The sequence below is a fragment of the Phragmites australis genome, chromosome 4 (genome assembly GCF_958298935.1).
Source record: "Phragmites australis chromosome 4, lpPhrAust1.1, whole genome shotgun sequence".
Classification (NCBI taxonomy): domain Eukaryota; kingdom Viridiplantae; phylum Streptophyta; class Magnoliopsida; order Poales; family Poaceae; genus Phragmites; species Phragmites australis.
In genome coordinates, this window is record NC_084924.1 from 46,950,748 (window position 1) to 47,234,446 (window position 283,699).

The 283,699-nt window shown below is 44.6% G+C and overlaps 24 protein-coding genes and 6 pseudogenes across 32 annotated transcripts in view; 16 read left to right on the plus strand and 14 right to left on the minus strand.

Annotated features, from left to right (window-relative positions):
- LOC133916897 (la-related protein 1B-like) overlaps window positions 1-1,002 on the minus strand; it is a 5,798-nt gene extending 4,796 nt beyond the window's left edge. Inside the window, exons 1-2 of one of the 3 annotated variants that reach the window (XM_062360780.1) lie at window positions 389-1,002; window positions 1-288 (exon numbers count right to left, since the gene is read on the minus strand). The exon at window positions 1-288 is cut by the window's left edge and continues 217 nt beyond it. In XM_062360780.1, the coding sequence (XP_062216764.1) occupies window positions 1-288; window positions 389-658 (558 nt within the window). In that variant the 5' untranslated portion in view covers window positions 659-1,002. The remainder of the gene's footprint in view (window positions 289-388) is intronic. The other 2 variants (XM_062360778.1, XM_062360779.1) reach the window with 2 other exon arrangements.
- A 3,342-nt stretch (window positions 1,003-4,344) lies between these two features.
- LOC133914504 (expansin-A12-like) lies at window positions 4,345-6,017 on the minus strand. The gene is made up of 3 exons (XM_062357603.1): window positions 5,774-6,017; window positions 5,356-5,677; window positions 4,345-5,238 (listed from the first exon to the last, which is right to left on the minus strand). Exons 1-3 carry the CDS (start codon window positions 5,907-5,909, stop codon window positions 4,929-4,931), a joined length of 768 nt encoding a protein of 255 aa, XP_062213587.1. The 5' UTR covers window positions 5,910-6,017; the 3' UTR covers window positions 4,345-4,928.
- A 4,174-nt stretch (window positions 6,018-10,191) lies between these two features.
- On the minus strand, window positions 10,192-11,934 carry LOC133914873 (monooxygenase 2-like; annotated as a pseudogene).
- A 3,076-nt stretch (window positions 11,935-15,010) lies between these two features.
- Window positions 15,011-17,942, minus strand: LOC133916898 (monooxygenase 2-like). 2 transcript variants are annotated; one of them, XM_062360781.1, is made up of 6 exons: window positions 17,600-17,942; window positions 17,285-17,476; window positions 17,066-17,134; window positions 16,788-16,953; window positions 16,461-16,689; window positions 15,011-15,776 (listed from the first exon to the last, which is right to left on the minus strand). In XM_062360781.1, exons 1-6 carry the CDS (start codon window positions 17,680-17,682, stop codon window positions 15,241-15,243), a joined length of 1,275 nt encoding a protein of 424 aa, XP_062216765.1. In that variant the 5' UTR covers window positions 17,683-17,942; the 3' UTR covers window positions 15,011-15,240. The 2 variants fall into 2 exon arrangements, with proteins under 2 accessions (XP_062216765.1, XP_062216766.1); XM_062360782.1 differs by having other exon boundaries at window positions 17,330-17,476; window positions 17,600-17,938.
- A 414-nt stretch (window positions 17,943-18,356) lies between these two features.
- On the minus strand, window positions 18,357-24,363 carry LOC133916899 (putative ribosomal large subunit pseudouridine synthase SVR1, chloroplastic). Of its 2 annotated transcripts, XM_062360783.1 has the most exons (10): window positions 23,677-24,361; window positions 23,073-23,152; window positions 22,711-22,811; window positions 22,510-22,579; window positions 22,273-22,366; window positions 22,134-22,182; window positions 21,650-21,800; window positions 20,619-20,675; window positions 19,410-19,465; window positions 18,357-18,911 (listed from the first exon to the last, which is right to left on the minus strand). In XM_062360783.1, the coding sequence occupies exons 1-10, from the start codon at window positions 24,200-24,202 to the stop codon at window positions 18,851-18,853; spliced, it is 1,245 nt and encodes a 414-aa protein (XP_062216767.1). In that variant the 5' UTR covers window positions 24,203-24,361; the 3' UTR covers window positions 18,357-18,850. The 2 variants fall into 2 exon arrangements, with proteins under 2 accessions (XP_062216767.1, XP_062216768.1); XM_062360784.1 differs by lacking the exon at window positions 18,357-18,911 and having other exon boundaries at window positions 19,406-19,465; window positions 23,677-24,363.
- Window positions 24,364-27,828: 3,465 nt separating this feature from the next.
- On the plus strand, window positions 27,829-30,870 carry LOC133916900 (uncharacterized). 4 transcript variants are annotated; one of them, XM_062360787.1, is made up of 5 exons: window positions 27,837-28,218; window positions 28,452-28,555; window positions 29,335-29,451; window positions 29,527-29,628; window positions 30,510-30,870. In XM_062360787.1, the coding sequence occupies exons 1-5, from the start codon at window positions 27,984-27,986 to the stop codon at window positions 30,678-30,680; spliced, it is 729 nt and encodes a 242-aa protein (XP_062216771.1). In that variant the 5' UTR covers window positions 27,837-27,983; the 3' UTR covers window positions 30,681-30,870. The 4 variants fall into 4 exon arrangements, with proteins under 4 accessions (XP_062216769.1, XP_062216770.1, XP_062216771.1 ...); XM_062360788.1 differs by having other exon boundaries at window positions 27,840-28,218; window positions 28,455-28,555; XM_062360785.1 differs by having other exon boundaries at window positions 27,829-28,218; window positions 29,335-29,628.
- Window positions 30,871-31,047: 177 nt separating this feature from the next.
- LOC133914505 (4-coumarate--CoA ligase-like 1) lies at window positions 31,048-33,891 on the plus strand. The gene is made up of 2 exons (XM_062357604.1): window positions 31,048-32,091; window positions 33,668-33,891. The coding sequence occupies exon 1, from the start codon at window positions 31,626-31,628 to the stop codon at window positions 32,049-32,051; it is 426 nt and encodes a 141-aa protein (XP_062213588.1). The 5' UTR covers window positions 31,048-31,625; the 3' UTR covers window positions 32,052-32,091; window positions 33,668-33,891.
- A 2,853-nt stretch (window positions 33,892-36,744) lies between these two features.
- Window positions 36,745-46,079, plus strand: LOC133916902 (4-coumarate--CoA ligase-like 1). The gene is made up of 6 exons (XM_062360789.1): window positions 36,745-37,894; window positions 39,005-39,197; window positions 39,572-39,714; window positions 40,289-40,356; window positions 40,475-40,577; window positions 45,792-46,079. The coding sequence occupies exons 1-6, from the start codon at window positions 36,752-36,754 to the stop codon at window positions 45,906-45,908; spliced, it is 1,767 nt and encodes a 588-aa protein (XP_062216773.1). The 5' UTR covers window positions 36,745-36,751; the 3' UTR covers window positions 45,909-46,079.
- A 5,072-nt stretch (window positions 46,080-51,151) lies between these two features.
- Window positions 51,152-52,415, minus strand: LOC133914874 (BTB/POZ domain-containing protein NPY2-like; annotated as a pseudogene).
- Window positions 52,416-56,588: 4,173 nt separating this feature from the next.
- Window positions 56,589-59,116, minus strand: LOC133914506 (uncharacterized). Its single transcript, XM_062357605.1, has 2 exons — window positions 58,913-59,116; window positions 56,589-58,779 (listed from the first exon to the last, which is right to left on the minus strand). The coding sequence occupies exons 1-2, from the start codon at window positions 59,114-59,116 to the stop codon at window positions 56,902-56,904; spliced, it is 2,082 nt and encodes a 693-aa protein (XP_062213589.1). The 3' UTR covers window positions 56,589-56,901.
- Window positions 59,117-59,818: 702 nt separating this feature from the next.
- LOC133916903 (transcription factor-like protein DPB) lies at window positions 59,819-64,582 on the minus strand. The gene is made up of 9 exons (XM_062360791.1): window positions 64,122-64,582; window positions 63,377-63,453; window positions 63,094-63,137; window positions 62,632-62,709; window positions 62,403-62,549; window positions 62,250-62,318; window positions 61,403-61,501; window positions 61,202-61,272; window positions 59,819-60,289 (listed from the first exon to the last, which is right to left on the minus strand). The coding sequence occupies exons 1-9, from the start codon at window positions 64,433-64,435 to the stop codon at window positions 60,052-60,054; spliced, it is 1,137 nt and encodes a 378-aa protein (XP_062216775.1). The 5' UTR covers window positions 64,436-64,582; the 3' UTR covers window positions 59,819-60,051.
- Window positions 64,583-67,214: 2,632 nt separating this feature from the next.
- Window positions 67,215-69,634, plus strand: LOC133916904 (heavy metal-associated isoprenylated plant protein 6-like). The gene is made up of 4 exons (XM_062360792.1): window positions 67,215-67,504; window positions 67,600-67,862; window positions 67,965-68,043; window positions 68,169-69,634. The coding sequence occupies exons 1-4, from the start codon at window positions 67,372-67,374 to the stop codon at window positions 68,774-68,776; spliced, it is 1,083 nt and encodes a 360-aa protein (XP_062216776.1). The 5' UTR covers window positions 67,215-67,371; the 3' UTR covers window positions 68,777-69,634.
- Window positions 69,635-77,117: 7,483 nt separating this feature from the next.
- Window positions 77,118-82,071, plus strand: LOC133916905 (ras-related protein RABF1-like). Its single transcript, XM_062360793.1, has 8 exons — window positions 77,118-77,342; window positions 77,848-77,924; window positions 79,964-80,047; window positions 80,175-80,269; window positions 80,472-80,577; window positions 80,946-81,035; window positions 81,121-81,207; window positions 81,751-82,071. Exons 1-8 carry the CDS (start codon window positions 77,318-77,320, stop codon window positions 81,787-81,789), a joined length of 603 nt encoding a protein of 200 aa, XP_062216777.1. The 5' UTR covers window positions 77,118-77,317; the 3' UTR covers window positions 81,790-82,071.
- An 850-nt stretch (window positions 82,072-82,921) lies between these two features.
- Window positions 82,922-87,616, plus strand: LOC133916906 (cell division control protein 48 homolog E). Its single transcript, XM_062360794.1, has 9 exons — window positions 82,922-83,077; window positions 83,200-83,362; window positions 84,455-84,683; window positions 85,020-85,786; window positions 85,888-86,109; window positions 86,196-86,267; window positions 86,348-86,629; window positions 86,701-87,060; window positions 87,148-87,616. The coding sequence occupies exons 1-9, from the start codon at window positions 83,043-83,045 to the stop codon at window positions 87,445-87,447; spliced, it is 2,430 nt and encodes an 809-aa protein (XP_062216778.1). The 5' UTR covers window positions 82,922-83,042; the 3' UTR covers window positions 87,448-87,616.
- Window positions 87,617-89,165: 1,549 nt separating this feature from the next.
- Window positions 89,166-92,052, minus strand: LOC133914875 (uncharacterized; annotated as a pseudogene).
- An 825-nt stretch (window positions 92,053-92,877) lies between these two features.
- LOC133916907 (probable lysine-specific demethylase SE14) lies at window positions 92,878-101,522 on the minus strand. Its single transcript, XM_062360795.1, has 7 exons — window positions 100,445-101,522; window positions 100,280-100,358; window positions 100,113-100,180; window positions 99,162-99,312; window positions 96,900-97,522; window positions 95,915-96,322; window positions 92,878-95,177 (listed from the first exon to the last, which is right to left on the minus strand). The coding sequence occupies exons 1-7, from the start codon at window positions 101,385-101,387 to the stop codon at window positions 93,610-93,612; spliced, it is 3,840 nt and encodes a 1,279-aa protein (XP_062216779.1). The 5' UTR covers window positions 101,388-101,522; the 3' UTR covers window positions 92,878-93,609.
- A 3,555-nt stretch (window positions 101,523-105,077) lies between these two features.
- LOC133914877 (uncharacterized) lies at window positions 105,078-105,760 on the plus strand. The gene is made up of 2 exons (XM_062357857.1): window positions 105,078-105,337; window positions 105,403-105,760. Exons 1-2 carry the CDS (start codon window positions 105,078-105,080, stop codon window positions 105,758-105,760), a joined length of 618 nt encoding a protein of 205 aa, XP_062213841.1.
- Window positions 105,761-107,715: 1,955 nt separating this feature from the next.
- On the minus strand, window positions 107,716-108,765 carry LOC133914878 (uncharacterized). The gene is made up of 2 exons (XM_062357858.1): window positions 108,382-108,765; window positions 107,716-108,300 (listed from the first exon to the last, which is right to left on the minus strand). Exons 1-2 carry the CDS (start codon window positions 108,562-108,564, stop codon window positions 107,716-107,718), a joined length of 768 nt encoding a protein of 255 aa, XP_062213842.1. The 5' UTR covers window positions 108,565-108,765.
- Window positions 108,766-111,344: 2,579 nt separating this feature from the next.
- LOC133916908 (uncharacterized) lies at window positions 111,345-118,709 on the plus strand (annotated as a pseudogene).
- A 2,053-nt stretch (window positions 118,710-120,762) lies between these two features.
- On the plus strand, window positions 120,763-123,357 carry LOC133916909 (inorganic phosphate transporter 1-2-like). 2 transcript variants are annotated; one of them, XM_062360796.1, is made up of 2 exons: window positions 120,763-120,826; window positions 121,512-123,357. In XM_062360796.1, exon 2 carries the CDS (start codon window positions 121,553-121,555, stop codon window positions 123,134-123,136), a length of 1,584 nt encoding a protein of 527 aa, XP_062216780.1. In that variant the 5' UTR covers window positions 120,763-120,826; window positions 121,512-121,552; the 3' UTR covers window positions 123,137-123,357. The 2 variants fall into 2 exon arrangements, with proteins under 2 accessions (XP_062216780.1, XP_062216781.1); XM_062360797.1 differs by having other exon boundaries at window positions 120,769-120,831.
- Window positions 123,358-126,911: 3,554 nt separating this feature from the next.
- LOC133914879 (inorganic phosphate transporter 1-1-like) lies at window positions 126,912-133,917 on the plus strand (annotated as a pseudogene).
- A 2,000-nt stretch (window positions 133,918-135,917) lies between these two features.
- Window positions 135,918-139,223, minus strand: LOC133914880 (probable inorganic phosphate transporter 1-12; annotated as a pseudogene).
- Window positions 139,224-148,633: 9,410 nt separating this feature from the next.
- Window positions 148,634-149,340, minus strand: LOC133914508 (ethylene-responsive transcription factor ERF098-like). Its single transcript, XM_062357606.1, has one exon. The coding sequence runs from the start codon at window positions 149,274-149,276 to the stop codon at window positions 148,905-148,907; it is 372 nt and encodes a 123-aa protein (XP_062213590.1). The 5' UTR covers window positions 149,277-149,340; the 3' UTR covers window positions 148,634-148,904.
- An 18,108-nt stretch (window positions 149,341-167,448) lies between these two features.
- Window positions 167,449-168,860, plus strand: LOC133916911 (RING-H2 finger protein ATL16-like). The gene has a single exon (XM_062360798.1). It carries the CDS (start codon window positions 167,684-167,686, stop codon window positions 168,566-168,568), a length of 885 nt encoding a protein of 294 aa, XP_062216782.1. The 5' UTR covers window positions 167,449-167,683; the 3' UTR covers window positions 168,569-168,860.
- Window positions 168,861-187,312: 18,452 nt separating this feature from the next.
- Window positions 187,313-188,710, plus strand: LOC133914509 (RING-H2 finger protein ATL1-like). The gene has a single exon (XM_062357607.1). It carries the CDS (start codon window positions 187,590-187,592, stop codon window positions 188,430-188,432), a length of 843 nt encoding a protein of 280 aa, XP_062213591.1. The 5' UTR covers window positions 187,313-187,589; the 3' UTR covers window positions 188,433-188,710.
- Window positions 188,711-209,965: 21,255 nt separating this feature from the next.
- On the plus strand, window positions 209,966-212,392 carry LOC133914510 (WAT1-related protein At1g43650-like). Its single transcript, XM_062357608.1, has 7 exons — window positions 209,966-210,586; window positions 210,688-210,750; window positions 210,884-211,000; window positions 211,102-211,333; window positions 211,507-211,665; window positions 211,761-211,912; window positions 211,999-212,392. The coding sequence occupies exons 1-7, from the start codon at window positions 210,378-210,380 to the stop codon at window positions 212,177-212,179; spliced, it is 1,113 nt and encodes a 370-aa protein (XP_062213592.1). The 5' UTR covers window positions 209,966-210,377; the 3' UTR covers window positions 212,180-212,392.
- Window positions 212,393-214,719: 2,327 nt separating this feature from the next.
- LOC133916912 (uncharacterized) lies at window positions 214,720-219,284 on the plus strand. The gene is made up of 5 exons (XM_062360799.1): window positions 214,720-214,912; window positions 216,932-217,046; window positions 217,140-217,229; window positions 218,684-218,782; window positions 218,875-219,284. The coding sequence occupies exons 1-5, from the start codon at window positions 214,845-214,847 to the stop codon at window positions 218,974-218,976; spliced, it is 474 nt and encodes a 157-aa protein (XP_062216783.1). The 5' UTR covers window positions 214,720-214,844; the 3' UTR covers window positions 218,977-219,284.
- A 26,135-nt stretch (window positions 219,285-245,419) lies between these two features.
- LOC133914511 (LOB domain-containing protein CRL1-like) lies at window positions 245,420-247,143 on the plus strand. Its single transcript, XM_062357610.1, has 2 exons — window positions 245,420-245,797; window positions 245,882-247,143. The coding sequence occupies exons 1-2, from the start codon at window positions 245,519-245,521 to the stop codon at window positions 246,272-246,274; spliced, it is 672 nt and encodes a 223-aa protein (XP_062213594.1). The 5' UTR covers window positions 245,420-245,518; the 3' UTR covers window positions 246,275-247,143.
- Window positions 247,144-252,979: 5,836 nt separating this feature from the next.
- On the minus strand, window positions 252,980-254,272 carry LOC133914512 (LOB domain-containing protein 16-like). The gene is made up of 2 exons (XM_062357611.1): window positions 253,720-254,272; window positions 252,980-253,590 (listed from the first exon to the last, which is right to left on the minus strand). Exons 1-2 carry the CDS (start codon window positions 254,014-254,016, stop codon window positions 253,357-253,359), a joined length of 531 nt encoding a protein of 176 aa, XP_062213595.1. The 5' UTR covers window positions 254,017-254,272; the 3' UTR covers window positions 252,980-253,356.
- A 23,840-nt stretch (window positions 254,273-278,112) lies between these two features.
- On the plus strand, window positions 278,113-280,647 carry LOC133916913 (uncharacterized). Its single transcript, XM_062360802.1, has 3 exons — window positions 278,113-278,469; window positions 278,594-278,705; window positions 278,817-280,647. Exons 1-3 carry the CDS (start codon window positions 278,317-278,319, stop codon window positions 280,403-280,405), a joined length of 1,854 nt encoding a protein of 617 aa, XP_062216786.1. The 5' UTR covers window positions 278,113-278,316; the 3' UTR covers window positions 280,406-280,647.
- Window positions 280,648-283,699: the final 3,052 nt, after the last annotated feature.

Consider the following 283,699-nt stretch of genomic DNA (forward strand, 5'->3'; position numbering starts at 1 on the left):
TCCCCCACCTCCGGCATTACCCCTCCTGTTCCCCCCACCATAGCCACCACCTCTGCCATGGGGATGGTTACCAAAACGCCCATTCTGATAATGATAACCACCATTGCTCTGGACATTTGGCACATACACAGGCGACAGCTCTGGGGCAGCGGCACTCTTCTCCAGTCCATCCCCAGCAGGCATCACCAGGGCACGGCGGGCCCCAGGATTGCGCACAGGAGCCTCATTTTCAGGGTTAGCATCCGATGCGCCGGAATTGCCCAAAGAGACCGGCGAGATCACCGCCCCCTGAAACCATTCCGACAACAGTAAAACACAATCCCATCAAATGGTACAAAATTTCAAGCTCCGTTATTACTAGCTAGATCAAACACTGATTAAAACTCACAGTGGATGGGGGAGGAGTGGCCTTCGGCGACGCCTTGGCCACCGCCGCCGCAGCCGGCGGCGGGGGAGACGCCAGCCCGGGTAGCGCAGGCCAGGAGTCCGCGTCCATGATGGGGTTTCCAACCGCAACCACGGCCGGCACCGTGGCGCTCCCCGGGCGCTTCCAGGCGGCAGCGGCGGCGGCCCCCGCCTTCTTTGCGGCCGGGGGGCTATCGGAAGGGGGCGTCCCCGCGCCCGCGACGGCAGCATGCAGGTCGGCGCTGGTAGCCATCGTCCTCACCCTAATCCGATCGGCCGGTAGCGCTCCCAGGGGCGATAGACGAAAGGCGGAGATTGCGACTGCGGGGGCGGGGGCGGGGGCGGGGACCGGATCGGTCAGTGGTACGGCATGAGGTGATCGGCGGCGAGGGTTCCAAATATTGCCGCGCGGTGAGGCGAGGCGGCAGAAAGCAATCGGCGATCGGATCGGCGGTGGACGAGGGCGGTGCGGCGGCGGGCCGAGCCGATGCCTGCGTCGCTCGCTGCTCTTCCCTTCCCTTCCCCCTTCCCTTCCCTCGGGCGGCGAATGGACGCGGACGGGATCCCTCCCCTGCCTTGCCGTGGTGGGGCACAAAAGGGGAAGCCCGCAGCGACCAGCAGGGGCCGCCCGTGCAGCTTCTGCCCGTTCGATTACAGATCAGCAGCTGGGATGCGTCCGGGGCCCGCGCCGCTCTAAGGCGGCTTGCGCTGGCGTCCGCTTGGCTACCCGGCTGGCGCGCGGGGCCCACCCGGGTGCGGCGTTGGAAGTTGGTGTGGAGGACAACTCTTGCGGAGGCGGAGAGGCGTCCGATGGGGGACGGACGGTTGGATCTCTGCGGAGGGGAAAGCGAGATTATTGCGACCTGTGTCTGGTTCCGAAATCCACCAGCGGAGGCGCCTCAACCGCCCCCGCACTTTTGCAGGATCGCCCTCCACTGTTTCTGGATTCCATCATCCACCGGCTTCTCTCTGCCTTCGCCAACGGCGACAGATAACTTAAGGATGAATACGAAAAATCTCGGCAGATACCTGCCTGGCTTGGCTCACTGTGAATGCAGATTTTACCACTGATTCAATTGAAAAAGAGACTTTTCGGAAGAAAATATATATATATCGATATAATTAGTGCGCTAAAAATCCACATCAATTTCTACCCTCCCCATTCACTTGTGCAGCGAATCAGGACCATGTGGATTTGTCAAAACTGATTGAGATAAAGTGAGGTCAAGAGATTCTTTGCGAGATCACGAATCATATTACCTGATTCGTTGTCTAACATAAAGCAACGAGACGGACTTGACGGACTTGTTATCACCATCTGACGCTGCTGGCCAGGTCGTCGCATTAGGAAACCTGGTGGGTCATTTTTTCTTCCCCTGTCATCCCGGTAAATTCGTTGATGGTTAATTCACGCCGTTTTGTTGCACCTGTAGATGCAGTCGAGTCGTACAGACGTGTTCTTCGCGTTGCCTCTGGTTTTGCGCGGCACGTTGTTTTGATGTCAAGGAATATGTGGTACGTACAGCCCGATTGTCAGTTGTCATCAGCACATGAAACACGAGTGCGTTCCAAAGAAGATGCAAGAAACTGTGGGCAGCGATTTCAAATCGATTAATCAATGACAAATCCTGACTGAATAATTACAACCATATATCAGTTTGGCGACCGAATAACCAAGTGATTAATTTCAAACCCTCGAAAATACCTCGATGAAGCTACACAAATGAAATGAAATGAACCGGGGAAAAAACGAAATGAAATGAAGCAGCATACAAATATAAGAAACAGCTTATTCTTAGCCACGAAACAATGATTACCACGCTTCCCGATGAGTTGCTGGATTTATCAAACGTGGTTTATGATAAATCTTAAGTAGTTTTATATAACACACCGTCAAAATTAGGGGACGAAGACGCAGCATGCAGTGGTGCCAGACGAATGAATGATCCACAGATAGATGTTACGCAACATTCATATGTAAGCAAGGTGAGGTCAAGACTGAGGAGTTTAGTGAACTTCTTTTGGGGAGGCAAGCGTATTTTATAAGTCAGAACATGGTGTGTACGTACTTAATACGTACTAGTAGGAGTAGCACTTTGGGAGTGGCTAATTAAAGTGGTCAGCTGCCTGCCATCATGGAAGGTAGTCAGCCACATCGTCTATGATCCGCGAGAGGAGAAATGCGAGGTACATACTGCATGCGCTGATGCCATCCTCTAACGTCAAGGAATATTAGGAATATTAACGTACTAGCTTAGCATCATATTCTTTACAACATCTTCAACCATATTTTCTTGGTTTAGTTCTTTTTTTGTTTCCTTACCCGCTCTTATTTCCTTTATTTTCTCTCATCTCTAACAACTTATTTTTGTGAAGAATCGCGAAGTGAGAGAAGAGATAATTTTATTCTAAAAGAAATGACCTTAAAAATCCCTTCCTGACAAGAACTGTGAAAAAAAAAATCGTTATAACGTTGAAAGAAACAAAAATCACTTCGCGACAGAATTTTTTTTCCAAAATAAAACCTTTGAAGATGGCCTTAGGATGATCGTTTCCAGAATTGTTCTCGCGAAGTAACTAGCAGAGAGCAGAGCCTAGCATGGTAGACATCCTACGATATTAAATAGATCTCTATTATTTAAAAATATATATAGTGATTTCTCGTATTGGTCATGACATCATATCTCTAGTTTTATAGACTATTTTTAAACTTTTATGAAAATTACTCATCTTATACCACTCAATCTCTACTATTCTGCTCGTGAAAATCCCGCTCCCATATTTCGTCTATAGCTTGAGTGCCTACCTGCCAACACGCTGCACGCTATGGACATCGACCGTCTCCCATAGCTCCTGACTGATACGCGTATGTAGATAGATCCAATTACTTAGTAGATAGATAGCGAGAGAGACCCATGCATGGTACGGTGGTGGCCAACGACTCGGCCTGTGGTTCCGGCTTGTGTCTCGCGGAGAGCGTCGTTGTGTTCCGGCCGACACCTCCTTCCTCCGACTGAACGAAGGCCTCAGGAAGCACAGTGAGCAACTGAGCACCCCCCATGCATTTGCACCGGCGCGTACACGTGCGTCGAGGGGGGCGTGAATAACGCGCGTGGAGAACGGGGAAAGCAACGCTGTGGCACCCAAACATGTGCCGGAACTGCCATCGGGATCGGCTGCGCGGAATCCGTGCCTGTGTCGGGAACCGGGACCGCGCCCGCGCCAGTTGTCAGCTCGGTGGGTGCGGTGTGGCGGCCAGAGAGGGCCGCGGGGCACGGAGTGGATGGAGCTCGAAGGTAAAACCATCTCAATCGTTTTTCGTCATGATCTAGAATCTCTTTATGAAATAGTTTTGTTTTTTCAACGCTCTTTTATGATTTTTATCACAGAAATATTTTCAAAGTTATTTTTTAAAAAACGGGATTCTGTTTCCTTTACCTTTACGAATTATTTTGAAAAGAAGCTGTTAGAGATGAGGAAAAATTAAAAAAATGAGAATGGAGAGGAATCGGGTAAAAACGAAATGAAAAGAATTTGGGATGGTGTAAAAGCCATAGCGGAACGTTCACTCTGGTTTGTGCGTGCCGTTCGATCAAATTTGTGCGGTTGAGGTAACTGATGGTTAGCCGTGAACAGAAAATGTAAGGGAATGCTGTCAGCCCACTCGAGTTTACTTTGTCGACAAGCGGTTTGGGCCAAATTACATTGGCCCATCCAAACTTGGGGGGCCGTTTAACATTTTGGTATGATCATTTCTCTGCATAATTTTCACCCGATCAATTATCTGTAACATTTGTTGTCAAAACACGTAGAATATCAGGCGAAATTCTGTTTTGAACAATGGGCAAACCCAATGGGACTTTAGATGTGAGTAGGACCCAGCTTGTAGCCAATAGACACTCTAAAAAATAACTTGTAGCTGATAGCCACAAAACACCAGCACCATACCATTTGGACTAGCCACCTTTTATCTCATGACAAACACTCGTCGATATTCCATTTTTTCACCGCGGTCAAAGTCCGAATGTCAGAAAGCGAAGCCCAATGATTGGTTAAAACCATTCATGGCCATTTCATTTTTTTTTTAAAGGCATCGATCTGTCAACAGTAAACTCACATGTGGTTTGCTTCTTCCAATAAGGGCCATTTCGGCACATCGATCGATAAGTCCACACTTACCTCGTGTCCAAGCAAAAGCAGTCACGACCGAATTAACATTTTGTTTTTGTTTCAGCAACAATTAATCATCGTAAAGCGATAGGCATGGCGGGCACTCGATCAGGCCGGCCGGACGGACCCATGAACTCACCTCTGCCATGCAAGCCACACTACGCATGCGCCAGCTCCCGGCCGGACCTCTGTCTCTACGACCTAGCCGCTATTCAAGTTGCTAACATTTCCATCAAAATGACGCTAAATAAGGTCTTTTCTTGACAAGTCTCCAAATGTAAAACTGAAAGGAAAGGCAAGCGACGAGCCGGCTGGCATTTCGTGCGGCGGCGGCTGTCGCGGGCGCGCCGGCGCTAGTTGAAGTTCACGCCGTTGGTGAACGTCTGGCCGAACCCCCAGTTGCTCGGCGCGACGCCCGAGAACTCGATGGTCTTGCCGTTGGTGGCGGTGAGCCGGAAGGAGATGCTCTGACCGGTGAGGTAGTTGTTGGACTGCCAGTTGGCGCCCCAGTTCCGGGACATGGTGACCCACCCCGTCCCGGACCCCTTGATCTGCACCGTCTTGATGGAACCCGGTCCGCCCACGTTGGAGATGAGCACCAGCTCGAAGTAGTTGTGGCCGTTGATCGTGAACCGCACGCCGCCGCTCCTCGAGCACGACACCCTGCAAGTGCAATGCAACGACGTCAGTCAATAGTCACGTCAGTGCGCGCGCGGCGGCGGCGCCCGCCGGCTGTCGGAACGACGACCAGTTCATGTATAAGTGTTATGGTATATGTACCTTTGGAACTTGACGGGGACGATGCCGCCGCGGTAGATGCCGATCTTCTCCCAGGCGGGCTGGGCCATGTCGAAGTGCTGGCGCGGTGGGTTGCACCAGCCGCCGTTGTCGTTGGGCTTGGAGTAGTCGGGCGGGCACAGGTTGGTCGCCGTGATGGTCACCGACGTCCCCTGCTTGCACCACTGCTTGTTGTTCTGGTGGTCGCACACGATCTGGTAGCACTCCCCGCACGCCGCCCCGTCGTTGAACAACGCCGAGCTCAGCGCCGCCGTGTTCGTCCCGTACCCCGTCGAGTACAGGTTACCGTACCCGCACGCGCCACCTGTTACACGTCACAACGTTTCGATCAGTACCAGCTCTTGCAAATTTGCATCCACCAAGCCACTGCAACGCGATGCAATCAACACAAAGTACCTACCCATTGTGCCGGAGGCGTCGCTCCCGCCGTAGAACGTCGCCGAGGCACTGTTCCACCCCGACCCAGCTCGGGCCGTCACGGCGAGGCACGCCGCGACGACCACCACCAGGAAGCTCTGGAAGACTATGCGCGCCATGTCGATGGCTTTCAGACACAGGGCACGGTGGGCTGGCACACCCGTGGCAATTTGGGAGACCAGACCGGCCGGGGCGGTGATCGGGCCGTGATGGGTGAGGTGAGGAGGAGGGCGGTGATCACGGCAGTGCTTAAATAGGAAGGGGGCGGCGAGCGAGGCGGGGCTCAGCTCACGCGCGCGGACCCCGACGCAGACTCACATGCCGATGCATGCCGCACTCAGACGCTGCACCGTGCGCCTTAAATGCCACGATTCCTCATTTTGCCTCCCCTCCAAAAAGTCTCTGTTCCATTGGCGTTTCGAAGAAAGATTCTTCTGCTCTGCAGCCGGCCAACTCCGCCATTTTTCTATGCTGGCCATAGCCTCTCTGCCATCCGACGCCGATCATTTTCGCTCGCTCAGAGCAACTCTTATTCCGCATCATGCCTGAGAAGAAAGAGGAGGATAGGAGACACTGGGTCCCACAAGTGGTGTCGGGAAGCGTGCGAGACTAGCGCTCGTAGGCGCGCTAGTACTCGTGTGTAAATGGCAAGGATAAGTTTGTTTGAGTTTGTAAATGGTAAAAATTAGATTATATAATCTATATAAACTATTAGCAGATGAATTACAATTTAGTTTTTATAATTTAGTTTTTTATAATTTAAATTTTTACGATCTATAATTATAAACTGTTTTTAACCATTCATAGTTAAAATAAACAGACCTTAACTTGACGCATTATAGCTAGCTGAAGCTGGCACTGTTAGAGATGCTCCAGGGTCGGCCGGTGGTACAATACCTGCAACTACACAAACAGGCCGGAGGGGAGGCTACTAAGCTAGGATTAGATGCCGGAGAGGCAAGAATCTAATCCTAGCTGCTGGAACGAATAGATTTTAACATGACTCTGGCACTGCCGGAGAACCATACGTGCCACTAAACAAATAGGGCGGGAGTTGTCAGATTAGGCGCCGGAGAGGCAGGCGGGAGCGTCACGTGAGCTCAAGAGACTCCAGTGCCTGGAGCACATGGGACTACGGCGAGGCGGGGGGGGGGGGGGGGTGCGTGATTACCGAGGATCCTTGGATCGAGAGGCCGCGCTAACCCTTCCCGTAATCATGATGCAGCCCTTGGATCGTGGCGGTTGACGCGCTCGATCTAACCTGACAAAACTAGAGAGTTGCTTAACAGTTACTGACAGTTAGCTGTGGCCCTGGGCTATGGAATTTAGTAGTTTAGTATGTCCCGTAGGAAACTTGGGTTCCAGGGTAGATTAGGTGGGTAACTTTAGCTTCAGAATAGATTTTTCTATAAGCTTGTTGCTTTGTTTGATTGATTGGAATCTACGAAAAGAAGCTTGCAAGTCAACTGTCACCTCAGGGCTAAGGCCACCATTGGATTATCAGGGCAACTGTTTCTAGATGTACTAATCTATCTTCGAATTTATCAACTGGGAAGACCTCATTTATCTATTGGTGACCCTGCTAGATTATATGGTCAAACCTCTGGATTTGAATGATGCAAAATATATATTGAAAACAGTAGCTGACAACTTTGCATTTTTTTTTTCTCTGTTTATTTTGGTTTTAAGGTGGTCGTGGAGCTGATTACACTTGCACTCTGCTGCTGATTGGGTCCTTCCTGAGTACTCCTAGGTCCTGTTTGCACTTGCACTGAAAAACTCAAATGCATGACTCCTTTTCTTACACTTTCTAGTAGCAGGACTCGTTATAATGTTGATTTTCCATAGGAAATTTTGGGAAACAAACAGATTCTCTGTAAAATGTACAGATATTTATTAGGGACTGTTTAAATCTTTTGAAATTTATAAGGACTCTTTTATGGCTCGTCCAAAATTTCTTTGGCAATCCTCCAAAACCCATTCTTAAGTGTCTCTACCGTGAAGGTTTAGGTTATCATGTATCCACCTCTTCTTTACCACGACACGACGCACCCTCGAAACATGTAACAAGTTTGACAGGTTTTCAAATCACGGCAATGCTTTGCGGTCAAGTGAAGCGGAACCGTCCTTATCAGCTGATTTTGTACAAATCGACAACTAAATTTGACGTGATCATCAATCAGCTGGCTAACCAAGTAGTACTATGAGTATTTTTCTCTGGGCCAGAGCCAATGGATCCACTTCTCGCGGTAGAGAGATGCTAGTGAGCCGTGCATGTTCTTTATCGGCTAATGATGGAGTAGGATGATTCCTCACACATGGCATGGCAGAGTGCTTCCAATCGTGGCCCGTGAGATCCCCGGATGCGGATGAAGCCACTTGGTCAAACCCGTATGTTAATTTGCCCATAGTATGTGTTAAAGCTGAATTATTCTTCTTTTCCATCAGCTTAGGCTATAGTGTGAGTTAGTAGGTGCATAATAGTTTAATATAATATCAGAGTTAGATGTCTCGAATTTGAGTATTTATCGGCATAATCTATTATCTCAATATTTGAGAGAAAAAATAAGTCGTTCGCTCTTAAAATTTTGAAATTACTATGTTAATAGAAAATAAAAAGATTTAGATCACTCATTGTTATGAACATCTAACATCTAAATTAAATCACATAATTCATATCAAATACGATTAATAAATAGATAAATTTGGAATTAAAAATTATAGAAAATTAGCAGTTCGATTTTCATACAGTTTTGGAAGCAAAATATCTAAATAGAGTCCAAATAAAATAAAATAAATAATAATTGAAATTTGGGTTAGAATAGAAAAAAACCATATCAAATATAGTTTTAGAAAAAAATCAATTTATTATAAAGATTAATACCTAAATAAAGAGTGCATGTAAAATACAATTAATCAATATCTAAAATTAATAATAAAAAATAATATATATATTTTCAAAATTCTTAATAATATAATAGATTAAAAAGTAGCGTGTAGCTCAAGTTCGTCGCATCAGACAGACAGTAGGCAAAATACAACACCTAGGCAAAACAAATATATTCTAATTTTAATTGGTACGCCTACACCTCACGCACAATTGTAACAGTTGATCAAAATATATACAAATCGAACCAAAATATGTATAGGATTCGGGTATAAGTTTAAAGCATAAGTAATTTTTCTCTTCTGCTAACATATTTTTTATCTCTTATTTTAATTTTATGTGTTCGGTAACCAAATGACACTAACCTCATAAAAAAAGCTAAATAGGATTTTTTTTAATCAAATGTTATCATGACAAAGTATTACAACGAGGATAACCACGCTATTAGCATAGATCACCTTGTTAGTTTAAGAAATTGTCATATACTTTTATTCCATGTCTGAGGACTGAGAGAGCTTCCATATAAGAGGAACTATTGAAGTATAAGTAATTAGGGAAAAAATACAACTCCCCAAAGTCACTTGGATTTTGACTCCCCCCAAAAGTTGTTTTTGTTGCAAAAAAAACCCCTAAAAATTTGACTTTGTTGAAAAAACCTCTCAAAAATAAAAAAAAATCATAAAAAATTCTAAAAAAAAACTAGAGAAAATTATAAGACCTTATGTTTATTTTTTTTTAAATAATATCCTTTGCATCATATTTCATGAGAGGAAGTTTGAAAAAAAAAGAAAAATGTGCACCTCATTTATTAACTCATGTTATTTTAACTTTGTCATATCTACCATTATTTTTCCTACACAAATAATTGTTTAATTAAACTAATAAAAGTGGTTTCACTAATTTTGGGGGTGTTATGGATTAGTTATGAATTAATCTATCTGCAACACATTTACTCAATTCTGCACGTTACAATAACTATTTCAAGATTTTATGTATTTTTAGAAGATAGAGGATCATGTAATAAGACTAAAAAAATTGGTTTCATGATTTTTGGATTAGTAAATTAACTATGCATTTAACTCGAATTAATAAATGAGCTGCACGTTTTTTGCAAACTTCCTCTCCATGAAATATGATGCAAAGGATATTATTTTTGAAAACAAATTTCACAAAAGGTCTTAGAATTGTCTCTAGTTTTTTTAGAATTTTTTGTGATTTTTTTTAAAAAATGAATTTTTAGGGTGTTTTTGTAACAAAACCAAATCTTTGTGGATTTTTTTGCAACAAAACAACTTTTGGAGGAAAGTTAAAATCCAAGGGACTTTTGGGGGGTTTTGCATTTTTCCCTAAAAAAATCGTCATATGCATCTGCCATTCATGGTGCGTGTACGTAGCAGTACATTGTACGGTGTACTCTACTTATTAATCTCCTCATGATTTGGTTAATAATAATATCACAGTTGACAGGATTGTTCCATGTGGTGAGATAGTGCTTCTTCCGTACTCTCAAGCCCATGTGATTTTGCCAATTATTTCTTGTCTAGCAAGGAGCGGAATCAGAGCGTTCCACAGTCGTAGTCGGCCATGGCGACCAGCACCTTGCCAGCAATCCTGACAAGAACCTGTCCCTGAGGAACTTGATCACGGCGTTGTTGCTCTGTGGATGAAGCCGACGACGTAGGCGGCCGTGATCAGCTGGATGCCGCGCCACCTCCTCGCCTCGGCGTACTTCTCCAGAGCTGCCTTGATCCCCTCGTGGCCGCCGTCGCCGCCGGCGAAGGCCTCGCCCAGGCATCGAGCCAGGACGACGCCGTCCTCGAGCACCGCACACCCGCCCTGCCCGAGCTCGGGCGTCATCGTGTGAAGCGCGTCGCCTGCGACGCAGACGCCGCCCCTGCTGATGCTCCCGCGGACGAGCGCCAGCGGGGACCGGAACCGCAACGGCGACGACACCACGTCGCTCATCTCGCTCCGCTCGATCACGTCCAGCGCCTCGGCTGGGATCTTGGCGAGCACGTAGCTCCGCATCTTGGCCACGCTCTCCTCTGCGTCCCCATCTGCACGTACGAGACCGGATCGATCAGCTGACGTCTGAAGAACGTGTCGTTGCAACTCGGGACATGTCAGGTAGCTAGGCGATGGAACAGGGGACTAGCTAGGGGAGTGGTGTGTGCGTACCGGCTGGGGAAGGGTACCAGGTGTAGTTCCAGGACACGGACGTGTCGGAGCAGGGCAGCACGCCGGGGCCGAAGCCGTGTCCGGCCGGGTACTCAGCGAGGCCCCTGGTGGCCGATCGCCCCGAGAAGACCGGCTTGGGAAGGCCAAGCCACTTCGCCACCACGGAGTTCACGCCGTCACAACCTATCAGAACCTTTTGCAGCCCACGAATGAAAGCGATAGTGTAAGCCATGTAACTTCTGAGAAGAAGAGAAGCTGATTTGGTGCAAGATTAACACGCGGTGCATGTCTCTCTCACCTTGGCTTTCACGATGGAACCGTCTGCCAAATGCAGGATCTTCACGTTGCTGTCTTCCTCAATGGCGACGATCTTGGACGAGTACCTGATGGTGCCGGTCGGAAGCTCGTTCTCCAACGTCTCCAGTACGAAGTTCCGCTTCACGCACCGGATTTCGTGTGGCCCGCTAATGGGACCAGAAAATTTTACAAAGCATGTTCAGATATTTGCTCGTAGGATCACGCAGAGACAGATTGGAGTCAAGCATAGTTTCGGACTTTCAGTACCTTTTTCCCTGCATCTTTAGGCTTACTTTTGCAGCAGCCTCACCAGTGGCTGCGGAGAAGGTAATCAGCCTGCGGACAAGCAAGGCAGGTAGCAAGTTTGATTCATTTCCAAAGCACAGTACATTACAGTACTACCTCCGTTTCTTTTACTTATCGTTTAGAATATCGATACGATCTCTAACAAATATGTTTGATTATTATTTTTGACTACTAATTTTTGTTAAAATTAATAAAAAATAGATGATGATAAAGTATTTTTCATGACAAATTTATTATTATCATTTTCATATGTCAAATCTTAATAGTTTTATATATATTAGTATTCAAAAATTCTAAAATTTAACTACACATTTTAGGACGATATCCGGAGGGGTACGTCGTTAAGGTGCTCTGTATACTGTACTTTGGGGATTTGGGCTGGTCAATGGGCCGGGGAGGAAACCTGCGTACTGTACTTTGGGGCTTTGGGCTAGCGATGGGCTAGGGGAGGAAGTGGGCTGCGTCACGATGTCCATAAGCAGCTTTGGATTTTGAAAACCATATCTTTTTATTTTTAAAAAACAGCGATCCCCGTAGAAAATAACATAAAGCTGTAAAATTAAGGAGTACCTTTTTTGCAAGGAAAAAAATGAGGACTACGTGGTACACATCTTTCCAGAATTTAAGTACTATATACCCTCAAACTTTAGGCCATCTCATGTTTTTGTGGTTGTGTTCCTTGCGGACGCAACAACAATCAACAAATGTGAAAGTAAACCGAACAAACAAATAATTGATACTCTTTCGGGTAAAAAATACATGATATTTTTTATTTTACACGATTTTAACGTGCAACTTTAACAACTATTTTTTATTAGAATATAGTTATAATATATAATAAAAATATAATATTATAAAAATATGTTTCAAAACAAATATACATATATGTTATTTATATTTTTAAATTAAATATTTTAAAAGTTACTGACAGTCAAAGTTTGATCAGATCAAAGCGTCAAGTATTTATGATCGGAAGTAGTAGATAACATAAGATTTGATGATAAATCTATAGGCCCATTAGGTACATTTTTGCCTGTTTTCCCTACCATGCAGATGCCACAATAAGTACTTTTGCATTATATTTTTATTTTCAAAGAACCTTGTTTTATCGGTCGTGCGAGCAGCAATAGGGGTTAGAATATATGAGGTTGGCCAAACCATATGGATGTCAATATATTTTTTTCCCACCTTACTAGTGGAGATAGAGGAATGTCAATTTAAAATATTTTCTCTCATCCACCTACTTAGCATATATGAATGAGAGAACTATGATAACACACATGCGCTTACTCGCCTCGCCAGGGGGCACCTACACGAATGGTTCACCGAAATCGGATCTAATTGCTTACGCATATGTGGTTTCTTTTTGCAGTTTTATTGCGCAGATAAGTATATGAAAATCATGTCGGTCAAGAGTATGATCATGACGCATCTCAACCGTGCAATCCTCCCTCTCTATATATATGACAGCCACCGCCATAAAGTAATATACACAATTAGGGTTTTATCAAAAAAAAATTGTGCCGTTGCATGTATTCTACTCCATTCTGTTGCGCCGGTATGCACTGATGAACAGGAGATCATGTCTCCGGACCCGTCGCTCTTGGAATCCTGCACCAAGAGAGGACAAATAAGGTTTTTGGGAAGCGCTCGTTGTAAGTGCTCATGATCTGCACAATCTACCTCATCATAATCTAATTTGACTACTTCATCATCTTCATCATCACGGCCCTCATGCCAGTCTAAACAAAAGGCTAGATCTTTCAAGAATTTCTCATATTATCTCGACTGAAATGTGGTAGTAATTTCCACCATCATTTCTCTATTTTAGTAATTTGTGTCTGATTCACCTGTATTCATCCAGTCGGAAAATATTATCGACCTTTTTGCAATTTTTTATTTTAGAAGTGTTGTTTATGTTTCTTCCTTATTGTACCTTGTTTATGTTCCTTAATATTTCTTCGGTTGTTAAATTAGGTTCCTCTTGTTGTTGCAATGTCTCCTAAATTGTTTGTGTGAATGAAAGCAAATAAAACAGAACTAGACAGCATGAAACTCAGCGAAAAGGAACCGAAAAGAAAGGAAAAGAAAAAAAGGTAGGAGGTGGCAGCGGTGAGGGACAAGGAGGTATCCACACCTTCTTTGGATTTAAACGTGACTCAGGATTATCTTGTGCTCTTCCAGCAGATGTTGGTATAGGGAATAATATGTGCTTTTCCAAAGTACTACAGAGAAATTCTACACGACAGACATCATACCTAACTTAAGAAAGATTTAGTTGAACATATCTGGCATCCTTTTCGGAGCAGGCAAAATAATTATGCCTTTTTTAGCGACGTTTTCATGCAACTTTTCCCATTTATTTTTGTGAGAAATTTTATTGTGCTTGCAAGGTAAAGGGTAGCACCACTAAAAAGATAACAATCGTTGATTAATAGAAGGGTACTTTAGGAATGGAGTTTTATTGGCACAAGTAAACCAACCCCACAACATGTTTTTTCCTCTACAGCCGCATCATTTGATTCAGAAGTGTTCTCCATGATCTGCTGCACGGACATCACGCGATATGTAAGAAGCCCTGCTTGACTCGATCATGAGAACATGCAACATTTGTGATGGATTCAAGGACCTGGTGAACTTGTGGATTACTTTGAGAAAAAATAGTTGTGCTCTTGTGCACCTATCCATCAACGTCGTTCATGTCCAGCCGTTGTTCAACATGTAATTTTTTTAGTGTTTGTGAATGTGCGGTCGTTTTCCAAATTTTACTACATGGTGGATGCTAAACAACACTGGTACATATTCAACTCCGACAACCACAGCCTGCTATGTTGCTTGGTCAGCAACCGCTTTGCCATTTGCAAGGTGTCATCGGCTCGTCGCACTACTCTACGCACGGTGTAGCTACAGTTTTTACTGCACTTCGTTTCATTCCACTGGCTGCCTCCGATCCCGCAATCTGCCGTGGTCCAACCCATTTGTCCACTCGTCATCTCAATCCTTGTCTCCTCGATTCCATGGTGCTGCGATAATACATACGTTGGTTCTATTCACAAGGTTGTAGACATTATGATCACAAAAATCAAGTAGATAAATAGGAAACGAGGCGTGATTTTGTTTCATCCCATAATAGTTGGGATTATATCTTTTTCATTTTACCCCATCTTAATTTTAATGATGTAGCAATTTACCAACCTAACCTTCCATCCTATGTTTTAGTTAGTACCTGGTCCACGATTTTGGTACCTTCACATAGGTTCCTTTGATTGTTAAGCATTGAATTGCCACCAATGGATGGTCCACACAATTTGCAAGCACCATAAAACACCTCTTATTTTTGTACAAAGTACTGTACAATGATTTTGACGTGAATATATTTACTTGTTTTTTTTATTTTGCATACAATTATTTGAATCATTGTATGCATGTATAGTAAATAGCATATTTTATTTCTAAAAGAATGCATAAACAACCAGTGACATAAACAAGCTAGAAGACAACTGAAAAGGCATTAAATCATCCCAGGATTATATACCAATATATGAAGCGGTCTATAAAATGATATCATTGTATTCGTCCTCCTTAGGGGAGTAGGGACCCTTACCACACCAAGTGACCCTTTTCTTTATTTAGGGATTACAGTGGTCACCGAACGGTTGAGTCTCGGCAGTTGTTTTTATATACTGGTTCAAGTAACACTTAGCTGTAGGACTTATTCTAGAACACACCATCTAGTAATCATATTTCTCGAAAGTGTACACGCAGAAGTAGAAAATAACTAGCTAGCTCCAGAGCGTGCCGCAGTTGTAGTCTGCCATTTTCAGAAGTCTTCTTGCGAGCAATCCTGATAGAAACTTGTCTCGCAAAAAGCTTACGATCACGTTGTTACTTTGTTGTATGAAGCCGACCATATAGGCAGTCGCGATGAGCTGAACACTTCTCCATCGCCGGATCTCGGCGTACTCGCGCAACCCTGCCTCAATCCTCTTGTTTTCTGCGCCGCCTCTCGCACCCTCATCGAGAACGGCCTTGCCGAGACACCTAGCTAAGATGATGGCATCCTCCAGCGCCGAGCAGCCGCCCTGGGCCAGGTCGGGCGTCATCGGGTGCAGCGCGTCGCCGGCCACGCAGACGTTGCCCTTGCTGATGCTCGCAGTTATCAGCGACAACGGTGGTCGGAAACGCAGCGGTACGGCGACGACGTCGCTCATCGGGGTCCTCTCGATCACCGCCAACGCCTCTGCAGGCACCTTTAAGCCCCTGAGGCTGGTCAGGACGAACTGCCTCATCTTGGTGGCATTCTCGTTGACGCACTTATCTGCAAGTAAACATGCCCATCTTACGAACTCGGGCATAGTTCAAAATGCAGGAAATTTCATAGCTCAATTCTGAAAATGTTCAGGGATATATATATTTTTCATTCCCAACAAGCTCCCATATCAATAAGTTATCATAATAAACTACAAATAATTCAGTGAACTAAAATGCACCTGCGATACTTAAACATGTTCTATAGTGTTACATACATCTCTAAACTCTTAAAATGATCTGAGGGTTTGTTTGGTTAGGCTAAGGCTTTTCTAAAATCTGCTTCTGATATGGAAGAAATGTATAATATATATAATGTCCATCAGAAGTTACAAAAGCTTATCCAAACCGACTTCTGATTTATAATAACAATGACAGTTTGTATCAGCTTTTGCTTATCAAAAATAATTTTCAGAAATATACTGTTTGGTTCAGCTCGAAAGCTTCTAAGTAGCAAAAGCTAAACCAAACATGATCTAAATCCCTCAGTTTGTTAAATGTACCACTAGAGGTTCAAATCTTCGAAATCAGCATGTACCTACTACCTATATGGCACACCATCGATTGGATCTAGATCGCACCTTCATGCTGATTAGGGTAATTTGGATTTTGAGTGGTACACTTTAAGGAATTATATTTGCATTCTAAGAGTTAAAGATCTAAATGACACCGTAGGATAAGTTTGGGGACTAACTGTTTTCGGAAGGAGTCCACGTGAAGAACCAGTAGATGTCAGTCTCGTTGCAGGGTCGCATGCCAGAGCGGAAGCCGTGGCCGATAAACTGTAGGGACTTGGGCTCCAAGCCGTGGCCATCCGGGTAATGCGCGAGGCCTCTCGCCGCCATGCGCCCTGAGTAAGATGGCGTCGCGAGCCCCAGCCATTTCGCCACCAGGGAGTTGATCCCATCGCATCCGATCAGTACCTGCAGACGCGCAGAGCGCCTCTTGATCAACATTTCGAGCTCTGAAGCTGCGCATAGCTAGGAACGTAGTGTACCGATGTGTAGAACAACATTTTTACCTTCGCTCTCAGAATTGATCCATCAACTAGATGCAGGATCTTGACGTCGCTGTCCTCCTCGATCAGCACAACTTTGGAGGAGTAGCGGATGGTGCCTGTTGGCAGCTCCTCCTCCAAGGCCCGGAGCAGAAAGTCCCTCCTGACGCAACGGATTTCGTTTGGTCCTCTGCGTCAGGCAACGATGTTAGAAAAGAAAAAAAAGATAGTTCGGCCAAAATAATATGCAACGTTGTTCAAATTGCGTGATTTAGATTTAGTAGAGAAAATTGTCATCTCACTGTTTCCCCTGCACCTTGAGGTCCAGTTCTTGTGCAACCTCTCCGGTAGATGAAGACATGACGCGCAACCTGCGCAATATCCAGGAGAAACTCTAAATACACTAAACTGTTTTCTCTCTCTCCTCTGATGTGAATTGGCAGAGCTCCTGCCGTCTTGTTTCCAAAAACAACAAACCTCTAAAAGCACAACGCTACAGACATCGGAAGAGCAATGGACACCTGAGACAAAGAAATCGGAGATAGGATGTGTATAGGGCAACATACGCCTGAACCTGCGGATGCTGCCTCCTGATCTTGTCTCCCACTCCAAGGGCGTCGAGCGCCCGGAAGGCGTTCTTCCACGCCGTGAACGCGAACCCCGACGCCCGCAGCGCCGGCGACGACTCCAGCACCAAGCTCCTCACCCCTTTCCTGCGGCGTACGTATTTCCGAACCGAATGATCAGTTTCTCAGTGGAGTGGGACTCGGGCCGTACCGCAAGAGACGGCCGCATGCCAGCTGACCACCGTTTGGCCGGCACATGAGCTTATATACCTGTGTAGCCCGAGAGCCGTCGCGAGGCCGGCGAGGCCGGCGCCCACGATGACGATGTCCTCGGCGGCCTCCCCCTGCTGCATGCTTGCGACGGCACAGTCGTCTCCAGTTTCCGAATAACGATGGTGGTGGCTAGATATATAGATGAGACGGAGAGTATTGAACGAATCTAGAACACTCTGAACACAGAAGTGAGAAGTCAAGATCGAGCTTTTGAGGATTGCACAGAGAGAGGGTAGCAAGCGTTGGAAGAGAGTAGAGGAGCTTAAGCTTGACCACTAACGTCGCTATTTCCTTTCGAGGAAGCGATGGCGGCGTGTAGTGTAGGGCTACTATTTCCTGGAGCTTTTGAGGATTGCACATAGAGTCCTCTTTCGTTTGCATCAGTAGTGAGAAATAGATGTTGGCAGCGTCAATGCCAGATGCTAGACTGTCGAGTAGCCTTGGGATTTCGTTTATCAAGGTGATCGAATGCTGGATAGCTTTACCCAAGCGCTCCCATGAGGCCATGACTATCTTTTGTAGTTCTTCTCCATTCTTGTTTGTAAGTCTCGAATATACATAGCACATAAGACTCGCTTATAAGTAGTGTAACAAACCGTATGCACACAAAGCGAACTTGCAAGTATACTTAGAATATACTTATACGTAAAGTTCAACGACTTGTAACGGCTTCGGATGTAAATTACACGACGTCCTACAAATAGATTTGTCCCCAAAAAAATTCCTAACTCGCTCGGTAAACCAGTTAAAAAAATTTGACTTAGCAGTGTTGCCATAGCAATATTACAAGGATGATTTCCTGCTCAGTAAACAAGTTACAACGCAGTTCGAGTAAATATTACTCATCGGCCGTCAATTACTGTGTAACTGCAAGACAAATGGTTCATGTCCTCGCATAACAGCATGTACATGTACACCGATATACAGAGTAGATGCTATCACGAGTTCTGCTATTTGACAATGTTCCATGCCCACCAAAGGATGATGCATTATAGGAATTGGAGGTTCTGGTGCTTTATAGGATCTGGAGGTTCTTCAGCAAAGCAGTTCACGTGTTCTTCAAGGCAGAAGTACGTTTGTCGAACTTGTCCATCACCCGCCATTAGACATCCAGGAGAGACAAGCCTTCTGAGTGGAGTAGCAGCTCCTGAATTGTGAATATCAGAAGGAACACTGCTTTATCCTTCGAAGAATATGTACTTATCCGCATTAGTTCAACAATCATCACTGTGAACTCAGGTGTCATCTCTAGTTGTTGCCTTCTAGTGCCTTGATATCAGCCTGTTTGAGTTCAACAAACTTCCCAATTCTGAAAAGGTAACATAGAGCAAAGGGTTACATTCGCTTTTCCATTCCCTACCTTCTCTTTGTGAACATGTTGATTAACCAAAAAATAACTTCAGTGCAATGAACATCTATTGACTATCTAACTTCGCTTCTGGACTACAATTCAAACTCATGCCCATAAATAATGACGCACATGCTGCCTCTGACAGTCAATCCACACCACAGGACTGATATTCGCATAACCACCTCTACAGACTACAGGTACAGATGTACAGTACACTTTGCTCTTGGCGAGCCAGACGTACACACATGATACCACGATAAATATATCAAATATTGATCTCTCTGACATTTTTTTTTTGTGGATTGCTCACTTTTGTACCATTGGATAATCCGAGGCAGAAAATGTTAGCCTAAAAGAACATTTTATAGAGCGGCCAAAACGAGACTACAACGGTATCTGTTCACGCAAAAGAAATGGTATCTGCCAAACATACAGTGATACAGTAAAGTCCATTACCCCAGATCTGCCGGAAGCCTGAACCTTCCTATCCGAACACGTTTCAAAGCATAAACCTATCAGAAAGGATTAAACATCAGTTGCTTCCCAAAGGGGAAAACAATATAACAAAATGTTATTTGGTTCACAGCATCTGCAATTCTACCATGTCGAAGCACACATTGCCAGCCAAACTACATGAAGAATACACAAAGAACAGCGACTTCTATGTATTTGTGAGTGTATAGCAGTGTGCCGACTGTGAGGCATGGTAGCAAGGCTTCGCCTGTTGAGTTGTCGGGATGTCCTGGTTGAGGTGCTAGCTGGGCGCAGTTTCTGGTTGTGTAGCGTCGTTTGGTTTGGGTGTCGCTTGGTTGTTCAGGAGTGCCGGGCTGTATGTTGCTTGTGTGGTTGCCGGGTTGTATGTATGTTGCTTTGTCGTGCCTTGTCGTCTGGTCGTTAGGGGGTCTGGGGTTCTTTTCTTTCTTTCCCTCTTTGTCTTGCACGTGAGCTAGACTCCGCGGTTGTATGGCGGTGCTTGTTAAGGTTTTCCGGGGCCGGTTTCCGTTATAAACTGATCCATTTTTCTTCTTAATATAATGACGCGCAGTTCTCCTGCGTGTTCGAGGAAAAAAAAGTGTATAGCAGTGTGTGCACCCATCAGTGGTTACCGATATGTGTGTTATGGAAGCATGTGGCTGAGCTCTATCAAATCTCTGTCCACAAATCAGCAAATGGACACACAGAGAACTATACACTAACTCGTGCATATGAACAACGATTAAAATCTGATACAATGGAATTCCTGACCTCAAGCAAATCAGAACCTAAAAGTGCTTAACAGTCAGTTAAGTTTTCAACATATTTTTGAGTAAGTAGAAGCTAAACGATGAGACAATCAAGCATACCAATTATGCCTCCAAGCTAACGGTTAAGACTATGAATGCCCAAAGTAGAATGTACACTGTCATTACGAACGGATTTGAGTTCAGAAAAACTCTGCAATGTGTTTGTCAAGAGTGTTTAACCTTCTAATGAGCATTAAACATCTTCATTTCAAACAGTACAATGAGAGAAGAAGGCAAAAACAAAAATATGTTGCCGTCTCAAACCAAGATCCAAATAAGTATAGCTACTAACTTATTATGCAACAATAAATATTAAGATAGGAATGAACCAATAAACTACAAAGAAAAACTTGACAAAATGACATTGATCATACAAACTAACCTGTAGCCCTGCATTCTGTACAAGTTCACGAACTTCATGATTTCGTCCTTCATGAACCTGTGAGAAGTCAACAATATCAACCAACAAGTAGAAAAATACACGCAATGCCTCAGTATCTGTAGAGCGTTGCTTCAGTCAAGCCTATTTGTAGCAACTAAAGAACAACTTGAGACGTTAGAATGTTAGTAAGTCAAAAAAATGGTAATATCTCCATTAAGTAGTATACCCCCATTAAATGAAATGCTACAGCATTACATTAGGGACTACTTGTAGAGAAGGAATATTGCAAGAACTACAAGCTTCATTCCTCAATGAACAAACATTGTGAAATGACACTTCTCAATATATGAGCAAATATTGCGACACTGAACTAATTGGCTTAGTGTGGAACTAAATTCCTGGCCCATTCACGTGGATTGGGCCAGGATTTGGCCTAGCCGAACAGGCCCTAAATGCTGTAATCTAACAAACAGTGTTTTTTCTTGCACCCTTTTAGATTGTGCGAGATGGCAATACTGTCATTCAACCAAGATTTGAGTTAGTAAGCAAGACAAGGTTCCAACGTCAGTTCATCACAGGCAATGATTCTTTTTCCAATCGTGAACAAGTTGAAACAAAAAGTTGCTTTAATACCTGCAGCATGATCTATTCCTTATCGTTAGGACAATTTCAAACATTGCAAAAGGTAACCTGATGAGATTGGAATTTGTTTTAGTCTTAAAAAAATATCCACGGAATTACTTCCTTCCCACACATTGTAGAAACTCCATATGTTTACCAAGCACTTTACCAAGCCTACCAAGTACTAAAAAAGCCCTAACCATACCCAGAAAGAACTTTCACGTGGATACACAACAATGCATAGAGAGATAAGAGGATACATTACTAGGATATATTTTTGGCTTGAGTGAACAAGCCAAATTGCCTACATTCTACATAGTCCTGTGGATATACAACAGCCACAGTGAACAAGCCAAGCCAAAAGCAATGAGGAATATAGCAGAATAAAGCGAGCTAGAAATGACAATTACCACTATCCTAAGGCGGGTCTTTCTTGTATCTGATTGTGCAGCCAATAGCTCTACTAAATCAGGTATGCACTTGACCCCATCAATTTTTGTGCCTTCACTGATAGTTATGAGGTGCTTCTTGTGCACTGCACCATCTATAGTTACTACATATCTGCAACATCAAACAAACACAAATTTGTGAAATTCAAATTTATCTTCATTTTTCCTATTGTTCATTGCCCAGCAGCCATTTTAAAATAATTTATTATTGGAAACTCTTGCCCCAAGAAGATTTAAAGTTTTACTTTGATGCTATTTTAGTGGTCTTCCTTCATAATTCTCATAGTACAATGGATACCTGAAGGTGGTACCAAGAAGACATTACTAAATATTCCTGCTATCAAAATTTAAATAGTGCTTATAGTATTGGGTCAAAAAATAGTATTTACAGTACTTCAAGTACATTGAAAATAACATATATACCCCCAAAAGAAGTTAAACTTACTCCTTTGTTACATTTGAAGAAGGATGCGCAAGTTTCTGAGCAAACTCACCTGAAAGGGGAAACAATAATCAAGTTTAGGTCTTGGACCACCAAGACCACCGTTTTCCAAGAATTATGCTATAAAGTATGATCAAATTACCATCATTTGTGACTATTATCAAACCAGTTGTGGCAACATCAAGACGACCCACAGTAAACAAACGTGGTTTTGGCAGCCCTGGTTGAGTCTTATTCTGTAAATATGCATAGGTATATTAGAAATTGGCAAAATATAGAATTCATAGATAGAAAAGGTGCAGCAATTCATCAATTATTGTGAAGTTCATTAATATCATTAGAATACAAATATTATGCAAAGCCCTGTTATGGAACATACCCAGCCCTTCAAATAGTCATTAAATAAGGAGACAACAGACTTTGATTCTTCACCAGATGAGCAGATATACCTGTACAAAATGGAAATAACATTCACAAGAGTGATGGATCCTTTTCTCTGATTCAAAAATATTCCGCTGGAATGCAAGATAATCATGACATCGCAATTGATGTGCAAACGGATGGAAAATAAAAGACCAACCCTTTTGGTTTGTTAACAGCAAAATACAGCTTTGGAGGCAGCTTCTTTGAAATGCGGTTCCCATTAACGTAGATAGAATCCTTTGAGATGTCAACTTTGGTCTGTATAAAACCAATTATTTTATTCATTGATGTAACCAAAGAGAAGAATTTTTTCATAGAGTACTGCACTGGAAAAAGATTGATAAAAAATTCAGAACTCGTATAAAACAGTTCCAACTTTTCTTGGACCAAACAATTGTTGTAAGACCAATAGCGAATAAAATTGGATAAGGCTAAAAATATTACTACAAATGTACAAAACTAAAGTACCAAAACTAGTATCTCCTCATTCATAGAAGATATATCTCCCGAAATCCATACCTGAGGAGAAGTGCAGACAGAACCATTGACAGTCACCTTCCCTTGGAAGATGAGCTCCTCACTGCTCCTTCTTGAAGCCACTGGGAAGAGTCGTCGAGTAAGCAGCGATAGAAAAAAAATCAACTTCAAAACGTTGAAGAGTGAAATATTATACTTCTAGAGCTACTCACAATCAACTAAAAAATCCAACTTCGTCAATATCACAAGTGATAAATGGAAATAACAGCCCAAACTGCTGAAACATCAGCAGCACACAAGCTAATTATGTAAAAGGAAGCAACCCGATTTTGGGAAAGCCTTCTGACTCCGAAGGAGAACCTTCTGGATTTTGTAGCGCAGTTCATTTGGCCTAAAAAGCTAGGTGCGATTACACAGGAGGTCATCATGGTAGCATACAAGCACAGTTCCTAATCTCCGTAGAATAACAAACCAAGTGGCTTTTGATATCACTAGAATCAACACCATATCAATACCAAAAGCGTCCGTCTCTAACTAATCTGTTTTAAACTGAGGCACGTTTTCTATAGTACTTCTTAAGATATTACTATTCGGTTCAATTCAATTGAGCTATCGAAGTCCAGAATAACAGAAGGGCAAGGACTACCTCCTGCGGCGGCAAGGACCTTGGCAAGCCGCTGCGGCTCTCTCTCCCTGATATTCTCATTGTAGAACCTTCTGGCCGCCTTGGAGAACTTGGGCGGCGCGGCGGGGGCGGCCTTCTTGTCCCTAACCTTGACGCTAGCATTGGCGGCGGCGGCGACAAACGCACCCTTCTGGCTCTTGAGGGATTCCTTCTTGGCCTTCTTCTTGGCCTCCTCCTCCGCGAGCTCGATGGCCTGGAACACCTCCGGCGGCGGCGAGGTGCTGAGGCGGGGCTTGCCGTCCTCCCCGCGGACGATCCACGGGACAAGCGGCTGCGCGGACGGGGCAGGGGATGAGGCCTTTTTTGACGGGGCGGGCTCCGCGAATGTAATGTTGAAGTCCGGGGCGCTGGCGGTGGAGCTGGAGGAGGTGGAGCTGGAGGAGGTGGCGCGGAGGAGGAGCGGAGGGAGGCGGCGGCCGCAGCGGAGGATACTGGCAGGACGAGAGAGGAGGGGGTGGAGGGAGACGGCCACGGTGGTCAGGGCCATGGGTAGCGCCGGTGGGCAAGGGGGGCGGGCGGGTGCGTGCGTCGCTGCTTGCAGTTGAGGACCGGGGGTTTATCGGATATCGCCTCGCTTGCGCCTGGGAGCTGGGCGGCGAGACAGGAAGCAGACCGGGACGGGAAGATGTGGAAAGAGAGGACCACGGGCACGGACCTGAGCAAATCCTGGGCCTTGAAACCTTTCTTCAGGCTCGGCCTGGTAAGAGCTATCGGGTTCAGAGCAGACATGCTTGTCGGCTCGTTGTGGGCTGCCCGGTCCGAAATTCTTGTCAGGCCTGTAGTAGTCGTGAGGGAGAATGAGAAAGCTGAGAGGAAGGGGATCTACGGCACGTTTGGATGACTGCTCACGCAGTCACGCTAACCTGGTCAAAGCGTGCTTCGGTCGTTGTTTGGATGGTTGTCAATAATTGGCTCGTCGAGATTATTAGATTGTTTGGTTGAAAAGCGAGATAAAATATAATGATTATATTTATATATAAATGTTTGTTTGATAAGTGGAATAGAAGAGTCTATTTTAGTATCTTAAGCTCACCATCAGTGTTACGTTTGAAGTGTAACGACTATGTTCCATCGTCTTTTTAGAATGGTTATGTCCCGAGTCTTCGAATAATATTCCCTTAATTTTGAATTATTTCATCGTGATGCTCTCCATCCAAATAGCATACGCCATCGTAGGGGCGGACGCCGACACTGTGGTGGACTTGGGTGTCGATATGGTGATTGTTGTGGCCAGAGTCACTGTCGATCTAGGAGCGTTGGTGGTGGAGGTAGGCAGAGCTACTGATGTCAGCGTGACAGTGGTGGACGCCAACGCCGAGAGGGACGTTGCAGCGAACATAGTAGCAGGGCACACAGATGCGAAAGCTGTAGTGGTCACCGACTCCAGAGTGGATGTCGACGCAACAGTGTACACTATTGTAGGGTGGACACCGATGCCATGGAAAATGCCGACATGTTGAAATGGTCGCTAACGGGATGCACGAATTGGACATCTAACGATCAGCAACTATCATAGATGTTGCGCTCTTAGGTGGCACACTGAGCTCACTCGGCATTGAGACCTGTCCGAAACCAGATGAGATCCTCCACCCGCCATGCGCGCGTTGATGTGAGCACCTGCACCACTGTCGCCCCGTAGATGTCATAGATTTGATGAAGCACATCGTCGGTCATCGGGTAAAGCACACGGTTAACAGAAACATGCAGCCCAGCTCCAACGAAGCCTCCCCGCTACCCTAGCATTTTGCCGAAAACTTGGCGTGCGCTTCCACCTCGAACGCTTCCTCTAGCAAAATTCATGGCCATTGCTCCATAACTCCGGAGACCGATAGTTCTAATACCAATTGTCACATACCTCGTTCGATTGGTCACTCAATCATGCACACAAGCTCACCAATCAACCAAATCAAGAGCTCACAATCACCCAAGGACAATACACAGTTCGGTACAACTAAGAGAGAAGAAGTGTATACATGGAGGAGCAATAGACTGGGAAGGTGTCGGAGGATGAACTCCACAAGCGGGAATCCAGAGGGACCCCTTTGAGATTCGGCAGGGGATGATTTCTGAATCTACCTCATACGTGAATTAAATGAGAGTAAATGAGATGCAGGCGGGATGGATGATCGGATGCTAGAGAAAATAAATGCTCAGGGGTTTTTAGATAGGTTCGGGCCGCATGGAGCGTAATACTCTACTCATGTGTGTATGCTATAAATGCTCTGGGAATGCCTATCTGTGGGTCTCTTGCGTTACAAGGATTTTTGTCTAAGTCTAGAGCTTCAGTCTTCGTGAGCTTCTGCTCTGTTGAACTTCTTGAGCTTGTCTCGGTCTTCTTCAGCTCGTAAGACCTGTAAGACTTGGTCGACCTGTCGTCGGGGTGCACTCCCTCCTTTTATACCGTCGGGGAGGCTTAGCGTGCCCAGAAAGGAGGGCGCGAGTCTCAAGACGCCATAAATGGAAAGCAACCATCATGGACTGCAGCTTGATGTTACGGGGGGGGGGGGGTGAAAATGCGCCCTCGTCCGGTCCTGTCGTCACCATGTCGCTTTTTAGCGGGTGCACCAGGGGGCCCACCGAGCAGCCACCGAGCAACCCTACGTGCCCGCCCGGTCAGAGCAAACCTGACACAGCAGGACGGCAGACGATATGCCTCGAGCCCAGCGACGATATCCCGAAGCGCGTCGGATGACGCACGATGGGACCCGCCGCATTAAATGTCCCCACGCCTCCCTGCTAGGCAGTGGCAGGGACTGACAGCAGGCGTGGAGGGAGTGGTTGGAAGTGACATACCATGCTCCCTCTTAAATGCAGCATCGGGTTTCTCACCAATTGATACCTCACCGCTGAGCCCTTGTGGGGTCCACCGGCAAAGGGCTTCTCAAGTCCTCGGGGAACTCTGGGTGCTCGGGGACTACTGTTCATAGCCCCGAGCGCCCTCTCCCGGATATGCCTTTTCTCGGTCCTCGGGGAATTCGGGTACTCGGGGACTACTGTTCATGGCCCCGAGCATCCTCTCCCGGAACTGTCTTCTCAGATCCTCGGGGAACTCGGGTACTCGGGGACCACTGTTCATGGCCCCGAGCACCCTCTCCCGAAATTGTGTCTGCTCGGGTCCTCGAGGAACTTGGGTACTCGAGGACTACTGTTCATAGCCCCAAGCGCCCTCTCCCGGAACTTGGTCTTCTCAGACATCGAGGAGATAGTCTCCGAGGGAAGGCGCCATGTGACCTTCTGCTGTCCTGGCCTCGGGACTCGGGGACCCCTGGTTCCCATGTCACCGATAGAAGGGAAGAGTAGGAGATTGGGAGGAAGAAGTAAAGCAACAGTAGCACGCGAATGAGATTAGAGAGATAGGCTGGGGAAGAAGATCAAAGGAGAAAGAGGGATTTTCCATTTGTTCATCCATGGCCCGAGCTGCTTGTCTGCTTCCCCTTTTGAAGACCCAGCATTAAGCACCTAGCCCCACTTTGACAGCAAGTAGCCCACTTGATAGCCGAACAACCAGTACGTGACACCGACCCACGCCATTGCCCGTGGCTGGCGCCGATGCACTTGCCATCTACGTCCGTGTCCAAGGTGCTGGAGCAGGAGCCTGAGGTGCTCCCATGCCGCATCCTCCTTACATCGTCGTTATCTCAGCGGCTGTGGAGGGCAGTTGAGGCTGCCACAATGGCAGATGTGAGGGAGAACTAAGAGAGAGGGGTGGTAGAGTGGTCATTTCCAGTGCATATCCACATCAGCAAGGACAAAAAAAAAACCAAGTGGTAGGAAAAAATACCTCAAAGTGATAAATGAGCAAGTTTTTGTGAGACTCAGATGGTATTTTAGCACAACAGTTCAAGTGAATGTCTTTTGGAAATATGACATCCGCTAGAATGGTAAAAAATTAATTAACCCCAGTTTAGAGGTTGAAAATAAATCTGTCGCTGTTCCATATCCTCTTCCGAGCATAGGAGAATATTCATCCCTGCTGATCCCGGCCCATCCTTAGATTTTCATAGCTGAATCTGACCCCTTCATCCCGTGAAGAAGAAACCAGCCAACGTCCGAGATCCCACGTCCCCTTTTGTGGCCACGAACTGCCGATGCCGAAAACACACCACCGCCAAGCCAAGCGAGCTCCGGCCAAAACGAAGACCACCTCTCGGAAATCCACGACCACCACAGGAAAAAACGAGCGCGCCGCCCATAAAATCCTCTCGTTTTATCCTTGATCCCCCGTGCTGCCGCTGCTGCATATTCTGACTCGTCGTCCTCGCGTTCCCATGGCCGATTCCGCCGCGCTCCCCACCGCTGCCTCCTCCTCTTCCCTCCCCCGCTCGCTGGTGTCCAGGCCGCCCCTCTCCTCCCCTCTCCACGGTCGGTCCCGGGCCCCGCGCCGCTGCCGCTTCGGATCGCGGTCGCTCCACCGGTTGCGAGCTCGGGCGGGGAAGGACGATCCCGAGGACCTCTACGGGCCCTACCCCTGGGACCAGCCCTTGGATCTCACCACCGACTTCGGTAAATCCTCCAGCGATCTCTCGATTGTTTCCAAATGCTGCGGTGGCGAGCAATGAGTTGTTTTTACCATGCGCTAGCAAGATTTGTGCTATGCATTGTTGAACAGTATGCTGTAGGTTAAGACTGTGAGTGAATGATTGATGCCCCGATTGCTAGCTTGTTCTGTGTGAAATGCTAATGAGATAGGATGATATGTTCACCATCATCTAAACTGCTCAAGTTGTGTGTCCTAGAAGATATTCAGTGGGTGCAAGAAGACAAAGTCACACTGTTCACTTCTGAGGGCCTGATTCAAATTGGGGGTTCATTGGTTCCTCGTCGAGTTAGTGCTTCCCAGGTACTGATTCTTTTAAGCCAGAGCATTCCCACTATGTGAAGTGTATAGTAAACGGCAGTAATTTGATCTTAATTTTAGCTATTTACTCCCCTACTTTATGTAACATCTGCATATACACGTCAATTGGCCTATGGACTATGGTGCACTCATTGTTAAGTTGGTCTACCCAGCCTTTTGCTTTTGTTTGCTGTAAGACTTGAACCCGTTGCTTACAAAGTTTCAATATAAGTGGGGATGTCCTATTGTCTAAAAAAAGATATATTAGAGGAAAATAAAAATTTGAAAAGCAGTATTGTATATATTCAGCATTGTATTAACATGATCATTGCAGTGTACCTTATTTGCAAAAGCTGTGAAGGATGCCCTATCATGAATCTCTAAGATCATGTTCTTGGTCCGCTTATGCTGTTTTACAGTTAACATAAAATCAGATTCACTTGAGAAAGCCAATGGTACAACAGATGTATGCACTGCAGAATCAATAACAAGTATGGCATCCATTTGAATGTGAACCCTTTCCAAGAAGTTTCTCTAGTCATATGCATCTGTAGCTCATATCTTATAAATACTTGTTATTGATTCTGCACTTTTTAGCACACAGCACTGCACCCATGCTGCTTGGTTAGAGTGTTTCTTGTATTCTTGGTAATATTAAGTAAAGCTCTTCTTCATGTATTATGGATTTTGTATTACTCGCCGAAGCTGCTAGGTTTACTTTCTCCTCATCAACATTTCCCATATTAGCTGCAGTAAGTTCTCATGTAAATTATTTTTGGCAGAAGAGGCAACGAAAAGTGAAGGGTACACAGATGCTTCGCCGGTTTCAGGAGAGCTCTTACATGGATCCAAATCAAAGTCTTTGCCTTGGAGCACTATTTAACATTGCAGCAACAAATGTAAATATTTATTGCTGTTTATTTTCTTATCATGTTTTCATTTCTTTAGTAATATATTACCATTTTATATCTCAGGGTCTAGACATGGGCAGAAGATTATGTATCTTTGGCTTTTGTCGTTCTGTTGAAATGCTAAGCGATGTAGTGGAAGATACAGTATTGGAGCATGGTGGTGAGGTATGTTAAGCTACTCGATGAACTATACATGTGCAAGGATCTATCTTTATTCTTTAATCTGATAACTGCTTTGGCGTGCCTTGATCTGTCCACAATAAAGAAAAGATGCCCAGTTTATTTCCTTATTTTTGAGAACAATGAGCTAAGAGTGCCACACATGGACAATGGTTACTGAACTAAGGTAGCTTCAGGAAAACAAAACAAAATAAAACAGTGCCCAAGGAATAAGGTATGCAACACCAGGCACGGCTAAATGGTTACAAAATAAACAAACACAGTTAATCAATCATAATAAAACATGTATAGAATATAGAAAGTTAACAGGGCAATAAATATTGTGCAAGTAACAGTGATCTAACCAAGCGACTCTAAATGCTTCTTTTGAAGTTTAATCGTTTGTAACTTTTATAGAAGAATTATCAGCAATTAAATAGTGAGCTAAACAAACTTTTTTGCTGAAGATTTGACAGTGAGCTTAACAGACTTTTCACGATATGCTACATTTTTAGGTTTCTGTTCATCTGAACCATGCCAAATGTCTTACTGACATGTGGTCTCAGAACTCATATGTCAAATGACACATGTAGTGGCAAATCCTGAAGTGCCAATCTTTGGGTTATGAGGACCTGATGAAAAAAATTAAGCATATATCATTGCAACAGAATACGCTGTGCATTCTCTTATCCATGGTTGAAGCTTTCAGTTTAATTCATTGTTTGATCAACTTACATATAAAGTTTTTTCTGTAAGGCTGTGCCAGCACTAGCGTTTGTGCATGGTCTTGGCTCACGGCAAGCGCATTGAACAATTAGTTAAGGAGAGCATAACATGGAGGCGAGCGCATATTCATCTTTAGTTTGTAAAGGGTATCACTTTTGCAGGTTGTTACTGCAGAGAAGGCGAGCAATGACGGCCTTCAGGAGAAGCTAACCATGTCTGTTGCGGTACCATTGCTGTGGGGTGTTCCGCCAGCAGCAGAGACCCTCCATGTCGCCGTGCGGAGTGGTGGAGGTATTGTAGATAAGATCTACTGGCAGTGGGACTTGTTCTAAATGTCCGGAGCCGAAACATTAACAAAATCGATTCCATCCTGTATATACCCCCAATCTAATTCGCTGCACGCATTGTGTCAGCAATTGTGCATTGTGCAAAAACTGTAAACTTAATCTCTGCTTGTACAGACACGGTCACCCTTGTGCATATATAAACAAAACTCTGGAATCACATCCCATTTTTAATTTAGCCCTGTTTTAATATCCCCCGAGTAATTTATCTAAGAGAACTGAACGCATGGCATGCATCAGTGCTCGGGTTTGATACTATAGCACGTGAAGCACGGGCATCAGTGAATCAGTATCGCCCCCCCCCCCCCATATATATACTCATAACAATCAAGTCAGGAGCCACGAGTCGGCTGCAGGTGAAAAGCGAACTTTTTTAGCATTCGCCTCGATTGTTCTAGGCACATACATCTGCCCTGCCACGAATTTTTATCTTCTGGCAGGACCTCATCATCCTCGCGGAAGCGCCGCAGTCGTCGCGTCCAGGTCCAGTCGAGGCTGCTGTTTAGCTTCCAGAAGGCGATGCCAAGCAAGAGCCACCGAGCCAAGCCATTCACCGGTGTCATCGTCTTCTCCGGCGTCAAACAGTATGGGGACCGACTTGCCGGCTTGCGAGAGTACACAGAGTGGCCGTGCGCTTGCCTGGACTCTGTAGCGCCATCCACTTGGCCATGCCAGCTGACGCGGGAGGCCACAAGCAGTGCACAGTGTCCAAAGCGCATGGTTCTTCACATGCTGTCATCCCTTACACTAACACGTCCGGGGGTACGGGGGTCGTTGGTGAGTATCTGCTCATGCATATATATCATCCGTCGATAACGAGAAGGAAGCTGCTCTCTTCTCCGGTCCAGCGATTTTCACGAGCGATCCGGACGCAACGAAGCGGCGCGAGGGGGTAGGAGGCAATGGTGAGCAAGGCGTTGCCAGCCGCGGGCTATGGCGAGGACGGCGTGTACCGGATGCTGCGCCCCGCCGTGCCCATCGCGTCCGACCCCAGCCTCCTCAACGACCTCATCTTTTGCCGCTGCGCTCGCGCTGGTCGACGCCGCCAGCGCCGCCGCATCCACCTCGGTGCTTTCAGACGCCAACGTTATACTCTACTCCGACCTCATCGCCGGGGTGCTGGAGACGGAGTACCGCCGCCCGCCGACCAAGCAGAGCGACACGGCCGCGCTGCTGTACTCGTCGGGCACTACGGGGGCGACCAAGGGCGTCATCCTGACGCACCGCAACTTCATCGCAGCGGCGACGATGGTGACGTCGGACCAGGACGCGCGCGGATACGGGACCAACGTGTTCCTCTGCTTCGTGCCCATGTTTCACATCCTCGGCCTGTGCATCATCACGCTCGCGCAGCTGTAGCGCGGGACGCCGTCATAGTGAGGACTAAACACAATGCAAGGTAAAAATTGAACACACTTCCTAACCTTTACGCGCTCGATTTCAGCCATTATGTTAATGCCAGCGAGTTTATGGGAGGGGTTAGGGTTGATTCACCGATGACTCTAAAAAGGGTTGGTAGTAAGTCGGGTCGGGTTTGGATAAAGTAAAAATATGTCCAATCCAAAACCCAATAGTTTTAACCTAACTTATATCTGAAGTACTAAGGGTATATTTGGTTGGAGCGAGAGGTTAGATGGGATAAGGGTATATTTGGTTGGAGCGAGAGGTTAGATGGGATGAGATCATCGCTATTTTTTGGATGAGATGATCTAATTTTTTATTTAGTTAGAATAGATGAAATGAGCAAGTGTTTTGTTTAGTTGGTGGGATTAAAGTTGATAAGATGAGTCAGATTATAAAAGCAGATTTCTTTAGAGAATTTTAATTAAATACCGGCTCAAGCTTTTTGGATTAAACTAATTAAAACGAGTTGCTAGTGAGCTCTAGTTTACTCTAATCCCACCAACTCTTTACTCTAAATAAAATCAAACGATCGAACAAGAAAATTGGATGAGAAGATCCGACCGTTTTCACCGGACAGAGCCATCCAGCATAACGAGAGAATATTCTCTAGCGTGGGATCGCTCTATCCACTCCCGTTCTGGTCGTCCGCCAACCAAACACCGCGTTTCCTGGATGGCCATCTCCGAGACGGCCCCATTTGGCCATCCAAATACATGCTAAACGGGCGAAAACATAAACCTAAATCCAAACTCGTCGGGTTTAGGCTACCGGGGGCGCAGGCGGCTGTTGGGCGGCGGCACTACGGGAGCCGGGGGGGTTCAGTGGGCCAATGGGGTAGCGGGAGCGGCGTAGTGGGGTGGCCGAGCGACACGACGGTGGGGTGATAGTAGCGGATGAGTGATGAGGCGGCGTGGTGTGCTAGCCGGGGGATGGGAGCAGCAGGGCGCAATGCTGGAGTGACAGGGTGACATGGTGCACTGACTAGGCGATAAGAGCGATGAGGCGCGGGCGACACCATGGCGTGAAGGCTAAACAACGGAACAAGGCTAAAGCTAAGTAGGCTTTTCAATTAAGCTGGGTTGCAATGCATTGGGTTAGGCTGAGATGCATGCATATGTATGTATCGGGTGACCCGTGGGTAGCTGCGGGTGAAATACAAAATCCAAGCCTGACATGACCCGATTAGGATACTCAACCTGTCAAACCCATGTGAAAAAATTGTGATCCAAACCCGGACCCATCGGGTCTATAACCCATAAGTATTCGAATCCATGAGTCCAATTGCCAGCCCTGGAGGGAGGCTAGGGTGAGAGCCGAACCGACGATAGACGGTGAGCAAGGTTAACGACAAGAGAGCTTAAAAATTGATTAGCTAGCAAGAGAGAGACAGTGATGACGGATCTGGCAAAGGCGGGCTTAGATAGGGGAGCAGAGCTGTTGCACAGTAGACGGTGAGAGGAGAAAATAAAAATAAAAAGATAACTGTCAGAACTTCATAGAATAGCTGAGATTGATCGTGTGTTGAAAAAAAAAACAGATATCTGATAAACAACATCATTCTTATTTTACAGGGGTCTTGGTCTGTTATATCTCGTAAAAATTAGGTAAGTTTGATATTGCAATACACCCTTGAGAATATGCTTTGCACGTTTGAAGCACGTACGTGTATTTGCCCCCCGACTCTTGCATATGGTACGGGGCCAAATCGGCTGCTATATATTGAAAGAGTAAAAAAAATCGCAACTCGCAAGCCAGATGACTCTGGATCCAATCAGCTCCTCGAAGGTCAGAATCAAGAGCGTTGAATCGGCGTTGCGTGCGCGTCCATCCGGCAGGGATTAATTTATGAGCCTTGTTCGTCGTTGCGAGCAAATGGTTTGCGTCGGGGTCGGGGATCTCCCAGATCGAGGCGGTAACAAAGCCAGCCACCAAGAGGACGTGCGTAACAGAATTCCCACGCTGATAAAATCAGCGCTCCGGCAGCAAACAAGCGGACGTGTCGCTTCGCCGGCTCCCGCAAAATCCTGCAGGATCAGCCTTCCGCGTCGGCCGCGACACGTGGGGACCGACGAGTGGCAATGTGGCAGGGGCGGATCTAGGGAGGGGAGCCCCACTTCTTCTCAGTCAATAGAGTCCCTTTTAATCCTCCAATATTTTTTCTACCATAAATTAGAGGAGAAAAAAGAGAAGAATAAGGTAGATAAATAATATTACATTAGTCTTAAATTAGATAATGTTTATATTTTTTTTAATTTTTAAAATACATGATATTCTATGATTTTGAAGTAACTGTAGTTTAATTTTTTCATCTTACATCTTTAATTAAGTAACTTATTTTCGATATAAATCTTATTTCCCACTCAATAAATTATATTAAAAAGTAAAATAATTATTTTATCAATTATCTTAATACATATATAAAATTTTAAAATATCATCTATTTTAAGATGGAGGGAGCTGTCTACTCTCCATCACTGCTTACGCGTGTGGACGCATGCGAGTCTACTGTTCTACGGCGATAGCTTATTCAGCCAGGTGACCAGGTCAGCTCGTGATCCGGTTGCTAAGCTTGTCCAGCCCCACACAACATTGATAGACATGGTTAATTGAAGGAAGCGATGTATAACCTTTGTCAGCAATGGAGACTAACGACAGAGGGTTTTTAAGTGCCCCTGCTGCAGGAAAAAAGGAAGTGCAAATGTTCGCCATACGTTCGGATCTGACTGACAAAATGTCGAAATCACAAAACCGTGGATAATCTCCATACTGTACGCCATCCATTTGGCTACGTTTGCTGATGTGAGGTCGCAGCAGGAGCTCAAAGTCAAACCGCACGCGTCTTCATCTGCTCTTATCTGGATCGTCTCAACCGTTTTTTTTTTGTGCACGTTCTCTCCACACGAATCCTAGACGAGCAACTCTACAGGCGGATTTTTTTTTACAGTGCACAGTAACACTCAAAAGGTACGATGCTTAGTTCGTATGAACCGTATAGCTAGACTGTATGCTGTTGTTATATATATATTTAATTAGTAAAGTCGAAAATAAAATTTAAAGCTCGTGAGTTATTTTAGACTCGATTGTGACCAACCGAGCCCGGTAGCCGGCCGAGCCCAGTGCGTATCCTCACCACTCCGTGCCGTGAGGCCGTGACCCTGAGTCCCTGACCCGTGATCGGTCGCCGCCCAGAGCCAGATCCGCAGACGCGGCGACTCCCCGTCGACCGTCGTCCCCTCCCCGTGGCATGCTGCGCGACGGTGTCCCACCCACTACGTCGGCTGTGTCCTGTGTAAAGCGTCGGCGACGGTGTTAGCACTGCTACATGATTGTACATGGCCTCCAGGAATATGGTGTCATTACAGCTCCTCCCAGCGAAAATCTATGACATCTTCCAGCTCCTCCCAGCGAAAATTCAGGGTCGAGTCTTCTCTGCTACCATGCCTCCTGACGCCCTTGATATTACTCGCAAGTTCATAAACAAACCTGTGAGGATCCTTGTGAAGAGGGATGAGTAATAGCATTCAGAAAGTCAGTGCTGTATTGATGTATGCTTGTCTTGAGATTTCTGACATGTGCGTTGATAAAAATGCATACTTATCTTGAGGTTTCTGACATGTGCGTTGATAAAAATGCATACTTATCTTGAGATTTCTGATATGTGCATTGATAAAAATGCATACTCTGCAACATTTATGCATTATGTTTTATATCTGTCGTCATTCAGAAATAGTTAATGATGTATTGTTGTATGTTTACATCATGTTTGATTGCTCTGAGAAATTAACAACTAAGAAATATAGAACCACAACCTTGGCTGAGTTGGCTCGCGAGCCAAGCTAAGCCTGGGCCGAGCTTATATTCTACTTCTGTCAACTAACCGAGTAGAGTTAGGCTTGGCTCGTTTCCACCCTTTTAGCTAGTTTTATCTGTCTGGATAGAGTGATATAAGTTTTTATATGGATGATTGAATCAGAAGCTACATAAATGAATATAAAAATTAAGATTGTGATTGATTGCTCATATGAAAGTGATTTTATGATACTAATAAGTAGATCCATCTACCTAAGCAGGTGTATAAATTAGTATCTATTAAGTCAGGCTGCAGAGTGAAGGTCGAATCAGGTTTTGCTCTCAAACCAGGTTGAAAACATATATTTGCATTTGTTAAACCATACTAGAACAATAGATACGAGTAACTAAGTTTGATTATTCTTAAAATTATACACATCCACTGTATTGTATCAGGATCACTCCATATAAGCCACCAATCAGGCCCCCCCTCACTGATACACAGTTTGCATATCTCGTGCGGACCTCGCAGTTTTTGATTTGTTTCGCTTTTATTTTTCTCAAAAAGAAAGATACCGATACAAGTACATATTTTGTACATCCGTTATTTTCCAAATGGGGATGATTATAGTCTTATTTGGTTTTTAATAAAAACATACGGATACAAATACATATATTGATGTACAGTAGAGTATAAAATATACTAATTTCAATTGTCTGAAAAATTCCTATCTCGCATTGACCTAGAACTTATAACTACATATCTTAAAATTGTAACATTATTTAAGTTGTTGGATGCTGACCTAATCTAGTGGGAAAAAAAAAGAGCGAAAATAATGAAACTTTCAAGCAAAAGACAGTTCTGGATGCTGGATGCTGGATCTACAGACGACACGACACGGCTCTCTTCTGCCAGCGATTTTTGCGAGCAACATCGGGCGCAGCAAGGCAACGCGAGTGAGCAAGAGACAATGGCGGGCACGGCGGCGCCGGCCGCGGGCTACGGCGCGGACGGCGTGTACCGCTCGCTGCGCCCGGCCGCGCCCATCGCGTCCGACCCCGGCCTCTCCCTCACCGACCTCCTCCTCCGCCGCGCCGACGCGTGCCCCTCCGCGCTCGCGCTGGTCGACGCCGCCACCGGCCAGGCCCTCACCTTCGCCGCCTTCCGCTCCGCCGTCCTCACTACAGCAGTCGCGCTCTCCTCGCGCGCGGGCGTCCGCCCCGGCGACGTCGTCCTCATCCTCGCGCCCAACTGCGTCCTCTACCCCATCTGCTTCTTCGCCGTCACCGCTCTCGGCGCCGTCGCCACTACGGCCAACCCCCTCTATACCTCCAGGGAGATCGCCAAGCAGGTCTCCGACGCCTGCGCCAAGCTCTCCATCACCATCTCTGGCCTCCTGCCCAAAATCGCGGAGCTCCGCCTCCCCACCATCCTCATCGACGGCGACGCGGCCAGCGCCAGCGCCATCGCCTCCATGCCTCCAGGTACCAGCGTCACGCTCTACTCCGATCTCATTGCCGGTGTGCAGGAGACGGAGTATCGCCGCCCGCCGACAAAGCAGAACGACACGGCCGCGCTGCTGTACTCGTCGGGCACTACGGGGGCGAGCAAGGGCGTCATCCTGACGCACCGCAACTTCATTGCGGCGGCGGTCATGACGACGTCTGACCAGGACACGCGCGGGGAGGGGCCCAACGTGTTCCTCTGCTTCCTCCCCATGTTCCACATCTTTGGCCTGTCCGTCATCACGTTCGCGCAGCTGCAGCGCGGCAACGCCATCATCGTGATGTCGGGGTTCGACATGGACTCTGTGATGGTCGCCGTGCAGCGGCACCGTGTCACGCACCTCTTCTGCGTGCCGCCGGTCATGATCGCGCTTGCCAAGCACGGAAGGGCCGGGAAATACGACCTCAGCTCGCTCAAGTTCATCGGCTCCGGCGCAGCGCCGCTCGGCAAGGATGTGATGGAGGTCGTGGCAAAGAACTTCCCGGACGCCGAGATTGTCCAGGTGATTGAGCGTTCGCGATTTTGCATTTCTTCAATTTAACCGTGGTCTGCTGATGAACTGTTGGACTGAGCTTAGTGAATTCGTAGTAGTACTGTTTCATAAAAACCATGATGGGGTCTTTTTGGGACTGAAAGGACCACAAACTTTTCTGCCTTTCTGGCAGTCTCCTTGAGGGGGCTAATCTCGATTTTTTTTTTTTGTCTTTAGCTTGAAAGTTGAATTAGGCGACAAAGTTTGAATCTTTGTTGATACTACTCCATTAAGGACATAATAGTGATGATGGAAAATACCAAATAAATGGCTCTTGGACTTGGTTTTTTAAACAGGGAAAATGACATTTTGATGTTGGATACTTGTATATTCAAACTTTTTGTCCTGCGCATATAACCTTATTAAGGCACACTATAGCCAGTTTCTGCTGCAGGCAATATGTGTACATCCTTTTCTTAATTTTGAGTTCAATGGTTATCATATTCCAATATTCTGAGCTGCTCCAAATTTCCAAATACATGGAAGCACTAAGTCAACTATGGGTTGTGTTGCTTATCATGTGAGTAGCCATGGTAATGTTGCAATCATATAGGTCTATCAGTGATCTGTTCTTTCTTTCCTCTTTTTTTTATCGTCCGGATCAATTTGATATGTTATACATGCTATTGTCGATCAGATGTTGGACGTGTGGTCCACATGCTAACAAGAAAATAGCATCTGAGAATTAATATTGTGCCCACCTGTAAAAGGTAAGATGCCAGGCCTGCAGCCAAAGGTTAGTTTATCTTAAAATTGTAATAAAACGTTTACAGCTAAGGTCATTTTCATAACATTAGCTATAATAATCCTATACCTAAGGAGCTGAGTGTGCACCGTAGTAACTATCTTAAATAGATTCATCTCCTTCTTGGAACATGTAACATTGTGGATTCATCCCATTTTCTCTTCAGAATCAGATTATACATATACTCCCTATATTGCTGAAAGCCTGAAACTGTTGAAAAATGTTCACTCTTTTTGGCGTTCCTTTCTCCGATGAGTCATGACATAGCTGTAAACTCAACAACTATTTCATGCTTAAGTTTTATGGTGTATGGATGTATGGTTCTCGTCTTGCAGGGTTATGGTATGACTGAGACTTGTGGGATCATATCGTTAGAGTACCCAGAAAGAGGACAAGTACGTCAATTTGGGTCAACTGGAACACTTGTGTCAGGAGTTGAAGCAAAGATTGTTGATGTAGAAACATTGAAATATCTTCCACCGAATCAACTAGGAGAAATTTGTGTTCGAGGACCAAACATAATGCAAGGTAAATTTTAATCGTGTTATGTATACATTGTGTTTTTATTCTTTCTCCCTGTCTTTGTCAACTATTACACATTACCAAGCTTAGTCAAATGATATTATAATGGGACTGTGGCAATTGGTCGTATTGTTGTTGGTTTGCAATTGTTTGTTGGCAATGTACAATGTAGCAATGCCTAGTATTATGAAGAAGCCAAGGTTTTCCATTAAAAAAAGCTGCCAGCGTTTTAGATGTTCCACCTAGCTCCTTGTCAATGAGCTATGTGCATCTACATTGTTTTTCACTGACAATAGGTCCCAAATTTCTCCACTGTATTCTGTCCACGAGGAATAATGGGGCCAAAAAAATTCCTACTTATTTGAGTGTATTATTTGTAGGGTATTTCAACAATGTGCAAGCTACTGAATTTACAATCAAGCAAGGGTGGTTGCATACTGGTGATATTGGACACTTCGATGAAGGAGGCCAGCTTTTTGTTGTTGATAGACTTAAAGAGCTGATTAAGTACAAAGGTTTCCAGGTAAAGAATTTCGTTTTTTTTGCAAAAATAACATTTATAGTTTTTGCAAGCTTTTGCTTATAATCACGTGAGGGAAAAATAGTTCTTGGACAGTGCTTACCGAAAGAAGTTTCTATCCAGCCTTAGTACATAAGTCAGCCTCATTTGGGGCCCTTCCTGTTACTAATGTCTGTGGTTCTACTGATGGTGTGTTTGTTGTAAGCATTTAGATTCATACACAGAAGTATTAAGATTTAGCACATGAAAATGGCATTCATATATTTGTCATCATGAGTACCTCATACGGTTAACTCTATAACCTTTTGTAAGATATAACTAGAAAAAAGGCAGTGTGTATTGGGCACCGTGCCAATGTCTTAAGCGGCATCTATTTGGAAGCAGATAGAATATTTATTTGAAGCATGGGAGTTCTTCTAGTTGCCTGAATGAGTGTATTCTTTCTTTACTATTCAATCTAGCTTACCATAAAAGGAACCACACTTGTGCAACTCGTATTGTTTTCTTTCTTTGAGCATATCATGTACGGTTGGTTCTTTTTAGGGAAATCTCATGTTTTTCTTTATTTTACTGGCAGATTGCACCGGCTGAGCTTGAAGGACTGCTTCTGTCTCATCCAGAAATTCTCGATGCTGTTGTTATCCCGTAAGTTGAGCCACCTATTTTTTGGGGTTTCTAGCTGCGTATGAGTTATGAATATGTTTTTTTCCCCACCAACTGTTGTTTTGTTATATCTTAATGGGGATCTCTACTTGTTTCCAAGGTTTCCTGATGCTGAAGCTGGGGAAATTCCTATTGCCTATGTTGTACGGGCCCCTATGAGTTCTTTGACTGAAGTTGATGTCCAGATGTTTATCGAAAAGCAGGTGAGGCTGTGTAGGAACTGTTATGGTTGTGGATGGTGGAGCTGGGCTCGACGGGAGGGCAAGGTCTGGCCTCGCCTCCCCGGAGAAGATAGTACAGAAAATAGAATTTAACTTTCTCTTTGCTTGCCTTTATTCAATCCTGTCGTATTCCTTTATAGGGTGAATCGGCTTACAATCTAAATCCAAATCCTAACAATCCAATGCTAACAACTCCTAACAAACTAACTCCTAATGACTTATCTTTAATGGCAAGCAACTAACTACTTGCGGCTGGCTTTGACGCGAATGGCTGTGGCTCCTGGCGTTCCAGATTGGGCCTCCGGCTGTAAGTCCTTCCCCACATGACATATCTCCCCCCCCCCCCTCGATGAGCAACTCGTCCTCGAGTTGATAGGTGGGGTAGCGCTGCTGGAATGAAGCCAGGTCTTCCCATGAAGCCGTGGAAGCCAGTTGACCCTGCCATTGGACGAGGAACTAACGAACCCCATGGCAGAGGCGTGCCTTCAGCGCTCGTTCCGGTATAGGTATAGTGGCACCATGGTGTATTGGCGGCAATGCTGGTGGTGCTGATGAGGGGGGGGGGGACCCAACGAACTTCTTGACGAGGCCGACGTGGAAGACGTCATGTAGTCGTGCCGTGGTTGGAAGCTCCAAGCGGACTGCCACCGGGTTGACGCACTTAATGATTTTGTAGGGACCGTAGAAATGCGGTCGCAACCTCCCATTGGTGTCCTCTCCCAAGGACGCCGGGGCGCGATGTCGGAGTCACAACCAAACCCACTCGCCCACCTGGAACGAAATGTCACGGTGACAACGATCATATGCGCGTTTGGCGAGTTGCTGTGATTGATGCAAGCGGTAGTGGACTTTTGCCAAGAACCCCTCTCGTTCAACCATTGTTTGCGCCAATGCTGCCACCCGGATGTCGTCAGGCTCGCAGGAATGAATGGTTGGTAGGTCCCGTCCGTAGACCACCCGGAACGACGTGTCGCGCAGTGCCGAGTGAAACGAGGTGTTGTAGACGTACTCCGCCCAAGGTAGCCATCGAATCCAACTGCGCGGCCAATCCCCTGCCATGCAACAGAGATACATGGTAATGACTTTGTTCACTGCTTCGGACTGTCCATTGGCTTGAGGATGGAATGCCGTTGTCATGTGGAGTTTGGAGCCTTTTGCCGCGAACAAAACCTTCCAGAATGCTGACGTCAACACTAGGTCGCGGTCTGAGACGATCAACACCGGAACACCGTGCAGGTGGACAATGTCGGCGAAGAAGGCATGAGCTACCGATTCCGCGGTGTATGGATGCGCCAGCGGAATAAAATGAGCGTACTTGGAGAAGCGGTCCACCACCGTCAAGATGACCGATTTGCCGCCGGCCTTTGGAAGACCCTCAACAAAGTCCATGGCAATGTTAGTCCACACATCCATTGGAATCGGCAGTGGCAACAACAGACCGCCTGGATGAAGATGGTCAGTCTTGTGGCGTTGGCACGTCGTGCAGCTTCTGATGTAGTCTTGCACCACCGTTGGCACATTTGGCGTGTGGAAGTCGCGGCACAGGCGGTGCAAGGTTTTTTGGACTCCCTCATGACCGCCGTCGTGGACTGCGGCGAGGATGTCCGACAGTATTGATGAGGACGACAGAACAGAGGCGATTCTGATACAGAACGAGACCATTCACCATGGACCATGGTGCTGCCAGAGGTCCAGCCGCTATGTCCTGCTGCAACACCATCAATGCAGGATCAGTGGAGTTAGCGTGGCGCAGATCAGAGAGCAGGTCGAATGAAGGTCCTTTGAGTGCCATGGTGGCACCTAGCTCCGCGTCGTGTCATGACAGGGCGTCGACAACAGCGTTCAGGCGTCCTAGTTTAATATTCCACCACGAAGTCGAAACCCAATAATTTGCTGACCCAATGATGTTGCAGAATCATTGCTAGTCATTGGTCGAGGAGGAATTTGAGGATGTAGTGATCCGTTTTGACGGTGAACGAGCGTCCCCAAAGATACGACCGCCAATGGCAACTGCGTTCACGAGGCCAATGAGTTCGCGCTCGTAAGCAGCGAGGGCGCGGTGTCGAGGAGCCACTGGTTGACTGAAGAAGGCGATCGGTCCCTGCCCTTGGTGAAGCACAACGCTAAAACCCGATCCAGAGGCATCGCATTCTACGATGAATCGGCGAGAAAAATCCGGTAGCTGGAGGACCGGCCTAGTTGTCAGCGTCGTCTCGAGAGCTTGAAGCGCCGCATCAGCCTCGGGCGTCCACAAGTACCCCTTCTTTAACAATTGTGTCAAAGGAGCCTCCATCGCTCCAAAACCATGGACGAGCTTCCTGTAGTACCCCGCGAGGCCAATGAACCCTCGGACGACGTGAGCCGATTTGAGGGTAGGCCACTCCGAGACGGCTTGTACCTTGGAGCTGTCCATGGCCACGCCTGAAGCCGACACCACATGGCCCAAGCATGTGACCGATTCCTGGCCGAAGGAGCACTTGGATTTCTTGAGATAGAGTTGGTGCTCGTAGATTACTTCAAGGGCTGCTCGGAGATGGCGGAGGTGTGTGGACCACGATGGGCTATAGATCAATATGTCGTCAAAGAAGACAAGAATGAATTTCTAGAGAAATGGTTGCATAACGTCGTTCATCAGAGATTGGAAGGTCGCCGACGCGTTCGTTAGTCCAAACGGCATGACCAAGAACTCATAGAGATCCTCACGTGTGCGAAAAAGCGGCTTTCTCAATTTCCCTCGGGTCCATACGGATTTGATGGTAGCCTGATCGCAGGTCCAATTTGGAGAAGAATTTGGCGCCATGGAGTTTGTCGAGGAGCTCATCGACGGTAGGGATCAAAAATTTGTCCTTAACTGTGTGTTCGTTGAGTGCGCAGTAATCCACGCAAAGGCGCCGAGAGCCGTCTGCCTTCTTGACGAGGATCACTGAGGATGAGAATGATAACGTGCTTTAGCGAATGATGCCTTGTTCCACCATGATGTGGCATTGTCGTTCGAGCTCATCGGGTAGCGATATGGTCGGACTGCAATCGGCGATGTCCCTGGTAGGAGATGGATGCGATGGTCCTGAGAGCGTGGCGGCGGCAAACCTTGAGGATCGGTGAAAATTCTGCCAGGAGTTCCTCCAAGAAGTTGCAGACGCTGCAGGTCTGGAGGCGTGGACTCGACGACCCGGCGATGTCGTGCCACGTGACCCAGTGGTCGTGACGCCAGAAGGACAGCGTCATGCGGCCGAAATCCCAAAGGATCGAACCCAGAGTCACGAGCCACTAGGTTCCGAGGACGATGTCATATCTGCCTAGCGGAAGCACGAATAGATCCATCCTGAAGTCTTCCTGGCCAATGGTGAGCGCAACTTGGTGATAGACACTCGTGCATGGCACGCGGTCCTCATTGGCGACCATGACGTGTAGGTGTTGTCGAGTCTGGATAGGTAAGCCTATGTGCGCTGCAGCGGATTCGGACACAAAATTGTGTGTGGAGTCGGAGTCTAGAAAGGCAGTCATCACTGTAGTACTGAGCTGGACTGAAACCTGCATTGTCTCCCGTGTCTTGATGCCGGCGATGGCGAGCAACGAGATCCGAGGTTCGTTCGCCGTGTCATCAATTACTTCGTCATGGTCGTCGTCCAGCTCGAGGAAGAAGAGGCGCTTGCACACCCGGTTGTGGCCGCGAAGGTACTTCTCATCGCAGTTGTAACAAAGGCCTAGCCTGCGGCGTTCTTCCATCTCTTCTGGAGCAAGTCATTGAACGGTGCGACCGGTAGCTGAGGTGGCTGCAGCGGTTGCTGCTCCCGTGATCATCGGTGTAGCTAGTGTGGTGGGCGCCTATGGAGTGCTGGGTGTTGCCGACGTCTGGATGACGTCGGCAGATGCGAAGCCCGGGACGAAGTGGCTTGAAACGAATGCGACCCCACCTGGATGGCTTGTTCCCGGCGCTCGAAGGCACGAGCGAGATTCATCGCCACCTCCAGGGTTTGTGGATTCTGCATCTGCACGTCGAGGCTCATAGGCTCTTGCAGGCCAACCGAAAAAAGCTGAATATGTTGGCTCTCTGTGAGGGGTCCGGCGTGGGCCAACAGAGCGAGGAAGAGTTTGGAGTAGTCCGCGACCGAACCCGTGCGGCGACAAGCCGCCAGTTTACCCAACGGATTGGCACAGAGAGGTGGGCCAAAGCACAAGTTGACGAGCTCGGCAAAGCGATTCCAGGACAACGTGCCCTGCTCGCGCTCCATGTGCATGAACCATTGATGTGATGTGTCCGTCAGATGATACGACACAAGCCAGACTTTCTCTTCTTCCAGTGTGCGTTGGCCGCGGAAAAATTGTTTGTAGCGGTTGATGAATAGAAGCGGGTCGTCGTTGTCGTCGTATGTGGGGAAATCGAGTTATTGGAAACAAGGTGGTCGATCCGCAATAGATCGATCGTCACGGTGTGGGAAGGAGCCCCCTGGTACAAGGGCGCCCGTGTTCCAGGCGATTGATCGCGAGGTGATGGACACGTTGCTGATGGTCGATGTCAGAGAGCTTACCCTCAATGGCCTCAAGATGATCTAGCTTAGCCAGGATGGTTTTCATCCGTGCCAGCGTGTTGTCGACTTCTCCGGTACCACTTTCGGCCATGGCAGCAGGCGCATGAGGTACCTGATCATGATACCAGATGTTATGGTTGTGGATGGTGGAGCTGGGCTCGACGGGAGTGCGAGGTCTGCCTCGACTCCCCGGAGAAGATAGTACAAAAGATAGAATTTAACTTTCTCTTTGCTTGCCTTTATTCAATCTTATCGTATTCCTTTATAGGGTGAATCGGCTTACAATCCAAATACAAATCCAATGATAACAACTCCTAACAAACTGACTCCTAATGACTTATCTCTAATGGCAAGCAACTAACTACTAGCGGCTGGCTTCGACGCGGCTGGTTGTGGCTCCTGGCATTTCGGATTGGGCCTCCGGCTATAAGTTCTTCCCCACATGACAGGAACCTTGACATATTTTTTTTTTAATTTTACCTCGACTTAATTGTGACAGTCGACTAGTTTACATTTCAGTATCTATCTCACTAGCATGGAACATTTGTAATTCTTGGGTGAATTAATGTTATTCTGTACTTTTTCCGAAGGAATATTTTGTACTTTCCATCAACTGAATATGACTCTGCTAATATATTAATGATTTTATTCATGACATACATTATAGGTCACATACTACAAAAGATTGAGGAGGGTTACCTTTGTGGACAGCGTACCAAAATCTGCTTCAGGAAAGATTTTGAGAAGAGAACTCATCGCTAAAGTCAGATCGTCCAAGTTATAGCAAATCTGCTTCTGTTTAAATTGGAAATTTGTCAATTGAACGAAATGGTTTACATATTATTGACTGGAGCTTATGAGTTACGAACCACAGAATTCAGTCCAGAAATGCCAGACATTACACATGGAACCGTACATGATATATCGTATATGTGACATGCCAATATTTGTTCAAGCTAGCCCAAGTAACCATTCTGTTGTAGTGTGCAATATTGGACGGACCTACCTGCAAAGGCCTAATGCCCACACTATTTGCAAACAAATACGAACAGGTAATGGCTCTGCTGCAGCTAAATCTAGAAATGGCATTGTGGACCAATATTACGAAGTAGTTATACCACAATGTATTGTCTGCTAGTTGAGTTCTCCTGCCACCTCAGGTTGTCAGCCATAAACGAGTTTACATGAAACAGCTCGAGGACTGAGCTGCTGAAGCTCACGCCGCCAATGTCCGGGAGCGTTATCGATTTGGAAGTGGCCTCATGTCATCGTATGCTATGTTTGTGTTGTCTGTGTTGTGAAGTCAGTTCCTGCAAGTTGTGCAAACTGTTATCTCGGATTTGACTGACGGGCAGGAGCAGAATTGTGCTGAGGTGAGCTGTATTTGCTAGTACAATATAACGATCAAAATCTACCTGTGTTTGATGAGTTCTTCAGCTGTTCAGCATACCTGTGTCACCTCTAATGCAGGGGTAACAAGAGCTAGGGGCGGATCAAGGGTGGCATACCTGTGTCACCTTAAGTCCCCTAACATTTTTTTTGTGCCATAGATGAGGGTGAGAAAGAAGAAAACATAGAGAAAGAGGAAGAAAATGAAGAGAGGTGGTTGAGCCCCTTATCTGTTTTCTCTGCATCCGCCACTGACAAGTGGCGGGTGGCGAGGCAAAGGTGCTGCAAATGTGATTTTCCTTTGTGAAAATTTGGTTGGTGTTGATGGTTTGGGCTTGGTCTCTTCAAGAAGAGATGACAGAGAGACCCAATAGAGTGGGATCAGTGCATAAGACCAACTCTAGCAGAAACTCTATCTGGAGAGGCATCTGCATCCACGTCGGATGCAAGTTGTGCTCACCCAGTATTTGCACTCCAGCAGAGTCGGTTTTGAGCTCTACATTGATGCGGTGAAGAATCGGGGAGGAGAGAGGAGCAACATATTTGCTGGAGGAAATACCCGGCCATAACATTGTGCGGGGGCCACTTGGCAATGGCTTGGTGCTCCCGCGAGTTCACATAATCGGTCGTGGCGGAGGCGGAGGTGGCAACATCGATTGATGGCAGCTCGCACAGATTCGAGGAGGGGTGCTCGGGTGGAGGGATCCAGTGGCGGAGGGAGGAAGGAGGCGCGATAGTGGAGGGAGGGAGGGAGGGAGGGGCGCGGCGGATGGAGGAGGGGGACCATGAATAGTGAAGTAGGGCCGTCGCGAATGGAGGAGGGAGGGGGTGCAGTGGTAGAGGGGGGCAGACCGCTAGTGGGGTGCATGCCACTCCTTGATGCTATAAATACCCCTCCATTCAGTCATTTGAGGGTGTGACATGCTGTTGGAGTCTAGAGGAAGCTCATATACACTTGAGAAGATATCCAAGTCATCAAAGTGTTTAAAGTGATCATCCAAGATAATGAAGCACAAGATTAGAGAGTATTTAGTATTTGTAGGCCTAGAGTGAGTTGTAGCTAGGTGCTGCAGCTTGAAGAAGTGATCAATGAGTGATTCTAACTTGTACTAAGAGGTAAGCTGGTACCTTAGAGTTTTGGTGACTTGACGACATCTTGTGCCTTGGTGGCACAAGCTTGTTGACCCTCCGACTTAGTGTATAGCGGTGGCAAGACACATGTATAGGGATGCCGAGACCCTTGTCTTGGTAGCTCAAGCTCCGAAGTGATTACGACGACAAGCGACTGGAAGAGAGACTAGTGGTGAGACCTTGCCTTGGTGGTTTGGTGACTCATCTGGTTTGAGACCTTGTCTTGGTAGCTTAGTGGCTCAAGAGTCATGACCGAGAGCTGACCAGGAGCATATCCTTTGTGTTGCTCCAACGTGGACTAGGGGTGGTATTCATGCTATCGATACCACGGGATAAAAATCATGTATGCCGAGTTTGTCTTTTTACCTTATTTACGTTTTCATATTTACATTCTTGCAATTTACCTTGCTAGAGTAGGTTGCGATCCTCTTGAGCGATATAGTAGACACATTTATATAGAAATTGAGATAGATTTATCTTGCGAAGTTTTTGAAGCCATTAGTTTCTTGTGTCCTAATTCACCCCCCCCCTCTTAGTACTTCATCGTTCCTCACAGTGTCACCTACCACTTTAGCAGCACACTATGACAATGTACGTTCCGTAATCTACCGTTGCAAATCTTGTGGGTTCATTGTGTCTAACACCAGGTGAGTTAGCAGGAGTATGTCATTGTCTGTGTCTTCCTCATCAAGCTCTGGGGCAACATTTGATTTACCGGTCTCCATCTAGTCCTAGAGGGGATTATTCTCTTCGTTCAATATGAGCTTCATAAGCCGTTGAAATGGATCATCATCAACAGCCGACCTGATGCTTGCATCTAAATTATTCTGTATTCTCATGTTGTAGTTTACATATACCAACTTATGGATTTCTTGTAGCTTAATCGGTTGCAAACTTTCGTGTGGATAAATGCAAATGTACTCTAGTTCCTCTCACACCCACTAGATGAAGCGCACTGAAACACTAGGCGCCTGACAAGCATCGTTAGTGTAGGTGTAGACGAACCGAGCATAGACCACCATTGCGATGCAAGTATGTAAAGTGATATAATGTTTAGAAAAGTAACGGTTAGATATGTCAACTCAATTCGTACCAGGTGGAGTCCTGCTGTCACAAGCCATCCGTGAAGTGAGCGGACTAGTGAATGACCGAGACTTTATCCGATATATTTCAACCTCATTAAGTGCTTCCAGGGCAGTAATAACATCGGCCATCCTCTCGAATGCCTCCCGAAGATCTTCGAACAAGTTTGGATCTATGCCATACGCGTAATGCGTGTGAGGATTCAATGCGGCCCCTCCAAGTTGACGATCAAAGCTTTAGTACCATAAGAATTTGTACAATAAAGTGCTAAGAGTGTATCATCGGCATTCACGTAGGTCCTATTCGTTAGATTATATATTCTACGATCGACAATTGCCAGGTACTTTTCAAAGTTATCCCTATCATTGCGATATAATGAATCGTACTCATGCTTGACAATGGTGTATCTCAGAGCACCTCATTCAATGTTGGCACTTTGTCTTGATCAGCAAATCGGAGGAAGACATACAACGGCTGAACGAAATTGACAACCATTTTAAGGTTGTCCCACCATGGTAAGTTGGATAGTCAACCATGTGTATATCTTCCGGTGTCAGAAACAATGTAGCGAGACTGATGTAGCTCACTAGATATCATCCATTGCATGAACCTATCCTTTCGGTGTTGAAAGCTTTCAATAAATCGATAGTTTGTGCCAAACCTTGTGGCATTCCACCTCACCAGTTCTCCATCAATCGTGGTCTTCATCATTTCATGGAGCTTGGAATGATTGTAAAGTAATCGCGATATGGACCTTGCACTTTGAATGACAATGTCGTGGTCTCTAAATTCACCAATTAATTTCAACATTAAATTTATCATATGCACCACACAAGACTGCCACACGATAGCAGGATACTCCCTTCTGAATTTGACATGCCAATTAATTTCAACATTAAATTTATCCTTTGCTAATTTTGTGACCCCAAATCATTGACCACCGATCTTATCTCCTGCATAAATGAACCAACCAAATAAATATGCAACAATTGCAATACCAACTCAGCAAAACAATGTACCTTATTCAAATACTTGGTATCTTGGCTGTAGCTAGTCGCATCTACGGACTTGTGAAAAACATACGACAATTGCAATATAAAAGGAAATTAATAATACTCAGATGTGTCGGTCCAGTCCACGAATCACACATGACGGTCACACCATACTCTGGCCATTCTAGCTTTCACTTGTCAAATATCTTCTTTAATGCACTCTCGTTCTCGTCTAGATACTTACCAGTTGGAGATGGGACACCCTCTCCTGTTATAGAACAGATGGCATAAGTCAAAAGGAAAGAAATATGACAACAATATAATTCATTACAAACTTTATCACTCATCTTATTTCTGTGTTTCTTTCATTGTAGCAACAAAGAATACGTCGTTCGCCCTTCTACCAGAAATACCTGAAGTGTGAAAAAAATTGGAACATGTCAAACCAATAGCTGCCTTTGCATTCTTTTCCTTCATACTCCATGACCTGGTGTCAGTCCTCTGTTGCACAGGGGCTTTTGCTGCAACAGCATTATGATCCCTAACACTTAGTGGTGACTCCCTGGTTGAAGATATCCTCCTAAACACCCTATTTAACATATTGTCTCTTCTGACACTTCTACCACCACCTCTATGCTCGTAGGACTCACGTGCCCTCCTCCCGAACTCTTCCTTCTCTTTAGACTGAGCCATGGTACGCTGCACCTGTTCCTCTTCCATCTCCTCATTATCGCTTATCAAATCTACCTAAACTCTTGCTGACTCTTGCCTCCAAAGTCTCTCCTCAGTCTTTCCCTTCCTCTTATCTCTTGCCATATCCAGCTCATACATGAAGTAATCACGCACATCTAGAGACACTCTATCACAATGTATAATATTCGATCCGTGTCCTGCTAAATATTCTTTCAAACTTATGGCACTACCGCTTTTTTTTATTGCAGTAATTATATCTAAACCCCAGAGCCAAATTATCCTATGAAACTTTGCTGAAACCGTCACCAATGACCAAGCCTACTCCAATTACCAGCATTTCCATGCTAAAAACTAATTGGCGATATGACAAGTGAAGCCAATAGCCCAATAATAGTATTCCACTTCTAAGATTGCTACTACTTTCAAGTAAAGGCAAACCAAGAGCAAGAACAAAACCATGGCTGTGGCTCTGTTAACCCCGGCAACTAGGACAACAAATGCCTTGTGATCCGTGACGGCGTGGACTTTACCTCCTCCCGGTTGACGGACCCAGGGCTCTCCGACTTGTCTGAGCTGCTGTTGTCATCGGCGCTCGTTTTGCCAGACCAGAGCTTGCTCAGTATCTTCTTTGGCATCAGCATTCCCTTTGCCTTTCCCGCGGCGCTCTTGTCATCACCGTTCTTGTTGATGTCACTGCTGCCACTGCTCCTCTCGCTGCTGCTGCTGCTGTTGGCCAGCCTCAACCACGCGCAAGGGGGGGGGGGGGGCGCTCAATCTGCACAGCGTGCATGCACGCATCCTGCGACAGCTGCTTGCAGTCCATCAATCCGCATAATTTCTTCTTTTCACTCTTTGATAGGCTAGGGTGCTCCTGTAAGCATGGAAAACAGTGTTAATTTTCAAACTCCCAACAATGCAAATACTCAGTGGAAACAGCAAGAGATACCTTCAGATACATGTCAATGGCACGATAGAGCCCGTCATGTGTTGGTCGGGGTAGAGAAGACACCATTTCAGCAAGCACAATCAACTTTGGAAGAGGAAGGTTGGGATCTTTGGCAATCTCAGCAAGATATCCATCGATCTTTGCAACTGCCAGTTTTGACGTGCTGGAAATAGAAGTCAGGTTCTCAATCTCCACGATTTCTTCATCTTCTTGAAAATTCGCCTTACATTCTGCAACATGAACTCCTCCACTATTGCCATGATCAAATCTATGTTATATACACTGTTTTCACCTGTATATGCTGGTATAAGAAGGTCCGAAACTGAAGCACCATCCAATTGTGTGCCTATTCTCTTGATCAAGTTATTGCGATGGGACTCCCCAGATTCCAGCAAGCATGCAGCTCTTAGCAGCTTAAGAAGAAAACCACACGGCACTGAACCTTCCTCAGCGGGCACAACGTTTTGTGCAATCCACTCCATTGCTCACAGCATCTTCTAGTACAAATCCACATCGAGCTCACAAAGGTCTTCAACCCACCAGTCATTAGGTACTATCTGTTGCTTCCTGACACCATTCCAATGAGAGTCGATACTATTCTCAGATGAGAGTTTTTTTTCCTGATGTAGGTGTATAACCATTCAACCTCCAACAGATCAATTGATGCCTTCGATGCAATAGAGTCAATGCAGTGGTTGATTACCTTCAAATTTTCCGACAAAGGTAGGAGTGACTTTGTGCTCTGTAAGACTATTATTGAATCCTTCCAGGTGCGGAATACGCTTGATGTCAAGAACACATCAATTTTGTAGATGAGGTTTCCTTTGCCAATGGTCTCAAACATTTCTAGATACTCAGCCGCACAGCGGGCAGCGACGACATTATATGCGTTGAGTGTTACAACCATGCCATAGCAGAACTTAGCACAAATTTCAAATGCTGAAGGTCCACCAGGGATGTCAGAGATACCCACTTCATCATTTTTCTCCTCATTGCTTGAAGCCACTAATCTTTGCAAGCGTGAACTCTTCGATAGAAGAGGGAACTGAAACAACATCCATTGTGAGGGATTTGAATTTGGTAAAGAATGGTGCTAACTGCTAACGGAATCAAAAGAGCAATTCTTCTGATCAAAGTAGAAATATATGTAACTACAAATACTTGAATATCATCATATAGTTCTTTCATGACATGGCTATTAATGACTAATTTGACGAACTTATAAATATTTGGATAATTGGCATATGTAGAAATATATCTAACGTTGAGTGCATAAGTGGAGGTGTGAGAAGACCGTATAGTTCTGCAAGTCACATGGTTGGTAGGTGTGAGAAGACTCAAAACATATAACATTCCCTGGCACGGAATGTAGGCTAATGTTTGGGCTCGATACTACTTTTACATGACCCAACAAGTACCGGCCCGTCTCCGGAAAGACCTATTGGTGTCGAGCCAATCCATGCGCAGGCGATATGTTGGATTTTAGTTCAAATTCTCGGTCCACCCATATGGATTGGGTTGTGATTCAAACTACCCAGATGTGCCCCAGTAGTAGTGTTACTTAATACTCGTGTCTAAATTTTTTTATCGAATTGGTCATCTCGGATCTGAGTCAAAATTTGACACCTCTGAATTGTATTTTGCATGTCCAATTTTTTTTTTCAAATCCGAGTTAAATTTTGATACTCGTGTCCGTATCCAGGAATCACTGCCTACAATATGGTTGGATTTTAGTTTTATTAATCTTAGTTTCATATATCAAGATCCCATTGAAAAACTACTATTTTAGGGAACCCCGTTTTTCAAATAGTATCCAACAGTTGTGTAGATGCATATAAATACGAAACAGTTGTGAGAAATTATTGTTGGTTTCATAGTATAGCAGTACGTGTTTTGCTCATTCCTTCCCATTTTTGTGTTTAGAAATTTGCTTATACGTGAAACGTTGACTGGATAGAGATAGTTAAAACATGAAGTGAAATGTTGGGAACTATGGTTCATGCCATATTCAGCTTACGTCTAAAGTAATCATGCACATCTAAAGATATCCTATCACAATATATAACATTTGATCTACGTCCTGTCAAATGTTCTTTAAACCTTGTGGCATCACCGTATTTTTTCCTTATTGCAATAATTGCACTAAACCTTAGGACCAAATTGTCCCCGTGCTGCTATACCATATCTCTATCCGCCATCGATTACTGCAAAACAACATATATCATCCTATTAGCACTCCATAAATTTTAACAGTGAGTATACATTGAGCCAAACAAACTACTAGATGCTAACTAACCCTAATAACCTAAAAACGAACTTTAACTAACACTAAATAGTTTATATATATGTTGCTAATCATGCATAAATATCTCAAAAAATAATTAACTTCATCAAAATTAACTACCCTTGCCACTACAATGTATTAAACGAACTAACAACCTTCTAAACACGCATATCGACCGAATTGAGCGAAAAATCACTTGAGTTTCAATGGTTACCAATCGAATCAAGCGAAAAATCACTCGGCCATCAATATTGCCTCTGCGGTCGGTAACCACTTCTTCTCGGTCAGTAACCAACCCTTATCGCTCGTAACCATTCCTTCACGCCCGAGATATGTGTTGTCTCCGCTGGATTTGCACAACAGCACGGTGGATCTGGACAGCCAGGTGAGGAGGGTGGAGGTTTTTGCTGTGAAAAGAAGTAGGGGAACTGAGCGTTGAGGAATACCTCCTGCACCCTTATCCCATTGAGATGGGCCAAAACAGGTCGTTTGTACTGTGCATTCAGCCCGTTTCGACCTTTTCTAAAAAAATTGGCCTTCTCAATGTTTGAGCACATATTTCATGATGTAAACAATTTTTTTTTGAACTTTTTTCACAGATAGTCTTATAATTGCCTCTAGTTTTTTATGAATTTTTTTCCTGATTTTTTTAAACCTGATTTGAATTTTTTTAATTCAAATTCGGTAACGGTTCGCATTATGAAACCAAGGTGGAGCGGTAAGGGTGGTTATCACAATTTTTGAGCGCTAACCGTCTGCATTTTTGAACCCTACTCCAGCTACGCTCGTCGGTATCCTCTACGATGTGCTTGGGCATCTCAGTTATGCTGGCATTTGAGCTGATGCCCGATGTCCTTGAGGTTGGCCATTCTCCTCACCTCAGCCAGCTCCTCTGTCTCACTAGTACTCCACACTTTTGGCACTTTGCCGAAAGCGAGACAAGTCAAGAAACCGTGTGTTTGTGTGTTTAGATGGAGGGGCGGTGGGAAATGTAACTCCACAAGCAAGGGCAGAATCAGCCCTGGACTAAGCCCTAGACTGACCTATTCAAATTTAGATCAAACCTAAAAAACTACTATTTATATAATAAATATAAGAGTGATTTGGGCCTATGTCTCAGGGTGAAGCCCAACTTGCCATGGACTTGGGTCCTCCCATGACCACAGGTCTTTGTGGCGCATGATGTCATCTGTACATTCTTTCCGTATGATATTTATCTATCGATTAATTTTTTCACCTAGTTTATAATTATTTTAGCTACCCCTACAACACAAATCTCAACACAAATAAACCATCTTGATAGGTCATATATACGCAAGAGCAAGTGAAAATTTCCTATTTAGGAGGTTAGGGAACCCGTATGGTGACGCGTAAGTGGAGTGGATGGAACCGGTCGAGCACGAGCAAATAGGGGAGGAGGTGACACGGGTACACGCGGCCACGAGAAAAAGGCAGGGAGTCCATGAAAGGCTGGATGGCACGTCCAGAGATATGAGGTTGTTTGGTTTTTGATCTATATTTATTTGTGACCAAGTCAAAATAAATGCAGTGCTAAAAGAAAGTGTTCGGATTATAGTCATACCAAAATTTGTCAAAATTATGCATATCACAAGTGGGTTCCACATGTTATTGATTTTTGCGTGTAAAAACATAACCAGTATGGGTTTTGATTCGTAGATTTAATTGTTACGAGTACAATAGTATAAACGGATCATCAATTGGACATCGGGTTTAGAAGATATAATCTTTAAAATTATTGCTAAACTCAAAAGATGCTTTTAATACCTCTAATGAGCTATTGACACCTCAGCCAGAGCTTGCATGCAGCAAGCCGAAACTGTGGCAATTTTTTATTGCAATCCAAGTGATAACTAAATCTTATTGGCATGACTAAATTTTTATCCGCCATGCAAGGACCGACAACCAAACAGTACGTATGTATCGGTGGGCCAGGTGCGGACCGCGGGGGCGTGGTTGCTTGGTTCGTTCTGTTGGCTATGAACCCCGGTTCATGGGACGGAAGCGCGTGTCGCTCGTCTTTTCGTGCAGGCAGCCTGAGGTCGAGCGGAGTGGTGCTTGTAGTAGGTAGATTATATAAAATTTTGTTTAAAAATATTCTCGTAAGATCTTATTTATGTTATTTATTTTCTAATCTAATAATTAGACTGAAGATAAGAGTTAGAAAATAGATACGTATTTATAAAAAATAATCTTTCGTAAAATATGATCTTATAAAATTTACTTATATGTTTATAACGTGGGAACCGGGAAAGCCGGCGCGTGGCATCTGCCGCCACCATTTGCTGTGTGTTGAACTCGAGCGGTTGGCTGCGGACTTTCGATCTGCGGGAAGTGCGGCGAGGCGTCCAGGCCACCGGATGGACTGGACTCGGGGCCTTCATTGGCTCTGGTTTGCCGAGCAGGCACAGCCGTGCGTCCTGGTAACCGCAGCATGGCTGGGCACTTGCCTCGCGCTAAACTCCTTCGACGAAACAATTGCGCCCTCCCTCCATTTCATGATTTCAATTTGACATTTTGTATTCCCTATGGTTTTTTAAGGTGCCACTTTGACTATTTTACACTTTGAACTTTATATCACTGCATTTATAAAAAAATGCAGTATTATAAAAAATATTTGTATAACGCTAGTGATGTAGTTTGAACATATTTATGCCCGAAGTTTGGAATATTTAACCGCACATATCTAAAGCGTCAAATAAAAATAACAAATGAACAATGTATTGTTGCTCAGCTACGCGTCCATGGCCGAGCATTCCATCCAACAGTTTAGGTTTCACGATCGATTGCATGATTTCAGACCAAACACATGGTTTGCCTGTGATACGTTGTCACATGATTTACATCTGGTTTTCAGCACTTTGTTCTACGAAGAAAGTTACACTGTATATCACTCTATATAGAGCGGAAATTGGTACATCTGCCAAAAGAACATACAACGTGTCTCGAGAACAAGAAAAGACAAAAAAAAAAGGATCAAGACTTCTTGTCGCTGTTAAAAATTCGACACAACGGTTGCGTAATTAGATCTAGTAATCAGCTGTAGACTGTAGTACGTACGTTCTTCGTCCCTTCTACCAGAGAGAGAGAGAGAGAGAGAGAGAGAGAGAGAGAGAGAGAGAGAGAGAGAGAGAGAGAGAGAATTAGGATGAAATGCTGATGGGAGCGTACATGCCTGCCTGGCCACTGCAGCGCGCGCACGGCACTGCCAAACTGGCAGGTGGTCGAGCGGCTGCTGCATCTACTGCTGTCCGCCACGGAGCGAGCTCCTCTTCTTGATCTCCTCGTCGGCTGCCGCTTTGGCAGGCTCCTCAACGCCGGGCGCCACGTTGGCCGCCTCCTGGCCGCCGCGGAGTTTCGCTGAGTTCCTCTTCCTGATCTCCTCATCGGCTGCCGCTTTGGCAGCCTCCTCGGCGCCGGGCGCCACGTTGGCCGCCTCCTGGCCGCCGCGGAGTTTTGCTGAGTTCCTCTTCCTGATCTCTTCGTCGCCTGCCGCGTTGGCAGCATCCTCGGAGCCGGGCGCCCCGTTGGCCGCCTCGTGTCGGCCGCGGAGTTTCGGGGAGTGCCTCTTCTCGATATTCTTCTCGCCTAACGCATTGACAGTCGCTACGCCGCCCGGCAACTTGCTGGCCGGTTCGTCGCCTAAGACACTATTGGCATTGGCCTCGATTCCACCGGTGGCCTTGTTGCTGATCGCCTCGGTGCCCACGGCCTTGTTGATCTCTGCGTTGCTTATCACCTGGCCGGGTGGTTGGCTGCCAACGGCCTTCTTGATTTCCTCGCTACCAGGCCCCTTGCTGGCCTCCTCACCTCCGATCACCTTCGTGCTCTCCTCGTTGCCGGCGACCTTGCTGATATCCACATTGCTCGTGACCTTGTTGGCCGCTTCGTTGCCTGCGACTTTCTTGACCTCCTCGCCGCTTGACACCTTGCTGGCTGCCTGGTTATCCACGACCTTACTGTTCTCCACGCCGCCGGCCACCTTGCTGCCGGCCTCACTACCCACCACGTTGGTCGCTTGGTTTTCTGTGACCTTGTTGACGTCCATTCCGCCCATAACATTGGTGGCCGCCTCATTGCCAGTGGCCTTACCGATCTCGGCGCCACCCGGCTCCTTGTTGACCGCTTCGTTGCTGGCGACCTGTTTTATCTCCTCGCGGCCGGCCACCTGGCTGGCCGCCTCGCCGCTCGCCTCCTTCCTGAGCCCCTCGCCGGCAGTCGCTTTGTTGCCCCCCTCGCCACCGTTTATCTTTCTGATATCCGCTCGCCCGCCCACCTTTCTGGCCTCCGCGACACCCTTCGCCCCTGGTTGCGACACCCCCTGCATCTGGTCGGGTTGTAGCGAGCTGATCCGTATCACAGACGGGCCGTCGTTGGTGGGCTGCGGGTTGTTGAACTCGCTGCACGATCGCCTGATCTCGCCGTCCTTCCCCGTGAGAACTTGGAGGACGCTGATCTTCTCCATGGACTTGGCGAACTTGGGGATGAAGTCCTCGGGCTTGGCCGCCATGGCCTTGATTATGGGCTCCGTCCTCGGGTCCAACCCCATCAGCCGGTCGATGGTGAGCGGCATCTTCTTGGCCAGCACGAGGCCGAAGTAATTGCCGTCGAAGACGTTGGGCGTGATTTGGTCCATGGGCACGGCGCCTTTGTCCCGGTTCGCGCCGTCGCAAGCCGCGCTGATGTTCTTCTTGTACTCCGGGTCGATGGGTGCGGCGTCGGCCTCGATGAAGAAGCACTTGCAGTTGCCGATGGTGTGGCCTCCGGCGAGGAGCGCGACCATCTCCTCGGTGCTGAAGCCCTTTTTGGAGAAGTCGTCTATGAGCTTGGGCACCGCGATGTCGGGGCCCGGCAGGTTGTCGGCGTCCTCGCGGTTGGACACGAGCGAGTCGCGCCGGCCCGTGGTGACCTCGTAGGCGGGTCCGCCGGTCAGCCGCACCGCGTCGCGGGCGCTGACCGCGAGGATGTCCGCACACGACACCACGTTCGGGCACTGCTTCTCCAGCTCCGTCTTGATATCATCGATGATGTCGTACCCTTTCACCGAGATGTTCGGGCCCGCTTCCTTCTCCGCGGCCTGGTTCGACAGCGGGTCGATCAAGATGGACGCGTCGCAGCCCTGGAGACCACCCATGCATCAAGAGCAGGAACAGAGAACGCAATCAGCGAGCAAGCATGCCACGTTGCCACCAACTGCGTGCATGCATGTATCGAACGACTAATGGAGTGACGGGCCGGGCCGGGCGTGTTACGTTTGCGAAGCAGTCGTGGAAGACGAGGCGGAGGAGGCTGGCGGCGGTGCCGGGGTCCTCCTTGAACCGCTTCTCGACGACGCCGAAGATGATCTTCTCGGCGTCTGGGCACGATGTCTTGTAGAACCCGGAGGCGAGCTGCGCGGAGGCCAGCGGCGCCGCGGCGGCGACGAGGAGGAGAGGGAAGACCAGGCGGGCGTCCATTTTGCAGGAGGAGGTCCTTGCGATGCCTCGTTCGGGCCACGCTTATACCGCGCGCATGCAGAGGTGGTCAACGGGGGAGACTCCGAGCGGAGCGGAGCGGTCGACGCGACGAGAGGCTGTCTCTTTCGAGGTGGTGTCCAATAATAGGAGGGTTTCTTTCAATATAAAACCATATACACTTACACACATATAGTTTATCTAAGCCGTTCAATCTTTTTATTTAATATTCAGTCTCTTATTTTTCTTATCTATTTTATGTTTTTCTCATCTATTTCTCTAATATGAAACTCAACACAAGCCTATTTTCACTATATGTTGTGAGCCCCTTTCGGCGTAGGCGTGGCTGCATGGCCATGACAGTGTTCCCGTTCCAGGTGTAGCGACAGGACTGACATGAATGTCTTCATCTATCGGAGCTCGCATGGTTTACTAGTACGAAGCGCAATAGCCTAGAAAAAAATGTTGTTCCAAATAAAAATAACAATATATTAAGCATTTGTTATGATGAATCTATTTGACATCCATCTTATATCATCAATCTACATAACTATTTATATTTTATGGTCAACTTAAAAAGTTTGACCAACATGGATCTCAAAATGACATTTTGGATCAACGGGGCGGCAGTAGTCTTCAAAAACTACAAACATGGTTCTTGTGCTCGAATGAAGCACGCAACATGCTGAAAATTCATCCAAAGCAAGCGTTAACTATTTTACATTGCTTTACACAATTACGTCTCGTCAATGTTTTCCTCAACCATAAGACGGTTAGAATTACTGAGGGTACCCATCGTTCTACCAATCTGGTGCAGAGCTAAATCAGATCAAACTACTACTCCCCTTGTACAATAATTTACAGGCCCTTTACACAAAGAAGAACTGTAACAAAAAAAACAACTCAGACAACATGGTCGATAAACAAACATCCTAGCCCTAATGCTCATGCTTCACACGCCCTTTCAGAATTCCTGGGATAGGGGGTGAGGTTGGTAATCTAATTGTACCGTTATTAGGCCCTCCAGGATGCTGTAACTGATGCCGATAAATATTTGGCATGCTTGAGCTCTCACCTCCATTTGAGCTTGGCTCTTGACTACCGTCATGCTGTTCTCTTCCACATAACCTCATTTCTTTTAGTACATACGAGTCATCATGCAACTCAAACGGAGTGCTGCAGTTTGGGAAACATACATGTCAGAAAAAAAATCATGAGAGACCTTATGTTGACAAAAGAATCATCTAAGCAGAATACATTAATCTAGACATATTTCTTTCAATAGAACTCAACACATTGAATGCCAAGCACGATTCTTGTTTTCCCTTTTCTAGATGGACCAGAATCACGCTTGGATAGTTGGATGTTTATCCGCCCAGTTTAGGATGCTGGTGCAGCCCATTATGCAGGAATTCATAAACTACAAGTCCAAAAAGACAAGTAGTGACAACAAAATTTATATTTTATATATTGAGACCAAAGGAGCTGTGTATTGACAGCAATTGCATCAGCTCCAAACTTGAAAATTATTATAGCAGAACCTCGTTAAAATTAGATCCTAGTTTCAGTGTCAACAAATTTGTTCTAAGATTAGAGAAATAGGCTACAGGCAGGCAAATAACATATGTCCACATTAGGATGCTGGTGCACTCCATTATGCGGGATTTTATACAGTATACAGGCACAAAAGGACAACTAGCGACAACAGAAATTATATTTTATATTTTGAAACCAAAGGTGCTTGTATTGATCACATTTGCATCAGCTCCAAACTTGAAAATTAGTTCAGTGGAACCTACTGGTTAAAACAAGAGCCTAATTTCAGTGTGAACAAATTTATTCTAAGATTAGAAAAATATCCAACAGGCAAAGCAAATAATTTTCAACAAAAATGGACATGATGTTTATATGTTGCACATATTTGCAAACAACCTTGACGGCAAGCATGTAAATGAGATACACAAACTTTTCAAGCTGTGGAGCAGTCACGAGTCATAACCACATTGGACAAAAGCAAGAACAGGCTCATCTTGCTAACTAACTTGGAAAACTGTGTCCGGGAGGGAGGAAAAATAATTTGTGCCTAACCTATTGAAGTCAAAATGCACCAATTGCATATCTTCAGATATCTCGACTTCTACAGTTGCATGAGGTCGTGTCTGCATGCAAGAGAAAAACAGACACCTCACATTTAGCTCTGAATTATGTGCAGAAGGCAGTAGAGTTAACTTCCTCTCGGCCCACTACATATAAAAAAGGAACTAAGCATAGTATCAAAATATTATTCACCTGGACCAGGATAAATGGCAAAATCACTCCACCTGGAGGTGTGTTTCCTGAACCATATAACTGCTCATTCCGTAGAATCAAGTTTTGCAGACCTACATACTTGATGTGCCAAAAAAACAATGATTATACAGATCACAAATGGAGCAGGTGATACAAAATGTAGATGTAAGAAAGAGCAAACATCAAATCCTAAAGACATAAAGTAACAATTGTTAACAACATTTTCTATGCACAAATATTGTGACAAACAGGGTTCAGAATGCTGGTGGTACACCAGGTTTTCAGTAAAACCATAGTGTGGAACTTCCAGTTTTAGAGCTGGTTCTGATCGATACCGACCATGTCGCAATTATTCTAGCAGACTGCAACAATCGCTGGTTTCAAACTAGTTGGTCCAGGATCCAACCCGCTTCCAATATATTGATCATGACAACTGTATAAGACAGATGTATTCTTCGAATAGAATGAAGCATGGAACATCACAAATGCCGAAGGCCCAAAAGTAAAATACATATGCAGAAGACAGAATAGCGTGGATAATCATATGAGGTTCTGGATAACATATGCCAGAAAAGACAGTGAGCTACCCTAAGCATGCAGCCTGAGAGACACAATTGTGCATCTGTATACCAGTAAAAGACAGTGCTTGTTCAATCTACAGATGAAATTATAAGCATGGCACAAAAGATTATGTATTCACTCTACACTGCAGTAGTCTTTCGTAGAAGTAGAGCCATGAAAGAAAGTCCACAAAACAATAACCTCTTTTGGTTTGGGGCTGTGACATATAAAATTGAAATTGTATGAAGCAGGAAGGGGAGGGGGTGGACTGAGGTGATATCCTTACTTGGTCTTGCAGCTCTTGCAAATAAGCACTTTTCTTCTCAATCCTACCTTTCAGTCCCACAAGCTCTGTCTGTAAAACGGGACAAAGTGATGAATAAAACTACCAAAAGTATATTGAATTTCAGTATGTGACAGCGCAAAAGAGAAAAAATACCTTCAATTCTTCAATATCATCTATACTAGCCCGAGGCAAGCCCTTCCACTGGATCTCCTTTTTATCTTTCGATATAATGTCCATAGCCATCAGAACATTCAAAGCGTCATAAACTCTTCTTCGTATATTTTTCTCATCATATTGTTGCTGCATTTTAACATCAATGAGGACTGAGCATGTATCCAATTAAAAAAATAATTGATGCCAAGAAGAAGTCATATTTCTTAACTGCGTTGGGATTGTCGGGATCTGGTGATTCAATATTATTATTGGGATCTGCAAACTCAGCAACAAGTTCATCTGCCACCTGACAAAGAGAGACGAAATGCATTAATTCCGAATTTAGTATCATTAATAGAGCTACATCAGTGGAATTCAATAAACCAAAAGAAATAAAAAAACAATTTAGACGCAAATTATACAGTAGTAACACGCTCATATTCAAAGTTCCCAGAGAAAGCCAGCTTAGTGATTAAGGGCCAGTTCTGTCTCGTACAGATAATGCTATTAGGTTTTAAAGTGTGCATCCCTATCCCCTTTCGAAAGAGAAGGCAAACTCATATATGAAAATGGATCGGGAGCTCATAGATGTAACTTTGTTGTTTTCGGTTCAGAGAAGTAAAAGATTTGAAATATATGACTTGCGTCACAACAAGAAAACTTGGGGTAATAGAAATAACAAGGCACTAACCTCGTTATATGTTGTTCTCCCTTTACTTTCAACTTTCTCACAAACTGCAAACAAACAAGCAGAACACGTCAAGACGCCTATGATAGTTTGCATTCAGTGTACTTCTGTACGATTCACTAAGCACAGACCCATGAATAAATAGTGCATAATTATGATGGAAACAGAGAAGACATACTAGTCACACTCCTTTAGTGTTTGTATTTAAACTATGCTGCCTACGTTTAATTTTGGAAGATAACTGTCAGTTAGAAGTATTAACAGGGAATTAAACAAATCAGCTCACCTTTCATACTAAACTGGCGCAATCCCCGGTTACCTTTATCAGGACCAACTGCCCGTGCTCCTCTCTTTTTCTTCTTACTACAGTTTCAGAGTGCACCAAACCAGTACATAAGCAACTAAATTAAAGGATACAAAAGATTATTAAGAAGTAGAAACTTCTGCTACGAATTTCAAAATTTTAATTATTGTGATTAAATATACACTCTAAAGAAAGTCTGATTAGCCAACCTACAAGCAGCAACATCGTAGAAAAAAACCACATGACTGATAGCGAGATTGTACTTTACTAACTGCTAATATCCATGCTCCGCGGTATAGGACTCTGGAGTAATAAAGCCATATGAGCGATGTTTTACACATTAACACAGGTATACTGTGCAACTCAAATAGACTATCTGCTTTATCGTCCACGAGGCATTAGATAAATCTTAACTCATAAGGTTGACACAATCAGGAGTGCAGATCAGCAAGGCGTAATCCAAAATCATGCTCACGAGTAATTCATGCTAGCAGATAGAAGCATGAGCAAACTACGCTTCACTAAGCATGCTCAGTCGGAGCAACCAAACCTCACCACAATTCGAATAACGAGCATACACAACTCCACAGACCAGCATTCAGGACTTCACATCACTACATGATCTATATCCAATCTCTACAGTTTCTAATAGAACACTGAGCCAATACACGCACGAGCATACAGATGGCAGCGAAACTGGCCACTCAAGCAAATCGGACTCACGAACCTCGTAGGAGCCTGCGACGAAGGCGCGTCGTCGCCGTTGATGTCGAGGTTATTCAGACGGAGGAACGTGCTCTCGCTGACCGGCGTGGACGCCGACGCCGACGCCCCCGCCGCCGCCAGGGCCGCCCCCTTGCCAGCACCGTCGGGGGCGTGCTGCTCGCTGCGGCTGGACGGGGAGCCCGCGCTCCCGCCGCTGGTGGACGCGGAGGGCGTCGGCGCGCCCGGGGACGCCCGGGCCCCCACCGGCGGCAGCGGGCGTTGGACGGCCGGAGCGCCGCCGTCCTTGTCCGGGCGGTGCGCGACGCCGGAGACCATGGCGACGGAGATCGCGCCAATTCGGCTGGGCGCGGAATTGGGGAGGGAGGAGCTGGAGAGCAGAGTTGAAGAAACCCTAACAAAAAGACAAGAAGGGGGCAAAATGGAGGGAGAGAAAGAAATCGTCGAGAGAGCGGGCAGAGACGGGAACCCGAGTTTTTCTATTAAAAAAATCGTCGACAGAGCGGTTGGCTTTTTGGCGGTTTCGGGTGATGAACCGCGGTGGCCGATCCGGACACGGCGGGCTGATGGATTTGACGCGGGGATCGGCCCAAGAATGCCGCACGCACGTAACAACCTACTCCCACGAGTTTTTTTATTTTTATATTTTCTAATTTAAAATATTAAATAAATAGACTCAGAAATATTTGTAAAATAGTCGTCTACCGCTCTTTTATAGAACGGCTAGTCCCTTACCACCTCTGAGGACGGCAAGCAGTCCAACTCTATCACTATGGTAGCGTGAGGCCTTATCGCCTATGAAAAAAGTAGATAAACCATAGTTATCAAAATTACTATTCATGACTCCTATTTTCTCTCTCATATGATCTATTCAAAACAGTAGTCTTGTATTTCTCTAAAAATCCTATATTTTTTACGTATTTTATAATCTATGTGCAACTCATTTTAATTGGATTCATCCAAAAAGCCTACATAGAACTTAAACCAAAATTCTTCAAATAATACTACTTTTATAACTTCTAACAATTGTTAGTGTCTCAAATAAATTTTCAAAAATCTAAAAAAATCACTAATATTTTTCTTATATGATGAACAATTGAGGAGATGAAGCTAGTGTGGCCGCACGGGCTCATGCTCGGCCGTGACAATAATGTGTGTTTTGGTGAAATAGAGGGAAGATAGATATTCAAGCAGGAAGAAAGATATGAGGTAAAATAGCACTTTCTTTCTTGATTTTAATTGTAGTAATTTTTTCATAGATATAAGGATGATTGAGGAATCAGAGTTGAGAAGTAGCACTTTGTTCTAATATACAAAGGTATAAGACATTGCATCAGCCACGATACAACTATGAGCCATGCATGGGTAGTTAACATGGTGCATTTTTCTACAAATAATTCAGAGTCCTATTGTTATCATTGTAATAAATGAAAAAACTGGATTGCATGTGACCAGCCATTTTCAATAAACCAATGCATTATTATATAAACATCTCTTTATGATATTGGTCATCTTCATATATTTGTGTATTTTGGTTGATTGCAATTTTATTACCATCTTGATGCATTCTTCGTAAAGCACTGTCTGGTTTAAATCACGTATGTTATACGTGCACGCTTAATAGTCTTTACAAAACTCTTTCTTGCATCTTTCCTATTCTTTCTGTAGCATTTTCTATTTGTTGCCATTCTTGATTGTTTGTGTCACTTATTATTTTCTGCCATCCATTTTGGATGCCTCAAATTGGAATGACATTAGCAATTTGGTGGAAGCTTGGAACTGCCTAAGTTGCAGTAGCTATTGCAACTGCAGCTGATCTGGATCCGGTCCAAAGTGATGGCAGAGCCCTGTCTAGAAACATGGCCCACAGTCATCGTCGTTGTTGGGCTTGGATTCTGACCAAGCAGGTTCCGGCCCGGTTCCATGAAGCTCGGAGAGACGTTCCAGTTCGATGCCCAAATTTGGCCCACTTCGTCGAGACGTCTCCGTCCAGTCTCCAGTCCCTGACCATGGCAGGTGTCGTCATCGTCCGCGTCACGTCGTCGACAAAAATCGCCGTACGCACGCGCAGGAGGATCAGGGAAAAGGAAAGCGAAAGGGTCAGAAGACGCAGTAAGAAACTACGGCTTTGCCCCTTCGCGTTAAGGAGAGATTACTCTTGTTTTTCTCAAACCGGGTGCTAGTAGGATTCATGCCATTTGTTGTACACCTGACCTGCAGTTTATTTAGGCCCCCTTTGATTGAAGAGAATCTATAGGAATTACATAAGATTCAAATCCTTACAATTTTTTTCTATATATTAAATTCCTATGGAATGCGTTCCTATTTCTTCGATTCCATAGGAATTTTAACATGAGCTCAAATCTCATATTTTGAGAAGTCCAGTACAATATCTCTCTTTCTCTCTCTACTCTTTCTTCTTTCCTCCAAAAATTCTGTATTGTTTTTCTAGGAACTATCTAAATATGTCACCTCTAATGCTCCTATATTTTGAAATCCTATAGGATTAGAAATTATAAGACATTATATTTCTGCATTTTTCTTATTTCTATATATTTCTAATCCTATATTTAAAAAAAAGCTCATTATCATTTACGAAAGGTAGTCACATCGCATAACATGGAGCTAGCGAGTAGAAAGATAAGACCGGAAGAAGAGTGAGTGGGAAGTCATGGTAAATTTCACACCGGTAACTGAATGGAAAAAATATTCACGCGGGTTTCTTTTCACATCACAGAAGATTTTGTGATTTCCTTAGGAATTTTTCACCTGAAAATAATACTCAAGCCCTGGTACGTATTTTTTATTCTCCTTTTGCATGCATGCTGCACTATCATCACTGTAGTACGTGCCACGCGTCACACACACGAAATTGGATATTAGTATATCACGCACAATCCAATTTTTTCTACAGAAAATAGTGCTGCAGCAGTACTATAACTCCGGACAGTACTAGAAGGGGTAGTCCAGACTGAACGAGGAAAATCCGCTCGCTGACGTCACAGATGACCGTAACCGGCACTCATCCACAGCAGCAAAACACCAGCAGTCCACCAGCCGCCAACAGCAGCCAACAGGCTGCCAGAAACTTGCCGTACCGTCTCTCTCTCTCTCTCTTCTCTCTCGTCCTATTTATCCCCGCGCACCCCTTTGGCATTTCCTCTCTTCGTCAAACCAACACAACAACAGCGCGAAACCCATCAAAAACACACGCCCATCCAAGGAACGATCCAGAGTCCACTCCAGTCCAGTCCATGGGAGCGGGGAAGGGCGGCGGTGAGGAGGCCGCGGCAGCTCCTGGGGCGGCGCAGCCCGTCGTGCTGAAGATGGAGCTGCATTGCGCCGGCTGCGCGCAGAAGGTCAAGAAGGCCATCAAGCACCGACCTGGTGCGTGGCCGCCGGGCGATTCTTTACGCGCTCTGGTTCGGTTTTTGGGATTTTGGGCTCGATTCTTTAGCTGATTCGCCGGTTCTTTGTCGCAGGTGTGGAGTCGGTCGTGGCGGACGTGGCGGCGAACAGGGTTGTCGTGGCGGGGACGGCCGACGCGGCCGCGCTGAAGGCATGGATCGAGGCGAAGACCAAGAAGTCCGTTGAGGTCGTCTCCGCCGGCAGTGTTCCCAAGAAGGCCGCTACCGCCACCGCGGAGTCCAAGGACGGCGGCGCCGGGGAGAAGAAGGCCGACAAGGGCGCGAGTCCCAAGGAGGAGGCGAAGAAGCAACCGCCGGAGGAGAAGAAACCCAAAGAGGTCGGTACACAAGAGGCAATCCAGCCCATGCAATCTGCTCCTGCTCCCAACTACTCCTCTGACCCGCAACTAAAAATTGCTTCTGCTTTTGGTTTCGGACAGGAGACGGTGCTGCTCAAGATCCGCCTCCATTGCGACGGCTGCGCTGACCGCATCAGGCGACGCATCTACAAGTTCAAAGGTGTGACTTTTTCTCTCTCTTTTCCGTCCCTCTCCCAAGCTGTTTCTTTTGCCTCGAATTCGCACTCTGTTCTGCAGTTAATTTTGTTCTGCAGCTTCAAAATTGACGCTTTTGACTAACTCCAGGGGTGAAGCACGTGGTGCTCGACGGCAATGGCAAGGACGAGGTGAAGGTCACCGGCACGATGGATGTCCCCGCCATGCTGGCCTACCTCAAGGAGAAGATCAACCGCACGGTGGAAGCCGTGGCGCCCGGCAAGAAAAAAGGCGGCGGCGACGGCAAGGACGACAAGAAGGACAAAGGCGGCGACGGCAAGGACGGCAAGAAGGACAAAGGCGGAGACGGCGACAAGAACAAGGCCGCGGGCGGCGACGACAAGAAGGACAAGGGCAAAGGCATCGACGTGGCGGGCCCATCCACGGCGGCCGCCGCGGCGTTCATGGCACCGGCGCCGGCCGAGGCGAGCACGTACCGCGTGACGCCGCTGTACGGCTACGTCGCGTCCCCGCAGGGCTCCGACCCCGCCAGCTACTACCCCTACCCCTACTACGGCAATGCCGATGGCATGGGTCACGCCAACCCCAGCGCCGCCACCTACTACCATCAGCAGCAGCACCCCTACGCCGACGCCACCCAGAACCAGGGGTACCCATCGTACCCATACCTCTTAGACATGCCGCCGCCGCCGCAGCTCTTCAGCGACGAGAACCCCAACGCCTGCTCCGTCATGTGACACCGCCATCAGAGCTCAGTGATCATCAGCTTTAACTTAGCCGGGAAATACCTTCGACATGTTACATGTCAGCGATGAGGATTTAGCCTTAGGACTAGAGGCATTTTCTGATCAAATTTTGCTTCGTTTGTTTAATCCTTCCATTCTTATCCTCGGAGCAACGCTTGCTCTCCTTTTTTTATCCTCTCCTACTCATCGGAACCCATGCGCAAACTCACACCACTCACAAAGCCACATGTTTCGCTAGCAACGGAGACGTTAAACTACCATTTGTGATGAGAGGCAGGCACCGGAGCTAGGAGAAAGCCCTTGCCATGCGTGTATCTCGCTTGCTCTCCTCCTTTGGCTAATTAAACAATTAGCAGATTAGATGAAGTGGTCGAAAAGTGTTTTTCGAGAGTGCGTGGTCAGCGATGTTGAATTGTGAACTGGCTTGCCTTCGTTGCCGTTACTTAATCAAAGACGTGGTTGGTGAAATCCAGTAATTAATCAGACAATTAATCCAGTTAAATCCTGATTGGTCTGTGCTGTTCTTGATGGACAAGAAACTGTCCAGAAAACGGCTGTTTTGATCGATTTTAATATCGACGCCGTTTTCCTAGCTACCATGGCCGCAAACTTGGAATTTTTTATCTCGTGTCCGAGGTGCAGTCGAGGAGGATAGACAGTTACATATTCAGATATTCTCCATGGTATCTGTCTCTTTATGATTCTTTCTGATGACGTAGCGCTCATTATGTTGAGATTTTCTGTGTGCTGCATTGCAGCTGCAAGAGAAGACACGGATGTTGATCTGCGAAAGATCACGGCCACAAAATAAACCTCGGTACTGATAAAGCTTTTATGAAATCTCGTCAAGATATGGCAAGCCTGGCCGTGCGTGTGCAGACCGTCGTCTCTCTCGGATCACGTTCTCTTTAGAAAAGAAGATCTCATCACGCGGTGAATCCAGGCCCCTCTTTTATCTCCTGGAATCCTCGTTTCGTTTCGAGACCGTCTCTGAACAATCTCGCACGGTTTGGTTGGTGGCACTGCGTCTTCCTTTTCGAGTCTACCTGCGACGAGAACGGGTCTCAGTTTTCGAATGAACCCACGAATCGTGTTGGTAGCCTGGGGAAGTCCTCGTCTTGTTTCTGTGCGTTCGAGGCGTTCATCCGGACGGGGAATCGCATGCATTTCATGTGCTTTTCGCATGTCTTGCCTCACCACCAAGTCACCAATCATCGCAGCAAGCACGACGGAGTCGACTCGTAGATATTCGCTCATGTATGAACAATGCGACGATTGATTTGGAACAAAGAAAAGCTATTTTTGTAGCATGCGCGAATGAACGTGGACTACGACCGAGGCATTAGGCGTTGTCGCATTGACGTTGAACAAGAACAACCCGTTCGAGGACTAGAGTGCACGTCACAGCAAGGGAAGGGGAGGTCTCTCTCCTTGGACAAACTCCATGTTCCTGCAGATTGCAAGTTTAAGTTTACATACTCCATCGGTTTCCTAATACTTGCCACTTTTAATCAAAATAGTCTTCTCAAAATACTAAACATTTCACGTATCCTAATACATTTTTTACCACTCTTTTTTATTTTGTCCATATCAATTCATACTTTATTTCGTTATTCGTATAACTCAATACTAATCATGAAAGAGGCATTTTGGTCATAATTTTTTTACCAATGATAGTTTAAATCTCCGTGATTGATCAAAAGTGACAAGTAGTAGTATTATAAAACAAAGAGAGTATTTATTTTCTTTAAAAAGAGAAGAGACGAGTTTATACAGTTTTTTTGTAAAAGCCTTCATGATTAGGTCATGCAAATTCAGATTTCCATGGTCTAATCTCACGTGCCAATCCTCGTTATCATCTGTTTTGAGGAACATAGCTCGATTCCCACTCATCTCAACCTTAAAAAACTATGGTTAGCGTAAGCCTGCAGAACTTCACACAACATGTTCAGACAAAAGTCTGTGCCGCAAGTTAAGCTGCTCCGGCATGTAAACCCGCGCCTTATCCACTTACAATATTAATCAATCAATGATCCGTGCCGCTTTTTAAAATAAGATGGATGCTAATGATTAGTTGTTTTTTTTAAGTCGACGTTCTAGACTGTCGGATTCGATTTTAACGGTGGATCTTTTTTCTTCAACTTTCGTCTTCGACGTTCAATTCCCTCGTGTCACCCACCCACATCTGTCTCCGGTGTCTTCAGTACCATCGCCATATTAACCCGACATACTTACCTCACTTGTCCCCACACTGGTCCACTAACCGTCCTCCACCGTCTCACCCTCGTGCATACCTTCTCCGTCAAGCTAGCTTACTTTCTTAGACATCTCTCTCAATGATTTTAAAAATCTACTTCCTAAACTCTAAACCTAGGCTGGTCCTGATGTACCCATCGCATGATTGCCACTCCTGAAATTTAGGAAGCGTGTTAAAATAATCACTAGCTACGCTGCTGCATCATTGAGACGGTGCCAAAATGTAGGAAAGAAACACGCATCAGATGTTCAGATCCCCTACGTCGCCTGCTATTTTTTGTCCTCAAGCATAAATCCGTTTGACCGGGAATATTCTCCCGACGGCTGAATAAATGTCAGCAAAATGGACACTTTGGACTTGAAACTAATATCCAATTACATTTTAAGTTGCAGGTTCGCTTCTCGAAGCTGCAGGTTCGCTGATTCGTGGGCAGCACAACAGCAGCAGTTTCAAAGCCCTCAAGAAAGACAACCAATACCATTTTTATTTATCTAAGTTAGAATATTTTAAAGGAGAGAAACGTGAGGACTTTCTAATATTCTAATCTGCAATCAAATTAAGTTTTAATCTTGGCAAACAAAGACATCATTGCAAAAATAGGAGTGTTTTGGGTGTTTGTTTAGCTCTCTTTTATGTCTATATTAGAGGTGTTCTGTGTTGTTATGTACTAACATATTTATTATTTGATTTTCTATAGTTTCTCATCTTTTAGTTTTAAACGAGGATAGTGTTTCGTTGTAAAACTCTGTTCTTTTTTAATGAATGGCTAAGCTACTACCTTCTTTTAGGAAAAAAAAAAAGATTAACCAGACCTGTTCGAGCAACGACGCCAGGCCACGGATCTCTTGTCGGCGTGCTTAGCTTTGTCAATTAATTGAGTCGATGCTCTGAGTTTGTTTGGTAAAATGAAATGCCAGCCTCGTGGTTTAGGAAACTTGCAAGAACCAGTCCAGAAATCATTTGACTGGATTGCAAGGCCGGCCGTTGGGTTTTGAACTGCTTTTAAAAATACAAAAATGATAGTCGTGGTGGCAATGTTACTGGTATTATGTTTATGTGTTTGCTGAGCCTCGTGACGGTGAGGATAGCATCGCCATCTCATTCGGATCTTGTGTTCTCCAGCCTCATGGATGAGGAGCAGAATATTCGAACGGGCATGGATGTTGGTAGGCCAGATCGTCCGAGTCAGATTCTTGATAAAATCAAAGAAACAACGGCCGGGCCGACTTATTTCATACTATCTGTAATAGTTCGTTGGAATTGTATTGTTCCAAAAAACAATGCTGATTAATCGCCTACTTTGCATAAACAGTCAGGCATACTGTTTAAGTGCAATTGGTTTTCATTGACAGATGTTAGACAGAGAATCCGTCTCCTTACCTTATGCGTCTGGCCGTCCGACTCTTTCACATGCATGGTCATCTAACTTTTGTCTGTTCGGCTCCTGTGATCGTCTGACTCCTTCGCATGCATGGCCATCCAACTCCTGCCCTTCCGGCTCTTGCACATATATATCCGTCCGACTTCTTTATCTCATATGTGCCTATATAATGTAATTATTGCAACTCTGAATTCATCAACACAATTATGTGTGATTAGCTTCGCTTTCAGTTGCGCGTGCCACTCCGAAGCCTGCCAAGAAGGGCCTTGCCAAGCCCATCCCTTGTCCTGAGCAGGCTATCAAGATCACCGCCGGCTCCGACGAGAACAGGAGGCTGTCACAGGGTGCTGCTCGCAGCAACTCTGATACACATAATTGTGTTGATTAGCTTCACTTTCCGTGTTCGCATCCTGCGACCACGCGCTTCCGCTTCATTCCTAGCCACAGTCTCACCTCCGTTGTGCCGTGGCCGACGATGACGCCACCCATGTCGCCACCGTCGCTCGCGAACGCGAGGCCACCGCAGCCCGCGACCGTGAGGAGGCCGCCGCACGCATCAGTGATGAGGCTGACGCCCGCGCCCGCGAGGAGGCTACCGCCCATGATGATGATGTCGCCCGGGCGCTGGTCCTCCACGAAGCCGTCTCCATAGCCAATCTTCACACCCAGGCAGTCGCCATCCAGAATATCTGTGCGTTGGTGCCCGTCGTCCTTGACCTCGGCTCGCTAAACTACAACAATTGGCGCGGTCGGTTCCTCATCACGTTGGGCAAGTACTCGATGACTTCCCATGTCCTCTCCGACGTCGTCCGCCGTGACTCCGCCGATTGGTGTCACATGGATTGCGTCGTCCTCGAGTGGCTATACGGCACGATCACCCTCGACCTTTGTGAGATCGTCATGGAGAACGGCGTCACCATGTGCACTGTCTGGCAAGCCTCGAGGGGCAATTCATCAGCAACCGGGAGACATGCGTGCTGCACCTCGACGCCGAGTTCCGCCCCTTCGTCCGGGGCGACCTCACCATCTCGGCTACTGCCGCCGCCTGAAGAGCATGGCAGACGCTCTAGGCGCCCTCGGCAAGACTGTCCTTGACCGCACTCTTGTCCTCGCCGTCTTGCGCGGGTTGAACGAGAAGTTCGCATACATGTCGGCTCTCCTCAAGCGGCAATGGTTGTTCCTGACATTCCTCGAGGTTCGTTCTGACTTCCTTCTGGACGACGACGAGATGGCGTTGCGCCCTTCTTAGCAATCAACGACTGTCCTCCTCGCCACCACCCCATCTGGCGCAAAGGGGCGCCCAACCCACTCGCGGCTAGGCTACCGCCTTGGGCGGCCGCTCCACGGCACCTCTTGCCGTGACGTATGATGGCACTGGCTCCTCCGGCGGGTCAAGTAGCGCCAATCGTCCACGATGCCGTAACAACGGGGGCGGCAACGGTAATAGGGGCGGCAAATCAGGCACCACTGGGGCTTCATCCGGGTGGCCTTCCTTCTACAATGTGTGGACAGGCACCATCCAATGTGGCCCGGACCACAGCAGGGTGCCGGTGCCCGCCCTCCAGGACCAAGTGCGCCGCAGTCACGTGGCTATGCGTCTATGCCCCACGCCATGGTGGCATACCTACCGCTACCAATGACGGCGCCCCCCTATTACTCGCAGCCGCCTCAAGTTCCTCCGCCGGCGCCCGCTCCTCCCTCCTGGACTCCGATGTCCGGGCATGGGACCTGGGACCAGTCATCTCTTGCAAACGCCTTCAACACTATGACGCTAACGCCATCGCCGACCACGGACTGGTACATGGACTCCGACGCCTCCTCTTCACCAAGGGGCTTCTGACGTCGATATTCACTGAGTTCATGTCTAGTCTGAACGTCCGCTCCAGCGACGCTTTGGTTGCAGGGGCGTGTTAGACAGAGAATCCGTCTCCTTGCCTTCTGCGGCTGGCCGTCCGACTCCTTTGCATGCATGGCCATCCAACTCCTGGCCGTCCGGCTCCTGTGATCGTCTGACTCCTTCGCATGCATGGCCATCCAACTCCTACCCTTCCGGCTTCTGTGCATACATGGCCGTCCAGCTTGTTTATCTCATATGTGCCTATATAATGTAATTGTTGCAACTCTGAATTCATCAACATAATTATGTGTGATTAGCTTCACTTTCAACGGAGAGCTCCATGAAACTGTGGTATCTGGATTACAGCAAGACTTGATCTAAGTAAACTCCCACCTAAATGGAAAGTCAAATATTTACACTGTCCTTTTACCCCTTTTCATCTTTAATCTGATTTCTCTTCTTCTTTTTTCCCTCCTTTTGGCTATGTTCTTTTCTCTATATGTCATCCTTTTGCCTTACCTGTAAAAAAAAAAGAGAACAGGGTTCCACAAGGGAATTTATCAAAAGACACGCATGAAGGAAACAAACAAGACTGTTTCCATCCTTTGGGGGCCCTCTAGTTACATGCTTGGGGTCCTTTAATCCTAGCTTTGCCACTCACCCCTGTCCTCTTTCTAGTAGCCATTTACCTGATGGCTGCATCCATGGGCAATTTGTGCGTATGCTGGCTGCTGCTCTGCTACCTCTGTTCTGGGACCAATCCTTCCATTCTGGTGCAGGGTGCAGGGCCTGATGGTGAGTGGCCACATCACATGCTAGCTTTTGGTCCAAGTGAGTCCTCCAACTAACTGTAGGTGTACTGGTAACTGATGCCAGTAACTTGCAAGGTCATCAGTCACCTGCCAGTTCATTTTCTGGTACCAAAAACAATGACCAGCATGGTAAAAAGTTTGGTTTGGTGAATCACCAAATGGCTAATCTATAATTCAAATCCCCCCCCCCCCCCCCGCTTTTTTGTGCTTGGTTTCCAGTTGCAATGTATAGCTTACTTCGTGCAGCGACTTGTATGAAACCTCCAATTGAATTGCATACCATTCAGTGCAGTGGTTCTCAGGTCTCAACCAGTACATTTTTTACTTTGCTAGAAGAAACCAAGAGGCAAGAAGATGATTCAGCGCGTTGACTAATATCGTCGAGTTCAGCATCCTACCTCAGGAATGAACTCAAAATTTGCGCACAGTCTTGACCAACAATTTCAGAAACAGACATCTAGCAAGAATACAAATTGGTATTTGCAAGTTCAGAGCCATAGCTGTCTAGATTTTCCACCATCCTTTTGGGCGATGGGAAATGAACAAGTAAAATCCTTAGTTCTTAACACTAACGTTTTTAACCTGACCATACTAATTTGACTCTAGCAGTAGGGTACAGCACCAAGGATGATCATCAATTGGACTCTAGTTCTGGTTTCAGAATCCATCTGTTGAGGATTGAGAAAAAAAAAAAGGCGTCCCTAAAAAATAATCTACTCCTTTTTTCCAACATGAAAGTAAAATTAGAGCCCCTCTGAAAGGCAAAAGAGAAAGCGTGCTGCATGGACCACCGCTACCTTGGCATTTTCACATCCTTGCTGCCAAATTCAGAGCCGCTTTTGCTTGTCCTCTACTTCTTCAGACGTATCAAGCATGCTATATCCTCCTGCATGCAGGTAGAATAGGATTCACAGAAAGGGAAAACATTCTTGCACAAGCACGCTACAGACAGAGCGGCAGCTTTGGCTTTAGAGCTTTAGGGAGGGGCGCTGCTAGGTCAACTTTGCAATCGACTCTCTTGCTTTGCGCACATGCATGGTTGGTTGCATGGGCCGGCATGGCTGCATTGTTCAGTTCCACGAGGATAGCGATCGAGGCATGGAGACGAATGCGTCCATCCAAATGAATCGTAGAAAGTTTCACGAGTTCATTGAAGTTTCATCAAGTCTGCAGGAAGTTTCGCACAGCATGATAGCAACTAGGTAGTAGAGATCGAAAGGAAAAAAGAGTGTAGCGCCTGCTGTAGTTTGCAGGGCTTGCAGTGTATTCTGCATCTTCAAAGAGAGAAGAAAGAAGAAACAAGCAGTACAAAAGGGAGAATTTCCGGCCCATCTTTTGAATCCAGCCCACCCAGTTGCTTGCTACAAAAGTAGTGCAAGTTTTTCCTCAGATAGTTGGGCCGAGGCCCGGTAACTCCATCACCAACTCTTCTACCCTCGACATCTAAGCACAGTCGGCAGTTGCAAAGTAGACAAAACAATGTATTGCAATTTGCAAACATCGCTGTCATACTCACCTTGGCTCTGTAATTTTCAGGTCTGATTGAAAATTGTAGGACATCTTGTGTTTCTTATCAATCTGCTGGGTTGCGTTCTAAAAAAAATGTTGGGTTTTTCACCGATGATTTTCTTTTTAAAAAACTGACAAAAAAACCGCACTTGTAAGCAAGCTCGGTGAACTATATGAAACTACTATCGTGTACTTGTTGCTCGAATTTGCCCTTACACTGTTCGGTGGATACGTATAGTCTTAAAAAAATATATATTTAATTGCTCATATTAACTGTTTCAAATTTTATTTTATAGTCTAGTCTGACGCATGGTGTATAGTCATAGTCTAACGCATGCAGACTACACACAAGGTGCTTACTGCTTACTACACGTCGCAATCACAAGCCTAGTCATGCCCAAATGCACGATGCCCATTCCGGCGAGCCAGGCCGGCCCAAAAATCGCGGATGAACATGCATCGCATTTCCAATCTGTGACTGACGAGTGGACCTGTCACGCCGAAGTGCCAAACAACCTGCCTTGCTTTTCCCCGAGCAGCGAAGCGTCCGGTCGCGCGTGCATCAGAAGAGACAAGAGAGGTCAGAGACTCAGAGCCCAGACGGACCAACGAGGCGAACCGCGAGCGACCCGAAGGCAGGCCAAGGCCCGATCCGCCCTCCCCCCTCCCTGCCGGCCGCCGCTTGCCGCCTTCGTGCCCCGGTGCCTTACCCGGACGCCGGCGGACAGCGTGAGCTATGGGTTGCTCCTCCTCCGTGCCAGGTTCGCGCCCCCTCCCTCGAGTGTTAAATTTGCAGGATGCGGTGTAGAGTTGTTAAATTAGGTCTTCGATTTGTGATCGAGGGATAGATTAACCCTGATTCCGATGGGGGTTCGATCTCCGGTCGTTGGGTCCACATAATTTGTTCGTTTGAAGAGAACCTGTAGGGTTTTGAGCTGTGTTTAGTAAATTGATTGAGTTCCTTGGAGTGGCGTGGTCGCTGCAACCAAAAGTACCATGTGCATGAAGTTCGGCTAAGTGTAAGAGGGATTTATTTAAGTTGGTTTAGTCAATTTGGAGATTTTATGTTACAGTTTGTAAAGAATGGAAAAAGGGGTAGCCTGATTTGAAATGTTTCTTGGAGAATTTATGTGACGACTAGGTTTCAAATAAAGTATGCGGCAATTGTGTATGGATGTGCGTTGTGGGGATAATTTGCAACTGAAGCAGGAGAAGATCCAGATTTGTGTCATTTGTTAAACACGACGTTTTCTTTCCCCCATTCAGCGAGAAGTACAGGAGGACTGAACAATATCAACAACGATAGCTCTTCTGCCACTGATTCCAAGGACTTGCGTGCTAAGGTTAGCCAAGCATCTCCTTCTTTATTATATTTGTATATTAATGACGGTTGATTCCTCATGTTCCGTTCCTATTTCTGGTTGCTTCTCTTGGCTTTGCTTGTGGTACCAACATGCCAACTGTAACTTTAGGTTCACCTTTCAAATACGCTAGAGCCAAGACGTTTGATAATGTAGCCATGTAGGGGTAATTTAACTATTCAAAGGCACATAAAGGTGTTCTTTATGCACTAAAACTTGTCTAATCTACTCAAGGTTTGAATAATATTACACTGCCTGTAAATTGTGCATTTGCTTAACTTTGCATTTCAGACAAGGGCATTTGGGCTCTTCCTGAGTGAATTTGCATATTGCAATAGCTAATATACTCAAACAAGTTGTTAGCTGTCTGTATCAGACAGTTAACAATTAATTGTGGTCTATCATTTTAGCATACATACTCTGTTAGGGCAACATTTTAACTACAGCAAGCAATAGATGTATTCATGTATATACTCAGCTTGTTTTTCATGTGGATATTTTTTTTACAAGGTACAACCCACAACATCGCGCCACATTCAGCTTGTTTTGTATGCTTTTCACATGAGATGTATGCCATGCACATTGCCATGTGTATTTGTATTTGTACCAACAATTCCTAACAGTCAAATTATCTGCAGCATTTTTCTTAGGGAAAATTCCAAATCACCCCCTGAACTTTGCTTCGATCTTCAAATTTCACCCTCTACTATTAAACCAGTTATTTACCCCGAACCTTACAATACCATTCAAATAGCCCCTACCCCGGTTTCATACAGTGGTATTGCTTATGTGGCAAGGTGGGACAGTGGTTTTTGCCTACCTGGCAGGGATTGCTCGCCAGCTCTTGCTGCTCTCTCTGCCACTCGCACCAACCGTTGCTGCTCATGAATGCAGTTACTCCTCCTGCACTTCATCTCCATCCATCACAGTGAGCTCCATTGTTTTCTTCCCTTTCTCCATTCCCCTGCCCCTGTTTTGCTTCTTCCTCTATTTTTACACGTGAAGCACAACCCGTCTCAACTCCCAAATTCAAGCTGCACACACAACAAAAGTCTAATTCCTCTTGCACCTCTATAGCATCTCATCTCCAAAATTCACAACCTACTCAAACTCAGTTCAGCTGGAACCTCGCCGTCGGACATTTCCCGTGCATGCCGTCTCTGCCGGCCGACCAATGCACACCCATCCATAGCAACACAGCTTGATTCCAAGCACCCGCAAGCTCTTAAGGACCTTCTGGCCCTCTCCCGGTAGCTTCCAGTGCTGCCTGTCTATCGGAGCAACACAGCCACGTGCATCACCTTGGCCGCCTAGGACTCACGTCGTTGGCCACTCACACGCCACCTCCAACCAAGCACACCAAAGGCACGTGCTACCTTGGTCGGAGCAGTGCTCACACCGCCGGCAGTCCACCGAAGCCGGCCTGCGTCGCTGGTTCCAGCCGTCCGTCGCCTCGGCCAAGACATAGACCAGTCTAGAGCCAAGACCGTCCATCCAGATCATTGTCTTCAAACCAATCAGCACACTAGTAAGCAAAACCACCCATGCATCCCTGCCATGTAGGCAAAACCACTCACCCATCTTGCCACATAAGCAATACCGTTGTATGTTTATGAAACCGGGGTAGGGGGCTATTTGAATGGTATTATAAGGTTCATGGTGTTAAATAACTGGTTTAATAGTAGAGGGTGAAACTTGAAGATCGAAGTGAAGTTCATGGAGTGATTTGGAGTTTTCCCTTTTTCTTATCTCTCACATAGTATATTGCAATAATGTTATTATGAGTGACTACTATATTTTGAGACCGTGATTCTTTTTTTGTTAGTATGCTATATTGCTAACCTAGACAGTAGAAGCAGAGACATACGTGTTGCATATGGATTATTGAATACTCTTGATTTAGAAAGCTAATGCATTCATTGCATTGATGGCCCTACCAAGCATGTCAACACGTTATGATTTATCTAGTAACACCTAAATTAGAGACTTTGTTTGATGTTTTCGCTCTTTTCATGTCATAGTTGGTATTGCTGGGAGACTCGGGTGTTGGGAAAAGCTGCATTGTTCTTCGCTATGTTCGTGGTCAGTTTGATCCTACTTCCAAGGTGATTTACTGTTTTGAGTCTATTGAGCCATTGATGAAAAATGCTACTCTCCACCTTAGAATCTTAGATGCATTACTTTCACTTGCAGAATTTCCTTTCTCCAACTTATCTTCTCAAATGATTATAGGTAACTGTTGGTGCATCTTTTTTATCGCAAACATTGGCACTGGAAGACTCAACAATAGTGAAGTTTGAAATTTGGGATACTGCTGGGCAGGAGAGGTACATATTTGGTCCTGTAGACCAGTACTTCTTCTAGTTTTGGGTAACTGATATGTCGTTGACTTCACAGCACAGTTCTAGTAATGCAGTCAGAAGATTTCTGATAGTATTCTGTGCACATTTGATCCACCTTCTTTGCAAACACATGCATGTTTTTTCCCGAATCAAGAAGTCATGAGAATTGAGAACCAGTCAATTTCAGGTATGCTGCCTTGGCACCACTTTACTACAGAGGAGCTGCTGCTGCAATTGTTGTCTATGACATAACCAGTCCAGAATCATTTAGCAAAGCACAATACTGGGTAAAGGTAAACTATCAGTACCTCTCTTCTCTTCTGAGTTCTTGTGCTTGGTTTGCCTCCCATTCCTCTATTATTGGATTGTGCGTCTGCTTGAAACTCCGCTATAATAAGGTTTCTATTATACTATGACACTACTGCTGAAAGATTAGAAATGGGTTGACTCGGATATTATCACCTTCTATTCAAAGAATTATACCTGTGCAACATTGGAATTTAGAAGTGAAAGTGCACCTTGAATATTTTATTTTATCAGTACTAACTGACTCAGTGATTATATTCAATCTTAGTGGTCTAAAATTCTATTATGGATTCCACCCTGTTTTTGGTTTGAGGTTAAATACAGTACTTTATATTTTTTCTTTCCTATTCTGCAGGAACTTCAGAAACATGGTAGTCCTGGAATTGTAATGGTTTTGGTTGGTAATAAGGCTGATCTACATGAAAATCGAAGTGTATCTTACCAGGTAAGAATATATGCTCGCTGTCAAGTGATAGACACATAGTTAGTGGCTGCTATGTGATTTTGACAATATGGTACACTTTTTGAAGGATGCACAAGAGTACGCAGAGAAGAACAATATGTTTTTCATTGAGACGTCAGCAAAGACAGCTGATAATATAAACCAACTGTTTGAGGTATGCTTTGCGAGGACATAAACCTATTTGTTTTCTCATGACATAAGAGGAGCAGCATACCTAGCAGAAGATGGAACCTAGCGGCAACTATTAATTTTATTCAACTTAAAAAATATATCAGGCTGAGCAAACAAAGCATCGATGCCTTGAATTCCACATTATGCCTTGAATTCCACATTTTTTGACCCTTTTTTGAGCACGCACTGAGAAGCTTCACTTAAGTGAATTTGGACATTTTTTGACCCTTTTTTGAGCACGCACTGAGAAGCTTCACTTAAGTGAATTTGGACATTTTTTGACCCTTTTTTGAGCACGCACTGAGAAGCTTCACTTAAGGAACTGCACGAAGCTAGCCATCAACACTTAGCTATATCGTTATGATATGCAAATTCACTTGTGTGATTCCCATAAATAATTCCACCTCTGTTTTGCCATTCACACATTGTTCTCTTATGTTTAATTGTTCAGTTACAATCTGTAGCTATATTAGTATGTATCTGTGGTGAACATCTTCGTCCTAACATGACCATGTTCCTGGGACAGGAAATTGCAAAGAGGTTGCCCAGGCCAACGGCGTCTTGACAAACACTTGTGGCGTGTATCGAAGAGCCACCCAAATACTAGTTTGCGCCATGTAATGCTTGTAATATTTCAGGTTGGCCCATATTTATGGGCGTTGTGTGGACGATTGGCGCTCATGTAAAGCTTATTTCATTGTGTTAATCGTGGATAACCTTTTGTGTTGAATATCCTTAGATGGTTCAACTATTTGTAATCTAACGACGAAGTTGCTGCGCAAATTTGGCATGTTAGAGGACAAATTTCATGTAAACCAATACTTGGGTAGTTACAAAACTTTAGGTACTTGCCGGGTGATGCTAAGTCCACAAGCGCTGTTGCGTGCACATGCTAGGTCCGTAATTGTTCTTTGGAATTTGGTAACATCCTTTTGCCTAACCTGTTTGAAACACAAGAACTTTACATAAATTTCAGGAGTTCACCCAAATTTAGTTAAATTGTGGTAAACAAATGTTTCTAAAACTTGCATGTTGCAAACGAAGCCTACCTTCAATTCATGGAGTCAAGTCCATTCCTTGCATCATAAGATTTCCTTGAAAGTAAATTCTACATAACAGAATCTTGTCCTTAAAAAAAACTCTCTTATATGATGATATATGTTCCACTTTTTTTTTCTTTTTTTCTCTAGCTTTAGTTATCAGATTATGAAATAAATAGTATACTGATATATGTTCACTCTTTCTCTCTTTTCTCTAGCCTAGTTATTAGATTATGAAATAAATAACATATAAAATCTTATAATTTTTTAAATAGAGTTCTATAAAATTTACCTAGTTATTCATTACGAAATAAATAACACAAATAAAATCTCATAATTTTTAAAAGAACTAAGGATCAAGATACCAAACTAGTCAACGGAGGCAACCTGGCAAGCTTCCCTCGCTAAATACAACATGCACGCACCGTGTCACCCTCCGGACACTTCCGAATCGGCCCGGCCGCCCGCACGCCACGCCACTCCACTGACCGCAGTCGGCCACGGCCCCGCCTCTCCCGACACTCCGAGCCGGACACCATGTCAGGTGGACCGCGGACTCCTCGGCCCCACACGTCATAGACTACACGCCACCCGCGAACCGAGCCCGACGCGTAGAGAAGTGCCGAACCCCTGCTCCAAGACAGAAGATATAAAGGCGACCTAATCCCCTCGGCTCCGTCCTCACTGCGCCTCCAGAGTCCAGACGCCCGCAAATATCTGTCGCCGTCTCGCGAACTGTGCCGGCCTAGCACCAACCGCCTCGTCGAATTTGCCCGCCATGGCGAGCCAGGGCGAGCCGTCGTCCTCCGATCCGTGAGTATCCTCTCCCGATCTGGCCGCCCGCACCTAAGGCTTCGATCTGTTGTAGAAGATGGTTTTGGGGGGATTTTTTGGTGATTTTTTTTTTTAACTCTGTGTGTTGGGGTGATGAGCAGGAAGGAGAAGAAGGACTACTCGACGGCGATCCTGGAGAGGAAGAAGTCGCCGAACCGGCTGGTGGTCGACGAGGCCACCAATGACGACAACTCCGTCGTCTCGCTCCACCCGGACACCATGGAGAGGCTCCCGCTCTTCCGCGGCGACACTGTCCTGCTTAAGGTATGGATAAGCCCTTTGCCTCGGTTACTCTTCAGTTTGGATTGGATTGCGGTGTGTTGGGTTGTGGTGATTGTTTACCGTGTATATTTCAAATCCGTGGGGGAAACTATGTTGTTATTCCCGTATGCTTAGCTGTGGGGAATACTGGTTGGTGGGCGATTTTAGGAATTTTAGTCGGTTATAGGTTTAAAGTTTCGACCTTTGTTGTGGTCTTGCTTCTAGTTTTAGTCGGAGGGTTTTGTTTCAGATATGTGAGTAGAATCACAGCATGGCTTTGGTATAAATTTAGACATCTAGTGCGTGTTTGTTTTAGTTATGCTTTTTATCATTGATGCTAGAATTTAACATGGTAGAGTTCCCGACCTGTAACCATGTGGTACTTACTGCATAGATCACTGCTTGATATTTTACTCAGTTGCTAGATATGAGTAACCAAACAATATTTTGCTAGGTATGCCACAATGCTTTTGGGTAGGTTGTTAATTTTCCGTTGTGATTAACTGTGGAGTTCGTAAAGATAGATTTATTTTGTTATTTCTGTTCACCAGTGATAGCTATTGTACATTGCACTATGCAATTGCATGATGGGCCATACTTTTTCTATGATGCTATGAGGTCGAGCAGACTGTATAAATGGCAGGTTGATAACTGTGTTCCAATAACTTTTTCTATTCTCAAATTTAATTAATTGGAAGACACCTATTCTTAAATTAATTTAGTTGGGTGTCAATAAATTTATACTTCGAATTTAATTAATTGGGAGACACCTATTCTTAAATTAATTTAGTTGGGCGTCAATAACTTTATACTTCTCTCGTTTCTTGCTGTAGTAGCTGAAGGTATTAAACTTCTATCAGATTGGAGTTGTTGTACTTCCAACTCCTTTTGTTTGGTTTCTAGCCATTTATTTTTTATCTAGAGCTGTAATGTTTCCCAATTCTCAGTGTTGCAGTTATTTCTTACTTGTTATGGATAATACTCTTTAATCCCCCTATGTGGTAACTCTTTTACCCGCAGACCCTGGTATGAGATAAGATGTGGCAACTACCACTTCATTCTTGACTGCTGACATTCTGGATCTCTTCATTACAGGGTAAGAAGAGAAAAGACACAATCTGCATTGTGCTTGCTGATGACACGTGTGAGGAGCCAAAGATCCGGATGAACAAGGTCGTCAGGAAGAACTTGAGGGTGCGACTTGGTGATGTGATTTCTGTCCATCAATGCCCAGATGTCAAATACGGGAAGCGTGTGCACATACTTCCAATTGATGACACAGTTGAAGGCATTACTGGCAACTTGTTTGATGCCTTCTTGAAACGTGAGATTTCTTTATCACTTGCTTATTCTTTCTTACAGAGTATTTTGGTCAGATAAATTTATTTTGGCATGTTGGGTTATTTTTTTTAAAGAACTTTTTAGTCATATGGACCCTGATAATTTAACTTCTAAAATGACCCTGTCTCAAAAGATTGTCCCATCGAGGCTGCTTTTTTTATAGCTATATGTATGTTGAAAGATAATCTTTATGAGTACTAAGGTTCAGTTCTGCATTGGTGGGACTACTAGGCATGCTACATTTTTTCGCAATTGCTAGTCTACTTTAATGTGTATATTTTTTTTCTTTTGCTAACATTGTCTGTCTTGAACCTTTCAGCGTACTTCCTTGAAGCCTATCGTCCTTTGAGAAAAGGAGACCTTTTCCTCGTCAGGGGTGGTATGAGAAGTGTTGAATTCAAAGTTATAGAGACCGACCCTGCAGAGTATTGTATCGTTGCACCAGATACGGAGATATTCTGTGAGGGAGAGCCTGTTAAGAGGGAGGATGAGGAAAGGCTTGATGAGGTTGGCTATGATGATGTTGGAGGGGTTAGAAAGCAGATGGCCCAAATCAGAGAGTTGGTTGAACTTCCACTGCGTCATCCCCAGCTTTTCAAGTCTATTGGTGTGAAGCCACCAAAGGGCATACTTCTGTATGGACCACCTGGCTCTGGCAAGACCCTTATCGCTAGAGCTGTAGCCAATGAAACAGGTGCATTCTTCTTTCTGATCAATGGACCAGAAATTATGTCAAAGCTAGCAGGAGAAAGTGAGAGCAATCTCAGAAAGGCATTTGAAGAGGCTGAGAAGAATGCACCATCCATCATTTTCATTGATGAGTTAGATTCCATAGCACCTAAGAGAGAGAAGACCCATGGAGAAGTTGAAAGGCGTATTGTTTCACAGCTCTTGACTCTTATGGATGGCCTCAAGTCTCGTGCTCATGTTATTGTTATGGGTGCTACAAACCGTCCAAACAGTATTGATCCTGCTCTCAGAAGATTTGGTAGGTTTGACCGTGAGATTGACATTGGAGTTCCTGATGAAGTTGGGCGCCTTGAGGTTCTCCGGATTCACACTAAAAACATGAAGCTGGCTGAAGATGTAAGTGACTTTTACTGATAATCGTATGAACAAGGTGGCCTGGTAATATAATTTCTCCAGTTTCAAAGTCCTATCTCAATTACAATTCAATTCTGTTGCAGGTTGACTTGGAGCACATTGCGAAGGATACCCATGGTTACGTCGGTGCGGATCTTGCTGCCCTTTGTACTGAGGCTGCTCTCCAGTGCATTCGTGAGAAGATGGATATTATAGATCTTGAGGATGAGACCATAGATGCCGAGATACTGAACTCCATGGCTGTCACAAATGACCATTTCAAGACTGCACTTGGGATAAGCAACCCGTCTGCTCTCCGTGAAACTGTGAGTATCTCTAGGAGTAATCTCTTTTGTATATTGTATTGAATTTGTACTTGTTTTGGAGGCTTACCTTGAGCTTTTGGATTCAGGTTGTTGAAGTACCTAATGTCTCTTGGGATGATATTGGTGGTCTGGAGAATGTCAAGAGGGAGCTCCAGGAGGTATTTTGGGCTCATATTTTGTTTCTGCTATCGAATAGTTTCTTAGTTATCGTTTGTTTACAAACTTCAAATTCGTGCAGACTGTCCAATATCCGGTGGAGCATCCAGAGAAGTTCGAAAAGTTTGGCATGTCTCCTTCAAAAGGTGTTCTGTTTTATGGCCCTCCTGGCTGTGGTAAGACTTTGTTGGCCAAGGCAATTGCTAATGAATGCCAGGCGAACTTCATTAGTGTGAAGGGACCTGAGCTGCTTACCATGTGGTTTGGTGAGAGTGAGGCCAATGTACGCGAGATTTTTGACAAGGCTAGGCAATCTGCTCCATGCGTCCTCTTCTTCGATGAGCTTGACTCCATTGCTACTCAGGTATCATCCCTCTCCTCATGCACAGACACGACTTGCAAATATTATGGCTGACAAACTTTTATGTATTTCAGAGAGGAAGCAGCGTTGGTGATGCCGGAGGTGCGGCTGATAGGGTGTTGAACCAGCTGCTGACTGAGATGGATGGCATGAATGCCAAGAAGACTGTTTTCATTATCGGTGCCACTAACAGGCCAGACATCATTGACCCCGCCTTGCTTAGGCCAGGACGACTTGATCAGCTGATCTACATTCCTCTGCCTGACGAGCAATCCCGGTTCTCAATCTTCAAAGCCTGCCTCAGGAAGTCTCCTGTTGCTAAGGATGTTGACTTGAATGCTCTTGCCAAATACACCCAGGGGTTTAGCGGTGCAGATATCACAGAAATCTGCCAACGCTCGTGCAAGTATGCCATCAGGGAGAACATCGAAAAGGTACCATCGTTTCTGCTCAGAATTGCTTTGCAGTATCGGTTCTTTCTTGTACTTGTTTGCTAACGGAAAGATTGATTTTGATTTCAGGACATTGAAAGGGAGAGGCGGAGGAAGGACAGCCCTGAGGCCATGGAGGAAGATGAGGCGGACGACATTGCTGAGATCAAGGCTTCTCACTTCGAGGAGTCGATGAAGTATGCGCGCCGGAGCGTGAGTGACGCCGACATCCGCAAGTACCAGGCCTTCGCCCAGACTCTGCAGCAATCTCGTGGGTTCGGCAGCGAGTTCCGGTTCCCTGACCAGCTGGCGGCGGCAAGCACTGGCGCTGCGGCCGACCCCTTCGCGTCCGCTGCGGCTGCAGCTGACGATGATGACTTATATAATTAAAGCCCTGCTCCATAACCTAAGTGCTTTCCTTCGCTATATTGTACTTATTATGCTATGCTAGACTTTATGTGAGACACGGGACGACGGTATACTAATTTCTACGTCAATATTTTGGGATGTACCGAAAATCACATCAACTTTGTATATTCTTATCGTGGAGTTGAATGCTTGGCTGGGTTTCTGGTGTCTTCATGTGCAGCCGAGATGACACACCATATCGAGGGAAAAAAATTACCATTGCATACATACTTGGCTCAGAGTTTGTTAAGTTAAAACAGAATACGAGATGAGGGAAAATTTCCTCCATTGAGCATGTTGGAGGAGTAATGCTACCCCTAAAGAAGGTTTTACAAAATTCTACTTACATGCTGTGGACATCAGTACACATTGGCGGCATGGTCTGACGAGATTGTTTGAAGAGTTTGTTTTTGAATACGGGGAACCCTATTTTCATGACAGAATAACGGAATCCCAGCAACGAAGAGGATAGATGTTGGTAACAGACATAAACGATGTTACAGACCATCGCCTAGACTGGCGCAACATAAGTTTTTAACATTCCAAACGAATTAAAAACCAGCAGAACCAAAAAGAAACTAGCGTATTTAAGGAAACAGATACCATCAACCACGCGCAAGTCCACCGAAAGGAGCAAGTAATTAGTTGGGGAATGTTTAGAGTAGAAAAGTAATTGGACAGTAGAAAGTCGAATATGAGATCGAATCATTCATTCTCATTGCATTGTTTGATTTTGTGTGTGTGTGTATTGGGAGACATTCCTCCCCAACGGACAACAATAACTGTTAATTGCAGTTGCAAATTGATCATTAACCGTAACAGGGACGTCATCCTCCTCCTGTGGCGCCTGATCATCATCCACAGGTCCAGCACCAGGTAAGAGCATCAGGTGGCCACCAGAGTGAGGTCTCCCTATCTAGACGAGTTTTGTGCTATCCTGATTATGCTTCTCCCTATCTAGACGACTCCTGGATGACTTCATGGAGACGACCCGAGTTGGCAGCGATGATGGCTGCAAATAGAGGAAGCCTCGAGTGTCTCGGCCGTGCCATCGGATCTGTTGCGTGTCAGGCTGTCAGTGAGAGGTGACACGATGAAGGTCGAGAAGCCTGACCGCTTCGGCGGCAAGTTGCATGGCTTGTGTCACTGCGCAAAGCGGGCTAGTGGCATCACTGACCTGCGCTTTGATGAGTATTGCCGGATGCTCCGGAACGAAGACGCTGAGGCCAGCCGGAGTTGGCCCAACAAACCTGATTTTCCTACGGGATTGATGCATCCGTTTAGCACCGTGGACCTGCAAGTGTTAGAAATTGCTCACCTGTTCCTTCTCGAGAAGTCATCAATGGCGCCGAGCTGGAAGCTGGGCACCGTTTAGCATGGCCTGCGCATGGCGATATACGTTCTTCGAAGTAGTAGATAGATACTGAATTATCGCGAGCGCTTTGGTTTAAATACTGCTGCCATACTAGTGGACATGGATACCTGCTGCTACATATACATAGACAGGGGCACGTAATCTCGTACACTTGTATCGCTATTTTGCCGCCAATTTGAGTAGTGGCCGGCCGATTTCACCTGAGTGTACTCACACTAATGTGGGCCTATTTCCTTTTGAATTTTCGTATTCTCTAGCGTCCCAACGAAGCGCATATGGTCACATGTAAAATTACCAACGCGTCTCGATCTAATACACATGTGGAAAAACACTTTCTGATTACTCATCTATCAAAAATTCTGTCACGCTCGTGTACGAAGGAAATGAGCACGTTGCTACAGTGTATAGCTTACAAAGCTAGAGCGAACCAAAATTAAGTGCTTTGCACTTGCCCAAGGCTCAACTTTCACCGGACGCTTTCTTTCTCTTCCTTTTCCTTCTCTCATCCTTCCCAATTCCCATCGGACCTATCTGACCGTTTTGATTGCCCCTGCCTGATTTCCATGAGTTTTGCCTTCGCATCACGGAAAGGTGCATCTGATCTCAACGCCAACGATTCCTAAAAGATGGACACAAAAAAAAAAAATGTATCAGCTGATGTCAAATACCTAGTTGTGCAAAATTTCGAGAGGATAAGGAGCACCGTACTTTCAAATGATCCATTGCAGCAAGGTTGAAACCTATAGTATCCTTAGATTCCTGGGGGATAAAAGTAAAACAGATATACGATCAGATTGCTGCAAAGCTGTCTATTCGAATTTTAAAGAGATCAAAAGTTACCTTTACTCTACAGTAAAGAACATCCTTCAGTTCTGTCAACAAGGATCTCGCAGCTGGCATTGTAGTTAATTGATTATGATGTGTCTGAAGGAGCACTAAGCATACCCTACAAACAAGCTCAACCTGCAAGCTTATAGCAGAAATCAGTATTTTTGCAGATGATGCTATAGAAAAGGGGAAATTGGAATGTTGTAAGTTGCGACACAGTAAAGCATACCAAACTACAATTGATCAACATGGTTTTTCCAAGGAAAAATAAGAACAGATAACAATCGTATTTGCTGATTGTAGGTGGCACAACCTTGGTAAGTAGTGTAACAATTAACTTTATAACTAGAGAAACTTGTGTAAACATAGCCATTGTGCAATACAACAAATCACATGATGGCATCTATGTTCTGGATCCCTAGGACAGAAACCACCACTCACATCTCATGGAGGACAGCAGAAATATGCAATATAATGTGATGAGTTGGGAAGGTGGGACTTCAAAGGAGAAGGAAAAATGTTTTGACAGAGACATGGTGGTGACACAACATTCACAAGCTACAATAATCAGCCAGAAATATTTGATGCGGAAATGGGAGTGGAAATTGAGAAAGCTAGCAAGTAATTTTTTTTGACATAACATAGCGATCAAGATTACATATAAAAAATTATTTTACCTTTGAAGAAATCAGAGACCACTCCTTCAAGTAAGACATGAGCTTTAGCGAGTCTGAGAATGGCAATGACTGCTCCAAAGATTTAAAAAATACATGAATATGCCATCAAATGATAATTGATGGTAAAGAAAAGAAAATCATCGTCATAAAAATAAATTTTATGATTAAACACAGCTAAACTCCTCTTTGCCTGTATGACTATGATCTCAAATTTAAAGGGACTTAGATTTATTCTGGGAACAGAGCATAATAAATTGATTTTTTTAGTTAAAGAAGGCAATGAATGAAAACTGATGCATCAACGATGTTCTGTTTTGTACATTTAGCACACTCAACTGTATGAGATGAATTTCGAAGAGAAACACACAGGAAGGGAAGAGACAGGATCAGAACATTATATACAGTGTATTTTACAGGGAACCACGTTTTTTTGTTTTTTGCTACATTAACTGACATGAACACTGTTTTTAAATGGAACTCATAAGAAATGTGGGCAAGAGAAACTAAGGCAGTTAAGCAGTCCATCACAGAAGAACATACCAGGAGGGCCTGTTCCAGGTCATTTGGGCGGATGTTTGAAACTACGTTCAGAACATAATCTGAGGGTGAATGCCCTTGAATTATTACATTAGGTTGAAAGTTAGCTCCTTTCCCATTCTTTTGCTCTTCCTGAAAACTGGAAAACATACAGATCAAGAAAATCTTCCGTTAAGGTGACTCTTCATTAATTAATAATACATTACTGGGTGGAACCAGGTGTAATGTGTGGGTTTACTACCTTGTGCTGATTGAGGCGTTTTAGTTCTTCCTCAGCAGTGTCAAGTGCATCCATAATTGCATCAGCAGAAGTTATTGTCTCTTTTGTTTTCCTACCAGGAACACCCACAGAACCTTCATCAGGAGTATCATCTTTCTGCCCATATCTATGCTCAGTATCATTGTCGAAATCAGCCTCAAAAGTTTCTTCCAACCTTTTCTCCTTCTCTTCCTGCGGTTTATTGGAGATTTGGGGGTGAAAATGCAATCTATGGGGAGATTGAAAAAACTACTGGAATATGATTTGAAGCAAATATTCAACAATAAACTCCATGCAAGCCTATTAATCATAGAATACCTCAATGAACAGTTGTTCTTCAGTACATCCCAGCGACAAATAGAGCGATCATGAGAACCAGTTACAACAAAATCGCCACGACTGAAATGTTCGCGAATGCAATTCATTCAAAATTCCTGCGACATTGCTACGCTCTAATATAAACGGACCTTAACTAAGTATGGTTCGATCAAAATGAATCGTTCTTAAAGTGGGCCTTGCTACTTCTTCCACAATCCGAGAGTTTCATTCATATCGCGCGGTTTCCTTGATCTCCCTCGTTTTTCTTTCTTTTCCCCTAATCCACGCTTTCCCTTCTCTTCTTTCCGTCCACGCCCGGAGCTCGTCTTTCTGCTCAAGGAAGCACCGCCTATAGATACACACAGCCCCTCCCCTCCTCGCCATCACCATAGCAGCAGCAACATATTCTCCTGGTTCCTTAGCCTGATCTTTTCTCTACAGAGATCAAGCCAGTTTTTCGCTTCCCTCGGAGTGTTCGTGATGGACAAGGAGGAGGCGATAAGGGAGGCCGAGCGGTGCCAGGGGACCCAGCCGGCTTGGATGATGTGGGCCAGCATCAAGAGCAAGCTCCGCGCCGCCAGCGAGAGCGCCATCCTCAGGACCCGACAGATGTTCGGGGAGTCCAGGATCGGATCCACGGTCAAGGAAGCCGCCGCCAAGGATGAGTCCCAGTAGATCCATGGGGTTGTTCGTGATGCTTTGGGGCGGCAAGCAAGTAGTGATTCTTAGTACTAGTTGGTGGTCTGTCTGTGGTTACGACTTGCGAGGCATTATTGGTAGTTCTGTTTTGGCGTTGCCAAGTCTTCTAAGAAATGAGCTAGCTCGTCATGTAATTTTGTTATGGTTTTTATATGTTAGTAGAACATGAGTAGTACTAGTCAAGTAATTTTCTGGGAAAGATAGTTGTTTTGTTAAATCTGTGTCTGATGCTGTGGTCCTTGTCCCCGCTCTTTCACACATTGGTTCAACTGGATAGGAATCATTGGAGCTTCGTTTATTCCATGCAGACTTCTACGACCAGATCATAGGAACTGCCTTTCGGTTAACAGCACTTGCCAATCTGCAGTAGCAGCTAGGTAAAACAACTTACCCAGAATTTTTGTTCTATCCAGCGTCGAAAGATACCAATTTCCGAAAGTCTCTATACCCATAGACCGATGGGACACCCTGAATAACTTGCGAAAACTGTACTCGCAACCTCTCGCTACCCTGAGGTGTAGACCGCCTGGTTGAGAATGCACAAGATCCACATATGGACTCGTTAACTGAATGACTGAATAACAGCTTCAGCCTTCAGACACTGCAGGACACCAATGACGTTACACAGGTTGACCCAGGCAGGAGAGTAACAGAAACATCAGACAGTAACGGCGTACAGATGACCTTTGACTCATCAAGTCACACGAACAGATTTGAAGTGGTACGAAGCCAATCAAAGTTTATTTTGAAATCATATGGTTTCATCTCATAAAGTTTATCTGGGATTAAATACATCACTGATCTGAGAAACAAAGAATGAATGACCACATGTCAAGTGAGAAGACCAGCTTATGCAACTCTACATGGACACAGGAGGGGTGCGCCTTCACCCGCAACAATTTCTGATTCCTAGACTAAATTTAGCACATTGTTAACAAAGGTACAGACACTGTTGCACTAGGCCTATCAGCTGTCAGGTGGGCCCAACACAAACAGCTGGAGATTTGCCCCCAGCTGTGACTAGGAACTCGAAAACTAGAAACTATCACTGATGATTAAACTTCTTTCTATGGCGGCTGTAATCTGAGACATATCTAAATGTCTGCCCACAGTCAGGATCAGAGCACTTATACGGGCACTCTCCTGTGTGCACTCTGACATGTTCATTCTGAGCCCACAGCCATTTCGAAGTCATGTTGCAACCATCCCAGGGACATTTTAATGGCCTCACATCGCTGTGGACACAACGATGACGCTTCAAGTATTTGTGTGAGCTGAAACGCTTGCCACATGACTCGTCGGTGCAAATATTGCACTTGTGGGCATGAAGTTCAGCTCTAGTCTCAAATGTCATGTCACAAAAATCAATATCACACTGAAACGATTCTCATTTGGTCCTCTTACCCTTTTTTGCAGCAGAGTCTTCCACAATCCTGTTCTCTGCCAGCCTTTCAGCAGAGTCTTGCCCTCGGCCTCAAGCTCTCACAGGGGGACCGGACAAAACTCCCAAGACTTTGCGAACTCTCAGCATTTGACACGGATTCCCTCTTTCTTTTGTGTTTGCGTCTGACATACCATATGATATGTGTTCTACTTGAGCGCCCAATGCTTCTAGACACCAGATCTGGTATATGGAAGTCACCTGGCCTATCAACCTGTTGGTCTTTTATTATTACTCCCGAAACTGTGCCTGTTTTTGCCATCTCTCTAACTTTGCCTTCTGTGACTTCATCTGCAGAGTGCTCATTGCTAGCCAGTGTCATTAATATCAAGGAAGCTTTGCCAATCTCATCTTTTCCAGGAGTATCTGCTACCTTGGACTCTTCAGCTAAAGCTCCAAGTAAAGTATCAAAAGAATTCGATCCAGTGTGGACAGATTCTCCATCTTGCCCAGGGATTGCAGTCATTGAAGCACCCAAATCATGTATCTCAGGTTGATTATCAGTTGCAGAGTTATTACTTCTTATTACAGTATCAGAACAATAAGACGTCATAGCACAGCCCTCCTCATTTTCAAGGGTCGCTGATACAGTGCCCCCATGATTTTCTTCAGATATAGCCAAACCCTCTGCCAGGCACGAATAAACTGGATTCCCGTTGGGATTATTGCAAAGCCCTGTGTTTTCCTGATCTTGCTGATCCAGCAGCTGTTCATTTCTGTACCCTAAAGTAATATTCTGAGATTCCAAGCGCTCATGGTTGCTTACACTGTTCATGCTTCCTTCCACAAAGATAGTTTCATAATCAAAAAACTGTTGAACAGAAAAAGTTGTTGAACTACTCAACCCAGTTGATTGTACACACCCTTGATCCCCCGTAACTTCAACTGGTGATGCGGCAAGTTGGGATGAATCCTGGGAATCTGATGAACAAATAGAGTCATTGCATGTGCTAATAGTTACTGGACCTTCACAAACTTGATGCATCATAGGATATTCAGCAAGAGCAATAGGGATATCAATAAAAGAATGTGTGTCATGGTCATTTTCCTCAGAACACAAGTGTATATTGGCTATATCTTCAGAATTTTGCAGTCTACTTGGTTGCAGCAGGCCACATTGTTGGAAAGTCCACTGGCTATTGTCATCCTCATAAAAATTTCCATATGTGCCTATCTTCATCTTTGTAACTTCAGGGTTAACTTTCTCAGCAGTTGCTGTGGCATCAGAGCTGGAAATAGAACCAACAACTTTGTATGGAGTTCGTGCTTTTCTGCAGAGCCATTTTAAATTTGGAACAACTGAAATAGGCGAAGGGTTGGAAAACAGCTCCCAAAATGACAAAGGAGATTGTTCTTGATTCCCTAAGTCTTTCCTAAGCTTGGCACAATATTTCAGGTTCAGATCCATCTGTGATGTCCAGTCTCTTCCATCTTCCTCATGCCCCTCATCATCAATTGAAATGTTGATTAAATTTAGATCAGACTTCGATGCATTAGCAAGTGGAACATCTGTACAGTCAAATTGAAACTCAATTTCCTCAGCTATTGATATTGCAAGCGCTTTTAATTTGATATAATCTGCATAAGTGAAGTAAAAAAAAACTTTAGATCAGTGAAAATGCAGGATACGAAAATAAAAAATGACTATATCGACTTCAAATCATGATTTAGTGCAAAGGATATTACAGAGGAGGTCCCAACTAGGTATCATTAACATGTATCCTGCTCTGTTTTTGCCTTATAGACTATAAAAGGAACAATTCTCAGTATTTCAATACTAACCAACCAGACTGGGGCCACAATATGTAATCAGCCAATCCTAGCATCTAATCAGCCTACTTTTCGATTGACACATTTAACGAGAGAGAGCAGATAGTTTTCATCTTTAAAGGAAACATGAGACACGCTAAAGAACGACGGTCATGAATTATGTTTGCAGTGAGAGCCTAGGTACAGAGTTACAGACTAGTCAAATAGTTTCTTTTACGGTGATGAAAGTAAGATGGAGTCATAATTATCATCCACAATGCCAAAACACATTAGTTTCCACAATGCATTTTGTTGCAAAATAAACTCAAGTTTTCTTATTAACACAAAAGTCATAAACCACAAATAACAAAATGTAGGTTCCAAAGATTAAGAAAACCTAAGTTGCCATGCTCTGCATATGGCAAAAGTAAAACATTTGCAAATAATCGTGGCCAACATGTCGAATGAGTAATAACTAATGATATCGCATCAAACATGCAGGATGACAACAACCACCAGCAGTCAAATAGAATATGTAAACAAAATAAGTTATCTTTATATCCTACCTGAATGGCAAATAATGAGGGCATGGACACCACCTTTGCCCTCAAGCAACTTCTCAATCTCAAGGGCATGCTGCAAGCAAAAGATTCGAGGCCGTGCAAACGTACAATTAGTGTTCCAGTTGATAGTATTGCCACAACATTCTACAGCTGGCACATCAATGTCATGACTGTCACTTGGTATATTATTCTCAGATTTCTCCCTGTTACTGCATGAATGAAGAGTATTTTCACTGCAGCAAGAATGTAAACTTTTACCGTGTTGCTGCAGATCAAGTTCTTTCTCAGTTAAACAAACATCATCTTTATGCGACTTCATATTCTGATTATCCAAGTTAGCCTGTTCTGCGAGAGAAGGCAGACATGGCTGTTCCACAGGGCTGGAAGGTCTATTGGGAATAAATGGGCATCCTGATACATATGCAGAAACATTTGTCAAGTTTTCACACATGCAAGGAACACACAACCTATCATTATGGATGATGCAGAAGATGCACCATGTGAAGAAAAAAGAGCTCAGTAAATTATGGTAATAAATAAAAGAGCACAGCTGGATGGAATTCCACCATTATATCAGAAAAGGCTCAAAATCATGTTAAGGAACAAGGTCAAGACAGTAAATTCTAGTATATTAATCAGGTATGCATATGGTAACAATAAGAGATGTCTTCTGATTGTTCAAAGACCATGTTTGCAGGTCACATCACTCTTCCTCATATACTAATTGCAGTTAGAAACCCTCTATTTATCCATATTTCATAATAAGGTGGTAAAAGAAGCTGACTCTCATACTGCACATCATGTCTATAAAAAAAATTAAGGGTGTTACAAATTATAAGAGATCCCTTCCAGTGAGGTTCATCATATAAGAACCAAATTTCTAGAACAACAACAAAATGTACCATTAAATCTTATATATAATTAAAATTACTTTAGCTCCAAGATATACAAAAAAATTACAAAAATTTGAAAACTAATGAAGGCGTACCAGAATTGCCATCAGCAGGACAGCATGGAAGTACATTTGAACAATTATCTTTTTCACAACTCAGTTTGTATCTATCTCTATGAACGGAAATTCTTTCCAATGCTTCTCTGGAAGGTTGCAGAATGGTCATAAATGGATAACCAAGAATTCCACAAGCAACACAGGTCAATGAACCAGAATCAATGCTCAAATCAAAAGGCAGGTCACCTTCATCATCTGGATTAGCATCAGGCTTTTCCTCCTCGGAAGCAGATGTAGCATCAGATGATTTGCTATTTGTAGGCATGCATCTAGGTTGTGTCCCAATCATCCGTGCAGTACCATCAGATGTACTGTTATCTTTGTTGTTGCATTGACTAGATTCAATTCTGCAACCATCCTCAGACTTCTTCTCAGAAGCTTTTGAGCCAGAAGAGCAGAAATGTAGAGCAGTAGGAGATGGTAGCAAGTCAGGTTCCCATATCACAACATTATCAATTAATTTCTTTTTTAGAAAAAAACACAAAAGCTTGTTTTCACTAATCATGTCCTGTAAGAATTCTTGTTTGACCAGCAGTTCTCTTTCTTCTTTTCTTCGATTTCTCAAACGAGAAGTTCGAATTCCAGACAATATTCTCGGGGTTCTGAAATCAAAATGAATCCACCAGATTCAAATTGCAGAAAATAATAAGCATTTGGTGCCCTCATGATTATAAAATGGTCACCAAAAGCCTGGTAAGCATCATAAAATCCATCAACAGATTACACGATTAAGTTTTCAAGTTTAATTGCTACCAGATAAATAATGTGTGTTTCTTAATTCTTATTATACATATTTTGAAAAACAATTAGCATCCAATAAAGAAGGCTGCTGTGAGAGCAACCAGTAAATGCTGGATAAAAAAGGCAAGTCATACGCACAAAGGCAGGCATAAAAGATTATCTAAATTCCAAATCAGTAGTCAAATTTCATCATGGTCCAATCCTGATTTTATCCGATTTTCTTTACCATGTTCAGTTCTTGCATGACACAAGCAAATGCATGACTTTTGTACACCGATGATCTCACAAAGTATAATATGTTCTTTTTCTGTAAAATATCTATTTATGATTTTTTATGGAGATGAAACCCAAAAGAAATCCTATAACTATCTGAGAGTGTAATCTTTAACCATGCTGTCTCAACTCTCATCTAATATATTTCAAACGGTGCTAAGCCACCGACATCTTGACTGTTGCCATAATCAAAACAGCAATTGAATTTTTTGCTAATTATACCATATTAAGAACTAAATCTAAATCCAAAATTTTGTAGAAACAACGATCAAATGCTTACTCAAACCAAAAGCCATTTTCTATTCACATAAGAACATTTGGAAGCATCAATGCCAGTTTCCTAGGGACTCTACCAACTGTAGTGTGTGCTCGAATCCCAGAGACGCTAATGATTTTAGTTACTTTACTGTTTCACACTTCTTGAATTTTCATTCATGCTTCACAAGATTTTTAAATTTTAATCTTTTTTCTTTCAAGTAAACAAAATTTGGGAGTCAATGTCTCTTGCACAGGTGATGACTGGCGAATGTAGATTTTTTTTTTTGTGAGCCAAAGAAAAGATAAGAATAAATCTTGTTCACTCCACACATAACTAGATACAGACCACCAGAAAGGCGCTAAATTTAAACTTAAGTTGAATCACATTATAGCAACAATCGGCTATTGCTGCTATGAAACAGCTGGCTGCTGGTTTGTTAAGCTACATGTTAAGCAGCCATACCTTCTACAAAATTTATATTTTAGCTACTGAACTACAAGACTGGCACCCGTGTGAAGGTAGATAATGAAGCAATGCAAGATGGATACTCTGTATTGAGGACTCTTTTCATGTTTAGTAGCAAAGTTTCTATCTAGCTATGCAGCCTGGCTCCCCAGTAATCAATCAGGTAGATTCATTCCAACATAGTAGGTTAGTTTGCCTAGTGTCCTAGCCTTAAGTTGCAACAGATGTCACGGACTTCTAAGGTTATGCATAATCACTTTATTGGGCAGACTAACAAGTACATCTAATCAAATCAACTGACAGTTTTTTTATCAACAGTTCAACACAATAGGTATATTCCACTTAGCTTAAACTTCATCAGCCAGACCTAAAATGTACATCTAATCCCAGCAACTAGCCTGTACCAGTTGGCATGTCAAGGAAGTTGCACTCTGTTACACTGGACTTTGAGTAAAGAAAAGAAAACTGTCAGCAGAAATCGAACTCTAGCAAGTAAAGTTTACCTGGATATAAAAGAAACTGCTAGCAAGTACAGTAGCTGTTGATGGGAGAGCATCGGAAGATAGTTCATCACAGCCCTTCGAACTGCAGCCTCTTTAGCAAACTTTAACCATTGGGGAGTTGCAAAGTTGGCAGCTTCTCCACAATTAAATCCTGTATTATATGGGCGCGAATATATAGAACAGTGAATTAAATAAGCAGAAACAAAGAAACTAAGGCATGTCCACAACATCAGAAGATACTACTGCAAACATGTAGATAATCAGCTTCTACATTGTGCCAAGGGGCAATAAATTGCCTTCTTTTGGTCCACCAAAATAAATTATTTGTCTGGATAGCATGTTTGGTCCTAGATGTAAATGAAGCCCTCAAGCGGAATGAACATATATTCTTACGTGAAGCTATGAGTGTAATAGTAGGCGGAGCTATGAATGTAATAGCAGGCAGCAAAGGCCAAAGATACACTTAGCCGTTAATAATTATTCAAACATTAAAGCAGCCTTAGGAACTTGAATTCCTTACTTACATATGGCAACTAAACAGTTAAACAGCAAAAAACACGCAATAGACAATGATCTTACTTCAGCGAGAAAAGTCCAGTAGTGTCAAACTGATCGTTAGTACCATATGTCATCTTCATATCTTAAGTTATTGTGATATAAATATGGAAGCAGCATTGATGTGTTGTAACGTACTAGATCATGTATTACAAACTTCATATTGACAAATGACAACTACAACAATTACTAGTAAAAAAAAATACAGCAGTTGTCTAGGAAGCCACAAGCACTGTGTTTTTTTGTAAATAGTTTGTTTTTTTTGCTACCAATGCCAGAAATGTGAAAATACAGCATAGCTGCAATGAACAATAGCTCAACAAATAGCACATTGTGATTCATTCAATAATGTAAGTCGCTCCAAACATGCATGATGAGTTTAATAACATAACTAACCATGGCTAAATCCGACGTGGTAGGCCCTTGGGAATGTTACCACAAACTCACCAGGATATTGCACTAATCTGAAACACAGTGCATACCAGCGCAGAAATTCATAAGAAACTGGTGTATTAATACCATATGCACTTGACCAAAAAAATTGACCATTCCAGAGCTTGTACCTACAGCAAGGCACACCACAGGATATGAGGACTTCTGGGGACATCAATGTTGTTTTCTCCCCTAGCACGGCCAGCGACGCTGCATGAATCAACAATCAGACTTTATGGCATCTGCTAGGCTGTAACCTTAACATGCAGATCACAAAATTGGGAAACGACAAATACCAAGGCGGTCAGAGTTCCCTCCATATCCATGCACACGGGTAACTTCCTCAAGCTCAGCAGCCTGGTCTCCAGGAACTGCATACCACGTCTTGGGTGCGCCAGTGTGGAGGAAGTTGAGACTGTGCAACTCATGGTCCTCGACATGCCATGCAAACCAACTAAAGAGCATTCCAATGTACACCATTGGAGAGGTTACCCCAGGAACATCATCCGGCATGAATCGTGTGAGTGACCCAGGAGCCCGTGCAATCGCCTGGAGGTTCCATGGGCTTCCTGACAGCCTCCATCCGGAACCCTTCTCCCCATCGTCCACCAGGGCGCCCTCCCGTTTCCGCTTCTTATCCCGCCAGGACTGCGCTGGAGCGGCAAAGCCGGATCCTGGGACGTCATTCGCGTACTCAATATAGATAGGACGGTTCGCCGACGCCTTCCAAAAGAGGGATTCTACCTCCATTGGAGTCGGCTCGCGAAGCCCCGCGAGGTGGGTCTTCGAGAAAGCACGGGACTTGGCCTCAAACTGCTCGAGCGTGTACCGCTCGCCGCTCTGCCACACCTGCTTCAGCACCTGCGCCGGCGGGTGCCCACGCCGCGGGGTGCCGAGTTCCTGGTGTCGGGTGGTGAACACGGATGCGGATTCCGCCCGGGAGGATGCAGGGTTGGAGGAGCCGGAGGTGGTAGGATTGGCGGCGTCGGAGGAGGAGGAGGAGACGAGGGAGCGGTTGAGGTGCGCGAAGACGAAGCGGCGGGAGGGGCGCGGGTAGGGCGGGATAACCTTGCAGATGCCGTATGCGGCGGCCTCGCGCTCCACGCGGGAGAGGAAGGCGATGGGGTCTGCAAACTCCGACTCCGTGGGGCGGTACTCCGGGGCGCGCGGGAGGCCGCGGAGCCACGCCGGGACGGGGGTTTCCGCGGGACCGCCGGCCGCCACCGCCAGCGGCAACATCGGCGCGCGGGGCCTAGGGTTTTGGGAGCCGGCGACGGGAAGCGGAGGGGTGGAGCATTTGCAGGGTTTGAGGAAAGGATGGAAGTGTGTGCGTGGGGATTGCGAAGACGGTGGAGCCTGGGGCGTGCGTGGGAATCGTGTGGGGAACGAGATGCGGGCGGTGTGGGTGTGGACTCAAGTTTGTGGGCGGTTACCCGGCACGGAGGCGCGGTCGTCGGCACGTGGACTCGCGTCTCAGTGGTGAACCACGTGCCCTTGCCGAGAGGCGGTTATGCTGATCGCCCGGGAACCGTTCTCTGAGATCTCAAAAACAACCGTTTTCCTGTCGAAAAGACTACGGTTCTTCACAAATTCCACGTGCCCTGCCGTCCAACTCAAAGATTTGTTCCCTTCAAAGCTATCAAAAATTGTATCGGATGTTCTCTAAATTCAACATTAGGTTTGACGATAAGATAATAGAATCTATAATAACATAAGAAGGCATCATAGTAAATTAGAATAATAACTGGAAAAAAAAAATGGTACTTATATTACTTCCTTCGATTATAAATACTTGTTAACTTTGACTTATACTATCTTCGATGTGCAATTTTGATCATTATTTTTTATTAGAATATAGTTATAATATCTAAAAATATAATATTGTGAAATTATTTTCAAAACAAATCTACGTATGTGCTTTTTAGTTTTCATATTAAATTTTTTAGAATCTATTGAAGATTAAAGTTTTAAAAGTTTGATCAGATCTTAATTAAATCGATAAGTTTTTATGACCGGAGGGAGCAATATAAAAGCATAAGTTGGATGGGGAAATTTTGATCTCAACTGTTCTTTGTCTTTAATTGGATGGTTTAGATTGTGCATGTGTTCTTTAAAAAAAAAATCAAGGAATTAATCCAATCAACCTCCTAAGGGTTTGTACAACGCGTTGACGTGGAGGAACACTTCTGGGCAATTATGGGAAATTGTGTCACGGTGGCGTCCAACGTGGTATGTACAACATGTTGACGTGGGGGAACACTTCTGAACAATTATGGAAAATTGTGCCACAGTGGCGTTCAATGTGTGCATTTGCGAAAGGTGTCCGCGCTCAACTGGGCACTAGATAGTGAATTTTAGCATTTTAAGGACACCAAATTCCAAACACAAATAGGGTTTTTTTTTATGAATGTTAATATTATGAATTTGATATTTAGATGACACATGTATATTTGTACTCTCATTACCTAAGAAGGCATGTTGATTTTTCTTTACATATTTGTACTCTCTGCTGGCACAAGAAAAAGTTATTGTTCTTCTTCACTCTATTCTGCAGAAGGTATTTGACCTTGAGTGCACCAGAAAAGAGGGAAAAAGGGAATGACAAATATTAACATAAGTATGGTGACAAATTTAATTCAATATGTAAGATGATAAATTTGGAAGTCTACTATGAAAGCACGTTGATTTTAGACAATGCTAATGATTTTGTGAGGATTGTGGCAACGATTGTGATGACAATGATAAAGATGCCTTTAAGTCATCAATAATAATTTGAACGATCCAATCATTTATCGTTATTATTTAACATATCAAATCATTGTTTTTTATTCTGAACACGTGGATTTTATGTGCATGCTTACTAATAACTTTAGTAGACGACAAAGATATAGCTCTGAATGTGGATGTAGCATGATGGCGCCATCTCAGGTTGTAGCAAAGATTGACAAGAGTGAAGTAGTAATATCAAAGCAAGATATGCAACAAAAATGTCAATAACAATTATCTCCATCGTATGTGCAATACATAAAGATGTAATTGTCACTTGGATGACATATGGTGTTTGGAACAATGATACCTTACATCACAAATATTTGCCACATTGTCTCCTTGGTGTCTACCAGTTTAGTAGTATGTCGGATAAAATTAACTCGCAATTTACCTCGTAATCGTCTGCATGTATCGCTTAAACCACCACAACGTTGCTTGAAACTCTCTTATAATTTCGCCTAACGCCAACTCTTAACTCTAATGTCAGGGCCACAGTGAACCTAGAAAACTGATTAATACACCTGTATTTCAAAAGGCATGCCTCCATGGAAAAAAAAAATCAACAAGAGTATCTACCCTGTCACAACAAAAACCTGTAAATCAAAGCTGCATTCATATATTACAGCGGAAGATGCACATGCACATATAACAATAAGAGTTAAGTACTTTCCAAAAAGCGTTACAATTTTAAAACCATCATTTTTTAGTTAGTTAGACTTAAGACTGGTCTTGAATGAAAACATACGCTGTCCTTAAATTAGAGTATCTCCAACGGTCAATGTCAGATTCTTGCCTATGTGGTGAAAAGAAGAGGAGAGAAGAGAGAAAAGCTAGCCAGTAATTATAAGTTAAGTCTATAACACCCTCTAAGACACGTGCAAATTTTATCACTCAATTACATGTGAATCCACATTAAATATGGACACGAATGCTACATCGATTTCATTATAGCGATTATCTATTGTGCTATATATAGATGGCATTGACAACCATTATAGCTAGTAGTTGCACTTGCTTGCTCCCCTAAAAATAAAATTAATAAATTGGCAGCTGCTTACTTGCGTGTGGATTTTTTTTTTTTTAGAGGAACCATGATGGTTTTCAATGATATAATATGAACGATACAGATCACCGATTATAGATACTAGTTTTCTATTAAAACATCTGAACATTACAACACCTCGTTAATGATAGACAAAACACACCAAAAATGATGCTAAGAGCCATTCCCTCAACCAACGAAGAAACGTAAACTTTTTGAGCGCGAGACGGGCGTTAGGCTATCTCCAGCAGATACTCTAAAAATTCATCCCCTATAACACTATTACAGCATCCCCTAATACTATTACAGTATACTTTATTTTTTCATCTCCAGCAGTTACTCTATTTCCTACCTTCTATTACTCTCCTCCTCCCCTCGGGCCCACATGCATACGCTGTGAACAGTGTTAGAGGACGCCGTATCGTGCGGCAAATATGCCGAACTCCAGCTGCATGCCGTATCTCTGTAGCTTTGAAAAAGCTAGTTTGCGGATTCCGTTGGAGCTGTTTGCGGCAGCTGCGATCGGCAATTGTGTCAGGCACAGGGATGCGGAGCGCGGAAGCCTCCTCCGCTGGAGATGTCCTTAGGAACTTGCCTGTGGATCTTTGAGCGCGGATCCAGCTTGGGCCAGCATAAATAGGCCACATTGCTAGTTGGGCCTCCAGAAGGCAACATTTGACACGCCAACGATCGACTTCAGTAGGGCCCATGTGTCATCCTAATCCAGCTAAGGCCATCTCTAACAGAATCCTTAAAATTTCATCCTCTAAAATACTATTACATCATCCCCTATCACTATTGCAGCATCCCTCATTCCCTTCATCTCCAACAGAATCTCCTTTATTTCATCATCTATCTTCTCTTTCCTATTTTGTAATATACTGAGCATCGGACCGACATAATAGGCGACTTAGCATCCCGTTGCACTGGTTTCTTACAACATAAATTTTGGTGTCTTGCAGTAGAAGGAATCGTGTGAAGCAAGGATGAAGCAAGCTTGCGGGCGAAGCCTCCGACAAAGTGGCTTGCAAGGGAAGGAGCACAAGTGGCTTCTCTTGGAAGGTTCGGCCGGGCACTATATATAGGTGCAAGAGGGGCTCTCATTTGCAAGCCACGAAATGGAGTCTCGTGCTGCATGGAAGCAGTACATGAGAGAGTTATGCTTCTCCACCGAGGAGTCCGATGAGGAAGATGAGTTGGTCCTAGCGACGCTTGCCGCATGGCATGCCGACGTCGAAGCTTCGGCCAGAGGGCCGTGGGGCGGCTCCGTCCCCGGGCACCGGCGCATCCGTAGGAATCGTCAGGAGGGACACAATCGATTGTACAACGACTACTTTGCTGAGTCCGCAGTGTACCCCGACTATATTTTTCGGCGCAGGTAACACTATCCGTTGGTGTACGTACGGACGATTTATGAACTACTACTGATTCATTGCCGTGCAGGTTCCGGATGAATCGCGATTTGTACTGCAAGATTGTGAGGGAGGTGGAGGACCATGACCCGTGGTTCAAGCAAAGGAGGAACGCTGCCAGAGAGCTTGGGCTATCACCCTTGCAAAAAGTAACTGCCGCTTTCCATATGTTAGCTTACGATGCTCCTGTAGATTCTCTCGACGAGTGCCTCCGGCTAGGGGAGAGCACCATCATCGAGAGCATGCGGCGTTTCGTGCGGGCCATTGTCGAGGTGTTCGGTGACGAGTACCTCCGGGCGCCGAACGAGGAGGACACTGCTCGATTGCTGGATATGAACCAGCGTCGAGGGTTCCCCGGGATGCTTGGAAGCATCGATTGCATGCACTAGAGGTGGAAGAACTGTCCCACGGCGTGGTCCGGTTCGTTCAGGGGCCATGTCAATGCACCGACTATCATTGTAGAGGCTGTGGCATCGCAGGATCTATGGATTTGGCATGCCTTCTTCGGGATGCCAGGTTCATTGAACGACATCAATGTGCTGCACCGGTCTCATCTCCTTGACAACCTTGCTGGGGGAGTAGCACCCAAGGTACAATACTCTATTAATGGCCACCATTACACGATAGGGTACTATCTTGCAGACGAGATCTACCCAGAGTGGGCGACATTTGTGAAACCCATACCATCTCCAGTAGGCCCGAAGCATCAACACTTCGTGGTGCAGCAGGCGGCTGCACGAAAGGATGTTGAGCGGGCATTTGGAGTGTTGCAGTCCAGGTTTCCCATAGTCCGTGGCGCGGCGAGGTTGTGGGATCAAGAAACCCTCAGCGACGTAATGACCGCGTGTATCATCATGCATAACATGATAATCGAGGATGAGAGAACGGAAGGTGCTGTCGAATACGTCTACGAGGGTTCGGGCGAGGACGCGGTGCCGTCTCACGAACCAACCCCCCCCCCCCCCCCCCCGCTTGAAGCATTTATGGAAAGGTACGGGCAAATTAGAAGTCGACCAACGCATCATCAACTCCGTGACGACATTGTGGAGCACCTGTGGCAGGTGGCAGGAGGACAATAGACCTCATGTTCTTAAATAAATGTAATATCGTGTCGCATTACATCGTGTTAAAATATATGTCTAGCCATTGTTGATTCTAAATGTGCCATTCCATGGTTCCATTATGTCGCTTCCATGGCTTCATTATGTCCTAGTGAACTTTCAGCCACACTAAATATCATGAAATATTTGGGGTTTCTCTTGTGCCAAATGAACAACAAATGATGTCAGTTTGTTACTGAAACAACTCAGTTGGGTCACAGCCTAATTCAGTTTGTTGCTGAACAGTTGTTTCCACAATTAACTGAACTTGGTCTTATCAGGTGCCCAAAGCTGAAGAAGTTACCCCCTCTTCCATCAACACTGACATCACTTAGGATATATGAATCTGGACTTGAGTCACTTCCAGAGCTTCAAAATGGAGCCTCTCCATCTTCTCTAACATCTCTATACATGAATGATTGCCCGAATCTAACATCTCTGCGTGTAGGCTTGCTTGCACACAAACCGACAGCTCTCGAGAGTCTAACGATAGCCCATTGCGAAGGGCTTGTTTCGCTGCCAGAGGAGTGTTTCCGTCCTCTTATATCACTACGGAGCCTGCACATCTACAAGTGCCCTTGTCTGGTGCCTTGGACAGTGTTAGAGGGAGGCTTGCTTCCCACTTGAATCGAAGACATCCGTCTGAACTCATGCTCTCTGTTAGCATGTGTGCTTCTAAATGCTCTCAGACATTTTGAAATTGCTGACTGCCCTGATATCAGTAACCTCCTAGTGGAGGGTTTACCTCACACACTCCAATTCTGGGTCTAATGTCTATTAAACACAGCAGATCATGGTCAGGCACTCATGCATGTTGATCAACATATCAATAAGGCCTGCCATGCATGAACCTTCGTAGACGTATTCCTGGAGCCTGAAAGCGCAAAGCATATCATCAGCAAACTCACACCAAAAGTTCATGAATTTTGCAGCCCACAATTCTTCAGCATAATGAAATATCTAATGGCCTCATCTACTATCTCAATAACCTGCTCCAAAACGAAATAGACCCAACTGAGTTGTTTCAGTAATTCGAGCCAATCGGCCACAATCTATTCTAATCGGCCAATCGGCCACAATCTTACAGTACCATATATTAAAAAAACCTTGCATACTGAAACATGTACGTAATACAAATTGTAGCAGGTCCATAGTATTGAACAAACAATAACGAAAAATCTGTTTGCTTAACAAGTACCAGGCAGTAAAGGAAAAGTCTTGTTTGCAAAGATGGGCACCAAAACTCAGGAGGCAGATTCAGCTCGGCGAGCTGCGATTATGCTTCGGCGTAGGCTCTTGTAATATGCCTGCTGGCCCTCGTCCATTTGCGAAATATCCATGCTCATGATCTCCCTCTCCTCCCTGATTTTTTTCCTCTCCTCCTTGACCTTTTCCAGTTGGACACGCTCCTCCTCAAGGCGCAACCTCTGCTCCTCAATTCTCAACAGCTCTGCAAAGCGATCAGCGCGTTCCTTCTCAAGTTTCTCCTTCACCGTAATTTGCCTATCAAACATCTCAAGCACTGGTTTTGTGACCAATGTTGATGAAGCCGGACCGCGAGCGAGGTCCCTTGCCTTGTTGCGGCCTGCTGGCCGATTCTGCCGGCTGCTCCCGTTGGTATGCGTGGGCGTCGCACCGTCACCATCGATGCAGCCGGGGGAGGTCTCTCCCTCCTGTGTTGATACCGGAGTTCCCTGTGCCGCAGTCTTCTGCTTCTTGCGAGACGACTCTGATTGCCATTTAGGATGGTGGCGTAACTCGGCCCAGCATGGCATCAATGTGAACTCCCTTTTCTCAGCTGCCTGGAACATCTGACATGCAGCAACAATCTGAAATTGGCCAACATCAGATTAAATGCCACAGTACATATAATGAATTGAAACTACACATTTGCATTTAATGATGCTTACCGTGTCGGCCTCTGTCATCCCACTCCTCCTATTACGAAGGGCTTTAGCATAGTGGCCGCAGAATCGCTGCACCATGCCGTTGACGAAGGTCCACCTACCCTGAAGAGACTTCTTGTTCCGAGTGGTAGGGAACTCCTTGTGCTCGTGGTAAAATGTCTCGATCCTCTGCCAGAAAGCACCCATACTCTAGTTGGTCCCCACCACTGGATCCATACTCACGTTAAGCCACGACTTGACAAGCAGAAGGTCCTCCTGGATCGTGTAACTGCTTCCACGACCACATGCCGCTGGCAACTCGTTCTGTCCTTCCGGCGCTTGTTCTTCGAACGTAGGAAGCTGCGTCCCGATGAAGTCATCCTGAGTGGGCGGCACAACATCATCCCACGGAATGTCATCTTCATCACCCCGAAGAAATGGGGCATACTCCATACTGCTCCTGAAATATGTGACAAAGGCTATGAAATACATGAACCATGCACTTTATTCGACAAAGACAGTAGACAAAGACAGTAAGCAACATATGGTTTGGTTATATCAGTACATCACATGAACTCGACAATCCAGTACACAACACTACGTTTATAACCACTGCAGTAAAGCAAAGTACATAGAGCAATTTACTGCAGACGCCACGACCTATCGGATTCTACTGACATAGAGTCCGCTGAATCTTCACACAACAGCTCATCGGCGCTCCAATCCACTGGAACAATGTTGTTGCAGTCGACATCCTGTGAACCGGACCCTTCCTCGAGCAAAGTGATGGTCTCGGACACTTCCTTGCGGCCATCACCTTTCTGCAGCGCATCTTCCACTTGGAACACGAGCATCTCCAATTCCCCGGCAATGTTCTCGACCTGAAGGAGAGCTCGGTTCAGGTCCACATCGGCGGGGGTGCCCTCCGTACTCAAGTTGTCTTTCACGACGTTCTTCAGTTCTACCGCCATTTGTTCGACGTGGTCCTGCATTTTGGAGACAAGGGCGGCAAGCGAAGCGGCGTCCATCTACAACCAATGAGACCGATGGCTCAACTGAGAATCTGTTACCTACCAATCATGCATGAATTCTGTACATGTACATAATGTACCTTTGCATACAGTTGCAGTACAATAGCAGTACTACTACCCACAACAGCTAGGAAGATGGAACATATGCTGACACTTGCAGTAAAATGCAGAAAAATAAGATGACTACTGTGATGCAAACAAATGTCATTCTGTGGCCTGCCGCAGCCAAAATTAACCAATCATTCTGGTTCATTACACTATCTAATGGACCATTATTATCTAAAATGAATGAATCATTCTGGTTCATTGCACTATCGAATATGCCTGACACAAACAGATCATGTGGACAAAAAACAGGTCATTACTAACATAGAGTCAATGTGGTAACAGATCATTACTAACAGATCATCACATCTAGCATGAATAGTGTGGACAACTGCTAGGATAGGAGAGCACATCACTCCCTCATCTCAGGTTTCTCAGAAACAATTAGGAGAGCACATGGAGTCCCTCATTTGGTTTCAGACTGGGAAACAGTTTGCACAACATAATCCTAGGAAAGAATTAGCTATGTGTATATATAAGAAAGACAGTGTGTATCCTCAGTCAGTCACACAAAGCATCTGGGAATGGTTCAATCAGATTGTATTTGCATATACGTATAGAACCTATGTCATTCTGTGGCCATCCTCATATGAATCAATCATCCTTTTTGATCATTACTAGTCGACCTTTACTAATTTGACTCACAAAAACATAATAACATGTGCACAACAACAGATCAGTGCATAACATAACCATCCGAGCTCAAATAAAGCAACACTAGCCACACCAGCTAGGACAGGAGAGCACATGACTCCCTGATGTCAGATCCGCAGCTCAAATGCAAGTCTATCACTGTTTCATATAGCTCAATCAGACCATTAGATCTATTCATAAAATTCTAAGTTTTCCAGTTTTCCGCTACTGTATTATGCCAGTCCTATACTTCACAATTATACTGATCTTGAGATCGAGCACATGAATGCAAAGGGAGCAAATACCAGTTGTTCAAGCTCTGGCCATAATTCAACTACATTGCTTTATCATCACCAATGCCTTCACTATGTGGTTTCCAGACCAACCAAGCAGTGTTCCAGTTAACTACAACAAACTCCTCGGTAAAAAGGATCAAAAATACTTTTCCTATGCTTGCGGCCGAACAACCTCTGGCCACCAGGAATCGCCTTCCATGCTACAAGCTTTGCGTCTACGCGCTTGCCACAGCCACAACCGAACCGAGGACAAAACCAATCCCTAATCCCTAGCGCCGTGGAGAACCCAATCCCTAGCGCCGACAAAACCACCTCGGTCCCCCCCCCCCCGCAGCCACCGCATGGACTGGAAGTAGCGGCGGGAGGACTTACGTTGCTGCCGACGTCGTCCTTGGTGCCGTCGCCGAGCCCGCGGACGGCGGGGACGAATGAAATGCCTCCGCCGGATCTGCTTCCCTCCTCTCCTCCTCCGCAGGGACTGTCGCCGAGGGCCCCGACCTTCCGCGCTTCCGCCCGAGTCCCCCCCCCCCGCCGTCCTCACCGCCGCGGCGCCTCGCCAGATCCCCTTCCGCAGCGTCTCGGGAGCAGGCGCCTCTCCTATCCGCTCGCCCGAATGCGGCCTCCAGCGACATCTGCATTTGCCGAACGGTTCCCCACCCCGCATCCCTGTCGCACGCGATACCGACTCCGTTGGAGTCGCTTGCGGGCGCCCTCCAGCCGCAACAGCCAAAAGCCGAGCCGATACCGACTCCGTTGGAGTCGGTCTAACATCGGCATCGACTTGCTCCCGCACACACTGACATGAATGGCTCTGTTTCTGGACCCACATGTCAGTAGTGTACTCTCGTACACTCGTTATCGACCTGCGTCAACAAGATTTCTACGTACGACAACAATTATTGGGGAATTTAATTAATCTCACTTAATTCTAATGTCCTTTCTCTCTCCTCCGTCCTCGGTCCGCTGGCCTCTCTCCGTCTCTCGCCCGCAGCAGCCACCTCCTTCGCCTCCCGCTTCGCGTGCGAACCCATCGCTCACTCTTTCACTCATCCCATGCCCTCGCGTCTCTGGTCCGGCCGCCGCCATGCAGCACCGTTCGCCGGCGGCCGCGTCAGCCTCCGCCTCCCCGACGGCGGCTGCGGCGGCTTTGGCGTCGGCCGTTGGCGGGGTGGAGCTGGCCGTGACGCTCGGCCAGGTCCCGCGCTGGAGCGACGCCGACCAGTGCACCTGCTCGTCGTCCCCCACCGCCGCCTGATCAGAGACCCCCACCTCGTCCTTCCTCTCCTTCTCCGACACATTCACCGGCGACGACGCGGCCGCCGGGGCCGGGGGCCGCGTAGCATTTCGGTTCCCCGTCGACCACGACATCAACTCGAAGATCTACCTCTGGCGAGGCCACCTGTGGAACCTCAAAGTCGATGCCGTCGTCAACTCCACCAACGAGGTCGGAATTCTCTTCGCGACTGGTCTGTTCTAGCTCCGAATGTTGCATATTGAGATGCTAATGCTCCGTATGGTTGTGCAGAACTTGGACGAAGCTCATAGCAGTCCTGGGCTTCACGCTGCTGCAGGGCCAGGACTTGCTGAGGAGTGCGCCACCTTGGTATTGTTTGGTTTCGAGATGCTAATTTTATTTACTAATTTGGTTAGTAAAATGGAGATTGTAAGGTGGCTTTTCCTTCGTGGGTGGTCTGCAGGGTGGGTGCCGGACTGGCATGGCTAAGATGGCCAATGCTCGATCTGCCTGCCAGGTATGTGAGTAGTGCTTTCGAAGTTGCAGCGGAGTACATATTAGTGTGTTCGCCAGCAACATAGCTATTTGAAAATTGAGATATATTAGTAAGAGCAGCAAGCCTTTTGAAATGTTATCAGGCATGCTTAAGAATAATCCCTTTAGGTGATGCATAACATAATACTTTCCTTACGAATGTACTATATAGTTATAGCTCATTTGGAGTCTAAATTATGAACGTTCTTGTAATGAGCTATGACTTACCGATAAACATTTTTTCTCTTCCGAATGCTGATTCTAAGCCCTACATTGACTATTTGTGTTTTTTAATAGTTAGCCAGGCTAAGTTGTGTTGCCAAAATTTCAATGTGATATTTACATTTTTTGACAAGCCGCATGTGGCATATGCTCAGATTAGCTTTTCTTCATGGCACATGCCGTATACTAGAGTTTATTCTTGTAAGACCTATTGCAGTTTACTATAGTTGACTAGTTTAAGTGCTTGCTTGGTTTGGCTTTTCTAGGCTTCTGCTTCTCGAAAGCTAGAAGCCGAACCAAACAGCTTAGCTGTCAGCTGGCTTTTGGAAAGTTGAAAAGCTGGTTCTTGAGGAAATGAACTAAAAGCTGAGAAGCTGGTTGAAATGAGTTTTTCTGACTCTTGGTGTACTGAGAAGTTAAAAATTTGTTACAAAAGTCAATAGTAAAAAGCCAACAGAAAGAAGACAAAAGCCAGAAAAGTAGCTTTTCAGCCAAAAGCCTCGACCCAACCAAACATGCCCTAAATTCGTATCATTTCCAATTGTTTGAACTTTAAAGAAATGTTTGCTTTAAACATACCAGAGCAGAACATACCTGACATGGTTTTGATACTCTTTTGCAATGTTAAAAGCTTATTATCTAGTTATGTAGGAAGGTCATCCACACAGTGGGCCCTAAATATGCTGTCAAGTATCACACAGCTGCAGAGAATGCGCTTAGCCACTGCTACATGTCTTGTTTGGAACTGCTTATTGAGAATGGCCTTGAAAGGTATTTGTAAAACTTTTCATATTTTAACATTTAAATGCTTATAGAATTTTGTTCAGTTCCATTTTTCAATACTAGATTTCACATAGAATGTTTTGCAACTTTTGCAAGTAATTTATTCTGCTTTCACGTGGTTAGCATTGCAATTGGTTGCATATACATGGAATACAAGAATTACCCTCGTGAACCAGCAGCCCATGTGGCAATAAGTGAGTTTGCTGATTGATATTTGATTTTGCTCTCATATGACGGGTGCAAACATGAGTTATCTATGTTAATGATTTACCTACTTCACACTTAGTTTTTCTTGTTCTAATTCTTATCTCCTTTGAATGAGATTGAGCAGGAACTGTTGGACGTTTTCTGGAGAAGCAAAAAGACAAAATAACAGCTATTGTCTTTTGTACAACATCATCATCTGACACAGAGATATATCAGAGGTGCTTGAACCGAATACCAGTAATATTAGTTAAATATGCTAATTTTTCTACATTGGCTAATAATGTTTCATTCTTCAGATTGCTTCCATTATATTTCCCTCGGGACAAGCATGAAGAAAAATAGCTGCATTGAAACTTCCAGCTGATGTTGGGGACGAGAATGGTGAGACAGTAATAGATGAAAGAAAAATAAGAATAAAACCCTTGCCCGCGGGGGCAGCAAATAGCAAAACACCCATTCCTGCACTTGAAGATATCCCTCTTCCCAATTCTGGATTGGCACGTAGAAGGTGAGGTTACAAATACATGCATTTTCCTTGGTTCTGATGACTGACAGAAATTACCCTAAAGGTCTGTCTGTATGTTTACTGGTCTTTCATTAAAAGTTTACCTGATTTTAGCTGGTCTGTCTGAACAGGAATTCTTTCAAGTTGGACTCATATTTGGATCCTGCCTTTATGTCTATAATTAAAGATCCTGATATCCGACACAAGGAGCAATAGGGAAAATCTGTTCAGGCAAAAAAGGGATTTAGCTGTGCTAACTTACTTGGGTTTGGTGATCTTGGCAGTCCATCATTATTTGTTGCTGAAGAATATTCACTTCATTCACGATACCTTGCTAAAGCAAATTCTATGAATCTTTCAGATATTGCAGAAATGAAAATAATGTATTCAGCCTTATTGTTTCCTTTTGCTCTTTTGTACCTTATTCATGACATTTCCTTTTTACCACTTTGTCATTGCCTCTATTTTGATGTTCTCTATCAACCGCAGTTACCGTGGAGGAGTTGACAGTGAAGGGCGTCCAGCTATAGTTGTTGTTGGTGCTTACTTTCTTCTTCGCTGCTTGGATATTGAACGGTTTGTTCTATATGTAGTAAAGGTGATTGATTCTTAGTGCTGCTTAGACACTTGAAATGCATATAAAAGAGTATCTTGTTTTCCCTTTGTTCCATCGGAGGTAATCTCGCGAATGCCCTAAATGACCAGCTATGATTTTCTAACATTGTGTTTCTCAGTTATGGTATTCCAACATTTATGACTTGCTCAGCTTGCCCAATCATTTTTATCTTCTTTGTTCCTTATTGTTGGCATGAATCATTCTCTGCCTTGATGCAATAGCTTCCTCCTCAACGTTCACTGTCAGCCTTGGTGCCCGATTCTCTGGGCTTATTCATGCGTCGGTAGACTAGGCTAGAGTCTTCAGGCGGCAGTTCAGGTTAAATTAGCTTGTGTATAGCAACGTTGGTTGGCTCATGTACATCTTGTGTAAACTTCTATATAAAGAAAGCACCTGCACAAGATTCAGCAGGGTTTGCAATTCTATCGTCTCACATGGTGTCAGAGTGGGTTCGGTCAACAATACACCGCCTGCTTTCACCACACTCTTCCGCCTCTTTTGTGCGTTCTTCCCCACCCGCCTCTCCAGTTCATCAGCCCGCCGATTCCCAACGCGTTTCTGCTTCCACCATCCAAATGGTTCACATACGTACCCATGTCCCGATTACCTTGAACCTCCATGAATCCAAGTACACTCAATGGCGTCTGTTCTTTGACACTGTTTTTTGGAAAATTTGCTCTCGATGCTCATGTGAACACTCCACCCCCGTAAACCCCCTCATGCATCGTCAAGTGGCTTTACACCACTACCTCGAAAGAAATTCTTGATTTGGTGATGAAGCCCAATAGCAATTCCTTCGACGTTTGGCGCTCCATTGAAAGCTTGTTTCTCGACAACAGGCTCACCAGGGCGGTGTACATCTAAGCCGAGTTTCGAAGCTTGTACCAAGGTGAATTGTTGATCATGCAGTACTGCTCCAAGCTCAAAACTCTCGCCGATGCATTGCGGGATGTCGGACAGCTTGCACGCGAGGAGAATCAGATGCTAAATCTCCTCTGCAGCTTAAATCCGAAGTTTCACCATGTTATACCCATTATCACGGCGAAAGATCCACTTCCTCTGCTGTTGTCAGTTCGTTTCACTCTCCTTGAAGAACTTCAGGCAACACAATCTAAAAAGCAGGTGGCCGCATAAGCTCTTTTTTGCTGCTCGCTCACCCTCCCCATATATTGTTCATGATCCGGCAAACGCTTCCAGCGGCCATCGCTCTCGCCAGAAGAAGTCTGGGTGATCCACCACTAGTGGTTCTTCCTCCACCAATGGCACCTCTCGGACTCCCTCCACTCCACCTGTGCCATGGACGGCCAGCTTCAACCCTTGTACCGGAATGGTGCAGGCACGGTCCATGCCATGCCCCCCCCCCCCCAAGTGCCAGCATTCTTGGTCCCAAACCTAGTGTTCCATCCAGCCAACAGGCCTTGACTGCGACAGCTACGCCGCCTGCCCCGGTGCCTATGGCTCCACCCTCCTGGGATCATACTGGTCTCCTTCACGCACTCCAGAATGCTAGCGTCGCCACCACTAACCCCAACGGCGGCTCCATTGATTGGTTCCTCGGCACTGGTGCCTCGTCGCATTTTGCCTCGAACTCTGGTATTCTTCACAACTTTCATCCCTCTCCTTCCATCATCTTCGGAAATGGCACTACTCTTCCTATCTTCTTTTCTGATGATTCACTTATTCCCACATTACACTCTCCTTTTCATCTTCGTAATGTTCTTTTTTTCTCCCAATTTGGTTTTTTTTATTTGACTCGTGCTTTAACTCGAGATAATCCCATTACCGCTGAATTTGACTGAGCTGATTTTTCTAACAAGGATATATCAACTCAGAAGGTGATCCTCCGATGTAACAACTCTAGTGATCTATATCCACTACGCCCGGATCAACAGTCCTGCTTGGCCTCCTTCACGGCTTCCAACAATCTTTGGCATCATCGCCTTGGTCACTCTGGTTGTGGATCCTCACCACAGGACTACAATCAGTTTCCCTTTTCCTGTAATAAGTAATCCTCACATGTATGTCGTGCTTGTCAACTCGGTAAACATGCGAGAATGCCCTTTTCAGATTCCACTTCAGTTAGTTATTTTCCATTTCAGCTCATTCATGCCGATGTGTGGACCTCTCCAATTGTAAGTTGCTCTGGTTGTCCGTATTACCTAGTTCTCTTGGATGATTACACCCATTACACTTGGACTTTTCCTTTGGGGCACAAATCTGATGTCCTGCACATTTTTCTCGCCTTTCATGCTTATGCTCTTAAGCAGTTTTAGCGACCAATTCTTTCTCTGCAAACTGACAACGGCAAAGAATTCGATAATGCTGTTCTCCACGCCTTTCTCTCCCAACACGGCATCACCCTTCGTCTGTCTTGCCCGTACACTTCTCAGCAGAACGGATCTTGCGTACCCTGAATGATTGTGTTCGCTCTCCGCTGTTCCACGCATACACGCCGTTGCAACTTAATTTTCCATTACACTTTGGAGACCAAAAGCTCAATGCCGCATCTAGGATGCTTTCGAGAGTTGACCAATTCATCAGTAAGCAACTTAATATTTCCAGTGAAATAGTACATCTCTGAATTGATTTGTTATGGGGCAGCACTTTCCAAGTATCTTGAAGGTAAACTAGAAATTTGATGCATGTATAGTACAATTGCCAATGTCACATGAATGGTTTTTGCTTTGCCCACGAGTTGGCCTGGAGTTTCCATTGTTGAGGTTATACTGGCTGCTGAGCAGCAAACTAAGTTTTTGACACTCCATCCATCTTCAGGGATCGATATGCTATACCCTTGTTGCTTTTGAATGACAGGTTTCTTAAGGTGTCCAATTTATCTATAGGTTCTAAAATATCTACAAGATAATGAATTTAGGTATATTTGCAATTTAACCAAGTTGTGTGGTCTGGGCCTTGAACTAGCAAATTGAAACCCAATGTTGGAATGGCTTTAATGAAACAGGAGGTGCAAGTATCATATTGCAAAATCCTTATCATGCACTCTGTAAATAATTCTCTAATTTTTTTCATCAGAACCCTCGCTATCTACTATCTTGATTCCTCATTGCATAGTATTTTATTCATATTGGTTTGACTCATTTGAGCAGTAAATTCTGACAGCATCATCTTATGCCATTTGTGCAGGAGTTTGAACCTTTGATTCAAAAGCCTTATACAATCGTCTATTTCCACTCTGCAGCATCCTTACAAGTGTATGATAAGGATTTTGCAATATGATACTTACACTCTGTAAGCGTTGGATAAGTTGCTGAGATGAAAATTATATCCTTTGTCTTAACCTTGGTGGTATATGGAAGTGATTTTTTCAATTGAATTTACAGAGCCTGATTTAGGATTCATGAAACGATTACAACAAATACTAGGTCAGAAGCATAAAAAAATCTTCATGTGAGTATCTCATTTGACCTCATCTTGTGGTTGTAATTTTCTTTTTGGAATACATGAATTCTTGATAGCACCAATCTTCGCAGGCTATATATGTACTCGACCCAACAGTGGGACTGAGAACAGCTATTTTGGCGATGCAGCTTTTTGTTGATGGAGAGGTACTTGCAGTGCAGCTAAACTGCTGTTCTTTTGATTATTTGATATGCTCCTTGCTTTTCTGTAATTGTTTTCTGTTTCAATTAGGCCTGGAAGAAAGTTGTGTATGTTGACAGACTCGTGCAGCTGTTCAGATACGTACCACGCGGACAACTAACCATTCCTGATTTTGTCTTTCAGTAAACAATCTATACTTTTTAGCTTTTATAGAGGATTGCTAGTTAAGCTGGACTTGGTCTCAAATAATCAATCCTGCAGGCATGATCTCGAAGTGAACGGTGGAAAGGGCATAATTGTTGACCCAAGAACAAAGCATGTCTACCAAAGACCATCTGGTTGAGATCGTCATGAACTTGCAAATGAGAGCTCCAAGGTTAATCTATCTGTCCTCTGTAGAACAGTTCCCTTCTAGATCTGTGCATTTTGTATCTAGTTGAGTTGGCATTGTTACTCTGTGCTATTCCTTTTCTTTCCTTTTAGGAAAGGGTAATTATGTATCTTGTTCTGTAGAAACAAATAAAGGCGATCTAAATTTATCTTAAGTTCTCTAGAGCTGGGTGTACTCCTTGGGTACTGTAAAAATGTTCTCCCTTTTATAATATGCAATGGAAATGTTAGTTATACATTGGAAAAATTTGCTACTGTGAAGTCTGATCTGTTTTCCATTGGAGACGAGAAAAGAAATACTGATCTATCTGAGTTTAGGTAAACTGTATGAAGTAGCAAGGCAATATTTGTTTAGATAATACAGAAGTCAACTGCCAATATACTAAAAATGTCAACTCATTTAAAATTAATATGGTTGACGATTAATCCTCATAACCAAACTTAAATTTCGTCAGGCATGATGCTTCATAGGCTTGCGAAGTGACAGACTGCCATGTCTTAGGTTGCAACACGTCATTGACGGTTGCTTTCAATAAGGATATTACAATTACAGTGGTTCTTCTGCTTATATTGGCAGTACTATATCATAGAGTGCCTTCCTTGCTGTCAATTTGTCAAAGAGAAATATCCAAATTGGCAAACGACAGAGAGTTGGAGACTGCAACATTTCATCTTGCAATCTGGGTACAGAGGGAGAATATCATTATGGATTGATTAAGCTGCACGACCTGTTTAGTTATAGTGAATCAACGCTAAGACGCCATTAGCATATACAAAATCACTGCTAAGATTCGCATATTCGGATCTTTGCGTATTCTTCTCGCGTTGACAACTAATGTTTGTACTAAAATAGGCCTTCACTTGTATTATCAGTAATGATCTCAGGCGTACATTATTGAAATGGCGCCAGAAGAATTGTAGAGACGAAATTGGAAGTCAATGGTCTAGCTGGAGCTGAAGATGTCGAATGCCCACCTGATGAACACCATACATCAATTAACCAATTAATAGCACTAATGTTCCGTATGATTTTTTCCCCGGAAACTATCTGACATATCTAAAATCAAAGTTCAAAAATGTTAATTAGTACTCCATCCAGTCATAAATACTTGTCGTTTTAGACAAGACATAGTCTCCGATGCATAGTTTTGATCACTATTTTTATTAGAATATATTTATAAAATCTATTAAATTTGTGATACTATGAAAACATTTTTAAAGATAAATATACATATATAATTATTAACATGAGTTTACTTAAACAATTATTTGTATAGGAAAAATAATGGTGGACATGACAAAGTTAAAATAACATGAGTTAATAAATGAGTTGCACATTTTTCTTTTCTTTTTTCAAACTTTCTCTCCATGAAATATGATGCAAAAGGATATTAAAAAACAAATTTCATAAAAGGTCTTATAATTGTCTCTATTTTTTTTAGATTTTTTGTGATTTTGTTTTTGAATTTTTGGGGGTGTTTTTGCAACAAAACCAAATTTTTGAGGGTTTTTTTTTGTAACAAAACAACTTTTGGGGGAAAGTCAAAATCCAAGTGACTTTTAGGTGGGGTTGGATTTTCCCCTAATATGAGTTAATAAATGAGTTGCACATTTTTCTTTTTTTTTTCAAACTTCCTCTCCATGAAATATGATGCAAAGGATATTATTTTTGATTTTTTTTTTCAAAAAAGGTCTTAGAATTATCTCTAGTTTTTTTTAGAATTTTTTGTGATTTTTTAAATTTTTTTGAATTTTTTGGAGTATTTTAAAACCAAATTTTTGGAGGTTTTTTTAACAAAACAACTTTTGGGGAAGTCAAAATCAGTGACTTGGGGGGGGGGGGGTTGCATTTTCCCCTATTTTTAAACCGCTACACCATATGCAATCTACGAACCATGTTTGAAACAGGATTTACCAGCGTTCTTACCTCACACAGCTTGAAGTCATGCACACCCAAGTTCACAATTCTATATCGAAACTTGAAAGTCAGATCTTCGGAACCTAATTGGACATTCCATGATTAGACTAGACCATCCAACAGAAATACAGATAAAGCTAGCTGTAACTCTCCAAGCAAAACATCTGACTTTCGAATACACCAATCTTTTAGTAACATGTCAACTTGTGAGGGGCCATTTCAGTAATGTATGGAGGCATGACATGCAGTTCAAAAGTTTTCTTTTTATACGTGCAGCTAGCCATTGTGAGATTGGCGCACTAATTGTTTGCATCTTGCCGGCCTGCTTGGCTATATATATATGCAACACCGTTCAGGACACTTACCAACAAGGCTGGAGCACAAGGATCTTCTCCTGACCTCAACTTGAGTCGATCTTCCTCTATCTGCTCAAGGTAAGGTTTCTCTCTTGCAACCAAGTTCTCTCTCTGCTGGCATCCAAGTTTGCTGAAATGATGGTTTATGCTTAGCTAGTAGAGTATTGGATTTCAAATGTCTGGTTACTGCCGGCTACCGAAAATCTCGGTGGGTATCGAAATTTGTGATACTGGCCAGTTTAGTGATTTTAGATTTAGTCCTTTTTTGAGCTATCTCCTTTCCACCCTTGAGGATACCATCTATCTCGTGAGTTGTTTTAGTGTAAATCGAATTTTTTTACCATTGGATCAACATGAGATTCAAGCAGGCGTTAGTTAGAATATTTTCATTTGATTACACTCAAATGGATTGAATTCGAACTTAGAACTTTATTTAAAAAAATTGGATTGAATCGAGAAGCACATCAACCAAAATGAAAAGTTTATACGATTCCACCAATCTCCGACTTTTTTTTTTGACAGTGAGACCCATTTCTATGGCTTTCATTGAACACAGGGTCATGCGAGGCCGGGGTTTCGAACCCCCGACTGGCTCGGTCCCTCCCTAGAACTTTGCCATCGGGCTGTGAGCCCGTTCGCATCTCCGATCAGTCTCTGATCAACGGGAACAAGCTACCCGAAATGTTCAATTATTAGACGGGATCTTGCCAATTAAGTTGAAAGACACACATCCCTAGTGAGGAATACGATCATTAATTTGCAGGTGCGGCAGCAGCACGAGCAGAGAAGGGAAAGCTTGACACAATGGCGGGAGGCCAGCTCAACGTCTTGGCAACTCTCGACCAGGCCAAGACGCAATGGTACCATTTCATGGCGATCGTCATCGCCGGCATGGGCTTCTTCACCGATGCGTACGACCTCTTCTGCGTCGCGCTCGTCACCAAGCTCCTCGGCCGCATCTACTACACCGACCCCTCCAAGCCTGACCCGGGCTCGCTGCCGCCCAACGTGTCGGCCGCCGTCAATGGCGTCGCCCTCTGCGGCACGCTCGCCGGGCAGCTCTTCTTCGGGTGGCTCGGAGACAAGCTCGGCCGGAAGAGCGTCTACGGCTTCACCCTGATCCTCATGGTGCTCTGCTCCGTCGCGTCAGGCCTATCGTTCGGACACACGCCCAAGGGCGTCATTGGCACGCTCTGTTTCTTCCGCTTCTGGCTTGGCTTCGGCATCGGCGGTGACTACCCGCTGAGCGCCACCATCATGTCCGAGTACGCGAACAAGAAGACCCGCGGCGCCTTCATCGCCGCCGTGTTCGCCATGCAGGGTTTCGGCATCCTCTTCGGCACCATCGTCGCGCTCATCGTGTCCGCGGCGTTCCGGAACGCGTACCCGGCCCCGGCGTACTTTGTCGACGCCAGCGCGTCCCTCGTGCCACAGGCCGACTACATGTGGCGCATCATTCTCATGTTCGGCACCATTCCCGCCGCGCTCACGTACTACTGGCGCATGAAGATGCCCGAGACGGCGCGGTACACGGCGCTCATCGCCCGCAACACGAAGCAGGCCACGGCCGACATGGCCAAAGTGCTCAACAAGGTGATAGCGGAGGAGGAGGAGGAGCAGGTCCAGCGCCAGGTGGTCGGCGCCGACAGCTGGGGCCTTTTCTCGTCGCAGTTCATGCGGCGCCACGGCCTCCACCTCCTGGCCACAACCAGCACGTGGTTACTGCTCGACATCGCCTTCTACAGCCAGAACCTGTTCCAGAAGGACATCTTCACCAAGGTCGGGTGGATCCCGCCGGCGAGGACCATGAACGCCATCGAGGAAGTCTTCCGCATCGCGCGGGCGCAGGCGCTCATCGCGCTCTGTGGCACCGTCCCCGGGTACTGGTTCACCGTGGCCTTGATCGACATCGTGGGCAGGTTCTGGATCCAGATCATGGGCTTCGCCATGATGACCGTGTTCATGCTCGCGCTGGCGGTACCGTACGAGCACTGGACGCAACCGGCGCACCACACCGGATTCGTGGTGCTGTACGGGCTCACATTCTTCTTCGCCAACTTCGGGCCCAACAGCACTACCTTCATCGTGCCGGCCGAGATCTTCCCGGCGAGGCTCCGGTCCACGTGCCACGGAATCTCCGCCGCGGCCGGCAAGGCTGGCGCCATCATCGGCGCGTTTGGGTTCCTGTACGCGGCGCAGGACCCGAAGAAGCCCGACGCGGGGTACTCGCCGGGTATCGGCATCCGCAACGCGCTGTTCTTGCTCGCCGGCACCAACTTCCTGGGCACGCTCATGTCGCTGTTCGTGCCGGAGTCCATGGGCATGTCGCTTGAGGAGCTCTCTAAGGAGAACGTCGTCGACGACACCGAAGCCCCTGCCCGTGTCTAGAGATCTACACATTCCTGCATGAATGCATGATGCATGGATGGTTTCTGTTTGTATGCTTGCTTTTGTCATTGTGTGGTTACCTTACGAATTTGTTTGCGTGTAGTTTGAAACAACTGCTGTTGGGTTACTTAGGTAATTCTCAATCGAGAATTGCATTTGTGATGGTATTTGTGTTTTTTTATCAACAAACATTCTCAATGAGTAAAAGGATTTGTTTCTTACGAATGACACAGCAATACAATACACAAAAATGTGTCCTTTTTATGCTTAGAAGAGAATTGAAAGGCTTGAAGCACCTCCCAACTCAGGATTTTTTTAATAGTATTATTTTACTAAAAAATTGTAAAAATAATAACTAAATTAAAAATTACAAGAATATATACCTGTCGGTACAGAAAATACCGATAAGGGATCTATTGTTATTCCGTATGCCGATAGCCTACGTGGCAATGGGCCCGAGGGCTTGTCGGTATTCCGAAAGTCGACAAGTTATGGGCCCACCTAAAGGGTGGTGCCACGTAGGCAGTTCGTATAGGGTGACGGCATATCGGCATTCAAAATGCCGACAGGCGACTTCTCGTAACATGTCAGTATTCTGAATGCCGACATGTCTTTATATATTCCACGGCTGTCGATTTTTTTCCCACGTGCGACCGTACACAGGGAGCGGGCGGCGACAAGCAGCGACAGTGAGCGGGTGACATGGGGCGTCGTGTGGCGGGAGGCGGCGGAGCGGTGTGCGGTGGGATGCGGCGGGCGACGATGTTTGGCGAGAGCGGCGGTAGTGAGCGGGCGGGCGGTTTCGGCTGGCGTGCAGCGGCACCGGTAAGTGGATTGGAGTGGACAAAATGGATAACCGTGTTCTCTAAAAATCTGATCCACGAGATTACGATAGATCATCTGACAATGTAGAGGGAAGCCATCTGATCGGCTATTATCCTCTTGGCCAACCAACTGGGGCTCCGAGATGCATTCGTGATTTCGGCCTAGAGTGTAATCTCCACCTCATATAATGTACCCTCGTCTTAGTTTTCACTAATTAAACTTCGGATACTGAGATAAACTAAGGTGCAATTTACTCCTTATCTTCTACAATGGAACGACAAGTACATGCTAATAAATTCATGCTGTAGAAGGAGTATCTGAAATTGTTTTCCAAAAGAACGAAGAACAAACCTACTACTGAAATCTTTTTTGCGTCGGACCGCCCAATTGAATTGATTCAGACATCCGGGCACTAGTTTACACAACAGATCAAATGTCTTATGTGGTACTTGTACTAGTATAGATGGTGTGGGATCATATGAACGATCTAGCTAATTGCCAACAAGTGTAGTAGGAGGATGGACTAAGCAGGGATGTTTAGGGCCGGATGATCGGGATACCGGGTGAGGTTAAAGATGAAAGTGATGAGGTGAAGGAGAGAAAGAGATCGGAGATGACTCTTTGTAAATGAACTTGTTATCATCCTAGGCTTGGAGTGTGCCAAGGAGTAGCTGTAATCAACATCTATCCAAGTGTAACATATAGCCAAATTTGTCCAACCAATTCTCTCAATGTATTGCTTGTTCATCTCTATGTGCATATGTTGACTTCTTGCCTTTTTGGCTCCCTCTTCTTATGGTTATTTGATCCCTTTTGATTTTCATGGTGTAAGAGATGGTATATCTTGTATATGCCCAGATCCATCCTTCCATCCTCACAAGTTTGGATCTTGTTGTGAGATTTTCTAGGTTTGCCTGACTTTACCTCTTTTGGTGGATTTCTTGTGATTCTTGCTCTTTGAAGTTTTTGGTGTGATCTCATTGAGTTTTTGAGTGCTATGATATGTGAGAAACTATCCTTCAAGATCTGGACATAATCCATCTCATGAGCTCCTCAAAATCTCACTTTTTCGATTTCTATCTAGGAAACATCAATTTTGAAAAAGATATCTCTCTTTTTTTATATTTGTGAGTGCTTCCTGTTGGATTAGGTTCTACATGTCAAGATTAGGCTATGGTCCAGATTTGAGGTGATCCGGTGTTTATTTGATTGGTTTTTCATCTCTTTTTTTTTTTCTCAAGTTTTGTGGTTCAAATTATAGGAACATAAGTTAGACCGATCTATGCATAAGATTAGACACCGATCCCCTTTAATTCGAGAGTTTTGCTGACATTTAAGGTTAGCTCACAACTAATATATGGGTTAGACCGCTGCACCTCTCTTTTGTGAGTTAGGTTATGCTGGTTTGAGGCTAGACCGACCCTTAAGCAAGGTTAGGCTGATACCCTATATATCTATATTGTTTCGTTTATTTGTTCCCGGTTGGTTCGAAGATCTTTTCTCGGTACTTTACGTTGCTTTTCTTTCTTGTTTCCTTGGTGTTTTGTGAGCTTCCTAACCTGTTCCTAAGGTATACACATTTATTGTGACGTATGTGATCTTGATGTTTGGAAGGAAGACGCGTTGGATGATAAGTAGGAAAGATCATTCAAAAATTTAGTGAGACTCCTATGCATCTTTCTCTATAACATGGTTCGGTCCTTTAAATGATGAGCAGGGGAATCATTTCTCTACTATATCCTATTGCATTCCTCATTAAACCTCGTGTTAACTGGCTCATGTTTGACGTGTTTAATTTCCTCACATTGCATAGCATGCAGTTCATTAGAAACTTCTTCTGGTTTCAACTTATCCATGCAAAGGGACCCGTTTTGGTTTCTAGTTTGAAATTCCAATCCCTGTCAATTCCATCACCAAACTTGACAGCGACAAGCCAGATCTTGTTCAGCAAACTGGAACTAAGAAACAAGAGACTTGAATAGAGTGAGGGCCCTTGTGCTCCTTGTGCTCTGTGCGACCTGTGTCCACTCTCCGGAAGGACATCCATGATCCATGAACTGGATTTTAGTGAGCCCTTGGCCTAGCCAGTAGTGCAGCCAGTTCAAAAACGAAGGCTGCGCACAGTAGAAGTGACAACCTTTAGGTCACCAAACAACTGAAACAAGGGATGCAACTAAAATTTCCAAAATCCCACCCATAGGCATATCATTTAATCATGCTTTCTTTTGGGATTTTGTTCAACTTCGCATGGAGTAAAATGGTATCACCCGTACTAATTCACTGTGCACCCCTACCATTTTTCTCTGGGGCTTTTACAAATTTGCCACTGGTTTTTTATTTTTTGTAAAAATGACACTCGAATGACAGTTCTAGTGGTATTTTTGTAATTTTTTATGATAAATTTATAATAACGATTCAAAACAGTGGCAAATTTATGATTGTTCCTTTTCCTTTTGTTTTTGTCTCGACCTGATAAGAAGCGACGTATTACCTGTACGGAATATCCGTCACAGCACAGGAGATACACCAGCTTGCTTACAATTTCGCTGATGAAGGTGTGCCGATTTACACCTTGCAGACGCGGGAAGCATGATGGCTCCGAGCTAACTCGCGCGACTTCCGGTTTTGCAGTCTGCCGCCTCCTCTGATCGCGATAAGGATGAATTCAAGTAGCGCTCAGAGTTGACTGATTTAGCATTCTGGGTACGGCAAACGAAAATGTAGTTACCAGAATGCCACCTCGAGGGTAAGGTGATTTATCTGTACTATCTAATTTTGTATTGAGATATGTACACTGTATATAGGACAAAGAACATGTACAGTCTATACTATAAAATTCTCAATAGAAAGTAAATGGTGGAATAAGTCACCTTATCCGCATACTGGGGAAATCTATGTTGCTATGGCAGCTGCGCCAACGAGATATATATGTGACAGCCAGCTGCGGCAGTTCCACGAGCAATAGCGGGTAGTACAATGGAGTAAGCTAGCTTGACAGCTGAAACCATGGCGCCGGGAGGTCAGCTCAACGTGTTGCCGAAGCTCGACCAGGCCAGGACGCAGTGGAACCACTTCATGGCCATCGTCATCGCTGGCATGGGCTTCTTCACCGACGCCTACGACCTCTTCTGCATCTCCGTCATCACTAAGCTCCTCGACCGCATCTACTACACCGACCCCTCCAAGCCTGACCCGGGTTCGCTGCCACCCAACGTGTCGGCCGCCGTGACCGGCGTCGCGCTCTGCAGCACGCTCGCGGGCCAACTCTTCTTCGGCTGGCTCGGCGACAAGCTCGGACGCAAGAGCGTCTACGGCTTCACGTTGATCCTCATGGTCGTGTGCTCGGTCGCGTCCGGCCTCTCGTTCGGGCACACGGCCAAGGGCGTCGTGTCCACGCTCTGCTTCTTCCGCTTCTGGCTCGGCTTCGGCATCGGTGGCGACTACCCGTTAAGCGCCACCATCATGTCCGAGTACGCCAATAAGAAGACGCGCGAGACGTTCATCGCTGCCGTGCTCGCCATGCAGGGGTTCGGCATCCTCTTCGGCGCCATCGTCGCGCTCGTCGTCTCGGCCGGCTTCCGCAACTCGTACCCGGCGCCGGCTTACTCTCAGGACCACGTCGCGTCGCTCGTCCAGCAGACCGATTACGTGTGGCGCATCATCCTCATGTTCGGCACCCTCCCGTCCGCGCTCACCTACTACTGGCGCATGAAGATGCCCGAGACAGCGCGGTACACGGCGCTTGTTGAAGGTGCTGCACACCGAGATCGACGGGAGCGTGGACTGCGTCGAGAAGACGATCGTCTCCGGCGAGGAGTGGGGGCTCTTCTCGTCGCAGTTCCTGCAGCACCACGGCCTCCACCTCCTGGCGATCACTAGCACGTGGTTCTTTCTCGACATCGGGTTCTATGTTGAAAATAGGGAAAAATATAAAAAACCCCTTAAAAGTCACTTGAATTTTAACTTTCCTCCTAAAAGTTGTTTGGTTGAAAAAAAAAATCCCCAAAAATTTAGTTTCGTTGCAAAAACACCCCTAAAAATTTAAAAAAATTATAAAAAATTCTAAAAAAACTAGAGACAATTCTAAGACCTTTTGTGAATTTTTTTTTTCAAAAATAATATCCTTTGCATCATATTTCATGGAGAAACGTGCAGCTCATTTATTAATTCGAGTTAAATACATAGTTAATTATTTACTAATCCAAAAATTATGAAACAATTTTTTAGTCTTCTTACATGATCCTCTAAATTGTAAAAATACATGAAATCTTGAAATAGTTATTGTAACGTGCAGGATTGAGTAAATGTGTTGCAGATAGATTAATTCATAACTAATCCATAACACCCCAAAATTAGTGAAACCACTTTTATTAGTTTACTTATACAGTTATTTGTGTAGAAAAAATAATGGTAGACATGACAAAGTTAAAATAACATGAGTTAATAAATGAGTTGTACATTTTTTTTCCAAATTTCCTCTCCATGAAATATGATGCAAAGGATACTATTTTTGAAAACAAATTTCACATAAGGTATTAGAATTGTATCTAGTTTTTTTTAGGATTTTTTTATTTTTTTTTTGAATTTTTTTTGGGGGGAGGGGTTTCAACAAAGTCAAAAAAAATTTTGGGGGGGGGGGGGGGTTGCAACAAAACAACTTTTGGGGGGAAAGTCAAAATCCAAGTGACTTTTGGGGTTTTTTTGCATTTTTCACTTGAAAATAAATTATTGTTGCTAATTTTGTTTCTTTTTGTTTTATGTTTGAGTCAAAGCATGTGTTTCCACACATATATACAGCCTCTGCTTAGTTATAGGACTGAGACATGGGATAAGACGTGTATCGTGCCAGTGCAACTTTCTTGCCCCATGTTAGTTAGGGTGTGTGACGCAGCGCAAGTTGCAGAGCATGTGGTGTCTTCTGAAGTCTACGTGCAGGAGTTCGAGTCTATAAATAAGAGAAGAAGAAAATTCAAAAAGTCGTGGTGGTTGAGCAGCACAAATACATCTCTCGCTCTCTCTTGCTTCTGTGTGTTTCCAGTGTTGTAGCGACCAGTGCTTGCTTGTGCTCGTGAGTGGCCGTTAGTTCCCGTTAGAGTGGTCATGAGTATTCATGAGTGGTGGAGGAGTGGTCGTGCATCTCGTTCCGTGTGGCCGTGAGTGCACCGAAAGTAATTGAATGGCCAACATTCTATAGCCAAAACCTATTCACGAAGGACACGGTATGAGAGGTTGGAGGCTCGACGGCGTATCCAACTCTGACCCGGACGAACTACGACGATTGGTCGCTGATGATGAAATTGATGCTCCAAACTCGAGGGCTCTTGGATGCCATCAACATCGACACCGTTGAAGAACAAGAAGACCGGATGACACTAGAGGCCATTCTCCGGGTGGTTTCACCAGAAATGACCTCCATGCTGGCTAGCAAGCCCACCGCCAAGGAGGCTTGGGATAGGCTCAAGGCCGTGCGTGTCGGCACCGATCGCGTGTGGAAAGCGAAAGCCCAGCAGCTGCGCAAGGAGTATGAGGCGATTGAGTTCTGTGACGGCGAGGCGGTGGAGGATTTCGTGATGTGCCTGATCGATTTGGTGAACTAGATGGCGATCGTCGGTGAGGTCATCGATGACATGATAGTTGTCAAAAAGTACAAGCGTTGGTGCCTCCAAGGTTTGCGTAGATCACTCTGTCCATTGAGACCTTGCTCGATTTGTCCACACTGTCCATCGAAGAAGTGACCGGCCATCTGAAGGCTGTAGAGGACCGTTGCATGCAAGCCGCTCCAACAAATGCTAGCGGGCAACTCCTGTTCACCGAGACGGAGTGGATGGCGCGATTGAAGGACCGGCAGCCGAGGAAGGGCTCTTCCAACTCAGGCAAGGGTGGTGGATGTGGAAGCCACCGTGGAAAGCTGAGTCGCAAGAAGGGTGACTCCAACATCTGCAACGCCAGCAGGAGTCAGGGCGTGACATCAGCAATGACAAGTAACAAAATTGCGGCAAGCTTGGTCATTGGGCCAAGGATTGCAGGTAGCTAAAGCGAAAGGATCAAGCCCACCTCGTGCAGGGTGATGATGATGAGCCAGACTTGCTGATGGCACAGGTGTGCTCCCTCACCAACTCAGATGAGCTGACACATCCAGGGTGCATCAAGCTTGACGAGATGCATGCACATCAGGTGAACCTTAGCTGCGAAGGCAAGAGCCAGAGAGACATGTGGTATCTGGAAACTGGCGCTAGCAACGACATGATTGGCAACGGCAACACGTTCGCGAAGCTTGACACCGACATTCGTCGGCTTGGTCAAGTTCGGGGATGGCTCCATCGTCGACATCTGAGGCAGTGGCACGGTGCTATTCAAGTGCAAGAACGGCGAACACCGCACCATCACGAACGTCTACTTTATCCCTAGGTTGAAGAGCAACATCATCAACATTGGTCAGCTCGACAAGCGACGCTGCCAAGTGTTGATCGATGAGGGAGTGTTATAGATCCGTGATTGGGAGTGTCATCTTCTCACCAAGGTAATGCGCTCTAAAAACTGGCTGTATACGATTGAACCAAACATCACACAGCTGGTGTGTCTGTCCGCATAGCACGATGATAAGGTGTGGCTCTGGCATGCCCGTTTTGGTCATCTGCACTTCGATGCGCTAAAGAGGTTGGCGCACCATGAAATGGTGCGCGGTATTCCGGTGATCGACCACATCAGCGAGGTTTGTGACAGCTATCTTCCTGGCAAGCAACAACATGCTGCATTCTGGAAGGAGGCCAATTACGCCGAGGGTCATCTAGACCTCGTGCACGGTGATCTACGCGGGTTCATCACTCCACTAACACCCAGTGGGTGACGCTACTTCCTATTCTAGTGGATGACGCTACTTTCTATTGCTAGTGGATGATCACATCCACTACATATGGTTGCGTCTGCTGGCCAGCAAGGACGAGGTGCCCACGACGATCAAGGAGTTTCAGGCGCGCGTTGAGACAGAGATCGGGTGGCGACTGCGTGCACTGCAAAATGATAGGGGTGGTGAATTCACCTTGGTTGAGTTCGGGCAGTACTGCATCGAGTAGGGAGTCGAGCACCACCTCAGCACTATACTCCCCATAGCAGAATGGTGTTGTGGAATGGCGCAACTAGACTATCATCGGGATGACATGCTGTCTACTCAAGGCAAAGCAGATGCCATCGGCGTTTTGGGGAGAGACAATGACCACATCGGTCTTCCTCTTCAACAGCTTGCAGACCAAGAGTCTGAACAGCATGACCCCGTTCGAGCATGAGCTGCACTTGGTGAGTGCAAAGGAGCCATCTAGCTTCACCAAGGATGAGCGTGAGTTGTGTTGGCACCGCCCTATGCTGGAGGAGATGCATTTGATTGAGGACAATGAAACATGAGAGCTCGTCGACCCACCAATTAGTCATCGACCGATTGGGTTGAAGTGGGTGCTCAAGGTCAAGCAATATGTGAACGGTGAGCTGGTGAAGCACAAGGCACGACTTGTGGCAGAAGGCTACATTCAGCGTGAGGGTGTCAACTTTGAAGAAGTGCTCGCACCCATCGCGCGAATGAAATCTGTGCACACAGTGTTGGCACTGGCAGCACACAAGGACTGGTCCGTTGACGACATGGATGTGAAGTCTGCATTCCTGAATGGGGAGCTCTCCGAGGAGGTCTACGTGCAGCAGCCACCGGGTTGCATCGTCGAGCATCAAGAGCACAAGGTGCTCCGGCTACAAAAGGCCATGTACAGGCTGCTCCAGGCACCCCGTGCCTAGAACATCAAGCTAGATGTGAGCCTCGTCTCACTGGGCTTCATCAAGTGTGCCATCGAGCATGCCCAATACATGTGACATGAAAGACATGGTGTGCTGGTCGTCGACGTGTATGTTGATGATTTGATCATCACCGGGTCAAGCCATGGCGACATCGACAAATTCAAACGTGAGATGATGTTGATGTTCCAAATGAGTGACCTTGGTCTGCTCACCTACTACCTTGGCATTGAGGTGAGTCAGAGTGAAGGCGGCATAACGCTCTGCTAGAGCACCTATGCTAGCAAGCTCCTAGAGAGGAGCGAAATGGAGGGGTGCAATCCCTGTCTCTCACCGATGGAGGAGCGATTGAAGCTCTCCAAGGCGAGCAAGGCACCACCTGTTGACGTGATGCACTACCAAAGCATCATCGGTGGTCTGCGCTATCTGGTGCACACATGGCCAGACATGGTGTTCGTTGTAGGGTACGTCAGTCGGTACATGAAGATCACTACTCGGCGATCAAGCGCCTCCTTCATTACATGGCTGGTACTCGCGGCTATGGCGTTGTTTACAAGAAGGAAGGAGGAGCCGCACTGGCGCTGATGGGGTACGACAGCGACATGGCTGGCGACCTTTATGGCCGCAAGAGCATGACCAATGCTCTCTTCCTTCACAGTCCCATCTCCTGGCAATCACAAAAGCAGATAGTGGTCGCACTCTCCACATGTGAAGCAGAGTACATAATTGCGGTTACGACAGCTTGCTAGGGAGTTTAGCTTGCTTGGTTGCTGCGCGAGCTCATCGACAAAGAGCTTCGAGCATCGACATTAATGGTGGACAACAAGTCTGCCGTCTCACTCATCAAGAATCCAGTCCTCCACGATAGGGGCAAGCACATTGACACTCGTTATCACTTCATACATTATTGTGTCGCTGGAGGACAGATCGACCTTGAGTTTTTCAAAACTGAATGATAGCTCACGGACATCCTCACCAAATCACTCAGCCACGTTCGGTTCTAGGAGCTTCATGCAAGGATTGGCGTGGTCGAGATCAAAAAGGTGCAACAAGATTAGGGGAAGTCTGTTGAAAATAACTTGTTGCTGTCAGTTTTCTTTCTTTTCGTTTTGTGTTTGAGTCAAAGCGCGTGTTTCCACACATGTATGGGGCATGCGCTTAGTTATAGGACTGAGACGTGGGACCAGATGTGCGTCGTGTCAGTGCCACTTTCTTGCCCCACGTTAGCTGCGACGTGCGATGCAGCATAAGTGGCACAACATGGGGCACCTTTTGTAGTCTATGTGCAGGAGTCCGATTTTGTAAATAAGAGAAGAAGAAAACCTGAAAATTCACGGTGGTTGAGTGGCACAAATACCTCTCTCACTCTCTCTCTCTTGCTTCTGTGTGTTTCCCATGTTTTAGCGACCAGTGCTTGCTTGTGCTCATGAGTGGCCGTTAGTTCCCGTTAGAGTGGTCATGAGTATTCGCAAGTGGTGGAGTGGTCGTGCATCTCCTTCTTTGTGGTGGGGAGTGCATGAAAAGTAATTGAAGGGCCAACATTCTACAGCCAGAACCTGTTCAAGAAGGACATCTTCAGCATTTTCGGGTGGATCCCACCGACGAAGACCATGAACGCCATCGAGGAGATGTTCTGCATCACCCAGGAGCAAGTGCTCATCACTCTCTACGGCACCATCCCGGGCTACTGGTTCACCGTCGCCTTCATCGACATCACCGACAGGTTCTGGATACAGATCATGGGGTTCGCCATGATGACCGTGTTCATGCTCTACCTTGCCATCCCGTACCACCACTGGATGATGCCCGGCCACTACATCGGCTTCATTGTCATGTATGGCTTCACCTTCTTCTTCGCCAACTTCAGGCCCAACAGCACCACCTTCATCATGCCGGCCGAGATATACCCGGCGTAGCTACGGTCCACCTGCCACGACATCTCCGCCATGGCTGAGAAAGCCGGCGCGATCACTGGCACGTTCAAGTTCCTATATGCCGCGCAGGATCCCCACAAGCCAGAGCCCAGGTACCCTAGGGGCATTGGCATCCGCAACGCGCTCTTCGTGCTCGCATGCACCAACTTCTTGGGCACGCTTGTGACATTGCTCATCCCCGAGTGCAAGGGCAAGTCGCTCGAGGTGATATCCCAGGAGGTCGCCGACGACAAAGAGGCAGTATAAATGTATAATGAAGCAAATGCCCGCGGAAGTAAATTATATAGGACCGGGTCCTACGAAAGATCTCCTTCCCTGTGATGACACGTGTCCCCTCTCTCTTCTATTCAATCTAGCCGTTGGATCAGAGGATGTGCGGCTGGATCAGAGTCTCACAGAGGTCTTTCATAAAAGGTACTATAAAATTTGCTTCTGATACCTGCGCGCTCACACAAACGCCTCCGATGGAGCAGTTGACTGTTGTTGCATATCTACTTGCATTTTCTTTTGACTTTTTTTTATTTTAGCTTTTTTGAAACTAATATTTTAATAACAACACGTGGACATCTAAATTTTTAGGAACTAGCCCCTTTTATCACGCCAAAGTGTCTGGCGTGACTCCCAACGTAGTCACGTCATATTCATTAGCATGAACAAAGTGGCCACGCTGGCGGAAACCCCGGCGACTTTTCAGATGAACAGTGTTTTCAGCGGTTTCAATTGTTTTCTTTCCGCTTTCTCTATTTGAACAGTGGGGTTACCGTACTTTAAAATTCACGAAACTTTTTCTGTATGTCCTATAATTCATGATGAATCCATTTTAAAAGGATTCATCTCAATACCCCATCTAGGTTTCAAAATAAAAAACTCTAAAAATGGCTACTTTAAGAAATTCTAGCAATTTTTAAGGCCTCAAATAAATTCCCAAAAATCTGAGAAAATTCACTAATATTCTTCTCATATGGCGTAATAATTTCTAAAATTATTTACAACCCTAGGTTACTTGGTGAAAAAGTGAGTTCCTTTGCAATACTCCATTTATATACATTTTTATCATTTTATACTATTTAGCCTTGTAAACGCCTTATAAATAATTAGTAATTATGTTCGATTTTCCTCAAAATTTATAAGCGCTTAATGTTGCATTACACCCTGAGATTACTTCTGTGATGCACTTATCACTATATCAGTACCAAATTTCTCAACCTTTTCCTTTATTTAAGAAGGAAGATGTCTAACAGATTGTTGATCCCTTGTTTTGTGTTAACTCCCACTCTCAACATATGAACAGTATGAGTTCGAAGATTCATTCCCTTGTTTGCTAGGGCATGTTTAGCAGAACTCCGACTCCAATAATTTTTTAGAACTGATTATATGTAGCTTTGAGAATTCGTAAAACTGAAACTATGAATTCACTATTATAAGTATTTGAATTAGTCATATTGTTTTCATTTCTGGACATCAAACATAGATGGCTGGGATCATAAGCACACAGGTTTGGACTTTTCGTTCTGTGGCGCCCTGTGAAGCACGAGGTCATCCTACAAGTAGCTTTTTTTTCTTCTAGAATACAGGCCATCCTACAAGTCGATTTTTTTCTTATAGAATACGTAGTGGAACTGACCCTACAAGTGTCTGGCTGCAGAGAGGTTATCTGTAGCCGCTGAGTTGGAGATCGAGGAATTGAAGGATGCCGAGGGGGGGGGGGGTAAAACTACAAATGTCTTTTTTTTTTATCATAGCCCGTCCCCGCCTCTCGAAGAAAATTATAGCGCGTCAGCAATACAATAGAGCATACAAAAAGTCAGACCGGGCCAATTTTTATAAGGCCGCCCCAAAAAAGGACAAAATTATTGGGTCAAGCCCATCTTTGAGCTGGCTCAGAGCCCAGAAAAAGGAAAAAAATTCTTGGGCCAAAACTGTCGAGTTCAGGCTCCTGAGGCTGGCTCTTCTTACAAGGTTGTTCGCTGGGAAACCCGCATTAAAACATGGCCCCTAAAAAGAAGCATTAAACATGGAGATTTTCGACTGGCTTAGTTGTAAAAAAGAAGCATATTCGAGCAAACTAAAAAGCAATTCCAAACTCATTACCTTAAACTTTTGACAACCAACTCGGTAGCTTCAACCAAAAAGCTACAAGTACAAAAAACACACAGATACTCCTACGTGCTAACAAAAAATTCAATGTCTACTGCCGTTACAAAAAACTTGTACTTATGCAAGCACGTGCCGTTGCATTATAGGGACTACACCATCTCAATTCCAAAAGGCTGGACGGAATTGGCGCTGTTGCCGGAGGCTTTCTCGTCGTCGGCCTCGCCAGACATCTCCTCTAGCGACTTCCCTTTCGATTCCGGCACGAGGAAGGTGAAGAAGAACCCGAGCAAGTTGCACACGGCGAGCACGAACAGCGCGTTCCGCACGCCGATCCCAGGCTTGCACCCGGCCACGTGCGCCTTGTCCGGCAACTGCGCCGCGTAGAGGAACCCGAAGGCTCCTATGATGGCACCGGCCTTGCTGGCAGCAGCGGAGATGCCGCGCCGGGAAGATCTCGGCCGGCGAGATGAACGTCGTCGCGTTCGGCCCGAAGTTGGCGAAGATGAATGTGAACCCGTACTTGACGGCGAAGCCGACGTGGTTACCGGGCGTGGTCCAGTGGTGGAACGGGATGGCGAGGTCGAGCATGAAGACGATCATCATAGCGAAGCCAGGAGCTGGATGGCGAAGAGGCCCAGGATGTCGATGAGGAAGACGGTGAACCAGTAGCCCGGCACGGTGCCGCAGAGCGCGATGAGCGTCTGCGCCTGCGCCTGCGCGCGGGAGATGCGAAACACCTCCTCGAGCGCGCTCATGGTGCGCGCCTAGGGTAACCAGCTGATGCTGGTGAAGATGTCCTTCTGGAACAGGTTCTCGCTGTATTACGCGACGTCCACCATGAATCATGTTGTGGCCGTGCCGAGGAGGTGGGAGCCATGGTGCTGCACGAACCGCGACGAGAAGAGGCCGTAGTCCTTGTTCCTCGTGATGACATCCAGCTTCTCCAACTCTGCCTCAAACTTTTTTATTTTTTATTTTTAAATAAAAATTACAAATATCATATATTTGTAATTTTTAATTAAAAAATATAAAAACAAAAAGTTCGCCCATCCGCCCGCGGACAGCCGACGCCCCATGTGCAGCATCCTCTCTCAGCCGAACTCCTCCCCGGCTGCTCACGGGCTTCACGGCTCAGCCGACCGATGGAACGCGCGCTAATCTCTAGTGCTCTCGTGCGCACTTTTTATATCGCGATAACCGATCTTCTCGATCCGATTCGGTTTTAGAAACCAAACAGTAACCGAATCTGAATTCAAAAAATTCAAAAAAAATAAAAAATTAAAAAAAATTCTAAAAAAGCTAGACAAAATTCTAAGACTTTCTGTGAATTTTTTTTCAAAAATAATATCGTTTGCATCATATTCTATAGGGATGAAGTTTGAAAAAAATGAAAAAAAATTGAAGCATGCGGCTCAGTTATTAACTCAAGTTAAGAAAAAGTTTAACATACAAACACATATTTTTCTTGTGTAAAACATATTTTAAAAGAATCTTTAAAATTGATTTCACTTTATTTAGAGTTTTATTAATTTCTCTATGATTTTTACAAAGTTCACAAACATAAAGTGAATATGTTAAAAAACAGCACTGTAATTAACATTTTCATGTTTACTATTATTTTTTCTACGTAAATCATAGTATAAATAAGCTAATGAAAGTGGTTTCACTAATTTTTGAGGTGTGATGGGTCAGTTATGAATTAATCTAATCGCAGCATATTTACACAATCATGCATATTAAAATAACTAATTCATGAGTTCATGTATTTTTAAAAGACATATGATCATGTAAGAAGACTAACAAAATTAGTTTCATAATTTTTGGATTAGCAAAGAGTAAACTATGCATTTAACTTGGTTTAACAAATACAATTTCTCACAGAAAATTTTGAACTTTTTTATGAGTATAAATACTTTTATCATGTAGATCATGTTACAGGGAAACCAACAAAATTTATTTCACTTGATTTGAAGCTCAGATGAATTAGTTATTGATTTTACAAGATTGAGATAATTTTCGGATTTTTTGTTGAACTTCACTAAAAATCGAGAAAACCGCTCGATAAATCGAGAAAATCAAGTGGTTACAAGAAAACCGAGTGGTTACCAAGAAAACCGAGCGATTATCGATAATACGGAAAATTAAAAAAACCGCTCGATAAATCGCAAAAACCGCTCGGTAACCGGTCCAAACCGACCGATTATCGAACGGCTAAAATCGTGATTTTTTTCAAATTTCAAATTTTACCAAATAAATTTTATCCAATTTTTTTTAATTTTTGATCAATTACTGTGATAACTGTAAATTTTTAGTTACCGAGTTTCGGTCGGTAAGGTGAACCTTGCTCGCGCGCGGTTCACAGGCTCCAGGCTGGCTCCTGAGTCCTGGCTGCCGAGCACAGGCCGCACGAGTGACCGCGTGGGGCCCTCTGGCGCAGGCGGCTGTACGGCGCCGGGGCCGGGCGGTCTGACCAGGTTTGGCAACCGAGGCCGACGTCTTGTAGATGCCTCCGTGAGCGTTTCCTTTATGCAGGAAGCTCCCGCAGGGGTTTCCTCCTAGTGGAGAATCAACGCTGTTTCCATCAGCCTTGACTATCGACGACTGCTAGAGTGGAAAAGCTAAGGCATCTTTTTGGGACAAGCTTGGATCATTTGCCATTTGTCGGTGGTTGTAAGGGTGTAATTAGATCAGGTAGGGATGAATACTGCACTGCACATCTTATATCTTATCTTAATCTTTTTTTATATTGGAATCGAAGTGAGACACGGATGATTCTAGATAAAGATACAGAAGCGAATAGGCTTAGTCACGAATACGGATCAAATATACGAGGAGTTAGATGCAGATAATGTTGTTCACAAATATTTATTCAAATATTGAATAAAAACATCATATGTATTCTCTATTCTACTCTTTATGCTAAAAATAGCTATTTAACACCCAGGCCATGTGCGCCCTCCGACCCTGACCAGCCTTGAACCACCCCACCAGCCAGACACCCAGTCTGTAACCGTAATTCATTTGTTATTGTAATCGTATATCTGTTCATTATTTTACGGTTAGACATTACCATTAATCGCACCGTTTCCTATAAGTAAATTCTTATTCATTACGACCGTACATACGTAACCTCTCCGCCAACAGACACATTGCTCCCTAGCCTAGCCTGCAACCATAATGCAATAGTTATGGTAATCGTATATAGGTTTTTTTTTTTTTTACCGCTGGACGTTACCACCACCCGCAACCGTAAAAAACACAGAGATGCTCCCGCAAGCGTAAAATCTCGACCACCTTGAATACAAAAATGAAACCACCCCCTCTTTCCTCCTATTTCATTCCAGTTTCCATCCCCATGTCTCTCTCCTATCCAACTCTCTCTCATACCCAATGCTCAGATCTAGATCTAGATCGGTGGTGGCGACGACGGTGACGGTGGATGCCAAGAAGGCCATGATGCACGCAGAAGTGGATGCTGGATGCACTGGTGGCAGCCCCCATGGGAGGTCGCATCCAGCCTCCCTCCCTCGAACTGAGGTCGTGGAAGAAGAGTAAACCGCGAACTGTAATTTAGGCTTGCATTATGTATGAATGAAGCTTTTAATTTATCTGATGAGCTTGTATCGCTGCTTATGGTCGTAGAGTCCTAGAATTGACCGCCCATCTCACTCGCCTTGAGTCGGAGGTCGTTGAAGAAGAGTAAATCGTGAACTATAATTTAGGCTTGCATTATGTATCAACGAAGCTTATAATTTATCTGATGAGCTTGTATCGCTGCTTATGGTCGTAGAGTCCTAGAATTGACCGCCCATCTCACTTGCCTTGAGCCAGAGGTCGTTGAAGAAGAGTAAACCGCGAACTATAATTTAGGCTTGCATTATGTATCAACGAAGCTTTTAATTTATCTGATGAGCTTGTATCGCTACTTATGGTCGTAGAGTCCTAGAATTGACCCCATCTCACTCACCCTGAGCCCTCGACCACGCCTATTGATAGTATTGATGACCAGCATAGTCTGGAACCAGTGGCCGAGTGTGTGCTTAGATTACGATAGAATGAGAGATCCTGCAAGGCGATCTTCGAGGTGCGTTAGCCCTACCACCATTTAGCCACATGCAGTCCTAGGCATGCCAGGTGAAACTCGACCAGTTGACTCCTGCATGGTTTTACGACCTGTTTCCTAACCAGCTTGTCAAGAGGAGTTGTTTGCAGAGAAGAGAGACTTGGATCGAGTGCTGAGGGAGGACGACCAGCGGCGGGCGCGTTTCTACTATCGCCTTAATTAGGAGTTCACACCCTTCGACTCACTACTCTGGGCCACCGGTATTCAGATCCGCCCCATTGAGTCTCCGTAACTACTCATGTTGACTGGTTCTTGGCAGCCTCCGAGGAGGAGAGTGCACTCGAGCAGATGCTACATGTGACCGCTATCAATGACGCTTGCCTTGCATTCGCTTATGTGCTGAGCAGGAATCTTCCTGCTCCCAACCGACCCTCTTGCCCTGGATCACGTCGTGGAGGTCGCCTTGATGAAGAGAGTCACGCATGTCAGTGGGTTGCCTGTCCTGACACATTGGGGGCCTCCGAGTGCTTCCTGTCACAAAGGAAGCACGGGTTGTTTCCTGCTGTGAGTATTGGCGACCGCGACCTTCACCAATCGTTGCGACGAAAGTGGTGTTTCTCGCTATAGTTTGGCATCGGACGATCTCTACCAAAAGGGCGAGGTCACATAGCCATGGTGCTACTAGTGAATCCTTCAGCACGGCCATCGATGGGTGGCTGAGAAGCATTTACATGGTCTACAGATTCTATGCGGGTGTCATAGCCTCATAGTCAAGCTACTGAACGCGAAGTGGTGACATATCATGAGGAGGAGAGTCCCCAACACACGCATGGTGTGACAACTTAGATGATGATGCCATCAAGGATCGCACCCAAAGCAGGGGCCCCCTCTAAGCGGCACTACAGTGGATGGGCTATATCGAAGCGTCTCCTTATTCGGTGTCGGGCAGGCATCCCACTAGGCGCAAGGCCAAGGACTCGCCGACGGTGTTCGAGACACAAGGGCCTCCACTAACCCCTGTTGCATGGTTTGTCATGCAAATTTCACATTGAGTCTTAGAGCTTTTGGACTCTGATTCAGTGTCCCAAACCTAGAGCACACCGGGCTCATCTGGGTCGTACCCCATGACGAACACCTCGTGGCGACCGAGGTCCTCGGAACAGGACTCAGCGGTTATTGTGAATCCAGTCATGGGTAGCCGAATATTTATCGAAAAGTGAAAACGCGTCCCTTACCTGGTGCGCTAACTGTCGATGGTTAATCCCTGACAATATACCCAGGGTATGTCGGACGATGGGTGTGTTATCAACGTTTCCAGTGGTTGTTGGTGTACGTGTGTGCTGAAGGAACTCAAGAAACCAAGAATAATCTAGGTTCAAGCCTCGTGAGATAACAGTCATATATCATATGTATTTTCTTATGAGTTAGATGAACTTCTCTCCCGTGTCCTTTACAAGCTCAACCCTCCCCCCTTTATATAGCAAGAGGCTCGGTGTACATACAAGCAGATTGTATCAAAGACGATGGTTGCCCTGTACTTGATGAAAATTTTGTATGATTTTATTTTTTAACTCTAGAGCAATTTATCTACAGTCATTCGGATGAGAGAAAATAATCCGAGAGAGAAAAGAATATAAATCGTATTGGAAATACTTTGTTTATCTAGCACGTGGGCCCCACCAGGTGGGCCAACCACCCCATCTCTCTTTGGAGCAGCCCCCACCTGCCCTCCCTCACTCTCCCATGCTCCCTCTCCACCGTTCAAGCACAGGGGAGCTGCCCCATCTCTCCCTCTCAAGCTCTCTCTCACTCCTCACTCAAATCCGCCCACAAGAACTTGGATTTGAGGTGAGTATATGGTACCATCGTGATCCTTAGCTCATAAGCTTCCTATCCCTCCAATTTGTTTGCTCTTTTCCGAAGGATTTGAGCCGAATTTGATGTCTTTTGGTGTTCTTGGTTGAAGCACAAGGAACACCGGAATTCTTCGATTTTCTATCGTTTCCTCCTTCTCCCAGCAGTCCTCAACCTCAGCAAAGCACCTTGTGTAAGTCCCCTAGGCATACGTGTCAAGAATCCATGTTTTGGTTAGATAGATTTCGAATTTGGAGCTAAGGTTGTGAAGTTCTAGTGTTCTTGAGCATTTAAGGCAATGATCGAGTTTCGATCGTTTACGGCGTGTGCTTGTTGTCTCACACAGTATAGGAGGTCAAGAGGATGCTCTAGGTCCAAAATACCCACCCCAAAAGCCACTTGAATCACCAGAATCATCACTGGCGAACTCACCAAGTGCCTCCGGCCGCTTCTAGCGGTCTGACCGTCGTTCCAGGGGTTCAACCCCCTTGGGTCGGTCTGACTGCCAGAACCCAAACCTCTCTGCACGCCGGCTGTCTGACTGTGATTTTTGATGATCTGACCGCGACTCCCGGCGGTCTGACCGCGGTCAACTCAGTAGAACCGTTTTCAGCACAATTTACTATTGGCTAAAACTTGTAAAATTCATAATAAATTATATGTAGTTCCAAAAATTATGAAACAATTTTGTTGGTTTCATAATAACCTAATATACCTATTAAAAATGTCTCCAACTATTAAATAATTAGTTATATTTATGAGATTTATTAATTAAGTTAAAGCTTCATTAATTCACCATTAATTCATCACAAGCCCAAAATGGGTGAAACCAATTTTTCTAGTATTCTTATGACTTGTTCTAACTAGGAAAATATTTTCATGCATTATTAAGCATATTTTGTAGCATTTCATCAGGCTTATTGCGATGCATTATTTTCTTTAGCGATCGTCGAACCAGAGAGTAGCGTGTTATCACGAGGAGGCTTTGCGGTTGATCTCGTTTTGAAGAAGAGCAGCAAGGAAAGCATATAAGAATATTGTACCTATTAGTTTGGATTATATATGTCTAAATTGATAAATTACGCTTTATGTATGTTTGCATATTAATGAGTCATTTATCGGGAGATATGGGTAGAATCTATGTTAATGCATTACCTCTATATCTTATATTGTTGATGATCCGTAGCCCTAGTAGCCGGATTTTAACGTGATGATGCCTAACTCAAAAGTGATGCGACATACTTAGTAATGCATAGATCACCGGTAGAAGTTGAGTGGTGGTATGTTCCATCGCTCGCGAGCTTTAAGTTTATTTATTTGTTCACAATGACAATGTCGACGGTGTTGGTTGGATGAGTGGTGAGTATGAGACGAGATGTGGGCGGTGTTACAGGTGTTATCTGCTCCGGAGGAAAGTCCTATGGGTAGGCTGGGAGAGGAATTCGGGCACTATAGACCACTTGCGTCGTTTAAGCACCGTCCGTCGGTGTTGTTGGCTTTAGCACTTTTTCGTACTCACCACATGTCGCATATTGGAACGGTAAGCCAAGTACGTAAGTCGCCACGTTCATTTGACCCTGTGGTTGAGGTGTGAGCGGGGATGCTGTTAGGGGTGCCTGAGGTTGTGCCGGTAAGTCGTTGTACGCACGAGATCTAGATGGACTCCACATTAACTCAACCGGGGCACAAAGGTTCAGGGTGGGTACGTGAACGGTTGATACGTGAATCATCGCTCGCGACTGACGGGTCATGTGGGCGGTGGTCTCGTGTTGTGTGGGTCCAAGAGTACTCCCCTGCAGGGTGTAAAATTAATTCGAATTGCCATACTCTCGGTTCTTGAGCAAGCTTCTATCTATCTGCATCGGTCGTAGAGTCACGATTATGGGATGATTGGTATGTTGGGAGGTGGTTGGTCATTACTATTGTTGGTCTATTATGGTTCCATTTACAATATTTGTTATATTATGTTGTTGGTTACGGAATAGTTTGATATAGGGGTTCTAGTGTAGATGCTCACATAGTTGTGTCATGTTTTGCTTAAGCATAATAAGTTACTTAACCTTGTGGTATTTTTTTTTCTAATGGCTCAATGTATAATCCTTGGAGTCGGACTATTTATATGTGCTCTATATGGATTAAGTCTTGCAAGTACCTTTGTACTTAGCTGCTCTATAGGTTTTACAGGTGAGGAGGAGTCGTGTTTGGCTACTTCATGTTCGCTAATGTTGGTGCGCGGGCAAGAGTAGTGCATCCTACTCTTTTATAGCGTGCTTTTGGGTGAAGCCTAAGAGCATATGGCTCCGCCTAGTTTTCTTTTTGTATTGTTAGATTTTGTTCTGTCGCGTAGTTTATCTTTTATTGTAAACTGTTGTAAATCATGATGCTTAAGAACTTGTAATATAACTTTAATTACTTGCTTTTTCTTAAGCTATGTTGTGATGCTAAATGTTGGAAGGCATGTGTTCCGATCTTAGGCACAAAACACGTGCCAGGACTACCAGAGCGGTATTCGGGTTAATCATTGAAGTTGTGATTAAGTAAATGATCAACTTAATGATTAATTTGAATACTATTTAGACGGTTCCTCACAGCATGGTATCATAGCCTGGTTTAATTAAGTAGCCTAAACAACGTCCTAAGAGTGTTTAGTAAGATGTGTCAACTTCACTAAGTAACCCACTCAAGTTTATTTTCGTACCTCCTCATGTTAATATATATGAACTTGCTATTATGCCCCTAAGTGCGGTATATGCGTAACTAAGTGGGGAGTGACGATCGTGAGTGTCGGGTCAAGTCGCTCACGTTGTCGAAAAATCACACTTGTTTACTCTATGTGAGTATTTGAGGTGCTCAAAACCAGGGGTTGCTTAACATAGACCTCTTCCTCTATAAATTCATTTAGGAAAGTACTTTTGACATCCATTTGATACAACTTAAAACCTTTGGATGCCAAAAATATAAGGAGGATTCTAATGGCTTCTAATCAAGTTACTGGTGCAAATGTCTCTACAAAATCTATCCCTTTATCTGAGTAAAGCCCTAGGCCATAAGTCTAGCTTTATTTCTTACTACAAACCTATCTTCCCTCTGCTTGTTCTTGAAAACCTATTTGGTGCCTATGGTATGGATATTTAGAGGTGGTTCTACAAGGACTCAAACTTGTTTCTCTCAAAGTTCTCAAGTTCTTCATGCATGGCATTGACCCAATTTAAATCAGAAAGAGTGTGTTCAACATCATAGGGCTCAAAAGAAGTAACAAATGCATAATCTATGAAATGAGCATTATTTACCAATTTAGACCTTATTACCCTTTTATTGAGATCACCGATAACCATCTGCGGGGATGTCTCCATTGAATGTGTTTGAGGACCTCACGCTGTGAGCAAGTCTCTCCCTCAAACACTACTAGTGTAGACTCGAAAGCAGCTGAAATGAAGGTAGAGCCTACAGGACCCTTTGCCGGTGTTGAAAAGGCATGAGCTAGCTCTAAAGCCGATGTGATAGCAGGAAGTAGTGAATCATCCTCATCAGCACCGAGAGCTAGAAGGTCACTATCTATAGAAATGCTTTTACTCATCTCTTGATCATCTACACACTCAAGAACAAGGTTAGAACAAGAGGTTGGTTCATCAAAGGTCACATCACGGGACTCCATGATGGTGTTAGTATCAAGATTATAAACCTTGTAAGAATGACCATGAATCGAATAGGCTAAGAAAATCCCATCGGAAGAACATGACTCAAACTTATCATGATTGCCACGCTTTAGGATGAAGCAACGATAGCCAAAAACTCTCAAATGTGAAACCTTCAGCTACCTCCCAAAGCGCAACTCATAAGATGTCAAACCCAAAATCAAGTGCAAGAAAACTTGATTTGAGATATAACAAGCTGTGCTGATAGCATCTGCCCAGAAACTCCTAGGAGTCCTATGCTCATAAAGCATTGTCCTAATCATTTGAACCAATGTTCAATTCTTCCTTTCAACCACACCATTTTGCTGACAAACACATGGGGCAGAAAATTGATGCTCAATGCTATATTTAAGACAGATAATATCAAAGAGAGAATTCTTGAACTCTGTGCCTTTATCACTGTGAATTGCTTTCAATACACCAGGGAGTTACTTGAATAATCTCAAAGCTAAGCTCCAAAAGTGTAAATACACATCATCCTTGCTTACAAGAAAGAAGACCCAAGAATAGCGAGAGTAGTCATCAACAATGATAAGTGCATACCATTATCCACCTACTGAATGAACTTGGGATAGACCAACAGTGTCCATATGGAGAAGTTCTGCTGGTGGGGTGAGGGGTGACAACCATCTTGCCATTGCTGACAAGGAGCGCAAACAAGATTCTTCTCAAGTTTGAACTTGGGCAATCCTCAGATCAAACCAAGGGCACTCAATTGAGCAAATAAAAACTCATGTGTCCTAGCCTCTTATGCCACAACCAAATCTCAAAAGAAGGTTGTGCAATTAAACACCAAGAAGAGCCATAAAACTAAAAAATCGGCTCCAAACACTCTCCCAACTTGAGAAATCTGATAAATCAAAGTGCTCGAGGAATCAAGAACTCGAAAAGCATTACACTTAAAGCACACTTCCAAGTCTCTTCCAACAGCTGAGATACAGAAAGCAAATGGTATCCCAGATGCTCCAGCAAAAGGCACATCTTTGAGAGTAAAACTCTCACTTACTTTTACCATACCTTTGGCCTTTATTCTACCCTTTCTATCATCCCCGAATGTGATGTACTCAGTCGCTCCGTTGGGGTGAAGATGGAGAACCAAGATGCATCTCAGGGTACTCAGTGTTGGGGTAAATAAGAAACTTCTTAGGAATCCAGCACCAAGTCACTCAAGGAGGAGTAAAAACAGGTGTGTAAATTAGCCCTATCAAACTCATTATAACTCAGACTAATGAACAATATATTTCTAACCTTATTGTTGGCTCCATATTATTTAATCTGGGCTAGAGAAGTAAGAACAATAGGAATTTCATAGTTGGAGTCAACAATCTCCCATATAGCACTTTCTTGGCTTAAGAGATAAGTCTCTATGCGCACCTTCCAGTATAAAAAGTCACGACCCTCAAATAACAGATTCTTCCCATGTCTCTCCATTATCACTTATGGATCACAAAACTAGTTAAGGTCAACAAATGATCAAACTCGGCTCCAATACCAATTATAGGACCCAAAAAGATGACTACAAGGGGGTGAATAGGAGCCTCACTAAATTCTTAGATGGCATATCCTAATCTTTCACCCCAAAGCGCCTCAAATCAACAAGCGGAAGCAAAAAAAAAAAGAGAGAAACAAGTCATAATAAAAAATTTCAAAGAAAACTTGGCTTCCATTGATGGTATTGAACCCTAGGTTCCATAGAACACCATTTCAAGAGTCATAGTCGTAAAACTTGTAACTTGAACTGGAACCACTTAGATCCAGGCAACGGGTGAAGAAATTCTCTAAATTGACAGATCTAGGTGCATGGGTTGGTTCAAGACTAGCTCATATGTGATTCATATGCCTCTAGAAATAAGAAAAATAACTCCAACACGATAGAAAATTTTAGGTTGTCAACAAAAACTAAAATCATAAAAAATACCGAAGAACTTGCAAACAATCAACGAAGACAAGAGATGGAAACTAGAAGAAGATGAACAGAAGCATAAGAGAAAATATAATCTTCATTATTTGCAAAGGAACACCCTACTTTTGATGGATTACATAATATTTTCACATACAAAACTCTCACTTAACACATAGGCTACGCACTCCTCTCTCTCACTTCTAAAACCCTAGCACACCACTCTCAAAATGGTTAGCTCACTCAAACTCACACAATTGTCCCCCTCTATTTATAGGCCTAGGGAGATTACTTAGCCCCTAAGTTTCTTAGATTCCCAAAATACCTCTATCTTCCAATACACTCTTACCTACTATCGAGCGCATTATCATTCAACTTTTTCTTCGTCCGTCGAACGATCATGGTGCCTTCATGTCGTAGCTTCATCTCAACGTAAGCTTCGCGGTGATACCATGCGCGCTTCCAAACTTCCCACGGTTTTGAAGCCAAATTGCAAAACCGTCTTGCACGATTCTCGAAGCGTGACTCAATGCCACTTGTTTACACCTTAAGCAAACCATCTGATGTCGACGCATGTACTCCATCTTACGATCTTGACTGCCAACAAGTCTCTCTCGCTCCTGATCCCTCGGACCGCCTTATCACTTGCATCAGCTTCTCTTTCGCTTGACTTTGTTAACATGCTGTTTTCATCCACCATCTCACGCTTTCCTTGATCTCCACATATACAGCTAGGATCACCCTTTACTTCACTCGGACTCCTTGATCGTCCGGCACCAAGCACCTCGCTTAGCCCCGATCATCCCACTGTCGATTATCAAGTCACATTCATCACCTGCACATCATCAGACAAGCACAAAAGTTTCTCCAACTCCATCTCCAATTAGTCATAATCAAGATTCTCAGTTGAAAGCTCATAACAAAAAAATCGTGAACACCAGATGATCCGGTGTACACTCATTCTGAGCACCGAACCATCTGATGCGTAGAAAGCCTTTCTTCACTAAGTAGAGAAAAAAATGCTCTGATAAAACCTCTGGTATACACACCGGACCATCCATCGTGTACAGAAGCTCTTTCTACAGAGAGAAAATCTCTTGGAAAAAGCTCCGGTGAAGTCTCCGGTATACACACCATATCATCCAGCGTGTACAACCACCAAACACGTATTGTAGCATCTTCTAAAAAATATTCTGGTGCATTTCACACAAACACCGGATCATCCGATGAACTCTATAGTTTTTCCTTCTGAATTGAAATGCTCTGACATGAACTCTTCTGGACACCAGACTATCCGACGTGGTCAAAATTCTATACACCGGATCATCCGATGAGTGCATTTTTCCTAACTCAGAGACAGAAAACTTCAATTCCATTTTTCTCACCGACTTCGGTTAGTTATAATCATAACCTTGCATTATAATACATAGATATACTTATGCAAATCAAAATGAACTCAACTTAAATTTTATCAATGACTCGTCATAAGAAAACCAATGTATATCACCACTTGGTTTGGCAGAGTCTATTCTTCTTAGTATTAAACTTAGTTGTCTCCTTTCCTGGAAGCGAACACAAGTGTCAAGCCGGCCCATGCAAAGTAGGATTGTTCTTCGTAGTATCACTAGTTCTTATTGCACTTGTCCTCCGCGAGCATCTCCTCCAAGATCTTGTCGTCAAGGTACTCCAGCTCCACCTTCTCCGTGTCAGCGATCCGGCTCCTCCCCCTGCCACCCGTCGCCGGAGCCGATGTCGACGAGGAGGAGGACCCGCTGCTCATCCTAGCAGCCTCGCCGGGGAAGTTGAGCACGGCCGTGGCGCCCTTTATGGCGAATGCGGCGCGGTCGTAAGCCCGCGCGGCCTCCTCCGCCGTGTCAAACGTGCCGAGCCAGACGCGAGAGCCGCCGCGCTCGGGGTCCCGGATCTCCGCGGCGAACTTGCCCCACGGCCGCTTCCGCACGCCGCGGTATTTGCCCTCCTTCTTGTCATCTTCCATGCCACACGCACTAGCTAGCTATAGCTCCGTCCGCTACCTAGTTGTGAATATATGTGTTCCTGGTGCATGTGTGGATGGCTATTTATACACGGGCGCCGGTGTAATGGTATACGCTTGAGGCGCGAGCGCGAGTAGATGTCTCACCTCGCCTTATCATCACAGCGCACATTCCCGACGTGCTTTACCACGTTTCTGACCGTTCTACCGCGGGTCTGATCGATACTCGGCCTCTAGGTTTACCGTTCGTCTTGAAACAGATAGGTGCAGAAAGCTTAGGATATGCATGGTGAGTATGATCGATCCAATGAATCTACCCGGCCAGAAACTGCAGTTAAAGATTCTCCAGAAGTGAAATGTTAAACGGACATATGACCCTGACAGTGTGATGTGCATGTTTGTGTGACAGTACGCTGCCGCCGCTCAGCTAGCGACGGCGCGGCAAGGGCGATCGATCGGTCGTGGAGGTGGAGGTTGCTGCGCAGCGGAATCTCGGGCACGTGGGGGGCGCGGCCGAGCAGCGGACTAAGGCGAGAAAATTGGCCGGAGTTTTCACCGTGCCGGTCCGAGCAACTCAACAGGTGGACACGTTCAATCTCTTTTTATACCAGCATCGAGGGTTCTAGAGATGGACTAAATTATTAGCCCGTAGATGGACGGATGGAATGGAAGTGGACGCACGATCGCTCGCTACACCGACGGCGCGCGCCCGCTCGATCGATCTCGGCGTGATCCAATCAACTTGCACTGCCCATGTATGAACCGAGTGCGCGCGCGGCGATCGAGCTAGCCATCGAGCCCTATACGTATGTAAAGCGCCTCACTGATTAGCCTTGAACTGAATGCCACCAGTTCGGGGAAGAAAAATATACGAGACCCTCTATAGAAAGGTCTCTATGAAATCTTGATTCATGCTGTTCCTTCTCGATCCAACAGTCTGATTGAATACATATGAGAGTAGTAGAGAATACGTATCATATAAAGACAATAATCTTTATGTGGAAACCGATCTTATATAATTTCCTTCTTGCACCTGCCTTCGTGTAAGTGCGTGAGACCATACGCGCGCGCAGTACCCGGGGATTCTCGCGCGAGCCGTGGCTGCAGTACTGCAGCTTCCTACTTCGCTCCAAAGAGAATTTGATGGTCTCACGCAGACGGATGAGCGCCTGGGAAGAAGCACCACCACCAGATCGAAAATAAAGAGTAGATCCAAGGGAAGAAGACTGGCATGCATGAATCTTGATGCTCATCGAGGTGCCTCGTTATTGTGCCGTACGTGCAGGCTGTCATGTTGTCTGCTACGGTGCTACCAAAGTCGGCATGCATGATATAAGCGTGTCAACTGGATCGAGTGTAGTTAATACACTGTTTGCTTTCAAAATTCAGTTACGTTATTGCATAATGTGGTTGTATGACTACTGGACAGACGCGTTCGAGATTCCCATATTTTTCTTGCAAGGGAAACAACATATAGGTCCTGGATAAGTGCAGGCCACTTGCAGAAGATGGTTTTATCAGGAAACATATGTGATGACGTGTTGCCAAACTGCATGCCTCTAGCTAGCGTGCATCATATAACATCTCAATTGCATATGTTTCACGCAGGATTGGAAATCCGCTTTAAAGTTGTTATTGTATGGTTGTATACGGAAGTAGAAAAGTAAAAGTGTTTCAGAAAAAAATGTTGCTGAAAGCTGTTGGCATAAGATCATCCATCACAAACACTGATTGACAATGGCAGTTGGCAGAAGGCAAGACGTTGAATAGTCCTGATTCTTACGTACGTATGGCCAGCCGGCCGGTAAACGGATCAGTCGAATATACCTCTTACTGGCCATGGATTCATAGCCAGTCTTTAAAAAAAAAAGGATCGCGTACAACCAGATTTATGTACATGCACAGCACTTGCAAGCACGGTTGCTATTAGCCTAGAGCACAACTGATGATGGTGACACTCCGTAAAATCATTGAAAACTGACAATATATAATAAACGGTTTTTTAAACTCATCACAAATAAAATATTCTCATATGGCTACTTAAGAAAGACGTCTAGCTATAAATAACCTAACATATGATTTTCTTAAATATGTTTGTTCCTATCGTACATACACATATATTTTTTTAAATCTGTTTTAAAGACCTGTGAATTTTATTTTTAAATTTGACCTTCCGTCTCCTTAAGTTTTTTTTGCTTACCCCACACATAACCCCTCGCCTCTCCTCAATATAAAGCGACGAAGATTATTCTTCTTCATCACTCGCCATATCTAAGTGTTCCACTGCACTGAGAAACATCCCCACTCGCCATCAGCGTCGGAGAAGCGAGATCTCTCACTGCACCAAGGTGAGTATCATATGGTTTCCTTCGCGGTTTAATTAGAGTTTGTTAGGTTTTTATTGCTTCGATCTGTACAACTGATGGCACAATCTTATTTCCATCGTAAATCTGCAATGATGCAATTCATGGCAATCAGGAGGTGGGAAGATGAGGTTGTCCCTATGGCAGCTTCGACGGCGTGGATGCTTGGCGTTAACTTCAGCCTGGTGGGTTTCATCTTCTTCACTGCTGTGAAGGCCCCCTCTGTAGACCTTGTATATGCCATCAACCGTGTTCTCCATTCTGTTATATCAGATGAAAATTTCTCCATTGATGTTCATCATAATGGAGATATTTTTGTCAACTGCAGGACATACTTCAATGCCTTTTTTGACAGCAACATAGTTTGGCTCTAGTTCATATGTGAGATAGTCAAGGTGTAGCTAGATCCAGATGACTGTGAGCTGCTAATTGAAGATGATGATTGGGTTGACATTGTGCTGAAACACAGGAGACTGAGATGATGTCTATCATCTTATATTTTTGAAAGATGACGTCGATTGACCTAAGTTTTTTTTTTATTAATTTTTGTCTTTTTGAAGACGACGTCACCATGATGTCAATCATTTTATCCTTTTAGAATATGCATAGATCGACCAATGATATATAGCTAGTTAGGTTTATGTGTTTTAAACAATGTATGATTCGCATCCATGAGATGTCTTAACCTTTGTGATATGTAAATGTGTAACACCCTGCGTTTTAGTATTTAGAAGATATCCAAAATTCACTCCTTTTTAAAAATTTCATAATTAATTAAGCCACCATAGAATCCAGGAAATATATATGTGTGTATATGTATATATCGTATGTACATATATACATGTATATTATTTGTACTAAGTATTAAAAAATTCACTGGAGTCAATTTCTAAATTCAAAACCTGCATTAACTCGAGCAATTGCATTTTTGGTTTCTTGGTGTTCTTGAATATTTGGGTGGAGATTTGAATTTAAATGTCTCTCAAATTCGAATCTCTGTCTTGGTTCAATTTCGGTTGAATCTTAATCCAATTCAATTATTAGGATTTCAGATTTCCAGCTCGTCGCCCAAATCGAACCCTAGAATAATCCCCTGACCTTTCCTTTATCTCAGATCCTATTCAAACCCAGTTTCATTCAAATCCTCGTTGAATTTGTATTCAAACACAAATTCGGATCGCCCGAGATATAATGAAATGCATTCCTGTTTAATCACTTCATAAATTCAATTCAGTTCGATTCAAATCTTGGTTCACGTTCAAATCTCATAATTTAAATCCTTGTTCCAAAATAATGTCAAATTCTAATTCAAATTCAATTTGAATTACCCTAACCTAATTCAAATTCAAGTTATTCAATTTGATTTATCCTAAACCCAGTTCAAATTCAAATACATTTATTTGAATTGTCACTCAAATCTTCTTCTCTCTCCTCATATCTTTTTCCCAAGGGCTTTTCCCTCACTAACCCCTCTCTATTCTTACTCTCTATCGGTCCATCTCTCTCTGAGTCCCTCTCTCACACAAAGCACCAGACAAGCCTATCTTATCCTCTCACTCCTCTCACAACCATACGAGCCCCACCATACTTTCTCCCACCTCAAGATCTTTTCCCTGCCATATCCTACTCTCTCTCTCTCTCTCCTTCCCCACTGACCGCTACCACCAGACCACTGTTCACCGCCCAACCCTTTGTGTCATCAAACGACAAGAACAACACCTACACGCCCAACACCTTGACCACCCACCTGCATCCTCTGCCATGCCACCATGGCCTTGCGCCACCTACCAACCCGCACACTAAAGTCGCACATCGTGCGCCGTCCATGTACATTCCATGTGACCACGCTGCCGCCACGAGCTCACTCCGGAGCTCTAGACCTTTCCCCGCCCTACGTCCACCAAAAAGGGATGCACCGGCCCCTTTCCTCCTCCTTTTCCCCTCTGTCACCACAGAAAACAACACGGTTGCGTGTCGCCACCATGTGACCACGTTGCCGCCCTTCTTCGCTGGCACTGCGCCCTTGCTGTGGTCGTGCTCCCTCGCCAAGACCCTGTATCGTTGTCATTGTGAACACGACTATCCTTGATGAGAATCGTATCCCCAACTCCTCTGCTCCTCTCCACACCTGCACGAGCACATCACAAGACACCCGGCCCTTCGCCTCGACATATGTTGTTGTCGTTTGCCACCAGGCATGTCCCTTCATACCGCCCAGCTAGCCCGGCCTATGGCGCCGCTTGTGCGCGCCATCTCAGCCTTCATCGCCAATTCGACCCAGCCTACAGCCCTACTGGCACACACATCGTTGGTGCACGATCACCATTCACCATCGAGCAAGTCCCGCTATGGATGTCCTCGTCGTCGTCCGCTGTCGATTGTGCCCCGCCCCATCGCACCGCTCAGCTGGCCCGGCTTGTGGCCCCGCACGTGCGATGTCCTGGCAAAATCAGGTGCTAGCGGATCTCCTCCTGCCGCCCAGCTTCTGCCACCGCACCCCATCTCTTGCTGCCAACACCGTTGCACTGTGCTCTGGAGCCAGCAGCTCTGCCTCGGCCACCGAATCAGGCCTCCCCGCCCCTTTCTTTGCACCACCAGCTCGAGCTACCCAGCCTCCCGCTGCCTTCACCACCCATACGCCATCGGAAAGGTGCTGCTCAGCCTCAGGCCACTGGTGGTGAGCCCGCTGCTGAGGGATTCGGCCCTCAAGTCACCACCACCTATTTTACTCCTTTGCACCACTGGCTCGCGCCTCCAGGCGAACTCCCTTGCCCAGACAACTTCCCTCCCTTGGTCTTCCTCTTGGTTTCTCCCCTGGCGCCCCCTCTTCGTCACGCTCTCTCCTCTTTGTCGGTCCCTCTGCGCCGCCAGCTCAGGCACCGGTCAAGCCCAGCCCGTGACAGATGAGTTGCCACCAGTGAGACCCCGTCGGAGGTCTTTCTCACCCCGGCTGGCCATCTCCCTCTCATGCTCCTCTCTCTCTCTCTCTCTCTCTCTCTCTCTCTCTCTTAGTCCTCTCTCTCTGAGCTCCTCACCAAAAGATTCGTCGCCGACCTTATCTTTTAGCCCCTCCCCCTCTCAGGCCACCATGTGGGCCCACTAGCTGGACCGGTCTTCTATCCACCGGCCTCTGGTCTGTGATGGACCACGCACTGAATCGCCCCTCGACCCACCGATTCGTGGACCAAGTCCATATGTGCAATGTGCCAACTCATTCTCCAGTCTACAGAGTCCGGTCCACCAGGCACCATACTCACAACTCACTCTAGTTCACAAGCCCCGTGGACCAAGTCCACAAAATAGTGCCCCCTTTTATTTTCTAGAATTTTCCTTTTCCGGCAAATCTTCCGCAAGCCGTATCTCCTCCATCCTAACTCCGTTTTTGATGATTCTTTCGCCAATATTTCTCTAAAATCATGATCTACCTCCATGCCAAATCTTTTGTTTTTAGGAACTCTTTCATTTTTCTTGTTCGGTATTTATTTTTGTCGCAGTGCTTTTAACCTAGAAATAGACTTTGTCGTTTAGCTAGCCGACAAATATATTTAGGAATAAGGTCATCCTTTAATCATGTTCTAGGCTATAATCATATACTTAATCTCTGAGCTTAAGTGTAGATTAACTTTTTAGATAATTAAGAATAGTTTTAGATTTAGATAAACTAAAGGTTTGCTTAATCTTTTAATTAATGTGTAGAATAGATTGTTAGTTCAGGTTAAAGTCTATATATTTAATCTTAGTATAATTAATGTAAAAATTTAACCAGTGTAGCTGCTAGATAAATAAATACCAGTTATTAGAATATAATAGAATAATTTAGCGTTAGTAATTAATTAAGTATATACCCTTTTAATAAGAGTAGTTAACCCAGATATTTAATTAAATGTATGCTTTTACAAAAGCAATAGAATATAGCTTAATTAAGGTGGCAAATAAGTAACACTAGGTAATTAAGAATAATTACTAGATAATCTTAGGTTAGTGCTATAGATTAGAATAATTAATTCAACACTTAAGCACATATAGTTTTAACCACCTAGCGGTATACTTATGTATATATGTATACTTGCTCACATGCATATGGACATAAGTATCAAATGTACATTTATATCGATACACATGCACTCACCTACACGTAGAAAACTGCAGATATCACTTTCCGGTAGTTAAGCTAATAGAAGCTCTCCTAGTTAATCATGACTTAATTAGGCTTTCTCTTAAGTCAATAAAACAACTAGGTTAACAACTTGAACCAGATTCACTAGATAACCCCGCTAGACTATATACGACAGTTTCGAATAGCTAAGAGTTGTCGATCATCTTCCCACTAGGTTAGCTTTCATCGTTTTCCCAATCCTTTTTCTTTCGTTTTGGTATTCCTTTGGTTTTATTATGGTGTTCCTTTGATTAGTCATTGTGTGCTTTTCGTCGTTAATCTTCATATTCGTAAGTTTAAAGCCAAGAATCTAGGCAAGGACGTGAAGAAGGAACTAAAGGCAAGACCTAATGATCAAGAACCCGGGAGACTTAAACGACAAGACCAATCGTGAATTGACCTTCGTCGAGGCAAGTCCTAACTCCTTGATCATGCTGATCCCATGTTTGCAATATAATAAAATGATGAACTAAAACCTGGTAGTTATACATACATGCTGTATAATAGTTTCTCTTTAAATGCTGGTATTAGTTATATCCCATTTATTGAGCCATACTATAATCACTACGTGCAATATTCAAATAATAACCTTAGAATACTCCAAATACCTCATATAATGATATTGGATGAAATCTTGTCAACTAGTATGCTTAGAGTTAGTTACTTTGCTCTCTTCAAAGACACTTGATCTCTCCTCGGAGAGTAATTAATCACTTATTAGTATAATCACTTGCCTTACAAAGAAGTGAAATGTGTTGAGGTGATTGATGATGTGTGCTGAAAAATAATGCGGTGTTAAGAAAACCTTGAAAACAATTCTAGCGGGGATAAGCAGGGTAGTCTTCTGAAAGTTAGAGGCTATCTCCTGCGAGTATTCCTTGAGAAGGATGCCTCATGGTAAGCAAGTCCTCAAGGGAGGATTGCTGATATGAAGATGCTAGCCTCGATCGTGTAAGGACTGAATCGTTGAGCTACTGTGCTAAGCCATCCTGCACAACTATGCATTCTGTTATGAGCAAGACTTGATTTTTCTATCTCCTGATCAAGCTAGACATTTTAACTAGGAGGTTAGGGGAGCAATGAGAACTCAACATCTGGCAGGTGCTTCATGGGGAATGTTATTGAACTAGACTCTTTACGAAGGTCCAGGTGGTACCTTGATATCCCTTATGTAGGACTGAAGCACTTGGAGCGTCTCATAGTATAGTCTAGTAAGGAAAGGTGATTGAAGTATCTCGGTAAGATTTGCTCCTCCGCTTGTAACGGTCGGAGGCTGAGCATATCGTGTGAGTACAGTGTACAACCTCTGTATAGTATAAATCTATTTAAATAGCCGTGCCCATGATCATGGATATGTGAAGTTATAGATTCATAATGGTTAGTTTGTGGTGTGTGTACCCCCTTGATGCGTGAGTGGGCGGTGTGCCTGTGTTTTGGAGAAAGCCAGTCATGCCGTTGAAATTGGTTGGGCTAAGTGTCAACTAGCTAAATGATGAGAACTGCAAGGGAACTGATAGCTTCCCCCAATGCCAACAACTCTTATCAATCAAACATGTCTTTTGATCAATTGGTTTAAACCAAAGTGTTACACTTTAATTCACTTTGCATGTAAAACCGACTTTACACCAAAACTATAGCTCGATAATTTTATCCTTGGTCACTTCCTTATGCATCTACTCAACTTCTTGAAGTAGTGTTGGAACTTGTTGGGTAACTTTTATACTCAGTCTTGCTGCTTTTAGTTTATTGAGATGGAGACCTACCTCGACTCTGATAAAGTTTAAGATCGCGTTCGCACCTAAGTTGCATGTGGTATTGGGTTGTTCCACTTTGTTCTTTTGTAGGCTCTTCTGCCTGGCTGGTTCGTGGATCCTAGTCTATGAGATTATCGTTCGCTCTTTTTAGGTAATTATTTTATTCGAAGTATGTATTTGATATTATTCTGTTAAATTTTGTGCATATTATCTACTTATCTAGTGACTGATACATGAGGTACAAGGGAACATGAGATCAGGGTCTGGCAAAATGCATGTGTCTTGTATTCTGAACAATATGTGATCGATATTATGAATATTGTAGCAATGTGTTTAATTTGAGAATTATAAAATTTATATCTATGTGACCATTTTCTCCCTGTAAGCAAATTTGCTTCCTAGCTCAGCTTCTTGAAGGGAGACATATACGGGTTTTTTTTAAAAAAAATCCGCCTATAACAATTAACACAGACGGATTCAAACAAAATCTGTCTGTGACTTTTAGTACTCACAGACAGGTTTAAACAAACATCGTCTGTGACCCTTACTACACACAGACGATTATCTAGAAAATCTGTCTGTGTGTAAGTGTATTGCAGATGGTTTTAAAATCGTCTATAATAAGCTCGATATCATAGATATTTTTATAAAGATGGAACCTATAATTATTTATAATAGAGTTTTAAATTCGTCTATAAATGCCTATTCTAGGTAATGCGAGTACAAGTTCTGGGGTAATGCGAGTACAAATGGAACATCAAGACATAGGAAAATCCATCTTGAATGTATTTTTTTTTTCGACAATGGAAATCTCATTTCCATTACTTTTGATAACATAATAGGTTGGTTCTTACATCCAGATCAGAGAGATAACGAGACTGATATAACAGGGACAAGGGAGAGAATTCAACTACCAAAACTTGAGAGAGCTATTTATCCCAGAGACTAAGAAGGATTAGGACAGTACCAGACCCAAAGCATATCTGACATAACAGAAACAGGAACAAAACAAACAAGTTCTCCATCCAGATCAGGCAGGAAGACATTTGACAAAAAGAGGACCTCCAGCAAAAGTCTGATGAGGTAGCAACATGCCCCATTTAATCATTTTTCTCCTCGTGTTTGATTATCTTCTGTTTGAGCTGGACTGGGAAGCATCGGCAGTTGACCACCGAAGCGGAGTTGTGCTGGACGCCGAGCAGACAACAGATGATTCACCGTTTCCAGTCCCTGGCGCCGCGCAGCAGCTCATCTTTACTCATGTCACTAAGAGGGTCTGCCCACATTTTTAAGAAAGAGTAGACATGCAAAATAATGTCAGTGGGATTATATATAAGCTTTTTATCAAAACGAGCTCTATAACGAGTCTTCCATATGGACCTCCAGATTGATGCCAAGCCAATAGTAGCAAAAGCCTTTCCATTTGGGAAATTGTCATCAATCCATCTATAAATGTATATGCATGCATGTTCGCTTCGCATCTGCCTACGGTCTCCACTCTCCGTCCATACATATATGCATGCAGCTGTTATATACTCCTCTAATTTAAAATAAGTGTCATTTTAAATTATGTGTAGTTAACTATTTTAATCTTTCATTACAAATTACTTTTTATGTATTAAGTTTGGATATTTGAAAATGAAAAAGTAGATTTGTGTTAAAAAATTCTTTCATAATATTATACTTTTGTTATGTTTTATCACTATATTACAACAAAAATAATAGTTAAAATTATATTTTAAGGATTATATTAATGTCTAAAACAACACTTATTTTGAACTGGAGGGAGTATTTGTTATCCCAACACTGAACGAACGACCGGTTGGATGCATGGCCACCCTTAGAATGAAGGATCAGGATTCAGGCCCCCGCCACGGTCCCGGCAAGTAGCTGATTTTGCTTGGCGATCGATCGCGGCGGCTGTTTAATCAGCCGGCCGGAGCAGATCATGTCATACGTGTGGTTCGTCGAAACAGGAGGGAAAGAAGATCTCGGAGCAAGTTGCCGACTGCCGAGTAAAGCAGACAGGGAGAGACACGGATGGCTGCGTTCGGTTCGGCAATGATTTGCGAAAGCTCTTCGTCTTTTGCTGTCCGCCGTCGCGGTCGGGGCGTGCCGCCGATTCGTTATCCCCGCGCGTGCTCACTTCACTTGCGCAGCGGCTCGATTTGGCATCCCAGCCGTCGTATCAGTCGATCCGCAGCAAAGTTGGCGCGGTCCATGTGAAGCCCGGGTGGGCTGGTCGCGCGCCGGCTGCCTGGAAACTGCATTGCCTTGCCGATGTGTCCTTCTTTGTGCCACCGCCTCGCGCGCGGCGCCAGAGGATCCACGCGGAGGCAAAGATCGAGCTGATGTGTGCGTGCTGTTCAGGCGAATCAGGCGTCGGCGTACGCAAGTCAAACCGTATCGCGCGGCAGATATTCCCTGGGACATGCATTGATCAGCGCAACGGAATACTCCTGCCTTCAATGCCAGTAATACTACGGGAGATCGAAGATTGAGCAGTTGTGGTCCTACGTAGAGTATAGCATGGCTGCTGATCTTTTCTCTGAACCAAGAGTGCATCTCAGGGCGCGCAACAGAAACGGCATTCAGACAGGACGGCTATTGGAATGATCTGGCCCATTTGTCGGCGGATGGTAACACTTTTATCCTAGGTAATCTGGAAAATGTCTGAGATCGAATCTATTTGAAGAGGTGATCTTGTCATGGTAGTAGGAGTACGAAATTAGTAAGTGAATTTTCACGTTGCTACTAAAGCTGGGAGCTTACAGACCTATGCAATAGGAGGCAGACAAGCAGTAGTGACCACGCACATCTGTTTACCATGGGAAGAAAATCCCACTGCAACACTGCAACATGACCTGCTTTTGGCGACAGATCAAAATATGCTCATCTGAATTCTGCAAGATGAGTTTTGCGTTTTGGTCGGTCTCCGTCTGGCTCTCCAAGAGGACACTGTACACGATACGGGTGTGACATGTGAACGCGATGTACAATGGCATGTTTTCTAAATTTTACTTCTGTCAAGGCATCAAGGGTCTGTTTGGAATAGAACAATAGAAAACAGAGAAACCTGAAAACAACAAAGGAATGGGATATGCAGGTAGTAGCAAAATAGAGGAATGAAAAACAAAGAAAATATATGTGAACGGGGGTTTGGAACATGGGAATTCATAACACACGAAGCAAAAAAAAACCTGCGATTGATAAAAAGACATTAGTGCTTAATGATGGATTAGGCAACAATATTTTCTCTCTTTTAACTTTCTTGCACGTGGGACCCTTGGTACTATATATATGGAGCCGTTGTATGGTTTACTACCACTTTACAGAAGATACAGCTACTGAAAATGTATACTATACACGTAGTTGACTTGCCAATGTCACATGCTCGAAGATTAAAAAAATGCGCTGAACTTGCGGCTCGGTTTTGGGCCGCCATGTCTTGCTCACATGGACCTCATTGCCAAAGTTGGCTCAGCCCCGTGCAAAAGAACCTAGAGACAGTGAAGGATAAAACATAAGTGAGAGTCCACTTGAAGCCTGAAATGGGCCCATATTACGTTTGTTTTTATTATTTATGAATGGCATTCCTCTCAAACAATTTATGAATGACATTAAGTCATTAAATACACAGCTACATGTTCTTTTCTAGGACATGTTTCTGAAATTAAATCAGATATCCTCAAATCGTCAACATGGAGGTTAATAACTTAATCAAGCAGCAACAGGCAGTTATTTGTGTTTTTTGAGACTGCGATTGATTGTGTTCGCAATGATATGTAGCTCTGTGAAGTCGACATGGAGTATATATATATGAGCCAGGTATGCGACAGGAGTTGACTTTAGACAATTAAAACAAGAATAAAATAACACAACAAGATTAGTGTGAATAGGGTAGCTAGAACTGTCCCTTTTAATTTGTTTTCTCAAATTTGCAGCTTGGACTACTCCTATGCCATTTTTTTTCTAACTTCTGAGGGAAACCAAATCCTGTTGATTGAAAAAAACATGAAGTATATACTGTAAACCCGGTTATCTAAAAACCAGGACGTGTATATAATGTGTTAGCTAGACGAATATACAAACCGGAGCGGTTACAAACTCGTATTGTTCATGTTCATCCACTGGAACTACTTCAATAATTAGGCAATGAGTTAGGCAGGCGAGACGGTAGGCACGTAACAGTAGAAAATGACGCTAGCTAGAAACGAAGTTAAACTGTTACCTGCATTATTAATCTTGCCCACTAGCTACAGCACCTTAGTAGTACGATTCAGATCATCTTCCTTGACGACATAGAGTGGACTGTCACTATAAGCCCAATCACTCTGGTATGGATTCCTAACCTGACAATTGTGCTTCAGAAGTCAAGTACTTGTACGTGGTTACGCCATTAGACTACTAATGACTGTTATCAATTTTGATGGCTTCTGACAGCCTAAAGAACCAGCTTCTGCCGATTCCCAAGATGAACCGCATAGCCGCATAACCGCTTAGTCATCCATAATTGGGTCCCAAAAGCCTAGTCTTATACAATTCGGGGTTGAAACCCCAAAGTAACACTAACACTTCAATTCATTCACCCACACTGCTACCTTCAAAATATAAGTAGAATAGACTTGCTCGAGAAAAGATCACCACCTCAAGGCATGAGCCTCACCTAGTCATCCTTTCGTCTATACACAACCGAGTCTAAAGGGATCACCAGACACTAGGACTGCACACATGACTCAACGAACACACACTTCACCACGATTTAAACCACATATATCAGTTAAACAACAATGCTACATATTGACACATAAGGATCACTTACGCTTCATTAAACCTTATTTACAATATTACAACATCATGATATGCATGTGGATGCAATGACGCACAATTTTGCACTCTTACCCGATAACATAAGAGTGAGGTACCACAACAACATATGATATTGTATCGTTATGGTCGCGGTGACAAATCTTCAAATGCAAATACCATTCTTATGATATGTTTCACATGGCAATGATAGATAATGTATTAACTGGACAATAGACTTCTCAATTGTAGGACAAACTATGAAGTCCTCCTTCTATGCAAAAGAATCGATAAAACAACTACCTCACTTATGCTAATCACATGATCATCCTTCATCATATTAAACATGTATAGAACAGTAAGAACTTCATCAATTTAGAATGATACATGTATCGGGCATGCTACAATTAAGAGTGTATGTAGCCTTTATGACTACATAAAGCAACCACACCAGTAACTGCATAGGCATTCCGACTACAAAGAAATGCTTTGGATCATCAGAAGAAGACATGAAAGTACAAACCCGCAGGCTTAAACATTAGATCTCGACAACATCAACGGCTAAGGTATAACCCTCAGCAAAATGCTGAAAGAACCTCTCGAAACCCCACTCAAATGCCGCCCTCCTCACGTCACCACAGTCAACAAAAGACCGTCCAGGCTCCACAGGGAAGATCCCTACAACATTCTAAAGTTTAGGCTGTAAACACCGTCACTCTACCTCTAGGGTAAGACACATATTGATCCACCTCTCCAACATCCCGAGAACGAATAATTAGCATACACGGCATGGGATCCAATCCATCTCATACCCAAATATTGCTATGTATGTGAATTGTTGGATCCCAAGCCTAACACTCGGTCAACCTTACTTGGCAGTGCAGAAAATGCATCATGGGGGCTCTCCACTTAACCCATTTGCAGCACCACACATCTATGATTATGGTCCTTCGAAGCTTCTTAGGTCCTACAAGCCATGGAAACAACTTCAACCTCTTAACATCATCGCCACTCCAACATAGACAACTACAGCACCATAACGATATACCAATGACAAAATACCAAGGTGACTAGCCAAACACTAGCATATGCATATTGAGGACTAATTAAGTAACTTTAATAATACTAATTTTAGCAAATAAACAAAGGTGAGTAGAGAGAAATAGGGTGTATGTAATGAAATGTAACCCATACCCATCTTACATATGCAAGTGTGTCAGCTTTAGCATTTAATTACATATGCAATGTGTGTTGTAGTCAAAAGGGGAAACATAACAAAGCGTCATCAAGTGACCATCCCCATAAGCCATTCATACACCATCACAATACATTAAGCAAAAATCTATGTTAATTCAAATTCTTAAACCTAAAGGTGTGTGCCTCATTTTAGTGATGTAATTGTAAAAGAGTATGAATGAACCACCACACTGCACAACCGCATCAATTACTTGCATAGGGATGCCACTGCTAAGCAAGTGCATATGACATACTTCATTTTAACAATACTCCACAATACATATTCTGAACTTCATCTCCTTCATAGGAATGAAAGGCATGCAACCATCATCCTCTATGCAAGACATCAAAAAGGCATAGATCTCAAATGTAGACGCAATGCACATGGCATTTTGCATATGACAACCAAAAATAATGCACAAATTGAATTTGAATAACTTCATACATGAAAACAAGTAAAATTCATCTTATGTGCAAAGGTGTACTAACAACATGTACTTGACTCACTTTTAACTTCAAGAACATCGTTAAACATAGTAATCATGCTAGAACAGAAAGTAACTCATCATATTTTGATTATTAGGTTGATCATGTGTGCTCTATTTTAAAGGTGAAGTTAATAAAAATAACAAGTTATAACTATAGCAACCACTACTATGTTTACTTGCCTCTTTACCGAAGACAATGAAGGAAACTTGCCTAAGTACGATCGAAGGTACTACCTCCTGAACAATAGCAGTGACAACATGTTTAAAACCACATTATCAAGTATGTATAGTACATAACACGCCCCTACATTCAAACATCTCACTTTTCCCAAAACAACCCCGATGACTAACGGTTCACTGCAGCTCTATTACTTAATAGTTTTGTATCTATTTCTAAACAACTGGTATGAGGTAAAGGAATACATTTTCACCATATGCAGGAGAAGATATACAACTTTGGTAGTTACCACTTAAATTAATTCCCCCGTATTCAGAGCCTAAGTCAAAGTTACAAGAGTGTTATCCTAAAATCTGACGAAGTTTAGACAACAATTTTCAGATGACGATAAATTCTGAACCACTCATCCAAAAAAATCTAAACTCGGACTCCATGGAAAGATAAATTAATCTTATACAATTTCCTCCACTATGATGAAAGCTGAATCTAGTTTAAGTACCCAAAAATAACTCGGAACCTCGATTGCACAAACTATAACTAAAATTCAAATAGCCAGCTTCAAAAATGTATAACTCCTATTCTATCCATCCAAAAATCCTGAAAATTTAATAGCAGATAGGTCTCTAAGTCCTATACAACTTTCTCAATTGCCAAAAGCCTAGATCTGCAGAACTCCAAACAAAAATTGTAGAACTCAGAATTTCTTGAACTTGTGGATCCAAGGTCCAACGAGATTTCCCCCTACAAATCCTCTAATCCCTAAGTCTAACAACCATCAAAGACCATTTAATTGCATGAAAAACATCAATTACATACCAACCTTGAATCCCAAAACCTAGGCTACTGATCGGGAGGGGGTATCCTCTTTTTCTTTCTTCTTTCTCTTTCATCTTCCTTCTCCTTCCCTTCTTGACCTAATTTGCTAATCTCCCTTCATTGAATGATGTTGAAGAGGGGGATCAAAGTAGGGCACCACGTGAGAGGGCAGGGGAGAGAGAGGAGTTGTGGGGAAGAAAACTCAGCTGGTGGGGAGGGGCTGGTTGGGTTGGGGGTGTTTTCTTTTGTTTTAATTTTCGTTTGCATTAATTATCTCGATCATCAATCACTCAACATCACATATCCCTGTGATTTGAATCCCAAATACGACGAGTGAGTAGTCAAACAGAAATGTCTCGATGAGATCTACGTATCTGCGATCTCCAATTGTCTGTTAGAACTATAGATAAAAAAATCCCCACAATCTACTTTACTTGGTTAGTAGTTTATTTTTATTAAATTTCTGGGTATTACAGTTAGTCCAAGACCTGGTCATGGCTCTAGTTGGGTCTGTGCATACAACATGCCCATGATACCTAGGTTGGGGGTGCCGGCTCATGGGTATAGCGTGCTAGGCTAGATTATTGTGCGTACTAACAATTGGTATCAGAGCCAATATTGAATGGATCTAGAGGTGGTGCAGAAGATCATGTGGGGCGCGAGGATTATGCTCGACAGGTGTCAGGGTACACCTCATTCAACACATGGTGGAGCATGGAGGTGGTCGTTGATTCAATCGATGGTGTCAGAAACTCATGACAGGTGGCCTGAATCGTTTGACGGGCTGCAGAGCTGGTAAGGATTGGCCAGACGTGGTGATCAAACTAGAATAATGGTTGTGAAGATGTTACAGATTGGGGAGCAGTTTCAGCTCATGATCAAACCGACGACGAGACGTGGCGGGCAGTCGGATAGATTGGAGTGTTGGAGCATTGTTGTGACGGGACGGTGGTGCAACTGATGTTGCACAAAGGTGGCATCACGCCATTGGAGGTGATTTGTGTCGGTGATGCGGGTGGATGTCGACGAGAAGTTGGTGTCGTAGGTGGTGTAGACGGCGACACGCGTGGTGGTGTGAGACGGGACAACATGGTGAGGTTGATGTAGAAGTGTGTCTGGCAGGGACACCCGTGCATGGCCACTATAAACTCTAGCTTGCCACTTGTTTGCGGTTATCATTAAGAACCCCTGACACCACTGGCTCCATCAGCCTACACTTGAGGATCACGGATCTCTAAATGCCCTTCAGGTCTCCAAGCTTTGGGGCTCTTTGGAGCCTCTGCCTTCTGAAGCCTGAGTGGGTTCTCTGGAGCCTTTGTCCTCCGAAGGACAGGGCAGCCTCCTCGGAGCCCGGAGGGTGATCCGTCAGGTCTTGACAAAAGATCAGCAAGAGATGTCTGCCAGACGTTCTTCACATGCAAAGAAGTGATCGGCATTTAATACCTATACAAGTGGAGGCCATCCTAACATCCTAGCGCAAGTTGTGGCTAGCCTGACACCCTGAACAGTGCGGCATTGTAATAGGCGGCCGATCCAGTATATCACCCTTAGAACCACTTGCACCATTGTATTTGCCATAGTGGATAATATCTTCTAAGTGTAAAAGTAATCTGCCTAGACCCAGACTGTGTGATTCAACCGCCCCTACGTCCATGTGATATAGCGATAGCTGGTATCGCTATCTCTGTAAGAGCAAATTTGTGTACTTGCACTATGACGGTACTATAAATTCATATCCTTGGCTATCAGGGCAAGGTGCAAGATCTTTCTTATCAATATCAACAACATATTTGATTTTTTTTTCATCTCCACTTCTTCTCTAAATTTAAGTCTCCTCTCTAGAAGAGGCTCTTGTCGTACTTGTTTATAGAAAAACTTTTCTTTCACAACACCGCTAATATATCTCTAAATCCAATGTACCCGACTAGCGCACACTATTCAACATAATTTTGACATCCATTACTAAAACGCAGTGTCTCTATCTCGGGGGGAACTCATATTGCCTCAAGATTCGTGTAAGATCAGTTCAGATCTAGGAATCAGTTTGCACATTGCAGCACCAGCATAGCAAGCAGAAGCCTGATGAGGTCGGCCGTGTAGGGGCTCGTTCCAGGGCTCGGCTGGCTCTTTTGCCTTGCATCGGAGGGAGACTGGAGAGTCCAAACACGTTCGCGCGCGCTTACATGTTTTGCACAGCAGGCGCACTGGCCGACTGGCGCAGCCCCACGCGCGGGCGAGGAGCTGACCTGACCGAGGCTGCCAAGGAAAGCCAACCCAGCAGACGCGCGTCCACACCGCGCACCGCAGCTGAACCGTCGCCGTCGCCGTCGCACGCTACGGCTCCACGCCACCTGCGCACGTATAAAAGGCGAAGTCATCTCTTTCGCGAGTTGGCGTGGCGCAGCTTTCTATTAACTGACGCGACCGCGCGCACTAGCGGCCGGCCACCGGCTAGTCAGCCTGCGCCTGCAGCTCGCGCTTCCTTGGATCACTCGCTAGCTACGCCTCACGACTCCGGCCCAGCCTTCTCCTCCTATTTCTTCTTGCTCGGGTCGGTTAACCCGAGACTGGTCTGTCTTTGCAAAGGCATTGACTTGGCTTAGGTGTGTGGCGATGGATCCGTCGGGCATGGTAGACGCGCCCATACTGCCGCCGGACGCGTCCCCGTCGCCGTACACCAACCCATCCGTGGCGTTCCCCATCGCCATTGTGATCGCCATCGGGTTCATGGTCACCTCGCTCATCCTCGTCAGCTACTACTTCCTCGTCGTCCGCTGCTGGCTCCACGGCGGCGGCCCGGGGTCGGGGCTGCTCCACCGCTCGCGCCGCGAGGAGCCGGTGGAGCGGGTGTCCGCGGTGTTCTTCACCGACTACGAGGCTGACCTGCCCGGCGGGCTCGACCCGGAAGTCGTCGCCGCGCTCCCCGTCGTCAAGTACCGCGGCGCCTGGTCGGCGTTGGCGGCGCTCGAGTGCGCCGTGTGCCTCGCCGAGTTCGCGCCGGGGGAGCGGCTCAAGCAGCTGCCCAGCTGCTCCCACGCGTTCCACATAGACTGCATCGACACCTGGCTCCACCACAACGTCAGCTGCCCGCTCTGCCGCACGGTGGTCACCGGCGGCGGCCCGCTCCCGGAGTCCCGCTACGAGCACGAGGCGTCCTGCCTCGAGCTGCAGGTCGGCGAGAGGCGCATCGGCACCGCGGCGAGGATGGGATACGGGAGCTCGTGCAGGTTCCCGACCAAAAGCGGCGCCGCGCAGGAGCCGATCACGCGGTCCTTCTCCATGGACTGCTTCATGGATGACCGCGGCCGGAAGCCGCAGAAGGAGCCCGGCAGCTCGGAGGCCGGGCCGAGCCGCGCCAACGTCACCGGTGGTGGCAGCGGCGGCGCAAACATGGGCGGTGCCGGCGAGACGAGCGGGCGATTCCGGCGGCTGCTGTCGTCGTTCGGGCTCGGCCGGAGCTCGAGGAGCACGGTGCTGCCGATCCACCTCGACCCATGACGGCGGCGTCGGGTTCGTGCAGTGTCGTGTGCATGCAATGTACAGAAATAGCAGAGACTTGGGTTCGGATTTTTTTTATCAGTAGGTTTTGTTCGTGGATGGCATGCATTCCGTTCCATTTATTAGTTCTTGCAATCTCGATTGCCCCCGTGTTCCATCGTCCTCTTGTATCGACCGATATCATCCGTGCTAGTTGGCGTACCAGATCTCGTCGGATGACATGTAACATTGCCACTAACCATTTCGTCGTTTCGTCCGTGATCGTTGAAAATTAGCCGAACCTTTTCTCAAATCGATTAAGGAGGATGAAAACCGGAATAATATTTGTTTGCAAGACTGCATTCGGTGCCAATTATTTTAGAAAGTTGCTTTTTTTTTTCTTTTCCAGAAAAACATATGTGCTAGCTAGGGCTTGAGAATAATTAGTATGCTTGTGTCATGCTTATATAAGCACGATCATGGCAACCTTTGTTCTGTTCCTGATTTGTCCTTCACACAAACATTTCTGCTTGGCTTTCAAATTACGCGTGGACGGTCACGATGATAAGATCAAGCGGGGCCGTGCAGAGATACTCCACCGGCTCTAAGTCAATATCATGAGGTAGGTTAATTATGTAACCCACATATCACCTCTTTTGTTCATCAAAGCAATTAACTAGTAGCAACCTGTAAGCCAACCTATGCCATTATTTGTCAAACGAAGCCATGTTTGGTTAACCAAAACAATACATACCCTTTTCTTGACCACAGTATACGATGTGAGCCATGAGGTGAAAGAAATATTTCTTTTCGGAGAGAGAGAGAGGGAGAGATTATTTTTGTGACCCGGGAACGAACCTTCATACAGAGTTGACCATGGATGGCACAACGGCCAACTTGCATTTCCTGACGCCTCATCTGCACACGTTGAGTGGAAAGAAACTGCAGGTGCACACAATCAAGTGTAGAAACGGCTCGATTAATTCTGCCAAGTTGCATCTATCCATGTGGATCTCCACTTGATTGACAGCTTCAGGGGGTTGACTTGCATTAGGCGGGCCTTACTCCGCGGCGACGAATAATACGCCCACATGACAGCTGATAGAATAGAATCCGCCTTCTAGCTAATTCTGCATCGGACAAATCGGATGGAAGCATGCGTTCCGGACCTTTGACTTCCTGAAGGTGGCAGCGTCCGTAGTGTAGTGTGGGCATGGCTTGTCGACAGGAGCCCCCATAAGCCCTCAACAATTTTTTTTCCATAGACGAGGGAGATGAAGAAAAGAAAAAAGAGAAAGAGGAGGAAGAAGATGAAGAGAGAGGTAGATGAGCCTATCTATCAAACTCCTCTGTCTCCGTCACTTGAGCGCTGAGTGCATGAGAGGAAATTGGTCGCGCTACAGAAGCGTGCTGTGCACTGATGGCTCGGTGTTGTGCATGCTCATGAGAAAAATCCTCCTAGTCAAGTAGGACTGTAGGACTCTTCCTCTGTACTTGATGTTACACTTGGTACTTCGATGCAACTATTCAAGAAGGAAAGCAGGCACGAACTAAATAGCACCAACCAAACACTAAATCGACAGCAAGTTGAAGCATGTCAGTGCTTAGCTTTGCTTTTGTTCAGCTCGGAGGAGGAAGAACAAAAAAAATAAAAAGGAAGAAAAAGAAGAGGTTGTGCCCCCTCTAATTTCTCTCTCTGATCCGTCACTGCATGAGCTCTGGGCCATATATCGTATTGAATTTTGATCATACAAGTAGAATTACTTGTGCAAATATGTGGCTAGATACTACAGTGCATATGTTTACGCCGTATAACATAGTCAGAAGGAAACATTCTATGGTGGTAGAAGTTATGAGTTCTATATCGTTAAATTTTTCTTTTCGTATATCAATTATGTAGAGGAGTGCTTTTGACCTAGGATAATTGGGAAAAAAATTAGAATAGTAGCTTAAAATATAATTTATGTAATCACAATGAAAACATAGAGCATTTATTCTTTGAGTGTCATCTTACTATATCTATTTGGCATATAATTACTATTGTCTTGAAATCCAGAAACCTAGCAATATGATCCACATAATTGGGAATTGGCTAAGGATAAGGGGAGCTTTTACTAAATCACGGGTTCTAGTTGGGGTAGCTGCCATATTTTGGTTTATTTGGCTCTGCCCCAATGACATTGTTTAAAAAAAAAAACTAATATGAATTTGATGTAGGCAATTTTCAGAGGAACATATCAGTTGCGTTTCTGAAGGTTGCTACAAAAGAAAAAGTGGTGGCAATGCAAATTTTCTCCAAACATAGGTGGCCATACAACCTTAGTCTATGTGGTTAAGGTTTTTATTTATCTTGTTTTCTTCCTGATGAATAATGAATGATGAAACTTTGTAATGACAAATTGAGGTTGTATACATCGGTTGATGTAAAAGGCCGAAACCTTGTTCTTTTTCTTTAAAAAAAATGTTTACGCCGCCTCTACGGACCCCTCACGTCTCATGAGAAGAGGAGCTTGGCCTCACGTAGACTTCGATGCATTCGAAGATTCGTACTCGCTAGCACCTCATCGTCGTCCGCTCCGGCCACACTTGCGTCCGCTGCCGTAGAATCTGTCGCAAGAGTGCGGCGCCCGCACCCACCGAACTGATGAGGCCAAGCCGTCATGTGCTAAATCTCCTCGTCTTAAACCTGATCTGCACTAGGAACAACAAAATTGGCATTGGAAGTTTGGATCTCAGAACGGAAGAGAAATTTCTGCTCCCGGCGATTGGGGGTGCTGGTCTCCTGGCCGTCCAGTTCGAGATTTTTTGCCATTGGCAGGGCCGTGTTCAGTGGACAGTAATTATCTCCTATCATGTACAAGTATAAGTGAACAGTGAACCATATAGGATACGGTTTGATGACCGGAGCTCCATCGGCTCCAGCGTTTCCTCATTTCCGTGCCTACCGTACACGTGCGACCGGTAAAATCCTGTCCAAAGCCACTTCGTCCCGGCCTCAATATTCAAATTTTGAAATCCAAATCGAGTTCGCAGAAGCAGGATGGCTAGTCGTGCTCCAATCCATAGCGATGCGGAGAGTCTAGTGGTCTTCGATCCGGCCGACGTTTGCTGGCCTCCGGTCCAGCCTTATCGTTCAGCACTCGGAGTCATCGTCGAGAGTGAATCTTGGAGCGAGTGGGTTCATCGGGCTTTGTGTGCTTCGTGTAAGGTAGAGAGTGTTGGTACTTCTCCGGCGGTGGCCGACAGTGCGGTACCTGTTCATCTTCCTTCATGTTCAGCAACTATGAAGTGGAGAAATTTTAAAGTTTGGTCATCCCGAATTCGTATCAATGGCACAACAAGCCTGCATGTCGAAGCTTGCGTGGAGCCAAGGTCAGTATGATGCTAAACTGTAATTTTGGTAAGGTGTTGCGGCGTTTTGGATCATCGTTAATGCAGTTGTTTGGGAATCATTTTTTCGCGTCAATTACGGTGGCAGGTGCATCAGAACTAGAACAGAGTGTACAGGGTTGAGCTTGCACAATGATGTGCTTTGTTCATCTGATGGTTCTTCGAGTAGATCTTGACGATCCTTTTATTGCTCTTCAATATGCTAGATTTGTAATGGTTTACCATACATGAAACTCAGTCAGTTTGAAAACATTTTTCCTTTATAGCTCCATTCCTTATGGTCGGCATCATGTTACAGTACCAATCCAATTTCATCTGTCCTCGTTTGATGATGCGGCGAACATGTTAGAGTGATCAGAGCAGGGATGAACTTTTTGTTTAATGGCAACAATTCAAATTAGTACATGATGAGGGAAGAGGTTACGATAAATTTATTTTATTTGCAGCACTTCAATTTAGGAAAATGGTGACTTAAGATTGGAAACAATTGATGTGGGAAATTTGTATGACAATTATCCATGCAGCATTGCAGTTCGCTATTTTGTTAGGATTTTAGATAGACTCATGATGATTCACTTGTTACATATAGATTGGAGAGGGATCATGTAGTCGAGGGAACTGGCACTAGCTCATGTACAGTAACAGAACATATGCAATGTAATGATGAATTTGACAATGCAACTAATATCAGGTATGTGTATTTCTGAATGATGTATGAAATAGCGGTATGTACCACTTAACAGTCTTTCTTCTTGTTGTGTTTTGGTTAGAAACAGTTTATTTCATAGTGGAGGATTGGACCAATTTTTTAATGTTCATGACGACGACGATGATGTTCGAACAATTACAGATGGAAAGTTGGATCAGCACAGGTACATTTATTTCTTATTTTTTTGGATGTAAGAACAGTTGGTGCAATGTACAAGTTCATGATATGCAGCTCATGTGTTCATAGCAACGCGGCAAATTATGATGGTTGGTAATTGTCAGTCCATTGTGGTTGTTGTGATCTAGAGTCATCTTCAAGTGTCCATTTATCTAGTGCACTAGAGACTGGGGAAGAAGTAGAGTTCATAAAGGCGTGATGTAGGCAGAGGTAAATTTTTCAAAATTTCAAGTTCCTGAACACGGTATCATTGTGTTCAATTTTGAGGAAAGGTAACATAGTTTTTCCTTGTACAACATGTAGGGCAACTTCACATTACACAACAAATGAAGCTGTCAATCTGAGCTTTAGAGGATTGCCTCATAAGTCTGCAGATGGACTGGATGCAAAACATATGAGCACAGCAGAGGGTACATCACTGCATATGGACAGGTACTGGGTTAATGCATTTCTGTTTTGTACTATGGTGTACCAGTATGTACCATGGAACATGGTTCATCCAACATTGTAAATGGAACCATGTACATGCAATAGCAACTGCATGTATTCAGGTCATTTAGGTTTGGTGTGTTTAATGATATTTCTGATATTAGTACTATTGGTAGAGGCCAACATAATTACGGGATTCAATTTTGTGTAATTAGAGACCGACAACAGAGTGGTGGTACATCAAATAAAGTAATGCATGGGAATGACGTTTTTGTGCTTAGTGAAGGAACCGCTTATTGGAAGAAAAGGTCAACATTGAGCTTATTGAACATTGTTGTTATGTCTTCTTACTAAGAAACGAACAGCTAATAAAAGAATATGGTCTATGTTATTTGCTACAGAAATCGTACTCTAACTGGACCAGATCATAAAGAAGCAGACCTCAGGCATCAAACTGCTCTACAGAGAGCCTTGCTGAAGTTTGCAGATTGCAACACATATTATATAATTGATCCTGTAGGTGGAACAGTGTTTGATTCTTTGGAGGAAGCGTATGAGTACTACAATCTTTATCCGTGGGAGTGTGGTTTCGGTATAAGCAGTGGAAAGAGAAAGTTCTCTGAGAGTAGGAAGAGCAAAACTATTTAGAATCCGCAAAGGTACCAGCTTTCACATGAACTATATTGTTGCTGCAGGATAAGTTCATGTTGATGACTTCATGGTCCATGTTCATGTTTCATTTTTCTGCTTGTGTGAATCAGTTGCAGATTTGAATTACATGTGCTAGAAACTAATGATGTGTATAATTTAGGGAAAACCAAATGGCGTTGGCAAATGTGTTTCTGAGCAGCCTCCAAAACATGGCCATAAACATATCGCACCAATTGAACCTATCTATCAGATTTTGATTCTTAAGAGCTCCCCAATAATCAATGTTGTCATGGTCATACTTCGCAGATGGAGGTAACAGATGACCCATCACAAAAATAACAAAAGCCATCTTGAATCTATCAGTTTCCTGCCTACTACAGTTCTCATCGACGTACTCTTCCAGCGCACAATCCAGTCCCTTCAAACTCATTGCATCCTTACCATTCAAACCTAAAGTATGACGAAGTAGAAGTACTAATTTAGGAGTTATTTTGGCACTAAGCATGTCCATGTCTCCACTGGGAATACCAAATACAATACCCACGTCCTTCTCATGGACCATGATGCTTTGATTCTTGGTCAAAACCAGCTGACTAGTACTAGGATCCAGCCTACTAAGCAACCAGATGCTAAGCTTTAGGTTCACCTTGCAGATGGAGGGAAGATCGAGGATGCCACCGAATCCCATCTCCCGCACAAGCATCTTCTTGTACTCACTGAGCTTGGACACAACAAGATGCATAGCTCTCACTGAGCATCGATTTGTGATGCTGCTAGATCCACCACCTTCATCATCACTACTTATTGGGGAACCAGGGGTAGTAGATGACGCCCTTGTACTGCGAGCAAGAGGAGCTAACAAACTTGCATATGCCAGCCTGCGAGGAACTGAAGGAAACACTAGAATTCAATCCTCCGGTCGTTTCTCCACCATTTTTGCAGGACCCCAAATTTCAAAGGAGCTGCAGTGAGAGGGTTGTGGAGGTGTAAGAGATAATATTTTGTTTGGAGGCCGGTGAGGATGAGAAATAGAAGACATGTTCGAGTGTGTCCATGTTGGGTACTGCACGTACAGAAATGTGGTATATCCCGATACACCGGCGACCAGCTCTGGGTACTGCAGTACAGGAAGGTGGGCCTTGGACCTATATACGCATCCCACCACACAGCCTCGCTTCGGTAGAATGTGGCATGGTACTAGGCGCCAGCAAGGACTGTGGGAGCGAGTGGGAGAATGGAAGCCACCTGTCTGTACGCCAGCGTGGTCCGTGAGGGTTGAGTGGGCGTAAGCGAGGGCTGTGGGGGACAAGTGGGAGAATGGAAGCCACATGTCTATAGTAGCACTCAGACGCACGGGAACCACCGCTACTTTTAGCCGAGTTGTCCAATCGCCTAGGGAATTCATGGCACCGCGCGTAAGGAATATCTGACACCAACAGTAAACATCCAGAAAAAATATCAAATATGTCGTTTATACAGAACCACTGCCAACCACCTCACCCATCCCAAAGAAGCACCGAAGGTCCAGATGCTGGCATCACGAATTGCTAGGAACATAAATGATTTTTCTAGAACCAACGAAGTTGCCAGGTTGAGGCCCCGGTAAAAGAAGGACAATAGTGCAGCAACATTGTTTCATCGTACAAGGATGCACGTATGCATCTATGTGAGGCAAGCGCATGCGTTTGGGGTTTGGATAGGGCTGGATCTTAAAACAGGGATAACTAAATCTGTTCACAAATGGTTGTTAGTACAAATATGCCCTTGTAAATTAGCAAATGCCCGTGCTTTAGATTCGTAATATTTTTCTTTGGAGAACCACCAGAGCACTTCCATTATTTAAAATACTTTCTTTTTTGAGCGAAAAGGATGGGATTTATATTAAATTCAAAGCACAGTAAAACCCCCTTTTACATCCAAGCCCCTGATAATAGCAACAAATACAATGAAGAAAACCTAGGGCCTCCACATCATCTTCTACCTTCACCATCGTCCTCGCATCAGGCATCCGCCACCAAGCTTCACGCCTCTGCGCCGAAGCAAAACGAAACCGAACTATGACGCCCAAATCTAACCCTCCTACCAAGATTAACATGGAAGCCCAGACATTTTGGAGCCGAATAAACTAGCGCCCCGGAAACCCCCGGACGCATCTTCTCCAATGAAGGAACATCGGCAGCTTCCAAGGTGAAATTGGTAGAGGAATATCACCGCTAGCACCACCACCTTTGGCTCCACAAAAAATGGAGGTCTAGCACACTGAATGGCCGGCATCCGAAACGGATCCGACAACCCCACACCACAAACACACAACAACGGAGATGACAAGCATCCCACCCAAATGCTCCAACAAAACATACACATACCTCCCATGAGCATCACCGGAGACACCTCCGACAACAGTGAAATCAACAGAGGCAACATGGAGGAACAAAAGCCGGCAAAACGCCGTCACCAATGACACCATCGGAACCTATCTAACTTCTAAAGCTACAAACCTAAAGGCTAGAAACTATGCTATAAGCTTCTCCCGGCATTGATCCACCCGACCACCACGTCCTCCAGAGCTAGAGAGGCCGCCGGAGAAGAGGGGTCGGTTGGATCGACGCTGGAGACAGAGTCACCTTCGCTGTCACCTTTTCTACTAAAGGGAGAGGGCGGAACTCTCCAGACACCACTTATATCAACTCTTGACTCTATCCTCCTCGAACCTATTTAAAAATACTTTCTTACACTGCTTAATCATTATGATTTAAAACTTAGTTGCATTTCTCATAAAACCCTAATAACAACAATATCATGTCAATATCATAATATTTCATTAATCACATTGATATAATTTTGACTTATGAAATAAGTTGTATAAATCTTTCACCTCCAAGGGCAACTTTAGGACCCATTTGGTTATCCACATGGCCTAGTTTGGCTCGTATCCAGTGAGTCAGGCTCATTTGAGCCAAGTTGTGTGCATATGATGCTATTTATTTGGTTAGATGCATGTGCTTAGTCTGATTGAGAAGAGATTGTGTTTCATTACTCGTATAAGTATATGTTGCATGAGATTGAAATTAAAAAGCAAGAGTTAACATGATATTTATTTTGCATAAGTACACTTTCTAGGTACTTAACTTATCATATTAAATCTTAATCCAATTAAAAATATATTAATATGAGTTACTACTCACTAATTATATTCTAATACCATTACTGTTGCAACCTGACCCATGAGAAATGGATTCGAAATCTGTTTCTCGAGAGGCAGACTGCAATAGTAATTTTGCATCCGCTCTTCCAGGCTCTCGCTCGCATGCAGCCATCCAAACAGCCTGGAGCTACGTCCAAAGATGTGAGTCAGGGCTAGTGCAGGCTACCAACAAACAACCCCTTAGCGTGTGTTTGGATGGCTATACGGAGCCGTCCCAGAGATGGCCATCCAGGAAACGCAGTGTTTGGTTGGCGGACGACTAGAACGGGAGCGAACGCAATGATCCCACACCAGGGAATATTCCCTCGTTATGCTGGATGGCTCGGTTCGGTGAACACGGCCGGATTGGCTCATCCAGTTTTCTCATTTGATCGTTTGATTTTATTTAAGAGTGCAAAGAATGGTCTAAAAATTCTAAATATTTTTATGAGTAAACTAGAGCTCACTAGCAACCCGTTTTAATTAGTTTGATCTAAATAGTCTAAGCCAATATTTAATAAAAATTCTTCAAAAAATCTACTTTTATAATCTTGCTCATCCTAGCAACTCTAATCCTACCAATCAAACAGAAAACTAGCTTATCTCATCTATTCTAACCAAATAAAAAATTAGATCGTCCTATCTATAAAAATAGGAATGATCTCATCCCATCTGATCATCCTATCTGATCATCCCATCTAACCTCGCCCTCTGATTAAACATACCCTTAGTGTCTAATTCATGTTGCTATGCTAAGGTGGGACCCGTTGGAGGGAGCTAGCTTGGTAGAATCTAATCCTGTGTATATAGCACTAAATGTGGGACTTATCGTACTAAATAAAAAAATATGTCTCCTCCCCATGGTTCACCTTACCTACCGAGCTTCAACGATAACTGAAAATTCGCGGTTACTGTGGTAACCGATTGAAAATTCAAAAAATCGAACAAAATTCTTTTGCAAAAATTTGAAATTTGAAAAAAAAAATCGCGATTTTAGCCGTTCAGTAACCGGTCGGTTTGGACCGGTTACCGAGCGGTTTTTGCGATATATCGAGCGATTTTATCGAATTTTCCGCATTGTCGGTAAGCGTTCGGTTTTCTCGATTTATCTAGCGGTTTTCTCAATTTTCAGTGAAGTTCAACAAAAAAACCTAAAAATTATCTCAATCTTGTAAAATTAATAACTAATTCATCTGAGCTTCAAATCAAGTGAAACAAATTATGTTGGTTTCCTTGTAACATAATCTACATGATAAAAGTATTTATACTCATACAAAAGTTCAAAATTTTCTGTGAGAAATTGTATTTGTTAAACCAAGTTAAATGTATAGTTTACTCTTTGCTAATCCAAAAATCATGAAACTAATTTTGTTAGTCTTCTTACATGATTCTATGTTTTTTAAAAATACATGAACTCATGAATTAGTTATTGTAACATGCATGATTGTGTAAATATGTTGCGACTAGATTAATTCATAACTAACCCATCAGAGCTCAAAAATTAGTGAAACTACTTTTATTAGTTTATTTATACTATAATTTATGTATAAAAAATAATAGTAGACATGAAAAAGTTAATTACAATGATGTTTCTTAACATATTCACTTTATGCTTGTGAACTTTGTAAAAATCATAGAGAAATTAATAAAACTCTAAATAAAGTGAAATCAATTTTAAAGATTCTCTTAAGATATGTTTTACACAAGAAAAATATGTGTTTGCATGTTAAACTTTTTCTTAACATGAGTTAATAACTGAGCCGCACGCTTCAATTTTTTTCATTTTTTTCAAATTTCCTCCCTATAGAATATGATGCAAACGACATTATTTTTTAAAAAAACATTTCATAGAAGTTCTTAAAATTGTGTCTAGTTTTTTTTAAAGATTTTTTTTGAATTTTTTTAGTTTTTTTCGAATTTTTTAATTCAAATTCGGTTACCGTTCAGTTTCTAAAACCGAACCGGACAAGAAGCTCGATTATTACGATTTTTACTCGATTATCATCGGTTTTTTAACCCTGCTCCAGTGCTCCTCCCTCCCACCGATCTACATGTCGTCTATTTCCTAGTACGCGGGCCGACAGTGAGTCCTGCATATTGCTTTTTCCATTAGCTGATGTGCTTCCTTTAGCCTTCGATGCTTCCACAGATCCAGTTGAAGAGAACGCTCCAACGTATTGCACCATTTCCATCTCTTTCTCTCTCCTCCTAGCACACCCCCCCCCCACCCCACACTGGAGCTGCCGTAATTAGATAGGATTCAGCCTTTTATATTTTTTTACATATTAACGTGGAGATTTCTGGCTCTTTTAAGCGAAAGAGATGTCATGAATCCTACTACAGTATAAAGTTCACAAGGTTGTTTTAAGTAGAGGAGGAGCTCTATCTTTGCACTGAATAAGGAACGGGGACGAAACCCAGGCCGACTACACACCTACATCTTGGAAGAACTAACCCTGTCAGAATATGCGATAACGTATTTAACCAAAAAACATGTCTGAAGTCGTAGCTCCTTCGCCAGAAGAACCCATCCCTATCTGGTCGACTAGCGTGATTTCCTTGTGCGCGCGCGCGCGATCCAGCGACTTGCAGCAGTCTCCATCGTGCGCACGCCGTCGGGGCCTCGGGGGCACGCCCTTTCAACGGAAGAGAGCTTCTGCAGATGCGATGCGCCGATGCACTGCATGTGTCGACGAGGGAGCAAGCGGAGCAGGCGAACAAAACACAATTGCGGATGCTACTTGTTAGGGGTCGCCTACCAGGACCCCGACGTCCCTGATTCTACCAGCCTACGTCATTGGTCATCGATCAGTGAACAGTACATAGGATCAGATAAACAGTGTCATGAATAGTGCCTTGGATCACATGAACATTACCACCGGCCAGATGAGCAGTACTACGACTAGCGACAAGGCAATCACGACCAGATGACACGGACATATGTTCGAAGTGAGAACGTAGTCGAATTAAGGAAGACTGAGCTATAGTAAAGGATATTTAGGTAGATATATGAGAGTTTAAGTGGTCAAATAAGGAAGATATGTTAGTTATATAAAGTTTGGACTCATGTGTTATAGCCGAATCATATTTGTAAGTCTTAATCGGTTTGAATTAGAAGTCATAATTTTATACGGCTAAGACTTACCACCCTTTAAATAAGAGAATCATGACTGATTGAAAGATGAACCAATCGACCAAACACAATTTATATTACCTTTTATCTTTTACTTAGCTATTGTAGTCTCGTTCTCTTTTCCAATCTATATTGTTGCTTGTTCTGGATCTCGACGAATAAGGACGAGCCGTCGGCTATCTGCGCTCTGACGGGGTCTCTCCCAAGTGTGGGTGACGACGAAAGTCCGATAACGTAGTACACAACCAAGGTATCCTGGGTGCTGCTCGCCAGATATTACACACGAGGTGCTCAATGTTTGGTACTACATCTTTTTATGTCATCACACTTTTTGGTGACTCCGCTGGGGAAGAAGTTTTCGACTATCCTCTAGCCGAATTTTGAAACCCTAAAGATGTCTACTTTGGAAATCGACAAAGAAAACATCATTACAACATCCTACAAGAGTTGCTGGAAGAAGCGTGTATGGCAGTTGAAGCTGACTTGGAACAGCGTCGGCAATAGTTGCTCTCACGCTATGTAAAGACTCGGCAAGGTGTGTTCAAGAAAGAAGATTCTCCACCACCTATTGATCATACCCCTAAGGTACCGACCATAAGTGCTCAACCCTCTCATTCGTATAAAGAAGTTGCTAGTATGATTGATCAATCCATTGGTGCAACCAGACTAATAGTGTTCAAAAGATGGTTGATAATACATTGGTTGAAAAGATTTAGCCTTTATTTTTACAAATACATGAGGAGAAAAAAATTGAAAAAACATGTTGCTAGTAATGTTAATGCTTTAACTCCTTCTACGGTTATTAATACATTACATAGTGCTTCTTGTGCTTACCCTAATAATCTTCATGATGGTCAAAATTAGATGAAAAGTGTTGCACCTAATCATGTTCCTTCTTATGCTATTAGAACTAACATGACACAAAACTCATATCAAACACCATATATTAGGCACCATACTTCAACTTTAGCTCAAAGAGTCAAAAGTTATCCCTATGTACAACACATTCTTATTAAACCATAGCATATAGTGTGTCACCTATTCCGCCGCAAGAGTCGGGAATCCCTTATGGGCCGATACCTAAATAAAACTTTATCACATCACCTCCTATCATGTCTTATGTGCCGAATGCGCCTACGCCACAACTTGAGCCAATAATTAACCCTAATCAGATTATGGCCGATTACACTGAAATCATATGAGAACAAGTAGCTATTGTGCTAAAAGAACATTCAGCTTAGATGTTAGGAGAAAAGCTCGTGCATACCAAAAATCATATTGAGCATTATGATACTATCTCGTACCCCCGTGGTTTTAAGGTTACTGATTTTGTAAAGTTTATAGGGGAGGATAATAGAATAATTAGGGAGAATGTAGACCAATTCCTTGCAAAATTGGATGAAGCTAGTTCTAATGATGTGTTGAAAATTAGATTGTTTATTTTGTCATTATCTGAAACTATTTTTACTTGGTTTACATCTCTCGCTCTTAATTCGGTTCATGTGTGATCTCAATTAAAAGACAAATTCTATGAATATTTTTACGTTGATACTGAAATGAGGTTTTCACATTTAACATCAGTTAGACAAAATATAATGAACGTGTTTCTGATTATATTAGGAGATTTAGAGATACAAAGAACTGATGTTTTAACTTGATATTTTCTAAAAAAAACTTAGCCGGGTTAGCTTATTCGGGCTTAATATCTCATCTCAAGGAAAAGCTAGAAGGTTATGATTTTTAGGATATTAGTCAAGTCTTTCAAAGAGCTCTGACACAAGAAATCGGGGCTAAAGACTCTAGGAATTTTCAGAAATCACATGATAAACCTAGAGTTGACCGTCCTAATATTCACATGATTGATTATGAATCTGAAAATTTAGACAATGATGATGTTGATGTATGTGTAGTCGAATGGGCTTGATCTTCTAAGTCTAAACCATTTGTTTGCTCTGCTCTTAAGCCGATACCTCCTAAAAATTGGTAAGAAGAGATTAAATTTACTTTTGATGAAGCAAAGTGTGATAGAATTTTTGATTACTTGCTGCAAGAAAAACAAATTAAGTTGTATCATATTTCATGTAATTCCTCCATTAGAAGAATTAAAGAGGTGAGCTTATTGTAAATGACATATTTTTTTATTCTCATGCTACTAACGATTGTATTATTTTTTGTCATCACATTCAATCGGCTATTAATGAAGGATGATTGAAATTTACAAAGATGCAAGTGGATAAGTAACCATTCTCGGTTAACGTTATTGATCTCCAAAACAAGAGCATTCTAATTTGGCCAACTCAAGCCGAATCAACTAAAGGAAAGAATGTAATTGTTGATGAATATAGGCCAAAACCTTTGGGAGAGAACAAGAATTTGTTAGGATAAGTATTACTTGAGAAGACTCCCGAAGACAAAGAGTCAATCAAGATTGTGGTAAACACTTTAAAAGACAGGGGGCATGCTAACGTCAAGCCAAAAATGATCAAACCAATTATTCTCAATAATGTAATGTATTCATGGGTAGAGATAAAAATTTGGAATGACTACAAAAGCATGTAGAGCAATATCGGTCAAATAAGAATGATATTTGTGATGCCATTGAAGATGAATTAGATAAATTAAGTCAAGGTTTTTCGTCGGTCGATCCATTAGAAAAGGTTTATATAGGTGGTGGTAATATTCCAATGCCAACATTTATAAACAAGAATATGAAAGCCGATTACAAGGCTAGAGTAATTGAGTTGCTTAGAGAGTGTTGATTGTTTTGCTTGAAAATATCATGATATGCTAGGATTTGACCGAGAGTTAGTAGAACACCGGTTGCCTATTAAAGTGAGGTTCAGACCCTATAAACAACTATCTAAAGGTTTAATCCTATTATGTATGATCAGATTAAAGAAGAAATAGACTGATTGTTGAAAACAGGATTTATTAGGCCATGCAGGTATGCTGATTGAATTTCTAACATTGTCCCGGTTGAGAGGTAGAGTAACGGTAAGTTACAAATTTGTATTGATTTTAGAGATTTGAATAAATCTAATCCTAAAGATGAATATCATATGCCTATAGTCGATATGTTAATTAATGATGATTCAAATTATGAGATAATTAATTTTCTTGTTAGTAATGCTGGTTATAATCAATTTTTTATGGTCAAATAAGATACGTCTAAAATATCTTTTTGTTGTCCCGATTTTATTAGTCTATTTGAGTGGGTGGTTATGACATTTAGATTGAAAAATACCGGTGCTACTTGTCAAAGGGCTATGAATTTAATTTTTTATGATTTGTTTGGTGTCATATTAGAGTTATATATTGATGACATAGTTGTTAGATCGGATGGTAATGATTCTCATTTAGCCAATTTATGATTAGTCTTTGAAAAGATGTGTTGGTATGATCTGAAAAATAAATCTACTCAAATGTGTACTTGGTATGTCGGCTAGCCGGTCATCGCAACAATAGGCCCGACGACATCCCCATCGTTGAATGGGTCCGCAATCTCCCACGCTACATAATCATCAAGCGAGATCTTCCCCTTGGGCATGACCTGCCAGGTCTAGGATTTCCAAAATCTTCCCTAGGCCGCCCCCACCAATTCGGGACTCATCCTCGGCCGCACCACTCATGGCTCGCGTCGTCGACACACCTCCTATGCTTTGCCCCGGCTGACTTCGCATCAGAAGACTCGGCCGTCGAGCTTGCGCATGAGGCTACGTAGCCAGCTGGTGATCGAGTCCGAAGGGGATCACGGGGATTGCGGGATCACGGTGCCTGAGGCCCCGCGCTCTCGCTTATCGATGACTCGGGGCACATCTGACGCGGCTCCTTCGGCTAATTGCGCTTGGCAGGACATACTCGTGGACAGGCCAGACCTGTTGATACTCCTTCGTTATTTCACATTTCACCATCCCTTTTCTTTTCGAGAAACACTTCACTATTTTCGACAAGTTGATACAAGGCTCACACGCCCTAGTTCTGAACACTGACAGTAAGTCATCAGAACGTGACACTCGCAGATTATCGGTTCCAGGCGCACGTTGCAGCGACTTTGTTGGCCGGACAGGCGCGTCACGTGGCACACCGCCATCCAACCAATCACCGTCCTGCTGATTCGCGACATCCGCTGATGTTAGTGTTACATGCTCCCGGCTCTACCACCTACTAGTCACCAACTGCACCATCAATTTTTTTTTCCGCGGGAAATGGCAGGAATTCTGTCTCAATTAATTAGGAGGGGAAAAGAGTTCCAGCCAATTACAAAGTCTAGCCGTGCGTGACCAGCGGCCAGGGTACCTTAAAACTCGAGAGACATCGAGAGAGACATCCAACAAAGGAAAAACGCATCACTCCTGAAAAAAAAAACGCTCAACTCCGCTAATTAACATCGTCTACAATGATGTCGGACACTACACTCAGAAAGTAGGAAGAAAATTTTACATAACCGGATCTGTTGAAAGACATCTCTCCTAGCACGTTACCTCATCATTCTCTCTTCTGCACGTGTCAGTCGTTAGATCAGGAGAGAACGGTATGGATCAGAGTCTCGTGGAATTTTTCTGTGAAAGGTTCTATAAAATTTTATTCTCAAAAAGTATTGTGGAGTTCTAAAAAATACGGTAAATTCACTCTTTCCAAATATTTCGTCATATGTAAATCAACGTCCCATTGAGATATTTACAAATTGCACTTGGCTTAGCATGCGAAATGCCTTGCCACCAGTCTCAGATCATGAGGTAATGTGTCGTTTGTACTTGAGGATGTAATTGAAGATTGAGTATGGAAAACACCTTTGAATTAACTTGGATAACGAAGGGGCACTCAAGGCAAAAGATATAGCACCGACTCCGGCTGGTTTTGGCACAAGGCGTAATGTGGTTGGTGTGGCCAACCTCAGATTGTGAGTTATCTACAATAAGGATTGTATTTTGGATTAGGATCACACAAAGAATTTGCATTTATTTTATCTTGGCCTTCTACATAATATTCAAGTTGGACGGCACGACAGCACTCTTAAATTTAGCTAGATGGACCAACTTTGCTGAGTAGGAGCCATCAGCCGCCCATCTCTAGGTGATGGAAGTGTGGGGTGGCTGGGAGAGATTAACGTGTTGGAGGTGCGATCACCGACCATTTGTTGCTCCTCCTGATGAGTCGAAACAGAGATGATGCGATGGCTTTAGGCGCTGTGCCATTGAGCCATCTGCCATGCCAGCCTTGTTGCCATCTCCTAAGGCAATGGTGGTTGAAGTTTCGAAGGGACTGGTCGATTGCGTCGCAATGAAAGGGGAGGCGGAGGCCCGCCCATGGTTTGGAGTCGCCGACCCAGGCAAACCAGAGCCGACGAATGCATAGGGCCCGGCTGAATTTCTCCAAATCGAGAACTCCGAGCCCCCCCGAGCTTGCGGGGACGACATGCACCGTCAAAAAATCGCCGGTTGAAGCCCGGTGATTTCACCGGCCTACTCTGCCGCTCTAGCTATGGAGTCCAGAGCAGCCTCCCCTCCCTGTTGCGCACTGTTGGGCTGTCGCGGCAATCCACGGCCGGCGTCGGTGGATGGATGGCCCGCGCAGCCCTTTAGGTGTGTTGGGTAAGAGGCAAAGCCAGATGGGAAAATGAGATGGGATAACACTATTTATATTGGTGGGGATGATGATACTTTTTTTATTTAATTGGACGGATATAATGGGCATTTTTTTATTTAGTTAGATGGACTAGAATGTATGAAAATAGAATCATCAATTAATTATATCTTTAATTTTAAATAATAACCATTAATAATACACTAATCAACTTGTACTAACGTGTATTAATATTACTTTTGCTATAGTCATTACTAATTAATAATAAAATATACTAATTAACCTTAATCATACTCTAATTAGCTCATTGGTTGCCACTAATTAACATATTAATCCTTACAAACTCTAATCTTATAGTAATATATACTAATAAGTAATACAACATATTAATATTACTAATTATTTTACTAATAAGTATAATTAGTTAAGGTAGAGGGCTTTATCCTACCGGTTTGAAGAGATAGTTCATCCAATATATTAAAAGAATATTCCTAAAAAGAAAGATCCCATTCCTACTGTTCTAAAGTAAACATCGTAAAAACAAGAATAACACTCTTATCTCATTACATCTCTTAAACCAAACACTCCATTAACTGCCCCCATACAAGAAGCCGCGGCAGCAAGCAGGCGATACTGCAATGTACCGCCACAGTGCAGTGCAGGGTAAAATGATGGACGAGACGCGTTGCCCAAATAGGGTAGGGGGGGGGGCTCTACGACGTAGGAACCTTTCTAGTTTTGCTGTTGCTGCTACAACTACGGGGCAATGAATTTTGGCCTCTGTTATTACTCTCCCGTGTCGTCTCCTTGGCCGCATGGGTAGTACCAAGTTATGCACTGCACACATGTCTGATCAGTGACAAGGAACATCAACCATATGCAGTAGTAGTACAGGAGTATTTGTCTTTCTCTGCAGTTGAAAATACTGAATAAATAACAGTGACAAATTTATTTATTTAGGGATTAGGGATGCACGACACGAATTCACGGTTTTTTTTTCCATGTACCGTGGGAGAAAAAGAAGCACGGACGCCGAACCCATGTCTGCACGTCAAGGTTTGGAGCAGGACTGCATACCGAGCCTCGCTTGTGTGCAGACAGGGGGTAACTCATGCACGGCGTGTACGAGGCGGTGCTATGAAAAAACGTGTGCTCCGCAAGGGAGGGCGCACGCTCCTGCAAGCAAACGTGAATGCCTCAGTGAGGCTCGCGTATATATCGATCACCTGTTCTTTCACCTGGATCGCGATTCTGGATCCCCTCATCAAGAGCCTGTTAGCATAAAAACGCGCGGTTTTTTTGTGAAAATTACTGTCTAAAAATGACATGGTTTACGTTTAGAAAAATGACATGGCTCAAATGGTTCGCACGTCATTCGATGTGAGACGGAGGGTGAGGATCTGGATCGAGCTCTTGTCCACTACTCAACCTCCACACCTCACATCTGACATCTCATAACAAGTCATAACCACCGATCGATTAAGCAGTGCTAAGTCTAGAGCTAGAAAAGGAGAAACTGGACGTTCGTTGCCCATGGCTGCTCCCTTTTCCCTATGAAATCCTGCCGAAACCTCACATTGTCTCTTGGCATCAGCTAGCTGCACTCTTCGCAAACAAGCTCGCTTGTTACAACAGTCGCCATCCGTTGTCAGTGGCTCATCACTGCTACGTTGCCGCTCTACGTCTCTCTCAAAAGATTTGCTTTCTCGCTGCAGTTTCCATACAGTTTGCAGCCTTCAACTGTATCTGGCTAGCCCTTGATATCTTGGCTGGGAGGGCTCTAGAAATGGATCCGCCACCGGCGCCGTTCCCCTCCTCGTCCTCGCCCCCGTCGACGCCGCCCTCGAACGCGAGTATCACCATGGTGATCATCACCGTCGTCGGCATCATCGCGGCGTTCGCGCTTCTCGCGAGCTACTACGCGTTCGTGACCAAGTGCCAGCTGCTCCGCGCGCTCTGGTCGCGCCACCCGCCGTGGCACCGACGCGTGCGGGGCGCCGGCGGCCGGGAGCCGTCCGTCATCCGCGCAGTGGCGACCGAGGACCGGGGGCTCGGACTGACGCTCATCCGCATGCTCCCGGTCGTCAAGTTCACGGCGGCGGCCTGCGACGTCGACAACGGCATGGCCGGGAGGATATCCGTGTCAGAGTGTGCCGTGTGCCTGAGCGAGTTCGTGGAGCGGGAGCGCGTCCGGCTGCTGCCCAACTGCTCCCACGCCTTCCACATCGACTGCATCGACACGTGGCTGCAGGGCAGCGCCCGGTGCCCCTTCTGCCGGAGCGACGTCAGGCTGGCGGCTACGCGGTTGCCGGCGGGCTGCACCTCGGCGACGACGGTCCCCGGCCACCGCCGAGACAACGAGCTGGCCAGCGACAGCATTGTGATAGAGGTGAGAGGGGAGCACGAGAGCTGGGTCAGCCACGGCAGTGCCACGCCGGCCGGCAGAAGGCTCCGACAGAAGCACAAGGCGGAGAGCGTAGGTGACGAGGTCATCGACACGAGGAAGAAAAACGAGGAGTTCGCGGTGCAGCCCTTGCGGCGGTCCCTCTCCCTGGACTCCTCCTGCGACAAGCACCTCTACGTGTCCGTCCAGGAGTTCCTCACCACGCAAAGGCAAGTGTGCCATTGACCATCGACGCCATAGCTGTGCAGATTACCCTGGCTAGATAGTGGCGATCGATTCTTTTGTAGGCCTTAGTGACTGGAAAAAAAGTAACGCTTTTATGGCTAGCTCTTTGTGCCCGGCACGACATTCTGGCATCCTGATGCGTTCCATGGTTGCAAGTCTCTTTCAATCTCCTTTTTTTTTTTTTCTTTTGGAGACAGATTGGAGGTCTCTTTCTGATCGATCATCCTCGCAGCTACGACCTACGATTGGCTGTAGCGGATCGAGCGCATGCATTTCTACGAGACCGTTACCCGTGAGAATCCGGGTTTTTTAACCGTTTTCATCTTGGCATTGGCCGTCCTGATCGGACGACCGTGAGCCCAACCGTTACCCGTGAGAATCCGGCTTTTTTAACCGTCTTCATCATGGCATTGGCCGTCCTGGTCGGACGATCGTGAGCCCGGCCGCCAGCTCCTCATGTGAGGACGCCCACATGTACAAAAGGTAATTCCTTCTCTTTTTCTTCTTGTTGCATCGATCTCCAGCTCCGTTTGGTGACCAATGCACGGCCAAGTAGTTAAGCGTGGATTGGACATCTCCTCTCCTGGCGTCCTAGGGTGAAACGTGAGATCGCTTGCAGCCGAGCGTCGAAGGCCTTGGATCCTAGCTAGGACACGAGCGAGGGCTCGTAGGCCAGCGCGGCGAGCATGCAAGTGTCGCCCGCGCCTGTGCCTCCGCGTGTGCGTGTGCACGGAGCACGGGCACGCCCGGCAGCTTTCCATCTGGACGATACGGCCTGGCGCGCTGTAGCGAGACAGGCCCGGGCTCGTCTACTGACATCAGCGCTAGCGTGGCGAGACGGCCGGGTAGGCAGCCGCGCGCGCCTGTCTTTTGCTTGCGCCAAGGCATACGGCAGCTCGGCCGGCTGGACCGGCCTCTGGTCCCGGCCGGCCTGGTAAATTCGATGGTAACAAACGATGAAGGAACTCATGTGATGCATATGTGTGTATGTACATGCCACATTTTCTCTCATGTGATGTGATGCTTACTTTTAAGATGTTGGATTTGCTTCATTGGATGAAGCTGGTAATGTAGTTGACTATGAGGTAAACCAGGCATGAAAACCAGATGCTTTACCAGTCGGATTGCATGCCATGTATGATCAAAGTGAGAAGTGAGTGTTGAGCAGAAAGTTTTTACAAGTGATATAAAACAGGATGCACGGACTTCTTTGGCTGCGTGGGTAGATTTGGTAAGTTGTTCCGGCCGGCACATAGGCCAATCATTTAGGGGGGTAATGGAGGGTGGGATGTCGACATTGAGGCGTGCTTTCGGGTGCGGCGTCGATCGATCACCAGCGATGTTCCGAGGGGACCAGCCGGGGAACTCACCAATCCAACCCAGCCCAACCCGGAAGGAATAAATGTGAATCGGCAGGAGTAACACTGCACAGTATGGCGGAGCAGATGGAACCCAGCTGCACGGAAAAAGTTGGGGCTTGCACGTTTGGGTGCTTGATCGATCAGGACCGCTACCAAATCCAAGCATTGCGCTGCAGGGTTGGTGAGGGGGGATGCATATGCTGCTAGGGCTGCTACTAGGTGCCTGGCCATAGGCTTTCTCATGCACTAGTACTACTCCGAGAAGAACGCTGGAGCATGATTCCTTGGTTTGGAAACACAACACTTTTGGAGTAACAACCGGACAGCACCACTTTTGTGGAGAATCTAGCAATGAATTTAACCTACTACGGACCTGTTTCGATTTGCATTCAAATCGTTATTTTTAAGATATTGCATTCAAATCATTATGATTACATTCTAGGGATTCCTAGAACAACCTCTGATTTGGATTCAAAATTTTCTTTATCCAAAAAATATGGCCAAACAGTAAATCAGGAATACACAGGACCTTCCGAGTGAACCGTGCCGCCTGCACCTCGAAAGAAAGCTAGACAACTATGTGATATGCTCATATGCATAATGTATTGGCATGAATCGGTGGAGACCGTCACATGCAGAACAAGGGCAAATGCAGATGCAATTTTGTCCGCTGTAGATTTTCATGCCAGTGGCTCAAAAGGCCAGTAGATTTTATGACGATTTGGCAATCAAGGGAGGATCTCCGAGGTTGCCACTGGGGACATCTTTATAGCTGTCTTTCCTGTAGCTTATGTATCAGCTTGCCAGACCCTGTCAACAATAGATTGTCGTTTGATATCATAAAACCTCGCAGGCAGGTCTCAGCAAAGAGAATGCATGAGCCAATGGATGTGCATGTATGTTGGATATAGTCTTCAACTGTAGAATCTGCCTGCAAAAAACTATATTGACCGCTGGCAATGAGGACGACTTCAGTGTTGGCCACTGCTGATAGCTCTTATCTAATACCCCCAGATGGTGCAAAGCAAGTACACCTACACTACTGTTAATCTACAGGTAAAAAAGCACTGCTACTAATTGGTGGCTACAACACAGTTTGACCACTGGCATTTACTAGCAGACAAGAACGTGGATTGCACTGCACGTGCCGTTTACAAGAACATGCAATTGACAAGTAAAGGACTAGGTATCTAAAGTCTACTGCTAAAATTGCAAAGCAATGAAGCTTGTTGTGATAGTTAACAGAGATAATGTGATCGTTTTGGAATGTGCTACCGTGTTGAGATGGAGATTGAATCTTTAACCTGAGAATCAAGTAAAATTATTCATTGTTTCTACTTTTCTGAAGCAACAGAAGTCATCCTTTCACAATACAATTTGTGCCTCTTTAAGAGAGGTAGAGGGAAGCAGAACCATTTGTAGGCTACTGCAACATCACGCAGCATAGGGGATTGTGAGTACCACACTGCTTACGTAGCAAAGCTGTGACTGTCCTTTTGCTTGTGCATGACCTCTATCCCTACATCTTTCGGTAACATCATCAAGCCAACTATAAGTTCCAGAAATTCAGAGCATAGGTTTGAATGAAACTATTTGAAGAAGCCAAGGCCGGAAACGGGGTTTCGAGCAGCAATATCGAAAGATTACGGACTGAGCAGACAAACGAGGCAAAGGGGACCAGAGCGCTACTTTGATGCCCAAACACCAGCTTATAGACACGAGATAAATACATGACGGCCTCACACTCCACGTAAGGACCTGACAACAGCAACTGTATGTGACCATGGAAAGATAACGAGCAGTCAGTCGGCGTGTCAGAAACAAAACTCTTACCCCAAGGCCATAAAAGTAGTATACCTGAGCATGCACACGATACTACTTCCAAGGTAGGAGACTAGGAGTAGTAGAGAATGAGACATAGATCCACTGCAGTATAGTAACAGTTTCTGACATATGGATCTGATCCTATATATCAGTGATTGTGTAGTATGCATATGATCCTTCAATACTTCAGTAGAAGAACAGAGGCATCAAAGAAACTTTAGTCTTGCGACCACTGCACTTGCACAAAAACTAGCACCGCAACGTTGCATTCGAGTTGCCTTGTTCCCTGCTTCCTCCACTAGGGGCTGGTATCCACATGTCCCCCTAACCGCACAAGCGGGACAAAACACATGTAAAGCTGGAAACACATCGAGCCTTCGCCATCATCACCAAATATAGAAGTACATCGCAATTATATCCAGTCCCAAAATCAATGCAAATTGATGAATGGAAGACAGACGACAAAATTGCGTAATTCTGCAGCCTCTGAGCACATGCAACTGTTGAGGCAAAAACATGATCGATGCAGTGAATGAATTGAGCAGCTTGCACCACTGTAGGAGTACTATAAGTTAGAGAACACGACTGATGCAATGATCTCTGGGGATGTCTGATATTACTGAACGGTCAACCAGAGCTGCAGCAGCAGGCGCCATTAACTATCAGCGCAGCTATCTCTGATGCATATGGAGGAGCTCAGGATACCCATGCATGACCGCAACCTGAAGACAGCTGAGCTCATGAACAGAAACATGCCATTGGGATTCCAGCCGATAACACACTCTTCTGGATGCCTTTTGTCTGCCAGCGTCTAACACCCCTTCTCGGTCCTGCCTTCCAACATGTGTGATTACCAAACAATGCTAGCATAGCTTGCAACCTGCAAATCGTAATCAATGCGCATATTGAAGATTAAATGAGCTCTTTTTAACAGTTGGAGAAAATGTACCAGTCAGTCTTTCGGACAGTCCCGCTATTTCAAGGTTCATGTGCTCTTTCCGCATTGTAATGTACAGAGCGTTGCCACCAAGATAACTGAATTGCTGACAAACATAATCGATAAATGGGTCACTGGCACTGGTACAATGGGCAGCAGTGCAGAATGCACGAACAATTGTCCACGGTCCCACTTCAGTGAAGTTACTGAATTGATGCTTCGAACTTGCCAAACACATATGTATTCAGTTGCCATCAAACGAATAAACTGAAAGTGAACATCATCAAACAACAAAGAAGAGTGATTTCCTGTCTTTAGTTCACAATACGTGCCATCCTCTACCTGACAAAAAGACATCAAGATCCACCAAATTTTGTTAAAGTGGTGCACAACTGGATTCCAAAATTGCTATAAACTTGAATTTGCTGATTTGGTTAAAACCCGTGAAGTACAGTATAGGCCTCATAAATATACATTCCGCTCCACTTTATAAGGCTTATATTTTAGAAGGTACAAGGTCAACATCATAATGGGAAAATACAATAAAAGGTGTGTAACGTTACTCAGAGCAGTCTAAGTGAAGACAATATAATTAGGAAAAGAAAACAAACTTGACAGAATCAACCAAAACAACATCACCAGGCTGTCATTAGAACCGCATTTGTAAAATAGAAGCTGTGGCATGCTTAGTGGATTAGTGATTGAGGACCACACACTACCAGATTAGGATGGATTTATGAAAGGCTTCCCCAATCAGTTCAATTGTAATGCTAAAACTTCAGGTCAAACTTTAGCAAGCTAAATAAGCTTCAGTTTACACTTGAATATATATTCAATGTCTTCCTGCAGATACGCGGCAAGTGCATATGTAAGCACAATCAAAACATCTCGTAACGCTACACGAAGAAAATAATAAAATCGAACCCAGGAAGGACAATCATGCATGTACTGACCGAACTATTTGGCTGTAGAAACAGCGTCAGAATAAGTGTGGGGACCTTTTATAGGACAACGGTTTGTCATTTAGCCCCAGTAGAAGCCGTCGACTCAAAAGAAGAGAACTCCTGACCTGAAGAGTTGTTGCCCACAACATCCAGAACTCGGAAGCATAGTTGTTACGGTGATGTAACCATCAACTACCTTCACACATTTACAATGTTTATGGCTCATATCATAACGATGCTATACACATATTTACTAGCGAATACACATATCATAGTATAGGATAGTAGAAAAATATATTGGCAAATTACAATGTAAATGTAGCTCAAAAATGATAGTCTAGGATTTTAGTAAATCAAAATAACGATGTGCTACTACTTGTGCTATTGCTATCTAGTGTGCTTGTGCTACTGCTATGTGCTATCTACACTCTAGTGCGTTCTCTCTGTGTGTGGTTGTGTGCTATATAGAACAGAGTTACAAACATTAAGTTGGAGCTGTTGAGCTTGATCTTGACTGCAGGCAGGGTAGTGAAGGAGCTTGAGCATGATTTAGGGATGGCAATCGGGTGTGACGGGTATGGGTACCTAACTTCCCGTACCTTCCAGTTTCTGCTCCGCCCGCGGCAAAGAACGGGGACCAAACCTGTCACCCGTGGGTATCCGTTGCCTGCGGGTATACCCATGGGTGGCAGGGAGCGCAGCGGCGGCGGCAACGCAGGGCGGGGTGGGAAGGTGTTGGGCGGCAACATGGGTCGGGGATGGGCGGCGACGCGGGCGGCTTGAAGCAGGGATGGGCTGGGTGGCAGCAGCGGTGCAAGGCAGGCTCGAGGTGGCGTGGGACGGGGAGGGGCTAGGTAGCAGCTGCAGCGGCTCAGGGTAGGTTGGCGGCTAGCAATGACGGCATGGCGCGGGGCGGGGAGGGGCTGGGTGGCGACAATGCAGCCCGAGGCAAGGCTGAGCGGCGCTCGGACGGCGTGGTAGCGCGCGGCGGCGATGGGAGACAGGGAGCCAGCCAGGGGACTAAGTGAGTTGAGGGTGGTTGGAGTTGGAATTGGAATATTAGGGTTAGGAAAAGCAGGACCCACGTGTCATATATATTGACGGGTAAACGGATTCCACGGGTATGGGTATGTCTTACCCATAATCGTACATGTATACCCGTCGGGTAGTGATTTGCGTCCACGAACATACCCGCGGGTAGCAAATAAGAAACAAACTTGACCCTATTAGGGTATTTACCCATAGATAAACAGGTAAAACTGTCATCCCTAGCTTGACTACAAGTATACATTTATCAGTAGCCCACTTTTTTTTTTTAGAACGGATTACCCCCAAATTTCATTACCCTAGAGTAACGAAATTACAGCAAGTTCCAAAGGACACCGGCACAATTACACAGAAACGATCTACACATTAGCCTAATACGACTCAGGATACTGATGCAGCGTCGAGGGCTGCCCTGAAACAAAAGGCGGCAGAAAGACCACCACACCATTTCACTGATACAACTACTGAGGAACTTAACTAAGTACCAAGCGTTTGCGACCCACGGTAGAAAATTACAGTCTTGAAAGCACCAGAACATAGGCAAAAGAGACATCAGAAACCCACTGGCGATCCTCGGCATAGCAACACCAAATCTTCTAGTTGAACTAGCCATTGCCCCATCTTGTATAAACTCTTCGTTCTGCACTCTTGCGGTCCTTGCCTCTTCATCGCTCTGCCTCTTGGGATGGAGAAGGAGCGCCGTCTCCTACAGGTTTTTCACACCGGCCACCAGCATGGCCTGTTGCTTCTCATCCAGGAGACCTGCCCAATATCGCAAAAAGGAACATGCACAACAAACCATCTCAGTATGAGATCTAACCGGTTTTTTATCAAACACAACCCCATTCCTCATTGTCCAAACTGCCCAAATGATCGCAGCTAAGCCCATTTTCCCCTCCATGAAGAAAGTGTTTGACCCAGATAAAGTACTGCTAAATGGTTTCAGGCCGGCAATTAGCCCCAATTACATACCAAACTAAGCTCCAGACATATTTAACCATGGTGCAACCAAAGAATAGATGGTGAATACTCTCAGGTTCACAGCATAACTAACACTTTGGGTCCCCTTCCAATTCCTTCTTATTAGATTATCCTTGGTGACGATGGCATTCTGATGTATCAGCCATATGAAAATTTTAAGAGGGATTTTAGCTTTTCATATTCCATTATGAGGCAGACCATTCTGAGTTCTGCATAAGTGATTATACATTGATTTTACAGAAAACCTCCCTAAGTTCTCCCACTGCCAAATAGGTCTATCTTTCTCAGGAGATAGGGCAGAAGTCATTAATACATCTCTCAGCCTTTGCAACTGGCATTGGAGATCTTCATGAAGCCATCTTTTATATGAAAGATTCCAGTGTTTTGAAGCAGCAGTTGCAACAGACACACTTTGTTCATTACAAATCTCGAAAAGACTCTGAAATTTCTCACTGAAGGATACCTCACCACACCAAGCATCTTTCCAGAAATCAGTTATGGTGCCTTTCCCAACTCTCATTTTTCTACCAGCCATATATTGATTTTTAACCTTTCGCAGATCATTCCACACAGGGGAACATTTAGTATTAGACTTAAGCTTGGAAACACAATTTCCTTTGATGTATTTTTTCTTAGTGGCACACTTAGAACTACATTAGCTTACTAGTCCAATTGCACAAGGCCGAAGTAGCAAAACCCAAAGCCTAAAGTGAAGGTGATATGCCCTAGAGACAATGATAGAGATGATTGTATCAGTCTATGTTTATGCACTTATGAATAATTCATTATTCTAAGAATAACTATCATTTATATTGATTAGTAAGTATGTGACTTATTCATGGAACTCTTTGTTTGTATCATGATGTTATTCTAAATTGATCTCTGATCACATATCATTATAATGATAGATAAGATCATCAAATGTATTGATTGATGATCACGTTTCACAAATAATAGGTATAGAGATATTGAATCAATAATATGGATATTTATGTTAAAGAAAATAATGTTGGATAGATCCACCTTGAGATACTGTTGTGATTGTTATTTATGATATGTCATCAATTGTTATCTCAAATGATATACCTGTAGAATCCTTAGACTTGAGATTGTCATTGATTCCCAGAATGTGTAGTGACATACTTTAGAGTTGCCAAACACTACTCCATAACTAGGTAGTCATAAAGATAGTTTTCGAATTTGTCATGAAACATGTCGTGGGGTGTGAGCGATCAAGATATAATTTGCCCCCTCCTTGATAACGGGAGAAATATCTCTGAGCCTCTCAATGTCGTTAGATAAGAAAGTACATGGCCATGCTAATGTGATTAAAGAGTTAATCACGGTTTTGATAATCCACGACTAGATTGAGTGAATGATCGAGCTATCACAAAGAGTGGTATGTATCTTGTCTTGAGCTTGACTAGTATCGTGAGGCAAAGAGATCAGTGCATGTGTATATCAATTATCAAGGTTCAGCCGATATGATCTTTATGTATACTCAGAAGTCAACATGTTCTACTAGGGACCGCTATTGATTTCGGTTCGAAAAAGGTTTCCGAGTCATAGTCGTTTGTACATGAACATAACGGATCACACTTAATGAGTTCGAACAAGACATGGATTGGATTCGTATATGGGTTTAATTGGATTATGATCCATGAGGAGTTATCCTAAAGGGCTTTCAACGTGGGAGCCTATTAGCGAGCTCTATATAAGGAGAAGTGTGGGGTGAGACGTGTTGAGTTAAGCCACTCTGAAACCCAAGCCGCAACCCTCCACACGATATCCCAAACCCTAGCTATATGTGTGGTGCTAGCACACCAGCGCATGTCGATCCTGCTGAGTACATGTGGATATTGTAGATGTGTTGGTGCTATTGCGGTGCTGATCTCCTCGGTGTGAAGATCGCAACGTTGCTGCTCGGCTGGTCGGTGATTTGTTCGGCTGGTCGACATACCTGCTCGGTGTTGGTCGCAAAGCACGATGCGACCACTCGGAACTAGTCGAGAACTCGACGCACCTGCTCGGAGCTGTTCGAGGAACTAGTCGAGGAGCATAACCACTTGTGCGAAGTTGGTCATGGGGCTGATCGAGGAGCTGGTCGAGGAGTGTGATGCGCACAATGTTGGATCAGTCTACTCCAACTCTTCTCCCGTTACGCTACGTGTCTAGTGGTAATGATCTATGATCTTCTATTAGCATGACTTCATGAGTGAATGCGGTAGAAAATTTTGTTAGGCTAGCGTAGCCTACACGTTCCCAACACAAAGCCTACAGCCTGCTCAACCAGGAAGCCAACCTACCCATCGTCAGTCCATCCTAAGCCATGATACTCCTGCACGACAACTCCACACAAGTGTTGCCCATGGACACAGAGCAACGACGGTTGGGACCTAGATCTCGACGGCTGCCTCAATCCCTCCTCGACTTGGATCTACCGGATCTACTACCGCCACTGTCGGATCGATAGCTCTCAACCGTCGAATCTGTAGGGAAGGCAGGCGGCAGCTTTGAGGCGAGCGGCGCAGGAACCCTAGCCTCTCAATGACCAAATCTACCTTTCAGAAAACACCTTGTGCCCATGCTCCTCCCCTCTACAATCCCTGCGACCCCGCGTGTATGGCGCCCACCACACTGCACATTGATGCCATGGCTCGCCACAATGGCGTCATAGGGACGCCACAACGATATGGCGAATGTCATACACACCAGTGTTGTGATGTCGTCATGGCGAGGTGCAATTCACTGCCATGACGCCATATCGATGCTATAGTGATGATATAGCGATGCCTTAGTAACTATGCTCAGAAGAACAAAAATGTAATTTTCCAGATGACAAAAATATAAGCTCGATAGATGCATTTAGTGAATTCATTGCAAAGCATCATCAAGCTTGTGCCAGTGCTATAGTCCCCATCACAAAGAAAGATCTAAACATATCAAGTGTGCCACCTTGGTGGGCTACCAACCAACTGCTGGTAGCCCAACATCTAAAAATCTGATTCAAGCAATTAGGGCTGTTTGGTTGATGAAAAGGGGTTGGGTCAGGTTGAAGGCTCAGCCAGGCTCTTGGCATGCAAGGAAGTGTTGCTTGGTTGTGGTCAGCCTGGCCCTGGGGTGATGTTGTTGGTTTGGCTACACTGAGACAAACACACCCTTAATGTGATCAACTGAATCTAATACATTCCTTTCAAGGAAATAGTTGTATGCACAAGAATGCAGTAAGTATAGCTAGACATCAGAAACTTGCATGAGACATAATCAAAACATCTAAACATGCCCACTAGGCATCGGACCATTCTCTCTGTTGCCTCCATGAACAATCATTTATGCGTTGCTTGGTTGATAATTATAAAGTAGCTAAAGTTAGTCAATTGAAATTAAATGCTTGGGAAAGTAGCTGAAGGCAAGCAAATCAATCGTAAGCAACTTTATCAGTGAAATTCATGAAATCAGGAAGTATAATATAAACATTGTTGGCGCAACTTTGATGACAATCATGTACAATATGTATATGCTAGTTATAATCTCAGAAGATTGATACTTTATTGCAGAATATAACAGTCTCACTGCAACTATGGTGATGTATCACTAGCACCTACAATTCTCTACTGTCCATGCCTCGCAAAATTGTCAGTGTCTCTATTCATTGTACTATGAAGTACAAATAGCATAATCATTGACTAGATCTTCTCAAATAGGGATTTCTGGTGTGGTCAACTCACCAGTACTGTTGTAGAGTAATAATAACAATGGCAACGACCACTAAATAAAAGGTTTGAGGGATTATAAAAAATAACAATTTACCGTCTCATCATCTAAAGGCTGAGATTGATGTGAGAAGCACTAGTTATTGTTTTCGGGTAGCAGTGGTAGCGCATTTGCAGGAAATACTGCAGAGGATGATCCCTGAGCCTTCTTCCTGAACTGCTCTAGAAGCCTATGAGCTTCTTTGAGCTCCTCTTAGGAACCGGTGTCACAGCTTTTGTAAGCATCTATGACTTGTTCTTGAAAGTCCATAGCAAGCTTGTAGCTGCATCCAAAGTAGTATTGAATGAAAAAAACGGCCAAAAGGGTATCCATGGTGCAAAAAATAGTCACTCTACAAGGAACCATGCTATAGCATGCCCAACAAGTCCATGTTGTATTCAGTTGTGTATACGCATTGACGTTATTGAGCGAAAAGCCACTGCTCAAGCAAGTGCATGCGGTAATATTTGTATGCAACTAAATATGTAACCTTAATTATTGAACATACAAAAAAAATGTTATGATAATTAACGCACCATCCAGTCTCTATTATGTATATGTGCGAAAACCAGGGAATTTCGTTTCCACAGGACATTGATAGTATCAGAAAATATAGAAACAACGAGCATTATTTACAGATAAATCAGCAAGTGTCACAATAACACAGTTTCCGGATCATCTCTTTGTATATTTGATTTGCAAAGAAACGGTAAAATCCATCCTCATATGTATGTAAATAGCGATAGATTGTGATAAAGAATGATCAGTTAATCAATAGCATATTACTTTTACCAATTTTTAACTCTATTCAATCATCATTCTATTCAAATAGATAAGAAGTACATATAAAGTAATGGTACGGCCTAGTAGCTTTTCTGCTTTAAATATTAAAAAAACTCAGGAAAGAACTCTTGATAGAACAGCATTTCTAAACTCAAATTCAAAAATAAAACGAATTAAAACTTATTGAGTAACTATATACCACTTATCTTTTCTTTTAAAGGATGTCATCGTCGTTTAACTTCTACATCAAGACTAAAACTTATTCATAATCTCAATAAATACGTTAGTCACTTAATCGTTTATCATCAATTAGTCAAAACCCACATAAGGGGTCTAGATGTATTTTCAGACGAAGGTAAGGAGGAAGAGGGATTTTGGGAGCCGCCGTATCACGGGGTTGAGCGGTTGGGAGGGGGGTAGCGAAAGGGGGTGGAAATTGGCAAACCGCATGACCGAGAAGGCAAAAGAGGTGGAAACCAGCCGCGAGGCAAGTTGAACCTTGCCGCCTTTTGGAGAGACTATGCTCCGGACATGTGAAATCGGCTGGTATTCTCTACCTCAATCTTGAGATGGGCATTGGCTAGCTGGAGACTGTACTGATCACAGCCGGAACGGTGCGGTTGCCTAACCGTCGTGAGTCCTGTGGTCTCTCGTAGGGCCACATGCGAGGACTCCGGTAAGCCGGATGCCCACACGACTCCATGGCTGCCACCTGCCGTTGACGATGACCTGCACTACGCCATCCTCAACCGCGGTTCCCACTACAGCAAAACAATTGCAGCAGCATCGCAACTGTATGCAAAGTATTGCAATGGACGGTGCTTCAACTACTCCAGTTTTTTATAATAACGGAAACAAATTTCCGGCATCTACACCGTATAGTGCACATAGCTTGTGCTTCAACTACTCATTATATAGGAATTGTATTTCAGTATGAAATCATTCTCCTTTCCCTAATTCATCCGCCAATACAAATACAAGTGCACGCAGGATATGCTCCCACTTTTGCAGTGGAGAGTGGACTGATGCTGAAGAATTTATGCAATGGTTTGCTTCTCCCAAATGATACAAAACGAATGGAATTCATATTTCTTGTATTCGTGGTTCTCCTTGCAGTGCTCGGTCTTTTATCTGTGTTTTAGTATGGTGCCTGGAGTGATTGATCTGGCCCAATACACCATGCATCAATGAATCAATCCATCTGATCTAGCCCAATACACATGTAGTTCAAGCAGTGCTAAAAAATTCTTCCTTCTGAAACCAATGCAGACGAACAGATCCAAAGCAACACTGAGATGATCCAACGGCGGCAATATAGATGTTTGCCACCCACATCTCGCTAGCTTTTCTTTTTTTCTTGTGTCAAGATGGAATTGTCGCTCCAACGATCCAAATAGGACGAACTTTAAGCAAATGGTAAATCCATCAAGCACTGAAGTGATGAGCATAAAGCATTTCCTTTTTGGCCATGTTAGTGTTTTGTCTTTACCATCTTAACACTAACATGGCCCTGACTAAATGGGAATCATCTGCAATGGCTTTCACAGTCTTCGTTCAGCTACGGTGCAACAAGAAGAAAGGCCCTGTCTTCGTTACCATATTCAATCCCCTCTTAACGATCATGGTGTCTATCCTGGACTAATTCATCTTTGGTGAAAATCTATACATTGGAAGGTATGAAATACATGATGGTACTCCTGAAGTTGGTTTCCCCCCTCTTCGTGGGTTCTAATTTTCCAGTCCATGATCGTATATATTAACCATCCTGTTGAACTGAAGCATAATTGGAAGGGAGGTTGTAATTCTGGGCCTTTACATGTTGCTGTGGGGCGAGGACAAAGATCAAGAATACAAAACGAGTACAGAGCAGAGCAGGAGTCCGAGTTGGACTGCGAGAATCGGGCGCAGGCAGGAGATGTTTCTGCAGCATGGAACGACTCTGAAGCGCCAAAGACGATGAAGTGAAGGCATCAGATGGTGCTCAAAACTAAGGGCATGTTTAGTTCATAGTTAAAATTTATCACGATTTATCACGCTCTAAGGTTAGTTAGATTTGATCAGTTTAGATATCTGTTTAATTCGTAGCTACAATTACAGCAGGATTCGTTTCCTGCTGCTATGCTCTCGTGCATTAGCAACTCAAAATAGTATGATAAGATTCTCTTAACCTCGTTAAAGTGTGATGAATATTTTAATCTACTAACCTTAGATAAATATGATAAAAAATTATGACAAATAGTGATAAAGTTAGTATATGAACCAAACATGCTCTTAAACACCTTTTTTTTCAAAGAGGAGATCCACACTCACACAGCTGCACAGGAGCTATATGAACGCCTCTGAAAGGAGCGCCGAGGCTCGAACCCGAATTGCTCCTCCGAGAGCTACCTCTAGGAACCAGTTGGTTCGACAGCTCTCACCTGACTATGCAAAACGGCAACGATTGAGAAATATATATATATACTCACACAATTTCATATTTATAAAGTATATCCTACTTTTTCTGATAAACTTAAATTTCCTTATAAATGATTTTTTGAGACGTATATATTATTAATATGTACATATTTATTTTCAATAGCTACTAAAAGAAAGTATGTATATCCGGAGTATCGAAAGACTTTCTATAGATATCATAAAAGAGGTTGTTATAGAAGCGGATGAACTTCTTCACAATCAGCGTAAGGTTCTCATCATCCAGCGCGTCCACCTGCTCCTCTGTAACAGAAACCAAGGAAGACAAAGCAAATCCACTCGATGAAGTGTTAGCACAAGAAAAGCTAGCTGCAGACTGATTGCCACCACCAGATCCGGAAACCAACGCCATGTTCTAAGACAGGGGGTTTTCGAGACCGATTCGAGCCGCCTTGGCTCGGTGGACTTGAGCTTGCTGAAGAGCTCATCACAAGTCAACGTGTCGTAACTTGGAGACTCTTCAATGTTCGAGATCTTCACTTCCCATATGCTACAGTCAAGAGTATAGAGAAGCTTGATCGCTCTCTCGTGGTCAGAATAGGGCAAAACACCAGTTGATCAAAGATTGCTAACAATCCCATCAAAGCGAGCAAACATCGCATCCAAAGACTCTCCAGGGTCTTGCACAAAGATTTGATATTCTTGGTTGTATGTGCTTTGACGTCTGGCCTTAATCTGATTAGTGCCTTCATGAAAGACACTCAGAGTAGACCAGATCTTCCGGGCTGTACGGAGGTGCTGAACTCTGTCAAACTCACTCCGACTCAGGCTTGTGAACAAAATATTTCTGATCTTATTGTTAGTCTCATACTGTTTGATCTGAACCTGAGTCATGCGAGCAGCAGGGATCTCATAGTTGGAATCAACTATTTCTCATATTGCACTTCCTTGACTTAGAAGATAAGCCTCCATACACACCTTCCAGTACGAAAAATCACGGCCATCAAATAGGAGAATCTTCCCACTTCTCTCCATGTCGCCTACGGATCACAAAGCCGGTTAAGGTCAATAAGTGATCAAACCGGCTCTGATACCAATTGTAGGAACGAGAATGGCGACTGGACGGGGGGTGAATAGGCGCCTCAACAAATTTCTTTCGAAATAGATGGCATTTTCCTATTTCTCACCCAATGCACCTCAAAACGCTCAAGCAGAAGCAAAAGAATTAGAGAGAAAAAGCAAGAAGACTACTTCCATAGCAACATGACTCCACAGATGGAATATGAACCAAAGGTTCTATTCAAGATCATTCCATGTGTCTTTGTGCACAAAAACTCGCAACTTCCAAAGAAACTAGTAAGATGGACACCGGATAAGGTTATCCTCCAAGATGATAGTCTAGTGGCAAGGGGACTCAAGATCCGCTCAAATACATGAGTATGTGAGTGTTTAAGCCACTAGCATCAAGAAAAACAACCCTGTAAAAGTGAAAAACTGCAGCTCAAAGAAAAGATCTACGGGTAAGAAACCTCTCCAAGTTGATGATCTAGAGGCAAGGGTACTCAAGACTCATGATCATACACTCGTATGTGAGTTTTTATGCCTCTAGCAACAAGAAGAATGATCTCACAAGGTGCTGAAATTTCAGCCCAAAAACCAAAATGAAAATCAAAACCAAAAATCGAAAAACTTACTAACTTGCAAGGGAACCAATAGAGGGAAACTAGAAGGAGGAGAATTCAAGCATATGCAAAAATATAAACTAAATTACTCAAAGAGGTCAGCCCTATTTTAGATGGATTACAAAGATTTATCTCTCAAAACTCTCACCTATTACATAGGCTAAGCACTCATCCTTCTCTCATCTAAAACCTTAGCTCTAAGACTCTCAAATGAGTGGCACAAGGGGGGCTCAAGTGGCTGGTTCAAAGCTCTCTCTAGCCCTACCCCTCTATTTATAGGCCTAGTAAACTTGGTCCTTAAATTTCCTAGCTTTTTCCTAAAATACCCCTCTCTTGTAGTGCACTCCTACCTCCCACCAAGGGTATTTTAGCCCATTTTCTTCTCCATTCATCGAACGGCCGCGGCACTTTCACGACTTAGCTTCGCCTTGATGCAACCTTCGCGATGGTGCCACATACTCCTCCAGTCCTCCCACGGTTTTGAGGCCAAACCGCGAAACCGTCTGCACGCTTCTCAAAGCGTGACTCACTGTCTTGCTTACACCTTAAGCAAGCGCTTCGATGTCGACGCGTGTACTCCGTCATGCGATCCTGACCGCCGACAAGTCTCTTCCGCTCCCGATCTCTCGGGCCGCCTTGTCACTTGCACCGGTATCCCCTTCGCTTGACTTTGTCAACACGCCGTCTCCATCCGCCTTCAATGCTTTGCTTGACCTCCACGTGTTCAGCTAGGATCACCCTTGACTCCACCCGGCCTCCTTGATCGTCTGGCACCAAGCACTCCGTTTGGCCCCGATCATCTCGCCGTCGACCGCCAAGTTGCATCTGTCACCTGCACACCATGAAATAAGCAAACACATATCTCCAACTCCAATTCCAATTAGTCCATAATCATTATGCTCAAATGAAATCTCAAATCAATTCAAATCACATCAAAGCTCATGCAAAACCGAAGATCATCAAACCAAATAAATGACAATATCAATCACTCATCACAAGAAAACTAAAGCACATTTCAACTTGGTTTCTCATATAAGAAATGAATGGAATGGTCATGTAGCACTCACGTCGTCGGTATCTACGTCCAGTACCTAGGGTGGCTGCGTTTGGTTCGGATTTCGGAGACGACGCTGATGCCGCATTTTTCTTCAAGCAACGGATAAATCCATCTGACCGGATCCAATACATCATTTAGCTACGCAAATGATGTGGGATCAATCCAGAGGAACAGACATGTGTTATCTTTTGTTTTAGTTTTGTTCTTGATTTCTTGTTCTTTTTATTTAGCTATATGCATTCTTATACAGAAGTTGAGAGTGAATTTTTTTATTGTATTATTTTGATGCGACTAAGAGTTAATTAAACTTTCCATTTCTGAAAAAAAAAGTTATTCACTGCCTGAGGATTGAAGATTGATTCCACACAATGCAGAGCAGCACAACCATGATCCAACTGCAGCAGCAAACAGTGAGGAGAAGAAAAAGACAGAATGCCATTGATCTGTTCCGTGACACATGATGCCTACCTGGAGGCCACATTATATTCTCCTAACCCACTACTGATGCTCTCCACTTACATCTGAGCTGACTAGTTTTGCACAAAAGCTATCCTGCGTAGAAACGTAACTCTTCACTGTATTGCGCAAAATCTATCTGGCGATCCAAAACTGACCCGGTTAGGTCAGATGCGTGCGCACAGATCGGTCTTCTGAACGGTCAGTCATAACTCATAACTGCTCCTGCAATAGAAAGAGTGAGTGGAAACAAACTTCTATGAAAGTAAGCAGAGGTAAATTCTCGGCCGCACGCTGAGATTTACGGAGTGCTATCAGTGACCACAAGTTAAGAACAATAATATACTTAATGAAGAGAGATCAAAAGAGGTTAAGTGGTTGCTCCATTGGAGACACTAGGTGTTTAGAATAATAATAGCATGATAGCCAGCTTAACGGGGCTCAGATTTTAAGCAAATTAATGGTCCCTTCTTTCAAGCACGGACGAGCAATCCACTTTGCTTTGAAATATTTGTGTTTTCCGCAAGAGAAATACTCAAATTTCTCTGCGTATGACAGAATTGAGTGCGGACGTGCCAGTATACAATTGTATACGAGTAAATAAATGAAACACACAAGAACACAAACTAAAAAGGAAACTTGTATTCTTTATCCATTCCTGAGAATTTACAAGTCTTCTCTTCTTACATAGATCCCTGTATAGCGCCTTAATATACAGACGATTGCATAATTCCTAAATCCTAGAGTCTCGTAAGAACTCTAGTTAATTACGTCCGTAGGTCTGAGCTTACGGACCACCTCCGATTAAGCTGCGTCAAAAGTCGTCGATCTCAAGTCTCTTGTCCTGTACTCCATAGGTGTATGATGTCTTGCATGAGATAAAAAAAAATGCTAGGCTCGTAATTCTGGTGAGCAACTTGAACATCACATCTTTGCTCAGCTTTGTTAGTGGCGGAGTTCATAATAAAGTCTGATAAAAAAATATTCGGCCTCGACAGTCATGAACAGAAGGTGTCCAGCCTCGTCGGTCAAGACATATACTGGTTTCCGGCCTCATCGGTCACGGAAAGCAAACAAGACTTCATAATGAGACACCTATCTTGATGACACAGAGAATGGGCATGGTGAGTTGATAGTATCAAGGGGGCACGCTCATGCAAGCCTGGGACTTCAGCTTACTTGTGCTTTTGAGATCAGTGCGACACTTAGTTGGGCGCCTACTTGGTTTTCTCTTTAATGGCATACAAGTGTGTACTCAGGTACTAGTCTTGCCATATATGAAAGCATGGTGATGCTTTGAATTCTTCACGGCTGCCGCTCGTGAATGGACTAGAAATATTACGTAATATAATGTAGGCAGGCAAGTGTGCTAGCTCTACCCCTGAAAGTGCTAGTGTTGCGCACGGGTCAAATCACATCGATAAAATGCTTCTGTGTCTCAATACGGCACATTACCGATTAACTTACCATTTGACCCAAAATTTATGAGAGAGTTGTAGATATATTCCGTGTGCATCTCTAATTTTATAGATCAACTCCCCCTCTATAAAAGCACAGATTGGGTAGTCTATTTTGCAACACAGCTTAGTCTGTTCCCTATGAAGTTCTGAACAAATCGCTTGGGTGCCTTCCCATGCTCCAAATTGGATCAAAATTGTGAGAACAATTCTGGGTGAGCACACTACACCACAGAAAGGTTTGGGCGTCATTTGCCTCTGAGTGTCGAACTTGCGTACAATATTTGCAATGGTACTTCTATGCTACAAGTCCTGCAGTCCCGCTACTTGCATTACAGTATTACACTGACATCAGTGCATGCATGCTTGCCCTTTTACTCAGCTCTACGGCATCGCCATGAGGCATACTTAACATGTCATTGCCCTTGACAGATTCTATAGCATCGTCATTTTGATCTCATACTGATCATGAGTTTTTCTTTTCTTTTATTGTGAATGGAGCGTTCTGCCTCCCGTACCACAAGGCCATAGATCATGAGCCGATCCCAACCAATCATACCACTTTCCAACCACTCATACCACAAACCCATAGATGATACATTGATCCTATGCCATCACACCGCTTTCCACATCATCTGTATGTACCACAGACCCATGGATCATACACTGATCCCCACCAAACATGCCGCTTTCCATACCATTCGTATCGCCAACCCATGGATCACATGCCGATCTCCACCATCGTACCACCTTTCAAACCATCTGTCTCTACCATATAGACCCACAGATCATATACCTGTCGCTTTCCGTACCATCGCACCGCCAATCCATGGATCATGACCCGATCCCCATCATCGTACCACCTTTCAAACCATTTGTCTCTACCATAAACCCACAGATCATATGTCGACCCCCACCAACATACCACCTTCCAACCATCAGTACATATGCCCATGGATCATAAACTGATCCCCACCATCGTACGCGTGTAAACGCCGATGACCGAATGATATGGATCTTACGGACCTTCTGTACCTGTGAAGCGCGAAGCGCCGCCAACGAAAACTTGTACCTGTACATCAGATGGATCTCATCATACGATGGCCTGCGAGCTAGCCGACATCTGGCTGGCACCCGCCCACAAGTCGCTTCATTGGCGTACCAACCTAGCACCCGAGAAGGAGGGAGGAGAGATGCAAAAGCCGGCATAGTGCCTCACCATTCAGCAACGCGGCCATGACGACCTTCGGCGGGTGAACCTATCTGTCCGCTCACTTCTACGTGCGCGTGCTTCTCTCAGATGGATCAGTGCGTGATGTGTATGGTGGCGAGGGAGGATGAAAAATGTATGTGTGTGAGTATTGGAGATGGAAGACGCTCCCCTGGGAGTGGCAACCTAATGGCCTTTTATAGGCAAGTCGGTGAAAAGAGCAGGCGATGAGATAGCGCCGCCATTATTCCGTTCGGTGAGAGAGTCATCCGATCAAGATTCTCGGGGCCGTTTTCTGGCTTCACGACCTGATCCTTTGAAGTTCAAATTTGCTAATCACCGATCAGTCTCCTGCTTAATATACTTTTGTTCACTGAGATGCAGACCCAAGCTAGTTATGGCCCCATCAGCAAGAGACTATCTGACTGCATGCATGCATGAATGTGTCTAGCCCTTTTTTATTTGACGTGAACAATTATCAGACTGTATGCATGTGGCTCATTTAACTTGCTCAAAATAAGGAACGGCATTTGACAAACTGTTATGCAGATGCGCGAGGCAAGCGTGGAGTTTTTCCTGGAAGCTTCTGGAACACACGTATACCGGCAACATGCAAGGTCATTGTATACATACGTGTATACATATTTGTATTTAATTAACATGGGCCGCAAGCTTGATAAGGCCGAAAGATTATTGGGCTAGACCTGTCAAACTAGTTTCCTTGTATATATATTCTTCTAGATGCCCACGTACATGTGTTACTTATCTTATTTTGAGAGTATTTGTAAGAGGCTAGTGGTCTGGCGTGATACTCCATCGTCATTCAGCCGAGCGATCGATTCCGACCAGACTATCTCCAGTTGATGTTTCATACGTGCAGCGCCACTACTAATAGGCCTTGTATTAAGTCATGACAAAAATATAGTCCAACAATTTGTTTCCTGAAAGTCAACTTTTAAAAACAGTAGACACTTGTAGGATTCTCGTATCCACTTCCATTGCTGTTCTCAGCCACTGCAGCTCAGGTACCAGCACAAGCGAAAGAGACGAAAGGACAGGATCAAGGTGGGCAAAAGCATCAGTCAGGCTGCTAGGTGAATGCTAGTCTCACAAAGTGATTCAATTGCATGTTGAGACGCTTCAACAAACAATATAGCAACACCTTCAGATTAGCTTCATGAATATTTCAATCTTCAGTCCAAGCTATCTAGTTCTGCTTACTTGGGAGTTTGAAAGAATGTTCACCTGGGAACGGAGCTTAGCTTAGTTGGCAAGTTATCAAGGGTGGTACGAGTCGGTCGGAGATCGATCAGGCACCTATATAGGCCTCCAATGAAGGTCTAGCTTAAACCCTTATCTAAAAAAAGAATGTTCACCTCAACCTGCGTTTCTTGGCTCGGAATCGAGGTGTTGGTTCTGTTTAATCAGACACGTCATAGCTTAGCTGCTGAAGACTGTTACTGTCATCATGCAGTGAGGTTATAATTGTGGCCTAGACTGAGCTCAGCACGGCAGCACCGCGGATCCCGTCTATTCTGAGGGCCACGCACATTCGGTATACTTTTTCAGCACCATAAATACTGACCAAAATCGAAAGCATCAGCGCTACTGCTAGTGCAAGTCTAGCAGGAGCACTGGGAGCTGAATCAGCTTTCGTACAACAACAAGAAATCTTATTTACTCCCATCATTCTTCCATCCCAGTGTTAGCATTGTTCGGCTCATCCAAGTCGACGCCGACACATGCGATAAGTTTTCTTTTCTTCTTCAGGAAGCTGAAAGAGAAGAAGAGCATTCGCTGCTGCCGTTGGCTGTTGCTGTTCAGGTAGCTATCAGGTTGTCACATTCACAATGACAGCACCATGCATCGGGTATTCAGGTAGTGGGATTAGTACTTCACCAGCCCACGGCTTCGGCACCCGCGAGCTGCCTATATAAGCGCAGGCTGCTCCTCGCACAACCGATTCAGCTTTTCTCGTGAGAAACACTTCACACTTGCGCTTGGGCTGAGTAGTCCAGCTGCTAGTTGTTCAGTAGAAATGGCGCCTCCTCGGGCCTCTGAAACGGGAGGGGTGTGGAGCCGGTACGCGCCGCACGTCCTGATGGCCCTGACGCAGCTGTGCTACACGCTCATGTACTTCATCACCGAGGCCGCGTTCAACCGGGGGCTCAACCCCTACGTCTACGTAACCTACCGGCATCTGCTCGTCGCCGTCCTCCTGTGGCCCTTCGCGTACTACCATGAGAAGTAAGCTCAGTTCTTCAGTTAGGATCATGAAGAGAGAACAACATGCTCTGAAATCTGAATCTTGCTCATGCTTTTTTCTCTTTGCTGCTTTTTTCTTGCAGGAAGTTGAGGCCTAAAATGACATTGATGCTGTTCCTAGAGATTTTTGTACTGTCACTTCTTGGGTAAGAACAAGATCGTGAGAAGAGTACATGCCTGAACTCGTCTATTTTTCAAAAAGAGAAGAAAAGGAAAGAAAAAAGTCACACGAAAATGTCACTGTGAGAAAATTTACACATCGCCCTCTTCGCCTTGCAGGGTGAGCTTAACTCTGAACATGTACTTCGCAAGCTTGAGGTACACATCTCCAACGTTCGTCACTTCCATGGTGAACACCATCGCTACGATTACGTTCGTCATCGCCATCATCCTCAGGTGAGACACCCCTGCCCTGGCCAGCTTTTTTACATTTGACTCGAGATCTCATCGAATAAATTTTTAGTCTGTCAGTTTGACTAACATTAATCTTAATTCAGGATGGAGATTGTCGATGTCAAGAGCCTGAGAGGACTGGCAAAAATTGCTGGGACGGTCGTGTCATTTGTCGGGGTGACCACCATGACTTTGTACAAGGGAGCGGCAATAACCAGCCTCTGGAAGTCGCCTATCCACATACAAGGCGGCAGCGTTGCGCATGAGGGCTGGATGAAAGGTTCAGTCCTCGCAGTGGCCAGCTGCATCTGCTGGTCAATCTGGTACATCATGCAGGTGCCAAACCTCCATCAGCATGCAAAAGAACACTTGAAATTTAAACTACTGAAGAGCCCCTTCTGCTACATAAGTGCATTAGAGATGAACTATAATTGAGAAAACCGACGATTTCTTAATGAGTGCACCTATATTATCACTAAATCCATCTCGTTTTGGTCTGAAAATGGCAGGCGTCATCTCTAAAGAGGTACCCAGCCCAGCTCTCGCTGACGGTATGGATGTCCATGGTTGGGGGGATACAATCAACTGCTTTCACAGTGTTCATGCAGCACAAGCCGGAAGACTGGCTTATCGGCTTCGGGCTCAAGTTCTGGTGCATCGTCTACTCGGTACGTACGTGGCTAAACTTGCAACACAAATTGAATGGGCTCCCGTTTCACTGCCGACGTTGCTCACGATTCACGAACTGTTGTGTGTTCTTCAGGGACTCGCCTGCAATGGCTTCACAGTCTTCGTTCAGCTGTGGTGCACCGAGAAGAAAGGCCCCGTCTTTGTCACAATGTTCAATCCCCTCACGACGATCATGGTGGCCATCCTGGCCTACTTCATCTTCGGCGAAAACCTATACGTTGGAAGGTATACAGGAAATGCATAGTGTTACTACTGAAGTTGGTGTTCTCGTTTTTGTCTGCATGAATCCTGACGTTTTTGTTAATCTGCAGCATAATCGGAGGGGTGGTGGTGATTCTGGGCCTGTACATGTTGCTGTGGGGCAAGGAGAAAGATCAAGAACACGGCGCGAGCAAAGAGCAGGAGCCCGAGCTGGACTGCGAGAAGCAGGCCAAGGTAAGCGATGACTATGCGGTGCAGAACGAGACCGAAGCGCCAAAGACGATTAAGTGAAGGGGTCAGATGTTGCCCATGAGCAGCAGCTAGCTTAAGCATTCGGTTTCTGATGTACAATTTTTCTCCGATTCTCGCCTCAGCTATGCAACGCGGCAACAGATGGTGTGGCAAACATTTGTCGCATGGATCCCATGGGTATGCCGGATTCAGAAGTCTGTGGTCGTGAAATGGTGTGTACAAGGTTTTTTTTTTCACGATGAATTGATGCATCATTTGGTGAAATTCGCCATGTTTGGCGTGTCAAAACTCGCAATTCAACCTAGGCTATCTATGACAAACGGAAATAGGCCGAACGGTTTGACAGAATAGGTAGGCCTGTTTTTGGCCCAGCCCACTTCCTTTCCAATCACAGCAAACAGCATAGGCGTCAATGCGTGATGGGCTAGTTTGCTGGTACTCACTCCTACTATTAAACTTCCATTTTTATTTTTGAGAAAACCGGGTTGTATATATAGAGAGAGAATTATATTGCAGTCCTTACAAAGATCTCTTTGGAAAAAAACAAAAGTCACACCTGGATCCTTACCAGGATCGATCCTGGTAGTCTTGGTCAACGGCGATTGGAGCAACCACCTAACGAACCACTGCCGCACCAAAAGATTGGGAAGAGGACTCGCTAAGTTTGCAGCTTGAAGCCGAATATCCTAAGAAAGAAGTTTTGAAGTTTTTTATTGCTCCATCGATCAGCATATCAGATTCGACATGTTTTTGAAATATTGAAAGCACAGACATATGATGCCTATCGGCCATCTCATCATCGAAAGACACATGATCTAACGAACCAAGCATCACAGGGTCATCGATCCATTAAACAACCCAAAAGAACAACACCTCCATCCTTAACTACACCAAAAATAGAGTGCCGAGCTATAACTTTGATACTGCCAAACAGATACCTGACAACCTAAACAGAACGACTAGTAGGATAGGGGATGAACTTCCATATTTTTCTTGCGAGTTGTATTCGCCCAATGGAGGGTGGATGATTCCATGGAAGTTTTTTTTTTGGTGAGGTAATTCCATGGAACTTCGCTGAAACTTTGAATTTTTTGTTTTTTCAAAACGTCGGGATTTTTCTGAGCTTCTTCGATAACAATTCAGAGCTTAGGAAGTTTCGAGTAACTCACTCGTAAAGAAATCGAGACTTCTTGTAAACTCCAGTACTCCACCAATCTTTTGTCGTTGACTTTCACGGATGTACTGTTTTGCAGTTTCTACGGTCAGAGTCGTAGCCATGTTTTCTTTTCACAGAACGCTGGTCAGGCTACGGTGTTTGGCAGCTTCACCATCGGTAACGTTAATTGAGATCACGTTCAGTACGGCTCTCTGCATTTACATTATACACGTCTGGACATATGAAAAATTACTTATATGCTATTAATTCAGATGTGTTTTAATAAAATATCATCTTAGTCTATATGTCCTGACACATGTAGTCCTATGAGTCAATAAGATAAATATATTATTTTATCAAAACATCAATGCAAATAGTGATAACTCGGTAAATCTTCCGTCCGGACTGGGAAGATCTCTGGTAGTCTGATAACAGGCACAAACTGTTTTCTGAACACGATGTTTAACTCCGTGAACAGAGCATCTGGAAAAACAAACTCTGATGTATGTTTTTTGTTTCAGTTCTACGGTAATGTCCCAGACGCACTCCCAGCTGTAAAAAGTCGTAAACCATCCTGGCCGAGCTGGAAAAGAAGTGGAAGTAATAAAAGCGAAACATTTACGCCACCCTGCTGCCGTCCTACGGTCCTACCTGCTGTGAGCGACTGAGCTGCGGTGGTCCATCCCACGACGCGGGCACTGCCATTCCTCCACCTCCACGCGCTTCCGGATTCAAATTTTCGCCGCGCCGCAACGGCCCAACGGACGCGTCGGGTTGGGCCAGCCGCTGCCGCGCGCGGCGGGGGTATCGTCATCATCGCGCGGCCGCCCGCTCGCACGGGGGCTCGTGCCTCGTGGTCGTTTGGCAGGGCCGCAGGGGGCTCCGCACGCTGCTGCCTACTGCTAATTAGCGCACACGAGCAGCTAATACTGCTATAAAAGTGATTGTATGGTATTTTAGATTATTTGTTAATTAATAGATAACATTTTTTTTCACATCAGATAAAATTTTAAGTGGCTGTTTTCCTAAATAGTTGATAGTTGATGTCATCTCATTGTACACACCATAAGTTAGCTTGTAATCAGAATTACCCCATTAACTCGAACTATTTCTCTTTTATTTATCATTTAGCACATTAATATGATCTGTAACAAGCACGTTTAATTATTATTTTTAATAACTATCTCTAGGTAAAAATCGATAAAAATTAGATAATGTTAAAATATTTGTATGGCAAATTTATTATTATTATTTTCATATACTAAATCTTAATAATTTTGTGTATATTAGTGATTAATTTTTTTAAAATTTAATTATATATATTTTAAGATGATATTTATTTGAGAAAGGAGGTAATAGATATGATTTCTCTCACGTGCGACGTGCTAACCGCACTTCGGCGTTATAAGTAGGGCGTGGGCCTTGCTTCCCGTCTCCATCCCAGATTCCGAGAGAGCTCACAGGCAAAGCCAGGTCGCATCGCGCCGCGGCAATCCCACCCCGACCCGCGCCGCCTCCCCCATCCCGCCCGGTCGCCTCGCCGCCGAGATGGGGTTCGTGTCCTTCGTCGGGAGGGTGCTCTTCGTCGCCGCCTTCCTCCTCTCCGCCTACCAGGAGTATGCGCCTCCACCCCTTCATTTCCCTCTACTTACCCTCATTGTCTGAGTGCTTGCTTGCTTGCAGCCTCGATTCGAGGCCAGTTTTGGTAGATCTGATGCGACGTGCGTGGAATCTGAGGGAGATTAGGGGGTGGGAGCGCCCTAGGGTTTGGATCTCGCGGTGGATAGTTTGATTTGTGGGGTCCCGGGGTCGGAGGTAGCTGGATCTGGTGATAGGTTTCGGTTAGGTGCACGAAAATGATCTAATTTTGGCTCCTATGTGTTTTTATCTGCATTTGGGCTGATGAATTGCGGCATTGATTCCAGTGTGGGTTAGACCTTGTAGGTTGTTGGATGCGTCGGTTTAGTGGTACAGTTTGTGTCGCTGCTGACTGGTCCAGCTTAGGTATCCTCAATGACCAAAATTCACATTAGGTTCTGTTTTAACTTGTGTGCACCGTCAGCCTCAGGAGAGTTAGATTTACATGATTCACGCATGGATTGAGACCGCATTGAGTTCTGTTCCAGCGTGAGATGCATGTAGGGGCTGGACGGTAAACAAAACACTGTTCAACATGTCATCTTGTAGTGAGCTATAGCTTCTACCAACAAATACGCAGCATAATTATTGACAATCACACTCAATTTTGAGGAAGTTATATACATGGAGAAACCTGAGTAGAAAGCCACTAGACCAAGCTGGTCCACTGCCAAATCTTCCACGGCTATTAAATAGTACATATATAGGTTTACTACAGTAGCAACGCAATTGTCAAGATATGATGTCGGAAGGGGGAGTTTGTTGGGTTATGCCCTGCCACATGGAGGTAATAAAGAGCTCAAGTACAATCCACAAGTTTATCACCTGCAAACCGTTGATTTTCGGTTGCAATCAACGGTTATGATCCCTCCTTGAGAGAAGAGAAGCAACGAAACCATAGCTCTTCCTCTTGCTGCTGTTGTGCGAGCAGAAAAAACACGCGTGCACAACTGGTTAACAAAAGAGAAAAGGAGGTTGGAAGGTGACTGTCCAGGTTGGTGGCGCTTGCTCGATCTTTGTCATGCTGTTGCCCATAGTTTGGTCCTGCCAAATGATCGTTGAATTTCTTATTGTCTCTGGAGGTTTACAAGAGAAAATTGACGAAAATCACGCAAGTGCTGCTGTTCTAGACACAAGAATTTACGGAAAATTTTCTTGGATTTATGAAAAGTTTGTTTGGATTTTCGAAAGGGTTGCTTAGATTTATGAAAAGGCTGTTTAGATAATTCACGTTCGGTCTTTCCTCTTCTGTTTTGCTTGTATGTGTTGTCTAGTCATAAACTCCTATCATATCAGTCATAACAAGGCCAAGGGATACATTTTTTTTGCTTTCGGCTCTCTCAAGTAGGCATCATAATTGTTTACTGCTAGTCTGCAATTGAAATCAGTGCCTCACAGTTGCTGGACTTGGTGGCTGCACTTGGGTTCTTTGCCACCTCTGTGTGGAGGATATAGCAGTATAGCACAACAATGCTGCAGCACTTGTATCTGATATGATTGTTGCTTAGTTAAATCCCATTGCCACACAGTGTTATCCACTTAATTTTGCACAACAATGCTGCAGCACTTGTATCGCATAAGACTTGAAGGGTGCGAATTTGAAAAGTTAAAGGGTAGTTCCTAGTAGGAAATTTTTCGACCAAGAAGGATCCACTTGAAGTGGCTACTTAGGAGTTTGTGTGGGTTGTGACATCAGGTCTTATGCGATATTGTTTTGTGCATAATCAGGATCTATATTTGGTTCAGCTTCAGTCTTAGTTGCAATTGATATGTCAGTAACCAGCTTGTTCACTAAAAGCGAACCTCAGCGGTAATCTAATTATAAATTTCCTCTGGTTGTCTAGTTCTTGCTCTGCATATGCCATAGTGCACAAGCAAACGGATTCAGGATAGCTACAGAGTATTACTTGATCATATGCTAGACGAATGAATAGCCTTTTGCACTTCATACCTGGAATTATGCTCATCTGTTGAATTGTACTTGGTTCCTGCTGCAGGTTTAATGAATTCGGAGCTGACGGTGGGCCAGCGGCAAAGGCCCTTCAGCCTAAGTTCAATATGCTTGTCAAAAACATCTCTTCACATCTGGGAGTAGTGGTGCCACACATTGAGGTGAGAATTTACTTTTTTCTCATGGCATGTTTTGTGGACATTATGTTATGTGGGTCACTAATTTATTTTGCTTACGCTTTTGAATTTATCCAGCTGAAGCATGTGATTGCTGCTACAATTGGCCTGAAGGGTCTTGGAAGTCTTCTTTTTATCTTGAGTAGCTCTCTCGGTGCTTATCTCCTGGTATGTACTCCTGCTATGCCATAATCTATTTCCTTTGATCTTCACCTTCCCTTTTTAAGGGAAATCCCTTACGATCGTCCTTTCTTTTGAGAACTTCACTGTAAGAGAATGCTTTATATGTAGAGTAGTGAGTCACTTTAATGGGTTTCATAGTAATGTAGAGTCTACATGTGCACAGATGCCTTGCTTAAGGTGCTCATGATGGGAATATTGCTCATTGTCTATCGAATATTGTCATGTTGAAAGCACCGCTGTGTAGTCATGTTGTGTCATTTTATTTTCAGTTGAGTTTAAATGTCAGCAACTTTTGTTTTTAAGTGTTTCGCTCGGGACTGCTGTGTGTATATAAAGGTTTTCTGTGGTTCTTTATGTTATTTTTAATAAAATTGAACCTTGCTACCTATATTTTTTTTTACTATCGCACCCTTATTGGGTTCATGTAGCCCTTTTTTCTCTTTGGTTTTTGTGTCTCTTGTTGGGTTTCATCTCTAGCCTAACCCAACTTCCTTGGGACTAAAGGCTTTGCTGTTTTGTTGTTGTTTGAGAAACAGTGAAGGACACCCTTACACTTCCATATCTGCATTTATGTTGTGATCTGGATCTAAAAATCGGTGTGTACTGATACTACCAAACTTGGTACTCCCTCCATTTCTTTATGTTAGGCATCTTAGGATTGCGATTTTTTTTAGGGCGTTTAACATTTCCAAGCGATCATTCACCACTTTCTTCCTATTTTGCCCCCATTTCATTACTGCTGCATGAGAATAAACTGGCTTAGTCACCAACAGCTTCCTCTCTCCGCCTCGTCTCTCCACCACGAGAGAGAGGATTGGGAGTTTGAAAGCTACAAGCAATAAATAGAGAGCATGCAGCTGGTGTTCTCTCTACGCATTCAACAAAGAGTCGGCATTGCTTGCTTGTTTTGTTTCCTGCAGCGGAAGAGCAAGGCTAGTACGGTCTTTTTTGCTTGTTGCCTCCTCAGTTTTAATGTTCCTTAATCTGTGCGCTTAGAGCTAAAACGCCCAACAAAAAGAAATGGAGGGAGTAGTTGGTATGAGGTTCAATGCCAAGTAGCAACAGAACTAGGTTTTCTGGTTGCATCTGATGTACTTTTAAGTCTTACATATAGTTTCCTCCAAGTTTTGAACAGGTAGATCTTGTTTCTAACTGTTTTAGTGTTCTACTCTGTCGTATCTATTTGATCAAGATGACAGTTATCTGTGCTTGGTTAAAAATCAAGTCCCATAATTTGGGCTTAATAAAGCAATATGATACTGTAGCTCTCCATTCATTAACCACTCTATCCATACTTGACCTAAGAAATATAGGGAAACAAACTTCAACCTTGAGAAAAATGCACTACTGATTGGCTGGTTGTTGAAAGCTCAACGACGGTGTGTTGCTTTTATCTGGTGCCCCAGCCGCTACCTAATGAAGTTACTTTATCTTCGCAGGTGCTCTACCTTGCTTTGATCACACCTATTGTCTATGACTTCTACAACTACGACATGGAGAAGGCAGAATTTGCGCAGCTCTTCGCGAAGTTCACACAGGTAAGTGCGAATTTCTCTCCATTTGGAAATTTGCCAAGCAACGCATATTCTGTCGTAGTATCTGAATAACCCATGATACCTTGTGATTGTAGGAGCTGGCTCTCTTTGGAGCACTCCTCTTCTTCCTGGGCATGAAGAACTCGATTCCGAAGCGGCAGGCAAAGAAGAAGGCTCCCAAGGCGAAGGCAAACTAAGGTTCTTTAGATAGTTGCGGCCTCAGGCGGTGCCAGGAGACGGTCTATTTTCAAACAAGCTGCGGTGTCAATGCCATCGTGCTGCGCTTATATGTATCAGATTCCTTTTTGCAGGGCACGGCCGAAAACGAAGACAAAGTGTGAGTGGCGGGTTAGGCGACTAGATTGTACCATCATGTACTTGTGATTGATTTGTTGAACTAGATTGCCAATGGTTAATGTTCTTCATTTGATTATCTTGCACTGGGCCTTGTTAGCAGTGCAAGAAATCGCTACTGATTCAATGGTTGGGATTTTTTTTCTCGTCAGTCTGTGTCATGTTTTTGCTATCTGTTTTTCGTTGAGCGGGCGTGCAGAATCCAAGCGACGAGCCGCCGAGCCCTTATAATAGCAAGGGCCAGGGCGCGGTCTCGTTAGTAATGCCCTTGCCAAGCTTGTCTAGAACTGTAGATTAAGTCTCAAGGCAGGGCATCGGATGCGTGGATATGCATAACGAGTTCTGCCTGCAATGCGTGCCTGAAGATCACATGGGCTCTAATGGTGTAACGTTAGCCGTGCTATTTTTCTTGGAATAAATCTTGAAGGTGAATGAACACCTTTGTACCTTGAGTCAGCCCACTGGTGTTCTCTGAGCGCTAGTAGAACCAGCTGATCATGATTGCCCGGAGAGATGCACACCGTAAAGAGCACGCCACAACCACACTTCCGAACGTTGGTTTCACTGTTACTGCACATGATGTGCCTAGCTAACCTCCAGTCTCCAGCATTATTAGACAAACCGGGAGCCTCATGTCCAAATCAAACACAGCAAATGCTTCCGCCTCTAAGAGCATGTACAATGGGTGCTTAGATGAGATGTTTATGAAAAAGAATATTTTTTTTCTCAATCTCACTGGCACATGTGTTTAGACTAAGAGTAAGATATTTATTTAAACATCGTTATTTATATTAGTGCTAACAAGATAATTAATTATGTTTAAATATATATAGTCTTTATTTATATTAAAAATTATAATTTTTATATAAATACTTAACACCCTCTTTTCTTACGCAATTAGCATTGTTCATGTCCTAACAGTGAACAAAGCAAGCACGTCGACCTCTACACGAGTAGGATCCTGCCCCAATTATTCCCGGCCGTTGCTAGGCACATTCCTTCCAAATTTCCCCAACCGGTAACCGGCGCAACACGCTTTCCTGTTATTACTTTTGGTGAACTGGTCGGCATCCGGTTGCGTACAGTGTAAATCTTTTCTCACTTGCATGCATTTGGTAAGAACTAAAATGCGATCCATCTCGTTTCATCGTTTGGGTCATCCCGGTCTTTTGTTCTAGTTGGTTCGCTGTTAGTCAGCTCTACCTTTTTTTTGTTTCTGTCCTATCATTTGAAACTCTCTGTGATTAGTTGGCGTGTGGTCTGACTGTAAAAGAATTCTGTATTCCGTTATCTGATAATGAAAATGGAATTTCCCCGTGTTCCAAAAAAGGAACTAAAATGCGAGTGTTTCACAGCAAAAAGCGACCTGATTCGAAAGGTTTTACCATCGAGGTAAGCATCAACGAGCCTCGGACTCCAGACGGCCGGTCAAGACCCAAGCCCCTCCTGGTCCTCTAATACAGCCAATTCCATAGCGGCCAACCTACCTCAAGCTTTCAAGGTTTAGTCCTTATCAGGAACCCTCTCTCCCATTGGACGTGGGACGCAGCATCAAGCGACTCGATCACTTGTTTTCTCGTGTCCAAAAAGTTGCCCATTGGCTAAATAATCACTCAGGAGCCACACAAATTGCAGCATCACATACACTAAGCTAATAATAAGCCGCTGTGATCGATCATCTTGCATGTTAATTACGCTTTGTTTCAGATAGTTTTAGAGGGAACGGTTTGAACAGATCGCTTTAATTTTTGATGGGAGTACATTTTTTGGCCCCTCTTTGTGCAGAAAGCGACGGGATTGCGTCGTGTCCCGCGACCGCCGGGCAGGGCGCGCTCGTGTGGCCTTGCCCTGTCCCTTGGTCTCCAGACTCTACGTCCCGGGCGGGTACGGATCGATCGATCGATCGAGACTGTTTGCCCGTGCTCTTGCCCCAATTCTTAGGCTCTCCAACCCAGCCTCCTGGCTCCGGCTCAAGAGAAACCGAGACCATCAAATCGGGCGTTTCTACCACGCACGGATCATTTTGTGCTTCAGAGAGAGGAGCCCAGAGCCGGTCTTCGGAGCACAGGGCGTTTCCAGCTCCGACAAAGAAGCACACTCTAGTCTAAGGGCTCGACATTACTAGCGGCGAAAATGTTGTGCCGAGAGCGAGAGCTAGCCATGTTGCCACATAACAATATGTTTTTCAAAGCAGCAAGGCACAACATGACATAGGAATATGTTATTTAGATAGCCATAATTCGTGTTAGTTTTGACAGCGACAAGGGACCTGAATGGCCAGGGAGAGTGACCCAACACTCCAACCAATTTGACCGGGAGAGGTTCTTTGGAATCGATTTCGAAGGTTAGAGCTGAATTCTGATGATGTAGATGAACGGCTTCCGGTACTATATATAAATATATTAGGTGCACAAAAAAAGAAGTTGCACAACCTGCAGATCAAGCGGCTCATGTACGTGGAACGAAAACCGAACGCGGGACAAAACACTGAATACTGCTTATGTTTCAGTACGGTGAAGAGCCTGACATTTTGATTTGGTAAAAGCTTGATACATTTTGTCACGTAGCATTCATTGTTTGGAGCTGCATCACTGCGATTAAGATTGTTCCATGTTTGAGGCTGGCGTACTGGTCTTGACTCTTGAAAACATCTATGAAACGAATACAGCTTGCAACTCAGCAAGCTGGATCCACTAGACGTGTTGTGCTTTTATCCGTTCTAAATCACACCGACAAATCTATTTTATAGGTTAAGACTGTGATGCAACCTTTTTTCTGAAGACTTCAAAAGTCCAATCTCTAACTATATATTCAAGCCAAATGACGGTTGGGCGATCTGAGTTCTGGCGTATGGCATTTTAGGCAGTGTGCTGTTCTTCACTGACAAAGAGATGCTAAGAACTGAAGTTTCCAAGGCTGAACAATGCATGGGCGTCCATGCATGTTTCAGAAACAAACAAAAAACGAATTATGGGTCTGATATTCCTAGATGACAGAAACAGCGTTCATTGGCAGATGCACCAAAATGTTTTGCTGTACTTTTCACATGTTTCGCGGCGAAAGTTACACGCAGAGTGCACAGACCTGCAACGGCCTGGGTTCTGAAGACCAACATTTTGGCTCCATTGTAGTACTCTGTAAGGAAGAAGCTGGAATAAACAACAATTGCGAATCGTCGTTACTTGCAAGTTTTGCGTAAACTTACGAGATCACGCCACAGGAAGGTAAATAAGAGTATTCATGAACTGAAGCACAACTAGCTAGGACTAGGAGTATATGTATGTGATCAGTGACGGATATAGAGTAGCCAGATAGAGGAGGCTCATCCACATCTTTCTTTCTCTTCTTTCTCTTACTCTTTTACTTGCTCTTTTTTCTTCTTCTTTCTTTGCCTTATTCACGGCAGAAATGCAGTAAGGGGCTAGATCCGCCCCTGCTTGTCATTACATAGCAGATTAACAAAACAGCAGCAGAAAAAAAGGAAAAAAATCAGTAAGAGCCCTAATTAGATTGAGGAGCAGGGGGAAACGGCAATGATGTGGGCACGTGCCGCGGCCCCACACGTGCGAGCCCGCGGTTACGTGCAACCCAAATCTTAATCCGGACGGGGTTACGCCTATCTTGGACCGCCGACCGTTCCAAATTTGACTAGCCACCCAACCGTTTGGCGCCTTGCGAGCGCCATGTGAGCCGTGACGACGAGCCTTGTTGGTTAGTTAAACCCTTCCACTGGGTTAGCGGCTTCTTAATTCTAATGCCTCATTTCTTTGACCACCACTGGAGATGATGAACATGCTCCCAACTCATGATCATCTCCTCCTGGTTAATTCGTATTTTAAGTGAAATGACCTCTTCCTGATTTCTCTTCTGATTGTTCTATCTGATGAGCATATGCATTGGGAGATCGAGCGAGGCTATCCGCGTTATCCACAAATCACGAAGAGCGTGATCCAGAACCTGCAAATTTGATTTGATTGGGTGACCGAGAGCGGATCAACTGTCCTGTAGGAGATTATGTAGTTGCCGTATCGCGAGATGCCTTTCATCTTTCGTTCTGCTTTGTTTTCTGGTGGACTCGCTGTAACAAGACATTTAGTTCTATCGTTTTCCTAAATCGAAATCGGGGTTCGTCCCCACTTCTTTAAAATACACTCTTTATTCCTGCAGGAAGTGAACTGTTTTCTACGAAATTCCTATAAAATCGCCATTGTTTCTTGGCACGCACACGCGCTTGGTGTAAGGCAAGTCTCTGTCTCTATAATCCTCAAAGTCTTACGACGCAAAAACGCTGCAGAATTATCACCGCCACTATGCATCGCACGTTGCTGAACAGCAACTTACATCAGCTACACCAACACCGTAATGGAGTAATAATAATGGCTCTGTATCAGTGTACTATTCGACCTTGACCAATGACGAGTCGCTATCGAGTACATGCGTGCGTGATCGCTCGTGTGGTGCGGTGAATATTGCAGGCCGTGTATTCTAGCACATTTCCTGGCAAACGAGCTGAAGCCAACCGTTCATTTGGAGGACAAATCACAGGCTGCTGGCAGTCTCATCACAGCAAGGAAAGAATTATGTCGTCTTAATAAGCAACTACAAAGCCTTCCCAGTCAAGGGTCTGCCTTGAGTGGTTGTTCTAAGAAATGTGAGTCTTGAAGTGAAGCACTTCTGACTTCAATTCACTGGTGATTGGAGACACCTAGTACTCTGATTAGCAACGGATGACAAGGAGTGTTAGTAGTATATAGCTGTATATGACAAGCTTGGAAGTGAGAAATTGAGGAGAGCACCGACTTCATCTTGTTCTAAACACTTCTTTTTTAAACTGAAGTCTAGTGAAGACTTTGTAGCAAGTGTTTAGCTTTTCCCTCAAAATAATTTTTTTTAGCATGCATGGTCATTCCATTGTTTACAGAGCTAACACACGTGTTAACAACAGAACAGATACTACTCGCAAGCGATCAGTAGTCTCTGAAAAGACACATGTCGATGTGCATTTGAAGCAAGGTGCGTAGAGTAAATTGGACTTCAAAAGCGAATCAACCTAGTGCAGTAGCTGGCCAGTGTTGTACTACATTGCATCTGAATCCGACATAACCTACACACTAAAGCCTAGCTTGCTATTGGTATTCGGTACGAGCCTTTCCATATGTTTGTGCTGGGTCCATGGATGAGAGCACTGCTGTTCACTCCATGGAACTTGTGAGCCAACGAGACCCACCACTGAGCTCCCTGCCAGTGCAAAAGCATTGAAGCTGCTACGCTCCATCTGGTCATCCCCAGGAATACTTGGAACATGTCCTTTCCCTGCTCCTCATCAGCATAAGCACACAACGCACGCGATGCCAAATCGCCAACCTCCTCAAAGCCTTTTTTGGTAGTTTTTTGCCCCACTTCTCTTGGTTTCCCGGCCGCTTAATTGGGGCCCAGGTCCGGCACATCTAAGAGCTACATGCCACGCATCAGCACAAGTTTCTAAGATATGCCCTATATTCTGACGACTAATGAAATATAATTTGGATTTTCATCTGCTAGTATGTACCCTTGATCATGCAAGTACAGGCCACATTTCTCTCTTTCCTTCTTCTTTCAATACTGTACCTGTTCAGCGATCACTTCTGTCTAATGTACTTTGTTAGAATCTCTGATCATTTTGCCATTGTTTGGAGCCTGTTCATGACTCATGAGATGGAGGAGAGTTACTATCTCAATGAACAGAAGTTTTTTTATAACAGAAATGGTAGGATTTCAACTCTTAAATTATGGTATAGGATCGGGAGAAAGTGTAGGATCGAGAATAACGATTAGAGGGGGTGAATAGGTATCTCAATAAATTTTTTATGAAATTAATGGTCTTCTCCTATTCAAACACCCAACACATCTCTATAAGAGAATCACAACACAATGCAACATAAATACGCAGCGAAAAAACTACATATATCCAGAAATTCCAGAAACTCCAAAGAAAGATAAAAAACAAAGCTAGAAGATTCAACAAAAGTGGGTCTCATGTTTAGAATCGAATATTAGATTCCACAACAAACCAATTCATAACTCATCCCCACACAAAGGTTAAATCTTGAGAAAAGGTCACTTGAGGAAAAAGAGATGAACATCGGGTGAAGAAGATCTCTAAGATGATGGTCTAAAGGCAGGGGAATTCAAGGTCCTATCGCATATGCATGTGTATGTGAAGTTTATGTCTTTAGCATCAAGAAGAACAATATCCCAAGGTGTTAAAATTTTAGCTCAAAAGAAAATAAAAATCAACAACGAAGAAGAAAAACTTGCATATAAGGCAAGAGAAACAAGAGAGGGAAACTAGAAGAAGGGAAATTCAAGCATATGAAATAAAATAAACTTTATTACTCAAATAGGTCAGCTCTATTTTAGACGGATTATAAAGATTTTTCTCTCAAAACTCTCACATATTACATAGACTAAGCATTCATCATCCTCTCCTCTAAAATCCTAGCACAATACTCTCAGATGGGTGGTACAAAGGGCTCAAATAGCTGGTTCATCTCTCCCATAGCCCTACCTCTCTATTTATGCATAGGAAACTTGACCCCCAAATTTCCTAATTTTTTCCCAAAATACCATTCTTGTAATACACTACTACCTACCACTGAGGCCATTTTAGTTTATTTTCTTCTTCATTCATCGGACGACCGCAACGCCTTTATGACTTAGCTTTATATCAACGCAAACTTCACGATAATGCCATGTACTCCTCCAGCTCTCCCACAATTTTGAGGCCAAACCGTGAAACCCTAGCACGTTTTTCAAAGTGTGACTAGCCGTCACTTGCTTCCACCTGAAGCAAGCGCTCCGATAATGACGCGTATCCTCTATCTTACAATCTTGACCACCAGCGAGTCTTTCTCGCTCCCGAACCCTCAGGCTGCTTTGTCAATTGCACCGGCATCCCCTTCGTTTGACTTTGTCAATACGTCATCTTTAGCCTCAATTTCATGCTTTGTTTGACCTTAATGTGTACAGCTAGGATCACTCTTGACTCTGTCGATCCTCCTTAATCATCCGGCACCAAGCATCCGCTTAGCCCTGTTCACCTGTCATCGACCGCCAAGTTGCATACGTCACCTACCCACCTTGAAATAAGCAAACACATTTCTTCACACTCTAAAACATCTCCAGTTAAGCACAAAATCAAAAACTTTAACTCAGAGCACATCCTACAGAAAACGTGAACACCGGATATTCCGATGTGTTCTGGTCTTGAACATTTGACCATCCGGTGAGTGTAACACTATCTATTCCAAGAAAATTTTGCTCTCTACAAAAAAAAGGTCTGGTGAAAATTTCTGGTGATCTCATATCCATCATCGGATAATTCGGCGTGTGCCAATCCACCAAACCACCCTTCTGCAATCTCTCTGCAATAAAAGACCCGGTGCATTCTTCGGTGTCCACAATCTCAGCACCGGACTATCCGGCGTACATAATCAAACTTGACGTCAAAAATCTCCTCTCTGCAGAAAAACTCCGGCGCTTTCAAAGCCCATCACTGAAAATGCTCCAATACTACCCTCTGGTGTAGCCACCACACTCACCGGACTTTCCGGTGCATTGATCTCCAATTTCACCAAAAAATTGCTCTTTGTAAGAAATAGTCCAGTGAGTATACACTACCCATACCGGAACTTCCGGTGAACACCGAAACATCGGATGTTCACACTGGAACTTCCGGTGTGTAGTTTTTCTACATATAGAGAAAAATTTGCCAATTCTAAACATCGCCAACTCGAATTAGACATGAATAAGAACAATCATTCACAAGCACATGCCAACCAAGTCCAAGACATATCAACTGTTGTCAATATCTCATCACATGCAAACCAAAGCACTTCTCCACTTGGTTTCTCAATCTTTCCTTGATTAGTGCATTGACAACCCTCAAAGCACAAAGATTTAGGATAGAAGAAGTGAAGCACATCCAACTAACCAAAACTCAAAAAAGTAAACATAAATCACTTGGCATAATATAAATTGTAAAATACCGAAGATAAGCAAAGACAAGCCAAAACCACAAAATAGCAAAAAAAAAAAACTCAAATCTCAAAAACAAATGCTCCCCCCTTGATGAATGAATATTTTTTTATTTTTCTTTGAGATTTGTTGCAATTTTTCTCATTTCTCCTCCTTTGTAGCATATTTATGCATATTCTCATCTTTGTGCATATGCTCTTTCCTTTTGGCAATGCAAACATCAAGAATAAAACATTATGAATATGCAATTTTAAATGAGCTTTCACAAGGATACCACAAAGCATTTGCGGGAGCTAAAAAAGTCAAAGGGCTCCAGAGGGAAGAACGTAGAGCTCACAATCGCATAGAGGCTTAAAAAGAGACAATAACATAAGAACATAAAACTTGACAAGCTAAACCCGAAAAATTGGTTAGCGTATTTAATTTCACATAGCCAAATCATTTTTAAAGTGATCACGACATAAGCATCCATTCGTGCTAAGGCAATACAAGTATTAAGAACTAGCCAATTTCAACCTCAAACTAGGCAAACAAGTGTTCATGACAGTAGACTTTACAAACGCTCATATATAAAACCAAGACTTAGATTGATCAAGTGATTAAAAAGAATTAAAGAGTTAGATGTATTTCTTTGGATTTTATTTTCTCCTCAAGTTGCCTCTTATCCAAGGAAAGTGTCGCGCGACTAGGTACGTGTCGGTGTATCTGGAATCGGGGGTCCCTGAGTCCCGAGGCCAGGCCAGCCGTCCGCCACGTGTCACCATCCCGCAAGGTCCCTCCTGCGGGGTAAGGAAAGTCCAAGTACCGGGAGAAGGTGCTCGGGGCCACAGTCCCTGGTCCCCGAGCACCCCAGTTCCCCGATGATCCGCAGAGTCTAAGTACCGGGAAGAAAGTGCTCGGAGAGGTGCCCGGTCACCCCCGAGCACCCTAGTCCCTCGTCGATCAGAAGAGCTAAGTTCTGGGAGAGAGTGCTCGGGGGCTGCGTGCGGCAGCCCCCGAGCGCTCGGTTCCCCGAGGGTCAGTGTGAAAGTGCTCGGGGAGGTAAACAGTGCCTCCGAGCACTCGGTTCCCCGAAGGTTCGTGTAAGAGTGCTCGGGAGAGAGTGCTCGGGGAGGTAAACAGTGCCCCCGAGCACTCGGTACCCCGAGGGCAAGGGTAGGCATTCTCGGGAGAGAGTGCTCGGGGAGGTGAACAGTACCCCCGAGCACTCGGTGCCCCGACGACCCGGAAAGGCCCCCGAGGGGCCCGTCGATGAGGTGTCAATCAGTCAGAGGCCTGAGGCCGCATTTAATGAGCATGCGCGGCCTGACATTCCCAATTGCTCCTGCCGCAGTGTCAGTTCCTGCCACGTTTTGGCAGAGAGGCGTGGGGCTATTAATTGCACGGGTCCCGTCCCGTATCATCCGGTGTGTCTCGGGATAACATCGCCAGGATCAAGGCGTTCCGTCCGCCACCCTGCTGTGGCAGAGGAACAAGACAGGGCGGGCACGCCGGGTTGCTCTGCGGCTGCCCGGTGGGCCCTCTCTACGGCGCCCGTTGTCAGGGCGTTTACGGTGATAGGTAACCGGGCGTGCGCCGCGTTTTCCACCCCCCGATCACTTCACCCAGAAGAAATGATGACGTCTTTTCCAGTCATGGCGTCTTGGAACTTGTGCCCCCTCCTTCCCGTTCGGGGCATGCCTCAGCCGACGAGTGCATAAAAGAGTCGGCACACAGAAGAGAACAGAGAGACGAATCAACCGCCCCCCGATCAACCAAAAATAGACCGAAAAACAACCCAAGAAGATAACAAAAAGGACAGCAAAAACCCAAAGCACAGGACGAGAGCGTAGTTCCAGCCGAAGAACAAGGAGCATCAAGCTCTTAGTTAGACAAATATTCTTGTAACCAGCAACATCCTTGAGGGACTTCCTCAGGACAGTTAGTACATCCACACAGGAGTAGGGTATTACGCCCCGTGCGGCCCGAACCTGTCTAAATTTTTGGTGCATTTACTTCTTTTTGCACTAGATCATCACCCCCATCCACCGGCCGTTGCATTTACTCTCATTCATTTCTCCGGTGAACTTATTCAGGATCATCCTCCCGGCCGAATCTCTAAAAAGGGGTCTCTCGGGATCCCTGCGATAGGAGTTAATCCTCCGACAGTACGACAAATACCTTGAGACTTCAAGACAACTGTATTGGATCACATTTTAGTACAAGAAACTTGATTTTTCATGATTATTCGATTCACACAAGTAATTAAGATAGTCACAAGATCAAGTTAAGTAGTGTCTTTGTGACACAAGAAACACATGCTTCCCCATGGTTTTATCACGATCTAAATATTTAATAAAAACAAAAAATATAGTGCAATGTTTCCCAATCCATTGTCTTGAACTAAGAAGACATAGAGCAACATATTCATCAAACTAGCCTTAACACAAGTATTGACTAAGCCTAAACAATTACGAACATGATGATAAAAAATGTAGCATTTCATAGCCTACATGATTAATAAAATTGCTAAATTTCATCTTAAAGAAAGCAAGCTTGCTTGAAAATGTATCATGTCAAAGCATCAAGAAGAGCTTAAGATTAAAAGATTGCTCCACATAACTACTCAACTTAGTCCAAATTCAAGTTTACCAATCGAAAATACTAAAGATATACAAGTCAAAGCTCAACTACTATGATTATCTTACATAATGAGATACAATGCAAATGCAAAAAAAAAAGTAACATAGAGTATATAAAAAAAACTCTCCCTCACACAATGCAATAGGGATGACACACCCTAAGCTTTGCCCTTAAATAGGTAAATCTAGTAGCATATAGAGGCTTGGTGAAAATTTCGGCTAGCTGGTGTTGGGTATCAATATAGCTCAACTCAATGTCTCCCTTCTCATTGTGGTTTCTCAGAAAGTGGAATATCACATCTATGTATTTGGTTCTGGAATGTTGATCTGGGTTATTTTCAAGGCTTATGGCACTGGTGTTATCACAAAGAAGTGACACACTCTTGAAGTTTAACCTATAGTCTCTCAAAGTAGCAACCATCCATAAAACTTGTGAGCAACAGCTAGCAGCAGCTACATATTCAGCTTCAGCAGTATACTACACAACGCTAGACTGTTTGCGAGAAGATCAACACATAACAGAAGTACCTAAGAACTTACAAGTACCAAAGGTACTTTTCCTATCAATTCTACAACCAGCAAAATCCACATCCGAAAAACCTCAAAGAGAAGCGAAGAGGTGGCTAAAAACCAAAACCCATACTTGAGAGTGTGCTTGAGGTACCTCAGAATATGTTTCACCACTTGGTGGTGAGACATCCTCGGTGAAGTCTGGAAGTGAGCACATAAGTAAACGATGAAGCTGATGTCAGGTCTTGTCGCTATCAAATACGGGAGAGAACCGATCATGCTCCTGTACTCCCGCTGGTCCACCTTCTCGCCATCTTCATCTGGATCAAGCATGATCAAGGTAGCCATCGGTATTGCCAAAAGCTTAGCATCACTCATGTCGAACTCTTTCAGCAGATCCTTGGTGTATTTCGTCTGGTGGACGAATATACCTTTCTTGCATTACTTGATTTTCAGCCCAAGGAAGAAGTTGAGCTCGCCCATCATTGACATCTCGAACTTACTGCTCATAGTTTCTACAAATTTTACCAAAAGTACATGAGAAGAGTCACTAAAAATGATATCATCCATATATATTTGAAGAGGTAAGAAATCACTGCCATGCATGAGAGTGAACAAAGTTTTATCAGCTGACCCCATCACATACCCATACTCTAGCAAGAAAGACCTAAACCTATCATACCAAGGTCTAGGTGTCTACTTAAGCCTATACAAAGCCTTTCTAAGCTTGTAAACTCTATATGGGTATTTAGGGTGCTCAAAGCCTGGGGGTGGCCTAACATAGGTCTCTTCCTGAATAAATCTATTTAGAAAAGCACTCTTGATATACATTTGATACGACTTAAAACCCTTGGATGCCGCGAATGCAAGAAGGATCCTAATGGTTTCTAGCCTAGCTATGGGTGCAAAAGTCTCTCCAAAGTCTATCCTCTCAACCTGAGTGAAACCCTGAACCACTAGTCTAGCCTTGTTTCACACTACAGACCCATCCTCCTCCTGTTTATTTTTGAAAATCCATTTTGTGCCTATGGTGTGAAAATTAAAGGGTGACTCTACAAGGATCCAAACTTGATTTCTTTTAAAGTTTTCAAGATCTTCATGTATGACATTAACCCAACTCAAATTAGATAAAACATGTCTAACATCAAGAGGCTCAAAAGAAGCAACTAATGCAAAATCAGTAAAATGAGCATGAGAAGCGGTCTTGGACCTCGTTACCCTCTCATCAAGATATTCGATCATCATGTGTAGAGGGTGTCGCCATTAAATGTGTTGAGGGGCCTCACGCCTAGAGGTGAACTCCTCCTCAACCTGTGTTGGTGTAGGCTCAAGAGTAGTTGAAGTGGAAGTAGACGCTGCAGGACCCTCTGCTGGAGTAGAAGAAGCAGATAACAACTCTGAAGTAGGTGTGGTCAAGGGAAGTATTGGATCATTCTCATCCTCACCGAGATTTGAAAGGTCATCACTATAAAGATGCTCTCGCTCATCTCCTGATCATTTGCACACTCAAAGATAGAACTAGCACATGAGTTTGATTCATCAAAGGTCACGTCACAGGACTCCATGATGGTGTTAGTGTCAAGATTAAAGATCATGTAAGAATGATCATGAAAAGAATACCACAAGAAAATACCATCAGAAGAACGTGACTCAAACTTGTTAAGGTTGCCACACTTTAGGATGAAGCAACGACAACCGAAAACTCTTAAATGTGAAACCTTCGACTTCCTCCCGAAACACAACTCATAAGAAGTCAAATTCAAGGTCGAGCGCAAACAAGATTCTTCTCAAACTTGAGATTGGGAAATCCTCGGATCAAGCCTAGGGCACTCAAACGAATAAGCAAATTAAAGCTCATGTGCCCTAGTCTTCTATGTCACATCCAAAGCTTAAAAGAAGGTTGAGCAATCAAATAATGAGAAGAACTAAGAGACTCAGAAAAATCAGCTCCAAAAACTCTCTCAACTCGAGAAATCTTGCAAATCAAAGCTCCAGAAGAATCGAGAACTCGAGAAGTATCGTGTTTGAAACGCACTTCCAAGTCCTCATCCAACAACTAAGCTACAGAGAGAAGGTTGTATCCGAGATGCTTCACCAAAGCTATATACTTGAGAGTGAAACTCTCATTCACCATTATCATACCTTTGGCTTTCACCCTTCTTTTCTGATCATCTCCGAATGTGACGTACTCGTATCGCTTTATGGAGGTAAGGCTGAAGAACCATGATGAATCTCTAGTTATGTGGCGCGAACAACCGGAGTCAATGAGGCACTTGTTCTCTAGACCTCCGTCTGCCACCTACATATGAGAAGAATAATAGGTGAATGACTCAGTACTGGGGTTAGTCAAAAACCTCTTGGGAATCCAGTACTGGGTCATTCGTCCTAAAGTGGTAAAAGTAGGTGCAGGTAAAACATGTCTAGTATGTTGAGGGCGAGTACCACGATGAGAAAAACATGGTTCGCCAAATCACTGAGACTCAAAGTCTCTTACATGTGGACCAAAATTATATGAGTCATGGCAAAATCCCTCCGGCAACACTTCTAGAAAGAGACTAAAAAGCACTAGAGACTCATAAGTGAAAGCGAGGAAAAAGCTCATATACACTAAAAGAGGAGCGTTACATATCCCGGGTGCTCCACTTCCACTCATGCCGCTCATCTCTCCTATGGCGAAAGCAAAACCCAACCAAGTTACCCTCTCTCTAGCAGTAGGTGCAGTGGTAGCGTCTCTCAGGAACTCGACTGCTGGTCACTCAGGGCTTTCTCACAGGCTCTCTTATCTTAGGTTGTGGAACTCTCTTGAGTTGTGGTGCAGATTTCTTCTTTGTGGATTGAGGAATGAGTTTCTTGATGGGTTGTATTGTGGTATTGATTTTGGACTTCTCAGCTTCTAGGATAGTAGGTATGGTGAACATAGTCTTACTCTCCCCATTGTAAGTCACCCTCTTAAAACCCAACCTAAGAGCCAAACCCACCTTGTCAACACACATCTTTGTCTTTGCCAAGATCAAATTCATTTTTCCTTTGCCATATGAGCACTTCTCTACCAGAGAAAGGAGGTACTCAATCTCAGTCAAAATATTTTGAACTTGCTCTTTAATCCTTCTATTTATAGGCCTAGGAAACTTGACCCTCAAGTTTCCTAATTTTTTCCCAAAATACCCCTCTTGAAGTACACTTCTACCTACCACCAAGGATATTTTAGTCCATTTTCTTCTTCATTCATCGGACGGCCACAACACCTTTACAACTTAGCTTCGCCTCGATGCAAACTTCGCGATGGTGCCATGTACTCCTCCAGTCCTCCCATAGTTTTGAGGCCAAACCGTGAAATCCTAGCACACTTCTCAAAGCGTGACTAGCCGTCACTTGCTTCCACCTGAAGCAAGCGCTCTAATGATGACGCGTGTCATTTGTCTTGTGATCTTGACCGCCGGTAAGTCTCTCCCGCTCCGGATCCCTCGGGACACCTTATCACTTGCATCGGCATCCCATTCGCTTGACTTTGTCAACACAATATCTTCATCATTTGTTTCATGCTTTGCTCGACCTTCATGTATACAACTAGGATCACCCTTAACTCCGTCTAGTCCTCCTTGATCATCCAGCACCAAGCACTTGCTTAACGCTGGTCACTCGTCATCGATCGCCAAGTTGCATCCATCACATGCACACCTTGAAACAAGCAAACACATTTCTCTACACTCAAAACATCTTTAGGTTAACACAAAATCAAAAACTTCAACTCAAACCATATCCTGTAGAAAACATGAACACCGAATATTTTGGTGTATTATGCTCCTGAACACCGAACCATCCGGTGAGTGTAACACTATCTGTTCTAGGAAAATTTTGCTCTCTGCAAGAGAAAGTCCAGCGAAAGCTTCTGGTGATCTCATGCCCATCATCGAATAATCCGACGTGTGCCAATCCATCGAACCACCATTCTGCAACCTCTCTGCAATAAAAGGTTTGGTGCATTCTTTAATGTTCACAATTTCAGCACCGGAATATCCGACGTATATAATCAAACTTGGCGCCAAAAATATCCTCTCTGTAGAAAATACTCCAGCGCTCTCAAAGTCCATCACCGGACCATCCGGTGTTTGCTTTTATTTCTGCTTCAGCATTGAAAATACTCCGATGCTACCTTTCGGTGTAGCCACCACACTCACTGGACATTCCGATGCATTAATCTCCAATTTCGTCCGAAAAAATGCTCTCTGCAAGAAATAGTCCGACGAGTATACACTGCCTATATTGAAACTTCCAGTGAACACCAGAATATCCGATATTCACACTGGAACTTTCGATGTTTGTAATTTTTCTACGCACAGAGAAAAATTTGCCAATTTCAAACACATACTACATCTACTGTTATCAATACCTCATCATATACCGACTAACTTATTTCTCCACTTAGTTTGTTCGAAATAAAGTTAGATACATGAACATAGTTTTTCATATATAACGTTGTGACAAGTGCAAAAGAAAGGTAGAGCCTTGAGGCAGTAGGCAGAGATGGAAAGAAAGGCAAGAGAAGAATGAACATAAAAGGCAGTAGCATGATAGGATGAGGTGATACGAAGATGAGCTTCCCCGAGAAAAGTGATTGGTGAAGCCAACCTCGACCAGAATTCAGGAGCAAGGTAAAGTTGCTGACTCATTGATCACATGACACTCACGTTGCAGGCCGGCCGGCCGGCTGCTGGAAGATTGATTGGATTGGACGAGAGAGGAAATGACAGGCATCGGGCACGCGCAGGCAGCATTCCAAAGAGGTAACAATCTCTTGCGACCTTCAAAGGTTTCAGGGCCTGTTTGTCCTCTTCTGCTCCAGGGGCTCACCAGTTTCAGCAATCAGCACTGTTCCTTCCTCCTAGATGCTCGTGCTCTGATTTTGTCTTGGTTTTATTTTGATTCGATGAATGCGGGTCCAATTTCCTCATTGCACTCTCCAATTCAGTTTCAGACTTTCAGGTCATTCCAAATGTAGTCCTACAACTACTGTATTGCAGATTGTATTGGTATCTATTCTGATTTCTGACTACAGCAAGTACCTTGTCGTGTACGAAGCACAAGAAAGCCTATGACAAACCAACGAAGAGATGAAATACCTGATATAACATGTCAGAAATAGATTTCACAATCGTTTCGAAAGTGAACAAATAAATAAACAAATACAAGATGTTCCTTTTTCTGGCTTCCGGTTTCCAAAGCTTGACAGATTAACACTAGTCCCCAGAGGAAAAACAAATTTGCACGATAAACAATGGGAAAGAGTTTTTTTAGATGATGGGAACGAGTTGGATTAGTGGTCATTGTGGAACCAATAAACCTGCACCAAAAATAAGCACCTGGGGTACGTACCAGACCTACCCTAGCCTTTCCATTTCACTATTTTTGCCACCACCTATACATGAGTTTGATGGGACACCGAAGCAAACAAACATGTAAAAGCTACAACGAGATCCAACCAGGTAGCGTGGTGAAGTAGTGCTTGTAGGTGTTTCTGAAACAAGTGACAACCCTACATAGCGAGTCCAGAGAAATCCACATACGGTGTCTTAGGCATCTCAAGAACAGTGGACTGAGGTCCATTTGGGTCAGCTTCCGCTCGCTTTTGCTATTTAAAATAGAAAGTTAAATTAAACTATTTGTTTTTGGAATATTTTTTTATTGGTAAAAGCTATTATTATTATTATAAGTCAGAAACTAATTTGAAAGATCTTTTATAATTTCTGAGAGATGATGTTGTAAGAGGTATTACATATATTATACATTTCATTTACGTCAAAAACCAATTTAAAAACAATTTTTCTATAAGTAGCTTTTCAATATGAGTTTTTAAAAGCAGTTTTATTTTAAAAAAATCTTAGCTCAACAAAACATGCTGAGATGTATCTTTTTTTTGGCAAAATAGCTGGGATGTGATGTAAATTTATTGTCAGTTTTTTTTGCGTAAACAAAAATGATATTTTTGGCATAAATACTGTCTTATTTGTTATTATGGGTATTACTCACTGCGTGAAAAAGAGACGTGATAACTGACATTAGTGAATGATCTCACATTCATTATCTTGAACGCATCATTGATGAGTCATTATTAGTGACGGGTTAAGACACGTTACTTATGAGGTCATAGGTCGTAACAGTGACCCGTCACTAATAATTGAACATAAATAATATATCGGAACATTGACCCGTCCCTTATGACTTATAAACGTTTTTCGTGTTTTTTACACAAAAAGTTAAATAAAATAAAATTTCACCCGAGCCATCGTAGCGGTCTATCGCATATGCCCCACAAGCTACATCATTTTTTAAATGGCTTTTCAATCTTTGTTCCGTGAGCCTTGAACCCGCGGTTTGTAAGAGATATTACGTATATTATAAATTTCATCTACATCAAAAACCAATTTAAAAACAACTTTTTCTGTAAGTAGCTTTTCAATATGAGCTTTTAAAAGCAGTTTTTTTTAAAAAATTCTTAGCTCAACAAAACATGCTGACATGTATCTTTTTTTTTTGCAAAATAGCTGGGATGTGATGTAAATTTATTGTCAGTTTTTTTGGTAAACAAAAATGATTTTTTTGGCGTAAACACTGTCTTATTTATTATTATGGGACTCACTACGTGAAAAAAGAGCTTTAGTAACACAGGATAACTGACATTAGTGAAGGATCTTATATTCGTCACCTTAAACGTGTCACTAATAAGTTGTTATTAGTGATGGATTAAGACCCATTACTTATGAGATCATAGGTCGTAACAGTGATCCGTCACTAATGATCAAACATAAATGACGTGTCGGAATATTGACCCATCCCTTATGACTTATAAATGCTTTTCGTGTTTTTTAAAAAAAAGTTAAAAAATAATTTTTCACCTGAGTCATCGCAACGCAGCCCCACAAGCCACATCATTTTTCAAATGATTTTCAATCTACGTTCCGTAAGCCTTGAACCCGCGACCTCCCCTTATGCACATAGTTCTCTTACGACCTTACCTATTACGTAGTTGTGATAGAAATCAAATATTTTATCCCTTTATCCTTCTGTGCTAAAGGTCATAGGTAACGGATCAAAACTATAACCCCTCACTAATGACAGAATATTAATAATGGCCGTAATCTTGACTCGTCAATAATGATTGATTTTGCTAAATTTCACAATTTGATAAGTGACCTGAAGTGACTTCGGTAAAATAAGTATAACTTTTGCATATGAAGTCCGATTTTGATGCTTTTTTTGACTCTACGGATATCTGAAAAAAATTACATCTATTTCTCTCACACTGTGTCGGGTTCATCAAATTTTTGAAACCAAATTCGGCCTGAAAGATTGGGTTCTCGTCCCTGAAATTTTTGTACCATTTTTGAAACATGTATTTGTGTCCATAGCTGCTACCCTTACATCAAACTTGAGCAGAAAGGTACAATAGTTTTTATTCTAATACTGCTGAGGTGAGAAAAAAATAAGATAAAAATAAAATAAAAATAAAAAATATTTGTGAATAACCTATTGCATTCACAAATATTTTTGGTTTGGTGATGTGTCGTAACAGTGACCCGTCACCAATGAAGTTATTGGTGTTGCACGTGAAAAATAAAAGAAAAATATCATTATTAGTGATGGATCACAACTTCACCTGTCACTAATGACTATGCTAGGATGATCCGTCACCGCTGAAGTTGTGACACATCACTAATGACTGGGCTAGAATGACCCGTCACTGCTGAGTCGTTATTAATAACGGGTCAAAGTTTAACTCGTCATCAATGATTAGCGTAGAATGACCTGTTACTGATAACTTGTTATCAGTGATGAGTCACAACTACGATTCATTATTATTATCATCAGTGATGAATCATATTACGTCTTATCATTAATTTTATATTTTTATCTATTTTTTTATATTACGTCTTGTTATTAATTTTATATTTTTTATCTATTTTTTACGTGGTGACTACTTGGAGTTGTTAGATACCGAACTGTAAACATGCATGTCTACTTGTCTAAGTACTTTAGTAGTATATGTTTTAGTTCTTATCAGAAAGGTGAAGCTATTGTATTCTCAAAAAAGAAAGAAGAGGCGAAGATATTGGACGACATGCCTTTTTTTTTTTTGCAGGTTTTCATACCCAGATATCCCTTGTGTTTTGCTGCAAGTTAGATGCAAAAGTTGGGAACAAGCACACACGAGAGAGAGGGACAGGGAGGGAGAGAGGTATGTACTTCTTGTTGTTCCATCTCAAGCTCCATCAAACGTCAGGAACAGTGAGAGCGTAAACACACTATTCCGACTTCTGATGCTCTGACTGTGGTCTCAGTGCATAAGTGACCAGGTCCACATTTCCACCATATTTGGACGTATAAAAAGGAAGAAAACAACTGAGGTATTCCTTTCTATCTGCCTTCGTTACTAATTACATGAGTCTATGAATCTAGGGCACAGTAGAGTGAAGTTTACTATCTAATCGGAGATGCAGGATATGCTAGTTTTGGAATCGCCATAATAACGTAATGATAAGCATAGGTCAAGAGGCCCAGGACCAACCATCTAATAACATATTAGTTCGGGAGTTCCTTCCCGTGGTTCCGGTGGCCTTCGGTTTAGACCCGATTTTGGCAGTTCTGCTACATTGTTGACTATCTTAGATCTAGTTTTGCTAGGTTGATACATTATTATAGAACTGGTTAAAAATAGCGGCTAATTAGTACCAATTAAAAAGTAATTTGGATTGAAAATATATCAGTGCTGGTTTTTTATCTCCCACGCGCGAATAATGATTGAACAGCTAATAATCGGCACTAAAACGTAACATCAGTGCTGGTTTCACCTACCAACCAGTACTGATATTTTGCTACAGTATAAAGCTCACCTTTTGTCCCAACCTCGACCAGAACAACATCTTGATCCGTAAATGTTCCATTAGCTTTATTCAATTTTGATATATAAAAGTGTTTTATCCAATTTTAAAATTTAACCAAATGGGGTGTTTAAATAGTCAAATAGAATCGTTTGATGAGCCTCATGCATCTGCAGTCTCCGATCATCTATTCAAGCTGTGTATAAAAAATTTAAAAAATTTTGCCCACTCCATGCTTCGCACGATCAATGTTGTACTTCTACATTAAACTTTACAGTATTATACTAGCATATCAATATATGCGTGATGTAGTTGGTTCATCAACCACACATTCATTGTTCGATCGTAACACGAATCGACACTAATAATGAGTATCACTTATTAGTACTGGTTCTAAGTAGACTGACACTGATAGCTAGTTGTCGATTGCTAGTTCCATAGTAGTGTTACAATGTCACTACCTTAGGAATGCCTGATAATAATCCGCAATTCTCAACTAACCCTCTATTACGATTCTGATCATGAACAAGTGTCCGACGCGGGAGTGAAATTGCAAAAATATGCTAATTTATCATTGAAGATGTTGCTTTGCTCCAACCTACCATGCACCGGCACAACTGTAATTGCTCCATAAAAGTAGCACATACTAAGTAAAGTAGCTTTTTTACTACCATTTAAATAAGAAGCAATGGTTGTAAAGGCGAAAAGACGAGCAATTCCTAAGCAAAAAGTATGCAAATTCTATAGTGAATATATATGTATTTATGCTCTTTTGCAACCAAACTTTGGGCATTCTGCATTGGCATGGTGTGTTGTACTAATAATTCTTATGATGTTTTGTTACTCAGAAATATGAGAGAAGAAAGCTCAAATCGGATCTTTATCGGGTATTGTCGGAGCTTGTAGAGAGCTTGTCAGACTTCAAGTCTACTTTCACAATTTCAGATTGCCTTCAATTATACAGAGAAGAACCATTTGTACTTGCTAAAAATGTTACACAAGTATTCTATGTAAAAGACCCGAACCTAGCTAACAATAAGTAGCATTACGTGATTCTTCAAGGAAAAAGAAAGATTGTCAGTATTGAGGATATTGTCAATGAAAGAAACTATGACAAATTAGACGATTTGCCTCAATTGGAAGAGAATATCGAACTGTCTCTCATTGATGACACTGATGACCATACCTACATACGCCGTGACCATAACGAGGCTATTGTATCGCTCAACTCTGCACCCATCCCAAACATAATTCAGTGCACATTTCATGTATAAAAATATTTTTATCATATAGGCAAGAGTAATACAAACTCAACAAATTTGGTTTCATATTTTTCTAAACTCTAATCATTTTTTTTTTGACTTTTTCAAGTTTTCAACCAAATTTAATAGTAGAACAATTATTATTTTCCGTAATTCCGAGAAAAAATTATCAGTGCCGGTTCTAAGTGTGTGTGTGTGTGTCTATATATATATATATATCGCTCGCCTCCCCTGCACCATTCAGCCGCCTCCTCTGCACTCTGCCGCCCCGCCGTGCCAATATGCCGATGCCTCCTCTTGACGCATCACCCCGTTGCCTCCTCCCCGATGCGCCACCCCACAGCTGGCCGCCACGTCTTCTGCGCTCTGTTGCCTCGCTGCGCCGATGCGCCGCCTCCTCCTCCCCGACGCACTGCCTAGCAGCTGGTCGCCTCCTCCTCCCGATGTGTTGCCCCGTTGCCTCCTCCTCGACGCGTCTCCCCGCAGTTGGCCGCCGCTTCCTTTGCGCTCTATTGCCACGTCGCGTCGAATCATCCTAACGGGTTGTCCTGTCGCCTCCTCCTCCTGACATGACGCCCTACCGCCTCCTCTTTGATGCGCCGCTTCACTATCAGCCGCCGCCTCTCCGACGTGCCGCCTCCTCCTGACATGATGCCCCGCTGCCTCCTCTCTGACGCCCCGCCGCCTCTTCCCCGATGTGCTACCCCGCACACGGCCATTGCCTCCTCCTCCTCCTCGCCTCCTCGATGTCCCCATGGTGAGCAGCAACGGTAGTGGAGGTGGAGGGTGTAGACCTAGGCAGCATAGAAGCAACTGCTACTTCCTATCTGGCCATCTGGGTCTGGTGACCTCCATCCTACTCCAGGCCTCCAGATCCTCAATAGCGTATCCATGCCCTATCTGAAAGGGCCATGAAACATCTGGGTTAGTTCTCAAATTCTTAGTTCTTTAATTGTAATTAGCAATTTTATTTAGCAAATTATAGTTAGTAATTTTAGTTAGACAATTTAGGTCCTGAAATTTGTATTAGCAATTTTGTTGTGCTGCCTTGTTCTTAGAAATGTTTTCTAGGGTTTTAGGGTCTTAAAGATTAAATATGGTGCAAAAACATGTGTCTAATGGTAATTTGTGATTTGGCATTGGTGTTTTTGACGTGTCTCCTTATGCTGTTATCTTGTTCTTAAGCCAATGATGATAATTTGTGAGATGTTTCTTAGGGTTTTGGGTTCTTAAAGATGGTGCAACACATGTGGCTAATGACAATTCAAAGATGCTTAAGACCATCATTCGTAATCCACGTGTTGTTGCACAATCTTTATGAAATTTGAGTTACTAAACCCTAAACCTCTATGGTAGTCATTATCTGAGGCCAAATTTGACTTAAACTTCTAATTGGCCGATTGATTTGGCATTGATGTTTTTTTGATGCGTCTCCTTATGTTGTTATCTAGTTCTTAGGCCAATGATGATAATTCAAGAGATGCTTTTTAGGGTTTTGGGTTCTTAAAGATGGTGCAACACATGTGGCTAATAGCAATTCAAAGATTTTAAAGACCATCATTGAGTCATAATCCACTTGTTGTTGCACAATCTTTATGAAATTTGAGTTACTAAACCCTAAACCTCTATGGTAGTCATTATCTGAGATCAATTTTGACTTAAACTTCAAATGGGCTGATAGATTTGGTATTGATGCTTTTTGACGTGTCTCCTTATGCTGTTATCTAGTTCTTAGGCCAATAATGATAATTTATGAGATATTTTTTTAGGGTTTTGGATTCTTAAAGATGGTGCAACACATGTGGCTAATGGCAATTCAAAGAGGCTGAAGACCATCATTGAGTCATAATCCACGTGTTGTTGCACCTTGTTTATGAAATTTGAGTTACTAAACCCTAAACCTCTATGATAGTCATTATCTGAGGCCAATTTTGACTTAAACTTCAAATTGGCTGATTGATTTGGCATTGGCATTTTTTTGATGTGTTTCCTTATGCTGTTATCTAGTTCTTAGGCCAATAATGATAATTTGTGAGATGTTTTTTAGGGTTTTGGGTTCTTAAAGATTGTGCAACACATGTGGCTAATGGCAATTCAAAGATGCTGAAGACCATTATTGACTCATAATCCACGTGTTGTTGCACCATCTTTATAAAATTTAAGTTACTAAACTCTAAACCTTTATGGTAGGAATTATCTGAGGCCAATTTTGACTTAAACTTCAAATGGGCTGATTAATTTGGCATTCACGTTTTTTTCTCTGGGCATATAGGTGTGATTTGTCCCAGGTATGTCTGCATGTTCATTGATGAAAATCTGGTTGCTAGAAATTATAATAAGGTATGTTAATATTGTAGTTTGTAGTTAACAAATTTTACAACCTAACAAATTTATAAACTAACATGCCAATTGATGTAGATGCTTCCTCAACTATAATGATTACATAACATTATTACAAACATTGGTGGCACACCACCTATGGTGATGACTACATTGGTTGATAACAATAAAATAAAGATCACTGTCTTTTTTGAGGTTGTAGTATCTAAAGAAGGATATATCACTTCAACAACATCTAGCTCCAAAACAAACCAAAGGCTTATGACTGAAAGATCTATTGTCCATGCGCTTCTACAATTGCTTGAACAAAATGAGAATGTGCTTGCAATGACTGCTAGGCTTTCGTGGTTACATGCAGCTGAAACGGTTGGTGACATGAACTTTAGCTTGTAGCTAGGATTATTTCAATAATATTAACTTTTTCCTCTATGTTGCTGCTCTTTGCCTATAGAGTTTTTACTGGAATACCCAGATACGAACGGATAGTAGCTTGACTTCAATTTTACGTCTTCTTGTCTAGTGGTGGGGGTATACAGTGCTTGGCTCGCAATGCAGAAAGGTTCGTGAAGTAAAGTACCAGTCACACATTGAGTTTTGATGTGATAGCAACAACTTCGTTATATATGAAAGTCCAATGTAACTTCTGTTTGAGGCAACAACTAGTACGCTTATTTATGCACTGAACTATTTTGATGTAATATTTGGAATTGAAAATTTAGATATGAACTATGCACGTAATGGTCTTTGATGTAATTTAGAAATGCTTGTAGTTTGAATTAATATATTAGTGTTTATTGTGACTAAAATATCTGCTTATGAGTGAAATATCTGTATATGTGCTTGTTATCTGTCATTGAATTATGAGTGAAATATCTGGATATGTGCTTGTTATCTATACTATTTCTGGATGAATGGTTGATACAAAAAACTGACTAAAATTTGAGAAGGGCGGGAAACACATATCACTACTGGTTGGTAAAACCAACTGGCAGTGATACTCCACATATCATTGATGGTTGGTAAAACCAATCGACGGTGATAGATGGCATGAATCGGCAGTGATACCGATTCTCAGTGCTAGTTCTATACCGGACACTGGTAGTTAGTGACTATCAATGTTGTGTAATCAGTGGCGGTTCACAATCACCGCTGATGATAATTTTAAACCGCCACTGATAACCGATTCTGTAGTAGTGATGGCCAGGAGTAACTTGGTAGTGGCTATGATTTGTGTTGGGAAGTCGGAGCTACTGGTCACATATGTGTGACGAGCTTGGCAATGATGACCCGATTGCAGACTTTTTGTTTGTTCTGGTGTGTTGTAGTGTTCGGCTTTAGTTGTCCGAGCGCTCTCATCGTTAGGTCTTTTGCTGGTTAGTCCTTAATCAACCGCATAGTTGTTTAGATTTTTAGATCTAATTTTTCTTATAAATTAAATCAACTCTATTCTTCTTTAATAGTATTGGTATCATTCGTGCTGTCCTTTAAAAAATAACATATTAGTATAGGCCAACCTAATTTGGTTGAGCAAACTGTCCAAGGGGTCGTCCAAGGGTCAGTGGAAGGCAAAAGCCTGCTTATGAAAAAAAATACTTGTACCAGCGTACCAGTAATCACTCTTTTGGGCATTATGTGCAGCAGAGGCAACAAAGTTTCAGAAGTTCTGCTGCCCTGTTTTAATCTAGTCCTGCTACAAAATGACTTTTTTTTCAAACATATTTGAGACACAAATTGGCATCCAAATGCTAGATAAATTTTTCTCTCGAGCTGGACATACATGCCTAAAAAAATCAATATATTTTTCTGATAATTAAACAGAGACGTGGCACCGGAACTAGTTCTTTCCCATCACTCATTATTTGCTTTTCCTCGGTCTCTTAAAAATAAAAGAAAAGAAAAGAAAAATCAAATGGGTGAGAGAGCAGCGACAACTCCACGTCCGGAGCCATCCGTGGCCAGATGATGTATGAATGTATGTACTACAGCATACACCAAAATTAAAAAACCATATATCCCAAAATTATCAAATGAAGTGTGCTCGCTAGTCTCGCAGCAGCCAAGCCCAACTGCACACAAAAGAAATCGCTGCATGAGCAGGCACAGAAAAACTAAAGTAAAGTATTAGACCAAACCAAAAACCCTTAAGCAAAAGATCATCAATGATTGCGTCTCCCAGCCCCATTGTTATTTGCACAAGTACTCTTGGTAGCCTAGTAGGGTTATATCATCTTCAATGATCATAAATAGATACTACCTCTTAGTTGAGAGAGTTTATTTCTTAAATTTATACGGATTTCGTCGTTCACATTTTTTATATCTCATTGAGGAGAGATATAAGCTAATTTATAAGTACTATCTCTTTATTGCTAAAATAACTTAGAAGTATTAACTCTTCATCTCTCTTCTTCGAAGACTAGCGTTTGCTCTATCCCTCCTCTAATCATTAGAGATGCCTGCCCCGTGCAGAGTTACCGAGTAATGGGCACAAAATTTAGCGGCAGGAGGCGAGCGCGATTGGAAACTCAAAATAATGGAGCCGGTTGCCCATTGGGGAGACACGCCGGATTTGTTTAATCCCCAGGTCCTAACCCCATCTCCTGCCGTTCCTCTCCATATAAGGCAATGCCGTGCGTGTTGCACTCCCTCAAGTCTTCACCGAGCTTCGCCGTGTGACAGGCAAGAAACGCGCGCGCAGAAACCGCCGTGCTCGACTCGATCTCGCCGAGTGACCAGTGATCGCAGTACGTGCTGGCGGCCGGGATGACGGGGTTCGGGTCGCCGTGCGGGGCGTGCAAGTTCCTGCGGCGCAAGTGCGCGCGCGGGTGCGTGTTCGCGCCCTACTTCTGCCACGAGCAGGGCGCGGCGCACTTCGCGGCGATCCACAAGGTGTTCGGCGCCAGCAACGTGTCCAAGCTCCTCGCGCACCTGCCGCTCGCCGACCGCCCCGAGGCCGCCGGCACCATCTCCTACGAGGCGCAGGCGCGACTCCGCGACCCCATCTACGGCTGCGTCGCCCACATCTTCGCGCTCCAGCAGCAGGTGCGCTGGCTGCTTCATCCATGCATCACATGCCCGCCATCTCTTGCCTCCATGGTTAGCTGATCTGTGTCGTGCATCGATCAGGTGATGACCCTGCAGGCGCAGCTGGCGTCGCTCAAGGCGCAGGCGGCGCAGGGGCAAGGCGTGCACGAGGACGCCGAGGGCTACATGGGCAGCGCGGCAGAGCAGCTCGGGTACGGCTACCCCTGGTGCAACAGCAATGGAGGAGGGGGTCCCGTGGGGGCGCCGGCCGCGCAGCTGTGCGCGTACAGCAATGTCGGCCACGAGTCCTTGACCGCCATGCTGGGGTCGGACAACATGCAGCAGTCGCTGTACGACGCGTTCGAGCAGGTGGGCGTGGCCGACGACGGCTCGTCGTTTGGGGCGGAGGAGAGCGGGTGGAGGTCGTCATCAGGGTACCAAGACTGCGAGGACCTGCAGAGCGTGGCTTACGCTTACCTGAATCATCGCTCGTAAGAACTGGAAATTACTAGTGCAGAAGATATATCACAAGAGAATATATATATGTCCTCAATTCTGATCATGTTTTGGACATGAGCTTGGGTAATATATGTGCGATTTTCAAAGTGTCGATCCATCGGTCGATGAATCTCTTGCTAGAAATAATTCAGAAGCATCATGCATGTGGGAGTTCATTGATATATAGATCTACCGATCAGTGTAGAAAGTAGAAACCTACTTAATTAGACAAAAAATTATCCTTGGTATGAGTATTCTTCTATTTCTGTTGGTTTGGAGTTGTGCTTATTTCTTCTCCAGTTCTCTTTCTAACTGAGGCAGTCTATAGATAAGGTTAGATTTGTCATGCCGGAAAATGTACTGCAAGGAATATAGAAGGCAACATTGGGAGACAGCTGATGGATTCATTGCCACACACATGGAAAATCCAATCAGCCTACTATTTTGGTTGACTCCTTTTACTGAAACTCTTGCTGATGGGACACATCTTCTATATGGCTAGAGGATAGAGCCTTTTGTCTTAAAGAGAATCCTATCTGTGGATTTATTATCCCTACTTAATTAATTCAAGTAACCTAATTGTAAACATGCAATTGATATACTTGTAGAATGCTAAATCATGACCAGCTTCATCCTTGAAAAGGGTATAATTAGTATAAGTACTGTCTAATAAGTAAGCCTTTTCCAGGACTATATCTGATAGAAACTTTTTTCGAGGTTTTCCTTGTACACATATCTTGTTAGAAGTTTCCAACATGCATGTAGAGGCATATTCGAGTTAGATAGCTACGTGATTCACCTTAATTATTTACATTCATACACTGCCATTTGATCCTTCTAAGGGTAACAATGAACATAACTGTAAGGCCATGAAATTTTTTCCTTAAAAAAAGGGATCAGGACATGTTGCAGCAGGATGGGACGACAAGCAACTCATAATTAAGGAAGATACATGGGATCATGGGGCTCAACATGTGTTGCAGCAGGTCAAATGATATTGCTGCATAGATACAACGATATAATGAGGCTAAGGATTGTGAGATCAGTATAACTAAGCGTGAACTGCCCTAAATAAAGTGTAATTACTTGCACTATGTAGATAACAGTCAGTTAGTTAATAGACTTCGTACTCATCCAAGATTATTTGCCTGTGAAAAACTGAGATTTTCCACAAAAACGTAGTAGCGTAATCATACATGTCCCTTGTGTCGAATGTCGACAGTGTAAATCATATGTGACCCTCCTGAAATAGTACAGAAACAGTCCTGATGAACTCCTGTATCATCATACCTGAGGAAGAATATACCAACTAGATTTTGCGCCTGCAGTTGTTATCATGGAAGAAAAACAATACATGCATGATGCATAACCAATCTATTTTTGCATGGATTATTGGAGCATTTCAACTATATGATTTGAAATTCCATGATTACTTGTGGAAACTTCAATGCTAGTGCTTTTAGCTTTTGTATATCATGCCAGCAGTTAGCATAATATGTGCTCTAGTCATTATTCGCTGAAAAAGAAAAATAAATCATTTTACTTTGTGATGGATGAGTGTATTATATACGTATTAAGACCACTACTAGAGTACTGACTTTGATTGAAGCCAGAATGACCATAAAGTGTATTTTCCTTTTGGTGGTTTAGTTTGATTTAAAATAAGAAACATGCCAACTAAAGTGATAAGAGCTATTTCCAGAAATACTAAAGCTATACACTCCACAAAGTGTGTATTTTGTAAATTGACACAGAATCTACATACTGAATTAACGCAACTATCGACATCAAAAGTAAAAAATAATATAAAAGATGGGTAAAAAATATAAAAGATGGCACTTTGCATTCTAATTAACAACACAGACATCAAAGGAACTTAATACTATATCATACCTGTGAGATGAAAGCATCAATCATTGTTGTCTTTACAGTGAAGAGCAACACATAACTTTTCCCATATGCTTCCCTCTTCTCAATATATTTTATATGGTATAGTGAATAGCATTAATTATATCTGACCATGTCTAGGAAAATTAATTCCTTGAAACCAATCCTCTACCTAGTTAATGATTCATAAGCATTTTGAATATCTATAAATGCCTGACAATCACATCTTGTGAGGCCTGAATTCAAACTTGATATATCTATAGTCAGTTTTCTAGCAATTTGTGTTTTCCGCAACTGAAGGGGATGAGCATATCTTCAGAAAAGGGAATGGAAACACTGCAGTGTTGTACTAGAATCTTTACACTCTATGTGGTCTAATGTAACATATATACAAGAGTTCCAATCAGGGTCAGTTTCTTGTGAACAAATGTTTATTTTCTCGAGAAATCATCTTGTGAACAAATGTTGGAAGCGCGATGTGAAAATGAAAGGAAAACGTCCCAGATATATATTCGTCTTCCCTCTCACATAGATTGGCTATGGTGTTACAAATGGACGGGCCAATATTTCGGCCCGTTAGTTTTAGCATTGGAAGGGATTTTGGTGCATGCTGCATTGCTGCAAGTTGAGCCTGATGTCTGTTAAGCTATGAGTAGTGAGTAACCTGCCTGATAATCAGCACTAACCCTAACGTATCCTGAAGTTCGAGGACACGGCAAGGTACAAAGTAGCAAAAAGGGTTTAAGCACCGGATTTTGATTTCAAACTTTTCGGTTCAAATGTTTGTTACGAATTGTCTTTAGATAAAAGAACTTCTTTCCATGAATCCTGTAAGATAAATGCGTGAGTTCTAAACATGCCTTTAAACATGACATGATTGAAGCCTGACAGGCCCATAAGCAGATCAAGCGGTCCGACCATGCATGCACAAGCTAGGGCCAGGCTAGGTCATGTCATGCCCAGTCCACTGCAATCCGATGCGCTAGCAAATCATGTTCGAGTCTACTTGCATGAGTTAGACCAGTTTGTACGGCTCTGAGATCTATATAGGATTTATTATTTATAGAATAAAATAAAATAATTTAAATATTTATTTTTAATTTAAAATAAAAATAAGATGTTTCAACAAAGACCCTCTAACTACCTACAGCTTTAGCCTAAGATTTTTTAAGTTATGGATGACTGACTCTAAAAATTTTTGAAGCTAAAGCTCTGCTAAACATAATCTTAATCATCAGTAAAAGTAGGGTGGGTCTCAAGTGGATCCACCGTGATCCATGCCACAACCAAAGGGAATGTGCCTAATGGATCTATATGCCCTGATGGATCTAATGGATTGACCTAATTAAAGTTGTCCAACTGAACCATACCTAATTGGCCAGCATGTGGCCCAATACTATAGTCTCTACCTTGACTTATTAATGAATCTTTATCCTTGTAACCTTGATGATATAGTTGGTGTCTAGCTTCAAGGATTATTCGAAATACTTAGCAATGCTTAGGTCCTCGCTAGAAGTCGAGCGACGGTGCTGCCGTTGTTCGCGAGCCTAAGGCTTAATCACTGTTCATAGATACAAAGATGAAGTTGAGATGGATGGTTAATATGTGAGATTGAGGCGAGATGTGGGTGGCATTAGGGGTATCTTCTGCCCAGGAGGAGTCTTCTGGATAGTTCGGGAGAGGAGCTCGGATGTCATAGACCGCTTGTATTGTTTAAGACTGTCCATCGGTGCAATTGACTCTAGCACTTTCCATACTCACCACATGCTGATCTAATGGTAAGATAAGCCGATTATCATATACCGTGCCAACACTTGCCTTACGGCTCTATGACGCGTAAGAGAAAAAGAAAAGGAGAAGCAAGGCGGCGGGGAGCCGAAGGTGTCCGGGACATGCTCGCGGTAACCCCGGTATCATAGGGGCATTGCAAGTGGGTGGTTTCGGGTATGAGAAAGGTTGACACGAGTACCCCTTGTGTGTACTTTCGCGAGTAGCACAAGCCGAATGGTACTTGAGTCGTGTGGGTAAAGTTGTACCCACCTGTAGGGTATAAAAATATTTTGAAATGCCGCGCTCTCAGTCATAAGCATGCTATTATTTCATTTGTATCGGTTGTAGAGTTTACGAATGTGGTATAAGGTTATGGTATGATGGAATTGGTTGGTAGATTGTTGATGAGATACTATGGTTCCTATATATACATGTTCAAGTTGTGGTTTACAAGGTAGAAAAGTAGTTGTTTTTTAGTTAAGTATAGATGCTGACACATATGTGTCTAAGTTGCTTACCGCATATGTTTTACTTAACCTTGTGACCTACTCTTGTTAACAGCTCAATGCATAATCCTTGGAGTCGAGCTATGTATATGTGCTCTATACAGTTTAATTCTTGTGAGTACATTCGTACTCATGCTTACGCTTTCAGGTTCTGCTAGTGAGGGTGATGCGGTGTTTGGCTACTTTGTGCCCGCCGATGTAGGTGGTGGGCAAGAGTAGTGCATCCTACTCTGGTGAGGCGTAGCTTTTGGGGTGGAGCCTAAGGGCATATGACTCCACTCTCCTTGTGTTGTTGTTAAGATTTTAATCTTCCGCTGCGTAGTTTCTCTTTGTGTAAACGGTTGTAAATGGTTGTATGCTTAAGAACTTGTAATGTAACTTTAATTACTCGCTCTTTCTTAAGCTATGTTGTGATGTACATGTTGGAAAGGTATGTGCTCAGATCTTGGGCATAAAACACGTGTCGGGACTATCGGGATGGTATTCTGGTTAATCATTGAGGTTGTGATTATAAATCATGATCCTTCTGATGATTAATTAGAATATTATTTGGACTTAATGGCTTTGCTGAGTCACAATGCCACGACGGTAGTTTGCTGCAAAGCTCAACTTGTGAGTAAAGTGTACCACTATGCAGAGTTAAAACTATTTGAATAGCCGTGTCTACGATCACAGACGAACTATGGTTCGGTCACAACAACTAGCATGAGTTGTGTGCATTTCCTTGGAATGTGAGTGGGTAGGGCATGCCCATTTTGGGAAATAGGTCTAGCAATGTGCCGTTGATTTTTATGGACAGAATGTCTGGCAACATTAGAACATGGGTCCTGGTGACCTTCCACCACGGCCGAACCCCCCCCCCCCTTTAATATTGTTGATATGATGTTTCACAAAACCCACCTTATAAGAATAAATCCTTGCATATGTAGACTTGGCTTTACCGCAAAGTTAAACTTATTGCCTTACCCTTGTCAATACAGTACATGTATCTATACCCTTTGTGTAGGACAAGGGTTGGGACTTGCTGAGTACGTTTGTACTCATCCTTACTTATGATTTCAAAGGAAGATTCGGATTTCATCGATGCCGACGATGAGGTTGACGAATAAGTCACGATTGCATCCACACCCGAGTTGCCTGTGGAGTGGTGTGTTCACCATACTGGCCCTGTTGTGCTCTCTGGTGTCGTAGACTATGTTTCTCGTAGGTCTTAGCATAATCCTTTATGTACTATTAAATTGGTGGAGTTATTTCACTACATCCTTTGTTGTATGATTGTGATGTCACCTATAGTAAGACTTGTACTACTAGCAATTTATCTAGGGACTGGTAAAAATAAAGTTTTAAACACCAAAGATGATCCGAGATGCTTCACCCATAATGCTAATGGTCATCTCTTGAACCTCGGGGTTTATTTTGAAACCCCACATCAACCAGGCGTACAAGTGTCCGACACTCTTCTACATAGGTCTAGAGGTACCCTTGTCCATTGACTCAAATACGGACACTACTACCCCTTTCGAACCATAAAGTATTTCACTATCTCCATAAAAATACTAAATTTCCACTTATCTGACATATCTACTAACTATCGATAAAAATCCCTAATATTATTCTAATAGAACATACAAAAATACGTATAATTACATCTACAATAATACAACATTTATTATAAATATGACTCAACAATTCATCTACATTGCAACAAAATATCCCCAGATTGCTACATCAAACACCTCTAAATCCTACATCTACTACCTCGGTTATACCTACACTATGTCTAAATTCTACATCTAATACATAACATATGTCTAAATACTACATCTAATTACTAAATATACGTACAAACAAGATCTAATTGATAAACTATGTCTAACCCTATATCTACATTCTAACCTATATCTAGTGTTTATCCTACCGGGTTTATAAAAAAATCCTAAATCTAACATCTAACATATATCAAAAACTAGCACTAGTGGCTATCCTATCGAATTTGTTAAAAAAGGATAAAAAAAATGTCGATTTTCCTCCAACAAGACTTTGCCTCTAATTTCTCCTCCTCTCCTCCCTCACTCTCGGCTCGGCTGAATGCAAATGAGGGTGCTGACGTCGGCTGGAGCGGCGCACCGTATTTTATACTAAAAGGTCTTGTCTGAACAATATGCGACATCTTTTGAGTGGCCACCCCACCCCACCCCCTCCCCAATGTTTCAGTGAGGAAGGTACCTCCGTGAAACACATTTAATATTGTCTAACCGACGAGCGGGCAAGATCTTACTTTTACACGATGAACAGGTAACAGGTAGTCTATTATTATAATATTCTGAAATGGCTGTATAATTTTGCAAATTTGGTAAAAAAATATAAAAAAAATCGTCTTCAGACATGATCGAGTGCAGTGGCAGGCCAATCCTTGCACTCCTCTCTTCTCTAAGCCTATCAAAGAAGCTGGCGCGCTCTCTTGGCATCCTTATCAGTTGACACTAGACAACTCCAATATATAATTCTGCCTTTCATTTCCCCCGTCTGTTCTTCGCCCCATGCATCAAAGTTCGTATGACTAACGCGTGACTAATCCATTTAGTTAAGCAATATTATATTTCGTGAGATTTCTGGCTCTTAATTGCTTCCAAGTTCCAAGTTCCAACCACTTGATGAGTTGAACCCTTTACAGCTGAAACAGGCAAGCAGTACACTCTCCCAACAAATAATCAACCTGCCCAGACCAGAGCTGAACTAAACAAAACGCACGCTGCAAACGAAGATTTTTTTTTTTTCATTACGGAGGCTCATACCCTACAGAGAGGATGAGAGCGCCTCCGGGGTTGACGCCGGAACTAAGAACCCGGATCGCAAATGAGTTTAGGTTCTCCATTTCTCTCTCTATCTCTCTTGCCGCCATACGATGCGAATGATTCATCTTGTGTAGCTGCCTTCCTCCTGCTCGCCGAAGCAGTACATCTCCTGCAGCGACGCCGATCCGTCGCAGCTCGGCGCGCTGTAGCACCCGGAGCTCTGCGTCGACAGCGACTCGGGGTCCATCTGCCACCGCTGCAGGAGAGGGCTGCCCGCCGTCTGCGCGCCGGCCGCCGCCATCGTCTGGGCCACCTGCGTCTTCGCCTGCAGCACCTGCATCTGCAAGCTCGCCACCTGCACATGCGTTCGGGGTTTCAGCGGCGGCGTCACGCGCGAGATCAGCAAATCTCATGCATGCACAAGCATGAGTGCATGCGCGCGCCCGCGGCAAGAACGCGCGCGCGCGTGCGTAGAGGTACGTACCTGCTGCTGCAGAGCGAAGATGTGGGCGACGCAGCCGTAGATGGGGTCGCGCAGCCTGGCTTGCGCCTCGTAGGTGACGGTGGCCGCCGCCTCGCTCCGGTCGCCGGGGGCCACCTGCTGCAGCAGCTTGGCCGCGTTGCTGGCGCCGAATACCTTGTGGATGGCTGCGAACTGCGCCGCCCCGTCCTCCGCGCAGAAGTGGGGCGCGAACACGCACTCCACCGCGCACTTGCGCCGCAGGAACTTGCACGCCCCGCACGGCGAGCCCGGCGCGCCGCCATCGCCGGAGGACGCCATGCCTGTCGCCGTCGCCTTCAGCGCCTGATCGCTCGCTCCCGCACGTCGTCTCTCCTCCTCCTACAAGCTCAGCCCCAGAGGCGATTATATTGCAACTTGCCAGCCGGACGAGGGTAGCTAACTCGAGTTTTATAGGAGGAGGACACGACAAGGGCTGCAAGGCCGCGAGGGGACAAGGCTAGAGGGAAATGCGCACGATGTAGAGGAGCGCGAGGGACTTGTGAGTACTCATTCGAGGGCACGCAAATACTTGTATATATACAAATTTCAGGGAAGAAAATTAAAGCATCGTCTTGCGTATCAACCTCTCCAACATATATTGCTGATTCGCACAAGTTATGCCCCATGCATTTCATGAGAGGGATGGGCGCATGCTGGCAATTCATGCGAACTGGTTACACATGAACTACCAGTGCAGCTAACACAGTGACACTGACATCAGTGTCGGAGCTTAGATCGAAATTTATAGAGACGGATGAAGCTAAATATGTTTCAACTAGAATATAAGACCGAATTAATGAAATATGAGAGATTAGATTAAAAAAAAGTGTTAGGTCAAGAGAGGCCACGGCTCACCTAGCCACAACAATGCTTCGCAAGTGATTGACACGTTGGTCTTCCTGAAGTTCACATTGACTCTGTCGGTGAAAAACTGCCAAATGTCAATGCCCCAAACTTATCATCCGTACACGTAGCATCACATCTTGAAGGCTCACATGATTTATAACTTATCACTCGTGCATGTGAGCTTGTCGCGGATTAGGGCGAAATTTTCAACAAGATGTACACGAGAGAAGGAAAAATTAGGCCTTTGCATTAATTAAATAATTTCTGGAATGGAGAAGGTGGCGTGTGATGAGTTCGACGGAAGTGGTTCAGGCGGTCGCGCTGGGGCGGCGGAGAAAAGGGCGGCCACTGCAACTTTTGCCCGCCGAACGCCGCGAGCTTTTGCGACGAGTTTGGGCCGCCTCATACGTGGGCTCTGCCTTTTATTTTCCTGTCTGGCTTGTCCGCTTGCCCAGTTTGTTTATTGCTTCACCTTTCGTTTTCGTTTGGTACACCGATGCTTCGTTTCTTGCGCTGAATTCCGGGGTCTACGCTTACCTGTATGTCACATCGCACGGTCGACCGACCTGGACACGAGCTAAAGCTACATATATCGCCATCAATTATGCCTCCGTTGAAGACAACAAATTGGAGGTTACAGTTTAATTTGGTAACAGTAGCTAGTACTTGTGCACTTTGCAGTGTTAAAATCGACATGGACGTACGGACGTACGGACGGATGCTTCTGCATCTCCAGGCTACCTCTGGATGGATGTAATCCTCACCTGTTTGGAACGCACGAAGTTCAGATGAATTTCATCCAAAATTCACGCAGAAGCAGTTTAGTTCTCGTGAGAACAATCACCGCGTCTGTTCCTTCTCAACTCAAGGTCGAGTACTCGAGGGCATGATGATGACTCATGATTAAGGACACTAATTAGATTGTCCTTGATTATTCGAAACGATTGGGGGGTTGTTGCAATGCCCACCTCAAGTGCGCCAGCTCTGCAAACACAGCTGCCGCCTCGCGATGAACAAGTCGTCCATGCAGCCGGGATAGAAATAGTTGCGCACGTAACCAGACTAGTTTATGCTATGATGCGGGCGTCTCTCCGACTCTCCGTGCAACCAAAACGCCTACTTTATCATCAAGGGGTGATTAGGATAATGTGCGCGCCAAAGCACCTTGTCTGCTTGCCCCAGTTCATTTTCTTCTGTTAGTGCAAGTTTGGGCCGGTGATGTATATGCATTATGCAAAGCGGATGCGTACGTGTCCATGCATGTCCACGATAAGAACACGGGAGACAGCTAATGAGAGTCTAGGCTGTAGTGAACACGAAAATTCCAAAACTAACCCTGTACCCTAGATTACCAGGATCGTTAATTTATGTTGAGATTTATGATAGAGAGACAGGTGAAAAAAAGTATAGAATAGATAAAAAAATTAATAGATGGGTGAGTATCGGGAGAGAAAAATGAACAATTGAGATAGACTACGCGTGCGCAAAGACGCGCAGAGTTCTATTTCCCACGGTGTTAGTGTGGGGAAGGCAAAAGGAGAGGAGAAATTCAGGGCAATGCCGACATCTTCTGACATAAGTATCAAGATTCGAAATTTAGAATGCTGTCTTTGAAATTAAGAATTGAGAATTATAGTTCCCCACAAAATATAGTTAAGAATTTTCAACAGTTGACATAAGAAACACAAACCCAGGTATGGAACTTAAGTATGATAGCCAGGCTCCAGAGCATCTTTGCTTTGCTGTCTTTGCGGCAAAATAGACCAACGCCCAGCAAAAATGTGAAGCCCGGTAGGCCTAATTGGCCACAGAAGGAAAGATTGGAAAATCACAAGGCCCAACAATGCAATAGCTTGTATTTGAAGGTGACCTGGGCATCATGATCCTGGATACTCTCCGAACGCGAACGGCGATGGGGGCCCAGTGCGACGCTCACGTAACTACTGCTCGCGGCTCGAGCATGGCTGGGAGGCCGGAAAGACTGTAGGTGGCATCCGGGACCGACGGTACGAGGTCGCACAACAGCCCTCGTTTCTGGTTTTGGGCCGTATTGGGTTTCCCTCTTTCTTGTCGCGCAGTCGCGATTGGGAATTTTTTATTTTTTAAATGTAGCAATTTTATGTGGCCGATTGAAAAATTTAGCTATTTTTTAAATTTTAGCTAAATTTGAAATTTTAAAATATTAAAATAAAAAATCGCGATTAGGGCCGCACGCGTTGTCCTATAGGAAGCGGCGTGGCGGCAGCGCCCACGTAACCAACCATGGAAGGAACGAACGGCCGACCGGTGGAGGAGGAGGCAGTCGAACAGTAGTGACGAAACTAAAAACACTTCTCAGAGCGGACGAGTATGGAGCTCGATAACAACGCTCCCGAATGGAGTCAAGCCGACGGGGTTCAAACCACCGTCCCGCAACCCCCCCCCCCCCCCCCCCCGTCTCCAACGAAGACCGCATCATCGTGGAGAAGCGTAGTTAAAAATACGTTTCTCGGAGGGAGTATATTCAGAATATCAATCGGGGATCTGACTCGAGTAAGTTCATCCATCTCCTGTACATCTTCACCCCGTCTTTGACTGGTGTTGCATTTCTCTTCTGGAATGAAAACAGAGCTTCTGCTGCCCTATTTCAGAAGGGCAAAAAAAAAGTTTCATGCTTATCTACCGATCGACCTTCAGTCATGCATTAGTGTAGTACACGTCCAACGCGGGTGGCAGAAACTAATCTGTCACCGATTCCATCTCAGTGAATTAATCCATACGAGGAAGGAAGCAAAAATAATTATTCTAAGAAGAAACGTCACAGGTAATCTAACTAGCACTCTGGAATTCAGGAACAAGATGTCTGAACCCTGTATCACATCTGCCCACACATGGATAGTAAACTAAGTTCAATTCGATTAGCACAGCAAGAGTTCATGCACCATAATTTAGTTGCATCCTATAACGGGCAGTGCAGCGTCAGTGATGCCTACAAGGATATGGCAGCAACAACAGAGTAGCAGCTGCTGCACCCAGCTGAGTGTAAAAACTGCAAGTAGTACAACTAGAACTGATTGCGTGTGTGCATCTGAAGGATACTCGAAATAAAATGCATCAAGCAAAACTCTCCTCCTAGAAAAACATAATCATCAACTAGGATTTTACTTAAACCGTGCTATGCTCTTCACGCAATGTAAAAGAAATAGTGGAGTGCTTCACAGAAACGTGTAGAAATGACGTTAGGCACTAACATGGATATAGCTTATCCAATCACCCATTTTAGGTCATGTTGTGCATCGAAACCAACCTGCAATTCGAGCACTGTATAACGAAGCACCACAGGGTACCTGTACCTCCATCCATGGCTGGTCGGCTGCACCTCCGTCCATATGTAGCACCTGCAAATGGCTGGTCGGCTGCACCCCCGTCCATATGTAGCACCTGCAAATGGCTGGTCGGCTGCACCCCCGTCTCCATTGCATTTGCATTGCAGTGCAAGAAACACACAGATATGGGTAGCGAGGCAGCTGCTAGGCACCAAGGCCGGCCGGCGAGCCGAGCAGCCGCCCTCTCCAAAACTGGCTTGTCAAAACCGTGTTCCACCTCATTATCCGGTAACTGCTAAGACACCAGCGACCGATTCTCCCCCATTTGTCACCGTGCTACCACTCTTCTTCATATAGCCCCGGCCCGTGTGCACACACTTTGCCATCTCCTCGTCAAACCTTCGTTCACCAGACAGTATTCCCCCAAACCCTTCGAATCATCTCAGGGTTGCAGCTCTAGCTAGGTCATCTATCAAACTCTCGTAGCATACGGAGGGCGGCAGCAAGAGCAAGAAGTCCAGGCCGGCGACAAGCGAGGAGGCGGTGGCAGCAACGGAGGCTGGGAGCGACGTCGTCGGCGCCGCGGCGGCCGCAGCTGGCAGCAGCCGGCCGTATTACGAGTGCGGCTTCTGCAAGCACGGGTTCACCACGGCGCAGGCGCTGGGCGGGCACATGAACATCCACCGACGCGACCGCGCCAGGCGCCCCGGCCGCGACACGCCCACCGGCATATCCTCGGCGGCGTCCCGGAACACCGAGCGCTACAACCAGTACCGCGACCTGGCGTATCCACCGGCGCTGCCGATGAGCAGCAGCTTCGCGATGTACTACTCTGGGGCGCCGTCTGTGGCCGGGGACACTCATGATCATGACCCGCCTCTGGGCCTCGGGTGCCATGGGCACGGCGCCGAGGGGTCGAGCATGCCGGAAGGGTCGGAGTGGCAGGCCGGCGAGACGCCGGAGAGCAAGTTGGACTTGGAGCTCAGGCTCGGGAGTCACCCCGGCTGGCAATGATTGCATGGTAGTGCAACTCGTACACACACTGCATATATTACACTCATGTCCATATGGTTGTGGGATATGTACATGGTGCTTAACTAATTGGTGGTTTCTTTCTTCCCCTTTGATCTTTTCAGTGCCTCTTTTACTTATGGTTTTTTAATAAGGGAATTATATTTCATGGCCTTTGCCCCCTCAGGGACATATAATTGTACCTTATTATAAAATTCAGAACACAAATATCATACAAACCGTGACGTAGATAAAACATAGTTAACTGAAGACCAACATATTCGAACGGAAGAAATAATTAGACGCATCCTATTTCTAAATCTTCATCGATGGTTGGCAAAATTTTACATAACTGTTACTTCCGGAGTTTAGCATGCAAAACACAACACCTCTTTATCCGCCTCACACCTATATAGTCGAGCCCAAAATCTAAACCAGTACGTCCCTCTGTAGAGTACCTATATATAAGATTTCAGCTGTGTTTTGTCAAAAACAATATTATTTCTGCTAAACCGTAATGCCTAGCATAGAACCGTTACTCCTAGCATCAATTGTCCCTTTAATTTTTTCCCCACCCCTATAAGCCAGTCACCAAACATAAGATCTATACTCCTAGGTGGTTCTAAATTAAAAGAAAAATGAAACGTTTTCTAAATAAACATGGCAAAATGACATTCAAAGAATAGATATTAGATATTTTTATTACCGTTACAAAAGCAGCATTTCACACTACCATTTCAATTACTTGTAGCTAAGTTATCTTTAGCAAGGATAACCCCTTTGTTTAGGTACATAGGAATATTTTGATCTTAAGTGGTAGCTTTAATTTACACAGTACCTTGTTCGCATTTATATTTCTATTGTTTATTAACACTTGATACATAGATTTAACCGAAAAGTGCCTATTCTGGTGTAAACTCCATCTAAAAATATCTCGTCTATCGTTGAGTTGCACATTTGCCACTCTTACGACCAAATGATGCCACTCCAAAAGCTTATTCCCTACTAATGCTCTACGGAAAGAGACATTCAGAGAAACATTGCTCATAACGGTTGCTAAGAGTTAAAGATCGAAGAATACCTCACCGCTCACCGTATGGTCCAGTGATAGGTGCTGTGTACACCGAATGCTTACACCAGAGCAATTTACATAGAGAGCTACAGAGGCTCGAATGACTCAAATGTACTCATCGGATAGTCCGATGATAGAGATAAAGTATACACTGTAGTGTCCGGTGTTCACAGAGGCTTTGAGTGGGGGTTCCAACGGCTACTTTCTAAGGTTGTAATCATCGAATGATCCGGTGTTAGTACTACTATTCTCACCAGATCATCCGGTGTTAACAGCTTTTCTAAGCCATTAGGAAAATGGCTAGTTGGCAGGTTTGAGGCTATAAATACCCTTCCACCTAGTCATTTAAATGGGTTAGAGTCAAGAGAAATACAAAGACACTTGAGAACACATCCAAACCACCAAAGTGCTTAAAGTGATCATCCAAGGTAATTAAGCATAAGATTAGTGAGTGATTAGTGCTTATAGGCCTAGAAAGAATGTTGTTAGGTGATTGCTGCCTAAAGAGTGGATCAAAAGTAATCCTAACTTGTACCGGGTGGTACGCCAGCGCCTTAGAGTCTTTGTGACTCACCGGTACCTTGAGCCAGAGTTGCTCAAGCTTATTGACCCTCCGACTTGGTATGAAGTGGCGGCAAGAAAAGTGTATGGGGGACACAGGGACTCTTACCTTGGTGGCTCAAGCTTGATGTAATCAGAAGAAATATTAGTGGTGAGACCTTACCTTTGTAGTTTGGTGTCTCATGTGGGTTAAGATCTTGTTTTTGTGACTTGGTGATTCAAGAGTCGTGATCGGAAGAGTCTTGACGACCGAGAGCATATCCTTGGTGGAGCTCTAACGTGGATTAGGGGTGACATTCATGCCACCGATACCACGAGATAAAAATCTCTTATGTTGAGTTTATTTTCTCTACCATCTTTATTCTTCCGTATTTATATTCTTGCAATCTACCTTTGTACATTTACTTTCCTAGAGTAGTTTGTTATGATTGGCTATAAGTTGCATATCTTTTGAGCAGTAGAATAGACACTAGATAAACATAGAGCACATTTAAATATAAATTGATATAGGTTTATCTTGTGAAGTTTTTAGAGTCGCTTAGGTTTTTAAGTGTCATAATTCGCCCCCCCCCCCCTCTTAGGATATCATCAATCATTTCAGGTAGAAGAGTGTGTCGCCTCTATGCTTCGCAAATCAAACCTAAGCAAAAATCAAACAAAAACGCCAGTTAGATCAATGAAACACCATAGCAAATGAGTTGATCGAGTTCGACATCAGTGCTAAACACTCGAATCAAACCTTGAACTCATCGGTACTGACAGGATTCAGGCGCATGATGTGGTAGAGAGTGTGTCACTTCTATGTTGCTTTAAGGGGAGAGAAACAAAAATAAACCATTCTGAGAGAGACCAACCATATGGTTCCTATCCCCATTTACAAGAAAGAGACAGTGGAAGAGAGGGTGTGAAAATTGATGAGTCAAATTCGAAACAGGGTCGCGGGAGCGGGACAAAACGAACAAACCCGATTACTCACCCAGTTTGTGCTATACAAAAATCCAAAAAAAAAATCAACTCAATACACAACTCAAAGCACATGGCACCTGTTGGGGAATGATCTTACGTGCCCCTTCGGATCATGAGGCGAAGTCCACTGGTGGCTGTTTAATGATGAATAATACAGTTGTGTTTCAGGGAGTACAAGCGAAACCTCTCGCGGGCCTTCGCATGGAGACCGAAGGTCGACCCGCAGTGCCAAGTATCAGTGCAAGCGAAGCCTCTGGCGGGACTTCGGGCAAAGACCGACCCGTTGCGCCAAGTATCAGTGCAGGCGAAGCCTCTGGTGGTACTTTGGGTGGGGATTGAAGGGTGACTTGGGACCCAGCCTCGAGGCTGGTCGAAGGTGCCCTAAGAGCCCGTGTAGCGGTCTAGGGTATAATTGTAAATATGCAAATGTAATCAATGGTACCAAAATGCCCCCGAATATGCCGAGAATGTGGTCGTTAGAGGGGTAACACTGTAAATTATGGAACAGAGTGGTTGAGTACGAACTATAAATAGGCCGACACTGTAACTGATAGGACGGAGAAAAGTTAGTTTACTCATCTCCCTATAAACACGTGTTGCGTCTCGCCGCCTTCGGCTCCTTCTCTCTCTAGACCGAAGGCTTCCCCTAGTTTGGTGACTTCGATTACCAACAGTTGGCGTTGTCTGTGGGGATCGAACAATCCGAAGCCATGCCACCTAAAAAGAAGATGAAGCCACTCGATATATTAGCGACATTGCCGGAGCAGCTGATCCCAGTAGGGGCTTCGGCAGACACACTCCCTTCGGCGCTGTTGGAGCCGGTCAACACTTCGACTGGTGGAGCTGACGGTAGCCAGCAAGGACACGATGATGTGAATGAGGTGCCCCTAGAGGACAGAGATCGTCACAAAATAGCTCTCCAAGAAAATAGCTTCGAAGGGTAGAAGCTAACCTTCGCGCCCGCTTCGAGGCTTCGGCAGGAGAAAGAGGAAAGGCACATGTTGTTGAAGAGTCAAACGACCTTGGTAACTTTGAAGAATATGAAGACGAAGATGAGACAAAAGAGGAAAAAAACAGCTAGGCTAGAAGCCGAAGAATTGGAGAGGCAGATTGCGCAAAAAAAAAACACACACTGGATAGCTTGATAGCGAGTCGAAAGGCCGCAGAGTATCGCCGGCGAGCCGACGAGGCTAAAAGAACACTGGAAAAAAATGCAAGAAGAGATTGACATGTTGCAGCGCAGATGAACTGACTCACCACATGACTCCTCCGTCAGCAGTTGCAGCGCAGCCAGTGCAGGACTTTCGGCTTAGGTCATGCGCGGGTGATCCAGAATCACCGCTCTCCGTTGGCTTGCAGAACCGACCATGTCCTTCAGGCTTCAAGATGCCTAGGATAGTAATGTTTGACGAAGAGCAGATCCGAAGGAGTTCGTTATGAGTTTTGAGGTGGTAGTTGAATCCGCTGGAGGACGACACTAGCGAAGGCCTTTGTGTTAGCGGTCGAAGGGATAGCGAGGTCTTGGTACTCCGCGTTGCCTCAAGGATCCATTTACTCATAGGAGTAGTTGCGCAATGCCCTATATAGTAATTTCCAAGGAAATCGAGCAGAGAATGTTACTGCCAGCGACCTCTTCGCACTAAAGTAGCAGCCAATGGAGACACTGCAGAGCTATATGCATCGCTTCGTTCATATTCCCTGCCAGGCGAAGGGCTTAAGCGAAAACACCATCATCGATGCCGCTATCCAGGGCATCAGAGGGGGGCTTTTGGCTGGAAAGCTCACACGAAAGAGGACGGAGAGTGTGCAGGAGCTCTTCAATAATATGGAAGGGTACGCAAGGTCTGAGTTGGACCACCTGCGGAGGAAGAGTGAGATGGCAGCATAAAAAACACCTAAGACAAATGCATCAACCAGAGACACAAATGTTGTCCAGTCTAGAGACAGATCGAAGCATGTTAAAAAAAGCCGAAGCATTTGAATACATGTCAAAATAAAAAGAAATCAACCAGATAGACTCTGGACCAAGCGAGGTCGCTCAAGAGTTCACTGAAGCACAAGGCGGGGGAGCTCGAGGAGGCCGAAGTGGTAGAGGTCGTGGAGACCGAGGGGGTCAAGGATGGGATCCGCGGGACCCAACCACATTATACTGTGAGTTACATGGCGAAGGTGCCAGTCATAGAACTAAGCAGTGTCCACAAGTCATGGCCATGAAGGAAAGTTTAGCGAAATAACCCTTCAACCCTGCAAGAATTGTGCATCATGCCACGCGTTCTGAGCAGGGTAAGCATGGGAATCCAATCAGACCCGCGCCCCAAGCACAACGTTCGCTAACCAATTGTAACACCAAAAACTTCAAAATTTGCAATAATTTAAAATTTTGCTAGAAATTAAATAAGTGGATTTCATTTTAGCTCTATAGGAAATTAATTTCTAAATTTAATTTGGAGTAGGTTGAATGTTTGTCGCATTCATGCCGTTGTAGTTGCAATAAGGTTTTATCGTGTGGGAAATTTTTGCTAAAATTCGCTAGAGTTCGCTCGGTTAAAATCTCTTTTGGAAAATAAGTTTGAAACCTAAAGCAAAGAAAAAGATCTAAAATAGAAAACCCTTCCTGGGCCGTCTTCCCCGCGCCGGCCCAACCCGCCTCTTTCCCCCTCCCTTTTCTCTCCCGCCGTGGGCCGCGCCCCTCCTTTTCCCGCGCCGGCCCGCAGGCCGAGCCAGCCTGCCGCGCCCACCGAGCCGCCTCACCTCCGCCCGCCTCGCTGCCAAGTGGGCCCGGCTCCGAGCCGAGCCGCCCTCCCGCCCGAGCCGCCGAGCCGTCGGCTCACCGTCTTCCTCATCCCGCCACCGGACACCGACGCCCCCAATCGCCACGACCGTTTCAAATCGAAGCCTCCCCGTGCTTTAACTCTCCAATCAAACCACACCACCGTGATCGCCGCCCCCTATTCCCTCCATTTGAGCCGTTTCCCCCTTGAATTCCCACTCGTTTGCATGGAAACCGAAGTTTTTAGTGCATCCGAGCCGCCGGCCGAATCTCCTCAAATCCGGCCGTTCCACTCCTCCTCTCGGGTATTTAAGGGCTCCATCGGCATCCTTGTTCAGTTCCGCACCCGAATACCCCGTTTCCCCTCTCTCTTGAGCACGGATTCGAGCCGCCGCCGTCACCTCCATTGCCGCCGGTAAGGAGCTCGGTCGCCGCTCTCTTTCTCCTCAACCGAACCTCGATTAAGCTCGTTCTTCGCTCTTTTGGTGCCGCCGGACCTCTAGGAGCTCACTCCGGTGCTTCTTGGAGCTTCTCCCGCCGTCGGACGCCGTTCCCGCCGAGCCGCCTCACCTCCGCCCGCCGTTCTCCATCGCCGGCCACCTCCGGACCTCTTCCGCCGCCGGCAAGCCCGCAGTAAGTTTCCCCGCGAGCTCCTCGTTGCTATGCGCCAAGTCCCGATGTAATCCGTGGCCGGATGCGCCTTTTGCGCATCGCCGGCGAGCCCGCCGCCGTCCCCGTCGTCACCGGCCGCCGCTCCCACCGTTGAAACCGCCGGCGCCACCCCCTTTTTGATTCCCAGCCGTCGGATCCAGGTTCTTCGACCCGGATTAGACCGGCCAATTTTTATACCCCTTCGGTCCACCATGGACCGGTGGACCGATGCTCTTTCAGTGGTCCACAAGCCCGTAGACCAATTCCATGTCATTTCCAATTAAGAAATAATTCAGTAATTGTTTTATTGCGTCATAATCCAATTTTCAGTATAAAATTATTTCGATTTACTCTCTGGAAAACATGTAAAATTTGCAGTAAAGTCCCTACATCTTCAAAAGCTTATAACTTTTTGCTTGTAGCTCCAATTTTGGCGATTTTCGCGTCAAATCGTTCGTAGCGTCGTGTAGAATCTTTTTGTAGAGTTTTTGAATAGTTTCAGTACTGTTTGGTGTACTGTTCTTAGAGTTTTGTTTGGTTTGTGTTTTTTCGATCCGTCGTTTAGGAGCTGAGCAGTTCGGCAACCTCCAAGACCAAGTTTTCGAGGACTTTGAGCAGCAACCCGGTGAAGGCAAGTGCCTTTGAGCATTTCTATACCAGTTTTAGGACTTGCAGGTGTAGTTTTTATCCTTCAATATGCATGCTGTCCAAAATGATATCCCATGCTAGGGTTTACTAGTTTTGTCTTGATATTTTCCTTGTCGTCGTTGATGTATCGGGTTAAGAAGGTGGGTAGATCATGCTAGCACTGTCCGGGTGGGAAAAATGGTTAATATTGATTAATGAACTATGTAACGCTGTCCAGGTGGAAAAATGGTAATTCTTTTGTAGCAACATGGTATAGGTCTTCCCCAACAGAATGGATGGATTGTGGTGGTGCCTATGGCAAGTTTGTGTATGTATCTGTTTGGGGTCCTAAGGACCGGTTCTTGGGCATGTAACCAAGTTATATCCGTACAACCACGAGGCCTATATGGGTACGGCCTGGCCAAATAATTAGCGACCACCGATTCTGTGGGCATCACTGGTCGAGTATGTGGCACAAGAGGGGGCTTCTGCAGCGACTCGGTCGGCTGTTAGCGGTGAAACCTTAGTGGGTGCCTACAAATCGGCGGGAGTTTTGTAAAGGCCTTGTAGTGAGACCCCGACTCCTTACCCCGGAAGTATGGAGTAACAAGGGAATCACGACTCGTGGATCTGTGCAAACTCTGCAGAGTATCAAACTGGTCGATCAGCCGTGCTCACGGTCAAGAGCGAGCTTGGATCTCTTCAAGATTAGTTGGATCTGGGTTTTGGTATGGTTGATCGGGTAGCCAGGTAATGGGATTATCTGGTGAGCTTTGGGTAACCGAATATGGGATACCCGGTGAGTCAAACCCCTTTGGTTATAACAAGTGTCTTCGCACCTAGTAAATAGAATGCCTGTTGTTGGAAGTATAGGTTAAGTCATCGTTTTAGTTGCTTAGTGCTAATAACCCCTGTCAAGCCTTTTTCTTGTCTAAAGCCTCATACCCTACTTTCCCTGCACTTGCGAAGTACAACCTTTTGTACTCACCCTTGTTATTCTCCCCTGCATTCTTCCGCCAATCAGAAGCTGTCTTTGAAGCTGGTACCTTCGACCTCGATGACTTCGATCCCGAGCTGCTGTTCTAGGCTGTGGAGCCCCCGGTTGACGTCTTCGCCTGTGGAAGCTGGATCCGCTGGCGCTGAAGACCCCTCTTGTCTCCCGCTGTGTTTTCTTTCAGACCCTCGGGTCATTTTGTAATAAGGTTAAGTACGATGTATCTTTGGCACTGTGATGATAACACTAATGATGTAAGCGCATGTATGGACGTTGTTCCTGGCATACATGTGTTGTGCCCGGTTTTGGTTCCTTTAAAACTGGGTGTTACACCAATGGCGACCAATGGTTGTGCCGACACAGAAATATATACCTGTGCCTTCGGCTCCGCCAGACTAGACCTTTGGTCAGCTGACGACTTAACAAGGAGAACTCCCACCACCTCCGCCAAGACCAGCAATCAAAGCCCCTCCAGAAACAAGCAGATTGGTGGGCATAGTAAACCGTGCGTACAATATTGTATTGGCAATCACTAGAGGATCTAATTAGGAAATTGAATCAAAGAGGCAACGAAAAGAATACGTGCGAAGGGTTAACCATGTTGGTGTAGGGCCTACATATGTTCAATCGAAATGGTCTCATGTGCCCATTACCTTCTCACAGGAAGACATGAGGGTTCTAGATTACCCGCATACGGACGCGTTCGTCATTACTACAAACATTTCAGGAAATGAAGTGCACAGAATACTCATAGATGGCAGAAGCTCGGCAAATATCATCCTCGTCGTTGCTTTAGACAGGATGGGCTTGCAATGAAGTAACCTTCAGCAGGCTGGGTCCCCGCTGCTAGGCTTCTGGGAAAAAGCAATCAACGTCTTGGTAAAGAAGGCAATCCTAGTGTCATTTGGCAAAGGATCAAACTTTCGAGCAGAGAACATCACCTTCGAAGTGGTTGACATCAAGTATCCCTAGAATGCAACTTTTGGACGAGGAGACCTAAATACATTTGGGGCAATACCGCACCATGCATATTGTGCGTGAAGATTCCTGGTCCCAGAGGTGTCATAACAGTGCTTGGAGATCAACAAGTGGCCCGTAGAATTGAAGTGGGAAATACTCCAGGCCAGCGAAATGTCCATGTAGTGGCTGGACCTTCGGTAAATCCTGAAGAACGCGACGAGAAACTACAGGTACAGACGACGGCGAAGGATAGACCATAAGACCAGACTAAGAAAGTGTTGCTGTGTCGAGACAGGCCAGACAAAAAAGTTATCATCGGGGCATAAATCACAGAAGAAGCTGAGCAAAGATTGATATTGTTCCTCCGCAACAACGAGCATATCTTCGTCTGGTCTCCGAAGGATTTGCAAGGAGTCAGCAGAGATATCATTCAACATACTGAAAATGTAGACCCCAAGGCTAAGCCCAAGAAGCAGAAGCTTCAGAAGGCTTCAAAAGAGAGGGAAGAGGCAGCGAAGACTGAGGTGCAGAAGCTTCTTGACGCCGGAGTGGTGCACGAAGTGTTGCATTCTAAGTGGCTGGCCAACCTAGTGCTAGTCAAGAAAAGTAATGGAAAGTGGAGGATGTGTGTAGATTTCACAGACCTGAACAGAGCTTGTCCGAAGGATAACTTTCCGCTGCCATGAATTGATCAGATGGTGGACTCTGCTGCGGGCTGTGAAATGTTAAGTTTCTTGGATGCATATTCTGGGAACCACCAAGTTTGGATGGCCAAGGAGGACGAGGAGAAAACAAGTTTTAGAACTTCCTTCGGTGTATATTGTTTTGTAAGAATGGCGTTCGGCCTTCGGAATGCTGGTGCCACCTTCGCCAGGTTGGTACAGGTAGTGCTGAAATCACAACTAGGGCAAAATGTCTTGGCATACGTCAACGACATAGTGGTCAAAAGCATTAGAGAAGAACACACCTCGATGACCTCCGAGAAACTTTTGAAAACTTGCGAAGTGCATGTCTAAAGCTAAACCCAGAAAAATGTGCGTTTGGTATGCGATCAGGACGGTTACTGGGCTTCTTGGTCTCACAAAGCGGCATCGAGGTAGATCCTCAAAATATTCAAGCAATAATTGACATGAGACCTCCCCACAGAAGGAAACAAGCACAGCGCCTAGCAGGGAGATTGGCAACTCTTAACCGGTTCATCGCAAAATCAGCCGAGCGAAGCCTACCTTTCTTCAAAACGCTAAAAGGATTCGACCCTTTCAAATGGGGCGCAGAGCAGCAGGAAGCCTTCGATGGGTTGAAGAAGTATTTGATGAAGCTCACAGCCCTATCCAGCCCTGATCCCAAGGCTGAGTTGTTGCTGTGCATAGCAGCATCCCCTTCGGCAGTAAGTGTCGTACTTGTGCAAGAAAGGCAAGAAGGTGACAAATTACAGCAATGTCCAGTATACTATGTATCGGAGGCTTTGGCAGGGCCGAAGAGGTTTTACTCCGAAATGGAGAAGATGGCCTATGCGCTAGTAATGGCGTCACGAAAGCTTCACATTATTTTATAGCTCACAAGATAACAATGCCCACCTCTTTACCCATTCGCGACATGTTTGAAAACCGTGAAGCTATAGGGAGGATTGCAAAATGGGATGCAAAGATTGCACCATTTATAATAGCTTTTGTCGCAAGAATATCGATAAAGTCTCACGCATTAGTGGAGTTCGTGGCAGACTGGACGCCGCAGGCTAAAGCTCCAATTGAGGCACCGTTAGACCCAATTTGGATCGTGTATTGTGATGGAACCTGGGGGGCTACCGGTGCTGGCGCGGCGATAGTAGTATCTTCACCTTCGAGAGTGAAGTTGAGATACGCCGCCAGGCTCGAGTTTTGATCAACAAACAATATTGTAGAGTACGAAGCAGTTCTCCTCGGGCTTCGTAAGGCACGAGTGTTGGGCGTCCGAAGGGTCCTAATTAAGACAAACTCCAAGGTGGTCGCAAGCCAAATTGAAAAGACGTTCCAAGCGAAGGAGCCAGAACTGGTCAAGTACATGGCAGTAATGTGAAGCATGGAAAAGCATGTCCTGGGGTTCACAGTCAAGAGCATATCGAGGAATGACAATTTCGAGGCCGACGACCTCGCAAAGGCTGCGGCGTAAAATCTGCCGATACCGCCAGATGTGTTTTATCAAAAGGTGAAAGTGCTAGTAGTCAAGGCCCCTTTGCAGGCGACATGATTGGCGGACCCCTATAATGGCATACCTTCGCGGTTACTACGAGCCCGAAGATAATATTGAGGAAAAGCGCATGTCGCAACGGGCCAGAAACTACAAAATTGTGGGATCCGAACTGTACAAGATGGGAGTTTGTGCACTAATGCTTCGATGCATATCCTAAGCAGAGGGTTAAAACTTGCTCCGAGAAATACATGGAGGACTGTGTGGCACACACATCGGCACTCAAGCACTCATCGGGAAAAATACACAGGTAAGGATTCTTTTGGCCGAAGGCTGTCTATGATGCGGAGCACATAGTCCAAAGCCGCGTGAAGTGCCAATACTTGGCCAAAGGTTCAAACAGGCCTTCGACAAAGATGCAACTCACACCACCAGTCTAGCCATTAATACGGTGGGGAATTGACATTATCGGATAGTTACCAGTCGCCCTGAGAAACTTGCATTACGCCGTTGTCGCAGTCGAGTACTTCTCGAAATGGGTAGAGGCGATGCTGTTGGTGAACATAACATCAAAAATGTCCAAAAATTCTTGTGGAAAAATATTGTCTGTCGCTTCAGCGTTCCTCGCGAGGTGACTGTTGATAACAGCACACAGTTTGACAGTGAAGGATTCACAAAATTCTACAAAGGTCTGGGAATCAAAGTCCATTACGCTTCAGTATATAATCCTCAATCAAATGGAGTTGTGCAGAGGGCAAACGACATCGTCTTAACTGGTGTCGCAAGGCGTCTACAGGATCTACCAAAAGGAAAGTGGGTGGAAGAGCTGTCGAAGGTCTTGTGGTCTGTGAGAACAACAGTAACGCGACCAACAGGGTTCACGCCATTTCGTTTGCTCTTGGGGGAAGAGGCGATGACTCCAGAGGAATGTAAAAATAAATCATTTAGAGTCACGGTTGAATCAGTCCAGAACGAAGAATCAGTATTGAAAGATGCACCAGAGGAAGTGAGAATGCAGGCCATCGAAAACATGACCAGATACCAGGAGGAAACTAGGAAATGGAGAGACAAGAAAGTGTCCCTGAAGGAGTTCGCTCCTGGAGACTTGGTACTTCGGCCATGGGAAAACTACAAAGTAAGTAGGGTGGACCTTTTTTGGTGAAGAGGTCGTTAAGGCCCGGGTCTTATCACCTGGCCACTGTCGAAGGGGAAGAGCTTCTGCTCACTTGGAATGCCAACAAACTTCGCAAGTTTTATGTGTAGCAACCATAGAAGATGTCTTCGCATTGGCGGTAGAGGTACACGCATCAGTGTAGCATTTATGTAATTTTCTTTTCTGTAGTTCAATCAAAACAATGTATGGGTAGTGTACTCTTTTCCTCACAGGGGAACCCTTCGTCAGGGCGTGAGGTTTTTAATGAGGCAGTAACCTTTGTAAAAAATCTGATATAAATGGAATCATCCCCATATAAAAAAATGTGTACTTTTGACAAAATTATACATAATTCATCGTCAAAGTATTGCAAACCTTCACAAGAAGGAAGCACACTAATTGACAAAGGGCGAGCCGAAAACTTGCCATAAAAGTCAAGGTATGGAATGTCAAAGAAAGACATCTTACCTCTCGACTTTAAACGGGCGTAAACCCGCAGCAAAGTACGAAGCTTATCACTCGCTTCGAAGTTGTCTATATTTTAAAGCATCTCTTTCTGCAACGTCTTCGCCCACAAGGCAAGGTGATTATGATTCAGTTACATGAATCAGTGTAATGCTCTAAAAAAAAAAAGGAGAGCCGAAGTGTTGCTCAACCAAAAATAAGGCGGCGCACCTCTTGACTAAAAGTCGAGGGCTAAGAGTGCATGCTCCTGCACCGAAGGCAAAACATACCTTCGGGAGAAAAAAATAAAAAGCTAAAGTGTTGCTCGACCTAAATGAAGGTGGCACACCTCTCGACTAAAAGTCAAGGGCTAAGAGTGCTTGCCCCCGCACCGAAGGCAAAACATACCTTCGGAAGAAAAAAAATAAAAAGCTGAAGTGTTGCTCGATCTAAAAGAAGAAGGCACATCTCTCAACTAAAAGTCGGGGGCTAAGAGTGCCTGCCCCCGCACTGAAGGCAAAACGTACCTTTGGGAGAAAAAAAATAAAAAGCTGAAGTGATGCTCATCTTTGAAAGAAGGCTGCACGCTGAGAAAGCCTGCCCTGCGCCGAAGGAATAGAATACCTAACGTTAATCCCGAAACACAGACAATGTAAAAAAAGCGAAAATTCGGCGAAATAAAAGTTGAAGCTTGGATAATCATCGCCGGAAATTGCGCAATCGCGTTTATAGTTCTGCCGAAGGTCCCTACGACATAAAAGTCAGGGGGGTGTTTTCCACTTGGTGCTTCTTGTACGGTTCTGCCGAAGGTCCCTACGGCTTAAAAGTCGAGGGGGGGGGGGGGGAGGACGGCATTTTTTGGGTCACGTTTCGAACACGATACAGCCGAAGGTCCCAATCGACGAAAGACCGTCGATAACGACTTTATTCAGGAAATTCATCAATATCAGGATCTATAAAATCTTTATACCAATGACTAAAGCCAAATTGAAAGGATATGCCTTGGCTGGCATGAAAAGGCATCGTTGGATCCAAGGGTGAGCCGATATAATTAGGTCAAGTGGTAAACGAAGATGTAGCCAAGGCGCTCATGCCTTCGTCATGTCGCACTATTTGTGAAGGCCATTTGCGGTAGCAAAATTGAAACTGACGGGGTAGAGATTCAAGATTATCGTCTTCCGACTCAGGCTTCGGATCGACGAACATACGCGTAGGCTCAAAGTCTCCACGCGCAATCCTGCGAGCCTCACACTCAGCCCTTTGGGTCTCTAAAACCGAAGGGCTAAACGACTTCTAGAACACTTTGGAGTCAGCCTTCCTTACGTCATAGGACCTACGCTTCGCTCTCCGGTACCTCCCAAAATCAATAGCCGGGTGGCAACCGTGGAAGGAGTCCCAGCAAGACCAAGACATAAAAAATTATCCTACATCACAGTGATGGAAACAGCATCTTCGACTACCTGCGTAGTGTCCGAAGCAAGGACCTGCATAGGGAGCGAAGGCAGTCAAAACAATTGACAATAAATAAAAGCGTATATATTACAATATGTTTTGGTTGGTAACCAAACGTTCAAAACCCAAAAACAACACTTCGTGCATTCTTCACACATTCTCTTTCTCTTCGACCGCCTTGGTCGTCGCTTTTGTGGAAGGTTCATCTTTTGATTTCGCCTGCAGAAAAAAGCGTCCATGAATATGCAGGTGGCAAAATCTCAAAAGCAGAACCAAAAAAATGTACTCATTGGAGGTTGATTTTCGCCTCCCGGAGGGCGAGCTCGTAGCCATGCTTACACCAGTAGTTGGTGGTGAACACTCGCGTAGTGGCCTTCGATGCTCTTGACATAGCCGACGTTAACATATCCGAAGGATAACATAAGGTTGTTTTTTGGAGTGCGGCATGATGGTCGCAACCAGTCATCTCAATTGACTAGACTAAATTCCTGGCTGAGACCATGGCGCAGAAGTCATCGTACAGCTGGGCCACGGGTAAAAGGCTACCACTGGTTTCGCAGATCCATCCAATAAGTCCACCCAGCCCGACAAGGTCAAGTGTTGGAGGAGTGGTCAAAGCACAGATTCCATCAAAGGTGTTGCTAATTGCTTCACAGGCTGCAACGGCCTTCGGCTCCAGTTCTCCTAGCACAGTGAGGGCATCATCGGATAGCGCCTTTGCCTTGTCTAGCTCTTCGGGTAGCCACTGCATTTTAGCTTTTTCTGCGGTGCAGAGGGCTTGCAGCTTTGAAACCTGAGCTTCGGACGTCATTAGATTCTGGCGAAGATAGGTGATCTCTTCTTCCGCGCTCTATTTGCCTGAGTGAAGGGAGCTCACTTCTTTTTCAAGCTGCTGCAAGCGCAGTTCCGCCTCCCTCGCTCATTGCACAAACTCCCTTTTTTGAGCCTCAACCTTCTCCACTTGGGCCTAAAACAGGGCCTTTTGTGCCTCTGCATTCTTCGTACGGGCCTCGGAGTGCTCTGCCTGCTTGCGCTGCGCGCGCGAAATGAGCACTGCCTGCAATAGCTCGTAGGTGTCAACGAGTAAGCAAAGAGAAGCTAAATTCGTGATGCGAAATACCTTTGCAATGGCCACGTTGGAGGCGTCGATGAGCTCGATAGCGGGCTTTCGTGCCAGAGAAATCTTAAGCTCGAGGAGAACGAAGCTGCCAAACATCTTCTTGGCGTCATTGACTTCCCCCGAGCTTGGCTCAAATGAATAAATTTTGAAGGCTTTGGTGTCAATAGACTTCGCGTCGAGTAAGCCATTGTGACTCATAAGCCCCTTTAAGCCACGGTGCATCAGGGGCGACAAGTTATTTTCCTCTTCGGTCTATGTGGCCCTGTGGCCTCCGAACGAGCTATCCTTAGACGAAGAGCTCGAAGATGAAGAGGAAGAGGTTGATTTAGCTCCAGCTTCTTCGGCAATTTTTACTCCTTCGCCCCCCTCAGCTTCCCTTCCCCTCGCTATCTCGGTGGTAGTGCGCGGATCAAAAAGTTCGTCCTCCTCGTCGCTAAGAATTAGCATGGCAAGGTCCACCCGCGTAGAAAAGGCGGGCTTTAGCGAGGAGGGAGGATCCTGCGTGCTCTTCGGAGGCTCCTGTCGAAGGGATGCAACTCGAATGGCAATTGAGCCTTCGGGGGTAATTCCTCGCCCAAGATGTCGAGGGCCATTTCGCGAGGTCTTTTCTTCAGGGCAAGCGCCTTCTTCTTTTTACCCGCTTGTGGTGAAGGGTTGGTGATTTTCCGCTTCTTTTGGCTGCCACCAGCAGACTCTCCGCCAGCCTTGACGTTCGGGGAGCCTTCTCCTTCGCCTTGACCTGAAGAGAGCATAGTCACCTTTAGCCTGTCTTTATAGGCAAGGTCTCGTGACTCGAAAATACGGTTAAGTCGCCAACCAAGCCCCTGGTCACCACAGAGTTGGGCTTCTCCCTGAGTAAATTTCCCAAGAAGAAGGGTGGCCTTAGTCTCCACTTCAGCCACCGTCAAGTCTGCCACAAAGTAAACAATGTAAGGAAATAACAGAACCTAAGTGCAGCTAACAACATGATAAAAGAGAATACATGTGAAGCCTCGGAACTCTGGCTAGAGACGGCAGAGTCCCTCTAGGGCCTTGTCACTAAATTTCAGGATGATCCAGCCCTGGATAAGGGGCCACACCCCGGACGCAAGTAACTCTTCGATGAGATCGCACGTGGTCAGATGCTTCGCGCACCTGGTAAAGGCCTCAAATGCTGCGTTCTGGGAGGCCTTCAGCTGAACATCGGGGGCACGGTTCCCCTTCACCTCTTCGCACTTGGACACGAGAAACTCCTCTCAGTCCACCTTGTGGTAGAACCACCATTGCGTCCAATCCTTCGGCCATTTGTTTTTGTATACTGTCGGAGGGTTAACTCCTGTCGCAGGGATCCTGAGGGACCCCTTTTTAGAGATTCAGCCGGGGGATGATCCTGAATATGTTCGCCGGAGAAATAAATGGGTATGAATACGATGGCCGGTGGGGTGGAATGATCTAGTGCGGAACGGAGTAAATGCGCTGGTGTTTAGACAGGTTCGGACCGCACGGAGGCGTAACACCCTACACCTGTATGGATACTATAAATGCCTTGAGAATGTCCCTCAAGGATGTTGCTGGTTACAAGAATGTTTGTCTATCTTAGAGCCTGAGGCTCCTTGCTCTTCGGTCTGTATGTGTCTGCTGGCTTTGGGTACTCTCGATCTTCTCTTCTCTTCGCTGCTTCAAAAAACTTTTCCCCAAGCCTCTCCGAAAAACTCCTCTTTCTGTCCATGCTGTCGGTGGCTTTAAATACCCGCTGGCAGTAGCGTGCCCTGAACGGGAGGGGGGCACGAGTTCCGAGACACCATAAATGGAAAGGGCGTCATCATAGCCTCTGTGCGAAGTGACCGGGGGTGGAAAATGCGTCCCAAGCCCGGTCATCCGTCACCATAAATGCACTGGCAACGGGCGCCGTGGAGAGGGCCCACCGGGCAGCCGCAGAACGGCCCGGCGTGTCCGCCCTGTCTTGTTCTCCTGCCACAGTAGCGCGGCAGACGGAACGCCTCGGCCCTTACGACGTTATCCCGAGACGGACTGGATGGCACGGGATGGGACCCGTGCATTTAATGGCCCCACACCCTTCTGCCAGAATGTGGCAGGAACTGACACCGAGCGTGGCGGGAGCAGTTGGAGGTGACAGGCCACGCGTGCTCTTTAAATGCGGCCTTGGGCCTTTGATTGGCTGACACCTCATCAGTGGGGCCCCCGAGGGCCACTGTCAGGGGGCTCTCTGAGTCGTCGGGGAACCGAGTGCTCGGGGGTCACTGTTCACCTCCCCGAGCACTCTCTCCCGAGAATGTCCTTTCTTGATCCTCGGGGAGCCGAGTGCTCAGGGGTACCGTTCACCTCCCCGAGCACTCTCTCCCGGGCACGCTTGTACCGAGTGCTCGGGGGCTGCTGCACGTAGCCCCGAGCACTCTCTCCCGGAGCTTCCTTCAGTGGGTCCTTGAGATACTCGGGTGCCCAGGGGGCCACCGCTCGCGACCCCAGGCACATTTCTCTCGGTACTTAGTTTTCCTGATCGTCGGGAAACTCGGGTGCTTGGGGGTCACCATATACCTCCCCGAGCACTTTCTTCCTGGTACTTAGACTTCGCAGATCATCGGGGAACTTGGGTACTCGGGGACCACTGACTGTGGCCCCGAGCGCCCTCTCTCGGGACTTAATCTTTTTTACCTCGCGGAGGAGACTCCATGGGATGGCGCCACGTGGCGGATTGCTGGCCTGGCCTCAGGATTCGGGGACCCCCGATTCCTGATTCACCGACATATACCACGACTGGCGTGGCCAGGCCAACGCGATAAGTGAAGTTCAGGTGGTCATAGTGGGCTTCACTTTGCACGTTACGTGTGAAAACCGGCTTCGGTTGATGATGGAGCCTATGGGCTACGGTGAAGGCTCTAACTGATGCTTTCATTCCTTCGAAACGCGCTGCCCAAGTGAAACGGCCGAGCAGAATGATGGTGTTCGGCGTCAGTTGATGGAGGTAGATTTCAAAAAGCATCAGATCCTTGGGGACCATTTCATCGCAAGGAAAACGAAGCCCTGCTCAGAAGTAGTCGAGAGTCTCTTGGCTTCGTCATCTTCAGGCTCCAGAGTCTCTTGGCCCTTCGGGAGCCTAACTTTCGAAACATCACTTATCAAACCCTCCTTCACTAGTCCAACAAGGACTTCTTCATCAACCTTAGATTTCCCAATTCAGTAGGTCTTCGGGCGACTTTTCTTGCCTCTCAGAGCCATCCGCATTGGGATTCAGAAAGAAGTGTGACTGCGAGGGTCTTCGTACGGGAGCTGCAGCTTTAGCAGATTCAAGCGGTGAAAATTAAAGCAACTGGTGGAGCGCTTTTTATAGAGGTGAAAAAGTGTTAATGTCGATTGAAACGAGATGCGTTGGAAATTGAACTGTTGCCGTAAAAGACAATTCGGCTTGAGACGAAGACACCTAGTGTCATCGAGCCCTGATCGTTGTTTGGGGGGGCATAATGGTCATAACCTCACACACACACATATATATATATATATATATATATATATATATATTAGTTAAAAATAATAAAAAATAAAAAGGATTATGAGCATGCGGTGGCTATCTGCTAAAAGGTAAAATGAGCCTACAGAGGTCTTCGATGGGTCGAAGGGGACGATGTTCAGCTATATTACTTGATTCACTGGTTTGGCCCATCGAAGATAAACCTTACCTGTAACCTTACCTGTATGGGGTTACTGTTGGGGAATGATCTTACGCGCCACTTCGGATCCTAAGGTGAAGTCCACTAGTGGTTGTTCAATGATGAATAATACAGTTGTGTTTCAGGGAGTACAAGCGAAGTCTCTTGCGGGCCTTCACATGGAGATCGAAGGTCGACCCACGACGCCAAGTATTAGTGCAGGTGAAGCCTCTGGCGGAACTTCAGGCGGAGATCGAAGGGTGACTCGAGACGCAGCGACGAGGCTAGTCGAAGGTGCCTTGAGAGCCCGTGTAGCAGTCTGCGGTATAATTGTAAATGTGCAAATGTACTTGATGGTACCAAAATACCTCCGAATATATCGAGAATGTGGCAATTAGAGAGGTACCACTGTAAATTATGATACAGAGTGATTGAGTACATGTTATAAATAGATCGATACTGTAACCGATAGGATAAAGAATAATTAGTTTACTCATGTCCCCGTAAACATATATTGCATCTCGATTACCAACGGCACCTTCAACGATTAGACAGATTTTTAACTAACAAATCTATCAATAAATAAATAACATCTAAAAACACACAACCAACGCAAAGAGGCAGGAGCCCAAGCGAAACACAACGCAGCAGCACAAAAGGAGGCTGTCCGGACGCGAAAGCCGCCGCACCTCGCCACCAGAAAATTCTCCTCACAGGGCACAAGGGCCAGGAGGACCTCCCGGCCGAAATTCCCCAACCCTGCGCACCGCGTCCGCGTGCGCCCCCCGAGTCCCCTACCCCACCGCCACCACCGACCACCGTCTCCGCCGTCTCGCCATGCGCATCCGCCGCTACGCCGCGCGCCTCCTCTCGGCCTCCGCTACCACTGCCAACCCCTCCTCGCCCCCGCCGCCGCCCGCTGCGTCCTGGCTCCACGCTGCTGCCGACGACTGCTGCGCCTTCTGCGAGCACAGCCGCCCCACCCCGCAGGTAAGCCGATCCCACTTCTCCCTCCTCTCCCCTCGCCGCATTATTTCGCCGCGTCGTCGTGAAGGGAGTGGTGTTTTTGCTTCGTGGGGGGTTCTAACAGTGGGGGTGTCCGGCGGAATCGCAGGAGGGTCCGGACGCAATCAAGCACAAAGGGCACATTGCCGGTCGGGTGCCGCAATCCGAGGGCAGGGGTGATGAGCGCGTCGGCTTAGCTCAGCGACCGCCTGCTCCGGAAGGTTCGCACTGTACTGCCGTTCTAGGGGTCATTTTTACTTGCCGGATTAATACTTTGGTAAATGCTCATGCAACAAATTTGTGTTCTTTTTGGTGTTTACGAACGATTTCAGCAAAAAAATGCAAGATCAATCATGGGGCTCCTGTTAATGAAGTTGTTGTGGGGATGGGAGTTCCGAGAGGGACTTTTGGGGTCAGTGAAGCTGCTCTGAAACCGGAAGGTGCAGGGGGAGCTACTCTTGTTAGCGAGGTTGACGCTGAGCCTGCAGTTAAGGCTGCAACTTTCGTTGTGAGTGATGTTGCCATTGAGCAGGAAGTTAAATGTAGAATTTCTGCTGTGAGTGAATCTGCCGCTGAGCCTGAGGTTACAGGGGGGGATTCTCTTGTGAATGAATCGACCACTGAACAACAAGTTTCAAGGTGTGCCTCTATTGCTAATGAAGCTGCTACTGAGCTGAAAAAATTTGCCACTGTGCCAGGGGTTACAGGCATTGTGCCACAAGTTACAGGGGGACCTTCTCTTATGAATGATTCTGGCGCCAAGCGGGAACTTATAAGGAAAACTTCTTTCATTAATGAAGCTTCTACTGAGCCAGAACTGATGGAGAGAGATTCTTATGTGAGCAAATCTGTCACTGATCCAGGAGTTACAATCGCTGTGCTGGAAGTTGCTGGGACTGGTTCCCTCAGTAATGAAGCTGCTGTGAGACATGAAGTTACAGGGCAAGCTTCTCTTGTGCATGGAGCTGCTGAACTGGAAGCTACAGGGGTGGATTATACTGTTAGTGAAGCTGCTGCGGAACCAGAAGATACCGGCAGAGCTTCTTGCAATGGAGATGGTGATGCTGCTTTAGACGAGCCATGGCTGCCTGATTGTGATCCAGATATAGGCAGTGTGCAGATTGGAAATGCTGGAGCTACTGCTGCCAGTGAAGTGCAGCCTTCTCGATATGATGCAGTACATGTTGGTGATTCTGTGAATTCGACAAGCAATGGTCCTGTCAGAGCCAAAAGTCCAAGTGTTGAGGAAGGAGCACAGCATGATAGATCTGTTGCACCCAGTGTTTCATGTGTATTAGACATAGTGGCTAGAAGCATCGGTAGGTCAGGGAGAACAGATGTTATATGTTATTCTAGGCGCAGAGGTAAAAGGAAGCTGGAGCTGCTGGAGGTAAAGATGGAAAATATTGAATTGGATGATGATGTTGTATGGGATCAATGTGAGGAAGAGGAGATACTGGAGATAACTGATCATTGTGAGAGTGTGATGTCAACAGCTGGATCTGCAGATGTTAAACTTGCCGACATAAAGAAAGAACTTGTGGATAATTCGGCCACAAGCAAGGTTAAAAAGATGAAGATAAACAGATTTGAATGTAATATTGATTACTGTCGCATGATATTTAAGACAAGAGCCGAGCTTTCTGTCCACAAGAAGAATATGTGCACGGTCAAGTCGTGCAGCAGACATTTCAGATCCCACAGGTACTTGAGGCGTCACCAGAGTATTCACAACAATGATATGCCTTACAAGTGTCCATGGGAGGGTTGCAATATGGCTTTCAAGTGGTCATGGGATCGGACTGAGCATTTCAAGGTCCATGCCGGGGTGAAGCCTTATAAATGCTCGACGCCTGGGTGCAGCAAGATATATAAGTTTGTTTCAGACTTTAGCCGGCACAGGAGGAGGTGCAAACCTTAGAGGTAAAAGCTTGCTTGGTACTACAGAATTAGGATAGTAGTAAAGTTTGTGCTTGCTACTGTAGATGCTTTTATTTATTTGCTAGAAGATCTATCGCTCAACTGTTCTGACAACTTATAGTGGGATTGTTTGTTTCTTTGTTGAGAAAAAAATGCTACAATCTTTAGTTTATAAACTTTGAGTTTGTCAAATATCGGTGTACATTTGCAGAAGCTAATTGATAATATTTGCGTTGTTTGTTCGCTACTGTGAGTGATGTATCGAATCTGAGACTTAGAGCTGTAAATAGGAAGCTATTTTTTATTTACTTCTATGATTTTGTTTCAGCATCTTATTCCATGCTTATTTATTTACTTGACCTATTATGCTTGCATCAAAGTACAATATAAAGCTTGTTTACTTTGATTATTCAACCACTTATATTTCATAAATGATTTCTGTTACATTCATCTGTATACTCTTAAGAGATGCAATTTATTTGAATAATCTATGATGTTGTCTGCAATTTTGTATTATGTGATTATATAAATGAAGCTAAATCATGAGCCATTTAAGCTTCTTCTGGGTGGCCGATGAACTTCAAAGTTGTTCAATCATTAACTAATGTGATGTGTCCATTTTCACGGCAAGCTCAGAGAAAAGTAAATATTACATCCCTCTTTTGTGAAGTGCTTCTGCTGTGCTTTCCAAGAAGAAAACTACATGAATCATAAATAATTGAGGGGTTGATTTCAACCTAAATATTGATGAAGCACTCTAGAATATGTGACGTTGTCAGTTGGGAAATTACAGAAGATATTTCTTTGAGTTTACCTGCTAATTTTTGAAGTATAATGCTCTGGATTTTACTTGATGTGTATGTTGACTTGGATCTGTTTAGGCCCTTAATACCTGAATTAGTATCGAGCCAGCGAATTTGTTCCTTGATATGGAAACATGCACCAACTTTGTTTTCAAGCATAAATATTTTAGTGCTAGGAATGGAGTAGTGACAAGCATGCTATATGATTTTAATGGATCAATCTTGCTTCCCAAAGATACAATTCCATGTAATAGTTTAGTGCCTTGGTAGATTTCAACTAGATTGCAAAAGCAAACCTACAGTTGAACCTCAGCAGTACATAAGCACCTTCTGCAATTATTTTCCTTTGCAAAAAAAAAAGGTTATGAAATCTATCCTCTACAGAAGAGTGATAGTTTGTTAAACAAAAGAAAGACCCGACACTTCTGGACCCTGGGGTACATCCTATGGTCTATCTATATACTGGATATTGACTTTTCCGGCTTGTAAGTTGCATCTGCTCTTGCTTGTTCTCCATTTGACTTCTTATACAGGATTTCAAGCAATGCTGAGCTAGTATAGCTAGAGGAGATGCTTCTTGACCAATTTGACTCTTTGTTAAACACTTAGCAACATACACAACACCGATATTTTTTAAGTAGCGGTATCTGTTTAAAATGACTTTAGCCTTCAAATCCTGATGGCTCTAGTTAATTTCATGACTTTAGTGAACCCATAGCCTTCAGATGTACATAGTAGCGAGTTTACCATACTGACGTTGGCTCATAGTTTTGGGTCATACAACGATGTTTCACATTATATCCTACATGAAGATGTCACATCTACTTTTTATTATTCAAGTATGATGGTGAGGATATTGAAGCTAAAATTCAAAAAGTGGACAATATATATGACTGTATTTGTTGAAATAGATAACATATCGTCGTATTTATAATTTTAGCATCTGTATTCTGATTTTCGATACACCGTACGTCGAAAAAACGCAGTACCGACTATATTCGACACACGAGGTGCCGAATATAGCGATGTAGCTCATATTTGACGCCTCATATGCTGAAAATCAGGACAGGTGTATTCGACACATGAGGTGCCGAATATGGCATCTTAATCCATATTCAGCACCTCATATGCTGAAAATCAGGTGTATTTAGCACATGAGGTGTCAAATATGACCTATAGAGGTCCTGTCATAAAATGATAGCATCAAAGTGTCCGTAGCTGGTACAAGCATATTTGGCACACGATGTGCCGAATACGGCACTGTAGTCTATATTCGGCACCTCGTGTGCCGAATACACCTAATTTTCAACATATGAGGTGCCGAATATGGCATATTCAGCATCTCGTGTGTCGAATATGACCAGGCTCGCGTTTTTCGGTGTACGGTGTATCAAGTCAGTTTTTGGTGAATGAGATAACGAATACAGATGCTAAATTTATAAATACGATAATATGTTATCTATTTCAGTAAATACGGTCACGTATGTTGTCTAATTTTGGATTTTGTGCGGTTATCAAGGATGAATATGTTACATCAAATTGGTCTTCAATGGCCAGTGCAAGGTTTTCATGTCACAAAGCTACTCTGTTTTATTTTTGCAATTTTACTTGAGGATAATTGCTGAAAAGATGATTAGCAACTGGGGGTCTTTTGGGATCTGCAGTTAAGGTCGATGAATTTTAGTTGAAGCGTTTTCTCCCTCCAATCTGTTTGATGCTTCAGTAGTACTGTCGATTTGCTGCCTGCTCTGCATATATCCTTGGACCGGATGCTGTAGCTGGCTCTGTAGTATTTCAGGCGTCGTTTCATGTAATATAATTTCCAAGTTACTCGGTGATGATTGGGGAGAATGTTTGCCAAAATTTTGCTCTTCTTTAAAGCAATGCCCTCCTAAATTCTAACTAACCTGCGGTTAATTATAGGACATCATGCCAGGGCGAATTCTGTGTCATCTGCAGCCTCCCTCTACAAACCAATCTTTTTGTCACCGTCGACCCGTGAGATGCAGTTTGGCTCTTGCACAGACCAGAGGAAAAAACCGTGCAATTCTGCATGCCGCTCGATAACAAATGGACGTTGCTGATCGCGCGTGGCCCGGTATTGGCTTTCCCTTCCACGGAAGCACCGCTTCCGGTCACTCGCCATTAATCCCGGTCGTCCGTTCTCAATCGAAGCACATGCACAAGCTCTGTCCGTGGCTCCGTGCGAGAGCGGATCCGAGCCGACTCTTTCCTTCACCCGGGCTTGCTGCTGCTGCTCTCTCCGCTTGCAGCGCGCTGACCATCTGGCTGCCTGCCCGGCCGCGCGACCGCGACGCGGAATAAGCTAGCGCGACCGCCCGTGCGCAAGCGGCGTTAATCTCGTAGCTAGGGAGCGCGCGCTCGCCGAGTGGCTCGATCTGCCTCCTCGCCTCCAAGGACGTCAGCGTCCAGGACCTCGCCTTGCCACCTCCTCCGGCGCCGTCCCTGCGTACCTCAATCAAGGTCAGCAT

Bases quoted from the DNA above. Each gene is read 5' to 3' on its own strand.
- LOC133914509 (XM_062357607.1), top strand. From the start codon at position 187,590: ATGGATCCGCCACCGGCGCCGTTCCCCTCCTCGTCCTCGCCCCCGTCG.
- LOC133916905 (XM_062360793.1), top strand. From the start codon at position 77,318: ATGGGTTGCTCCTCCTCCGTGCCAG. The intron at 80,270-80,471 runs GTACATATTTGG...AGTCAATTTCAG, and splicing joins GATACTGCTGGGCAGGAGAG to GTATGCTGCCTTGGCACCAC. The intron at 81,208-81,750 runs GTATGCTTTGCG...TTCCTGGGACAG, and splicing joins ATATAAACCAACTGTTTGAG to GAAATTGCAAAGAGGTTGCC.
- LOC133914512 (XM_062357611.1), bottom strand. From the start codon at position 254,016: ATGGCGTCCTCCGGCGATGGCGGCGCGCCGGGCTCGCCGTGCGGGGCG. The intron at 253,591-253,719 runs GTACGTACCTCT...ACGCATGTGCAG, and splicing joins TCTTCGCTCTGCAGCAGCAG to GTGGCGAGCTTGCAGATGCA.
- LOC133916907 (XM_062360795.1), bottom strand. From the start codon at position 101,387: ATGTTGCCGCTGGCGGTGGCGGCCGGCGGTCCCGCGGAAACCCCCGTC. The intron at 99,313-100,112 runs GTTAGTTATGTT...CATATAATACAG, and splicing joins CCACGTCGGATTTAGCCATG to GATTTAATTGTGGAGAAGCT. The intron at 95,178-95,914 runs GTAGGATATAAA...TCACTTATGCAG, and splicing joins CCTCATTATTTGCCATTCAG to ATTATATCAAATTAAAAGCG.
- LOC133916913 (XM_062360802.1), top strand. From the start codon at position 278,317: ATGCGCATCCGCCGCTACGCCGCGCGCCTCCTCTCGGCCTCCGCTACC. The intron at 278,470-278,593 runs GTAAGCCGATCC...GCGGAATCGCAG, and splicing joins ACAGCCGCCCCACCCCGCAG to GAGGGTCCGGACGCAATCAA. The intron at 278,706-278,816 runs GTTCGCACTGTA...GAACGATTTCAG, and splicing joins GCGACCGCCTGCTCCGGAAG to CAAAAAAATGCAAGATCAAT.
- LOC133914504 (XM_062357603.1), bottom strand. From the start codon at position 5,909: ATGGCGCGCATAGTCTTCCAGAGCTTCCTGGTGGTGGTCGTCGCGGCG. The intron at 5,678-5,773 runs GTAGGTACTTTG...GACGTGTAACAG, and splicing joins CGACGCCTCCGGCACAATGG to GTGGCGCGTGCGGGTACGGT. The intron at 5,239-5,355 runs GTACATATACCA...TTGCACTTGCAG, and splicing joins GTCCCCGTCAAGTTCCAAAG to GGTGTCGTGCTCGAGGAGCG.
- LOC133916911 (XM_062360798.1), top strand. From the start codon at position 167,684: ATGGATCCGTCGGGCATGGTAGACGCGCCCATACTGCCGCCGGACGCG.
- LOC133916904 (XM_062360792.1), top strand. From the start codon at position 67,372: ATGGGAGCGGGGAAGGGCGGCGGTGAGGAGGCCGCGGCAGCTCCTGGG. The intron at 67,505-67,599 runs GTGCGTGGCCGC...TCTTTGTCGCAG, and splicing joins GGCCATCAAGCACCGACCTG to GTGTGGAGTCGGTCGTGGCG. The intron at 68,044-68,168 runs GTGTGACTTTTT...GACTAACTCCAG, and splicing joins ACGCATCTACAAGTTCAAAG to GGGTGAAGCACGTGGTGCTC.
- LOC133914510 (XM_062357608.1), top strand. From the start codon at position 210,378: ATGGCGCCTCCTCGGGCCTCTGAAACGGGAGGGGTGTGGAGCCGGTAC. The intron at 210,587-210,687 runs GTAAGCTCAGTT...TTTTTCTTGCAG, and splicing joins TTCGCGTACTACCATGAGAA to GAAGTTGAGGCCTAAAATGA. The intron at 211,666-211,760 runs GTACGTACGTGG...TGTGTTCTTCAG, and splicing joins TCTGGTGCATCGTCTACTCG to GGACTCGCCTGCAATGGCTT.
- LOC133914511 (XM_062357610.1), top strand. From the start codon at position 245,519: ATGACGGGGTTCGGGTCGCCGTGCGGGGCGTGCAAGTTCCTGCGGCGC. The intron at 245,798-245,881 runs GTGCGCTGGCTG...TGCATCGATCAG, and splicing joins TCTTCGCGCTCCAGCAGCAG to GTGATGACCCTGCAGGCGCA.
- LOC133914878 (XM_062357858.1), bottom strand. From the start codon at position 108,564: ATGGGTGCTTTCTGGCAGAGGATCGAGACATTTTACCACGAGCACAAG. The intron at 108,301-108,381 runs GTAAGCATCATT...GGCCAATTTCAG, and splicing joins GGATGACAGAGGCCGACACG to ATTGTTGCTGCATGTCAGAT.
- LOC133916902 (XM_062360789.1), top strand. From the start codon at position 36,752: ATGCTGGATGCTGGATCTACAGACGACACGACACGGCTCTCTTCTGCC. The intron at 39,715-40,288 runs GTAAAGAATTTC...TTTTACTGGCAG, and splicing joins TTAAGTACAAAGGTTTCCAG to ATTGCACCGGCTGAGCTTGA. The intron at 40,357-40,474 runs GTAAGTTGAGCC...CTTGTTTCCAAG, and splicing joins CTCGATGCTGTTGTTATCCC to GTTTCCTGATGCTGAAGCTG.
- LOC133916909 (XM_062360796.1), top strand. From the start codon at position 121,553: ATGGCGGGAGGCCAGCTCAACGTCTTGGCAACTCTCGACCAGGCCAAG.
- LOC133916900 (XM_062360785.1), top strand. From the start codon at position 27,984: ATGGCCGATTCCGCCGCGCTCCCCACCGCTGCCTCCTCCTCTTCCCTC. The intron at 28,219-28,451 runs GTAAATCCTCCA...TGTGTGTCCTAG, and splicing joins GGATCTCACCACCGACTTCG to AAGATATTCAGTGGGTGCAA. The intron at 28,556-29,334 runs GTACTGATTCTT...TATTTTTGGCAG, and splicing joins GTCGAGTTAGTGCTTCCCAG to AAGAGGCAACGAAAAGTGAA.
- LOC133916898 (XM_062360781.1), bottom strand. From the start codon at position 17,682: ATGCAGCAGGGGGAGGCCGCCGAGGACATCGTCATCGTGGGCGCCGGC. The intron at 17,135-17,284 runs GTGTCCATTGCT...GATATTGCGCAG, and splicing joins CTCCGATTTCTTTGTCTCAG to GTTGCGCGTCATGTCTTCAT. The intron at 15,777-16,460 runs GTTAGTCCCCAA...GTTTACTTGCAG, and splicing joins GTGGACTCCTTCCGAAAACA to ATAAGTGCGTCAACGAGAAT.
- LOC133914877 (XM_062357857.1), top strand. From the start codon at position 105,078: ATGGAGTCTCGTGCTGCATGGAAGCAGTACATGAGAGAGTTATGCTTC. The intron at 105,338-105,402 runs GTAACACTATCC...ATTGCCGTGCAG, and splicing joins GACTATATTTTTCGGCGCAG to GTTCCGGATGAATCGCGATT.
- LOC133914506 (XM_062357605.1), bottom strand. From the start codon at position 59,116: ATGGACGCCCGCCTGGTCTTCCCTCTCCTCCTCGTCGCCGCCGCGGCG. The intron at 58,780-58,912 runs GTAACACGCCCG...GGTGGTCTCCAG, and splicing joins TCCACGACTGCTTCGCAAAC to GGCTGCGACGCGTCCATCTT.
- LOC133916899 (XM_062360783.1), bottom strand. From the start codon at position 24,202: ATGGCCCTGACCACCGTGGCCGTCTCCCTCCACCCCCTCCTCTCTCGT. The intron at 23,153-23,676 runs GTAGTCCTTGCC...GACTCTTCCCAG, and splicing joins GGTCCTTGCCGCCGCAGGAG to TGGCTTCAAGAAGGAGCAGT. The intron at 19,466-20,618 runs GTTAGTTTGTAT...CCTTTCTGATAG, and splicing joins TACAGAATGCAGGGCTACAG to GTTTATGCTTTGAAACGTGT.
- LOC133916903 (XM_062360791.1), bottom strand. From the start codon at position 64,435: ATGGTCTCCGGCGTCGCGCACCGCCCGGACAAGGACGGCGGCGCTCCG. The intron at 62,319-62,402 runs GTATTTTTTCTC...CCCGTTTTACAG, and splicing joins ATGATATTGAAGAATTGAAG to ACAGAGCTTGTGGGACTGAA. The intron at 61,502-62,249 runs GTAAGGATATCA...TGGCACATCAAG, and splicing joins TGCAAGAGCTGCAAGACCAA to TATGTAGGTCTGCAAAACTT.
- LOC133916912 (XM_062360799.1), top strand. From the start codon at position 214,845: ATGGGGTTCGTGTCCTTCGTCGGGAGGGTGCTCTTCGTCGCCGCCTTC. The intron at 217,047-217,139 runs GTGAGAATTTAC...GAATTTATCCAG, and splicing joins TAGTGGTGCCACACATTGAG to CTGAAGCATGTGATTGCTGC. The intron at 217,230-218,683 runs GTATGTACTCCT...TTATCTTCGCAG, and splicing joins CTCTCGGTGCTTATCTCCTG to GTGCTCTACCTTGCTTTGAT.
- LOC133916906 (XM_062360794.1), top strand. From the start codon at position 83,043: ATGGCGAGCCAGGGCGAGCCGTCGTCCTCCGATCC. The intron at 83,078-83,199 runs GTGAGTATCCTC...GGTGATGAGCAG, and splicing joins GAGCCGTCGTCCTCCGATCC to GAAGGAGAAGAAGGACTACT. The intron at 85,787-85,887 runs GTAAGTGACTTT...ATTCTGTTGCAG, and splicing joins ACATGAAGCTGGCTGAAGAT to GTTGACTTGGAGCACATTGC.
- LOC133914508 (XM_062357606.1), bottom strand. From the start codon at position 149,276: ATGGAAGATGACAAGAAGGAGGGCAAATACCGCGGCGTGCGGAAGCGG.
- LOC133914505 (XM_062357604.1), top strand. From the start codon at position 31,626: ATGGCGAGGACGGCGTGTACCGGATGCTGCGCCCCGCCGTGCCCATCG.